Below are 247,597 nucleotides of genomic sequence, written 5' to 3' on the forward strand. Positions count from 1 at the left end.
GTGTCAATTCGACTCATCACTAAATCAGTGACGTGTCAAATTGACACATCACTATTTAGTGATATGTTAAATTTACACATCACTATTTAGTGCATGGCGTGTCAATTTAACACGTCACTAATGTAGTGACGTGTAACTTTCCCACGTCACTAACTAGTGACGTTTTATTTTCACAAGTCACTAAATTATTGACGTCCTAATTTTATATATATACATTTCGGTTTGATTTTTGACGAAATTTAACACATTACTATTTTAAATAGGGTTAGGGTTATACATATAAATAGTATATACTAAATATAACTACTCATATTTTGGTTTATTGCATTATATATATATATATATAGGGTAAAGGTTATACTTACACACACACATATATTAAAATGATGTGTACGCTATATAGTAAATGGAACATATAAACTTAGTATGTTAATTACTTAATATGTTATATATTAGTACAATTAATAACATCTTATATCACTATTAACTAATCATTATATTATATGATCTAAGTAATATAATCAAAATTTAGATAATATATATGTTCATCTAATTTAATATTATGCCATATGATCATATGCTCTAAGAGTTAAATAAGCTGGGCATTTTGGCTTCTCGACATGTTATTAATTGAAAATCTCCAGAATAACACAATTTTGTACCACGATGAATAACAAGATAATCATAAACAGTCACTTCTAAGTGGCATTTCACTTAATTTGTGATTATAATAAGCAGAATGTTTATACTATATATATAGTATCGGTTCAGAATCATAATTGCCGGCTTTCAAAGCCTACCACGACATAAGTTATAACACAAGCACTATAAACTTAACATGAGAAAATTGACAATATATGAGAATAACATCCTTCCAAAGTTAATCAAAGACACATACATCAGACAAAACCTTCATCCTCTCGTGTGGCTTTTGCCTTTATTAACATTATTCCTAGTGCATTAGTCTAATCGATCGTGATACAATCAAATGATCGATCAAACTTGACACAATTGAAGGTTTGATCAAATATTTTATTCATTGAAGTGTATCGGTCCGATCTATTGTGATACGAATGTTCGATCTAACGTGCGATCGATCATGATAGGATCATAGGATCGATAGAATCATCCAATCGATCCTGGTGTATTACTCCGATCAATCCTAGTGCATTAATCTAATCCATTGTGATACGATCAAATGATCGATCAAACTTGACACAATTGAAGATTTGATCGAATATCTAATTCATCGTAGTGTATCGGTTCGATCTATTGTGATACGAATGTTTGATCAATCAAATTTGACAAAGTGAATATTCGATCTAACGTGTGATCGATCATGATAGGATCATAAGATTGATAGAATCATCCAATTGATCCTGGTGTATTACTCCGATTGATCCTAGTGCATTTGTCTAATCGATCGTGATACAATCAAATGATCGATCAAATGTGACACAATTGAAGTTTTGATTGAATATCTAATTTATTGTTGTGCATCGGTCCAATTTATTGTGATATGAATGTTCGATCAATCGAACTTGATACAATGAATGCGATCGATCATGATAGGATCATAGGAAAATAAAAAACGACTCCAAACAAAAATATGAACTAATTAAAAAATATATATATATATATATTAACTTGAAACAAAAATTAGATTTTATTTTATTTTAATAAAAAACCAAAAAAAAAAACTTATATTTTATTTTTTAAATTGAGAATAATCTCAGTTGATTAATTTGTTATTTATTATTATTTTTTTATTTATCTTTTCTCGAAATAGAAATATGAACTCATTTTTAAAAAAAATATTAGATTTAATAATTTTAGAAATCAATCTTTTTGTATTTTTTTTTAAAAATTATTAACAGAATTTTTGTCATATAGCAAAAGAAATAGTTTTTAATTTTTTAATTTTTTAATTTTTATTTTTAGATTTAATTTTTATATTCAATTGGAGCTTTTTTGACAAAAACGATTCTAACCGGAATCGTTTTCTCCCAAAACGACTCCGTTTTGGGGGGCACGAGCGGTTTGTGTCCTCCACCCACGCCCCTTGTTTTTTTTCAAAAATTTTCAAACTCCTTTTTATTCTTCTTCGAGTCCTTTCTCCCCTGAGTAATGATAGGCAGGGGCCATCTTGCCGGCCCCTGCCCGGCCCTTTCCTACGTGGAAAGGGCCATTTCAGTTTTAGTTATATATATATATATATATATATATATATATATATATATATATATATATTTTTTTTTTAAAAAAAAAAAAAAAAAATTTCAAATTTCGAAATTTCATCAAAACCAGTTCTGAAACCTCATTTTCCCATTTTCTTCATTCCAGAGCTTCCCCCCAAATTTTTCCCTCCCTCTCTCCATCTACCCATTTTCTTCCCACCGTCGACCACCAAGCAGAACCCGCCACCCCCGTTCTCCACGCACGACCCGCCACCGTCGTTCTCCATCTTCGGCCAACTCCGTCGTTCTTCCAGTTCCGGCCAATACCGTCGTTCTTCCATCTCCGGCTGTCTTCCATCTCCGGCCGTCTTCCAGTTCCGGTCGTCTTCCATCTCCGGCCGTCTTCCAGTTCCGGCGGCCGTGCGAAACCAGTGCAGTACGTCTTCTTCTCTGTAACCAATTTTTTGGTCCCCAAAACCACTACAAACGGCCACCGTCGTTCTCCATCTCCGGCCAAAACCCAACCACCGTGCGATCTCCATCTCCGACAGAACGACCGCCGACGAGGTCCCCCAGTTCCAGCGACCCATTTCCGGCTCTGGTACCGATCTCCCCCATTTTTGCGTTTTTTCAGTTGTTTTCAGATTTGCTTTTTTTAGTTCCTTGCTGTGATTTGTGTTGTTCTTCTATGCTTTGTTGATCTGTCGTACCATTTTCTTTTTTCTTTTTCTTGTATTGGTGATGGATGTGTTGTTGATGTCTGCCCAATTGTTATAGCTATGCATATTTATGCCACATGATTTTAGTGTGCATTCTCCTTTTATAAGAAACTGAAAAGAAAAATACTAGACAGACATTTTTTTTTTTTTTTTGTGAAATTCGTTTTTAGTGATTACACGCTTGAGCCCCGAAGTCGAAGGTAAACATAAAACCAATTACCAATTGTTAAAATTGAGTCTTGCGCTATCATTTTGTGGTTAACACCAATTCTTTTGGAAATTGGATTGTAAACTGGAAATTGGATTGAGATGATGGAATTGATTTAGATGAAAATAAGACTCTAACAGGTGTTAGAACATTTTTTTGGTCAGATATTCGACCATCCAGAGGGGGTATTCTTCACTTGGGTTGTTTTTGGGTGTTTTGTAGAATTCTTTGGAAGGAGTATATGACCTTTGAAGTTTCGTGTTATAGTGGGGTTCCCCAGGTGAAATGGGCTTTCTGTACATCTGCCTACTAGCAATAGATGGCCAGATCATGGCTGACAAGCTAACTGCTAAACACCACATGCACGATCAGATGATCTGTAAGAAAATGCAGAATTCTGAGAAGCATATATATGATCATACAGCTCAGTTTCTGCTCTTCATTTACTTCCCATGTTTGTGGTTGAATATTAAACAAGCACCATATCCTGCATGCAGCCCCATCGATGACTTTTCTTACCACTCAACAGCTCATCTTTGTTCGGCTTCAATGTATGGCGACGTGTTATTGTTTTCCATCTTAATTTATTCATTTGTTGGTGGTAGTTGAAATCGTCCTTGTACTTGATCGAAGAATTAATAAAGTTTCCATGTAGAAATAAACCATGTACTTGATAATGCTGTAGACATTAGATGGCCTTTACTCTTCTCTAATGGCAGACATCAAATGATGCTTGAAACAACTGCAACCGAGCAGGGCATGTACATAGATTGCACAAGGTTGCCAAACTGACAACCTGAATAAATCAAGAGTGCTTGTAAGCTCTTAGTTCATATGCATGAAAGATGGTCAAATAATCCTACAGTTTAGTTCAAGCATTGCAGGGAACAAGGGCTGTGGAATTCAATGTCTGTGTTGTGTGAAAAAGCCTTTACAGCCAAACTTGTTAGCCTTGTTCAACAATAGAATTGTATCTTAATTTTGCATATATTAGCCTTGTTCAACAATAGAATGTATTGACTTACAGCTTTGTTGAATATCTATTCAGACTTACAGCTTTGTGGTCATATATTGAATGTTGAGCTTTGTTGAATCCTGTTAATTTCTATTCAGAAATACAATTGGAAAATTTTATTCATCAACTTCTTGGTTAACTTAGTGAGTAGCCTGTAATATTATGGTCCAAATGGCAATTTTTTACATCAATTTATTCAGTTTTTCAACTATTTATTTTTGTATGTTTTTTCTTTCCAGGCAAACTAGTGATCCTAGAAGTGGCTTTGTCATTGTGGAGAAGGGATAACTTAACTATGTTGATCTGGTTGCTTTGCGTAGAAGTGGATTTGTTCAACACCAGTTTCAATTTCTATTTTGAAACTTTTTCTATGTAAATTTGGATTTCACTTTATGTATACCGCATTCCTTTAGATTTACACACTAATATTGTTTTAATCCTTGTCTGAAAATGGATGTGCCCAAACACTCTTAATCAATGTGATGGACAAAGTCTCCATGTACATTATCTAGGCTTCAATGATGTATTTCATTTTTCTTCAAGCTCATGGACGGGCTGGAAAATCTCAAGAGAAGATTTCTCAAGGAGATGGGTATTTCAGAATATATCTACTTAAGCCAGCAGTCGGAGGTACCTTGACAATGCAGTGGTTTGACCTGTTGTTGATCAAATCAGTCCAAGAGTGACTCATAAGTACTGATGTTTAAAGTCTCTATCTCGTTATGATCTGAAAGTTTTTCGGGTTTGTATATTTGATGTAAATACTTGGAGTTTCAAAGCCAATAAGGTCGTGTCATTTTTTGTTCGACATTATTAACCTGTTCTGTTTTTTTTTTCTTTTTTTAGTGGGTAGGGTGGGGGTTTGCAGTAGAAACAGTTTAAATTTTCTTAGCAACTCTTGTGAGTCAAGAGTCTTGAATTTGCAATTATGACTATGGAGGTGGGATTGAAGCTAGATTCTTTGACAATTTGTGATTCTTGAGATCTTGAATTTGTGGACAATAACTTCAATTTATGTAAATCTAGTCACTGCTCGTCCCTAAGTAGTTGGGGTAAAAAATATTTAGGTTCTGTTGAGTGTTTAATTTTTGTTATATTCTGAAATTAGCATTTTTGTGTTAATTTTGGTATGGACCACATAATTTTTGTGTTATATTTTGTCGTTAGTAGTTTATGACATTTTTGCTGACCATTTTTTTTTCATGCAGAAAGTCAGTGATTGTGATATTTTTGAATGGGTTGATAATGAGATGTCTGGATACGAGAAGAGATTAGCGCAACATCTGAAAGAGATGGAGGAGAGAAGACAGGCTGACAATGACAAAGTTGAGGAATTAATTGAAAAAAAAAATGCAAGGAACAATTGGCGCAACATTTGAATGAAATAGAGGAGAAAGTTAAGGAATTGATTGAAAAAAAATGTAAGGAACAATTAGCGCAACATAATGGGAAGATGTTTCGTGTTTTGTTATTAGTTGTCATTTTGCTTTTAGCCTTTTATTATTGTAGTTATAGTAACCTAGACATATTAACTTGATGTTAAAATGAAATTATGGAAACAATTCAGTTGTATGAAACTTTTTTCTGCTTGTACGAATTTCCTAAATGTATGTTAAACTCAGATTTAAGGTCTGGTTTGATAACCACTCAGAATGGATAGATTTTCTAGTGGCTGGATTGTATGGAACTAGGATTTATGTATACCATTTGTATTTTCTGGACATAAAATTGTCATATATAGTTCATATGTACATAAGTGATCCAGGAAAGATGTCGTAACTTATGAGAAGAGTGATAACAAGCAATGAGATGGTTAATCAAGTGTAGAATGATTTGTTTCGAGGTGCATATGTTGTTCAATCAATGAAAAGAAAAAATAGATCCAGAGGCGAGACTTAGCCTCTCAATTTTTTCTTCTATATGTGATAGGCTAAAAATCCAAGAGAGAAAAAATAGAAAATGAACATAACATATGTAGCATAGATGCAGAGGCGAGACTTAGCCTCTCAATTTGCTTAACATACACTAAACTCGACCCACTTGTTAATCCATGCATATAATTAAACAAAAATGTAGTCAGCCTAACCTATTTGTAGCTAGGTTCTCTTTCATTTTCTCATTTTATCATCCGTGGATGTTCTCTGTAACAAAAAAGACCACTTGTTTCTTTGTCACGCAGAAGAAAGAGGAAAAGAAAAAGAAAAAAGAAAAAACCAAGACCCCATCATTTAGGTTTTGATTGCTGCTATATATCTTTAAATATATATACATATACAATTAACAACTAGATGGGAAAAATAAGAAGCCAACATAGAGGAGTAACTCAAGTGTCCGTGAAAAACTGAACTATCCATAAGATAATTTACTACAAAAAGTGAAATCCAAATTTACATAGAAAAAGTAGGAAAATAATGTAAAAACTGGTGTTGAAGCTCCTGCTTGCTCAATGTTCGATTCATATCTTTATCAAGGGCAAGAAACAAGTCTGCATAAAGAATTATGGTGCAGTTAGCCACATGAATATCACAACAGTTTTAAGTACTTCAAACACATCATAACATTTATTTTGAGATTAACAACAGCAAAAGATACCAGCTCTTGCTGTTGTTAACCTTTTACAAGTCCTATCATTTACAAGTATATATATATATATATATATATATATGCTCTAATTCACAAAGGTCTGTATAGTATATAATTCACAAAGGTCTTCAATATAAATCAATTTACAAAACACATACCTGCTTCTCATTGCTTTTCATTTCTGGAAAAGGCCAGTTCTACCTGACATCAAAGAAGCATCTTTCATGAGAGTTAAAATTCTCCCCGGAAAATGGAAATATGAATTCTACATAAACAGTAACAATAGAATAAGCAGTGAAAACAAGGATTCTAAGATCCACATTTTTCACAAATAATGCTTGAAAAATCATTTAAGATCCATTGGATGCATTTGTAACTTACAACCAAGAAAAACTGAGGAAAAAAAAGAGAGGAGAAAGATGCACATATCTATTACAAAAGTAGACAAATTTTGATGACAATAAGCCTATAACATCACACCTCGTATTCAGCAATTATATAGGAAAATTTCTACAAATTTCACAATAAAGCAGGCCACCTATTTGTTTTGAGATTATCCATTTACCAATTTAGGCATGTTGCTCCCACTATTATTAGATTGATTAAATCTAGCCATTCTTATAAATACAGCAAAGAATATATGCTGTTATTGACAAGGATCCAGGAGTATTGCCATGAAATTTTGCATAGGATAACCAGGAATCGCGTAAAAGAACACACTATGGCAGGTTAAGGACGAGTTATATCAAGCCAACCACAATTTGAACCTGACTAAACTCTGCCCTCAACAAAAAAAATATGGACTCAAATAAGGATAAATGCAAATGAGTGTATACAGCATGGGAAAGCAGTATTGCTGAACTTCTATTGGGCTTTCTCATTCCTAGTTGTCTAAACTTCTCTAAAGCCAAACTAAAGCCTTTTCGTTATGAACCATGAATTGCATCAATCAAAATGCAATATCCTACTCCTTTAGTAGCATCAATTCTACAACAAAACTGTAAATGAGTTTAGTGCCTCGACAGTGAGAAAACCAGCATGAAAAATAATTAATCACGAGAACAAAAAATCTGCACCCCCGGTTCAAGGATCTAGAAGCTCAAGCTTTTGGGTATTGGCTTTTCAAGAGTTTGGAACAAGGGAATAATGACCAAGAATCAGACATCCCATTCTGAAGATCATGTTCGATAGGGGTTTTTCGGTTTACAATCAAGGTTTCACAATCCACATAACACAAACATGTAAGAAGGCACTTTATAACCAGAAACCCAATAGCAAAAAACCACAAATCACAGCAAGGAACTAAAAAAAAGCAAATCTGAAAACAACTGAAAAAACGCAAAAATCGAGGAGATCGTTACCAGAGCCGGAAATGGGTCGCTGGAACTGGGAGATCGCACGGTGGTTGGGTTTTGGCCGGAGATGGAGAAAGACGGTGCGGTGGCCGTTTGTAGTGGTTTTGGGGACCAAAAAATTGGTTACAGAGAAGAAGACGTACTGCACTGGTTTCGCACGGTCGCCGGAACTGGAAGACGGCCGGAGATGGAAGACGACCGGAACTGGAAGACGGTCGAAGATGGAAGACAGCCGGAATTGGAAGAACGACGGAGTTGGCCGAAGATGGAGAACGACGGCGGCGGGTCGTGCGTGGAGAACGGCGGTGGCGGAAAGTGCGTGGTGGTCGACGGTGGGAAGATTTTGGGGTAGATGGAGAGAGGGAGGGAAAAATTTGGGGGGAAGCTCTGGAATGAAGAAAATGGGAAAATGAGGTTTCAGAACTGGTTTTGATGAAATTTCGAAATTTGAAATTTTTTTTTTTTTTTTAAAAAAAAGAAATATATATAACTAAAACTGAAATGGCCCTTTCCACGTAGGAAAGGGCCGGGCAGGGGCCGGCAAGATGGCCCCTGCCTATCATTACTCTTTTTCCTTTTCTTTCTTCCTCTCTTCTCTCTGATTCTCTCGCACGACCTCCTCTCCATTTCACGCACACACTTGATGAACCGAGAGAGAGAGAACCCGTGTGTGGAAGATGGGTTTTTGGCCGTGGGTGGTGCGATTTTTGGAGATGTGGTGGCTGGGTCACCTTCGTGGCGTGGAGGCAGCAGCTAGGGCAGTGGGTTCCGGCCTTGCTTCGGTGAGATTTCTCTTTCCCTAGTCTTTGATTTGTTTAAATCTCTCCTTTGATTTTCTGTGTTGGCCGATTGAGAGTATTGGAGCTTCAATCGATGCTTTTCCTTGAGTTTGAAGTAGAGTTATGGTGTTTTAGTGATTTTTGGTGGGTGTTGACAGAATGGGTCTTCCTCTTTGTGTTTGGTTACAACCGGTTTGATGTTTCTGGACAGGGTACCATGGAGCTATCTCAACCTACTTCCCAAATGCCCAACGCTCCTTTGATTGGCATCATCCAACCAAGAAGAGAAGAGACGAAGAAGAAGAATGAAGAAGATGGAAGAGCAAATCCAAAGGGGGTTTTTTCGGTCATCAAAGGAAATCAAGCAAGGTGAGTTAATCTTGAGCTTCTCTTGATAATTATGAGATTCCCATCCGGTTGAAGCTTTTTTTTTTTTTTTTTTTTTTTTTTTTTTTTTTTTCTTTATGGTAATTGGTTGATTTGGTTAATTTGGTATGTTGATTTTGTTATAGCTGAATGGGTATATATTTTGAAATCTTGATGGGTACTCTTATTTGACCGATTATAGTAAGAATTGGTGGGTTGTTTTGTTTAATTTCGAAAATGAGTAAGATTTTCTAGGTGTTCTCTTTTAAGATGACTGATTATAGTGTTGTGGAACAAGTTTTTATGTCGTAAATTTTCTGGGTAGATGGGTTTTTTTTTTTTCTACCTTAGCCGTATGGCATACTACAATTTCTATTAATTGGTAATGAGACTTGGAAACAAACCTTTTATGATACTACAAAAGGATTAATATTGGTTCTTGATGATGCAGGCTGACTTCATGAACATGCCATTTCCTGACAATCATGCTTCTGTTGCTCCACTGGAACTAAACCGCATTGCTGGAGTGGACAAAACCTGCAATTTTGTGAAGGTTGGTTGACAGAGTTCATGTTTATGTTATCAATCCTTTTTTTTTTTTTTTGAATTGACAAATCGATCTTAGTATTTCATTGCAGCAGTGCAGCAGTGCATCTGTTAATGTGTTTATTTTTTATATTTGCAGCTATTGCCACGGTCGTTACTCTAGCATAAATTTTGAAAAATAATGGATTGGCTATTGAGAAGAGTAATATTTTCTGTCTTCTGTATATTTGGAGCAATATAAAATAGAAATAGAAATAATAAAAAGATATAATGATAATTGGTCTAAAACCATCCGGATGAATCACAAAATAGGCAAAGTAAACCAACTGAACATTTATCAGTCATCCGTCCAAGAAAAAGAAAATCATTAGCTTTGGCTACTATGCCAATTCTTAGTGGAAAACATTTACATTATACAGCAAAATGAATAAAGTTATACCCATCTCTTCATTTTCTTATCAAAGATGCCTGGGCCGTAAGTTGACATGAACATGTCAACAAGAAGGGGAAATTGCATCAATACGAATAAGGTGACAGGTACAATAGCCAAACAAATGACAGGAATGGTTATCCATGAATATTGTTCCTGTAGCATAATGAAAAGAGCAGTAGAAAAGGCTATCATCATGGCTGCAATGGAAAAGAAAAGAGTGGAAAGTCCTAATGATCATCTTTCTTGGCAAGGATTCAAGGAAATCGTCTTCTGCATAGCGTGATGTTAGGATTCCCAAAAACATCATGACAGAAGTTGTGGATGAAATGAGCGATAAGGCATCGGATATTATAAAGAGCATGAACAATCTTTCATCTAAGAATATAGGGAATCCAGTATCTTGTTTGTTACCACCTGGAACAGTAAAGGCTGCAGCAAACATAATAGTAATAATGAGAGCCCCTACTACTGTACAAGAATTTGCTGTGTCCTTCATCCATTTTTCTCCTTCTTTCTTCAAGTCTATGTGGTTCTTTGTAAACAATTCCCTAGGAGTCAAACCATCAGTGTTCGAATATTCCTTATACCTGGGAACAGAAATACTTTCCACTTCCTGCATTGTTGATTTAACTCTTATAAGTCCCACGTTATTTGAAAACAAATAAAAAAATTATACTTCCTCAAAATTACACTTAAATTAAAATGTCCCCCAAACTTTGAAGAGTTTCAATTGATCCCGCAAACTACCTAGCCATTTACATAGTTGCCTCCGTTAGGATTTCTAATTAGAGAGATGTTACACATCAATCTCTTTTATAAATTTGTCATTTAATTTGTGAGAACCATATGTGGGTTCATACACTTAATGGTGGATTCACAATCTCTTATACAGAAATGAACAAGAGATGGTTGGGATTGTTGATGAAAACAAAAAGTTTCTCATTTCATTACATCTGACGTAAAAATTAATACCCCTGCATCACATAAAAATTTTTTAAAAAAAAATTATGAAGCAAAACCCATTGCTAGGTTGTGGGTCTTCATCCATGGCTAGTGAAATTTTTTAGTCGAAGCACATAATCTTAGTTTTAAAGAAATGATAGGGGTATAATAGACATTTTACTTGCTTTCTATCGTATTTAATGGAAGAATTTAGGGCTTGTTTGGTTTTGCAGAATAGACTCCTAGAATGACTATTTCTATGGAATAACTATTTTTTAATTTGGTAGGGATTTATTCCCCTTAGGAAGAGGAATACCCATTCCTTTGATAAATGAGAAGAATCGCTATTCTTTAAGAAATAGACAATGTTTTTTGAAAAATAAAAATAAAAGTAAAATAAAACGTTGAATTGCTGTGGGTGTCTGGCCACCCATTGGGGTGGCTGGCTAGTCACAATAGAACCCTGAGGTGGCCACACAACAGCCAAGGTACTCTGGGGGTTGTGCGAGCATCCTTAGTGAATTTACGTGTGGCCTAGGCACCTTTGATTTGCGTCAGGCCAACCTCAATTCTTGTTAGGGTGGCCGCGACCACCCCCAATGGCCGATAAACTTGAAAGTGAGACCCTTCACTCCTACTCAAAACATCGCATGCATTGAAAAACTATTCGATAGGTGTTGCGGCCACCCTTGGGTTTTTTCTGTTGGTAGCTGTTCACCCACAACAATTAAATTTCTTTTTTTTTTTTTTTTTTTTTTTTTTTTTTTTTTTAAGTTTTAGAAAAAATAAAACAATCATGTAGGGGTTTTTTAGTAATTTTAATTCAATTCCAATTATGGCATATCTTTTGTCACTAAATTAAGAAATATGAATAACTTTTACGTTCCACACTCATTTATTCTTAGTAATAACTATTTATTTTTCATAATTGAATATTCATTTAGTGTACCAATTGCAACTTTTTAGAATTTGAGAGAACATTGCAATTTTGGTATAAAGCTTGAGAGGGATAAGAATGTCTTGAAAGGAAAAAAAAAGAAAAGAAAAAGGAGGCTATTAATATATAAACTTAATACCCAATAGGTAGGAAGAGTAAATATTAACATTAAAGCTCAATACGTAATAAAACAAATTAAAAAAAAAATGTGAATTATTAAGACAAAATGAATATCAATTAAATTATCAGTTATCCAAAGTCTTAGACTTATAAAAAGGTTAAGCATCATTATCCCAAGAACTTGAACTTTATTTACAGTATTTGTTATTTTATTTGTTTGTTTGTGTTGTAATCACTAAAGCATTTATAATCCTATTCGTCATCTATACTCTTAACATTCATGCAGAAAGGTCTCCAAGGGGTAGTTCAATCGGCTGGAGACCATGCCTCACGAAGCGGAGGTCACTTGTTCGAATTCCCCCTCCCCCTCTTTTGTGGACATGTCAAAAAAAAAAAAAAAAAAAAAAAATTAATGCAGAAAGATTTATGTGCAGTTTGGGTACTTACATATCTCGTTAAATGATATAATATCCCTAATAAGCCCCAATTGAACTAGCCTCTGTCTTCATCCTTTCATTTGTTGGGAAAAAAACTTCTCTCAAGCCACTCACCAGACATGTTGTCTAAGCAACCGTTCAAAATGTTTAGAGCTTCATTAATAAGCTTGCCATCAAAATGGATCTTACTCCTAAACCATTCCACTTCAGCATTAAAGTTTTGTTGATGGTTGGGGAACATACAGGGTGGCTATCCACTCTCACAAACTATGTCTATGTGTTTCTCCTAAAGGTCAAATCATAGTTTTCTCAAAAATTTGAATTTCGTCATCTTTCCTTGGGCAAATCCAGCTCTATTTCTAGTGGGTTTGATGATCCCAAAAGCTCTAGAAATCTCTTTTGGTTGTAGATTACTTATGAACCAAAATAATACTTCCATCATCCTACTCCCTTCCTCATCATCAGAGTCCTGAATCAATCTGGAGGTGTTTACTGTTGAGTCCACTTGACCCACTCAGCAAAGCCCGATCAACCACTCAAACATACATCAAGCATGCCCGAGCCTCCAACCAAACCCACCAAATGATCTGTCTTATCTAGGCTTCTCCAACTTTCAACCACTGTTTTTTGTTCACACCTTACCACTGCACGTCTCCCAAATCCTTCGTAAAGTGGCAACTCTTTATAGAACTCATTTTCTCAAAATTAAGAGTCTTTGCAATTAGTAGATTTAAGAAATGCATTCAAGGAATAGGTATCTGTAGAATATATGCATTTTCATGGTAGTCCAACTGATCATTGCATTCTAAATGCATCAACATGTGAAGTACAAGTCTCCACTTCAATGATCAAGACAAATCATTATATGATAAAAAAGTTAATATGTTATTGTAATTATATTGTAAATAAAATGCCCAATTTTACTACTTGCTACAAGTTATAAAGACTTTTTAATTTAGATATTTTGCGGATTAATTGCACTTTAAGCACCTAAATCACATACATTAATATAACAGGAATTCAATTCATCTCTTGACTCATAATTACCTAAACAATATGAATATTGAAAATAAAATAAATTTTATTTTAAAAAATCAAATTCAATGTGACTTTTAGGGTACTAATCAGAAAGAGTATATGAGAAAAGTTTTAAATGAGAGAGATGACCTTAAACCACTGTAGTTCTCTTTGCATCTGCAAAGCCGCCCCTGGGATTCGATTAATTTGAATTGAAGCTCCTGTCATTCCTGCCATATGTAACATGGTATTGTTTTTGTCATCAAACCAAGTTATCATACTTTTCTTGATAGGAAGCCCGTATATAAGGCTAAAGATCTTTGGTTGACGATGTAGGACAGCGAATGAAAATATGGATGTCCTGTCTACACCACGGCTCCACTGAAGAAATGGATTTGCTTGGACCATACCAAAAATAAAATCAAAATTTCCTTTCTCGATAGAACGGAAGATGGCATCTTTAACTGGATGTTTCATCTTTTGGTCATCATTCAAACTTGATACTTCTTTGCACATGCAATCGAGAAGTTCTTGGGATTGCACGTGGAGTAACTTCATTTCATATAAATCCTTGATTCCTTTGTCAATGATTGAAAGAATGCCAACTTAGATAGATGAAACTAAATTTTTTTAATTTTAATTTTTTATTTTAAAAATAGAGTACAAAGGCTCCACAAATTATTAATTAAGCAAGGTATGGTATTAATTGAATTGACGTATGTACTATACCAAAGAGGTTAAGGAGATTTGAAACTAGCTGCTGCAATAGAGATAGCACTGCAAAATAAAAATGAAATTCGGTCACTCATACACATTATAAAATTATTACTAAAATACAATTAATAAATAGAATGATGTGTTTTAAAAATATCATGGTTCAAAAAAAAAAAACTGTTGTCAAATTGCAAGCAAGGGGTATATTTTTAAAAACACACTATTTTTCTAGTTAAATTGTGGTTTTCTGCGATTTTACTAAGTACTTAATTGATTTTTAAAAATTTTCGTTTCAAATCAAACGTTTTGTAATCTCTCTCTTTCCTTTTTTTTTTTTTTTTTTTTTTTTTTTTTTTTTTTTTAAAAAATAGATTGAAAAAAAGCTGCAAATCCAAACAGACCTTGACAAGAATTATTCTAACCATTGGAGATATAATTTATCATCAGTCCCAGTCAAGCAACCTCTCCCACATGGACCAGTACATGGGGAATAACTATTCGGCTAGTTCATGGAAATAATGGCACAAGCCCACTGCATGAGGAATAACTACACACTACATGGAAAATAATTCTGCTCCCACTATGCAGAAGATAGCTGCCCATTATTATAGAGTGGAAGCAAAATCCTAAAAAATAAGGATTCAATGTTGGACATCTACATAGATAGTAGTTGTAGAAAATAGTATAAAAGGTAGCGTATGTAGCACCAGAGACCATGTAAAAGGGGCATTTGGTTTTCTCTTAAAAAATCTGTATTATTTTAAAAATATTTTCCAAACATCATGCTGACTTGAGCATCGGAGTGTCCCGAGTAATCCAAGATCAACGGACTTTAGTAACCATCTTCACTATGTTGGAGGTAGCTTATTGTAAGCCTAGTTGTAAGAAAATTTTCTTTACCAGTAGCTTTTATTTTATCAAGTACCATATATATATATATATATATATATATGGTTTTCTTTACCAGTAGCTTTTATTTTATCAAGTACCATATATATATATATATATATATATATATATATGTATATATATATATATATATATATATATATATATATATATATATATATATATGTATGTGTGTGGGGGTGCGTGCAAAAGACCATCTATTAATTAAATAGTATAGAAATTTCTTACAAACTAAGTTGTTGGAACTTCTACAACCCAACCTCTAAAATAATGACTTATGTCCCCTAACATGTGAGAAGCATATATTTTTTTTTTAATCGTATGTGATTCTCATTTCTTTTTTAATAGCGTTAATAAGAAATTATGTGCTTCTTTCGTGCTTAAAGGACACGACTTAGAGGCTTAATTATAAGAACGCTTACAACCCAGTTCATAGAAAATTTATGTGATCAATTTATTAATTGCTTGAACAGTCAATCAATGGTGTACATAACTGAAGCGGGAGAAAATTAAGAACACGTATTTTTTTTTTTTGAATTCTACATCGAACAAATCCTTCTATGTGGCTCTCATTGGAATGTTTGTTCAGACATTGCTAATTAGAATGCACCTTTCTGTCTATGCGCTGAACTCTTTGGATGAGCATCATTCAAATGGCTTTCAAGTGCCCATTTAGCGCCATCTTCGTATCCTTGTGTTTTGAGCCATGCCCCTTCTTGAAATATACTCAACCTCGAGTTATGATTTAAATAAGCTATGTCATTCCTTCCGGAATAGGATCCTTGAAATGAAAAGGATCCTTGTCCATTCTTTCCAAACTCTTTGTTTATGTGACGAAATCTTGATTTTTAATTAAGAGAAAAACTCTCTCTATGTCATCCTCTTTCATGGTACCTAGCTAAGACAATCTTCCAAACACACTTCATAATTATATAAAAATAAAATTGCACAATTGGTCTCTGAGATTGGCCTAAATTACGAATCACTCCCTGAAGTTGATTTTGGTCAACAAAATTTAACAGAGTCCATTAGTTTGCCACGTCAACGCCAATAAAATGACGACAAGTGTCAATCTAAATAAAAAATTATAAATCTATTAAAAACATAAATAAATACAAATTTATTTATTTATTTATTTTAAAAAAATGAAAATAAAAAAGGGGTGGCTACCTAACCGACAGCCACCCCAAAGGGCCAGTGCACACCCCTAGGGCCTGGGGGTGGCCTTTGGGCCACCGCCAAGCTTAGAGGATGGGCGCGCCACCCCCGACCACCTCTAGACGTGACACGTGGCCACCATCAAAGGGAAACCACCCCTTTTATATCTTCATTTTTTTTAAAAAAAAAAAATTAATTTTTATTTGTTTATATTTTTAATAGATTTATATATTTTTTTATTCAGATCGACACGTGTTATCATCTTACTGTCCCTGATATGTTGCCTAACGAATCTGTCAATATTATTGACGGAATTGATTACAGAGACCAATTTGTAAATTAAGTCAACCATAAGGATCTCTGAATTAATTTTGATACTAGAGGAAGTGATTTGTAATTTAGGCCAACCATAAGGACCAATGGTACAATTATTCCTTATATAAACATTGTCTTACCCCCTATATGTAGCATCTATGTTAAATTGCCAAGGTCTCTCCCATTCCAAGAAATATCATTATTAGCAGTGACATTATTAGTAGTAACCCGAAAGTATATGTGCTTATCAGAGGTGACTTTTGATAGTTGACTATTATTAATGTTTTTTTTGATGAAGCAAGTCATGGTTTTATCATCTACGTAATTATCATAAGAGAAAATGTAAAGTTGTCCAAAATATTATTTTAATTGTTACAAGCCAAATCTTAGAGAAAAAAAGTTTAGGCCAGAACATACCTGATTCAATGATTTTCATTTGATTGCTTCTACTTTCTCCTATGTCTCGAATGTTCAAACGAATTTCCTCAGTGGCTCGAGCCGGTTGAATGTATATACCTTTCATCACAAAAGGCCAATGAATCTTGAGTAAGAAGTTCGGTAATAGTATTACTACATATCTCACATGAGCAATTTACTTTTGAGGAACATAAAAGATTAAATAAATAATTCTTCAATACCTTAGAAATTTGGCTTTATCATAGTGTGTTGTAGTGTTGGAGGCTATCTTTTTTTTTTTTTTTTTTTGGGATTCATGATATATATGCTAGGCCCCTTTGAGGAGAACTTTTTGGTTTCTGTCCATGTGGCAAATAGAAGGTAGAAAATATGTGGTTTATGAGTTTTAAAGTATGTTATGCAAATTGAGATTGTGATAAGATTTATAAATTTCATGATATGTTTGAAAATGACATGAGAAGCACATGATGTTAATTGATGTATAAGTGTGTGAAAGTACGGACACAATGATTAATTATATGTCACGAAAGCACAAGGATGTATATGAAACAAAACCCTGAACTAAAGACTCTTGGGATGCATACCCTTGGACACCATGCAACAAGACCCTTGTGCTGCGTACTCCTGGGTACTATGAAATGAAAGATTGTTGGGCTGCGTACCCCTCGGCACCAAGAAACAAGACCCTTAGGATGCGTACCCCTAAGCACTGTGAAACGAAAGACCTTTGGGTTGCGTACCCCACGACACCAAGATGGGAAAAAAAATGAATAAAAAGCATGCATAACACGATGATGATGTGTGACATGTTTATATATATATCATAACAGTTGGAATGCATAGAATGATTTATGAGAAATTTATGCTAGACGTACTTATATGCCTATAAGTTTGAATGAAACAGAACATACGTATATCGTTATAGCTAGAATGCATATGATGATTTATATATGATGTTATGTTTAGATATACACGTATGCTTGTATTTCTCGAAGGTTTGAAAAACTTTTATACGAGTATAGTTGAGTTATGATATGGTTTGTTTATTGTTTAGATGTATTCATATGCTTATATTTTTTGAAAATTTGGAAAGCTTGTATATGATTATAACTGAGCCACATGTATTATATATATATGATTTTATCTGGTTGTATATAAGATGTCAGTGTTTACCTTATCAGCTACGAAACGTTATAAGAAGGGAAGTTGTTTACTATAAGTAGCTGTTATTGTAAACATATGGTAGAAAAACGAACAAATGTTGGATCAATGGAAAACTTAGTGAGTTTTATACTATTGAGATCGTGGACTCATTATTCCGTAGAAGTCGATGAGGACCCTGTGGCTTTATATTTGGAATATTACAACTGAGGCTTGTCACATTGGTTGTTTGTGTCAGACCCTTGGATAGTCCTTTTTGTGAATATTTTATATATATGGCCATGTGTTGCATGTGATACCCTTTTTGTATAGCCATACTTTTGTTATGTAATTAATACATTGTTAAGCTTTAATTACATAGATAGTCAAATGACTCTGATGTTGTAATTACTACTGTTAGTTAATGATATTAGTTTCCACTGCAATGTGTTGAGTCTTTGATATGTTATACACATGACAGTGATGTGTTTGAGTTGTGTTGGTTCATAAAAAATTGTCATACCACTGTGATGATTCATTTTTTTTTTTTTTTAAAGAAAAAAGGTCGTCACAAAGACTTACTTAGGGATTCTAGTGAGACCCCACCGGTACCCCGATAAGTTCTCTCTTAATTTTAGTTGTTTTTCAGTGATCGTGAAAACGTAAAGAATATCGAGAAATGGTGTTGTTCACACAGTGGCGGAGCCAGAATATCGAGTTAGGGGGGGCAAGATTGAAAGAAATTTTTTTTTTTTAATAAAAAGAATTATTAGAAATATTAAAAAAAAATATAAGTATCAAAATTCATAAATAATTTAATTAACTATCATTTATTTATGCAGTTTATATTTTCACACATAAGTTATAAGCATAAAAAATATATATATATAAATTAGTTCTCAAAATCATGCAATTTTTTTTTAAAAAAAAAAACTATTTATATATATTACCATAATTATTTGTTAAATTTACTGTACCTGTAAAGAACAAACTTCTTTTTCTGTATTTTACTGAATGAAATGGAAATAATGGATAGAATTGGTAGATGAACATAAGTTACATAATAACACAAACAGGCGTGCTTTAGCCATTTAGAGTGAACTAACTCAGCCAAAACGCACTGTTTTGGCTGAGGATAATGGCTTACAACTGTAAGCCATTATTTTTCTCAAGATGCTTACACTTCACACTTTCTTGCCACGTAGCATCTGGAAATTTTTGACCCTTCTGAGTTCTGACTTCTACATTTATTGATTTATGCTTCACGCATACCCTTTTTTTCCTCCACAAGTCAGTACACTTAATGAAACGGTGCGTTTAAGAACTACTAAAACAGTAGAGCTCCAACGCACCGTTTGGATCTTCTTCTTCGTCACTTAGTCTCATTTCTTAACCTAAAACAGTGAAAGTCTACAAATTGAAACAATGAAGAAACGTCCTCTGCTGCTTGCTCCTTGCCCAATTGCCCCCTCTAGTAATGTTTATGCCCCTTATGGTTGGTTTAGGGTGGGCAACCAAGGTATCCAAATAAAATTTACTAGGTGTAAGAAAATTTTTTGTGGGTTGAGGGGGGGCACTTGCCCCCCCTCGACCCCCCCTGGCTCCGCCCCTGTGTTCACACTAAACCGAAAACTGATCTAACGTTAAGGTTGTTCAAATATGTATTGAAAATGGTAGGGGCTCTGGGAGTGGGCATCAGTATCACACTATCTTTTTTGGTTCGACATGTGGATACAGTACGTCAAGATTTCATAATGTAATGGTATAAAACGTTGGTCTAGTTGGTAGTTATGCTATTTATCTAGTAAGTGTAGTTAAACAAAATTGAAAATGACTAGGCCAGATATAATGACTCATGTGAACAGCATAGTTTTTTCATTTGTTTATGCTTTCAAGATTATGTTAAAATAATTGAGTACTGCCTCGTCAATTTAAAATAAGTTTATACAAACAGTTTGCATGGTATAAATTCACTCATTTGAAGTCAGTTATTCAAAAATCACCAACTTTTTTTTTTCGTTACTAGAAATTAAGGTTAAGGGTAATAATAACGTACAAATAATTATGTTTTTATGTGTGTTGTGTTAGATTTGGTATCACTTTCTTTTGTATGTATGAAAATATGAAATTTTATTAGAATATTTGAATTAATTCATAGTGGTGAGTTAATTTGGTTTATGTAGTTTTTTCTTTTTTAACGCATGTATGTTCATATTACAATTGATAGGAATCACTTGCTAAAGGATTAGGTAGCATACTCCTTCATTTGGAAAATAAAAAGAAGAAGATCTGATGCGCGCGGCAAATCCATGCCATTATTGGATAATGTTATATTTAATCTTTATGTATAGAAATTATATCCAACCTAGCCAGCTGTACGTTTGCACGACCCGAAAAATATTAATGAGAAGCAATTAATAAGAGAAAAGAGATTGGTACTTACAATATTTGTAGATCCATCGTTTCCAAAACACGAGCCCATCACCACTCGGGAATGCATTAGGCGTATCGCCAAAGCGTACAAAGGGGAACCACCCCATTTGTCTCGAACAAGAGCCAAACCTGGACACCTCCGAATTAAATGCAAAGCAATATCTGTTGGATCAAAAAGGGAATTAATTATACTGCGACAATTTCAAATCATCAGAAATATCGACCGATGGATTGTTAGACTTAGGTTGTTACCTAAACTTCGGTTATATATAGCCATCCTACAAAGTGTAGCGCCGTTGACAGCCTTTTCTTCCGTTAGTACTTCCAGTGGAGTGCGAGAATAGAGAAATCGAGCCAACTCTGTTTGCCCATCGTGAAAAGCCTTATTTGCTGGAATAATTGAATTCGAGTCTTTAATGCTGACCAAGTTGTTGTTCTTTCCAAGCATGCATGCAGTCATCCTGTAGTTTCCCGCATTAATTGCATAAACCAGAGCTGTGTTGCCAGTCTCAGTTTGTGTTGCCAAGTCTTCCTCCGACATTACATCCACTAACTTCTCCACTATACGCTCATGCCCAGCTTCAACAGCAAGGTGAAGAGCCGTCTCGCCTAAATCCGTGATTTTTGCACCCGGTTGGCCCTTAAGGAACTCCTCTGTAGCATTCCAATCACCACGTTTCAGAGCCTCTGTTAAGTCCTTATACTGACCATAGTCAACGTTCCCATTTTGGCCGCTGCCTGCAAATTAAAGTTTTTTGAGGGCACTCTAACATCAACATGGCAACTATATATATATATGGGATGTTCTTTTCTTTGGATTTTAAATTTCAGAATTAACTCAATATGTAAAGGTCGGTAGAATTAGTACCGACAAAAAGCGTATCACCTCCTTAAAACTTCTTTATAACATTGGAAACTTGGAAGGAAAAATCTTATTAAAAAGCAAAATTTTATTAAATGACTTCATATCTCCCTCTCGTGTGTGTTCGTGTATATATATATTATCTATGCACCGTCAGAAATGTACTGGATTTTTTACATAGTTATCATATCACACCAAATGATAGTTAAATTGAAAAATCATGTAAGAGTTGTTGGGAGTAAATCCCCCTCAAAATCGGGATCGGGATCAGAATCCTACTCCAAGTCGAATCGGGGTTGTTAGAATATATTCTGAATGAGAAATGCTAGGCATACACCTAATTCTCCACTCCCAAATCCTTACACCCTAATGTGGCAATGCCACATCTATCAGATTTTTTTTTTTTTTCGTCCACAACCCCCTCTCACTCTATCTCCATCTCGGCACTCTTTCTCTCCCCTCTCGCCGGAAATCAGATATATATATATATATATATATATATATATATATATATATATTTTTCCAGTTTCTTCCTCGCTTACAGCCCCCTCTTCCTCTCCTTTCTTCTTTTCCTTTTCCTCTTCCTCTTCGTTTTCTATTTTTCTCTTCTTCCTCCCAGTTTCTCCTGATTCTTCTCCCTTCACTTTCTTGTTCTTTTTTCTCGGTGAAACAGAGAGAGTGAGAGATTGAGAGGGAGATTAACAGAGAGAGATCGAGAGGGAGAGGGAGAGAGATACACGGAGAGAGACGGGAAGAGAGACCTGGAGAGGGAGAGATCAGTCCCCGTGAGTGAACCCGTGAGGCTGGAGGACCGAGCAGAGGGACCCGATCCTTCCGGGGGTCTGGTCAATGGTGGGTCGTCGGAGGGCGCGTATTCCGGATACTTTCGTGGAGGATTTTCCCAGTGAGAACAGAGGCGGTTTTCGGCTGAATTTTCCGGTGGATTTTTCTGTATTGAGCGGAAATTCCCCTATGTAAGTGATTCTTGTAATTTCTATTTGATTTATTGTTGATTTGCTTGGTTTACCCAGTTGCCATGATTCACGTTTGAATGGGTTTTTGGTGGGTTCGGTTAGATGGTGATCTAGCCGCGTGTGTGTGGTGTTTGCCCGTGTCCCCTGTTTCGGCCGGTTGTGCGTAGAGATGTTGGGTCTTCTGTTTTGGCCGATTGTATTGGTGACTGGAGCTCGAGATCTGGACGGCCGGCGAGAGGAGAGAGAGAATGTCGGAGACGGAGATTTCTTGGGGATGGGTGTGCCGACGCTGAGAAGAGGAAAAGAAAAATACTGATGAAAAAGAAGAAGAAGAGAAGCAAGGGAGTGTCGACGCTGAGAAGAGAAGAATGGGTGTAAGTGGAAATCTGATGTGGTTGTTGCCACGTCAAGGTGTAAAAATATGGGAGTAGGGGATGGGTGTAAGTGTAGCATTCCCCATTCTGAATATATTCTAACATTTACCATATTTGTCTGATTTACTGTATTTGATTTAGAGCAGTGCTACGGAGGAGTAAAATTTCCGGAATCCATCCGGAAATTTTGCTTGTGAGTGGCATTTTTGTAATTATATATAATTACAAAAATGCCACTCACAAGCAAAATTTCCGGATGGATTCCGGAAATTTTACTTCATCTAAGCTTTACCCTTTGATTTAATCTATATATTAATTAGTACTGACAAAAGAATGGGGTCATCCCCAGAGATATGGAGGAAGCCCTAAGAAAAAATAAGAAGGCATGTAGCTACCTTAGTAGTAGGGGAAAAATCCTAAGGCAAATCCAAAGAGACAGCCTTGCAAAGAAAACAAGGATGAGAGAAAACTCTAAGGCAAATCTATGTAGAAAACCCTGCAGAGAAAACAAGGAAATGAGACAACCCTCGATTTTCAGGTAACTCTCACTTTTCCGGTAACCCTCGGTTTTCAAGTTATAGGGAGAAAACCATAAGAAAAAACAAGAAGGCATAGGGGGTCGGATTTAACCCTCTGGTTTGCACGATTCAAGTTTTCAGAAACTACAAAGGTATCACACATTTCTGAAAGATATTCTCAACAAAATTTATTAAGGAGCATCACCCCCAAAATTTGAAGGCAGAGGGGTAGGTCGATATTCAACAGGATAGAAAGACATGTCTCGGGTGTGATCACACGCTCGGTATCCCCAAGAAGTGAAGCAGTTGAACCCGAGACTTTTAAGGGTCAGGAGCTAAAGATTGTTCAAACCTCGAAAGAAGTAAATGCTCGAATTTTCTGAGACACAGAATTTTCATTATCCGAAAATGTCTCGAATAAAGGAATTGGGGGGGGGGGGGGGGGTATGAGTGACGATCTGGGTCTAATTAAGACTCCTTAAAGAATCTGGTCAACAATCCTACTTGAATGAGAATAGGACTCACATGCCAAATCAAGTTCCATGGTATAAATGACAGGTTGACTCCACCACTTTGCATATAAATAGGCCATACCCCATGTATAAATGACAGATTGATTATTTTATACATTAAACATACAATGATTGTGGGAGCATCAAGAGCACTAAAAAACATGTAGTTCACACTGTACTGGAAACTGCTCTAACAAGACTAATTTTAGTTACATAGTTTACTATACCTTATAATAAATCGAATAAGAATTGATTGAACTAATGATTTTCCAAAATAATAAAATCGACCAATTGAACTAGAATAAATAACTCCTTTCCCTCTCCCTTGTTTGGAAAAGAAAAAAAAAAAAAAAATACTAGATTAAATAATAGAACTGGAAAAGAATAAATAATAGCCATTGTGAACCAAAACTTTGAAAGAAAAAAGTAACTATCATTTGGTGACAAGACCTTCTTCAATAAGATATTTATAATTTTTAAATTTATGTGAGGGGAGGACTAGCTCATAGCCACCACTATTTTATTTTTTTAATTATATTTTTTAATTAACTATGTTTCATCAATTAAGTTATCTAACATTGAACTATGCCAATTAATTCAAAAATAAGTTGACGAATGGACATTTTTAAAACTAAGGGAAAATTTAAAATTTTAATTATCATAATTGAAAATTTGATGACAGAATTGAAATCACAAGAAAACTTGCTGACTATTTTGAGCATTTGCACAGTTTAGTGAGAGAGAGGGGAGACCTGAGTTAGCATCTGTAGGCACGCCATATTTTTCAGCCAACGTATCCCAAGCGATTTTTGCAGAATTAATCTGAATAATATTAGAAAATGTGTCTGGTCCGCATGAAATTTGGATTACATGTAAGGCCACAGAATTCTTCTTACTCCAAGCCTTAAAGGCAGCTTCATCATCTTCTTGCCTTGGAGGTTCAGTGGTTTCTTCAATTATCTTCCAAAGATCATGGGCCATCAAATAGGTTTTTATTTGAACACTCCAATCCACATAATTATCTTCCTCAAGAACTTGAAGAAACTTTTTTGCCAATGTATCCCAGGCGATTTTTGCAGAATTAATCTGAATAATCTTAGAAAATGTGTCTGGTCCGCATGAAATTTGGATTACATGTAAGGCCACGGAATTCTTCTTACTCCAAGCCTTAAAGGCAGCTTCATCATCTTCTTGCCTTGGAGGTTCGGTGGTTTCTTCAATTATCTCCCAAAGATCATGGGCCATCAAATAGGTTTTTATTTGAACACTCCAATCCACATAATTATCTTCCTCAAGAACTTGAAGAAACTTTTTTGCCAATGTATCCCAGGCGATTTTTGCAGAATTAATCTGAATAATCTTTGAAAATGTGTCTGGTCCGCATGAAATTTAGTTTACATGTAAGGCCACGGAATTCTTCTTACTCCAAGCCTTAAAGGCAGCTTCATCATCTTCTTGCCTTGGAGGTTCGGTGGTTTCTTCAATTATCTCCCAAAGATCATGGGCCATCAAATAGGTTTTTATTTGAACACTCCAATCCACATAATTATCTTCCTCAAGAACTTGAAGAAACTTTTTTGCCAATGTATCCCAGGCGATTTTTGCAGAATTAATCTGAATAATCTTAGAAAATGTGTCTGGTCCGCATGAAATTTGGATTACATGTAAGGCCACAGAATTCTTCTTACTCCAAGCCTTAAAGGCAGCTTCATCATCTTCTTGCCTTGGAGGTTCGGTGGTTTCTTCAATTATCTCCCAAAGATCATGGGCCATCAAATAGGTTTTTATTTGAACACTCCAATCCACATAATTATCTTCCTCAAGAACTTGAAGAAACTTTTTTGCCAATGTATCCCAGGCGATTTTTGCAGAATTAATCTGAATAATCTTAGAAAATGCGTCTGGTCCGCATGAAATTTGGATTACATGTAAGGCCACGGAATTCTTCTTACTCCAAGCCTTAAAGGCAGCTTCATCATCTTCTTGCCTTGGAGGTTCGGTGGTTTCTTCAATTATCTCCCAAAGATCATGGGCCATCAAATAGGTTTTTATTTGAACACTCCAATCCACATAATTATCTTCCTCAAGAACTTGAAGAAACTTTTTTGCCAATATATCCCAGGCGATTTTTGCAGAATTAATCTGAATAATCTTTGAAAATGTGTCTGGTCCGCATGAAATTTGGATTACATGTAAGGCCACGGAATTCTTCTTACTCCAAGCCTTAAAGGCAGCTTCATGATCTTCTTGCCTTGGAGGTTTGGTGGTTTCTTCAATTATCTCCCAAAGATCATGGGCCATCAAATAGGTTTTTATTTGAACACTCCAATCCACATAATTATCTTCCTCAAGAACTTGAAGAAACTCTTTTGCTAATGTATCCCAAGCGATTTTTGCAGAACTAATCTGAATAATCTTAGAAAATGTGTCCGGTCCGCATGAAATTTGGATGACATTTAAGGCAGTGGAATTCTTCATACTCCAAGCCTTAGAAGCAGCCTCATTATCACTTGGAGGTCCGGTGGTTCCTTCAATTAAGTCCCAAAGATCGTATGCCATCAAATAGGTTTTTACCCGAACAGTCCAAGCCACGTAATTATCTTTGTCAAGAACTTGAAGAGCAGCTGCAGTCAAGCCACCCTTTATCTCCATGTTTAATCTGTGAGTATATCCAAATAGGGTTAGGAGCATAAATTAAAGACAATAAAAGTAATAATATGAATTCCTAGACGGACTTTTCTAATCTTCTTGCATACCATTAACTGACGTTTAATCATTTTCTATTTCTTATTTTTTCCCCGATTAATAAAATATTTGTTGGAAAAAACCAACAACCGAAACACATGGTTACTCAAAGATATCTGTATGGGCGAAAGATGAAAAAAAGAAAAGTCAGTTGCTTCTCAATGACCAAAATAAATGTTTACAAATAAATAAAGAGCTTTTCTATTCGGTAAGTAAATCAAATGAAGAGCACAAGATTCACAACAACGCGAACCGGAATGAGAAGTCCTGCTTGTGAACACTGCATTTTGTTGTTTCTTCTAATTTTAAATTGTTTGATGCAATGGAGTTACGAGTCCATAACAATATTATTATGTCCTTCTGGAACCCAAAGTGCTTATTAACTTGACCATTGTTTTTTAGTGCAAAAAAGTTATGTTATCCTTGAATGGGGTACTTAGGATATACCAATAGAACAACAATGCTACATATTATATTTTTATCTCATAACTATCTCATAATCTTGATGTGATAGTTCTAACAAATTTTTAAATCAGTCTTAACATTGTTAAAAAAAAAAAAAAAAAAAATGTAAATCTTAGTTTGCATTGTCACGTCAGCATTGTAAAATAAAAATGTAGTAAATAACAAAAAAAAATGACCATTTTACATCTTTCATACACTTCTCTTATACCACATCACTACCACCTTCATCACACAGTCGACATGGCATTAACACCACCATCATCTCCTATCACCATCTCCATTAGCTCCAACATCATCATTCACTGCTATGACACCGGCCACATCATCCTTAGTACCACCACCACCAGTTGCTCCCGTCATTATAACTACTATTACTATTTACTATCTTGATTTTTTAAAATAGAATTTTAATACTTATCTTTTTGTTATTTAATTAAATTTGAACCCATTGGTTATTTACTGATAGTATGCTTTGCTATTTAGGTTATTATCCTTGCTAGAAAAACACTATCTCCCTATAATAAATAAAGGGTTAATTGAATATACTTTACCCCATTTGACTAACATTTCTTTTTTAAAAATCTCACGAACTGACAACTGTGACACTTAAGTACATCAAACTATATATCAATTTGTTGCATTTAACCTACTCTGTTAAAGGTTGTTGTCTGTTTGGATGGAAAAGTGGTCACATGCCACACACGTGACCACTTTTCTATCATTATTCCTATAATACCCCTCATTTCTTTAAAATCAAAATAATAAAAAAAGAAAAAGAAAAAGAAAGGAATTAAAACAAAATAATGAAATAGTAATAAAATATTAAAAAACGAAGAAGAAAAATAAAAAGCAACCTTGATTTTGGGTGGCCGAAGGGGTGGCCAGGGAGCACCCCTATAGTGTTTCAGACTCTCAGCCACCCACTATTTTCACTTTAATATATATATATATATATATATATATATATATATATATTCTTTCTTTATCGATTAAAAATATAAGAAGTAAATTTGGTTTTTTCAACGGTCAAAACGAGGATAATTTTGGAAGAATTTGATTCAAATATGATTTTTCCTTCCATTCTAACTGTCAACCCTAACAGAGTGGCTTAATTGTAACAAAATGATACTTTGAGTTATCTAAGTGTCATAAATAAAAAATGACAGTTGGTTAAAGGGGGCAAAGTATATTTATCCCATAAATAAAGGTAGGCTTGGGTCAAAATAATCAAGCGGAGCGATTTGATCAACACAAATTTTCCAACAAACTAGTTTGTAGGAAACTCATACAACTAGCATCTAAAAGTGATGTGTCCTTTAAGCTATTAAAAACGTATGTGAGATCAAACACATACAATTAAAACAACATGTGCTTCTCATATGCAAGGAACACCTGTCAATATTAGAAATTGGTTTGTATCAAATCAGATTGTATGAAATTTTTGTCAGATGGATTTTGCAAGTTGAAAGTTAGCTCGCTTCGTGAATTCTAGTATGGTCAGGGGAGATGATAACCGCAAAAAAGAGTGTCTATGGTAAAGGTTTTTGAGTGGTTTTGTTTTTTTTAGGTAATAAGAAGTGATTGATGTGATATAAGTACAAAGAAGTTTTAAATTTTTTTTTTATGGAAAAGTGAAAAGTTTTGTTTTGTAATAGAGTTTTTTTTTTTTTTTTTTTTAATAGTAATAAAAATTTATTTATATAATATAAAAAGTTTAAAAAAAATTGAAATGTTTTAATATTGACTTTTTAAAAAAAAATTGATGGTAAGGAAAGGAGTTTGACAAACAGCTCTATGTGTCACCTCACTCAATCCTAAAGTGCTTTGCTTTATGCAGTGGAATTGAAAATACTGTATACTGCTTCCTCAAAAAGTAACAACAATAATAAGAAGAAATTGGTATTTTGTTTTTGTACCATTGGTTTCACAAGGTGGAATCCACTATGCAAGAGAGGGTGATAAGAATACAATCATCATAGCGTTAAAGTAGAACAACCCAAAAAAATAATTGATCCATAAGTGGATCTTTAACTAAATAGCATGAAGCTTGCACCAAAAAATAAAAATAAAAAAAGAATAAAGAAAAAGAATACTCCACTCTCTGACCAGTCTTAAAATCAACGAGAGGTACAGTTTAAAAACTGATAATATTGAATATTCATGGTATGACTTGGTTTGTAGTGATGGAAATCCTCCTTTGAGGAGAGGAATTACAAAATGCAAGAGATAGACCTAGGTTGTTAAAAGGGCAGGATTTTTTTTGGGTCCAAGGACGAGATTGGGTTCAAACAACATAATTCAGGAGAGTCAGGCTTTAAGGTTGTAATTTTGCCTACATTAATTCGATTAAATACTACCTTTTCTCTCTAATGCTTTTAATTTGACATATGTGATTTTGTAAATCCGCTACGTTGCCGTCCATGGCCTTAATATGAGAAAGGAGTTTATTATTTTACTCCAAAAAAAAAAAAGGAAAGGAGTTTAGTATATATTTGTAGGAAATTTTTTAGCCATTTATTTTGTATTAAATCCTAACAAATAGGGGAAAAAAAAAAAAAAAAAATCCTAAACTACCATTTATTTTCCCCAGTTTTTTACTAAAGAAAAAAAAGGAGTATAATTGTAATTTAAGCGTAATTTGGTAATAATCATTTTACCTTTTAGCCGTTTAATAAATTGTAAATTTTGTAAATTCCAAGGCATACTTAATTAGGAAGCAAGAATTATTAGATAAAGCATTTCAATTAGAGAAAATCTTCAATTCGGATTATCTGTAAAACATTATTTTTACAGCCTTTAATAAGAATTTGACACCCCCATTTGGACAAAGGTGGATGGAGCCGCACCTCGAACTTCCTCCCTTTCTTGTTTCAATTTAACAAAAAATTTCACCTATCTTTTTGAATTTTTTGTTAAATTCTCTTAAAATTCCTTAAGAACATCTATTTTTTTTTTTTTCAAAAAGAAAAAGAAAAAAAGAAAAACAAGGGAAGTGGATACTAATGTGTACATATTCAAAGTATGAACGATGAAACAACTCTAGCATTGTACGTGCGACGAAGTTGCTCATTCGATCATTCATTGTTTATAAAATTCAAATTGCTTGTTTTATCGCGATAGAGAAATATTTAGTTTCATTGTTTAGTTCATGTCTTCTCCTTACAAGAGATGTGCAAATTCACTATTGAATTTGTGGGACCACATGTGAGTTCAACAGAGTTAATGACTGATTTGAAAAAAAGATGTGTAGGAGAATGACGCTAAACACATTTGATATTGAAATACGGTTTAGGATAATAAACTTGAATAGTTTTAATTTAAATATTCCGTAGTATATACATCTACAATCTTTTCATAGGATCCAATAATTGTTGGCCGAGTATTAATTAAATGGAATTGAAGTTTAACCGTGACATTCCCACTCTTAAAGGAGTCAGACAGTTAGACTAAAACATGTTCATTTTAACAAACCATATAATGAGACAATCACATCCTTCATGAGAAAACCTCACAACAACTATATATATTATTGGATCCAGCATCCAGGGCATGCAACTATAGAACTCTTTCATGAAAACATAGCATTTCTCTTTATACAAAATGCATAGGGAAAATTGATGCAAAAATGAAGCAGTTACTTACAGGTTTAGACGACGACGGACAGTCTTCCCAAAGCGAAGCTTGTAAGTCAGTCCCACCACTTTGCAATACTGGTTTTTAGTAGACAAATAAAACTTCAATATTTAAAGAAATGGTGAGATATATCTATATCCAGGGGCGGAGCCACATTGAGGCTTGGGGGGGCCTGGGCCCCCCAAGCCCCAAGGTTCTCCCCCAAAAAAAAAAAAAATTTAAAAAAAATTAAAATTTTACCCCAAAATTTATTATTTTTTCTAATTTTGGCCCCCCCAATTTTTTTTTTTTCAATTTGGCCCCCCCAACTTGGGGGGGCTGGCTCCGCCCCTGTCTATATCCACGACCCCAGTGCCTTGGTGGACGCAACAAATGCCACCGACAAAGACACATCGTCGCAAATTAGAATTCTTTTTCGGAAGAAGGTTAAGTAAGAGTCAAGATGCCGGCCTGTACTTATTAATGTTGGCCATGGCTACGTTGATATCCAAGGAAATAAGGTCATTTCTTTCTAAGTTCGATCAGCCGGCCTCGTTTAATTGGATTTATCTTTTTAGCAAATTTATTAATGAGATTTGGATTTTTTTTTTTTTTATTTTTTTTTTCAAATTGCTCCTAAACAAAACAGTCATGCAACTGATGGTTCACGTGGTTCAATTCTATATCTAAAACACAACCATGCATTCAGGTTCAACCACTTAATTACTTAGTATAGAATTTGTTAAATGCAATATTATAGTATTAATATTTGTTAGTTCATATATATATATATATATATATCCTAATACAAATTTGATCTACATATATATAAAAATACTTGTTTGTCAAATTTCTTATTGCATCACACTCTAAAAAATATATTAAAAAAGAAATACATTAAAACAAACAAATTAAGGTGCAGTTTCATCTCACACACACACACACACACACACACATATTAACCTCAAACAAAGGCTTACATTTATGAAAACATAAAGTTTGATTAAACAATATTCATCCAAAAAAAAAAAGTTTGATTAAACAAATAATTACAGTCACAGGGTTGTTGGACGAAGTACTATCTTTCAAAACTGACGCGTTTTTTTTTTTCTAAGAAAAAAAAAAACGCGTGTTAGTCCCATGCAAAGTATTAATACTATAGCTATACGTACGCCTGTAACCCAAAAAGAATGGACAGTTCGGACGCTATCGATAGAAAAATAGTGGAAAAGTATAGATGTCTTTTTAGGTTTTCAATAGAGGTTTTTCAAAAGTTTTATAAGTTAGAGAGTTAAATAGTTTAATCAATGTTTATGTATTGTAAAGTCTCACGTATTACTTTTCTCCATGATAGCGAAATATACTGCAACTCTATATACAGCCCTTAGTAGTGAACTATGTAAATCCTGTGTTCTTTTGTGATTGCCAGCCTATTTGTATTTTTGCATTTTTTTGCATTCCATGAGTTTTGGAAATAGGGTATATTTCCCTAACAATTGGTATAAAAGTTTTTGGTTCGAGTGGGAGCGATGGCAAGAGAAGAAGGAAATATTGGAATCAAAAAGTCCTACGACATATATTTAAGGTATTAGAGGATGCATATTGAAGATTATGTCTTAATATCGAAATTAACAGTAATCACGTACCCACGCCTAATCCTCAATTTGGGATCCCTGCAATACAACTAAAGGTCAGAGTGGTGCACCAACAAGGGGGAGGAGGGCGGTGACACTACCATCGATACTTAAGTCAGTAAGAAAATAAAGGTAATAATGAGAAAATAGATGGAGATTAGTGCATGAGAGCATACCCGATCTTCCCGACACTCTTTTGGTCACCGTCCGTTTACAACATTGTAATGACCGATTTTATAGCTAGCCTGACTCATTTGTTTTTCCTCAAAATTGGATTCAGAAGTGTCTAAGCAATCTGATTCACGAAGCCTCAAATCCTCAAAGCCTCGAAGCAATCTGATCTTTTAGTTTTTTAATTTTTAATTATGTTTTATAGAAAAATGACATATGGAAGTGGTATTATGATCATATTTCACCAAAAAAATAGCATTTTTCAAAGGTTTTGACAGGTTGGGGGGTCAATCCAAGCTTTGGTAGTTCGGAGACTATCCGAGGAACGAATAGTAGTTTGGGGGGCTAGAATGTATTTTTTCCAAAAAAAATCTATATCTTGGTTTGCACTGCCACGTCTCTATATTGTAGAATAAAAATGTAGTATATAGCATAAAGAAATGATTCTTCTACATCTTTCATACACTTCTCCTACACCTCATCACTACCACCATCATTACATAGTCACCATGGCATTAACACCACCATCATCTCGTATCATCATCCATTAGCTCCAACATCATAATTCACTACTATGACGCCATATCATCACCATCACCGGGTTATTACCACCACCACCATTTGCTCCCATAATTATAACTACTATTACTATTTACTATCTTAATTTTTTAATATGCTCATCAGAGAATTGGTATTTTAACACTAAACTTTCTGATATTTAGTTAAATTTGCACCCTTTAGTAATTTACTGATAGTATGCTTTGCTATTTAGGTTATTATCCTTGCTAGAAAAACACTATCTCCCTATAATAAATAAAGGGTTAAATATACTTTAGCTTCTTTGACTAACATTTCTTTGTTAAAAAGTCTCACAAACCGGCAATTGTAACACTTAAATACATCAAACTACTAATTTGTTGCATTTAACCCACTCTGTTAAAGGTTGCTATCTGTTTGGATGGAAAAGTGGTCACATGCCACACATGTGACAACTTTTCTGTCATTATTCCTATAATATCCCCCATTTCTTTAAAAACAAAATAATAAAAAGAATTAAAGAAACGAATTAAAACAAAAATAATGAAATATTAATGAAATATTAAAAAATGAAATTAAAAAAAAAACAAGGAACCTTATTTTGGGTGGCCGAAGGGGTGGCCAGCGAGCCACCCCTATAGTGTCTCAAACCCTCATTCACCCCCTATTTTCACTTTTTTTAAGGCTTTCTTTATTGATTAAAAATATAAGTAAATTTAGTTTTTTCAACTGTTAAAATGAGGATAATTTTGGAAGAATTTGGTTCAGATATGATTTGTCCTTCCACTCTAACTATCAACCCTAATAGAGTAGCTTAATTCTAACAAAATGATAGTTTGATGTATCTAAGTGTCACATATGCAGTTTATGGGGGTAAATAAAAAATTACAGTTAGTTAAAGAGGGGCAAGTATATTTATCCCATAAATAAAGGTAGGCTTGCGTCAAAATAATCAAGCGGAACGATTTGAACACAAATTTCCTAAAAACTAGTTTGTAGGAAACTCATACAATGAGCCTCTAAAAGTGACATGCGTCATTTAAGCTATTAAAAACGCATGTAAGAAGCACATACAATTACAACAACATCTGCTTCTCACATGCAAAAAAAGAGACATGTCCATATTAGAAATTGGTTTGTATCAAATCAGATTGTATGAAATTTTTGTCCCAATGATTTTGCTAGTTGAAAGTTAGCTCGCTTTGTGCATTCTAGTATGGTCATGGGAGATGATAACCACCAAAAAGAGAAAGTGTCTATGGTGAAGGTTTTTGAGTGGTTTTGTTTTTTTAAGTAAGAAGAAGTGATTGACGTAATATAAGTACAAAGAAGTTTTGAAATTTTTGTATGAAAAAGTCAAACGTTTTGTAGAGTTTTTCTTTTCTTCATAGTAATAAAAAATAATTGATGTAATATAAAAAATTAAAACAAAATGAAATGTTTTGATTTTGACTTTTTAAGAGAAAATTGAAGCCAAGGGAAGGAGTTTGCCAAACAGCCCTGTCTCACCTCACTCAATCCTCTGAAGTACTTTGCTTTATGCTGTGGAATTGAAAATAATGTATACTGCTTCCTCAAAAAGTAAGAACAACAATAAGAAGAAGAAATTGGTTTTTGACACATGGCTACATAAGTGGATGACATGGCAAATAATGGGTTTTCAGTAACGTGGGCTTTATTAGATAGTTATAACTGAATGGGCTAAATCTAGCTGTCAAGGCTAGTGGGCTGTTCACTTGGGCCTAGCTGGCACCCAGTGGGTTATTCTATAAATAGTCCTATCTATCTTGTAATTGGTGTCCAGAAAATATCCAGTGAATTGTATTCTCAAAGATAACAGCTAGCTTAACAATTAGCTTTAGATTCTAGTCTGTAATGGCGTCTCTAGCTTAGCATCTAGTTCTAGTTACTGTAATGGTGTAATCGAGATATTCCAGTATAAATACAAGCAGATTCTCTCGTTCAATTTCATCAATTCATCCGCATTTCTTACATAATCAGTCTCAAACCCCTAAATCAGTAACCAGTGTGTTACAGTTTTTTGTTTTTGTACCCATTGGTTTCACAAGGTGGAATCCATTTTGCAAGAAAGGGTGATATGAACACAATCATCATAGCGTTTATAACAACCCAAAATCTAGGTTGTTGGTGAAAAAATAAAAAATAAAAAAAAACAAAAAACAAAATCAAAAATACTCCACTCTCTTATGGGTCCCAAAATCACCATGATACAGTTTAAAACGTGATAATATTGAATATTCATGGTATGACTTGGTTTGTAGTGATGGAAATCCTCCTTTGAGGAGAGGATTTATAAAACACGAGAGATAAATCTAGGTTGTTAAAAGTGCAGGATTTTTTCGGGTCCAAAGACAAGATTGGGTTCAAACAACATAATTCACGAGAGTCAGTTTTTAAGATTGTAATTTTGCCTACATTAATTCAATTAAATAGTACTACCTTTTCTCTCGCATGGTTTTAATTTGATGTAGGTGATTTTGTAAATCCGCTACGTTACCATCCCTTTATATGAGAAAGGAGTTTATTATTTTACTCAAAAAAAAAAAAATAAAAAGATTAAAAAAAGGGAAGGAAAGGAAAGGAGTTTAGTATGTATTTATAGGAAACTTTTTACCCATTTATTTTGTATTAAATCCTAACAAATAGGTAAAAAAAATCCTAAACTACCCATTTATTTTCCCCAGTTTTTTATTAAAGAGAAAAGAGTATAACTGTAATTTAAAAGTAATTTGGTAATAGTCATTTTACTCTTTAACGGTTTAATTTAACCTCAAAGCTTGGTGAAATTGTAAATTTGGCATAATTAATTAGGAAGTAAGAATTTATTAGATAAAGCATTTCATTTATTATCTTCATGCTCAGTTAAACATCATGACAACCCCGCAAAGAAAAAATAACATTAAGTAGGATATGATTAAGATGAGATATGATATGTAATCATTGCATGACACAATTATTAGCTTTATTTATTTATTTTTTAAAATAAAAAATCACAAAATTATGTAAATGGGTTGAATTCTAATTTTGTGTTTTTTATTTAAAAAAAATCAAATATATCTAAAAAATATAAAACAAAAGTCGATAATTATATCAATAATTATGTCTTTAAATGGCAAAATATCGTCAGCCTATTCACATCATGCATATGACCGCCAGATATCCCGTTTCTCTGTCTCTAGCTCATGACTCACTGCCAGATTCGATGCAAGCAAATAAATGCAAACGCAAAAGATGAGGTAACTACTTACAGTGCTAGACGGGCTGTCGTCTTTCAAAACCGTGCCTCCAAAAGCTCACCGGTACGGTGAAGACGAACTTGAAGAAACGACTGGCCGGGTAAGAGCTCAGAAATAAGACAAGTACTACTTCGTCATTATTAAGCGCAAGTTGCTGTTACTACTCCCATCATCATTTTCTCTTTATTCCTTCATTCTTTTTGTCTTGTTGCTTTTCATCATTGCTAGTCTATCCTTTTCCTTTTGCTTTCCAGCATTAAGCATTTCCTCTTTTACTTTTTCCCTTCACTTGTCAGTTTATGAAGACTTTTTGTCATTTGATGGTGTAAACTCGATCGCTTAACGTTTCAGCGAGATTGAGTGTATTTATAATTTTTTTTTTTTTTGGTAAAGATTGTTCTCTTCAATTTTTTTAGTAGTTAGAAGTAACTCATACGATTTTTAAGTACAAAAAATTTATATGAAAAAGTGAAAAAATTTTGTATTGTAGTTAATTTTTTATTTAAATAATAACAATAAAAATATTAATGTAATATAAAAAGTAAAAAAAATTAATTTTTTTTTTAAGTTAATATTTTTTAAGAGAACTGAAAATAAATGAATGGAATCAGATGTACACAGAATCGTTTAGAGCATTCACAACATTATCAAGCGCAAGTTGCCGTTACTACTTCCATCATCATTTTCTCTTTATTCCATTATTCTTTTGTCTTGTTGCTTTTCATCATTGCTAGTCTATCCTTTTCCTTTTGCTTTCCAGCATTAAGCATTTCCTCTTTTACTTTTTCCCTTCACTTGTTGATTTATGAAGACTTTTTGTCATTTGATGGTGTAAACTCGCTTAACGTTTCAGCGAGATTGAGTGTATTTATAATGTTTTTTTTTGTTTTTGGTAAAGATTGTTCTCTTCAATTATTTTTTAGTAGTTAGAAGTAATTCATATGAATTTTAAGTAAAAAGAATTTATATGAAAAAATAAAAAAAATTTGTATTGTAATAAATTTTTTATTTGAATAATAACAATAAAAACATTGATATAATATAAAAAGGTAAAAAAAAAAATTTAGAATTTTTAAAGTTGATATTTTTTTAGGAGAACTAAAAATAAAGGAATGGAATCAGATGTACAGAGAATCGGTTAGAGAATTCACAATATCTTTCCTTTGATTTTTTTTTTTTAAACAAGAGTAGCTTTTATATAAATCATCAAAAAACTGAGATCAAAGTGTAGGGGGTACAAGATTCCCTACAAACAATACCGTAAATTACATTTGGAATTTCTTCTATCCATAATCTACGACATGGGTGGTAGCCTCACGGGCTAAACCATAATCCTAACTTGAAACACAGCTGCCTAAGCTAAACATGGACAGGAGAATATGCTCTCTTTACACATAAGCTACACCTAAAGATCTAAGAGGGCAATTCTAAGACAAATCATCCATAAAAAGTCTATTTATGTTCTAAAATCCAACAGGGCAGGCTGTAAAGGTTAACCCAAAAATATCAAAATAAACAAACAAGACAGAAATAAAAGATTCAACACACTATTTGATAGTTTGTCGGTCACTCGTCGGCGCGTGGTCATCACGCGCCGACGAAAGATGGCATGCGAAAGGCAAAACACCCTAGGAGGTCAATGGGAGGCCGATGATAGTGGTGGAAGGCAGACGAAACCGTCACGCGCCCCACAAGTAAGATCTACATGCAGGCGCATGGAGAACACACGCTTCAGAGCGTGGTTGCCGGAGGGAGAAGCTACTGGTGGCAGAGGAAGCCCAGATCATTGTGGCATAACACGTGTGGCAGAGATGCCTCTTAAAATTAAACAGATTTGATTTTGAAAAAATAAAATCCAAAACTCTGGGAATGTGGTGGATCTGGGGCTAAGGGCGTTGTGTGGAGACTTAAATTGGACCTTCCGCTGAGGGTAGAAGTCAGATAGTATGTTGAACTGGGATATTCACCAAAGGCAATGGATAGGACCTCCTAAGAGGCTAGTAGAACCTCGGAGAAGGCTAGAAGGGTGGGGGAAAGAAGAGGGTGGGAGTTTGGGGGAAAAAAGGGAGAGGAGGAGGGGATGGAAAACCACCCGCACCCCCTCGACAACCAGGAAGTGGGGAAGATTTTCTGCAAGAGCGGCTAGGGTTTTCTAAGCAATCTCCAATTTAGGAAATAAAACTATTTTTTGCTCCCTTATTCAAATACACTCCACGATAGCTTTCATTATCTTTCCCTATATCAATTAAGTATTTTTCCTTTACAAATATAAGCTCCTACATACTCTCAGATTTTGTACAAAATTTCAACACAATCCCTAATAAAAGGCAAAGAGATGAAAGAAAAATATATTGTATTAAAATAATAGATAAGAAAGCTTTTTTTGGGAACTATACATTTAGTAGAACTGTAGCATTCTCAATGATTAGGGAACCGATAAGATATCTGTTGTTGGTGGTTTTTTTTTGTGATTTTTTGGACATTTTTTCGATATCTAAGAAAAGAAATGGGCTATTAGAAAGTTGTTGGGAATGCTCTAACAAAAACATCTTTACGAAAATTAACATGTGAGACACGACGAGTTTGGTAAATATGTTAGCTTTTTCATCTTTGCTCCAAATAAATTGAACTAACAAAGTTTTGAAGCCATTTTTTACAAATTGGTTCAAACATGTAGTGAGTCTGTTACAAATTATTGTTTTTCTATTCAAATGTGGGAAAAGGAGGATAGAGGAATATTACAATGGAGTGTCTTTACCACTCCTTAACCTGACAGAGGAAACGAAAGGTAAAATAGTGGGAATGCTTCCGAACACAAGGTGGGAAGCAGCTCATCTAGCTACAAGGTGTGCATCAATATTAGCACATCTAAAGGTTTTAAAAGCACTCCAAACATTTATGGAGAGCAATTGAACAATAGTGTCAGAAATAACATGTGCAGAGATCCAATTTGAGAAGAGCAAATGATCCATTAAGGCCAGAATAATGAGGATAGAATCTCCTTTAATAATGAGAGGTGAGCATCCCATAGAGACAACCAACCAGGAGGCCAATAAGGTTGCATGGGCTTCACCCATCAAGGCATCCATAGGGGGTAGTTTCAAAGTATTAACTGCCAGGAAATTTCCAGAATGATCATGGAGAACTGCTGCAACTGCAAAAGAAGGACAGATACTGTGGCGACCCATTTTTTTTATATACAAAATGGAATCGCAAAGTGGCATGGCGATTAGTTACCCAGCCAACTCAAAGTACACATCCCATAATATGTACTTGATATATCATAGACAAATATCTATGCAACGGAACTATTTTCATAAAACCAACAAGTATTAATTACAATGTTCAAGCCATGCATACATTTGTTAATTTCATAAAACTAACAAATGTTAATTACGATTTTACTCAGGCATCACAATGACATGATTTATTATTTAAATACACCACTTTAAATACTTGTTAAAATACAACTTTAAAATAAAAGTTACTTAAAATAATAAAAACTGTTAAAGGCATAAAATCAAGGTTTTAATAAAAATAGCTCAAATGATATTTTTGCAAAAATCACTTATTTTTCTTTATTTTATCTTTTATTTTTGTTTCTTCTCCACCGAATGTAAAACAGGACCGATTCTCGTTTTTTAGAAGAGAAGACTTAAAGACAAAACAACATAAAGAAATGGGATTTAGAGCATTCACTGTAGGTTATGTAAAACCCACTTTTGGCTAGAATAGATAGCAAAATGTGCAAACCTCCCTCCATCGGATCATCTATCTTGAATCCAAAATAGCATTTTCATGAATCTGTGAACAATGCAACGCCACGTGAGGCGTTGCATTATTCACAAATGTATCCTCTTTTTTCTTTTTCTTTTTTTTTTTTTTTTTTTTAGTTTTTTCTTCCAGCCTTCTTCTTCTTCTTCTTCTGTGTGTGTGTGTGTGACATTCCAGCCACTTCCAGATATCTCCCGTCCACAAGTCCTCCAGCAATGAGGCCGAGATAGGTGCAGATGACTCTGGAGACTTGCTTGCCGGCTATTTGGACGGTGTTCTTCAACTTTTGGCTCCCTCCAATTTCGGGGAAACCGCGCCGGAGAAGCTTATGTGGGCGCAGGATCTTGCGCCACACGATCCACGCACTCGGATTGCTGAGTCGTTTTTCGACGGCGTCTTAATCTCGAATCTATATGAATCGCTGAAGATGGCAGGACTAGACGAGGACAAGGGGAGGGAGAGGGAGAGGGTAAACACTGCCGTGAGTGACCTAAAGAGGACGATTGAGGTTTTATCAGAGGGATTGGATTGTTTGAATAACGGTGTGAACGGAATGTTTGATACCACCGGTTTTGTGTAGTTGGAGCGGCATGTTACCCGATTCCGATACCAAATAGCCGGCAAGGGAGTCACCTAATGTGCGTTGCACCCTTGCAAGGCTGAGATCTAAGTCGACGCCGATTACGTCATCGTGGAGATGAGTGCAGCTGCGGTCACGTGGAGATGAGTTTTTTTTTTTTTAAATGCTTGTTTTAATAAAATAGAAAGAAATTTAGATAATCGGATGAAAGATACTTTTTAAAACTTGTTAAATAAACTAGATAAAATGAATTTTGATTAACTATTATAGATTGAAAAATAAATAAGCTACTGGGAGTATCTTACAAGAGAGGGGGACCACGTTCTTAAACGTCCTCCCTTTGTCTACTTTTTTCCTTTTCTATTTGACCACCAAATGCAAAACAGGAAGGGGGCCTGTTCTCTTCTTTCTTTTTCTCTTTTCTTCCACTTTGTTTTTCTTAGCAAGACCGGAGAGCTGAAAGAGGGAAGAGAGAGAATTTCTTTTTCTGCTTTACGAAGGGGGTGCAGACCATGAGATCGATGCAGTGGGCCTATTTGTGAATTTGCTGTTGCTCTTACAAGGGACCGAGAGAGAGATTCAGACAGAGTTTCTTCTTTCTATTTTTCTACTGGAAAACTGAAAGGAAGAAGAGGGAGAGATGAGAGAGCAAGAAGAGGGCTTTTGCTTTCTATTCAACCGAGAGAGAGCAACAAAGAGAGGGAAAGTTTCTGATTTTTATGCGTGAAAGGGAGAGGGTGCTTCTCCTTTTAAAGGGGCTTCAATGGCTAGGATCTCTTGGATCAAAACTGATCCAAGGGCTGGGCTTACTTCTAACGTGGGCAGGAGGAGATGGGGATATTTGTACAGAAGGAACGAGAAGAGAACATGGATGAGGGCTGCACCTGGCGCACATCCATGGCTGAAATTCACGATTGGGCAGCAAGATTACTAGAGGGGGTGAGCTGTTGCAAAGAAAAAGAAGGGAACTAAGCGTGCAAGGGGCTGCACCTAGGTGTCGTGCTGTCCAGATGAACTGAAGCTTCTAAAAATATCAGTTTCTTATGTCTATGTAATTGGCACGTAATCATCCATGAGTTTCTATTTGAAAGAATACTTAGGTCTCGTTTGGTTTGCGAAATGTCTATTCCATTAGGAAAAGGAATAACTATTCATGGGAATAGATGAAGGTGGAATAAAATAACTATTCCTATTATTTTGTTTGGTTGTAACAGTGGAATAGAACATTGCATATGTATTCTTTTGTTTGGTACAGTGCAATACATTGGTGAATGAAATCATATTATAATCAAATTTTCTAAAATACCCTTATAATACAAATATAATTTATATTCTTGAGGACATTTTTTTTTCTTTATTTAAGAAACATAAACAATCATACTATGACCTTTTTTGTTTTTTTTTGTTTTTTTTTTTAATTTCATAGAGTTCATGGCTTCTTTTTTTTTTTTTTTTTTTTTTTTTTTTTTTTCATATACAATTACGCTACAAAATGATTTATAAGGAAAAAAAAAAAAAAAACACACACACACACACACATAATCATCATATCACCATCATAAAAAAATAAAAAAATAGATCATCTGCAAAGCCCTTTTTATTTTATTTTTTTTATTTGTTTTCCAGCAACAAACATTTATTCTTTGCTTACAAAGTAAAATGATTTATAAGAGAAAAAAAAAAAAAACATAATCATCATAAAAAAATAAATCATCTACAAAACCCTTTTTATTTTATTATTTTTTATTTGTTTTTCAGTAACAAACATTCGTTCTTTGCTTACAAAGTTTTTCTCAAACCTCCGCAAGGCAATTGGAGTCCCCCCGATATTAAGAGGTACTCGTTTTGCTACGTCTAAGTGCATTCTGTAGGCTAAATCATAGGAGGAGGAAAAAAAAAAAAAAAAAGAAAAAAAAAAGAAAAGAAAAAGAAAGACTACCCCACAACAAATTAAGTTGGGTTGAGAAACAGAGAGAGAGGGATGAGAATATAATTGCAGAGATGGAGAAAGATATTTATGGTGCACTTGAGTGATGAATTTTTGAAATCAGAATTAAATTCTTATTTTGTTTGCGAATTTTTAAATTTGACTTTTTAGAAAAAAATTGAATAAAATATGATTTATTTATAAAAAGTTGAATAAAATATAATTTGTTTTTTAAAAAGTTGAATAAAATATGATTTATTTCTGAAAAAAGTAGAATCAGAATTATATTTTATTGTCAAAATTCCGTATCAAAACACACCATGAGTTGAGAAACAGAGAGAGAGAGAGGGATAAGAGACTTGGGTGTTGAGAAGGTTGGGGTTTTTGGACAAAAGACGAATTTAATTTATTCCCATAGGAAAGGAATAGGTATTCCACTCCTTTTTGAGTGGAATACCTATTCCTCTTCGTAAGGGAATAGCTATTCCGTGGGAATAACTATTCCCTTAAATAATATATAACCAAACAAAAGAATAGCTATTCCGTAGGAATAGTTATTCCTTTCCATAGGTCTAATCCGCAAACCAAACGAGGCCTTAATTTCTAACTAGTCTCTATTTTAATTAGTTAAGTCTAATCCCTCAGAAAGTGTAAAATAGGATATCCATAACTGGGTTCGTGCAGAAATAGAAATGGGCTATAATATTTATTTAGATGTTTTCTAGTCTTCTATTATTCAAGATACGGACCGGATTTTCATTTGAACTAAATATCATCTATGGTAATGATAATTTTTGATAAAAAAAATTGAGACTTATTAATTAATTAATGAATATTTATTTTCATAAATATTTATATTTATTTTTTACCTTATTATTATGTCTTAAATTTTAATTTAATATATTATATTTTATGCCTTCAAATATGGGGCACTACAAAGATGAATCAAAATGCTAGATAAACAAAGCCCAATGGAACCCATCCAATTATCACAGATTGGGAAGAGATGAGATTCAAGTTGCGAGAGAAATACAGGGATAACTATGATAATCAACAGCAATGAGATTCCGCCATTCATGTATTCAACCAGGTATGCCTTTGCACTGCACGGCTAGATGATGGTCTCACACGCATGGAGCGTTACGTCTTTTCTAGCAAACCCCAACCAGCAATCACTGTTGTTCATAAACCACGACAAACCAAAACACAGCCATCTTTGATATCCAAACCACTACCGACAGACAATCGAGTTTTCAGTCTGCCAATCGCTCCACCACCCCCAATCCCCACAAATCAAACAAATACCCAAACCCAAAACGAAACCCCATCAGACATTCCGTCACAAGCACTATGCACCAACATCTCCCCAAAAGGTCCAGACTTTGTAACACAAACACAGCCGCCGTCACAGTCAATCTCCCTACAAACCACACAAGATTTTCCTACCACAAAGGAGAAACCCAAACACAACCACAAAGCTCCAAGTTTTTAACACACCTGATATTGTCAACGCCAAAAATCCCACAAATCTCGACCACTCCAGCACCCAGTTGCCCACCAATTCAGCATCACGGCACAACCCACACCACAGGCATCTCAGACACGCCCGCATCCACCCTAACCACCGACATCGCAATTCACGCCATGCACCACAAACTACCAAACACCCCAATCCACCCCAAATCGGCAATCTCAATCATTCACAAACCCATCAGGACACATCAAACCACCATCACGTTAGAATTTTTGTCTCTGCCAGCACCCAAATCACCGTCGTTGCCACCCAAAGACCCACAAACCCCCACCGCACAAGAACACACAAAAGAACATATACCCATCGTCAAACAACCCAACCCACCGCTGACCCTTTGCTGTGCCCACTATCGAACCGGCGCATTACACCTACCCTGTGTCGCCGACATCAACCCACCACCGGATGGCTGTGACGTCGGCCACAGAACCATCACACCGAACCGGCACTCCGTCTCCACCATTGCGAAACTACCACTCCGAGCCGCAGATTGACACCTCTACTGCCATGTTGCGCAAAATTCAGATGAAGTTTCTAGAAGCCCCTGTTTCGTTTGGCGTACAAGGAAAGGAAAGGACCGAGTTTTATTATGCTGGACTCAAGAGGCGACGAAGAGGGAGTTGGTCTCTTATGTTTGGTTTAGAAAGACGAAGAAGAAGAAAATAAAACTGTAACGCCCCCAAACCGCTAAGGGTTAGGTTCGTCCATTTTCATACACCAAACTGCAAAGATTCGTAAGGTCTGCCAAAAAAAACTTAGCTAATATACTGAATTAAATAAATAAAAAAATAATAATTCTAAAATTCAGAGTTTTAATAAATGCGGAAACAGTTATTTTTAAAAGAGTAGTTATGAATGATTTAATAACTAAAATTTAAAGAAAAACTAAATTTATTGTGCGAGTGCACTTATTAAGGTAACATAAATGCAATATCCTAGTGCTAGCCTAGATCCCATTCCGGCCGCCTAGGTCTCTCTGTTCATAACCTGAAAACAAAACAAAAATAAGGGGTGAGCGAAAAAAATGCTCAGTAAGGTAACCCTCAACCATAAAACGGTTGAGTTAAATTCATTTTCTTCAAACGAGTATTCAGAAACACATTTGAAATCAGAAATTTCCATAATATAAAATATAAATTCAGCCTTTTTCATAAAACATAAAACTATTGGTTGGTAAATAAACTTCTCATATTTAGGGCCCATGTACACTATTACGCCCTGTGTACTAGGGTTGCGCGGTCTACTGCGACCTCAGGCAGGTAAACTGTGGTCACATGCCCTGCCCCGTCAGCTAATTAATTTAAGTGCACTTAGCATGACATAGGGACGGAATCCGCCTTCTCTAAGTCCTTCAGCGGTTGCGCTTCCATCCAAGCAACGGTACCGAGCTTAAACTCTGTAAATCTTTGAGAAGGGGTAGAGGATCCCTTACTTCTCTGATTGCAATAAGTCCTTGAGTTATCTCGACAGCTAACTAGTCACCTGGTACAGGTTTAAATAAATCAATACCTCGTGTTAGTCACTAAACTACACACTAACACCACTAGAATTTGTCTTGCTAACTTACTGAGAATGGATTCTCTAGATTTGTTTAACGACATTAGTAAATTAAGGTAATTGTCATCAGAAATATTTTCTTTTATAATTATAAAGTTTAAATAAATTCCGATATCACCAACTATACCTTTAATAAAAAAAATGATTTATAAAAATGGTCCATGATTTCTCTAAAAAATTTTACAAGAAGGTTTGAATGTTTGCTTTAAACTACTTTGTATCAAAATAGAATTTTTTTGGACTAAACATCCATCTGGAAAGAATTTATGGCAACAAGTGAGTAGAAGAAAAAGAAACACAACCAAATAAACAACAATTTATAATTTTTTCCAAAGTAGCATTCGGTTGAATTGAAAAGGGAGGGAATTTTATAATACAACAAATCTGAATTTGAGTTAGGCCAAGACAAGAAGAGAAAAAAAAACAAAAAAAACAAAATATATATATACAATGGTTCTCGCTGGTGTTCGGAAAAAGAAAGAATAAGGAGAAAAAGAAGATTAAAAATTTGAAGGCTATACCTCCTACGCTTCACTGCTGGAAGAGAAAAAAAAAAAACTAATAAATAACAAGCCTAATGTAAATAGTAGGTGGGAAGAAGGAAAAGACAAAACAAAAAGAATCCAAGAAGTAATTGGTCGTGAGGTTGGTGAGTACTTGATGTTAAAAGAAACAATAAGAGGAAAGACAAGAAACTTTAGAGTCTAATCATATGGAAATATGGAGATCAAAAAAAAAAAAAAAATAGAAAAGTAATAGGAGAGTTACAGATATGGACGTCGGTAGAAGGGAAAGAAATATACCTGCTATGATTTTTGGCTAGAAACAAAGAGATTGTGGCTGGATCGTTTTGCGAGAGAGGAATAGGGAGATGGTTTTCATGATTTTTTTTTTTTTTTTTTGAGATAAGAAGAGCAAATGACGGCTAAATGACGTATTTATAAGGCGTAGGGTTTCATTATTTGGCTGCTAGGGTTTTATATACTAAAACAGGTATTTTAATAATAATAAATCAGATATCTAATATTTTTAATATAAAATCTGATCCTTATATTTTAATATAAATATATAATATAAAAGTGGGACTTAAATCGATATAAATTTATTAAATTTAAAAGTAGGTGTTTTAATAAAACATAGAAGCTGTTATTTAATAATAAGAAATTAAATTTTCATATGTAAAAAAAAATCAAATGTTTATTATTTCCATCTAGTTATCCATTCTCATAGGTCGTAAAGACTATTCTAGCCTCAAAAGGGGTTGGGGTTATTACAAAAACACTCAAAGGCTCTGGTCGTCCAGATGGTCCAAGAGGCAAGTGGCTCGTCAAAGAGGACTAAAGCAAAGAAGAAAGTGGGAGTACTCCAAGAAAAAAAGAAAAAGAGAAATAGGCAATTGGTCAAAGTGTTTATTTTATTGTTGTTGCCATGTTTTTACGTTGCCGGTTTCAAGTTTCACCACAGTACAAAAAAAAAAAAGGAAAAAAAAAGAAGAAGGCCCATACTAGCAATAGCTCATCTTGTCCACGTTGAAGCCCAAGTCGAAAGCGACCCATTCACATTCTTTTCAAGACTTGAGGAATTGGGCTTGGTCCAAAACAATGTCATCTAAACTCGAGGACGAGTTCTTTTCGAAGAAGGGGAGAATGATGCAAGACGAGACAAAAATAAATAGACTATTTAGTCAGTTTTAAATTATTTGTTCATTTGTATTCAATTAGGGGATTGACCCAAAGTTTAAGTTATTTAATAATGGGCATGGCCCAAATTCAGTCATGTTAGCCTAAGTTATTTGTCATTTTAAAAGTGGGCTTGACCCTTGTCCCAAAGTCAATTACATTACGGTTAGGGTTAGAATTAGAGTGTCTATTTAAGCATAATATTCTCTTGTAATAAGACAGTTTATGATGTTATAAAAAATATGTTTGTTTCTCTGAGGTGTGATTCCTCTATTCTATGGTGGTGAGACGCTTCCAAAGCTAGTGAGACGCTGGTTTGTTCTTCTCTATTGTTAATTTAGTGAGACTCTAGGTTAGCAAAATGTTTTTATCGCTTTAATTTTTTGTTTGTTTTAATTCCTGCTGCGTCAGGGACCTATCTGACCAAATAAATAGTTGGGCAGCCCAATTTTTATTTGTTTAGGTGGTTTTCATAAGTAGTCTCTTACAATCACCTGCTCAAATTTTTTCAAATTCAGACAAATAATTGTAGAGGATCCTAATCCAGATTTTTTGGGGGTGTAAAAGAGCATTCAACTCTTTGGTAATTGAGGAGGGCAGGAGATCCTCTCATGTAAGCTCAACAAAAGGAGAAGAAATGGCAAGCATTAAATGAGATGGGATATGAGGAGTTATGGAGAAGCGAGAAAATTAGGGTTAGGATCTTCTAGAATTTAAAAGAAATTTGAGATTCTCAAATTATGTGAATTGAGGCCATGTTTTACATCAAATGACTTGAAAAATGCTACATATTAGAAATATGACATATTATTGAGCCAGTAAAAAGAAAAAATTATTTCAAAAGGTTTTTCTTCACTTTTAAAGAGATGTTTCTTCTTTACTAAATCAAAAGACAGTTTTTTGTTCAAAGCTTTTATTACAACATAAATTGTAAGAACCTGATAAAAATATACTCAATTCTCACTGTTAACATATTATATTTTTAATATGTAATATTTTTCACGTCATTCGATGTATGAAAAGACCTAAATTCACATAATTTAAGAATTTCAAATTTCATTAAAATTGTAGGAGATCCTAAAATTGAGAAGCCGGGTATGAGGGATGTTGGGCTTGATGAATGGGTGTAGGCACCAGAATGGGTAGGGGATTGACATGGTAGGGAATTATTGGAGTTGATTGGTAGGTTTGGGAATCGGTTTTTTTAGTTGGTAAGGGCAGGGACTAAGTGAAACCAAAAGTAGTATCCATGGAAGTGGTATTAATTGGAACTAGATGCTAGGTTTTGTTGATTTTTTGGAGAAGACAAGAGTGATAAGGGAACCAGTATTTCTGTGGGGAGTAAGGGAAGAATGTTTAATCTTGGAAAAGATATTTTCTGGTTTAAGGGGGGAGGGGGTTTTGCTCTCAGATGAGGCCCGAAACGGGAATAAACTGGTGGATTGGGTTCAGAAGGGCAGTAAATCTTTGCATGCCCCATTGTATTATACCACAAGCAAAACAAAAATCAGACAATCTCTCATATTTTAGTTGAATCCAAGTGGGGGATTTGTTGGGACGGTTTTGGAAAAACCCGCCAAGTAAAGGAAGCTTCAGAGGGAGAAGGACTTTAATTCTAAGAAATTGTCTCCTCTGGTTGGATAAGGATGTCGAAGACTCAGATATCATAAATTTACCAAGCTTCTTTCCGATAATTTCAGCATTAAAAGGCCAGGGGTCATCAGAACTAGAGGAATTGGTCGTGAACCTGCACCCAGTATTCTCCTGTTGAGAAGTCTATAGCTCATTACGGGCCATACCTAACTCCCAGTGCTTCAGGATTAGGGGATGCCCTTTAATATTCCATTGAGAAAGGTTAAGAACTCGATTCATCTCAGCGACAGTCTCAAAGGTGAAGAAATAAGTCTGATCTTCAGTTTCTTCTATGGACAGGGAATCAGATCACCTCCATTTCAAATTGAAATGGAGAGGAGCCGGTTCACGGCTCTGATCCGTTTAAACAAAATCTAAGGCTATAAGATGGCCACGTCATTTAAAAGACAATCTGAAAAGTTAACGGCATCACAAACTTAACTGAACCCTTCTCCCATCCAAACCAAAATCTCATTCTTCCATCCTTACCCCGCAAGGCTGCTTGCTCGCCGGCTGCCCCCTCATCTTTTTCCATCTTCTTTCCACACCCCCTGCAAGTCAAATCCCTTCTCCCATCCAAACCCAAATCTCTTCTCCCATCCAAACTTAAAAACACATTTCTTCTTGTTTGGGTACCGAGAAAACGCAGGATTTTTTACTCCCAGTGCCTTCGCCGACGTCATCCGTGACCCACCGACGCCGCGTCCACCCCAACGGTGGTTAGCCCACCGCGTGTCTTCCTCAGGTTCTCTCATCTCTCACTATCTCTCTCTCGGCCTGTCGCTTTGATCTCCCTCAATCGTTTGCTCAGATGAAGAGGGCGAGAGAAGATATTTTCAGGCTTATTGGCTACAACACTGGCTGCAGGAAACCACTTCTAAGTGTTCCACCAAAAGGTTAGCCATGATACATAGTGAGCAACACGTAGGCTCCACTAGTCCTGATGAAGTTGTTGTTTGTAGTAGGCGTCTGAAGACAAGTTGGCAGGAAATCCTTGCCACCAGTAGTTGACAACCGGAGCTATTAATGTTGCTCCTGCTAACCTATCGCCATTAAGAGAGACAGACTTAGCCAACATAATTAGCTCCTCATCTTCATACTAAAAAGAAATTTAAAGAAAAACAATGATGTTTCTTAAATTTTTCAAACAACATAATGATCAGCTAATGCAGAAAGAGCTCCCTCCTCATATTTATTATCAATGCTTACTTGGATGACAGATCGAGCATGATATTAGAAATGAATCTTTTCACATACTTGAAATCTGTCGTTTTACTTTCACTATACCTCTATTCAAATAACATTGCAAAGGATGTTTTTCTAGTTACCTATGAGGAATATGCTTGAGGTATGCAGCCCCAAACCACCTGACCGCCCATAGAAAACCCAATTACATAAAATATGGATCCAAGTCCCAACTGATCAGCAAGCTCTTCTATATCTAAAGCCAAACTTTTCGCCGATCGATTTGGATCTGGATCACTTTCTCCATAACCCGGTCTGTCAAACGACACAATGTGGAGTCCTAGTTCTTCAACAAGTTCCTGAAAATTATTCCCACCATCAAGTCAATCAGTGCAACTTTTAGTATGACAAAACAAAGCCTAGGAACCCAAATATATATGATGAATTCAGTACTTGAGGAAGGTTTGTTGTAATCACTGGATCATGTCTACAAGAGCCGAAGCCATGAATAAAGATAATGTTATAGTTAGCAGCTTCTTTAGATACTCCATGGTCCTTGTAGGCCAGATGCCTTCCATCCCTGAGCTTTATTCTAGGTGCTGTTACAGGCGGGCCACCAGGGGAGCCACAAATACTGGGAGGAGGAGGGCGCGTGGCTTTATATGCCTATGCCACAAGCCCAATTAACAGAATCACCCCAATTCTTATCAACATCCCTGAATTGGGAAAACAAAAACACATACATTTGTGAATGCAGTACAGAAATTCTGAAGAAAATTTTATAAGATCTTTGTTTACAATTTCATTTGGGATGAATGAAAAAAGAAAATAGTAAGTAACTAACATCATATTGAATCAGGGTATGAGAAAAAGAATAATCACTAATACAACAATTGGAAGCTATATGATGCTCTATGTTTCTTGGAAATTTTATTTACAGATTACAGATTTCAAATGGAAACAGAAACAGTGTTTACTTAAATCATAAGCTTTTCGTTATGCACCACAATTAAAGAGCAAGATAGAGTAGAGAGTGGAGAGTGAATCTTCACCTTCCAAACCCACGTTAGTAATGCAAGGAAAGGAAGAATCTATGGAGGCATACACATCAAGCAGCCTCAGAATTGGGAACACGAGAGAGAGAGAGAGAGAGAGAGAGAGAGAGAGAGAGGAAAGCAAAATTTGAAGTGGGGATTTATGAAAATGAAATGATTTCTTGGTTGTCTTTCAGATTATCTTTCCGTTGACTCCCACAGCTTGTATTATATGCATATAGAGAAAAACAGAGCATCCATCTGAGAGGTTATATTACAGCCACTCAATCCAAATATCCAAAAGTTAAGCGACTCAACCACCCCACGGACTAAACGCTCTCTCCTAAGATCAATGAAGTTGAATTTGGGTTGATGTTGTTACCAGCTGTGTCGGAATGGTGTTACCCAGTTGCTCTTAAACTAAACATTAATATAATAAATGAGTGTACTTTTTAGAGAGAAATAAAATAAGAAATGATACACATACATTTTCTACACATCTCTATACAATCAATTTTCAAATTTATTATTGAATTTGTGTAACCCAATATAAGTCCATAAATCAAATGCTAAATTTGAACATGAGATGTGTAAGAATTGTACTTGTATATCATGTTAGATATTGTTGTACATGTTACGCTCTTTGTAGGCCGGATGCGCCCCATACTCCAATTCTAAAATGGTCAATGTGGTAAGTACAGAAACCATTAGATGTACACGTGCATTCTCTCATGTTATAACCAAACCAATCACCAATTGACATATATGACATAGTTGATAAATCATTTTAACCCGTTAAGAGTACTAATACCAAATATCTTATAGCTCATTTCCTTCTCAATATATAAGAAAAATTTCAAAAACTCACAAAATATTACCCACATCAGATTTCTTATAGATTCACAAAACCCTTGGATGGCACTGTAGCTAGCCAATAATTATTATATTCTTAAAAAAAATGCTCTCTCTCTTGCACGTTCTCTTCATCCCTATTACTGAATTCTTCATCCAAGTCACAAACACTCCCAAAAACTCAACCCAAAGAAAATCAACACCAACAACCCAAATAAACATCGAAATTGTGAGCAGTAAAGAAGACCCCAAAACCAAGAGCGATCAATTTAGGAGTCAACTTTCTACATTATACTGTACGTTATTTTATATAATCATAACAAATTGAAACTGGCATGGTCTTTTTTGGATTTTTTTATTTTATTTCTGTTTTATATATATATATATATATATATATATATATATATATATATATATATATATATAGATACTTTGAAACAACATACAGGGAAGCAAGAAAATTAGGTGGAAAGACTCCTACCATCACTAAGGATGGGGGGAGGGGGGGAGGGGGGGGGGTCTAGAGGAGAAGTAGTTCCCAATATCCGCCCTTTCAATAATCCAAGCTCCCGTGGGCAACTTGAGAAAATCAATGGAAGTTCTTCTTCTTTTGATAATAGTAGAGACATGGAAAAATCTAGTATTAAGATCCTTACAGGTGAGCCAAGTTTCTCTAGATTTATTCTTCCATAGAATCTCTTCCTGAAGATAAAGATCATCCAGAGTTTTTTTGATAGTCCATTCTTTAGTAGAGGTATTAGGAAAAGTCTGGGATCTCTGAAGGACATCAAGTTGACTTAACAAGGTGTGGATCCGATGTTGAATATTCCCAAAATAAATAGAATTCCAGACCTTAAGAGCAGCTTTAGCAGATTTCAGTTTCTGTGCAAGAATAAAAGAAGAGGTGCCCACAACATTCGGGCGCTAGGCAGAAGCTATAACCTCAGTACAAGCAGGATCTTAGTCCAAAATTCCTCAAACCTAAAAGGTGTATGAAGATGAGAGTTGCTAGAGGAAGTATTAAGAAACAGAGCATTATGATCTGAAGCTTGGGCTGGAGCTTGGGCTGGAAGATGCCGTACTGAGAATAAAGGGAATAGATGAATCCATTGAGTGTAAGCAACACTGCGATCCAGTCTTTCTATAATAAGATGCCGGCCATGCCTGTGATTTGATCAAGTGAAGGGGGAACCAGAGAAACCAAGATCAACCAACCCATGTGAATTCAGAAAATCCCGAAACGGATCATTTGAAGAACAAGCATAAGGCCTACCCCCAAATTTTTCAGATTGATCCAAAATACTATTAAAGTCTCCAATACATAACCAAGGCCCATAATAATCAGAATTAATTGAAGCTAAGTAATTCTAGAAATCAGAATTGTTCTTATTGAAAGAAGGGCCATAAACACAAGATAAAATCCAGGGATTGTTGGGGGGGTTAGAGTAACACCATGCAGTAATGGTAAATTTATTAGTCACAAAACATTCTAATTCAGCACCACTTTGCCAAGCCAACAAAAGACCACCCTTAGAGCCAACAGGGGGAACATGGACTAAGGGTGCGTTTGGGATTGCGATTTCGTAGACAATAAGTGCGATTTTAAACCAAATTCCAGAACATAGATCGTTTGGGAACTGCATTTTTAAAAATTACGATTTGAAAACGCAGAAAATCTGCTTTTTCAAATCGCAGATAAGATGGTGTTTTTTTGAAAACGCAGAATTTTAAAGGTAAATTCGTGATTTTAAAGGCCAAACTGCGATTTTGCCAAATGCTTAACTGTGTTTTTAAAAATCACTTTTTTCAAATCGCACATTTTAAAATCGTTATTTTAAATCGCACTTTTTGAAATCACAAACCCAAACGGACCCTAACGAATAGAAACCAAGACTATGTAAAATATTAAAAGCAACAAAATGAGATGTTTTAGTTTCAGAAAGGAAAATAACATCGGGAGAATTATTTCTGACCTTAATCCTGAGGCTAAGAATTGCAGAGGGACGGGACAAACCTCTACAATTCCAAGCTAGAGTTTTCATGGCTAGAAGCACAGCAAGAAATCTTGGCAGAAATTTCACACACGTAGAAGAATACCAAAGTGTTTCTGATAAAGCACAGGGATCAGACCTGTGAAGAAAACTTCAGAGTCGGCGTCAACGTGCTGGAGGACCGCACAGAGAAAATTGCAAAGGGGGAAGATAGGGACAGATCCTAAATTTTCCTTCTCTCTTGAAAAGAGAGAAGGGAGGATTTGGGAGAGAAGTTGTTGACAGGTGAAGATGGTGTATCAGATTTACCGGAGGTGGAAGAGGAAATTTCAAAAGGGGAAAGATAGGTACAAAAACCTAATTTTTCCTTAACTCGTTTGTAGAGAGAAGGCAGAGGTTCTCTCTCTAGGTGAGCAGATTTTTCTGTTTTAAAAGTGAATTTTCACGTACTTTCCCCTGCTGGAGGGCAAGTCTTTTAGGTTTAGTTCTCTATTTAACTTTCTTAGATTGTCTAAAATTGTATTTGACTTTTGGTATTTGTCTTTTCCTTTTTTGGAATGCAACAAGAAATAGTACCAAAGCGCATGCCACAAATGCAAGGAGCCATAAAAAATCATGATTTTGCAACTTTTGCACAATTGACCTGTGCTGAGAGTAACCAGTTTCATGCTGTTTGCCGGACACATCTCCCCCAATTTTCTACATGAATGATACATCCCATACGTGACATGCACGTGACTTTTTCGCCCGTTTCTACCTGTTTTGCCCATATGAGCAATAGAATGTATACAGAACTGATGATTAAGGGTAAAACGGGTAGAAACGGCCAAAAAAGTCATGTGCATGTCACGTGATTGCAATTCCGTCTGGTTTTAACGCCTGAACCAGACGAAATACCCTAAAGTGAGGTTTTAGGATAATTGAATACCCGGGTTTGACAGTTTTTGAAGTTTAGTGTCCTTCCGTCAAAACGGCTTATAGTTCGATACCCTTTTGTGAAGTTATCCCTTCTTCTTTTCTCTTCCTTTCTCCCCTGCCCTATCTTTCTTCTTTCTTGTTCTTCTTCCCTTTTCTTTCTCTCGGCTTCACCTGCCCCAGCCGACTCCTCCTTCCCTTTTCTCTCTTTTCCTTTTCTTTCTTCCTCTCTTCTCTCTGATTCTCTCGCACGACCTCCTCTCCATTTCTCCCTTCTCCTTTCTTCTTCACACACACACACACACACACACACACTTGATGAACCAAGAGAGAGAGAGAGAGAACCCGTGTGTGGAAGGTGGGTTTTTGGCCATGGGTGGTGCGATTTTTGGAGATGTGGTGGCTAGGTCACCGTCGTGGCGTGGAGGCAACAGCTAGGGCAGTGGGTTCCGGCCTTGCTTCGATGAGATTTCTCTTTCCCTTGCCTTGATTTGTTTATATCTCTCCTTTGATTTTCTATGTTGGCTTATTGAGAGTATTGAAGCTTTAACCGATGCTTTTCCTTGAGTTTGAAGTGGAGTTATGGTGTTTTAGTGATTTTTGGTGGGTGTTGACCGAATGGGTCTTCCTCTTTGTGTTTGGTTACAACAGATTTAATGTTTCTGGACGGGATACCAAGGAGCTATCTCAACCTGCTTCCCAAATGCCCAACGCTCCTTTGATTGGCATCATCCAACCAAGAAGAGAAGAGGAAGAAGAAGAAGACCGAAGAAGATGGAAGAGCAAATTCAAAGGGGGTTTTTTCGGTCATCAAAGGAAATCAAGCAAGGTGAGTTAATCTTGAGCTTCTCTTGATAATTATGAGATACCCATCCAGTTGAAGCTTCCTTTTTTTTTTCTTTGTGGAAATTGGTTGAATTGGTTAATTTAGTATGTTGATTTTGTTACAGCTGAATGGGTATATATTTTGAAATCTTGATGGGTACTCTTATTTGACCGATTATGGTAAGAATTGGTGGGTTGTTTTGTTTAATTTCGAAAATAGGTAAAATTTTCTAGGTGTTCTCTTTTAAGATAACCGATTATGGTGTTGTGGAACAAGTTTTTATGTTGTAGATTTTCTGGGTAGATGGGTTTTCTTTTCTACCTTGTCTCTATGGTGGAAATGAGTTATTGGCCGTATGGGTAGCTGGGTTTTCTTTTCTACCGGCGTATGGTATACTACAATTTCTATTAATTGGTAATGAGACTTGGAAACAAACCTTTTATGATACTACAAAAGGATTAATATTGGTTCTTGATGATGCAAGCTGACTTCATGAAACTGCCATTTCCTAACAATCATGCTTCTGTTGCTCCACAAGAACAAAACCTCATTTCTGAAGTGGACAAAACCTGCAATTTTGTGAAGGTTGGTTGACAGAGTTCATGGTTATCTTATCAATCCCTTTTTTTTTTTTTTTTTGAATTGACAAATCTTAGTACTTCATTGCAGCAGTGCGTCTATTAATGTGTTTATTTTGTTATATTTGCAGCTATTGCCACAGTCGTTACCATATCTGAAATTTTGAAAAATAATGGATTGGCTATTGAGAAGAGTAATATTTTCTGTCTTCCGTATATTTGTGTAATATTTTAAGCATACAGTTAACTCCTAATTCTCATAGAAAATAACATTCACTGTCTGCAGAGATCATGACCTCAACTGTCGATATAAAGGATGACTCTAGGGGGGAGTGCATTGCATTGCTTGGTGTGCAGGGGCTAGGCTGGTGAAAATAAGGATATGAGGGTGTTTTTTTTGGGATTTTTTTTTTTGGGATTTTTTTTAAATGCACTTTAGTCAATGTCACTAAAGTAATAATAATAATAATAATAATAATATATATATATATATATATATATATATATATATATATATATATATATATATATATATGTTTTATATTTTATTTAAAAATATGGGAATTTAGTGATGTGTCACAAATTGACATGTCACTAAAGTAATAATAATAATAATAATAATAATTTTTTATTTCTTTTTTTTTTTAAAAAAAAAAATATGGGAAATTTAGTGACACGTTACAAATTGGCATGTCGCCAGATAGTGACGTGCCATTTGCCACGCCACTAAATTTAGTGACTTGTCAGTGTTTGACATGTCACTAAGAAAATTTAGCAACTTCAGGTTTCGAGACATTGAAAAAGTGTCACTAACGCCACGTTAGTAACTTTTAGTGACGTGTGAGACCCCCTGACACATCACTAAATGTAATTCCTAATCAGTTTTTTGTAGTGTACCTCCAAGTCAAGCCACATGGGGTACCTGCCATGAATCGGCGGTACGTAAATGAGGTCTTGTGTTGCTCAAAGATATCATATTTGGAACAATATAAAATAGAAAAATAAATAACAAAAGCATATAATGATAATTGGTCTAAAGCTAGCCGGATGAATCACAAAATAGGCAAAATAAACCAATTGAAGATTTATTAGTCATCCGTCCAAGAAAAAAAAAAATCATTAGTTTTGGCTAGTATGCCAATTATTCGTGGAAAACATTTACATTATATAGCAAAATGAATAATGTTATACCCACCTCTTCATTTTCTTATCAAAGATGCCTGGTCCGTAAGTTGACTTGAATATGTTAACAAGAAGGGGAAATTGCATCAATACTAATAAGGCGACAGGAACACTAGCGAAACAAATGACATGAATGATTATCCATGAATATTGTCCCTGTAGCATAATTAAAAGAGCAATAGAAAAGGTAGTCATCATGGCTGCAATGGAAAAGAAAAGAGTGGAAAGTCCTATGATCATCTTTCTTGGCAAGTATTCAAGGAAATCATCTTCTGTGTAGCTTGATGTTAGGATTCCTAAAAACATCACGACGGAAGTTGTGGAGGAAAAGAGTGACAAGGCATCAAATATTATAAAGACCATGAACAATCTTTTATCCAAGAATACAGGGAAGCCAGTATCTTGATTGTTACCACCTGGAACAGTAAAAACTGCAGCAAATATAATAGTAGCCATGAGAGTGCCTACCACTGTACAAGAAGTTGATGTGCCCTTCATCCGTTTTTCTCCTTCTTTCTTTAAGTCTATGTGGTTCTTCGTAAACAATTCCCTAGGAGTCAAACCATCCTCGTTCAAATGTACCTTAGACTTGGCAGCAACAATACTTTCCACCTCCTGCATTGTTGATTTAACTCTTATAAGTCCCACGTTATTTGAAAAGAACTTAAAAAAAAAAAAAAAAAAATAAATAAATTATACTTCCTCAAAATTACATCTAAAGTAAAATGTCCCCCAAGCTTTGAAGAGTTTCAATTGATCCCTCAAACTACCTAGCTAGCCATTTACCTAGTCGTCTCCATTAGGATTTTTTATTAGCTAGAGAGATGTTACACATCAATCTCTTTTGTAAATCTGTCATTCAATTTGTGAGACCTACATGTGGGTCCACACATTTAATGGTGGATTCGCCAATCTCTTATACAAAGATGCACAAGAGATGGGCAATAGATGGAAACAAAAAGTTTCTCTTTCCATTAAATCTAAAAAAAAATTAATACCCACGTATCACATTAAAATTAAAAAAACACTATGAAGCAAAACCCATCACCAAGTCGTCGATCTCCATCCATGGCTAGTGAATTATTTTTAGTCGAAGAACATAATCGTATTTTTAAAGAAATGATAGGGGTATAAAGGACATTTTACTTAATTTCCGTTGTATTTAATGGAAGAATCTAGGACCCGTTTAGTTTTGGAAAAATTAATACCCCTGTATCACATTAAAATTAAAAAACCACTATGAAGCAAAACCCATGGCCAAGTCGTTGGTCTCCATCCATGCAAGCGTCCTCGGTGAATTTGCAAGTGACCTAGGCACCTTCGATTCATGTAAAGCCACCCTCGACTCACGTTGGGTGGCCGTGACCACCACCAATGGCACCTGGGGTGTTGCGGCCACCCTCGGGTTCTTCTGTGGGTGGTTGTCCACCTATAACAATTAAACGTAATTTTTTTTTTTTTTTAATTTTAGTTTTAGAAAAAATAAAATAATCATGTTGGTGGTTTTTAGTAATTTTGATTCAATTCGAATTAGGGCATATCTTTTGTCACCAAACCAAGGAATATGAATAATTATTTTATTCCACACTCATTCATTCTTAGTAATAACTATTTATTTTCCTAATTGAATACTCATTTTGTGCACCAGTTACAACTTTTTAGAATTTGAGAGAACATTGCAATTTTGGTATAATGCTTGAGAGGGATAAGTATGTCTTGAAAGGAAAAAAAAAAAAAAAAAAAAAGGGAAGAAGAAGAAGTTATTAATATATAAACATAATACCCTATTGGTCAATGACAATAGTGTAAAGACAGATAAGTTAACCTTATAGGTAGGAAGAGTAAATATTAACATTAAAGCTCCATACGAAACATAACAAATTAAAAAAAAGAAGTGAATTATCAAGATAGAATGAATATCAATTAAATCATCAGTTATTCAAAGTCTTAAACTTAATTATAAAAGGTTAAGTATCATTATCCCAAGAACTTTAACTTTATTTACATTATATATTATTTTATTTGTTTGTTTGTTTTGTAAGCATTAAATTAAGCATCTAGAAACCTATTCGCCATCTATACTCTTAACATTCGTCGAGAAAGATTTTTGTGCAGTTTGGGTACTTTACATATCTCCTTAAATGATATAATAATCCCTAATAAGCCCCAATTGAACGATCCTCTGTCTTCAACCTTTCATTTGTCGGGAAAATAACATTTCTCAACCTTTCATTTGTTGTCTAAGCAACCCTTCAAAATGTTTAGAGCTTCATTAATAAGCTTGCCATCAAAACGGATCTTACTCCTAAACTATCCGTCTTTAGCATTTAAGTTTTTGTTGATGATTGGGAACACACAGAGTGGCTATCCACTCTTTCTAGATACTCTCACAAACTATGTCTATGAGTCTAACCTAAAGGTCAATTCATAGTCTTCTCAAATATTTGAATTTCGTCATCTTTCCTTTGGGAAATCCAGCTCTATTTCTAGTGGGTTTGATGATCCCAAAAGCTCTAGAAATCCCTCTTGCTTGTAGACAACTGATGAACTAAAATAACACTTCCATCAACCTACTCCCTTCCCTCATCATCAAAGTCCCAAATCAATCTGGAGGTGTCCACTGTTGAGTCCACTTGACCCACTCAGCAAAACCCGAGTCAACCACTCAAACATACATCAAGCGTACTCGAGCCTCCCACCAAACCCACCGAAAGATGTGTTTGATCTAGGCTTCTCCAACTTTCAACCATTGTTTTTAGCTCACACCATATCACCGCACGTCTCCCCAATCCTTCATCAAGTGACAACTCTTTGTAGAAGTCATTTTCTCAAAATTAAGAGTCGTTGCAATTTGTAGATCTAAGAAATGCATTCAAGGGATAGCTATTTGTAGAATGCATTTTCATGGTACGTAGTCCAACTCAATGCATTCTAAATGCCTCAACATGTTAAGTATAATTCTCCACTTCAATGATCAAGACAAATCATTATATGAGAAAAGTTTTAAATGAGAGAGATGACCTTAAACCATTGTAGTTCTCTTTGCATCTGAAAAGCCACCCCTGGGATTCGATTAATTTGAATCGAAGCTCCTGTCATTCCTGCCATATGTAACATCATATTGCCTTTCTTATTAACCCAAGTTGTCAGAGTTTTCTTGACAGCAAGCCCATATATAAGGCTAAAGATTTTAGCTTGACGATGTAGGACAGTAAATGCAAATATTGATGTTGAGTCATCTCTACGAGGGCTCCACAAAAGACTTGGATCTGCTTCGACCATAGCAGAAATAAAATCAAAATTTCCTTTCTCTATAGAAAGGAAGATGGCATAATGAACTTCACCATTACTCCTTCCCTTTATATTTGGCCTTGATACATATTTGCACATGTGATCGAGAAGTTCTTGGTACTGTACGTGGAGTAACTTCATTTTGTATAAATCCTTGATTCCTTTGTCAATGATTGAAAGAATGCCAACTTAGTTAAAAAAAAAAAAAAAAAAAATAGAGTACAAAGGCTCCACAAATTATTAATTAAGCGAGGTATGAGACTAATTGAATTGACGTATGTATTATACCCAAGAAGTTAAGGAGATTCGAAACTAGCTGGCGCAATAGAGCTAGCACTGCAAAATAAAAATGAAATTCGGTCACTCATACACATTATAAAATTATTACTAAAATAAAATGATGTGTTTTAAAAATATCATGGCTTTTCTTTTTCTTTTTTTTTTTAAAAAAAAAAAAAAAAAAAAAAAAAAACTGTGTTGTCAAATTGCAAGTAAGGAGAACACTATTTTTATAGTTAAATTATAATTTTTTTTTTATTTTTTTTTGCGATTTTACCAAGCATTTAATTGGTTTTTAAAATTATCTTTTCAAGAATTATTCTAACTATTGGGGATATAATTTATCATCAGTCCCACTCAAGCAACCTCTCTCAGTTAGACCAGTACATGCATGGGGAATAACTGTCTAGTTCATCGAAATAATGGCACAAGCCCACTAGATGAGGAATAACTACACACTCCATGTAAAATAATTTCTCTCCCACTATGCGGAATATAACTGCCCATTGTTCCAGAGTGGAAGCAAAATCCTAAAAAATAAGGATTGAACGTTTGGACATGTACACAGATAGTAGTTGTGGAAAACAGTATAGAAGGTAGCATAGCACCGGTGACCACTTAAAAAGGGGGCATTTGGTTTCCTCCTAAAAAATCTGTATTATTTGAAAATATTCTCGCTTTTATTTTACAATGTACCATATATATGTATGTGTGTGCGGGCCGCACGTGCAAAAGACCATCTATTAATTAAAATCCGTTAAGGATCGATAATTTATTAAGTAAAGAAACTTCCCACAAACTGGGTTGTAGAAACTTCTACAACAGTTTCTACAACAAAACCTCTAAAACTATGACTTGTACGGGTCCTCTAGCATGTAAGAAGTACATTTTTTTTTTAATAGTATGTGATCAATTTATTAATTAATTGATTGAACAAAAAGTCAGTGTTTGATGCCTGTCTGGACGAACCAACGAATGCGAACCACAGAGAGCTCTTGTTCGCAATCTGTCCGGACGGCCCAGTGGACGCGAACCACAGAGAGCACCTATTTGCAAGGATGTCTGGATGCAAAAGTGAAGATTGCGGACGAAGAAGCATTTCCCTACAACCATCTGGATGCTAGGGCAAGCTGTCTGGACACTCAATGTCCTGTCCGGGCGCCGCCGCCTAGAAATTCAAATTTGTGTAGAATTAAGATTTATGAGCCTATTTAAAGAGGCTTCTAGGTTGTGTTTTATTAAGAATTTCTGTAGAGAATTCCATTCTGCTAAGAGAAGGTTTATTAGGCAGAAACGTTATATGTATCTCTCTTGGAGTCTTTGATGTTTATTGAGTTGTAACCGTTCAATCGTTTGAAGTCTAACTAAAGAGGAGTTCCAATTAAAGAAGTCAATTGAAGAACTCTCCAGATGAGTCTGGGAGAGAAGCTTTTAAGTATAGATACTTATTAGAGTTCCAGACATGACTATTGCAAAGAGTTGTGAGTACGAACTTCTTGTAACTAATTATTTCTTCTGTTAGTTGATTTCTTGGGTTTGGCTGTCTCGGAGTGGTTTTTCTCTTTGGTACAAAGAGTTTCTACTTCGTAACTAAATATCTATGCTATTTGTCTTTATTGTTTTTATTTTTGGTTATCTGTTTGATTGCAGTAATTTAGGAGTCTAACTGTTTTTTCACTAAGGTGTCCCCCATTCCAAGAAATATCATCATTAGCAGTGACATTATTAGCGGCAACCCAAAATTCATCACTAATATATATGTGCTTATTAGTGGTGACTTTTGATAGTTGACTATTATTAATGTTTCTAATGAAGGCAAGTCATGGTTTTATCATTTAAGTAATTATCACAGGAGAAAATATGAAGTTTTCCAAAATATTATTCTAATTGTTACAAGCCAAATCTTAGGGAAAAAAATTTTAGGTCACAACATACCTAATCTGATGATTTTTATTTGATTGCGTTGAACTTTTTCTACGTCTTGAATGTTCAAACAAGTTTCCTCGGTGGCACGAGCCAGTTGAATGTATATACCTTTTATCACAAAAGGCCAATGAAACTCGGTAAGAAGTTCGGTAATAGTATTACTACATATCTCACATGAGCAATTTTCTTTTTTGCAACACAAAAGATTAAATAAATAACTCTCCAATACCTTAGAAATTTGGCTTTATCATTTGGTGTATTGTAGCATTGGATATATGGGTGCAAATGCGACCAAGACCCCACTTAAATAAATGCTCATTATATTTTTCTATTTCAAAATTAGCCAAGTAATACATTTTGGAGATTTGGAGGCTATCTTTTCTTTTCTTTTTTCATTTTTTTTCTTTCGTTTTCTTTTTTGGATTCATGATATATATATGCTAGCCCCCTTTGAGGAGAACCTTTTGGTTTCTGTCCATGTGGAAAATAGCAGGTAGTCAATCCGTGGTTTCTGAGTTTTAAAGTATGTTATGTAAATTGAGAATTGTGATAAGATTTATGAATTTCATGATATGTTTGAAAATGACATGAGAAGTACATGATGTTAATTGATGCATATGTGTGTGAACGTATGGACACAATGATTATATGTCACGAAAGCACAGGGATGTATATACTAAAGACCCTTGGGATGCATACCCCAAAGCACCATGCAACAAGACCCTTGTGCTGCGTACCCTTGGGCACCATGAAATGAAAGACCGTTGGGTTGCGCACCCCTCTGCACCATGAAACAAGACTCTGGGGCTGCTTACCCCTTGGCACTATGAAACAAAAGATTGTTGGGCTGCGAAACATTATAAGAAGATGCCAATGTTTACCTTATCAGCTACGAAACGTTATAAGAAGAGAAGTTGTTTAAGGCATATTTATATATATATATGATTTTATCTGGTTATAAGATGCTAGTGTTTACCATCTCAGCTACGACGAAACGTTATAAGAAGAGAAGTTGTTTACTAGGAGTAGATGTTATCGTAAACGTATGGTAAAAGAACAAAATGTTGACTCATTGAAAAATTTAGTGAGTTTGATATTATTGAGACCGTGGACTCATTATTCCACCTATACGAACGTGGCGACCCCCACGATCATGTAGATGCTGATATTGTAACTGCTAGTACCGCAGAAGTCGATGAGGAACCTGTGGCTTTATATTTGGGATATTATGATTGAGGCTAATCGCGTCGGTCGTTTGTGTCAGACTTGTAGATAGACTTTTTTGTGAATATATTATATATATATGGCCATGTGTTGCATGTGATACCCTTTTTGTTCAACCATACTTTTGCTATGTAGTTAATACATTGTTAAGCTTTAATTACTAAATAGTCAAATGGCTTTGATGTTGTAATTAATACTGTTAGTTAAAGATATTAGTTTCCGCTACAATGTGTTTAGTCTCTGATATGTTATATATGCACATGACAGGTGATGTGTTTGAGTTGTGTTGGTTCATCAATAATTGACATGCCACTGTGATGATTTGTTTTGAAAAAAAAAAAAAAAAAAAAAAGGGTCGTCATAAAGACTTAAGCATTGTAGTGAGACCCCGCCGGTACCCCGACAAGTTTTCTCTTAATTTTAGTTGTTTTTCGGTGATAGTGGGAACATGAAGAATATCGAGAAACGGTGTCATTCACACTATACTGAAAACTGTTCTAACATTAAGGTTGTTCAAATATGTATTGAAAATAGTAGGGATTCCGGAGATCGGAGTGGACATCAGTATCACACTATCTTTTTTGGTTTGACATATGGATACAGTAGGTCGAGATTTCATAACTTAGGCCTTGTTTGGTTTGTAGAATGTCTATTCCATTAGGAAAAAGAATAACTACTCATTTGAATAGATGAAGGTGGAATTGAATAACTATTCATATTCTTTTGTTTGGTTGTAACGATGGAATAGAACATTGCATATGAATTCTTTTGTTTGGTACAGTGCAATACACTAGTGAATGGAATCATATTATAATCAAATTTCCTAAAACACCCTTATAATACAAATATAATTTACATTCTTAAGGACATTTTTTACTTTATTTTAGAAATATAAACAGTCATACGTACCATGACTTTTTTTTTCTTTTTTTCTTTTTTCTTTTTTTCAATTTCACAGAGTTCATGTTTTTTTTTTTTTTTTTTTTCATATACAATTACGCTACAAAATGATTTATAAGGAAAAAAAAAAAAAAAACACATAATCATCATATCACCATCATAAAAAAAAAATAAAAAAAATAGATCATCTGCAAAGTCATTTTTTATTTGCTTTCCGACAACAAACATTCATTCTTCGCTTACAAAGTAAAATGATTTATAAGACGAAAAAAAAAAAAACACATAATCATCATATCACCATCGTAAAAAAAAAATAAAAAAATAGGTCATCTGGAAAGCCCTTTTTATTTTATTTTATTTTTATTTGCTTTCCAGCAACAAACATTCGTTCTTTGCTTAAAAATTAAAATGATTTATAAGGAAAAAAAAAAAAAAAAAAAAAAAAAACACACAAAATCATCATATCACCATCATAAAAAAATTAAAAAATAGACCATCTGCAAAACCCTTTTTATTTTATTATTTTTTATTTGTTTTCCAGCAACAAACATTCGTTCTTTGCTTACAAAGTAAAATGATTTATAAGAAAAAAAAAAAAAAAAAAAAAAAAAAAAAAAAAAGAAGAAGAAGAAGAAAAAAACACATAATCATCATATCAGCATCATGAAAAAATTAAAAAATAGATCATCTACAAAGCCCTTTTTATTTGTTTTCTAGCAACAAACATTTGTTCTTTGCTTACAAAGTTTTTCCCAAGCCTCCGCAAGGCAATTGGAGTCCCCCCTTAATATCAAGAGGTACTCGTTCTGCTACGTCTAAGTGCATTCCGTAGGCTACATCACCAAAAAAAAAAAAAAAAACCCCCACAACGAATTAAGCTAGGTTGAGAAACGGAGAGAAGGGGATGAGAATATAATTGCAGAGATTGAGAGAGATACTGAGTTGAGAAAAAGAGAGAGGGATAAGAGATTTGGGTGTTGAGAGTTGGGGCTTTTGGGTAAAAGATGAATTTTTATTTATTCCCACAGGAAACGAATAGGTATTCCTCTCCTTTTTGAGTGGAATACTTATTCCTTTTCGTAAGAGAATAGCTATTCCATAGGAATAATAATTCCCTTAAATAATATACAACCAAACAAAGGAATAGCTATTCTGTAGGAATAACTATTCATTTCCATTGGTCTAATCCGCGAACCAAACGAGGCCTTAATAGTATAAAATGTGGGTCTAGTTAGTAGTTATGCTATTTATCTTTTAAGCGTAGTTAAACGAAATTGAAAATGACTTGGCCACATATACATTACTCATGTGAACAGCATAATTTTTTCATTTGTTTATGCTTTCAAGATTATGTTAAAATACTTGAGTACATACTGCCTCGTCAATTTAAAATAAGTTTATATAAACAGTTTGCATAGTATAATATAATCAGTTATTCAAAAATCACCAACTTATTTTTTTTCTTTACTAGAAAGGTTAAGGGTAATAGTAACAAATAATTATGTATTTATGTGTGTTGTGTTAGATTTCGTATCTCTTTCTTTTGTATGTATGAAAATATGAAATTATTAGAATATTTTAATTTATGGTTGTGAGTTAAAGGATTAGGTAGCATACTCCTCCATTTGGAAAAGAAAAAGAAGATCTGATGCGGCAAATCCATTATTCGATAACGTTATATTTAATATTTACAGAAATTATATCCAATCTAGCCAGCTGTTTGCACGACCCGAGAAATATTAATGAGAAGCAAAAAGAGAAGAGAAAAGAGATTGGTACTTACAGTATTGTAGATCCATCGTTTCCAAAACACGAGCTCATCTCCACTGGGGAATGCATTACGCATATTGGCCAAAGCGTACAAAGGGGACCGACCCCATTTCCCTGGAGCAAGAGCCAAACGTGGACACTTCCGAATTAAATCCAAAGCAATATCTGTTGGATCAAAAAGGGAATTAATTATATTGTGACAATTTCAAATCATCAGAAATAACGACCGATGGATTGTTAGACTTAGGTTATTACCTAAACTTCGGTTATATATAGCCAAGCTACAAAGTGTAGCGCCGTTGACGGCTTTTTCTTCCGTTAGTACTTCCAGTGGAGTGCGAGAATAGAGATATCGAACCAACTCTGTATGCCCATTGTAAATAGCCATATTACCTGGAATATCTGAATTCGAGTCTTTAATGCTGACCAAGTTGTTGTTCTTTCCAAGCATGCATGCAGTCATCCTGTAATTTACATCCCCAACTGCACAAGCCAGAGCTGTGTTGCCAAACTTATTTGGTATTGCCACGTCTTCCTCCGACATTACATCCACTAACTTCTCCACTATACACTCCTTCTCCCCAATACACTCATGCTCATCAGCTTCAACAGCAAGGTGAAGAGCCGTCTGGCCGAAACACGTGATTTTTGCACTCCTTGCATCGGGTTGGCGCTTAAGGAACTCCTCTGCAGCATTCCAATCACCATTTTTTAGAGCCTCTCTTAAGTCCTCATACTGAACATAGCTGCCTGCAAATTAAAGTTTTTTGAGGGCACTCTAACATCAACATGGCAACTATATATATATGGGATATTCTTTTCTTTGGATTTTAAATTTCAGAATTAACTCAATATGTAAAGTTCGTAGAGAGAAAACTCTTAAGGCAAATGTAGGGAGAAAACAAGGAAATGAGACAACCCTCGGTTTTCAGGTAACTCTTGCTTTTCCGGTAACCCTCGGTTTTCAAATTATAGGGAGAAAACCCTAAGAAAAAATGAGAAGGCATAGGGGATAGGATTTAACCCTCGGGTTTGCACGTTTCAAGTTTTCAGCAACTACATAGGTATTACACATTTTCGAAAGATATTCTCAACAAAATTTACTAAGGAGTAAATGCTCGAATTTTTTGAGACACAGAATTCCCATTAGCCGAAAATGTCTCGGATAAGGGAATTGGGGGGTAACTGTTGAGAATAAATCTCACTTAAAATCCAGATCAGAACCTTACTTCAAGTCGAATTGGGGGGGTATGAGTGACGATTTGGGTCCAAGTAAGACTTTTTGAAGAATCTGATCAACAGTCCTACTACAAGTTAAATGAGAATAGGACTCATAGGCCAAATCAAATTCCATAGTATAAATGACAGATTGACTCCACCACTTTGCATATAAATAGGCCATACTCCAGGTATAAATGACAAATTGATTATTTTATACATTGAGCATACAATGATTGTGGGAGCATGAAAAGCACCAAAAACATGCAGTTCACACCGTACTCGAAGCAATTCTAACAAGACCAATTTTGGTTACATAGTTTACGATACCCTATAAAAAAAAACGAATAAGAATTGATTGAACTAATGATTTTCCAAAATAATAAAATCGACCAATTGAACTAGAATAAATAACTCCTTTTCCCTCTCCCTCATTTGGAAAAGAAAAAAAAATACTAGTTTAAATAACGAAACTAGAAAAGAATAAGTAATAGTCATTGTGAACCAAAACATTGAAAGATAAAAGGAACTATCATTAGGTGACAATACCTTCTTTAATAAGACATTTATACTTTTTAAATTTATGTTAGGGAGGACTAGTGTAACACCCCGGTCCCATATTGGGAAGAGATGAATAGCTCACATAGAGTGAGTAGTTTATAAAGATACTCATGAGTGCTAAGTCTTACATTGCCTAGTTACTAAGTGAAACTGGGCTTTATAATGAATTATAGAGAAGCTTCAAATTGACTAGTCCTTTTGGGGTGATAGCGCAGATGTGGCTAGCATTTTTTCCTTGAGTCGTTAGAAATGGTATCAAAGCCACCTAGTAACGTCAGGCCGTGTGGTACCGGAGCGTGGTATGACGTGGCCCTGACGAAGACGTCAGGAGTTTAAAATGGGGAGTTTGTAAAACCCCGGTCCCATATTGGGAAGAGATGAATAGCTCACACAGAGTGAGTAGTTTATAAGGATACTTATGAGTGCTAAGTCTCACATTGCCTAGTTACTAGGTGAAACTGGGCTTTATAATGAATTATAGAGAAGCTTCAAATTGACTAGTCCTTTTGAGGTGATAGCGCAGATGTGGCTAGCATTTTTCCTTGGGTCGTTACAAGACCCACCCCCAATGACACAATATTGTCCGCTTTTGCCTCCCCCGAACCAAACTTTCCAGGAGGTCACCCATCCTGGTACTGCTCTCGCAGAAGCACGCTTAACTGTAGAGTTTTGATAGGTTCATGGCCATTACGGCTTTAAAACGCGTTGTGTCATAAATGGTGCATTTATACATATAAGCACATCTTCATTCCCAAGAGATGTGGGACGTCACAATCACCCCCCCTTGGGACCCAGCATCCTCGCTGGCGACCCCATTCTTAGCATCCCAGCGAGTGCCGGCTGGCAACCCTTATGGGCTTGTGCACGTTCCTACCATCTTAGGCTGGGCAACCTGGCTCTGATACCATTTGTAACGACCCACCCCCAATGACACAATATTGTCCGCTTTTGGTTCCCCCAAACCAGACTTCTCAGGAGGTTACCCATCCTGATACTGCTCTCGCAGAAGCACGCTTAACTGCAGAGTTCTGATAGGTTCATGACCATCACGGCTTTAAAACGCGTTGTGTCATAAATGATGCATTTATACATATAAGCACATCTTCATTCCCAGGCGATGTGGGACGTCACAATTCGCTCATAGAGACCACTATTTTATTTTTTTAATTATATTTTTTATTTAACTAAGTTTCATCAATCTAGTTATCTGACATCGTACTATGCCAATTAATTCAAAAATAAGTTGACGAATGGACATTTTTAAAACTAAGGTAAAATTTTAAATTTTAATTATCATAATTGAAAATTAGATGACAGAATTGAAATTACAAGAAAACATGCCGACCATTTTGAGCATTTGCACAGTTGAGTGAGAGAGAGGGGGGACCTGAGTCAATACCTATAAGCACGACATATTTTTCAGCCAACGTATCCCAAGTGGTTTTTGCCGAAGTAATCTAAATAATCTCACAAATTGTGTCTGTTCCACATAAATTTTGGATTACATGTAAGGCCATGGAATTCTTCTTACTCCAAGCCTTAAAGGCAACTTCATCATCGTCTTGCCTTGGAGGTTCGGTGGTTGCTTCAATTATCTCCCAAAGATCATGGGCCTTCAAATAGGTTTTTATTTGAACACTCCAATCCACATAATTATCTTGCTCAAGAACTTGAAGAAACTTTTTTGCCAATGTATCCCAAGCAATTTTTGCAGAACTAATTTGAATAATTTTAGAAAATGCGTTCGGTCCGCATGAAATTTGGATTACATTTAAGGCAGTGGCATTCTTCATACTCCAAGCCTTAAAAGCAGGCTCATCATGACTTGAAGGTCCGGTGGTTCCTTTAATTAAGTCCCAAAGATCGTATGCCATCAAATAGGTTTTTACCCGAACAGTCCAAGCCACATAATTATCTTTGTCAAGAACTTGAAGAGCAGCTGCAGTCAAGCCGCCCTTTATCTCCATGTTTAATCTGTGAGTATATCCAAATAGGGTTAGGAGCATAAATTAAAGACAATAAAAGTAATAATATGAATTCCAAATAAAGTAATAAAGGTAATATAAAAGTAGTCAGGTGTGAGAATTATCTCTCATGGCCTGGATAGTTCGATATGAAGGGTTCTCTCTCCAATTGGTTTAAATAAATTTTTATAGGATATTTTGTTACCCTTATCTTAGATGTAGTCTACTCGATCGGAGCAGATCTGCTCTTTAACTATTTTTATACATGGGTTAGTAGAAAATGAAAGTCATAGATAGCAATTTATTGTAAAAAAAAAAAAAAAAAAAATGTATGTATCTATGACTTTGTAACCTCATAGCATGTGAATATGATTTTGCAGAGCTTTATACTTTGTGATGTAAAAGTTTTATGCTTGTGATCTTTAATTAATGAAATACTCAGATCTTTCGTTCAAAAAAAAAAAAGATCTTTTATAGCTTTTGCAATTATTTTTTAAAGTTTAAAAATTCTCAATTTAGTGTATTAAATTTACAAAATTTATAGTCTCACCTCCATTAGAATTTTGTATTAAATCCTAGCAAATAGGTGAAAAATTCCTAAACTACCTATTTATTTTCCCCGATTTTTTATTAAAGCAAAAAAAAAAAAAAAAGAGTATAATTGTAATTTAAGAGTAATTTAGTAATAATCATTTTACCCTTTAAGGGTTTAATAAATTGTAAATTTTGTAAATTCCAAGGCATAATTAATTAGGAAGTAAGAATTATTAGATAAAGCATTTCAATTATTATCTTCATGCTCAGCTAAAGATCATGACAAGCTCGTAAAGAAAAAACAACATTAAGCAGGATATGTTTGTTATTCAGATCTTGCATATGACCGCCAGATATCCGGCTGTTTCTCTGTCTCTGTTGGGAAAAATATTGACCTTCTCGGGTGTTGGGCTCAACCCGAGAAGTAGGCCCACTCTGGTCCACCCGACCAGGCCCAAATATTAAAGAGAGCATAATCCACCCGAGCCCGTTGAGACCACTTGGGCCCAATCTGTCACAACTGGCCCGAATTGGCGACCCAAATGCTAGTTGATATCCACATCTGCGTACATCTCGGCAGTACCCGGAATCTAAGGGACATGATGCATGTCATGAAACCGGATGATTCCTCCGAGGTAAGCGGAACCCGGAATATCCGTTCATCCGGAGCCACGTCTCCTCCAACCGCCTCGTGCACGAATTGAGAGGCTAATTGAACTGCTCCTCAACCTCTATAAATACGAGAACCTCTTCAGATGTTAAGGTACATGCTAATCAATCTTTTTGGCATTATTCTGCGCATTTATTCTTAGAACCATACACTCACTTAAGCATCGGAGCGGAGTTGTCGGAACCCCCCGACGCAGTATTATTTTGCAGGTTTATTGACGTAGTTCATCTCAGCCTATCCCTGATCGACACGTCACCTACCGGAAACTGTCTCAACAGTATCTCACTCACTGCCGGGAGAAATTATGGAGGGGACCTTTAACCGCCCCCTCCTCTCCTTTTGAGTAAACAAAACAATTTTATTGCAAATCATTTCTCCACTGCCAGATTTCGATGCAAACAAATAAATGCAAACGCAAAAGATGAGGTAACTACTTACAGTGCTAGACCATCTGTCGTCTTCCCAAACCGCGGCTCCTAAAGCACACCGCTGTAGACGAACTGGAAGAAACGACTGTGTAATTGCGAGTGCTCTAAACCTCACCGGTGTAGACGAACTTAAATAAAAGAATGGGTAAGAGCCCAGAAATAAGACAAGTTCTACTTCGTCAATATTCAGCGCAAGTTGCTGCTCCTACTCCAATCATCATTTTCTCTTTCTTCCGTTATTCTTTACTCTTGTTGCTGTTCATCATTGCACGTCTGTTCTTTTCCTCTTTCCCTTCCCTGGTCGGTTTCTTTTTGTCATTTGATGGTGAAAACTCTCGTGGGTGGTGTGGAATTTTTTAAATTAGAATTAAATTTTTATTCTGTTTACGAATTTTGAAGTTTGATATTTTAGAAAAAGTTGTATAAAATATGAATTTTTTTTGAAAAAATTAAATAAAATATAATTTATTTTTAAAAAAAAGTAAAATTAAAATCATATTTTGTTTTCAAAATTCATTTACCAAACACACATTAACGTTTCAGCGTTATGTGTATTTGTAATTTTCTTTTTCTTTTTCTTTTTCTTTTTTTTTTTAAAGATTGTTCTCTTCAATTTTTTTTTTTAGTTGTTAGAAGTCATTCATATGATACGAAGTAAAGGAAATTTGTATGAAAAAGTTAAAAGAAAAAAAATTGTATTGTAATGAATTTTTTATTTGAATAATAATAATAATAGAATATTGATATAATATAAAAAGTTAAAATTTTTTAAGTTGATATTTTTTTGAGAAAAGTAAAAGTAAAGGAGGAAATGAGATATACAGATAATCGATTAGAGCATTCACAATATCTTTTTTTTTTATTTTCTTTAAATTTAGGGAATAAAACAATTTTTTACTTTTCTATCTAAGTACACTTCACCATAGTTTTTATTATATTTCCATATATCAATTAAATATTCTTTATTTACAAATATAAGTTCCTACCTACCCTTACATTTTTTACAAAATTTCAACACAATCCTTAATAAAAGGCAAAGAGATGAGAGAGGAATGAAAAATATTTTGTATTAAAATAATGAATAAGAAAGTTCTTTTGGGAATTACACATTTGGTAGAACTGTAACATTCTGAACGCTTAAGGAATCGATAAAGTATATGTTGTTGGTGGTTTTTTGTATTTTTTTTTTTTGGTTAAATAGCCTACACACCCCTGTGCTTTACGACCTTTATTTTTTGCTTCCTCAGTTTTATTTTTTATCAAATTTGGTACTTGTGGTATATAAAAAGACGAAAATGATACCTCCGTCTAATTTTTCGTCCAAAACTAACGTCCAGCCACGTCATCCTACAGGTGTCGGCGTGCATACGCGATACCTGTCCCCGTGATACACTTCAGCGCTGACGTGGCTATCATTTTTTTTTAATTATTATTTTAATATATATATATATATAAATCTGGGGTGGCTGAGCCACCCCTTTGGACCTCATGGGAATGGTTGGCCACCCCCTTTTGCCAAGTGAGTGGCTAAGCTACCCCAAAGACCATTTTTTAGGGTGGTTGAACCACCCCTATGGCCCTTGGGGGTGGTTCGGCCACCCCTAAGGGCCAAAATGAGGGTGGCCGAAACCACCCCCATTAGGCCTGGGGGTGGCCGGCCACCCCATGTGGCCCAAAGGGATGGCTCGGCCACCCCAACAATTTTTTTTTTTTTTTTTAATTTTAAATCTTTAAAATAATATATATATATATATATATATATATATATATATGATTTTATTTTATTTTATTTTTTGACATATCCACACAAGAGCAGAGGGGATTCAAAGTTCAAACTAATAACCTCCATTTCATGAAGCGTGGTCCCCAGCCGATTGAACTACTCATTGGGAACAAAAATATATTAATTGTGTACAAAGTACCATGTGTAATATATTTATAAAACCAATGTACCATTTCTGGTAATTATTTAAACCACAGGGAGCACATCTTGAAATTTATAAAATCACAAGGGTATACATTAGGAAAAAAAAATAGTGTTTAAGTAACAAATATTTGGTCATTTTTTGGGTTATATCAATTAGCCACACAGATTATTTTGTGTTTCCAAAAACCAAAAACCGTAGAACCGAAAACCAACCTACAAAAATAAGCCTTTATAGTTTTGCCCCTCCACTGCTGCAGCCCCAAAAAAACCACATCATTCCAACATGTAGGCTGATTAAGCACACTACAAAGCTTCATAACATGTTTGCATAATCTGCTACTAAAGCCACGTGAAAAAAATAAATAATCTCGGTCTTCAATACCATATTGACAAAAAAAATACATTTCACATTTCTTTGAAAACCCCAATATAAAAGCTTTCTACGAGTAGACAAGACATCCCTAGTTGACAACTGTTGGGGAAAAATATTGACCTTCTCGGGCGTATGGCCCAACCCGAGAAGTAGGCCCACTTTGATCCACCCGGCCAGGCCCAAATATTAAAGGGGCTCGATCCACCCGGGCCCGTTAAGGCCTCTTGGGCCCAAGCTGTCACAACTGATCCGTATAGGCGACCCAAATGCTAGTTGATATCCACATCTGCACATATCTCAGCGATACCCGGAATCTAAGGGACACGACGCACGTCATGAAACTCGATGGTGCCTCGGAAGCAAGCGGAACCCGAGATATCCGTTCATCCGGGGCCACGTCTCCTCCAACCGCCTCGTGCACGAACTGAAAGGTTAATTGAACTGCTCCCCAACCTCTATAAATACAAGAACCCCTTCAAATGCTAAGGTACATGCTAATCAGACTTTTTAGCATTATTCTGCGCATTTATTCTCAGAACCATACACTTACTTAAGCATCGCAGCGGGGTTGTCGGAACCCCCCGACGCAGCTTTATTTTGCAGGATTGTTTCGCAGGATCGTTGGCATAGCTTATCCCAGCCTATCCCTGATCAACACGTCACCAACCGGAAACTGTCTCAACAGTTTGGCGCCGTCTGTGGGAATCGAAGGTTCCTTACCCGAAGAAAAGCTGCGAGCTCGGAAAATAAAAATGCATTCAGCCCGGTACGTGCTTATCGGAGGTTCTCTTTATCGAAGAGGATATACCGAGCCACTTCTGAAATGTCTTAAAAGTTCCGAGGCGGAATACATACTAAAGGAAATACACGAAGGGGTCTGCGGGAACCATTCAGGCTCTCAGATGTTGGCGCACAAGGCAATGAGAGCCGGATACTACTGGCCAACGATGAATAAGGATTCAGTCAAACTCGTCTGTAAGTGTGACAAATGTCAAAGGTTTGCCCGGGTGATGAAGCAACCCCCTGAAAAACTAAGCCCTATCACTTCGCCATGGCCATTCGCGAAATTGGGGGTCGATATAGTCGGGCCCATGCCACCGGGAAAAGGTGGACGGAAATTCGCATTCACGATACGCCGACCAGTATTGTGCGTTTCATGATACTACCGGTCATTGCACAGAAGCTTGCATATCCTTGAGACTTCTGATTGAACGCTTCATAGAAAACGGAAAACTTGTCCGTTTCCTTGCAGATCAAAGAACTCAGCAAGACCCGGAGCCCGCCAATCGCCCCCATCAGAATCGGTTCCATCAGAATCAAAACAATCCCCGGGATGATCGAGGAAGAAATCAGGAAAGGGGAAGGGAACCGGAGCGCAGGCCAGACCCTCGGGCTGCACGAGAAAGAAGTAGGAGCCGAGCCAGACCAGCAAGGCAGGAAAACCTTCCGGAGATACAGACGATCTCGGGGGGTTTCGGAGGAGGCGGAGAATCTAGCTCGGCGCGGAAGGCATATACAAGGCAGCTACGGGATTTTGAGGTATACTCGGTGCAAAAACCTCCAAAATCCAAAAAACGAGACGCTCAAGTGATCGGGTTCTCAGATGACGATTACGCAGGGGTATCACTCCCACATACCGACGCTCTAGTACTGAGTCTGGCCATAGCCAACCACAAAATACACCGCATCTTGGTTGACACAGGCAGCTCGGCTGACATCCTCTACAGGTCAGCCTTCGAGCAAATGAAGATTGATCGAAGTAAGGTGATCCCGGCAAGACATTCGCTTATGGGATTCACAGGAGAGCAAGTACTCCCACTCGGGTCCATCGAGCTTCCGGTCACAGCAGGGATGTACCCGAGGCAGAGGACGATAATGGTTCGGTTCTTGATAATCGACCGACCATCGGCTTACAACGCCATCCTCGGAAGAACAGCCCTCAATGAATTTAGGGTTGTGACCTCAACGCCTCACCTGAGCATGAAATTCCCCACTGAAGAGGGAGTCGGTGTTGAAAAAGGAGACCAGAGGATGGCCCGAGAGTGTTATAATACAAGTTTGAAGAAGCTCCCGGAAGCTGCGAGACTCGGGGAGAAGAAGAAGGACGAAGAAAAATAGCAATCACCGTTGGGGGAGCCGGTCGAGGAATTGGAAGATTTTGAGCTCGGTGATTCGAAGAAGAAGGTCCGTATAGGCGCGCAGCTCCCCTCCGAAATGAAGGAAGCCCTGGTAGCATTCCTCAGGAAAAACAAAGACGTGTTTGCATGGAGCCACCAGGACATGCCCGGAATACCCCCATCCGTAATAGCCCATAAGCTAATGGTTGATCCAAGCCATCGACCGGTTAAACAACGAAGAAGGACTTTCGCACCGGAACGGAACCAGGCCATTGCCGAGGAAGTACACAAACTCCTGCGAGCCAGGTTTATCCGAGAAGTAAACTACCCAGAGTGGTTGGCCAACGTGGTTTTAGTCAAGAAAGCCACCGGGAAGTGGAGAATGTGTGTTGACTTCACCGATCTCAACAAAGCATGTCCCAAGGATAGTTTCCCATTACCTCGGATCGATCTGCTTGTAGACTCTACCTCCGGTCATGAACTTTTAACATTCATGGACGCCTTCTCAGGGTACAACCAAATTCACATGGATGAAGCCAACCAAGAAAAAACGTCGTTCATTACCGACAGAGGTCTCTACTGCTACAAAATGATGCCGTTCGGTCTAAAGAACGCCGGGGCTACGTACCAGAGGCTCGTCAACAAAATGTTCCGAAATCAAATCGGACGAAACGTGGAAGTCTATGTTGACGACATGCTTGTCAAGAGCACACGAGCCGCCGGCCATATAGCCGACCTGGGGGAAACTTTCGAGACACTAAGGAGTCACAAGATGAAGCTCAACCCGGCCAAATGTGCTTTCGGCGTTTCCTCAGGAAAATTCTTGGGATTCATGGTTTCACAAAGAGGAATCGAGGCGAATCCCGAGAAGGTGAGTGCTGTCCTCAGCATGCAACCTCCCCGGACCACCAAGCAACTGCAACAGCTGACCGGGAGAATAGCAGCACTTAACCGGTTCATCTCCCGGTCCACCGACAAGTGTCTCCCATTCTTCAAGATTTTGAGAAAAGTCTTCGTGTGGAGCAGTGAGTGCGAGGAAGCCTTCAAGAAGTTAAAAGAGTACCTGACTAACCCGCTGCTATTGAGCAGCCCCGAGGAAGGAGAAATCTTGTATCTTTACCTTGCAGTATCACCCTCGGAAGTCAGTTCAGCTTTGGTCCGAGAGGACTCAGGCATTCAAAAACCGGTTTATTTCACCAGCAAAGCACTCCATGGAGCCGAGGAGAGGTATCCTCTGATCGAAAAACTGGCCTTCGCCTTAATAATCTCGGCCCGAAGACTAAGGCCATATTTCCAGGCACATGCAATACGAGTGTTAACCGAGCATCCGCTGAAGAAGATATTACAAAAACCGGATCTTTCCCGGAGGTTGGTAAATTGGTCGGTAGAGCTGGGGCAGTTTGACATAGAATTCCACCCTCGTACTTCTACCAAGGGTCAGGCGCTAGCCGATTTTCTACTAGAGTTTAGCAATACTCCCGAAAGCGAAGAACTGCCCGAGAAGGAAACATGGGTAGCATATGTAGATGGTTCTTCGGCCAACCAGAAAAGCGGAGTCGGTGTAACGTTGGCAAGCCCGGATGGAGAAACTTTTCAATATGCGATCAGACTGGATTTCGTGACCACCAATAATGAAGCCGAGTACGAAGCACTTTTGTCCAAGCTTTCAATAGCTCGGGAGATGGGAGCAAGGAATGTAGAGATCAGAAGCGATTCTCAGGTGGTAGTCAGCCATGTGCAGGGATCGGCAGAGGCACAGGGCGAAAAAATGATTCAATACCTCGATAAGGTACGCAAATGCCAATCTAACTTTGACAGAACCGCCGTAACCAAAGTTCCTCGGGAGGAGAACGCCCGAGCAGATGCTCTTTCCAAAATGGGTTCCGGTACAGGGCCGGTCGTCAAAACATCTACACGGGGGGTGGTGATACAAACCAAGCCGTCAATCCTTCCAAAACTCGACATGATGGAAATTGAAGAAGAATCAGACGAGCCCGAGTGGGCTACTGACGTCATCCAGTACCTCCGCAACGGTTCCCTACCCGAAGAAAAGCTGCGAGCTCGGAAAATAAAAATGCATTCAGCTCGGTACGTGCTTATCGGAGGTTCTCTTTATCGAAGAGGATATACCGAGCCACTTCTAATGTCTTAAAAGTTCCGAGGCGGAATACATACTAAAGGAAATACACGAAGGGGTCTGCAGGAACCATTCAGGCTCTCGGATGTTGGCGCACAAGGCAATGAGAGCCGGATACTACTGGCCAACGATGAATAAGGATTCAATCAAACTCGTCCGTAAGTGTGACAAATGTCAAAGGTTTGCCCGGGTGATGAAGCAACCCCCTGAAAAACTAAGCCCTATCACTTCGCCATGGCCATTTGTGAAATGGGGGGTCGATATAGTCGGGCCCATGCCACCGGGAAAAGGTGGGCGGAAATTCCTTCTTGTCGCGGTAGACTACTTTACCAAGTGGGCGGAAGCCGAGGCACTCGCCACTATCACTACCGCCAACGTAGTAAAATTCCTGTGGACTTCAATCATATGTCGATTTGGTATCCCACACGCTTTTGTTACCGACAACGGAAAACAGTTCGACTATGAACCGTTTCGAAAATGGTGTGCCGAACTCCGTATCAGAAATTATTACTCAACCCCAATATATCCACCGGCGAATGGACAAGTGGAAGCTACAAACAAGACTCTTCTCAGAACACTAAAGAAGAAGCTCGGCAGAAAGAAAGGAGCTTGGGCCGAATATGTACCCGAGGTGCTTTGGGCCTACCGCACCATGACACGCACTCCCACCGGGGCTACTCCTTTCTCTTTAACTTACGGTTCCGAGGCAATTATTCCTGCCGAAGTCGGATCACCCAGCTTCCGGGTATCACACTACAATCCGAGACTCAACGATGAAGGAATCAAGCTCAATCTGGATTTGCTACAAGAAAGAAGAGATGAAGCGCAGGTAACATGGGCTGCGTACCAAGACCGAGCTGCCCGTTACTTCAACAAAAAAGTAAGCCCCCGAAAGTTCCAACTCGGAGATTGGGTTTTGAGAAAAGTGAGCCCGTTTACCAAAGATCCAATCGAAGGAAAGCTCGGAGCAAAATGGGAAGGTCCGTACAGAGTTATACGATGCCATGACAAAGGGGCATACCATTTGATTGATGCGACCGGCAAAGAATTACCGAGAGCCTGGAACGCCGAGCATTTGAAGAAGTATTTTATGTGAATTGCTTGTACTATGTTTACTGTTGTTACCGAGTTGGCACCGTCAATGTATGTTTATTCTCAGATCAATTCAAAGCATGGAATCTTAGTTCAAATCAAACCAGACCAGATCAAATCAAAGCGTCTCTCCCTCGATTCGAAATACAACCGACCCGGAGCACGCACCGGTCATATCCTCAATATTGACCCGGACAAATCACCAAATTTGTCCGTAGTCATAAAGGAATGTCTCGGTTCAAATCAAACCAGATCAAACCAGACCAGATCAAATCAAAGCGTCGCTCCCTCGGTTCGAAATACAACCGACTCGGAGCACGCACCGGTCATATCCTCAATATTGACTCGGACAAATCCCCAAATTTGTCCGTAGTCATTAAGGAATGTCTCGGTTCAAATCAAACCAGATCAAACCAGCTCAAATCAAGTCAACTGTGTTATGTTCCTCGGTTTGAGACACAACCTACCCGGAACACAACCACCGATCACACCCATCAAAATTTCTCCAAGTCATTGGGGGGTGACCCGGGATCGATCCAGCTCATTAAATTAACTATTTCGTTCCTCGGTTTGAAATACAAACTCCTCGGAGCACAACTACCGACGATAACCCTCGATTATGACATGGATAAGATCCATATTTGTCTAAGTCATTGGGGGGTAACTCGGGTCTACTCGGTTCAAGTCAAAATAATTTCTTTCTTTAAAATACAAAATAATAACTCTATTCATATGTCAACCTCTTGTCCCAGGCGGCAAAAGTTAAAGTTTCAGTTCAAAATACACTCAAAAAATAAAACATTTTTTATACATTTGGACTGCCTGGCGAGTCAACTTCATCATAGGCTTCAACTTCCACGACATCTTCATTTCCGGGAGTGTAGTCGAGACAGAAGGCCCGGATGTCAAATCATCACGGTATGGGTTGGGAGCATCCTCGGTCCAATCTGTCACGTCCGGAAAGAACTCCACGCCCAAGGTTTGAAGTTCATTAGTGGCATTCTCTGGCATCTCAATGAGGTCGGGAGTTACAGTCTCCGGGTCGACTTCAAAAATTTCCGGATGAAGGAGCATAGTTCTCAAGCTCTCGAAACCCCAGTTTGACCCCTGGCCCCAACTAAGGCCTCGGAGCCAAGGAACCAAATCGAGCTGCTTCTTCAAGCGCTTAGACTTGGACTTGTAATGGTGAATATTTTTCCGGAGCTTCTTGCACTGAGCACGAGCTTCCTTTTGCTTCTCCGCAAAGGCTATCTTCTCGGCTGCCAGCGAGTCCCTCTCCATCTCCAGCTCGGCCACCCGGGCAGTCAGAGCGGCCTTGTGTTTGTTAGCCTCGGTAAGGTTAGTTAGCACCCGGTTGAGGGTCTTCTCATTTTCAACGGCCTGGACACGAGCATCCTCTGTGTGCTTCCGAGCTAGAACCAGATCTTTGTCCCGAGCCTCAATTGTTCTATCTCGAAGTTGAATGTCGTTTTTTAAGGTCTCGATCCGGGACTCCAAATCTTCTGTCCTAGACACGTCGAATTCCAGCTCCTGAATTCAGGACTGCATCTCGGTAACCTGGGTCGCCAGAGAGGGTTGGTTCGCGGAAGCTTCCCGGTGGATCCTCCACAGGGCAACTGTTTTTATTATACTCTAAAAAAAAAAAAAGTGTGTGTAAGAAATAGAAGATAATGGGTTTGAGAAGTTAGGCAGGAAACTTACCTGAAGTTGGGTGTAGAGTACAGCCTCTGCGAGTTCTTCCTGGGACCCAATCCCTGGCACCGACAAAGACCCTTCCGAGAGTACCTCCTTCAAAGCCTCCAAGGGACAGGCCATTAAATCTTCCCTTAAGGAGCCTATCAACGTTCCCGGTCGAGAGACGCTGGTTTTCCCAAGTCTGTTCGTCTCGGGCGAAACAACCGCTTCGGTCGGATTTGATCCTTCTTGAATCGGCTCTAATAAGATAGTTGTCTCGGTTTCTATATGATCCAGGGTCCTCAAGGCACGTCCAGGACTTAGCGAAGCTTCTGGCTCCACTAGCAATCGGTCCTCTAATATCAAGCCCGCACCAGTCTCCGAATGAGCCTCAATCTCGGAAGCAGGTAATCGGTCAACAGGCTCCCCAGTAAATGGCACGGTTAAAGTATCAGAGTCTGGAAGAGAGGGCTTTGCAGGGACCTCCATTGTCACCGGCGCTGCTGGCAAAACAAAGCGCGGGCGACCAAAAAGAAGCTCGGCTTCAGTGGCCCGAGTAAGCGCGTACTCCCGGGGATCCGAGGCAAAGCGGGTCCTCTTTGTAGACCCATTTTGAACCGAAGAAACCTCCTTCTCCGGCTGCTCAAGTTCATCATCGATTTCAATCACAACAGAGACAGGAGCATTGTCGGTGCCATCCAGGCGATCCACGAACGAAGCATTGGGGACTTCACCCACGGACGCTTCCCCCAAATCCTTCTCAAGTGTAGCGAATTCTAGTGGGGCAGTCGGGGCAGAAGTAGTTGGAAGTTTTTTTTCTGAACTTCCGGTTGGCTTGCTCTGGGGAACGGTTTCACGGACAGAAACAGTGGGGGTGCGGTCACACGCTCCTGGAATAATGGTCGGCTTCGCGACCTTCGATTTGGGAGCGTCTGTTTTCGGCTTAGAGCTCCTCTTTGGCTCGGGGCAAGCCATAGCTCGGGTAGGAGCAGCCTCGCTTCCGGATTTACGCGCCATTGTTTTTCCCTTCCGATCGTACCAAACTTTGCCGGTAGGAATTTCATATTTTAGAACTTTTCGCATGTTCTCATCGGTAACGATATTGTCATAATCGATCTTCAAGACGTTGGTTGGCGTTTGGGAGAAGGTCAACATTGTGGCGACTCTCCTTCTCCCGGTTGCATTCAGGGCCGGAGGTTCCCTAAGATCGATTTGGATTGGTCTCCACTCTCGGGACATCCTTTGGTTCTCCGCCAGAGGTGTAGCCGTCTCCCATTCACCCGAGACCCTAAAGAATTCAGATCTCCACCCCCGGTTGTTTGAGTAACTTTGGGAAAGAAAAATGAAGATCGGGTTCTCCCGGACGGTGAACTCAACAACCCCTTCCCTTTTATAATTGACTCTGTATATATTGAAGAACTCCGGAATCGTCATCCGGGCTTCCAGCACTGTACGCCATAAAATGAAAGACGCGAAAAGGTATCTCCACGCGTTCGGCGCGATCTGACTCGGGGAAACCCCGAGGTATAATACCATCTCCCGAGCTATGTCAGGAAACAAAAGTCGTAACCCGGCTGTAAGCATCTTCTCGTAAATAACTATGTCACCTCTTTGGATCTCCAGGGTGACTGGGTTCTGGAAGTGGAAAAGTACCGTCGGAGGAATATCATAGTTGTTTAGGAGGCGGAACTCGTCCCCAATATGAATCCTCGAAGCCCCTCGACGATCAAGGGGCACAAGAGGCCGGAGGACGTTCCCTCCCTGAGCCAGATTGTCATCCAGTTCGGGCATCACCTCATCGTCGGACAGGACGTCTTCTTCTTCAGGCTCCGGAACGTCGACTGTTTCGAATTCCTCCGCGTTGGACATTTGATAAAAGAAAATGAGGAAATGATGTGCAATATGATTCGGGAGGAAGTTGAGAGAGGATGGGAAGTCTAAAGAAAATTCGATGTGGAAATGGGCGGAGTGTGAAATGAGTATTTATACTAGTAGGTGACCCGGGTTGGCCGGTTTCCAATGACCGGTAGTCGAAAGGTCTCATTCAAATTTCTTACCTCAAAACCGGCAGCCGAAGAGCCCCCGGTCGTACGCTTGACAGCTGCAACGTGCCTCAAAAGATGAACCAACGTCCAATCACATTTAAGGCACGGCCGGCGTATGTCAGTAAATCCCGTAGCTTGCAGATTTCGATGAAAGGAAGATTCAGAATTTAAAATTAGAAAAGCGCGGGACTCCATAAAAAGTGCGGGATTTTCGAAAATGGCGCCCAGAGGTTCTCGGTTGAAGCAACAGATAAAATTAAAACACCCAGTTATACCACTGATACAGGTATAAAACCACTCTATTGTTCTCGGTAGTGTTCCACCGGCCCAGTCTCAAAATAAAACGTGATTTAATTACAGTTGATTATACATAAATTCTCTCAAGCACAAAATTTGTGTAAGAGAATTGGGGGGTAGCTGTTGGGGAAAAATATTGACCTTCCTGGGCGTATGGCCCAACCCGAGAAGTAGGCCCACTTTGATCCACCCGGCCAGGCCCAAATATTAAAGGGGCTCGATCCACCCGGGCCCGTTAAGGCCTCTTGGGCCCAAGCTGTCACAACTGATCCGTATAGGCGACCCAAATGCTAGTTGATATCCACATCTGCACATATCTCAGCGATACCCGGAATCTAAGGGACACGACGCACGTCATGAAACTCGATGGTGCCTCCGAAGCAAGCGGAACCCGAGATATCCGTTCATCCGGGGCCACGTCTCCTCCAACCGCCTCGTGCACGAACTGAAAGGTTAATTGAACTGCTCCCCAACCTCTATAAATACAAGAACCCCTTCAAATGCTAAGGTACATGCTAATCAGACTTTTTAGCATTATTCTGCGCATTTATTCTCAGAACCATACACTTAAGCATCGGAGCGGGGTTGTCGGAACCCCCCGACGCAGCTTTATTTTGCAGGATTGTTTCGCAGGATCGTTGGCATAGCTTATCCCAGCCTATCCCTGATCAACACGTCACCAACCGGAAACTGTCTCAACAACAACCAAGTCACGAAAGATTGTTCAAGGACAGGAAAAATGACATGTTCCAGTGGACCCGGTAATTTTTTAAGACGTATGGACATGTTTGTTTCTTTGAACACTCTGACTTTCCACTATTATTAATTTGTTCGCTAGATTAATCACCTAATTAACCTGCATCTTCTTACATAAATGTCCCTACAGAAGCTCTGCATAGCTGTCTGAAGGAATGAATGTTTCTGCTTGAAGGATGAAATCTTCTGATTGTTAATTAAGCTGTCCAATTATTTGTTGTTGGTCAAATAATTATTTCTTGTTGGTCAAATAATTGGACACCTCTATACTGGCTTATCCTGTAAATTTGCACAACTGAACCTAATTTAAGCATGTAAAATGAACACAACTTCAAATGTGAAACAAAATCCATATACATTTTTTCAGCAACAAAATGGAGGATTTTATTACTATTCTTAACTCTTTCTTTCTTTTTCAAATACTGTGATCCTTTACTTTGATTTTCTAGTTAATTCATCGCGCTTTTCATTTTTGCCGGTTACTGTAGGAGATTTCCCTCTCTGGAGACAGGTACCAAAATTGTCTTCGGGAAATTTGCAGTCGTGCCAGTGAAGTTAAGGACGAGGAAAATGTCACTTTTTTCAATAATGGCCTTATTCTAAAAAATAAATAATAAAAAAAATTAAAAAAAAAACGTTAAAGAAATTAAAAACTTTAAAAATTAAAATTTTTTAATTAAAAAAAAAAAAATAGCAGGCGGCCATCCACAAAGGTGGGGGTGGCCTTCGGGCCACCCCTAGATTAGGCTAGAAGGCCACCCCTAGATTATGCTAGGGGTGGCCGCAAACAACCCCCGACCACCTCTGGGGTGGTGCGCGGTCAATCCCATGGGTTGGGGAATTCTCCAGTTCAAGGGAACTGGAGAGTATCCGGTCCCTGCATTATAAGGGTATTTTTGTCTAAAAAAAAGTGAAAAGACAAAAATACCCCTGTATTATAAGGGACTGGATACTCTCCAGTTCCCTTGAACTGGAGAGGATCCTATTCCTGGGCTGGGGCAGCCATCCCTTACCTTTTTTCTATTTTCAATTTTTTTTAAAAAAAAATAAAATAATATTGTTACTTTAATATATTTGTATTTATTTATTAAGAGTGACACGTGTCGCTATCTTATTGACGTTGACGTGGCACCTAACGAAATCTGTTAATTTTTTTAACAGAATTTGACTTGAGAGAGTGATTTGTATTTTTTGCATACCATAGAGACCTTTGAGTTCATTTTGATACCACAAAGAGTTAATTGTAAATTTGGTAAACCACATGAAATAATTTTGCATTTTTCTCTCTCTTTTTTTTTTTTTTTTAACTAAGAGTGACACATGTCATCATTTTATTGGTGCTGACATAGACATTGATAGAATCTGTCAAGTGTTTTGAATGCGATGACTAATATATGCGAGCTAAGGGTCATGAATATGCAATATTCAATATATGCTCATCAGTTACCCTAAATCCTGATAAGATTGTGAACTCAGATGTAAAGTGTAGGTTACTTTAATGTACAAGAATGAGATCAAATCGTTGGTCAACACTTTCGTGCATTGGGTGGCCCCATGTAGCATTGTTGGAAGACTTTATTCAAAAAGGAATCCAACTCCTTTGTCATGGAACAAAGAGATAAGGAATCTTTCCATTGATGTAGATTTATTGGAAATTATTATCCTAAAGCTTGGGCATGAGTGTTTTGATAGTATTTACCGAAGCTTTTGTTTTGTGCTTTTCATCATAAGGTACAAAAAAAATATATCATGTAATTAACTCAGGAGTATCAAGGAAAAGATATAGTGAACTAAGTAACGGTGTATTGACTTTAGTTCGAATACGGAATGATTCAATGGAGAGTAATATGTAATAAATAAGTACGTCGCAGGAATTGATTCATTAATTTGAAAATACATATTAAAATATAGTCACATTTACTTAGTGGAATCAATTGTGATTAAATAAGATCGTGTGATATTGTCACAGACCTATTTAAAGCTAATTGTATTTCTCCCTTTAGGTGTCCCTCTTTGAGCTGATATAAATTAATCACATCCTATGTGTCTCGGTTATGTATTAATTTATTTGGATTATTTTATTTGATAAAACATGAGCCAAAGAAATTTGATTCATATAAGGCTCATTACTTAGAGATAATTGGGCTTAGAAATTAATTTTCTATAGGCTTCAGCCATTAAAAAGCTATGAACTTAGGAATTAATTCATATGGGCTTAAGCAATTAGAGAGGTATGGGCTTACGATACACTATAGCTTTTTTCTATTCTTTTCTTATTTGAAAATTTATAGAAAAACTCAGAATTCGTTAGTTGTATTTTGATGGGATTATTTACGAAAGGGAGAGATGAAAGTCACAATGAATTAACTATGTCTTGTCAATCTTTTGGGGTGGTTTAGTCACCTCCCACCCGATTTGGACAAAAGTGGCTTCGGCCACCCTTTGATTTGTTTATTTATATATATGAGACAATGAATCCCTCTAAGGCAGGGTACTTCGTGTACCAATCTTTGTTGGATAAATCTTGGACTTGTGCAAAGTGTACCTTAAGGATATATTGATGCATATTTATGAAGTTTTGGTATCGATATTTTTTGTGATACAAATATTGTTTTATATAATATTTCATCTCCTTTCGTATTATGTTTTACATTTTTTTTTTATTTTCTTTTTATATAGTAAAAACATAGTATATAAAGATATAAAGAATACCAAAAAAAAAAATTGTCATTCCTCCCCCACCCAAAAAAAAAAAAAACAAAACAAAACAAAGAACTGCTAGCTCTACCACTAAAAGGAATCAACCTAAATTTTCATAAGGGAAAAATACAGTTTAGCTCTCGGAACTAGTACCATTTCTCCGGATGGCCCCCTAAACTATCAAGCCTTGCACTCTGGCCCCCAAACTACCAAAACTTTTGAAAAATATCCATTTTGACGAAATATTCCTATAATACCCTTGCCACATGTTATTTTTCAATTAAAAAAATAATAAAAAAATTCAAAAAAAAAAATAAGAAAAATTCATTAAAAAAAATAATTTTTATTATATATATATATATATATATATAAAACTAAAATTTTATTTTTATATTTTTTTTAGTGGGAAAAGTACACATATCCCCCTCAAACTACCACTCAATTGTCAATGTACCCCCCAAATTACCAATTGTATCAATGTCCCCCCTCAAACCACCAAAAAATGTCAATGTCCTCCTTAAGACCAACAAAAAGACAAAAATGACCCTAAATTTTTTTGAATAAGACAAAAATATCCTTAAAAATTCATTAAAAAAAGAAAAACCTAAAACTAAAAAACTAAAAAAAATCATATTTTTTAAAAAACAATTTAAATAAATTAAATAAAAAATGTTAAGATTTTTTTTTTTTTTAAAAAAAAGGAAGAAATAACTGAAAATTACAAAAATATTTTTTTAAAAAAAAAAAAACAAACAAAAAAACAAAAAAGAAAAACCAGTTTTTTTATTAAATTAAAAAATATATATTTTTATGAGAAAATAATTTTTTTTAAAAAAAAAAAAAAAACAAAACAAAAGAAAAACCAGTTTCAATTTTTTTTTATTAGGGGGACATTGACATTTTTATCATTAGGGGGACATTGACATTTTTTGGTAGTTTAGGGGAGACATTGACACAATTGGTAGTGACGATCCAATCTTTATCATAATCGACTGCTTTAGGGTCGGTCACTGCTAGTGTTGTTTCCTCTGACTCCGCTACAACAGCACTTGCTACTATTTCATTGATAGTTGACTGCTCTTTGATAGGTTTATTGACAATGTGATGATAGTTTGAGGGAGTTATGTGTACTTTTTCCTTTTTTATTTTTATTTTTTAAAAAATATTGCGATCAACCGGAGGACGTGCTACTTCTTTCCAGCATTGTCATTGGGCACGATGCACGCCTGCAGCTTGGTGAACTCGTCCCCGCCTCTCCGAACGCGGATATGGCTAATTTCCTATCCTTCGATGTCTATGATATTGATCTTTCGAAGATTATGAATGATTCCAATTTGAATTTTGTTTTGTTACAAACGATGAGCAAGTCTATCATCGTTGTGGAAGACCTCAATCGGTTTCTGACGGAGAAGTGGACGGTGACTGGAGGGGTGTCGAGATGATCAGGTTGCGGTTGGAAAATAACGCCACCCCAAACACCTATCTTTTTTTAAAAAAAAAAATATAAAAATAAAAATAAAATTTTAGTTTATTTATTTTTTGAATTTTTTTATTTTTTATTTTTTAATTGAAAAATGACACATGGCAGGAGTATTATGAGAATATTTCGCCAAAAGAGGTCTTTTTCAAAGGTTTTGATAGTTTGGGGAGTTAGAGTGTAAGCCTTAATAGTTTGGAAAGTCATTCAAAAAAATAGTGGTAGTTTAGGGGGGTTAAATTATATTTTTCCCTTTTCATAATTTGATGTTATTTTTGTTTCACTTCAAAAGGATTGATGATAAGGAACAATAGTGTGGAGCCATTTTGGGCTCTACAAGACTACCATTAAAAAAAAAAAAAAAAAAAAAGAAAAAGAAGGGAGCAATTAGTGACGTGTGAATAGTAAATCACTTTTCCCCCACGTCACTATTTGAAACGTCACTAAAATATTTAGTGACGTGTAAAATTTTACACGTCACTATATATATATATATATTTAAAAAAATATATTAAATTTTAAATTATTAGTGAAGTATGACAAAGATAGATAACTAAATAGTGACGTGTTGGTTTGACACGTCACTAAATGTTAAATTGATACATCGTTATTTAGTGATGTGTAAAATTTACACGTCACTAACTAGTGACGTTTTATTTTCACAAGTCACTAAATTATTGATGTCCTAATTTTATATATATACATTTTAGTTTGATTTTTGACGAAATTTAACACATTACTATTTTAGATAGGGTTAGGGTTATACATATAAATAGTATATACTAAATATAACGACTCATTTTTTTGGTTTATTGCACTATATATATATATATATATATAGGGTTAAGGTTATTGTAATACCCTAGATTTTAAGACATGATGTCTTAAATAGAATTTAAGACTCGTAGTGATCAATTTACACTCTTAATCGCTCGATCGACATTATTCTGATAATTATATATTTATGCGACACCTATTCTTAATTGATTATTAGACAAACTTAAATATCTGGTAAAATTAGTTGAGATAATAATATTCTTAATATTATTATCTGAGAATATTTTGTAGAACAATATTATTGATATTTAATATTATTGTGAAATATTTATTGTACATAATATTATTTTGGCCTAATATTATCCGGTGTAATAATATTATCAGTACAATAATGTTATTCAAAAATTTACATTAATTACGAAACGAACTGAACTCAAAACAGATTTAAAATTATAATACCCTAGTGAGTTATTAAATGAGAAAGGCTTATATAAAAATACTAATAATTAATAATAATTAGTTTTTAATAAAAAGTAACTCTAATTAATTTAACTAGATAAAAGTTAATCATATGTTAACTAGATATTTTTAGAGATTAACTCAGATTAATCTAACTAATGTATAGTTTAACCATAAGTTAATCTGATATTTTACTTTTAACTCATATTAATTTAACTGAGATAAAAACTAACCATAGTTATTTACTTCTATAAATTAAGCCTCCTTTTCAACAGAATTTACACACCTCAGTTAAGTTAATGAGTTTTCTTTCTTCTTGTGTTCTCTCTTCTTTTTCTCTTCTTTTTCTTTTCTTCTTGCTCTTTCCTTTCCCTGTTTCCGTCTGAGTCTCTGAAAGGGGATGATCGTGGGAGAAGGGGGAAGTGAGAGTAATGGAGAAATCAAGAAATCAGAGGGGGGATTTTGAGGGAGAAATCTAATCCTTTTCCATTTCTTAATCTTTCTTCTTTCTATCCGAAACCCACAGAGAGAAGAGAGGGAGAGATCGTGAGAGAGGGAGAATCATGAGAGAAATTGAGAGACCGAGAGAGAGAGAGAGCCCGGGTGAGACCCGATGAACCAAGACCCACATCCGTAGGTCAGCACCAATGGCCGACCAGAAGCCCGATTTTCGGTGGGTCGATGGTGGGCTGACGGCGTCGTCCAGCAGAGTAGAGACCGATTTCCGGCGAGACAAGTCGATTTAAGGTGAAGCCCGTAACCTGTGGGTGCAAAACCCGAACGACCCATCAAACCCGAAGAAGACCCAATCAACGGTGGTCAACGTCGGCGATCTCTGGTGGCTTGAGAAGCGATTTCCGGCGACTAATTCTGACCGATTTCACCATCCTTCTCGGTGGATTTTCTGGGTAAATTCCTAAATAATTCTAAAGTAAATGTAATAATTAATTTGGATTATTGTTGATTTATTTGATGTGATGATTATGGTTGGTTGTTGATGATTCTTGGCTGTTTGATGTGTTCCCCTGTTTCGTGGTGTTCCGGTCAGCCCGTGTATTCCTGCTCCTGATGGCTGTGCTGGGTTGTTGATTCACGGCTGAACCGTGTTTGGTGCCTTTCCTGTGTCGGCCTGTGTGCGTGTGTTGTAGTTGAGCTGGTAATTCCCCTGTGTGTGTATTCCCTGTTTTTGACTAATTATGGGTATGTGTATATGTCAGCCGTATTCAAAGAGGTGATGATTCCCTGTATTTTCAGCCATGTCCATTGTTTCGGTTGTTATTGCTAAGTTTCTGAAATTAGAAATTAATATTGAGTATTAGTAATAAGTTTTGGTTGAATTCTTTGTGTTTGGCCGAATGGTTTTGATAGTTATTCTGTCAGTATATTCTATTACAAGGGATTATTATTATGATGTTTAAAGAAAAATGATTTTGATTGTTAAAATAATATGAGTTTTAAATGATTATTGAAAGGTATATATATATATATAGATGATTGTCACTAGGAAATTAATATATATAAGTTTACTTTGATTAAGAATCTTTTATAAAAAGATAAATTGTATCTATGAATATACAATAAGGTTTATGAAACAATAATTGGATCTATGTAAATAAGATTAATATTCATGAGTGATGACGTTAACACTCTATATGTATAAATATATTTATTACGGATGATGAATTAAGAAACTACACAAAGGGCTGTAAGTATCTCTATACTTACTGAGGATGATGCTGGTGGATTTTTTCTATAATATTGTGTTTACTGCTTTATTTATTTGTTTGCGCATGTGATTTTACATATTTTCTATTTAAACTAAAATGGTTAATAACAAACCTGGTATGCAGCGGAGGGTGATGGCTGCCAGTGAAACCTAATAAATAAACGGGCTAAGACCTTTGGCTCTTAGTCTGCTGAGACCTTTGGATTCCAGTAACAAACAATTGAGCTTTAAGTGAGAGTTGGCTAATATAGCGGGGGGGTGATGGTATCGCTAGCTGGGACCATTGGCTTCCACAACACACTAATCCGGACCGTTGATTCCATCACGAGAGGAGTGCAAAAGATGATAATTAAACCTTGCATTTAAAATTGTCATAATTCTGTTTTATGGTTATGTATATATTCAATCTATGTTTGTGATTGGCTACCATGGATCATATATTGCATATTCACGTGAATATAAAGCCATATCTGCATTAGGTTGCATTTATTAAATAAATCAGCACTCATTATATTATTGGAAACAGCGGACTCACTTAGAGTATTTTGTGTTTATATATATATATTGGTGCAGGTTTTATAGATGAAGATTACAGCGCAAGCGGTTTTAAAGTTAAGAATACATAGATTGTATTTTGTTTATAGTCTTCTGTGTTTATAACATTTTATGTTGAAAAGATTGCTAAAATTTTCATGTATTTTTTTGTGTCACTATCGACACCTGTTTCCATGTATTTGTCTTAAGTATTTTCTAAAGGATGCCTAGAGGTATTTTAGTTAGAAGGTCTGATGTGTTATTTAAATTCAAATCTGTTAAATGATTACATATTTCGCTGCTATATTATAACTCTAATGTTGTAATAATGTCACGTGGAAATCAAAAAAAATTTACTTACGCTTTTTGCAAAAGTGGGGCGTTTCAGTTATACTTACACACACACACACATGTATATATATATATATTAAATTGATGCGTACGTTATATAGTAAACGGAACATATGAACTTAGTATGTTAATTACTTAATATGTTATGTCTTATATAACAAAAAATAATAATATGTTATGTATTAGTAAAATTAATAACATCTTATATCATTATTAACTAATCATTATATTATATGATTTAAGTATTATAATCAAAATTTAGATAATATATATGTTCATATAATTTAATATTATGCCATATGATCATATGCTCTAATAGTTAAATAAGTTGGGTGTTTTGGCTTCCTGACATGTTATTAATTCAAAATCTCCAGAATAACGCAATTCTATACCATGATGATTAACAAAATAATCATACACAGTCACTTCTAAGTGGCATTTCACTAAATTTGTGATTATAATAAGCACAATATATATATATATATATATATATATATATATATATATATATATATATATATCGGTTCAGAATCATAATTGCTGGTTTTCAAAGCCTAAAACGACATAACACAAGTACTGCAAACTTAACATGAGAACATTGACAATATATAGGAATAACATTCTTCCAAAGTTAATCAAAGATGCATACATTGACAAAACCTTTATCCTCTCGTGTGGCTTTTGCCTTGAGTAACATCCTTCTTAGTGCATTAGTCTTGTGACGACCCATTTTTTTTTTTTTTTTTTGAAAACATACAAACGGATCTTCACAGTAACACGACTACATGTCACTCAGCTAACATATGGCACATGCCCCATAACATGCACCTGATAATCAAAGTTACATCTAACAGTGGAATATAATAATCAATGTGCAGCGGAACACATATCATAAGCGGAAATACATCTAATACATAACAGTTAATTACAAGAAGAACCATTTACAAGTCTATCTATTTAAGGCTTATAAAACATATTACATTGACTATATATTAAAATACAGGCTCAACAAATACATATGCCACGTATTACACGAGCCATAAATAAAATACCCTAATGCGGACTACCCATGAGTCCGTGACTTATAACTGTCGCGATGTGCTCCAATCATAGCATCCTATACGCTAGGTGAACAAGTTATTATTTATATCCGCAAAACCTGTAACCAAAGTATCAATGTCTGCACGGTTGCGGGGGTTGCCGTATCCGCACAGGTGGAATTATGAGTCCACCGCCTTAGCACAAATAATTACACTAAGACCTCAGAGGTATACTATTCTTTGAGTTTTCGCAAAGAACCAACTGTTCACTTTTTTAGTTATGCGTACACTATAACAGCCACCATTTTATAAACTTTTGTTTGAAAATCCCCATAACTGATATAGCAGACACTGACTAATAGAAAACATTTAAAGCATACTATGCAGCTGAGCTTATACGTAGAAGTTTCATTGTTGGAAATAACTACGTGCATCCCCACCTACTATATTACTTTTGATTCAGTGAGACTTAGAAAATAATAGCATTTAAATCATGCAACCATCCGATAGAAATATACATAAGCTCTTTTCCATTGAGACTTTTATGCATAATAGTACGTCTAGCAAAACTACTCATAGTATAAAAACATCAATCATAAAAACAATGCTATACATGCTCATGCTCATTGTTTTATGCCTTGAGAATTTAACCCAAGTATAGTGCTTTAAGGAAATTTAACCCAAGCAAGCACCACATGAGAATCTAACCTATGGTTGAGGACCTCAAGGGAATCTAACCCAAGTAAGTACTAGTACCTCAAGGGAATCTAACCCAAGTAGGCACCTCATGGGAATCTAACCCATGGTCGAGGACGTCAAGGGAATCTAACCCAAATAAGTACCTCGTGAGTACCTCAAGGGAATCTAACCCAATTAGTCACTTCATGGGAATCTAACCCATGTATACTTTCTCGTGGGCTATGAACCTTACTTCGATGCACGTTTAGCGTTCATATGCTTATGCCTCATGCCTTAAATCAATACATTTCATTTCATGAATCATGCTTATAACACATGCTTTCTTTATAAAATATAAACAGTTGAACATGTCATTTCTTAAACAATTTGCATAACTTAAATCTCTCATTTTATACTCACTCTAAAATCACATTAATATTCCATTGCAATCACAGTTTTCAAAACTCTCAACCATAACATACAGTGACTCCACATATCATATTTATACTTCAAAACATCATCAAAATTTCAATATACTCAAAAGTAATGAAATCATCCAAAACAGATCATAATCAACATACAGTTGGTTCAAGTTTGTAAAACAATATATATATATATATATATTGCAATTCATCATATATGAAAATAATAATTCTCAGTGAGTAGAATACTCACCTTGGTTGCGCAGATATTAAACACTAGGTCTCCTAAGCACCACCTTGCAATGTATCATTGTGGAATAACACATTACACTATTTAGCACTTTAAATAAATAACATTCTAATTAGCATTTGAATCGCTCAAGGCTAAACCGTTGGAAAACCTATAATATTTTTAAGGGTTTCAATTACACACCTATAAATCTAGACACTAACTAAACTCAATTAACCCTAACCCAGAGTATTTATTTGGGATTAAGCATTAAAATTACCATCTAAAATAATTACCTATAACATCAAATATTAATCTCAAATTACATTCTCTAATCTATAAATTATTTTCACTAATATTTTATCAATATTATTAACCCTAAAATTATTTTCATTAATATTTTACAACAATTATTAACTTATTAACATAATTCATTAACACATTTAAAATAATATTAACTCATAAGAAAGTCTTAGGGTTAACCTCACAAATACTATTTAAACTAAATACCCATAATTATTTATTTTTACTAACATTAGAACATAACCCATAAATACTTATTATTACAAAACCCATAGCTAATTTGGGATTAATTGTTACTATAACCACAATTAATCTACAAATTAACAATCTGGGTTTTAAACACTTAAAAATCCTAAATTAATTTAACTCGTCAAATTAGAGTTTCCAAACTTAAACCATAATTTATTTTACTAACCCATAACATAATATTGCTATTTAAACACTAATAACATTAACCCATAAGGTTTACTTGGGATTAGGCACAAGAAATCACAATTAAAATACATAACCAAAAAATTAAGGTTTATGAAACTTACCAAAATTCACTCAAATAATATATGAAGTTTGGGGAACCATAAGCAAGCTATAAGTAGCACAATACCTAAAGAAAACACTAGATCAAACTTATATTTTGCTAGATTTAACAAAAAATTCAAAAATATGAATTTAACTATTTATCTCAAAACGATCGGTAGAAACATAGATCTGAATGCAACGATCACGTTTCCAAAACAGGATTTAAAATCGGATCGTTGGATCTTCATGGATCATGGTTTTTCCATAAAAATCCAAAGAGAAAAATAAGAGAGAGCAAAGGAAATTTGGAGTTGGTTGAAAAAGAGGAACACTACCACATAAGAGCATTCCTAGCAGCTTCCCTTCCTTTCCCAGTCATTTTCTCTATATGTAGGGAACAAAAGCACTTTTTGCTTCCCAATCAAAAAAATTCCCACAGCAACTTCCCTTTACTTTTCCCTATATCATTAAAATAATATATTTTATTTTATTTTACTTTATTCCATAAACCTTTTTTTTTTCTCTCTTTTATTTATCTTTATTTTACCATCTTCGTCTTTTTCCTCTCTCGCCTCTCTCGTTGTGGGCTACTGGTGGACGCCAGAAGGTGAAGGCGCGGTGGTGCGTTTGGGATGCCAGGTGAAGGCTCGTTTGGACTGATTGGGGATTTTATTATTATTATTTTTTTTGTGTATTTTGGTGGTGGTTTCCGGTGGGATAGGGTGTTGTGTTTGGATTGGGTTTTTGTTTGTCGTTGATGGTTGATTAGTGATGTGATGGGTTTCGACATGGAGGAGGTTGGAGCCGATGGGTTGTTTGGTTTTGAAGGGTTAAGACCCGTGGGGGGTGTTTCTGGCCACTGGTACATGTTGGAGAGGAAGATCATCGGAGAGATCGTGGGCCGGCTGTGGAGGTGAGAGCACCAATCTCCATGGCGGCACGCGCCAATCTTGAAGTAGGCTGTAGCTTGGCGGTAGGCTATAACCGACGAAATGGGAGAGAGAGAGAGAGAGAGAGAGAGAGAGAAGACGTGGGCAGAGAGAGAGGGGAGAGTTTTTTTTTATTAAAAAATTGAATGGGAAAGTGAACAATGCTTCCCAATGCATTGAAAAGCACTATTCACTTTCCAGGGAATAGAAAATTATAGGGAAGCTGCTGTGAGATGGTTTTTATGATTTTCTTGAAATTTTGCCTAAATTTTAGGGAACAGCTCCTCTTTAGGGAAGCTGCTGTAAATGCTCTTAAAGAAAGTACTGTCTGGTTTTCTTTTAAAAAGGATTGTGCGTTCTTTATTTTTAATGGACATGTCTCCTCTTATTATTATTATTATTATTATTATTATTATTATTTTATGGCCATATGACCCTTTTTCTTTTATTTCACTTTGAATGGCCGTTTGACCATTTTTATTTTTTTGTCTAATGGCCATTCGGCCAGTGGGTTTTGTGAAGGGCCATGTGGCCCTTCCTTTTGTTCTTTCAAAGTGGGGCGCAGGTCGCCCCACCTTTTATATATATATATATATATATATATATCTTTTATTTATTTTATATTACTTTTATTTTGTTTTATTTCTTAATTTCTTTTCTAATATATTTTCCTATTCTATTTTTTTTTTCTATTTGCTATTTTATTTTCTAATCATTTTTATTTTCTCTTTTTTTTTTTATTCTTTTTTTTTTCTTTGGACTTTAATAATATTCTTTTGCATTTTATTTTCTTGACTACCATTTACAAGTCTATAGGATACTTTGTTTTACTTACCACACTAAATAGACTTACTTTTATTTAATCCTAATAAACCCATTAAATATTTTTTTGGACATTACAAGTATAATCGATCGTGATACGATCAAATGATTGATTAACCTTGACACAATTGAAGGTTTGATCAAATATCTAATTCATCGTAGTGCATCAGTCTGATCTATTGTGATACGAATGTTCGATCAATCAAACTTGAAACAGTGAATGTTCGATCTAACGTGCGATCGATCATGATAGGATCATAGGATTGATAGAATCATTTAATCGATCTTGGTGTATTATTTCGATCGATCCTAGTACATTAATCTAATCCATTGTGATACGATCAAATGATTGATCAAACTTGACACAATTGAAGGTTTGATCAAATATCTAATTCATTGTAGTGCATCGGTTCGATCTATTGTGATACGAATGTTCGATCAATCAAACTTGACACAGTAAATGTTCGATATAACATGCGATCGATCATGATATGGTTATAGGATCAATAGAATCATCTTATCGATCCTAGTGTATTAATCTAATCCATCATGATAAGATCAAATGATCGATCAAACTTGACACAATTGAAGGTTTGATTGAATATTTAATTCATCGGTCTAATTTATTGTGATACAAATGTTCGATCAATCAAATTTGACACAGTAAGCAATTCGTTTCCCCGCGCATGCACCTTGTTTTTTTAAAAAAAAAATTCAAACTCTTTTTTTATTCTTCTTTTCTCTTCCTTTCTCCCTTGCCCTTTATTTCTTCTTTCTTGTTCTTCTTCCCTTTTCTTTCTCTTGGCTTCACCTGCCCTAGCCGACTCCTCCTTCCCTTTTCTCTCTTTTCCTTTTCTTTCTTCCTCTCTTCTCTCTGATTCTCTCGCTCGACCTCCTCTCCATTTCTCCCTTCTCCTTTCTTCTTCACACACACACACACACACACACACTTGATGAACCGAGAGAGGGAAAACCCATGTGTGGAAGGTGGGTTTTTGGAGATGTGGTGGCTGGGTCACTGTCGTGGAGTGGAGGCAGCAGCTAGGGCAGTGGGTTCCGGCCTTGCTTCGGTGAGATTTCTCTTTCCCTTGTCTTTGATTTGTTTAGATCTCTCTTTTGATTTTCTGTGTTGGCCGATTGAGAGTATTGGAGCTTCAATCGATGCTTTTCCTTGAGTTTGAAGTTGAGTTATGGTGTTTTAGTGATTTTTGGTGGTATTGACCGAATGGGTCTCCCTCTTTGTGTTTGGTTACAACCGGTTTAATGTTTATGGATAGGGTACCATGGAGTTATCTCAACCTACTTCCCAAATGCCCAACGCTCATTTGATTGGCATCATCCAACCAAGAAGAGAAGAGAAGAAGAAGAAGACCGAAGAAGATGGAAGAGCAAATCCAAAGGGGGTTTTTTCTGTCATCAAAGGAAATCAAGCAAGGGGAGTTAATCTTCAGCTTCTCTTGATAATTATGAGATACCCATCCGGTTGAAGGCTTTTTTATTTTTTATTTTTTATTATTTTTTATTTTTATTTTTATGGAAATTGGTTGATTTGGTTAATTTGGTATGTTGATTTTGAAATTGGTTGAATGGGTATATATTTTGAAATCTTGATGGGTACTCTTTATAGTAAGAATTGGTGGGTTGTTTTGTTTAATTTCGAAAATGGGTAAGATTTCACTACAAAAATTTATGCAATTTGCCACTTGCATTTCGCCACGTGTACGGACACTGTACACGTGGCGAATAGTTAGACACGTGTAAATGGCCACGTGTTCGGTGCGTCGTAGATCCGAGTATAGCTAATTGTACAATTTGCCACGTGTATAGTACAACACGTGGCCACAAAGCCATGTGTATTTATATACACGTGGCTGACAGTTAGTCACGTGTATTTATATACACGTGGCTGGCAGTTAGCCACGTGTATTTATATACACGTGGCCAAATGGACACGTGTTTTAATGTACGCGTGGTTGACAGTTGGCCACGTGTATATAAATACACGTGGCAAAATTTTAAAAATTTAATTTTCTTAAAATTAATTAATTAATTTATTTGTTAATTTATTTTTATATTTTTTTTTTCTTGTTTCTTATTTTTGTTAAATTCTTTTTTAATTTGGTGCTCTCTATCTCTCTCTATCTTTGGTGCTTGATGTGCTACCACAGTGTTCATACCTTCATTTCACAACTGTTGAACCCTAACCGATGATGTACTGGCCGGCCGGATTTTGGAGAGATAGAGAGAGAGAGAGATACAGAGAGAGAGAGAGAGCAAGATATTAGAGAGAGAGAGAGTGAGAGGGTACTATTGTCTTACTGGCCGGCCGGAGTTTGGAGAGATAGAGAGAGAAAGAGAGAGAGATACACAGAGAGAGAGAGAGAGAGAGAGAGAGCGAGAGGGAGAGAGAGAGAGCGAGAGAGATATTAGAGAGAGGGCGTGTCACCAGAGGGGAGGCCGGCCACGCGGTGGTCGGGGAGCTAGCCGGTGGTGTAGTGACGAAAAGAGAGAGAGAGAGAGAGAACAGAGAACACTGAGAGAGAGAACAGAGAACGCTGAGAGAGAGAGCCTGAGAGAATATAATTTATATATATATATTCAAAGTAATAGGCAAGTGGGTGTGCGGGAATTGTCCCGCGCGCCTACCTGCACAAATTTTGGCTGCGTGGCCTAAAGTCACGTGGCCAAAATCCTGAGTGTATATTTTAAATATATTTTTTATTTTATATATATATATATATATATTTAACTTATAGTGTACAAATTTCCAAAAACAGTTGATACACGTGGCCAAATGGACGCGTGTATACATATACGTCTCCAAGTGGCCATGTGTATTAATATACGCGGCCAAATGGACATGTGTATTTTATACACGCGTCCAAGTGGCCACGTGTATTTATTACACGTGGCCACTTGGACACGTGTAATACATATACGTGGCTACTTGTTTTTCATGTACAAATAGCCACGTGTCATGAAGACACGTGGCTATTTGGCCGCGTGGCTACAGTAACAGTTACTGTAGACACGCGGCAAATTACATGAATTTTTGTAGTGTTTTCTAGGTGTTTTTTTTTAAGATGACCGATTATGGTGTTGTGGAACAGGTTTTTATGTTGTAAATTTTCTGAGTAGATGAGTTTTCTTTTCTACCTTGTCTCGATGGTGGAAATGAGTTATTGGCCGTATGGGTAGCTGGGTTTTCTTTTCTACCTTAGCCGTATGGCATACTACAATTTCTATTAATTGGTAATGAGACTTGGAAACAAACCTTTGATTATACTACGAAAGGATTAATATTGGTTCTTGATGATGCAGGTTGACTTCATGAAAATGCCATTTCCTGACAATCATGTTTCTGTTGCTCCACAGGAACTAAACCTCATTTCTGGAGTGGACAAAACCTGCACTTTTGTGAAGGTTGGTTGACAGAGTTCATGTTATCAATCCTTTTTTTTTTTTTTTTTTTTTTCATGTCCACTAAAAGAGGAGGATGATTCGAACTAGTGACCTTTGCTTTATGAAAAATGGTCTTCAACCGATTGAGCTACCTTTCAGGACAAATCTATCTTAGTACTTCATTGCAGCAGTACATCTGTTAATGTGTTTATTTTGTTATATTTGCAGCTATTGCCACGGTTGTTAGCAGAAATTTTGAAAAATAATGGATTGGCTATTGAGAAGAGTGATATTTTCTGTCTTCCGTACGTATATTTGTGTAATATTTTAAGCATACAGTTAACTTCTAATTCTCATGGGAAATGCTGGGGGTGCCCACCAGCATCCCACTAGGCTTACGTGGCCTTTATTTTTTTATTTTCTTTTTAAATATAAGGGATTTTTTTTTTTTTTTTAGTTTTTAGGATTTAATAATTTCTTTTAATTTTTTAATCTAAAACTCAAAACGAGTTGGGAGGAAATTTTTTTTCATTTCCCCTCCCAACGCCTCTCTCTCTCTCTCTCTCTCTCTCTTCCAGCCGTTTTCACTGGCGACGTCTCCACCGGCCGGCCGGCCGTCCGTCATTCTTTCCCTCCCAACGCGTTTCTCTCTCTTCTCCTCCGGCCGGTGGTCGCCCTTCACCAGCGCCGTCTCCACCGTCCGTCCTCTCTCTTCTCTCTTGTCTGTCCTTCTCTGGCAGCGAGTTCTTGTGGCTGGACTTGCAACCCCTTTCTGCCGCTGCAAGTGGAATCACGAACGTCGGTCCTCCGTCATCTGGCTTCGCTGTTGAGCTCCCCTTACTGGGCGTTAAGAAAAAGAAAGAAAAAAAATAGATTCGAGGGCCTGTGAGATGTAAAAGGTCAGAGAGAGAGTGTGGGGGGGGGGGGGGTTGGTTGGTTTGCACAGAGAGGGTGGAGTGGCTGGACTTGCGACCCATTTCCGCCGCTGCAAGTGAACTCGCGCGCATCGATCCTCCATCGCCGGGCTCCGCTGTTGAGCTCCCCCCACTGTGAGTTCCATTATTTTGTCCCCTGTTCAACATTCTAATTAGTTAGACTTAGAGTTTTGATGTGTTGATAATGGGTTTTGATTTTTATGGAGACCAGAAATGGAGGAAAAAAAAATTGTCGGATGTTGTTTAGATCAATGGCCGAAAGAGGGGGGAGAATATTTTGTGGGTATGTTGTTGCTGGGTTGTGATTCGGTTTGATAAAAAAAAAAAAAAAAAAAAAAAAAAAAAAAAAAAAAAAAAAATCAGATTTGTTTTGGGACTGGGTGTTTTTACTTTTGTTGGGTTTTGATTCTAGTGGCCGAAATTTAGAGGGATTTTGGCGTTAGGTTTTGATTTTGGTTTTAGTTTGTTGTTAGGTGGGTGTTTTTTTGATGGCCTTACACTGTCCATTAAATTATATTGGAGCACATGTTGATAAGGATTCTCCGCAAGTTTCGAACCCAGCATCATATTCTCCAAAGAGTTGAAACTTGAAAGAAAAAGTCTTGATTTCCTCCGCAAGTGCCGTGACAGTTGTGAGCACTTGCAACAAAAGTTTAAATTTCAAAGTGTAATTATCTTTACAGATTGTTTTCCTGTACATTTTCCTATAATTTATAAATGATAAACATTACCAAACGATTGCTTTGGGATGGTAAAACACAAAATTACGTGTTTGTGTACATTATCGTTTCCCATCTCTGAGTTCCTCATTGGTGAAGTCAATGTCCTTCACTCTGAACCATACCTATACCTTTCTTGGTGGGCAATACACTTAACTTCACTGATGTGTCACAGACGGTGCACATTAGTTCAGGATGGAAGACACTAAGGTGAGTAGCAGTGGGAAATTTGGAGGCACTTGGCTCTAGCACTTTTAGGTGTGCTGGTCTTGTTCTTGTGAGGGAGAATGTGTATAAGAATGTCAAATTGTCATTTAAACTGCCTTTTGTTCATTTGTATACTAAAATGGTTGTACTTAATTCATCAAACGTAATTCTCGTGTTATAATGTGAAAGTTGCATAATATTGATCTTTAAGATGTTAGTATTCCAAGGTACTTCGGTAAGACTCGTGGAAAATCTTTCACTAAAAGTGACATGACCAATGTGAATGAAAAAAAAAAAAAAAAAAAAAAAAAAAGTAGCAATATATGAAAGCATACCCACGAGAAAATGAACTCATTAACATGAAAGTTTTGAAGGGCCACAAATTGCAAGAAAGCCCCAAATTACTGAAAGATTTGAGTATGAAAAGTTTGGCAAACTTACCAAAACCATATGATGCATTCAAATTATATAGACTATACAATTGAGAGTTAAAAGAAAAGTTACAAGATTCAAACTATTCAAAATACAAAATAACAATATTTTGTTTATCCATTCTTATTCGTTAGCTTGAGAGATTCCTTCAAGGTAGGATTCTACAGGGAGTGAGAGTTTTGGTTAACAATTACAAGAACTGTCATAAATTACAAGTGTCCTAAACATGTTCATCCTCCATGTACCATGGTCTTAAAAGACTCACAAGCGCCCATGCCACAGATAAGTAGCTTCCTACAAGAACCTGGTACAAAAACCACAAGATTGAGATGAGAAAACTTACGGATAAATCAGAAAAGGAACAAAGTCAACAACCGGAAACACTTAGCTTGGTAAACCCAGCCAACAAATTTTGTGTAAGAAAAAAGCAGGTCACTCGCACAATGTACAAATCACCATCCGGAAGGAAAATGATCTAGATCAGCTCAAGATAGCAGCCACAAAAATATAAAGAGAAAAAAGAAACCAAAAGGAATAATATATAACCAGCTTTATAAAACCATAATTAAGAATTGGTACATTAAAAACATAGAAAAGAGGTGCAATGGGAGCAGAGATTGAAGGACACTGAAGGGTTATTGGAGGTGTGTATAAATAAAGAATAATACAAGTATCTGACTGTTTTGAATTTCCTTTAGCTATGATTGTAAAAATCTCCAGAATTATGTCAAATATCGACAATAAATAATCAGGCTACTCTAAATAATAAAAAAAAAAATCACCTTCCACCACCACCACTATCATATCTCTCCATCCAATTTGTGATCAAAACCACTTACGAACAGGACGTACAAAGAATGAAAATTTCCTCAACCAATATGTCAGTTTGATTTCCTACCCTGCAGGTAACGGGAACATCAAATATAGCGCCCGATGCTAAGATTACTAACCTGTAAACCAAGAAAAGAAAGAATCTGATCAATAATATGGTACTTACATCTTTCAAAGAATTCAAGCAATAAAGGAAAAGAAACCATACCTTATCCCATAAACCATCCGATGCTAAGATTAAGAACTGATATTTAGGTTTGATTCTAAGGACTTTTGTATTCAGCTCTGCTATGACCCATTGTCTAAGGTGCCGATCACCAATCCCTCTAGACACAGCCAGAGATCCCTGAATTCTCCAAGCACCATGGCAAAAATCAACATAGCCACCCTACAAAATGAAAGTCAAAACAACCCGTTATTCAGACTGAAGGCAATGAAACGTGATACATGCAATTAACACAAGATTTCAGCCAGAGATCCTTGATTTCACAATTCTGTCCCTCAGCAACACCACCTCTGCTCATAACAGCATGACAGTCACCAGCATTAGATACAAAAAGGTTCCCTTTCCTGATCAGCGCTGTAACACAGCACGACCCACAAAATATTCTCCCCCCTCTTTCGGCCATTGATCTAAACAACATCCGACAATTTTTTTTTTCTCCATTTCTGGTCTCCATAAAAATTAAAACTCATTATCAACACATCAAAACTCCAAGAATAACTAATTAGAATGTTGAACAGGGGACAAAATAATGGAACTCACGGTAGGGGGAGCTCAACAGCGGAGCCCGACGATGGAGGACCGATGCGCGCGAGTTCACCTGCAGCGGCGGAAATGGGTCGCAAGTCCAGCCACTCCACCCTCTCTGTGCAAACCCCCCCCCCCCCCCCCCCCCCCCCACTCTCTCTCTGTCTCTGACCTTTTACATCTCACAGGCTCTCGAATCTTTTTTCTTTTTCTTTTTCTTTTTCTTAACTCCCAGAAGGGGGAGCTCAACAGCGAAGTCAGATGACGGAGGACCGACGTTCGTGATTCCACTTGCAGCGGTGGAAAGGGGTTGCAAGTCCAGCCACAAGAACTCGCTGCCAGAGAAGAAGGACGGACGAGAGAGAAGAGAGATGACGGACGGTGGAGACGGCGCTGGTGAAGGGCAACCACCGGCCGGAGGAGAAGAGAGAGAAACGCGTTGGGAGGGAAAGAATGACGGACGGCCGGCCGGTGGAGATGTCGCTAGTGAAAACGGCTGGAAAATAGAGAGAGAGAGAGAGAGAGAGAGAGAGAGAGAGGCGTTGGGAGGGGAAATGAAAAAAAATTTCCCTCCCAACTCGTTTTGAGTTTTGGATTAAAAAATCAAAAGAAATTATTAAACCCTAAAAACTGAAATGAAATCCCTTACATTTAAAAAAAAAAAAAAAAAAAATGAAGGCCACGTAAGCATGGTGGGATGCTGGTGGGCACCCCAGCATTTCCCAATTCTCATAGAAAATAACATTCACTGTCTGCAGAGATCAGGACCTCAACTGTCGATATAAACTTATAAAGGATGACTCTAGGGGGAGTGCATTGCATTGCTTGGTGTGCAGGGGCTAGGCTGGTGAAAATAAGGATATGAGGGTGTTTTTTTTGGGATTTTTTTTTTTTTAATGCACTTTAGTCAACACGTCACTAAAGTAATAATAATATTTTTTTCATTTATTTTTTAATATGGGAATTTAGTGATGTGTCACAAATTGACATGTCACTAAAATAATAATAATTATTTTATTTTTTTTAATATGGAAATTTTAATGTTGTGTTACAAATTGACACGTCACCAAATAGTAGAAATGTCAATAACGAAATGTCATTTTTGCCATGTCACTAAATTTATTGACGTGTCAGTGTTTGAAATGTCAATAACGAAAATTTAGCGACTTCGAGTTTTGAGACGTTGAAAAAGCATCACTAACGTCACGTCACTAACTTTTAGTGACGTGTCAGACTCTCTGGCACATCACTAAATGCAATTCCTAAAAACTCAGTTTTTTGTAGTATACCTCCAAGTCAAGCCACATGGGGTACCTGCCATGAATCAGCGATACTTGAATGAGGTCTTGTGCTGCTCAAAGATATCATATTTCGAACAATATAAATAATAAAAACATATAATGATAATTGGTCTAAAGCCGGCCGGATGAATCACAAATAGGTCAAATGAACCAACTAAAGATTTATTAGTCACTAGCTTGTAACCCGTACTATGCACGGGATTCTTCTTTATAATTTAGTTTCATAATAATAATAATAAAAAAATGGAAGAAGAGAAGCATAGAAAATATAGATAAAAAATGAAAACTGAAAAACACTAATATAATATAATAGAGACAAAAATTTCTTATAAACTGGTTTATAAGAAATTTTCTACGACTCACATTTAAAAAAGACACGTATCTTTCAAACATGTGAGAAGCACATGTTTTTTTTATTAATGCTATTCGTACATGCTATTTAAAGAAATTTCCTCCAAATCGATTTGTAGGAAATTTTTATCCATATAATAGTGTTATCTTTTTTGTATTACATAAAGTAATAAAAAACTACTCAATAAACATAATACGCTAAAAAATCATCATACCCCGTACAAAAAACAACCATAGGAAACTCTTTCTCACCATCATTTTCTTAAATTTAGTGTAAAATTTACAAAAGATAAAACAAGCAATTTGAATGAAAAATAATATATTAATTACATAAAAAAAAAAAAAAAAAAAAAAAAAAAAAAAAAAGCTAGAGAGGAAATGAAGTAAGAGAACCATAGAAAATATAGACAAAAAATGAAAAATAAAAAAAATACTAATAGAATAAATTAGAGTTTTCTTTTCCATATACTTTTCCGGTTCATATGAAACCTTGAAAATTAATATTATCTATCAATTAAGTATGTTAACAATGTGCATTATACAGGGAAAAAAAAATCAGTGAATAATGTAAATTAAAAAATCATCATACCTCGTACTCAAAATAACAATTAATGTAAACTCTCTCTCTCCATGATTTCCTTGAATTCAATATAAAATTTAGAAAAGGAAAAAGAAAAAAGAAGCAATTTGAACAAAAAAATAATATAAATTAGGAAATAGGGACAAAAAAAAATGTAAAGAAATAACAAAATAATAGAAAATAAAGTAAAAAAAAAAAAAGTAAAATGATAACCACTAATATAATAGAAAATAACTATTTTTTATATATACTTTTTCCAGTTCCAAAGAAATTTGTAGGTATAGGAAGAAACTACGGTTAGATTGATATTTTTTAATTCGACCATCATTCTTATATATAACGTAAAAGAAACAACTTTTTCAACAAAAATAAAAAAATATATATAAATTATCAATGCAAAAATAAGGGTAGAAAATCAAATCAGAAAAACAGAAGCACATAAAATAAATACAAACATATTATTTACAATTATATTAAACACAGTCCCGACAAACTTGAAAGGCAAATTTAAAAAAAAAAAAAAAAAAAAAAAAAAAAAAAAAAAAGGCTATAGCAGTATTACAAACAAAAAGTTTCCAACAATAGCAAAAACTTCGCTCTCTTTGCTTTGAGCATCACTCTCCGGTAATGTAAACAACATTGCAGTTTTGCATAACCACAAACCATTACTTCTCTATATATTTATTTGAGAAAGCGAGAGATATTAGAATGACTTTTGACATTTCCCAAAGAAAAAAAAAATTGACATTTAACTCTTTGAGGTTTAGTTTGTAACAGACATTTAGTAGGAGAGAAAGCGGTCTTAGAGTAAAAGATTTTACTTAAAGGAAGAGAAAGATGTAGAAATTAGTGAGGATTTAATGACAAAAAAAATTTGACCTTTTTTTTTATCCAATATAAGATAGTTAATTAGTCATATTAAATGCACCATTTATTTTACTTGAAATACACAGACCGGTTTAGTTTTACTTAAATTATCAGTTTTTTACTCAAATGGCCGGTTCAATATTTAAAAAGTATGGATTCATGCCACGTGTCTTAATTTTAGGCCAACTCTAAGTTGGAACTCAGCTTTTATATATATATATATATATATATATATATAGATGATATGATATGTTTCAATAAAAATAAAATCCATATTATTTTGAACATTAAAAAAAAAATTAAAATTTAATGCTTAATTAACACTTTAGTGTTTTAAAAGCATTTATGTTCCTTTTGTGCACAATAATCAAATAAAATTTTGCATTTTTTGACTTTCAAAAACAGAATAACACTTACAAAAAATAAGTGAAAATCGTAAAAATTACATAAAAGAAAAACAAATATCCCATAAAATATTCAAATGAAGAATTGTTCAAGCACAAATTTCACAAACAAAATAGAAACATATTTAAATTTCAACCAAAAATATAAAAATACCAAAGAGTCATACTTATATCATTAATTGAGAGAGAGAGGCTACTTGTATCATTAATAGAGAGAGAGAGAGATTAAATAGACCGGTTATATTTAGATTTCTACCAAAAATATAAAAATTTTAGATTTCAACCAAAAATATAAAAATACCAAAAAGTCATACTTATATCATTAATTGAGAGAGAGATGTTATTTGTATCATTAATAGAGAGAGAAAGAGAGAGGGAGAGATTAAATAGATCGGTTCAATTTTATTTAAAAGACCGATTTTATATATATATGATATGATATGATATGTTTCAATAAAAATAAAATCCATATAATTTTGAACATTAAAAAAAAAAAATTCAAATTTAATGCTTAATTAACTCTTTAGTGTTTTAAAAGCATTTATATTCCTTTTGTGCACAATAATCAAATAAAATTTTGCATTTTTTGACTTTCAAAAACAGAATAACACTTACAAAAAAAAGTGAAAATCGTAAAAATCACATAAAAGAAAAAGAAATATCCCATAAAACATTTAAATGAATTAATACAGAAGACCCTTATTTTTAGTTTAATTCATATAAATTAAAACATATTAAAATATTTGTTCACATAAGTGTAGTTTAGAATGAAAATAAGTATGAAGAAGAAAAATAGCAGGAAAAAAACCACGATTTTGATTGTCAAAATATAAAATAGAAAATTAGTAGGAATTTTTTTTAATGTTGGTGTGATACCTATTATATTTCAATCCTATATAATTTTGAACATTCGAAAAAGCAAATGAACAAAAAAAAAATCTCATAAACATTCAAATGAAGAATTGTTCAATCACAAATTTTACAAACAAAATGGAAACATATTTAGATTTCAACCAAAAATATAAAAATACCAAAAAGTCATACTTATATCATTAATTGAGAGAGAGAGGCTACTTGTATTATTAATAGAGAGAGAGAGAGAGAGAGAGAGAGAGATTAAATAGACCGGTTATATTTAGATTTCAACCAAAAATATAAAAAATTTAGATTTCAACCAAAAATATAAAAATACCAAAAAGTTATACTTATATCATTAATTGAGAGAGAGAAGCTATTTGTATCATTAATAGGGAGAGAGAGAGAGAGAGAGGGAGAGATTAAATAGACCGGTTCAATTTTATTTAAAAGACCGGTTCAGTATTTAAAGGACCGGTTTAGTCACTAAAAAGTATGGGTTCATGCCACGTGTCACTATTCTATGCCATTCTAAGGAAAAACTCGGCTTTTATATATATATATATGAAAAATTGACATTTAACTCTTTGAGGTTTAGTTTGTAACAGACATTTAGTGGGAGAGAAAGCGGTCTTAGAGTAAAAGATTTTACTTAAAGGAAGAGAAAGATGTAGAAATTAGTGAGGATTTAATGACAAAAAAAATTTGACGTTATTTTTATCCAATATAAGATAGTTAATTAGTCATATTAAATGCACAATTTATTTTACTTGAAATACACAGACCGGTTTAGTTTTACTTAAATTACCAGTTTTTTACTCAAATGGCCGGTTCAATATTTAAAAAGTATGGATTCATGCCACGTGTCTTAATTTTAGGCCAACTCTAAGTTGGAACTCAGCTTTTATATATATATATATGATATGTTTCAATAAAAATAAAATCCATATTATTTTGAACATTAAAAAAAAAAAATTCAAATTTAATGCTTAATTAACACTTTAGTGTTTTAAAAGCATTTATGTTCCTTTTGTGCACAATAATCAAATAAAATTTTGCATTTTTTGATTTTCAAAAACAGAATAACACTTACAAAAAATAAGTGAAAATCGTAAAAATCACATAAAAGAAAAACAAATATCCCATAAAATATTCAAATGAAGAATTGTTCAATCACAAATTTCACAAACAAAATGGAAACATATTTAAATTTCAACCAAAAATATAAAAATACCAAAGAGTCATACTTATATCATTAATTGAGAGAGAGAGAGAGAGAGATTAAATATACCGGTTATATTTAGATTTCTACCAAAAATATAAAAATTTTAGATTTCAACCAAAAATATAAAAATACCAAAAAGTCATACTTATATCATTAATTGAGAGAGAGATGTTATTTGTATCATTAATAGAGAGAGAAAGAGAGAGGGAGAGATTAAATAGATCGGTTCAATTTTATTTAAAAGACCGATTTTATATATATATGATATGATATGATATGTTTCAATAAAAATAAAATCCATATAATTTTGAACATTAAAAAAAAAAACATTTCAAATTTAATGCTTAATTAACTCTTTAGTGTTTTAAAAGCATTTATATTCCTTTTGTGCACAATAATCAAATAAAATTTTGCATTTTTTTACTTTCAAAAACAGAATAACACTTACAAAAAAAAGTGAAAATCGTAAAAATCACATAAAAGAAAAACAAATATCCCATAAAACATTTAAATGAATTAATACAAAAGACCCTTATTTTTAGTTTAATTCATATAAATTAAAACATATTAAAATATTTGTTCACATAAGTGTAGTTTAGAATGAAAATAAGTATAAAGAAGAAAAATAGCATGAAGAAAACCACGATTTTGATTGTCAAAATATAAAATAGAAAATTAGTAGGAATTTTTTTTAATGTTGGTGTGATACCTATTATATTTCAATCCTATATAATTTTGAACATTTGAAAAAGCAAATGAACAAAAAAAAATCTCATAAACATTCAAATGAAGAATTGTTCAATCACAAATTTTACAAACAAAATGGAAACATATTTAGATTTCAACCAAAAATATAAAAATACCAAAAAGTCATACTTATATCATTAATTGAGAGAGAGAGGCTACTTGTATTATTAATAGAAAGAGAGAGAGAGAGAGAGATTAAATAGACCGGTTATATTTAGATTTCAACCAAAAATATAAAAATACCAAAAAGTCATACTTATATCATTAATTGAGAGAGAGAGAAGCTATTTGTATCATTAATAGGGAGAGAGAGAGAGAGAGAGAGAGAGAGAGAGAGAGAGAGAGATTAAATAGACCGGTTCAATTTTATTTAAAAGACCGGTTCAGTATTTAAAGGACCGGTTTAGTCACTAAAAAGTATGGGGTTCATGCCACGTGTCACTATTCTATGCCATTCTAAGGAAAAACTCGGCTTTTATATATATATATGATATATGATTCGTCCAAGAAAAAATAAATCATTAGTTTGGGCTAGTATGCCAATTCTTCAGGGAAAACATTTACATTATACAACAAAATGAATAATGTTATACCCACTTTTTCATTTTCTTATCAAAGATGCTTAGTCCGTAAGTTGACTTGAACATGTCAACAAGAAGGGGAAATTGCATCAATACAAATAAGGCGACAGGAACACTAGTGAAACAAATGACAGGAATGATTATCCATGAATATTGTCCCTGTAGCATAATTAAAAGAGCAGTAGAAAAGGCTATCATCATGGCTGCAATGGAAAAGAAAAGAGTAGAAAGTCCTATGATCATCTTTCTTGGCAAGGATTCAAGGAAATCGTCTTCTGCATAGCGTGATGTTAGGATTCCCAAAAACATCACGACGGAAGTTGTGGAGGAAAAGAGCGACAAGGCATCGAATATTATAAAGAGCATGAGCAATCTTTTATCCAAGAATATAGGGAAGCCAGTATTTTGATTGTTACCACCTGGAACAGTAAAGGCTACAGCAAACATAATAGTAACAGTGAGAGCGCCTACTACTGTACAAGAAGTTGCTGTGCCCTTCATCCATTTCTCTCCCTCTTTCATCAAGTCCTTGTGGTTCTTCGTAAAGAATTGCCTAGGAGTGAAATTATCATTGTTGAAAGATTCCTTAATCTTGGGTTGGACCATGCTCTCCACTTCCTACAGTGTTGAACTAAATCATATAAGTCCCACCTTCTCCCAAAAAAATAAATAAATAAAATAATAAAATAATAATAATAATAAAAAATAATAATAATACACTTACTCTCTTAAACTTACACCTAAATTGCAATGTCTCTCAAACTTTAAAGAGTTGCAATTGACCCCTGAAACTATGTATCCCTTTAAGAGAAGATTCTACCGGGATGTGCTAAGTATAAGGACAAGGTAATTTAGGGTCAATTGCAACTTTTTAAAGTTTAGGGGTACATTGCAATTTGGGCAAGTGCAATTTTCCAAAAAACATGAAAGCTACTGATATATAAACTTAATATCCTATTGGTCGATCACAATAGTATAAATTCAGAATTGAACCCTATATGTAGGAATAGTAAATATTAACATTAAAGTTTAATACGTTAAATAATTAGTTAAAATGAGAAGTGAATTATGAAGATAGAATGATTTTATATCATTTTTTATCCAAAGGATTAAATTTATAAAAGGGTGGGTATAATCGTTTAAATATGTACTTTTAACTTTTTTTACTTTATCTCACAAACATAAAATTTATTTACTGTACTTTTTATTATTTCTTCTGTGTTCCTAGGTACTAAAGCATCTAGGATCCTATTCCCCATTTAGACTTTTAACATTCATGTAGGAAGAATTCTTTGCCAATTAGGTACCTTACATATCCTCCTCAAATGACATAATACCTAATAAGCCCCTTCTCCTTACTGCATATAAAACGGTAGTCTACAATTATAAAATTTGTAAGTAATAAAATATATGCAGCAACTATGAAATGTCTAATTAAATTAGTGGCATGTCACAAACAATGATGTTGCCCCGCTCCAAGGCCGATTGACCATATATGCCATGCTTACACGTACGACCAAAAATAAAGTTGACCTATTTTAGGTTATTGAAGGATTGGACACAAGTATGCTCTCAAACACTCTCAAACATCTCTCTCTTTCACTTACTTGAATTCATTTTCTCCTTACTCAATCACAAACTTTAGCATCGGAGATGGTACTGACGACCCGCTAGGGTGACCACTGTGACCCTTCTGTTGCAGGAGGTTCTTGCGTTGTCGGCCACCTGCATAACATTTATATTAACAGTTGGCGCCGTTTATGGGATATATAGCCAACTGCTTGGTTTATTGCCCACATGATCCAGGAACACACAGGATGCCCGGTTCGAGATATCTGGTAGCCATCAAACCCCACTGGCAATATTTGCTTATTGAGAAATAGAAAGAATGAGAACCTCTGAAGGACTTCATGGCTTGCTTCAACTGGGAAAAGCTCACAGTCAATGATCTAGATCAGAAGGTGGTCCTACCCACCCTACTCGGACATATTTGGACATGTAGCCCTTTCATGGCCGAACCTCCAAGCCTTTTGAGCAAAGCAGAGTAGTTCATGAATGCAGAGGAACATAATAAAGGCTTTCACCAAGCAATCAAATTGAGTAGAACTGCTGGATAGAAAGGGAAAGGATCACCCGCGGAGGGAAAAGGGACACCTGCCCTCGGCACCAACAACACAAACACTTCATGGTGGTCCAGCCTTGAAAAGGAGCTGTGCCTTTCATTGCCAAATCTCCAAGACTTTATGAGCAAAGCAGAGTAGTTTATGAATGCAGAGGAAATAATAAAGGCTTTCACCAAGCAATCAAATTGAGTAGAACTGCTGGATAGAAAGCGAAAGGATCGCCCGTGAAAGGAAAGGGACACCTGACCTCAGCGCCTACACAAACGCTTCCTGGTGTTCCAGCCATGAAAAGGAGCCGCACAACGGCACCCGCCACGTTTCATGTCATTCATTGCCTTTAAGGAGGATGTCCTAGTTGATGCTTGTATGAAAAGATCTCAGATTCAGGAAGGCTGAAATGCTAAGGTCAAACCCTTGAAACCGCAAAACAAAACAAATACCTACTCAAACTCAAGCTACCCATTACTGAAATTCTTCTACAAAACCAACACCTTATACAATCGGCTAGCCATCGAGAAAACCCCAACAATTAATAACCCAAAAATACCATGAATTGCTCAATCAAATACCTATAGCTCAAGTCATAACCGGCCATGGTTCAACCTTAACAACTGAATCACACAAGTCAGTGACCATATAAAAGAGAACCATGGCCGGTTATGAGTCACACAACCAGCCCATATAAAAGAGACAATCCTCAAATCATACGGCTAAATAGAGCTATCACCAAAACCCACAACCGAACGAAACTGACGGGTCCTTTAACTAAAACCACAACAATATCATCAATTCAAAGCTTTAAGAAATAGAGTACCCAAAGAAATCATCCCTCCATTCAGCTATGAATCCTTCAAAGCCATAACTTCAACTCTTAAGACAACCCATCTTCTCAAGTCATCAACACAACCCGGCAAAACACCAACTAATTGAAACCCAAAACAGCGGAATAATTAAGCCATACAACAACCCAAATCAACTTTCAATCACCGAAACAGGGGAAAGAAATTAAGCTCCAAAATCCACCACAAGCCAACCCAAGAACCAGCCACCGAGAATTTACATCAAACTCAATCTCAAAATCAATAACCCAATTCAATCCAATCTGCTATATATATATATTGCAAACCCCACCCACTAAATCTTCACCATTAGAATTTTATCACCCATTCGGTCATACACTTGAAAAATAACCATACTTTTGTTTCAGAGCATTTGATCAACACAACAAAATACACCATCAAAATCACTGAAACACTAAACTCTTCTTCATCATTGGCCATCAACAGAAAATACCCAATCAGCCACAAAACCTCCAAAATCAAACCCAGAAATTCAATCAATTAGTCAACTACAACTGAAAGAGAACACCCAATCAACCCTTCAAAATTCTCAACATCAAAAACCCCAAATCTGCTGTAAAAATCACCCAAAGAGAAATCACCAGAATTTATCCCCAAAATCAAATACCCAAAAGCTAAAGAAATAGAATTTACCTTGCTGATTTTCGTTGGACACTAACGAGCTAAGGGAACAAAACTACGGGTGGGTTTTGCCGGAACGGGCCGGAAAACACAGCTTAGCCGCTACCCATAGCACAACGCCGGTGGCCTAACCACCGTACCATAGCTGCAGTCTCTCTCCCTCTCCTTCTGCTTCGGTCTCTCTGCTCTGTCTCTCGGTCTGTGACTTTCCATCTCTCTTGGTGAACGACGCAGCACATGGGCTAAGAAAATCTTCTCTGTTTCTTCTATTCCAAGGTCAATCTGAAGACTCTACTAATTATTGCGTGTGAAATACAAAAGGAGAATGGTCTTTTATAGCCCGTGTTTGAAAACCACTTTCTTGTTGGAAAAACAAACGATGATGGGGGAAAGAAGGTTGACGACACTCTTTACAAACAGATAGTGGGAAGTTTAATGTATTTGACAACAACAAGACCTGATATAATGCATGCTGTCAGTGTGATTAGTAGGTACATGGAGTGTCCTACAGAGATTCATCTCTTAGCAGCCAAAAGAATTTTTCGGTACTTGCAAGGTACTAAGGAGTGTGGGTTGTTCTATAAGAAGGGAGAAAAATCAGATCTGTTTGGCTTTACGGATAGTGAAAGCAGAGGATGAATGATTTCTGCATATATTTATTGATCAACAAGCAGCCTTTATATAGGCAATTACATAACTGATAAAACATGAAAATAGGCACTACCAACGTTTAAGGAACCAACTCCTATTGACTAGATAACCAAACTCCTATAATCTAGGACACGAGAAAACAAACTCTGTCAATCCTAAAAACTTTGACAACCCAAAGACTAGAACAACCCAACGTCTAATCTCAACAATCCCTCCCTTAAACTGATGTTCCAAATATAACATTCAGTTTAATAAAAGTGAAACTTTGAATAGCCATCCCTTAAATGTAATCCTTTGAAGTGCAAACACCAAGTAGCTTCCTGAGCTTCTGAAATGCAGGAAATTTGAGAGGCTTGGTTAGAATGTCAGCAATCTGGTCTTCACTTCTGCAGTAAATAAGATTAATGACTCCATCATTCGTGAGATCCCTCAAGAAATGATACTTTACATCTATATGTTTGCTTCGACCATGTAAAACAGGATTTTTTGAAAGCTTTATTGCTGAACTGCTGTCACAATAAATCTAAGTAGGCCCATCCTCCTTGAAATGCAACTCATTAAGAATTTTCTTTAGCCAAATAGCTTGACAAGCACAAGCTGTTGCAGCAACAAATTCAGCTTCAGTGGTTGATAATGTGACAATGGGTTGCTTCTTTGATGACCATGAAACAGCTCCTGTCCCCATTATGAAAACATACCCAGATGTGCTTTTTCGATCATCTGAATCTCCTGCATAATCACTATCCGTAAAGCCAAACAGATCTGATTTTTCTCCCTTCTTATAGAACAACCCACACTCCTTAGTACCTTGCAAGTACCGACAAAATTCTTTTGGCTGCCAAGAGATGAATCTCTGTAGGACACTCCATGTACCTACTAATCACACTGACAACATGCATTATATCAGGTCTTGTTGCTGTCAAATACATTAAACTTCCCACTATCTGTTTGTAAAGAGTGTCGTCAACCTTCTTTCCCCCATCATCTTTGTTTAGCTTCAAACCAAACTCAGATGGTGTATTTACAGGATTACAATCCTTCATCTGAAACCTATCCAAGATTCCTCGCACATACTTCTTTTGAGAAATAAAAATTCCACTAGAGGACTGCACCACTTCAATGCCAAGAAAGTAATGCATCATACCAAGATCAGACATCTCAAATTCAGCCATCATGGATTTCTTAAAACTTTCAAACATGATTGTATTATTTCCAGTGTAGATTAAATCATCTACATATAAGCTAACAATGAGCATTTTCCCTCCATCTTCAATCTTTATAAAAAGTGTATGTTCATAAGGACATTTTTGAAATCCTTCCTTTAGAAAATAGGTTTCTATACGATTATACCAAGCCCATGGAGCTTGTTTTAATCCATATAGAGCCTTCTTTAACTTATACACTTTATGCTCATTGCCAAGTTTCACATAACTAGGAGGTTGATCGATAAATACCTCTTCTTTCAAATCTCCATGGAGGAATGCTGATTTTACGTCCAGCTGGAAGATTGGCCATGAGTTTTGAGCTGCCAATGCAATCACCAATCTAATTGTGTCATGCCTTGCAACAGGAGCAAAGATTTCTTTATAGTCAACACCAAACTCTTGCTTGTAGCCCTTAGCCACCAAGCGTGCCTTGTGCTTGTCAACTTCACCATTCTCCTTCATCTTTGTCTTGTAAACCCACTTTACACCAATTGTTTTCTGCCCTTTTGGAAGATTACATAGCTCCCAAGTATCATTTTTTTCGATGGCTGTAATTTCAGCATCCATAACCTTTCTCCATTTTGATTCTTTGACAGCCACTTTGAAAATGGTAGGATCACAATCTGAAAACAGAGCAAAATGAGTAAGTGGGTCATCACCTTGGTCAACTCCAGTGACTTCATAATCAGTCATCCGTGCTGGTCTTCTTCGATCACGTTGAGGCCTTTGTGATTCAGCTGCAAGTGGGCTAAGATCAGCTACTGGAACATTTTGAGTGGCGTCCTGGTCTTGTTCATTCTCTATAGGCTGCTGCCCTTTCTCTTCATCATCAAAATCTGCTGGAATATTTTGTTTAACATCATTTTCATTCCATGACCAAGTGCCTTCTTCATCAAAAACCACATCACGGCTGATAACTATTTTCATGGTGCTAGGATTGTATAACTTATAAGCTTTTGACTTATCACTAACACCAAGAAAAATGCATTTTTCTCCCTTGTGATCTAGCTTCCTCCTCTTCTTATCGGGTATATGGGCATAGGCAATACACCCAAAAATCCAGAAATGATCTACAACAGGTTTCCTTCCGCTCCATGCTTCCTTCGGTGTCATATTTTGAACAACAAGTGTGGGACTTCTGTTCAATATATGAATGCTCCAATTAACTGCTTCAGGCCAGAAACCTTTTGGAATGCCACTCATCGTCAAAAGGCTTCGCACCATATTGAACATAGTGTGATTCTTCCTCTCGGATACACCATTCTGTTGGGGCGTATAAGCTGCTGTAAGTTGTCTCTTGATTCCGTGGTTCTCACAAAAATTTGCAAATTCACGTGAGTTATATTCTCCACCACGATCTGTGCGAAGAACTTTTATTGGGTTGCCAACCTCTTTCTCAACAAGTGCTTTATAACATTTAAAAGCTACAAAGGCTTCAGATTTTTCTTGTAAAAAATAAACCCATGTTTTACGACTATAATCATCAATGAAGGTAATTACATAGCTTTTACCTCCATTAGAATGTGGTGTTATTGGCCCACAAATGTCGGAATGAACAATCTCCAATGCCTTCTTCGCTCTCCAAGATTTTCCTTGTGGGAATTGATTGCGGTGTTGTTTGCTAACAACACATTCTTCACAAACTTGAGAAGGAGCTGTAATTTGAGGTAGACCCATCACCATGTTCTTCTGATGTAGTGTTTTTAATCCACCAAAATTCAGATGCCCATAGCGGAAGTGCCATAGCCATGCCCCATCCTTCAATTGCGCTGAGAGACATGACTGAGTGGTGTTGTGGAGATAAAGTGGGAACATACGATTTGCCGTCATGTTAACTTGGGCAATTAAGCCCAACTTTGCATCTTCAATCTGACATACTCCATCTTTGATAGAAATCTCGTATCCCTTTTCTTGCAACTGACCCACACTAAGCAAGTTGGTCTTTAATTCTGGTACAAAAAGAACATTAGCAATGGTGTGGGTGGAATTTCCTTTGGTTTGAACTGTTACCTTTCCTTTTCCCATAACAGAAACCATGGAGTTGTCACCAAACTTAACAAAGCTGCGAAAAGATTCATCCAAGTCAGAGAATGCCTCCTTATCTCCACACATGTGGTTGCTGCAACCAGTGTCTAAATACCACATGTTTTGTTGAGTTTCTTCCTTCACGTGACACACCATCAAAAGAGACACCTCTTCTTCTTTTTCTGCAAAGTTAGTGTTTTCTCCACTTTGTCTATTCAAATTAGTTTGACATTCTGACTTATAATGACCATACCTATGACATCTGAAACATTCAACATTTGACTTGTCTGCTGACTTTGGGCTATTAGTTGTTGAGTGATGGCTGCCACGTCCTCTGCCTCTTCCTTGAGATTGACTCTCTTGATGCTAATGATGTTGTTGTTGATTCCCACGATCATTGTTGTATCTGCCTCTACCTCGCCCTTTATAAGCTCCATTGGGTGTAGAGTTATTTTCTGAGAAGGCCTTCAATGCTTGTTCTTCTGTCTCTTGCTAGTTAATTTTTTGCTCATGAACCAACAAAGAACTTTGTAATTCATCAATTGAAAGTTCACCAACATCATTAGCTTCTTCTATAGAACAGACAACAAAATTAAATTTTGGTGTCAAGGATCGAAGAATCTTCTCAACAATGGTCACGTCCTCTGCCTTGTCGCCATGGATCCGCATCTTGTTAACGATTGCCATCGTTTTTGAAAAATAGTCAGAAACTGACTCTCCTAATTTCATTCGAAGCATTTCAAACTCTGAACGAAGTGCTTGAAGCTGCTGCCTCTTAGCCCTTGTTGTACCTTGGTACTTCTTCTTCATGGAATCCCAAATATGCTTGGCGGTGTCCTTGCAAAGAATGGTTTCCAAGATTGAGCGATCAATTGCTTGGAAGAGATAATTCTTTGCTTTAAGATCCTTCAACTTCAGCCCTTCAAACTCCGTCTTTTGCGCATCGGTCTGCACAGCACCTTCTGCTGGTTCTGCTACTCCAGAAACAACAACCGTCCAATATTCTTTGGACCTCAAGAAGTTCTCCATGAGCATGCTCCAATGATCATAGTGACCATCAAAGTGTGGAATGGCTGGCTGTACAAAACTTTCGGAAGCCATCAAACCTGGCTCTGATACCACTGTTGGAAAAACAAAAGATGGAATCTGTACATAATAAATCTAGTGAAAGCAGAGGATGGATGATTTCTACATATATTTATTGATCAACAAGCAGCCTTTATATAGGCAATTACATAACTGATAAAACATGAAAATAGGCACTACCAACGTTTAAGGAACCAACTCCTATTGACTAGATAACCAAACTCCTATAAACTAGGATACGAGAAAACAAACTCTGTCAATCCTAAAAACTAGGACAACCCAAAGACTAGAACAACCCAACGTCTAATCTCAACATTTCTCCTTCCATTCTCTTACTTTCATTTCTCTCAAAAAAAAAAAAAAAAAATATCAACTTCAAAACATTTTTAACTTTTTTCACTTTTTTATATCACATCAACACTTTTTTATTACTTTTTAAATAAAAAAACTCATTACAATACAATTTTTTTTTTTTTTTTCACTTTTTCAAATAAATTATTTCAATTTTATATCACATCAATTTTATTTTCCAATCATTCAAAAAAAAAAATTCCTAAGGAGGGGGGAGGGTAAGGGATTTTCAAACGGAGCCATAAGCTGTAAAATACGCAAACGGATCCTCAGAGTAGCTGGTCCTTATATTATAAGCGGTAAGATTGTCATTTTAAATTTTTAAACAATTTTGTTCATTGTTTTACAAGAGATCGGCTCCTCTCTATTTCACATCTTCACATGATTACACGGTTATACCTACTTCTAGGGGTGGGCATTGGGTGGGGCAGGATGGGGCGGATTTCCTCCCTTTTTGCCCCTGCCCCACAACCCTGCAGGTGAGAAATTTTTCACCCGTGAACCGCAAGAAAAAGAGTTAAACCGTGAGGGGCAAGTTTGTGCGGGGTAGGGTGATGCGGGGTGGGGTTCAACAGGGTGAAGAAGATGAAGAGAAAATGAAAAGAGACAAATAAAAAATGTTTTGCAAAGATGGAAAACATGAGCATTAATTAGTAATTCCATTTCCAGAGATGGAAAAGTCTCTCTGGAAATAAAAAAGTCTCTATGTAATAAACCAATAATTCCATAATCTATTTACAAATTATAGGGAGCATTTAATAATTCAATTTACAAATGCAAACTGCCAAAACCCAAGAGAAAGGAATCCAAAGGATTAACCAAGCGCACATGGGCATTAATTATAATTAGTAATTCCATTTCCAGAGATGAAAAAGTCTCTCTAGAAATGGAAAAGTATCTGTAATAATTCTATAATCCATTTAAGGGAGCATTTAATACTTCTATTTACAGATGCAAAACTAAAGAGAAAGGAATCCAAAGGATTAACGCACCGTCAAACCACTATTTCACCTTTATCCTATTATGTTGACGTGACATTGTAAATTCACCCTTAAACCCACCTCTGTTAATTAATTAATTAATTTATTCTTTAAAAAGAAAACTATGGTGTGGATGTAATAAAAGGAAATAGCAATGACTCAAAAAAAAAAAAAAAGAAGGAAATAGCAATGATCAAAAAGAGCATGGAGCTGTAGGAATGGGGCACCTAAAGAGCAGGGAATATCATTGTCATATCAGAAAAATCCCTAGACTGGGCCCAATAAAATATTGTAAGGGATGCTAAAACACGGTCTTGTCTTGGTGAATAATTTTAGAAAGTCACTTGAAGGCATCTGCCCCAAATGGTAATACAATAATTACGTTTCATTTCAATAAATAAATAAATAAATAAAAACTTTGTTAAAGCCCTAATTATAGTCAATACTCTTTAGTTGAATTTCCAATTATGGTAAAAAATAATTAAAATAATATATTTGTTTTTTGTTTTTTTGTTTTAAAAGGTTTCACTTAAATTGATGCCATAATGGAGAAATACTTGAACCAGATAGGTTAGTTACATTTATGTATGAAAGAGATGCGGAAAAACAAGAGGAGAAAAGTAGGAATTTGATGAACGATAATCTTGTTAGATCCCAAGGAAATTGAAATTGTGTGGCGAGTGACAACCAACCACATACGTCAAATCACCACACGTGAGGATTCCCAACATTAGCACAATTTTCAGCCCAAGGGAAATCTTGCACTTCCTCGACCAAAGGTCGCAATAGACCATGTTATGAGCCTAAATGATAGAATGGGAATTTAGGAAATACTTAGATAATTGACACTTCGAGGGGTCAAGGCCTCCTGTTTTAACTTGGATAAATTTCTGATACCTTCATTCATGAATGGAACTAGTTTAAATACAAGAAATTAGAACTGAAAACAACCACGATCTGGTCGTGCATGCCTACTGCAACACACCACTAACAAATTGCTCTACATGCAGTAACTGAGTTCCTACTTCTGAGGAGAAGTGGAATGTTTTTAAGGAAATATAAAAACACACGACATACTCTTACTCCTACTAAGTAGTCGGCCACTAACAGCACAACCAACAAAACTACTAACATGTGTAAGACTTTGTATCATCCAACCACTTGTTTGAAGTTGTTCCTTTATTTGTCGTTGTCTATGATTTATGTCACTATCAAAAGTATTGTAACCCATATGGTGAAGAAACACTTAAATACAAGCCACCTGGGGTTGGATTAAGGCGTCTCATCCTATTACCGTCAGTAATCACATTGGTTATTTTGATTTTACTTCTGTAGAAATTGTAAAATTTTGTAATGTATGTAGTACCTTATGCCTAGCTATAACGCCTTAAGAAAAGCTTTAGTAACATTTGCGTTATCATCCCAAAATGACTAGTCAATTTGGAGCTTCTTTGGAATCAGTTTTAAAGTCTAGTTTCACTTAGTAAATAATGTGGAACTTAACACCTACGAGTGTATTTATAAACCACACACGTGGGTCTCAACTTCCCAATATGGGACTGGATTGTTACAATGTCTCCCTCTTAAATTCCTAACGTCATCTTTAGGGCCACATCATGAGGTTTGACAGTACCACATGGGATTACTAAATTGCTCTAATATCATTGGTAACGATTCAAGAAAAGCTTTTGGTATATTTGCGCTATCACTCCAAAAGGATTAGTCAATTTGGAGTTTCTTTATAATCACTTATAAAGTTCAGTTTCATCTAGTAAGTAATGTGAGACTTAGCATTCATGAGTATATTTATAAATCACATGCTTAATGTGGACTACTTATTTTCTCACTATAGGACTAAGGTGTTATGATAGCCCTTTGGCGCACACGAAGCTTGTTTCTTTCTGACTTGGTGTTTTCAGTCTTCTTGTTGGCTATTTTGAATATGTGATTAAGTTGGACAATTGACAGGTGGCATATACTTTTGATGCGGGGCCCAATGCTGTACTGATTGCGCGTAATAGAAAGGCTGCTACCCTTTTGCTTCAGAGGCTGCTCTTCTACTTCCCTCCAAATTCAGCTTCGGGTTTGGATAGGTAATTAGTAATGACATGACATTGTGTTATGCTTGGTGAAATATCAATGAATAGTCTAACTGCAGACTTGTAGAGATTTTTATTTTTGCCCTTGTGCTTCTTTTGCTTATTCACGTACAGTTTCATCCTTGGTGATAAGTCAATTCTAAAAGATGCTGGGCTTGAGGGGATGAAGGATGTGGAAGATTTGCCACCACCGCCAGAAATCAAGGATAGCATTCCTTCCCAGAAATACAAGGGGGATGTTAGTAATTTCATATGCACGAGACCTGGCAGAGGCCCAGTTTTGCTTTCTGATAAGAGTCAGGCTCTTCTCAACCCCGAAACTGGGTTGCCTAGGTAAATTTGGATTAATTGTTATCTTGGGCTAATCTTCCTTGTCTCTATGAGCCTGGAGTATGTCAATCAGGAGTAATTCTACATGGCGCTTAATTTTCCATCAAGCGTCCATCGATGCTGATGTGGCATGGTGCCACGTCAGCACTTACTTTTATAAAAAAAAAATTAAAAAAAAAAAGATTGAAAAACCTAAAACCTGCGTGTGTTGAAACCCAAAAGACCCAAACCAGTTTCCCCAAAATCATTTTCCCCCCCAAAAACCTCCCTCTCGTTCTCCTCCCTCAACTTCGCCGTCGACGGGCTCCATCTCACGCTGCGCCATCTCTGTCCAGCTCCATCGCCACTTTTCCCCTCAAAAACCTCACTCTCTCGATCTCCTCCCTCGACGCCCCCGTCGACGGGCTCCATCTCCGGCCGTTCATCTCCACGCCACCGTTGATCAGCTCCATCTTCGGTCGTTCAATCTCCACGTCCAGCTCCATCACACTCTATAAGTCACAAATCTTCCCCTTTCTCTCTTGGTATCGCATCACAGGAAGAAGGGGGAAAAAAAAAAAAAAAACTGAAAAAAAACCCTAGAATTTTACAGTTATCGTTTCTTTCTTGATTTACTGTTTATTTCCTTTTATTTTTTCCCCTTTGTGTTATCTGCTTAATTATTATATATATATATATATATATATATTTTTTTTTGCTTAAATGTTGGTTTGTTAACTATTTTTGCTCCTCTGTCAACATTTGTCAGAAAATAATTGGAAAGGCATATTAAGATCTTCCTTCACTGTAATCCGTTTATACTATTCCTTTCTGTGGTTGGAGACAAACCCAGTTTGGTCATATAAGCATATGTTGTTTTGTGTTTGAAAGTTTTTAAAAGGGGTTGCCTTTCAGGCTGGAGTTCGTGTTCTAGGATTGTTTTTTTTCATTTTTTTGGTAAGTAGTCCCTCATCATTTTTTTGATAAGTAGTACCTTATTATTTTTATAGTGACTTTGTTTTCTTCATGCTTTGGATTTCATCAAGTGTTTATGGTTTTGTATTAACTTGCTTAAGCCAAGATGAATTGAGATGATTCTACGAAATATCTTATATCTATGTTGAACTGGCAAGTCTATGTATCAATCAAATTAATTTCGTTAGGATGGGGGTCAATTCAATTAGGGTCGGTTTTGAAACAATTCATTGCATTTATATTTATATTTATAAAATCCAATCTTAATAAACCATTTTTGTTTTTTTTTTTACCCATACACTGTAGTTCTGGTGGTGGACTGTTACGGTTTTTTGTGTGCATGTTGAATCTTATTGAGATAGGAAGCTAGTAATCAAGTTTGTTTGATGGATTTGAAACAGGAAGTGATAAAATTGTGTTCTGTATTCAAAAAAATATTTAGAAGTCATGGCAATACACATATATACAGGATACGCACACTGTCTAACATGGAAAGTAAATACATAATTCCTGACTTGACTCCTCTTTCCTTCTCTATGTAATTTAACGTCTCTTTCCTTTATACTCGCAAGTCATTACTTCTCTTGATATGGCAGGAGCATGATTCTTGGATTTGTCTTCATTTGAATATTGTGGGCTGCATGTAACGTCTCTTTCCTTTATCCTCGCAAGTCATTAATTCTCTTGATATGGCAGGAGCATGATTCATGGAGATTTGTCTTCATTTGAATGTGGGCTGCCAGCAACGTCAGGGGCAGGAAGGGCATCTACTGTGGGATTGGGTACAGCTGGAGCATGTAGTCTAACAGCCCCCCGCAAGCTAATGGGGGGAACCACCATGAGCTTGGACTTGAAGAATAAGAATTGAGCCGAAGGAAGACCTTTAGTGAAGACATCGGCAAGTTGATCACCTGAAGATATGAACTTAACAGAGATGTCACGGTTAACCACTTTTTCGCGCATGAAGTGATAATCCACCTCGATGTGTTTAGTCCGTGCATGAAATACCGGGTTGGAAGCCAAAGCAATAGCACTTACATTATCACACCATAAGGTAGGGACAGAAGGAATGGAGATTCCAAGGTCTTTGAACAACATCCGGATCCAAAATAAATCGGCAGTGGTGAGGGCCAAGGCACGATATTCCGCCTCCGTACTGGACCGTGAAACAATGGCTTGTTTCTTAGCACTCCAAGCCACGAGACAGTTGCCAAGAAAAATGGCAGAGCCTGAAGTAGACCTGCGGTCATTTGGGCTTCCAGCCCAATCAGCATCACAATAAGCAGATAATGTACAGGGTCCTTTAGTGTAAAGTAAACCATGATCAACAGAATTTTTCAGGTAACGGAGGACTCTTTTTGCAGCAGTCCAATGAGCTGTCGTGGGGGACTGTAAGTGTTGACAGAGTTGGTTAACAGCAAATGCAATCTCGGGCCTGGTAAGGGTGCAATACTGAAGAGAACCAACAACATGACGGTATTCGGAAGGATCTGAGAGAGGAACCCCATCAAACTTGGAGAGTTTGGTGCTGGAGGAACACGGAGAAGTGGACGATTTGGCACCTTGCATCTGAACGCGATGGAGTAAATCGGAAATATATTTGGCCTGACATAAGTGAAGGCCAGCATCAGTTCGGGTGGCTTGAATGCCAAGGAAAAAGCCAAGAGGCCCAAGGTCCTTCAAAGGGAATTCCTGCTGGAGAGTGGAGATGAGAGACTGAATAGTAGCAGCATGAGATCCTGTGAGAATTATATCATCAACATATATAAGCATAAATAACCGAATGTGCTCATGAGTGAAAATAAATAATGATGGATCCACCAAGGAAGCTACAAATCCAAGGTCCTGCAAAAATGATGAGAGGCGATTAAACCAAGCTCGGGGAGCTTGCTTGAAGCCATATAATGATTTGTGAAGTTTACAAACATAGTCGGGATGAGCCTTGTCCACAAACCCTTGAGGTTGTTCCATGAACACCTCTTCCCCAAGGTAACCATGTAAAAAAGCATTTGAAATATCCAATTGACGGATAGACCAATCAAACTGAATTGCTAAACTGAGAATAATCCTTATTGTTGAGGGTTTAATCACGGGACTGAATGTCTCATTATAGTCGATACCACACCGTTGCTCAAAACCCCTTGCCACAAGTCGAGCCTTAAATCTCTCAACGGAGCCATCTGGTTTTTGTTTGATTTTATACACCCACTTATTGCGAATAATATTGTGATGTAAGGGGCGCGGACACAAGGTCCAAGTGCCATTAGAAACCAAGGCCTGAAATTCCTGAAGCATAGCTTCCCTCCATCGTGAATCTGTGGTTGCTTTAGTAAAGCTGGTGGGCTCCTTCTCGGATAGGATAGTGTGATAGGACTGAAACGGGTGTTTAGTAGAGTGAAAAAGTTTGAAATCAGGGAAGGGTTTGGGTTTGAGGGATCCAGTTTGAGAACGGGTAAGCATGCGGGGAAGAGGTGGAGGTGAGGGGGTAGGGACAATGGCAGGGGACTGAGATGGAGCAGAGTGCGAGAGGGGGTGGTCCACGGGTGGAGTAGGGGAAGACGAGGCTGGTGTGGGGGCAGTGGGTCCATCAGATGAGGAAGAGCCAAAATCTGTATGAGGGTCAACGTGGTGAGAAAAGGGAGCAACAGGGGAAGGGTCAACGTGGTGAGAAGAGGGAGCATCATGGGAAGGTGTGGAGGCATGAGGTTCAACGTGTGAGCTGGGAGGAGAGGCTACGGGGACATTTGGGTTGTTGACGTGGTGAGAAGGGGGAGCAACAGGGGAAGGCGTGGGGGCAGGAAGGGCATCTACTGTGGGATTGGGTACAGCTGGAGCATGTAGTCTAACAGGATTTACAATAGAAATGGAATAGTTGGTGAAATTTCAATTGTTTAATGTAAATTCCATCGAATGTAGCACGATGTCTCTACAGTTTCATGTCTCCTTATTTTGATTGTAGCATCACTTAATTGAGCAAATTGTTATGTGAGTTTGTAATTTGTGATTTGATTGCAAATTTTATTTTGCTGTAAAAATGCTTTTATTGCAAACTGCATTGCTGCTATGGGTTTGGTTTCACGGTCAGGGAGATCTAAAGGAGACAACCATGACAACACATTCACAGCCAGAGGTATCTAGTGGTTCAGATCGTGAAGGAACTAACTCTTGTTCAGATTTGATGGAATAAACTGATTGGTCCAATGCTTCTCAAGGACTCATCTTATTTTCCTTTGTAGATCCTGTATTTTTTTTTCCACAAAATGTAGATATGTGGCTGTAGCTTTACCTTTTTTAATTTGTAACTAATGGAAAATCCCAACATTTGTTGTTCTCGTTTTTGCACCAGTTGTACTAGTCCTTGATTAGAATTTGAATGAAATTGGATTTTGTTTTGGCAGCAAATCTTTCTTGTTCTCATGTAGAACAATGGATTTTGTTTTGGCCTTAAATAATTGGAGGCTACATGTACAATGAGATTAAAGGCAGTAAACCAGGCAAAGGACCCCCTCCATTTGTTATCTTTCTCTGTATTTGATTGTTTTGAATTGTGAAATATATAATTTATGTTGTAAACTGGGGCCTGGAATCTTTTGCATCGTGTCCTCTTAAGCTTTCTGCTACGGTGTCATTTTTAAATATATCAGTATTATGTGATAGGGGTGAGTATCAGTATGCCCTGATGATCTCTCATTCGAAGCCAAATTATTTATGTTTCTAAATTTTTTATATAAGGATAGTAGGATGCCCTGTTTCTTCTATAGCAAAATGCCCTGTTAAAGTACACGTTACTTCTGATCTGAGAGCATTCATGTGTTAATTTTCTAAGAGGCACTTCTCAGAGGACTGATTTTCTGTTCATAATCAAAAAAAAAAAAAAAAAGAAAAAAAAAAGCATCTGTTCTTCTGATAGACATACCCATAATCTGATCCTTGCCTCCTACACTCTCGGCCTCTGATCCCTCACATACACAACACAGAATCTACCAATCAATCCATACAAAATACAGGCTATTGTCAATACCCGAAGATTCACTTCAAATCCAATAGGTAATAATCCCAATAAGAAGGATCCAAGAACTTGAACAGAAAACATCACTTAGTTTCAGGTGAATACAAAGCGCTCCTGAAGCCCAAGAGCTCTATTAACTATTCAGTGCCTGATGCAAGATCATGCCAAGCATCTCTGCCAATCTGTTGAGGCTCCTGATCTGGTTGATGTAGCAAATCCAAGAAAAGGTATTAGAAAGAAAATTAATGAATCGAATAATTTGAAGAAAAAATGAGTTTAATTGATAAAAGCAACATGCTAATTGACAACAAAGCCTTCATATTAGAGCATAGATTTATTTCACTTTCACCAGCAAAACACCTACATAATTTCTAGACATTTCTCAGAACCTCACTTCTAAAACCATGGATACTAGAAACATGACTAACTAGGTAAAGAACAAATGACATAAGCTGGTCATTCAAGAAATATACACTTCTCCATTCAATATTCAATATCAATAAAATACGTACTTGACTCCTCAGTCTCATCAGTCCCAAAAACCGGTGGCAATGGAAGTTCTACAACAATAAGCGAAAGTCAAATTAAACAAGTGGGCTACAAAGAAATAAGGGAGACATATTTCTTCATGAATGTTTATGGGAATGTCCAATTGGGAAGGGGAGAAAGAACAATTCCATCATCAGGCAAGGTCTCTCTCATCCACAATATCTATTAGCAAGAACAAATGTTGACAAAGGAGCAAAAATACAAAATAGTTAACAAACCAACATTTAAGCAATAAAATAAAATAATTAAGCAGATAACACAAGGGGGAAAAAAATAGAAGGAAATAAACATTAAATCAAGAAAGAAACGATAACTGTAAATTTCTAGGGTTTTTTTCAGTTTCTTTTTTTTTTCTTCTTCCTGTGATGCGATATCAAGAGAGAAAGGTGAAGATTCGTGACTTATAGAGTGAGATGGAGGTGGACGTGGACATGGAACGACCGAAGATGGAGCTGGTCGACGGTGGCGCGGAGATGAATGGCCGGAGAGGAGCCCATCGACGGGGGCGTTGAGGGAGGTTTTTGAGGGGAAAGTGGCGATGGAGCTCGACGGAGATGGCGCGGCATGAGATGGAGCCCGTCGACGGCGAAGTTGAGGGAGGAGATCGAGAGGGAGGTTTTTGGGGGGAAAATGATTTTGGGGAAACTGGTTTGGGTCTTTTGGTTTTCAACACACGCAGGTTTTAGGTTTTTCAATTTTTTTTTTTAATATTTTTTTTCTAAAATTAAGTGATGACGTGGCACCATGCCACATCAGCATCGATGGACGCTTGATGGAAAATTAAGCGCCTTGTAGAATTACTCGTCAATCAGATATCTTCTACACTGCCTATGCTCAATGTAAAATGACTATCTGAAAGAATTTGCTGCTTGTGTTGCTTATGTCATGTAATTGTAATTTTTTTTTTCTTTCTGTCAACTGGATAATTTAATAGGGTTTATGTGCTCTCATAGTCTTATGAGAGGGTTAAAAATAAGTTTGTATTGTCTTTTGACAATTTCAGCAGGAACTTGGAAGGCTTGTAAGTTGTAACTATTTGGGTCTATGCCCATTAATTGTTTGAATAAGAGTTATCATTTTCTTTTGGTCCAGAAATAGAAAATATTCGTAAAGATTTGGATGATTAAAAAGGGGTTAAATATAAAAAAAAATCCCATCAACAACTAGTCAATTTAATGGCCTTATTCTCTTAAAAACTAAAAGAAATAAAAAAAAAAAAATAAAAGATTGAAATCTAAAAGGTTAAAGAAGTTAAAAACTTTTAAAATTAAAATTTTGAATTTAAAAAAAAATAGAAAAAATTAAAGGGGTGGCTGCCGGTTGGGCGAGCCACCCCCAACCACCTCTGGGGGTGGATGCGGTTTGCAGGTGGCACACGGCCACCCCCATTGGCTAGAACTAGCAGCCACCCCTTCCCTTTTTTCTTCTTCTTCTTCTTCTTCTTTTTTTTTTTTTTTTTTTAAAAAAATTATTATTATTTTTTTCTATTTTTTTTAAAATAATAATTTTGTTAGTTTAATGTATTTGTATTTAATTACTAAGAGTGACATGTCGCCATTTTATTGGTGCTGGCGTTCCACCAACTAGCCAAAATAGTTTCGACTTTTTCAATCACTATTTAATTACAATTGATTATGTTGAGACTGATGTTCAAAACTTCAATTGCATTGATATTGTTTTTCTATAATTGTATAATATTGAATATTGTCGTATATATTATTGCTTTACATGAACATATATGTTTAAATATTTTCATATGGTATACGTGTAATATTCATAAATTACATTGCATTTAACTAAGGTGTGAGTAATGTGAGTATCACACAGAAGATTATAGTCATATGTCTTTAGAATTTATAAGTGATTGTTCGTAGTCATAAATAGAATTGGGAAATCCATATAGAGTATAACATGTCAACCTTAACGATATATTTTAATAAGGAGAAGCAAAAAGGGCTTCGGGTTGTTATGTTAGCGTAAGTACAAGGTAGTGCCATGCACCGAACGGATTACTTGAGTCATCATTATTTTAATTGTGATTAAGAATGATGTACGTGCATAAGGACTTATAAGTTACTCTAAATCTTGAGATGATTGTGAACTCAGATATTGGTCCAGAAATAGAAAATATTCGTAAAGATTTAGATGATTAAAAAAGGGGTTAAATATAAAAAAGTCTCATCAACAATTAGCTAATTTTAAAATAGTCTCATGAATTTTCAAATGTGCTAAAGTAACTCATCAAACTAATAAGGTGTGCCAAAAATGATACTTTTTTTGATAATAGCCTTTTTCTCTCAAAAACTAAAGAACTAAAAAACTAAAAAAAAAACTATTTTACTTTAAACAATATATATATATATATATATATATATATATATATATATATATATATATATATATATATATATATATATATATATATATATATATATATATATATATATAAAACGTTAAAGAAATTAAAAACTTTAAAAATTAAAATTTTTTAATTAAAAAAAAATAGCGCGCGGCCAACCCCGTGGGCTGGGGCAGCCATCCCTTTCATTTTCTATTTTCATTTTTTTAAAAAAAATAAAATAATATTGTTATTTTAATATATTTGTATTTATTTATTAAGAGTGACATGTGTTGCCATCTTATTGGCGCTGACGTGGTACCTAACAGAATATGTCAAATTTTTAACAGAATTTGACTTGAGGGAATAATTTGTATTTTTTGCATACTATAGAGACTTTTGAGTTCATTTTGATACCACAAAGAGTTAATTGTAAATTAGGTAAATCACATGAACTAATTTTGCAGTTTATCTGTTTTTTGAATTTTTTTTATTTTTTAATTGAAAAATGACACATGACATAAGTATTATGAGGATATTTCGCCAAAATTGACATTTTTCAAAGGTTTTGGTAATTTGGAAGGCTAGAGTGTAAACTTTAGTAGTTTGAAAGGCCATCTGAAAAAATAGTAATAATTTGGGAGGCTAAATTATATTTTTTCCTTTTCATAATTTAATGATATTTTGCTTCACTTCAAAAGGATTGATGATAAGGAACAGTAGCGTGGAGCCATTCTGGGCTCTATAAGACTACCACTACAAAAAAAAAAAATGAGCAATTAGTGATGTGTGAATAGTAAATCCCTTTTCCCCACATCGCTAATTAGTGAGGTGTCACTATTTGACACGTCATTAAAACATTTAGTGATGTGTGAAATTTTACATGTATTTTTTGCGAATATGATTTTTTTTTAAAATATATTAAATTTTAAATTATCAGTGACGTGTGACAAAGATAGATCACTAAAAAGTGACGTGTCAATAAATATTAAATTGGCACATCACTATTTAGTGATATGTTAAATTTACACGTCATTATTTAGGGCATGACATGTCAATTTAACACATCACTAATGTAGTGACGTGTAATTTTCCACATCACTAACTAGTGACGTTTTATTTTCGCAGGTCGCTAAATTATTGACGTCCTAATTTTATACATATGCATTTCGGTTTGATTTTTGACGAAATTTAACACATTACTATTTTAGATAGGGTTAGGGTTATACATGTAAATAGTATATACTAAATATAACGACTCATATTTTGGTTTATTGCACTATATATATATATATATATATATATAGGGTTAAGGTTATACTTACACACACCTATATATATATATATATATATATATATATATATATATATATAGTATATTAAATTGATGTGTACGGTATATAGTAAATGGAACATATGATCTTAGTATGTTAATTACTTAGTATGTTATGTATTATAGAAAAAAAAATATATGTTATGTATTAGTACAATTAATAACATGTTATATCACTATTAACTAATCATTATATTATATAATCTAAGTATTATAATCAAAATTTAGATAATATATATGTTCATCTAATTTAATATTATGCCATATGATCATATGCTCTAAGAGTTAAATAAGTTGGGTGTTTTGGCTTCCCGACATGTTATTAATTGAAAATCTCCAAAATAGTGCAATTCTATACCACGATGATTAACAAAATAATTATAAACAGTCACTTCTAAGTGGCATTTCACTTAATTTGTGATTATAATAAGCACAATGTTTATACTATATATATATAGTATCGGTTCAGAATCATAATTGCCGGTTTTCAAAGCCTACAACGACATAACACAAGTACTAGAAACTTAACATGAGAAAATTGACAATATATAGGAATAACATAATTCCAAAGTTAATCAAAGATACATACATCAGACAAAACCTTTATCCTCTCGTGTGGCTTTTGCCTTGATTAACATTCTTCCTAGTGTATTAGTTTAATCGATCATGATACAATCAAATGATTGATCAAACTTGACACAATTGAAGGTTTGATCAAATATCTAATTCATTGTAGTGCATTGGTCCGATCTATTGTGATACGAATGTTCGATCAATCAAACTTGACACAGTGAATGTTCGATCTAACATATGATTGATCATGATAGGATCATAGGATCGATAGAGTCATCGAATCGATCCTGGTGTATTACTTCGATCGATCCTTGTGCATTAATCTAATTCATCGTGATACGATCAAACTTGACACAATTGAAGGTTTGATCAAATATCTAATTCATCATAGTACATCGGTTCGATCTATTGCGATGCGAATGTTTGATCAATCAAACTTGACACAGTGAATGTTCGATATAACATGCGATTAATCATGATAGGATCAAAGGATCGATAGAATCATCTAATCGATCCTGGAGTATTACTTCGATCGATCCTAGTGCATTAATCTAATTCATCGTGATACGATCAAATGATCGATCAAACTTGACACAATTGAAGGTTTGATCAAATATTTAATTCATTGTAGTGCATTGGTTTCATCTATTGGGATGCGAATGTTTGATGAATTAAATTTGACACAGTGAATGTTTGATATAACAAAAAAAAAAAAGCTTAAATTTTATTTTTTAAATTGAGAATAATCTTAGTTGATTACAATTTTATTTTACTTTTTTTTTCTTTTCTCGAAATAAAAACTTGAACTCATTTAAAAAAAAAAATAGATTTAATCATTTTAGAAAATCAATCTTTTTGTAATTTTTTTTTAAAATTATTAACAGAATTTTTGTCATATTGCAAAAAAAAGAATAGTTTTTAATTTTTGAAGTTTTTTTTTTTTTTTTTTTTTAAATCTAATTTTTATATTCAATTGGAGCCTTTTTGACAAAAATGACTCAAACTAGAGGCGTTTTCTCGAGTCGTTTTGGGCCGGGAGGGGGGCCACCGGCGAGCAGTTCGTGTTCCCCGCGCACGCCCCATGTTTTTTTTTTCAAAAATTCTCAAACTATTTTTTATTCTTCTTTTCTCTTCCTTTCTCCCCTGCCCTTTATTTCTTCTTTCTTGTTCTTCTTCCCTTTTCTTTCTCTCGGCTTCACTTGCCCCAGCCGACTCCTCCTTCCCTTTTCTCTATTTTCCTTTTCTTTCTTCCTCTCTTCTCTCCATTTCTCCCTTCTCCTTTCTTCTTCACACACACACACACACACACTTGATGAACCGAGAGAGAAAGAACCCGTGTGTGGATGGTGGGTTTTGGCCGTGGGTGGTGCGATTTTTGGAGATGTGGTGGCTGGGTCACCGTCGTGGCGTGGAGGCCGCAGCTAGGGCAGTGGGCTCCGGCCTTGCTTCGGTGAGATTTCTCTTTCCCTAGCTGTGGGTTCCGGCCTTGCTTCGGTGAGATTTCTCTTTCCCTTGTCTTGGATTTGTTTAGATCTCTCCTTTGATATTCTGTGTTGGCCGATTGAGAGTATTGGAGCTTCAACCGATGCTTTTCCCTGGGTTTGAAGTTGAGTTATGGTGTTTTAGTGATTTTTGGTGGGTGTTGACCGAATGGATCTTCCTCTTTGTGTTTGGTTACAACCGGTTTAATGTTTCTGGACAGGGTACCATGGAGCTATCTCAAGCTACTTCCCAAATGCCCAACGCTCCTTTGATTGGCATCATCCAACCAAGAAGAGAAGAGAAGAGAAGAAGACAAAAGATGGAAGAGCAAATCCAAAAGGGGTTTTTTTCGGTCATCAAAGGAAATCGGGGAGATAATCTTGAGCTTCTTTTGATAATTATGAGATACCCATCCGGTTGAAGCTTTTTTTTTCTTTTTTCTTTTTTTTCTTTTCTTTATGGAAATTGGTTGATTTGGTTAATTTGGTATGTTGATTTTGTTATAGCTGAATGGGTATATATTTTGAAATCTTGATGGGTACTCTTATTTGACCGATTATAGGAAGAATTGGTGGGTTGTTTTGTTTAATTTCGAAAATGGGTAAGATTTTCTAGGTGTTCTCTTTTAAGATGACCGATTTATGGTGTTGTGGAACAAGTTTTTATGTTGTAAATTTTCTGGGTAGATGGGTTTTCTTTTCTACCTCGTCTCTATGGTGGAAATGAGTTATTGGCCGTATGGGTAGCTGGGTTTTCTTTTCTACCTTAGCCGTATTGTATACTACAATTTCTATTAATTGGTAATGAGACTTGGAAACAAACCTTTTATGATACTACAAAAGGATTAATATTGGTTCTTGATGATGCAGGCTTACTTCATGAAAATGCCATTTCCTGACAATATGCTTCTGTTGCTCCACAGGAACTAAACCTCATTTCTGGAGTGGACAAAACCTGCAATTTTGTGAAGGGTGGTTGACAGAATTCATGTTTATGTTATCAATGCTTTTTTTTTTTGAATTGACAAATCGATCTTAGTACTTCATTGCAGCAGTGCATCTGTTAATGTGTTTATTTTGTTATATTTGCAGCTATTGCCACGGTTGTTACCATAGCAGAAATTTTGAAAAATAATGGATTGGCTATTGAGAAGAGTAATATTTTCTGTCTTCCGTAAGTGTAATTGTGTAATATTTTAAGCATACAGTCAACTTCTAATTCTCATAGAAAATAACATTCACTGTCTGCAGAGATCAGGACCTCAACTGTCGATATAAAGGATGACTCTAGGGGGAGTGCATTGCATTGCTTGGTGTGCAGGGGCTAGGCTGGTGAAAATAAGGATATGAGGGTGTTTTTTTTGGGATTTTTTTTAAATGCACTTTAGTCAACACGTCAATAAAGTAATAATAATATTTTTTAATTTATTTTTTAATATGGGAATTTAGTGATGTGTCACAAATTGACATGTCACTAAAATAATAATAATAATAATAATAATAATAATTTTATTTTTTATTTTTTTTAATATGGGAATTTTAGTGTCGTGTTACAAATTGACACGTCACCACATAGTGGAATGTCATTTTTGCCATGTCACTAAATTTATTAATGTTTAAGTGTTTGACATGTCAATAACGAAAATTTAGCGACTTCGAGTTTCGAGACGTTGAAAAAGCATCACTAACGTCATGTCACTAAAAGTTAGTGACGTGTCAAACCCTCTGACATATCAGTAAATGCAGTTCCTAAAAACTCAGTTTTTTATAGTATACCTCCAAGTCAAGCCACATGGGGCACCTACCATGAATCAGCAGTATTTGAATGAGGTCTTGTGTTGCTCAAAGATATCATATTTGGAACAATATAAATAGAAAAATAAATAATAAAAACATATAATGATAATTGGTCTAAAGCCGGCCGGATGAATCACAAATAGGTAAAATGAACCAACTGAAGATTTATTAGTCATCTGTTCAAGAAAAAATAAATTATTAGTTTTGGCTAGTATGCCAATTCTTCGTGGAAAATATTTACATTATACAGCAAAATGAATAATGTTATACCCACTTCTTTATTTTCTTATCAAAGATGCCTGGTCCGTAAGTTGACTTGAACATGTCAACAAGAAGGGGAAATTGCATCAATACAAATAAGGCGACAGGAACACTAGCGAAACAAATGACAGGAATGATTATCCATGAATATTGTTCCTGTAGCATAATTAAAAGAGCAGTAGAAAAGGCTATCATCATGGCTGCAATGGAAAAGAAAAGAGTGGAAAGTCCTATGATCATCTTTCTTGGCAAGGATTCAAGGAAATCGTCTTCTGCATAGCGTGATGTTAGGATTCCCAAAAACATCACGACAGAAGTTGTGGAGGAAAAGAGCGACAAGACATCGAATATTATAAAGAGCATGAACAATCTTTTATCCAAGAATATAGGGAAGCCAGTATTTTGATTGTTACCACCTGGAACAGTAAAAGCTGCAGCAAACATAATAGTAACAATGAGAGTGCCTACCACTGTACAAGAAGTTGCTGTGCCCTTCATCCATTTCTCTCCCTCTTTCATCAAGTCCTTGTGGTTCTTCGTAAACAATTGCCTAGGAGTGAAATCATCAATGTTGAAAGATTCCTTAATCTGGGGTTGGACCATACTCTCCACTTCCTGCGGTGTTGAACTAAATCGTATAAGTCCCACCTTATCCAAAAAAAAAAAAAAAAAAAAAAAAATACACTTACTCTCTTAAACTTACACCTAAATTACAATGTTTCCCAAACTTTAAAGAATTGCAATTGACCCCTGAAACTATGTATCCCTTTAAGAGAAAATTCTAACAGAAGGTGCTAAGTGAAAGGGCAAGGTAATTTAAAGTCAATTGCAACTTTTTAAAGTTTAAAGGTACATTTCAATTTGGGTAAGTGCAATTTTCCAAAAAAAATTAAAGCTACTAACGTAAAAACTAAATATCTTATTGGTCGATCACAATAGTATAGATACAGAATTTAACCCTATATGTAGGAATAGTAAATATTAACATTAAAGTTCAATACGTTAAATAATTAGTTGAAATGAAAAGTGAATTATGAAGATAGAATGATATTAAATCATTTTTTATCCAAAAGATTAAATTTATAAGAGGGTGGGTATAATCGTTTAAATATGTACTTTAAACTTTTTTACTTTATCCCACAAACGTAAAATTTATTTACTTTACTTTTTATTATTTCTTCTGTGTTCCTAGGAAGCATCTAGGATCCTACTCCCCATTTAGACTTTTAACATTCATGTAGGAAGAATTCTTTGCCAATTAGGTACCTTGCATATCTCCTCAAATGACATAATACCTAATCAGCCCCTTCTCCTTACAGCATATAAAACGGTAGCATATTTTGTGCAGAGTCTACAATTATAAAATTTGTAAGTAATAAAATATATGCAGCAACTATGAAATGTCTAATTAAATTAATGGCATGTCACAAACAACGATGTTGCCCTGCTCCAAGGCCGACTGATCATATATGCCTTGCTTACACGTACGACCAAAAATAAATTTGGCCTATTTTAGGTTATTGAAGGACTGGACACAAGTATGCTCTCAAACACTCTCAAACATCTCTCTCTTTCACTTACTTGAATTCATTTTCTCCTTACTCAATCACAAACTTTAGCATCGGAGATGGTACTGACGACCCGCCAGGGTGACCACTGTGACCCTTCTGTCTCGGGAGGTTCTAGCGTTGTCGGCCACCTGCGTAACATTTATATTAACAGTTGGCGCCGTTTATGGGATATATAGCCAACTGCTTGGTTTATTGTCCACATGATCCAGGAACACACAGGATGCCCGGTTCGAGATATCTGGTAGCCATCAAACCCCACTGGCAATATTTGCTTATTGTGAAATAGAAAGAATGAGAACCTCTGAAGGACTTCATGGCTTGCTTCTCACAGTCAATGATCTAGATCAGAAGGTGGTCCTACCCAACCTACTCGGACATATTTGGCCATGTAGCCCTTTCATGGCCGAACCTCCAAGCCTTTTGAGCAAAGCAGAGTAGTTCATGAATGCAGAGGAACATAATAAAGGCTTTCACCAAGCAATCAAATTGAGTAGAACTGCTGGATAGAAAGGGAAAGGATCACCCTTGGAGGGAAAAGGGACACCTGCCCTCGGCACCAACAACACAAACACTTCATGGTGGTCCAGCCTTGAAAAGGAGCTGTGCCTTTCATTGCCAAATCTCCAAGACTTTATGAGCAAAGCAGAGTAGTTTATGAATGCAGAGGAAATAATAAAGGCTTTTTCACCAAGCAATCAAATTGAGTAGAACTGCTGGATAGAAAGCGAAAGGATCGCCCGTGAAGGGAAAGGGACACCTGACCTCAGCGCCTACACAAACGCTTCCTGGTGTTCCAGCCATGAAAAGGAGCCGCACAACGGCACCCGCCACGTTTCATGTCATTCATTGCCTTTAAGGAGGATGTCCTAGTTGATGCTTGTATGAAAAGATCTCAGATTCAGGAAGGCTGAAATGCTAAGGTCAAACCCTTGAAACCGCAAAACAAAACAAATACCTACTCAAACTCAAGCTACCCATTACTGAAATTCTTCTACAAAACCAACACCTTATACTCATACAATCGGCTAGCCATCGAGAAAACCCCTACAATTAATAACCCAAAAATACCATGAATTGCTCAATCAAAATACCTATAGCTCAAGTCATAACCGGCCATGGTTCAACCTTGACAGCTGAATCACACAACCAGCCCATATAAAAGAGACAATCCTCAAATCATACGGCTAAATAGAGCCATCACCAAAACCCACAACCCATCAAAACTCACGGGTCCTTTAACTAAAACCACAACAATATCATCAATTCAAAGCTTTAAAAAATAGAGTACCCAAAGAAATCATCCCTCCATTCAGCCATGAATCCTTCAAAGCCATAACTTCGACTCTTAAGACAACCCATCTTCTCAAGTCATCAACACAACCCGGCAAAACAACAATTAATTGAAAGCCAAAACAGCGGAATAATTAAGCCATACAACAACCCAAATCAACCTTCAATCGCCGAAACAGGGGAAAGAAATTAAGCTCCAAAATCCACCACAAGCCAACCCAAGAACCAGCCACCGAGAATTTACATCAAACTCAATCTCAAAATCAATAACCCAATTCAATCCAATCTGCTATATATATATTGCAAACCCCACCCACTAAATCTTCACCATTAGAATTTTATCACCCATTCGGTCCTACACTTGAAAAATAACCATACTTTTGTTTCAGAGCATTTGATCAACACAACAAAATACACCATCAAAATCACTGAAACACTAAACTCTTCTTCATCATTGGCCATCAACAGAAAGTACCCAATCAGCCACAAAACCTCCAAAATCAAACCCAGAAATTCAATCAATTAGTCAACTACAACTGAAAGAGAACACCCAATCAACCCTTCAAAATTCTCAACATCAAAAACCCCAAATCTGCTGTAAAAATCACCCAAAGAGAAATCACCAGAATTTATCCCCAAAATCAAATACCCAAAAGCTAAAGAAATAGAATTTACCTTGCTGATTTTCGTTGCACACTAATGAGCTAAGGGAACAAAACTACGGGTTGGTTTTGCCGGAACAGGGCCGGAAAACACAGCTTAGCCGCTACCCATAGCACAACGCCGGTGGCCTAACCACCGTACCACAGCTGCGGTCTCATCTTCACATGATTACACGGTTATACCTACTTCTAGGGGTGGGCATTAATTATAATTAGTAATTCCATTTCCAGAGATGAAAAAGTCTCTAGAAATGGAAAAGTCTTTGTAATGAGTCATTTAAAAGAGCATTTAATACTTCCATTTACAGATGAAAAACTAAAGAGAATGGAATCTAAAGGATTAACACACCGTCAATTAAACCACTATCTCACTATTATTTTGTTACGCTGACGTAACATTGTAAATTCACCCTTAAACCTGCCTCTGTTAATTAATTAATTTAAAAAGAAAACTATGGTGCGGATGTAATAAAAGGAAATAGCAATGATCAAAAAGAGCATGGAGCTGTAGGAATGGCGGCACCTAAAGAGCAGGGAATATCATTTTCATATCAGAAAAATCCCAATAAAATATTGTAAGGGATGCTAAAACACGGTCCTGTCTAGGTGAATAATTTTAGAAAGTCACTTGAAGGCATCGGTCCTGTCTACGAAATGCATTCAAGTGACATCGGTTTGTAGAACTCATATTCACGGTGGTCCAACTCAATTCATAAACATGCTAATTAAGTAGAAGTCTCAACTTTAATGATACAAGACAAATCATTATATCACATATAAATATTATGTTATACTCATTGCAAATAAAATGCCTAATTTTATTATCACTTGTTATTGACTCAAATTTACAAGTTATATCGTGTAATGACCCATCCTTAACGATACAATAATGTTTATTTTTAGTTCATTCGAACCAGACTTTTAAGAAAGTCACTCATCTTAGTACTACCGTCGCATAAGCACACTTAATTGCAGAGTTATGATAAGTTCATGGCTATTACAGCTTTAAAACATGTTTAATAAGTGTTAAGAAGTGTGTGTGTATATATATATATATCTCCATTCCCATACCCAGTTGAAGAGGGACGTTACATATTGACCTTGTGATTTAGATATTTTATGTATTAATTATAACTAAAGCACCTAAACAATATGAATATATGCTTCAACCAAAAACAATAAGAATATATATATATAATTTTTTTTTTTTTAAAAAAAATTCCAATTCAATTTTGATTTTGGGCTACTAATCCTAACAGCTAATAGTGAAAGTATATGGAATTAAAAAATAAAAAAAAAATAGTGAAAAGTATATGAGAAAAGTTGGAAAAGAGAGAAATGACCTTAAACCATTGTAGTTCTCTTTGCATCTGTAAAGCTGCGCCTGGGATTCGATTAAGTTCAATCGAAGCTCCTGTCATCCCAGCCATATGTAATATGCTATTGCCTTTTTTATTAATCCAACATGTCATAGCTTTCTTCACACCAAGCGGGTATATAAGGCTAAAAATGTTTGCCTGACGATATAGGACAGCAAGTGAAAATAAGGATGTTATGTCTTTATCAATATTGGTCCATATAAGATTTGGAATTGCTCTGATTATGTCAAAAAAATATTGAAAATTCCCTTTCTCGACAGAACGGGTGACGGCATCATATACGCCACCTTTCTTCCATTGGTTTTCATTTGACTTTAATACTTCTTTGCACATGAGATCGAGAAGTTCATGGGACTGTGCATGAACTAACTTCATTTCATATAAATGCTGGATTCCTGTGTGAATGATCCAAACAATGGCAACTTAGCTAAATGAAACTATAATTGTTTTTCAAAAAAAACAAGCTAGGCTCAAGAAATTAAGCAATGTATGGTATTAATTGAATTGACGTAGTATACCCAAGAAGTTAAGGAGATTTGAAAATGGCTTGTGCAATAGAGCTAGCACTGCAAAATAAAAACGCAATTTGGTCACTCATACACATTAGAAAATTATTACTAAAACGAAATTAATAAATAAAACAGACCAATGTACGTATAAGTGTTAAAAATTATAATTTTACTTATTCTAACAAATTAATAGTATGAGTTTATGGATCAGATGGTCGATAATATCTAATCAACCTCAAATTATTCAGTTATGTGATATTAGCAATCTTTATATATACTAGATTTAACTTGATATATATTTTGAACCATATACATAGAATTAACATCCGTTGTGGCTGGATAGAAATTTATTAATTGATCGATAAGTTAATCAATGGTGTAGCTTAAAGCGAGAGGAAAAGAAGAACACATCTTCTTTTTTGAATTTCAAGAATTCCAGAAAAAGGACCAAACAATCGAAGAAAACTCTAGGTTGTTAAAAGGGCTGAATTTTTTGTTTGCACAATTTTTTATTTATTTATTTTTTTTGCTTCATTGTTTACACATTCTATGCTCATCTGTATGCCACTTCGAATACAACTCGTCGTTTGACTCACATTTGAGGGACATTTTCTAACCTACTTCCGTTCGAAATCTTGTTTGAATTCTCCTTCGAACATCATCATCACAAGCCATGTCGTTATCACGGTTCACATCCAATAATACCTTGATGAGTTCCACGATGAAAATCCATGAATTCGACTGTTTTAGTGCCATAAATTTTAAAACATAAAATATGACGTCTTCAATTAGAATATAAGGCCCAATAATAATATAAAGGAATATGTGAATACTTATAAGATTAAATATTCATCATCATTGAAAGTACGTTTATAGTTCTAATTCCACTAGAAAAGTTTAATGGACTTAATTTAAACTTTGGTAGGACGAAAATATGGTTAAATGAATTCTGCCTTAATTAATTCAAAAACTAGAAAACTGTACTTGAAATCCTCTATCTACCCTCCAAATATCATAATTTTTGGACTTTGTTAAGGATGCGAAAACACCTGTGAAACATACTACCTCTGATTTGGATGAAAATTCACATCCAGCATTACTAATTAATTGGTATAATAATATTATGAATTCAATTGGTGTTATAATAATATTAATATTATAATATTAATTGATGTTGTAATATTTCTATTGAGTGTAATATTGTTTTTTTGAAGAAATCCCTTTTAATATATTAAAAGAGATCAAAGAATTTCTAATACACCAAGTCAGAGACATCGCGGTGAGAGTTTTCTCCACCCAGGCCAAAATAGATGAAGACCATTACAAAATATAGCTGCTCAAAAACCTAGACAAACAGAAAGAAACCTCTACATTAATATAAACCTCTGCTAAATCTAGGAGAGGGCTTTTGCAGACAAGTGTAATATTGTTTGGCATAATATTATTTGATATAATATATCTAGTATAGATTATGATTAATGTGTTATTCTATTATTAAATCATTGGTATAATAATATTATCAATGTAATAATATTATTAAAAAAAAAATATTAATAATAAAACGAACTAAAACTCAAACGGGTTTAAGTTATAACTTTAGTAAATTAAAAATGAGAAAGACCCACTATAAAATACCTACAGATAATTATAAAGATAAGATAATAACCCATGTTGATTTTACATGGACCCAGCCAACGTTAACTCTTAAATAAAAATTCGTTCACAATTTCTAACGCCCATGTCTGTTTTTACACGTTATTGTACCCATCCCAATCCACACTAAGACACAGATTGATGCTCGTTGTTCTACTGTTCCGCATATGCAGAACCCAACCCAGCAGCTACAGAAAAGAAAGGCAAAGGAGAACTTAGTTAGAAGAAAATTAGTACTGCGTTAGAACCTAAACACTCGTTAGAAGATGATAAGAGAATCTTATCAATTGCAGATTTTCTTCCACTCTCGAATCTGCTCATGGGACACTTGTCTATACCCGAACCGTTGATCGAAAGCCACCCGGTGGAAATCCAACCGTCCCAGATAGATACAGCCCCCCTTCTACGATCCTCTCCTCTTTCTCTAATCATTACCTCCGATGACTCACCATCATAGCTCATCACCCAGATGCAGAGAACCTCTCCCAGCCATTGGATTGAGTCTAGCTCAAGAGGATCCGGTTCGTTGAAGAAGTCTATAAATAGGAAGCCTCTTCCTTCGGTTTTTGCACACCAATCTTATTCCTTTGCAGAATCTCTCTGCAACTCTTCTCCCTTTCTATGTCTTTCTCTGGGCAGTAATCTAATATTGTTCTTAGAGGAATTCAGATTCTTCTGCAGAAAGATGAAGAATCTCTCATCTCTCTTTTCGGTTTACAGCAGTCCTTCCATTCTTTGCTACAAAAAAATCACCTTTCTCCCTTTCTCAATTTCTCTCTTCCAGAGAAGTTACAATTCTCTCTTTCTCTCGGTGCTGTATAAACAAAACAACTAAAGGAAACCAGCACCTTTCCTTTGTGATTTGAGCAGTAGCAAACAGTGGAGAACCCACGACCAAAAGCTGTAGAAACTCTCTACTTTCCCTTCTCTCTACAACAAGTCATCGCCTCCTGCTTTTTTTAGATGAATAAGTAAGCATATTATTAACAACTAAACCACCGAAACAGAGTTTACAAACTCAGCAAAACAAAACAGCCAAACTGCATAAAACAGCAACTGCAGCAAGGCTAACAGTAGCTCACAACAACAGCAACCAAAACAACAAGAAGCTAAAACAACTGACTAGAATTAGTTCAAAATAGAGACATCTAAATTCCAAAATTGACAAATCAGATCGTTTTCTCTAGACTTCTTAAAAGAACCTTTTCCAGAAAGTCGGGTTCTAACTTCCCAAAATATCCTCTTAAGAACTTGCTCCTTAGTACTAGGAACACCACAAAACCGAATGACATTCCTAGCTTTCCATAAACCATAAACAGCAGATCCAAAAACCAACCTGCATAGAACCCCATCACGGTTTTCTTCTTCCAATTTCTACAACCCACTGTCAACAGAACTTGCCAATCAAGCAAACAAGGCACACCAGGACACCTTTGCATACAAGACTTCCAAATTCTTGAATTGAAACTACACTTAAAAAAAAAAGATGATTTCTACTTCCAAAAACATGATGACAGAACCCACAATGAGAATCTCCATTAAAACCCCAAAAAAGAAGGCGATCACTTGTGGTTAACTGGATTTGTACTGCCAACCAAAGAATAAAGGCATGTTTTGGAATAGCACAAGAAAACCAGATCAAATGCCACCATTCAACTTCAACTTTCTTATCCCTCAAGAAATCCTAGGTTTCAGAACTCACGAAAGAACCCTTTCGAGCAACATTCCACACTAGATTATCAATAGGGCCCAAAGGAATTTCTAGTAGACGACTTTGAATAGCAACCAAATCTTTAGACCTGGCCGGCTTTCAGCACCAAGTCCCATTACTCAAAATAGAAGAAAGTTTAGACTTTAGCCTACTACTAGCATCATAAACAACTCGAAAACCATACCTCTCTATCAGCACACCACAAGGATACCAATTATCAAACCACAAATGAATATTTTGACCATCACTAACTTAAAAAAAAATAAAGTTTCTAGCAACATTCAAAGTTTGAGTAACCTTCTCCAACACCAAGAACAATCCTGAGGAATGTTCACACTCCAAAAACTCCTATGTTTTAGCAAGTACATTTTAATCCAAGCAACCTGTGTAGAACCAGGACAAGCAAGTAAGTTCCAGATATGCCTCAAAATAGAAGTTCTATTCCAAACTTCTAAAATTTTCAAGCCAAGATCCCCTTCTTTCTTAGGAAAACAAACATCACTCCAAGCTACTTTAGCTTTAGCAAATTCACTATCTTTCCCATTCCACAAAAACCGATTAAACCTTTGGCTAATATCCCTAATAATCTTCTTTGAAAGGATAAAAATCCCTGACCAAAATACCTGAAGACTATAGAGAATTGAGGATAACAACTGAAGTCTTCCAGTAAAAGAAAGGTTCTTTGAGGTCCATGAACCTATCAATCAAAGCCTTACAATCAGAAGCAGACAACTTCAAAGAGATCAAAGGTACTCCTAAGTATCGGATAGGAAAATGACCCTCCTTCAGCTACAATTTATCCAACAAAGAAACCTTCAAACTAGAGGAGACACCCGAACAAAAAAAAAAAAAAAGAACTTTTAGCCGGGTTAGCTTTTAAACTAGATAATTGCTCAAAATCCAAAAGAGCAGCTTGAATGATAGAAATAGATGACATATCAGCCTTAGAAAAGATGAGGAAATCATTTGAAAAGCATAGGTGGGTTAACTTCAATTTAGAGCAATGAAAATGGAATTTAAAACCAGAACTAGCAGAGGTGTATTCCTTCAAAATCTGAGATAACACTTCCATGGCAATGACAAACAAATAAGGGGAGAGATGATCCCCTTGTCTCAACCCCTTAGCTCCTTTAAAATACCCTGTAAGAGTACCATTTAAGTCCTCTCCTGCTTTTCCCATGGTAAACTCTTTCTTGCTTCTCTGTTTTCCTTCTCTTCTCTGTGTGTAAAAAGAAAGAAGTAAAGAAGAGGGGAGAAACTTCCAGAAAAATGAAGTTCTCTCTTCTCAACATCTCTTGATCTAACAAAATAAAAAGGAAAAGGAAAAGAAACGAAAAGAAAAGAAAGAAGTAGAAGGTTCTGGATCCTAAAAGAAAAGAGAAAATGAAAAGGAATGGAAAATAAAGAAAAGAGAAAAGAAAAGGATCGTCTCTTCTCTCTTGACCGGTCCTAAGGTGTGTATGGCTTTTCCAAAAATGTCCCAAAAGTCATCTTAGATATTTTGTGGGTAATTTATATTTTGTGCATTTTATAAGCTTTTACTATTTTTAGTTAAAAAGTGTTTTAATGTGTTTTATGTTGTTTTAAAATAGGGTATTTCAGGTGGCGCATTTAATTTATAAAACACGTCGTTGGGATGCTTGAATACAAATAAATGTTTTATAAAAGCGTTGTTACATTGCCCATATTTTATAAGATTAAAATAAGGATTATTTATATTTATACCGTTGTGCTATCCTGATGTTTTCGAAATATAAAACTCATTATTTATATTAATGGAGTTATTATTTCAAGGATATTTGTTAATATTTGACTGACTTTGATTTATGTTTTGATAGATCTAGCCTTAGAAAGAATTATCATATGATTTTAATCGATTGGTTAGAATCATGGAACTCATGTTTATAAGATAAGTGTATTAAGTTTAGAAAAGAAACTAATAAATATGTCATTTCTGGTATATATATTTATTGGAGATGATGAACTAAGAACTGCACCAAAGTACTATAAGTATTTCTAAAATACTTACTGATAATATTGAGTTTTCATAATATTACAGATACATATTTATTTAATTGTTTGCGCATGTAAAATTTGCATATTTTACTGTTTAACTTGTAATATCCGAGATATTAATTAAACATTTAAAATGTAAAATTAGAATAATTAAATAATTAGAATTAGTAAAATGTCGAGAAAGTGCTTAGAAAACACGTTGGATCAAGTCCGGGAGTAAAAGAATGCCCAAATGGGTATTCTGGCTGCATCGTTTGCAAGCCATCGAGACCCTTTTGTAAATGTTGAGGTCACCATTCGCTTGAGGGAACGATGAAGTCAGTAGGTTTGCGTTTGCAACCCATCACGATGCTTGTGCAAACGCTTGGGGCAGAAAGTCCGTGTTCGCAACTTGTCCGTACGCTCTTGGGGACGCTTGTGATTTAAAATGTACGTGTCCGGACGTTCATTGACCATCCAAACGGTACCTGAGATAAATGTGAGAATGAGTCTTTTTGGATTCATTTTCGCCGGATCTCTTCCCCTCTTCACCATTTCTATGAAAACCTTATATCTACGAAAAACCAAGCCCCCAAACTCAAATCTAACCACAGAAACATGATCTAGGGAGCCCAATTTACGTTTCTACCGATTGGTTTGAAGTAATTTCGTAACTCTTATTCTTTAAGATTTTGGGTTAAATCTTGAGATATTTGAGCTTAATCTTTGTTATTCTTTAGGATTTGTACGTTTTGGAGCTTCCTAAACATTCTCCAAGTGTTGGGTTGCATTTGGGGGAATTTTGGTAAGTTTTCAAAATCCTAGCCTTTTAGGTATATGTTAAAGTTGTAATTTCTAGTGTCTAACCCTAAGTAAATCTTATGGGTTAGTATTTATTGTAATTGGGTTGTCAAACGGAACCCTAGAAATTCTATGAATTTTTTATGGGTCTATCTCTTGAGCGATTTAAGAGCTAATAGTAAGTCTAGTGTTAGAAAATGCTAAGTGTTGTGCAATGTATAATTTTACAGTGGCACATTGTGAGGAGTTGTCTAGGAAACTTAGTGAAGCTTAATACCCGAGCAGCCAAGATAAGTATTTTACTTACTGAGAAACCAAAATATTTTTATGATTAATGTATTATATGATGATTTGTCAAGCCAATGATATTTTTGGATGATTATATATGTTTGAACTTACCTTCAATATCTTATAGTATGATGGGAAAATATTACGGAAATGATTTTGGTGATAAAGAAGATAAATAGGAAACAATATTGAAATATGAGAATAGAAGTATAATTGAGATAGTTTTGAAGTGTTGTATTGCTTGTTGTGGTTGTGATATAAACTATGCAATTTGAAATGGAGAAAATGATGGGTTGAGTTAAAATAATGAGTTGTTAATTGATGCATGATTGATAATGAGTTGTGAAAAGAACATGAGTTATGATGAGTTGTATGTGATATAGCATGAATACTGCGCACACATAGTGTTGGAGCACTAGCATAACGAAGTCATGTATGAATCACGAGCCCTTGGGGTTGGAGCCTTAGAAACAAGTCCTAGGGTTGTAGCCTCATGGATAAGAAAATGAGCCATTGGGGTTGCAGCCTCAATGGGTGGAGACAAAAGGGTTGGAGCCTCAGAAACAAGTCTTGGGGGTTGTAGCCTGTAGGCAAAGAAACAGAAACGAAACAATAGCATGTATAACATTGTGATGTATGATTGATTGTGCTAGACGTATTGGTATGCCTATGTATCCTGGTATGGGATAGGGAATATCTGTATAGTGATATTTGGCTGGTTTGTATGGCATACTACGAGATAAAATGTATGCGGGAGTGTATGTATTACATGGATTCCCCAAAAGCCCATAATGTCATGTATACATGTGCGACCGAGTATTGACGTTAAGTAGATTTCACGAGATGGCAAGTGTTAGGTGCGTGTGTAATACAAGCATTCCCCAAAAGTACAGAGTGTTATGTATTCACGTATGATCGAAGTATGACATTGAATGGATTTGTTGCATTTCATATTGATGTAAGGTTTTGGGATGTACATAGGCACTTATTCCCCTAAGGTACGGAAGAAATGCATGTGTCCATGGCCGAGATGTTATGTTAATTACTCATTTACGATACATGTTTGGGATGTGCGTATATCAGGCATGCCCAAAAGCATGGATGACTCATATGTGCGTAAGGCTGAGACATAGTGTCAACTAGGTATTAGATGCTCACGTATGCTTGCATTTCCCCAATTGAACAGAAAGCTTGTATATGGGAATTGTTGGTTTATAATTTGCTGCATTCTGTTGGATAAAACCATTTCCATGTAATGATGCTTTTTAACAGGGATTCAGTTATTCTCAGAGTCTTCTTATTCAAAGTTATACTTCTAGAAGATTTTGCATAGATTCCAAGACAAAGAAATTGGATCTCTTGCATCCATCCGAACGATGTGATATTTTGTCTGGACTTTCTACCGTCCAAGCATCATCCTTTTGAACGACAAGAACTTTTCGTCCGGACTTTCTTCTGTGTCGAGAACCTTCGAACTGTTCCTAGTTGCAACCGTCCGGACATCTCAACGACTCTGCTGGACGCCTTTCAATGTTCGACAAGGAAAATGACCTCATTTACAATCACAGATATGGGAAAGAAGCTGCAACCATCTGGACGATGTGGGTTCCCGTCTAGACGCTATCCTTAATAAGGCAAGTCGTGCAAAAGAAGTTCAACTGTCGGGACGTCTATCTCTATGATCCAGATGCTCAAGCCTTATTATGGAAATAACGTGCAGCAGAAGTGCAACCGTCCGGATGTGGCCCTATTTAGGAAAGAATATCGTACGAATTTGGAAAGCCGGTTGCATAGTTGTTCGTCCGGATGCTCTCAACTACCGTCCGGTCGCCGCTTAGGAAATTCAAATTAGACACGAATTTGATTTTCTGTAGCCTATAAATAGAGGCCCCTAGGCATGTATATTGTAAGAATTTGGTAGTGAATTCTGTAGAAGCATAGAGAGTTTATTTTAAAATTATTGTGTTGAACCGCTCACTCTTAAGCCGTTGTCAAGTGCTGTTGCTGTGCTGAACTGAAGTCTATCTTAGAAGTTGGCCCTAAGGTAAATGATTCTATTGAAAACCCCTTCAAGTAGGTGACTTGGGTGGGAGGCATTGGTGTTGGGTTACACGTCAGAGTGCTAGATATGATCGCTGCATCGGGTATGTGAGTGTTACTGTCTGTGTACTAACTTTGTCTTCTGAATAGTGGATATCTTGGGTTTGGCTGCCTCTGAGTGGTTTTTCGCTTAATTGAGTTTCCACTTCGTCAACAAAATATGTCTCTTTAATTCCCGCATTGTGATATTTTGTTGCACACTATTGCACACACTTGGTAAATTAGAAGTCCTATAATTTTTAGGAATGTTTGAGTCACATGAATCATTATTATTTATTGTTTTGGTTATCCAAATTATCATGGTTTACTTTTTCGGCTATGAGACCTTTTATAAACCTATCGTGTCATAGTTAGCCATTATTGTAAACATATGGTAAAAATGTAAAGGTTGGCTCACTGCAAACACTAGTGAGTATTACTGCTGAGACCTCGGTATTATGTACAGAGGTGGTGAACTCATACTTTTCACCTGTACGGATGTCGTTAACCTCACAACGATGCATGTAGTGATGCTCTGGCTGCAGGTTTAGCAGATGTAGAAGATAAACCCATAGCATAGTAATTGGGATATTGCGACAGAAGATCGACGCGACTGTTGTAATGTGATGGACCACGGGTTGTCCATGTTTTGTAGTTATTTTGTATATGGCTATTGTCGTTTGTGACACATAGTTTGATAGCCATTCTTTGGTATGTAAATACTGTTAAGTTTAAGCCTTAAGATAGATGTCATATGGCTCTTTGTTGTAATTAATTTGTGATAGATTTATATGATGTGATTTCTGCTATTTAGGTTTATGTTTTCTGCTGCATACTGTATGTTGGCTTTGCGACAAGTAGTCATGTCATTGTGATTATCCATTTATGTTTGTATAAAAAAAAATGGGTCGTCACATAACTAATCTGATTAATAACAAGCTGGCGGATCTAGATTCACAGTGGGTTCACTGGCATTCCTATGTTCATGGTGAATGGGGAAATACCCAAAAAGAATATAATAAATACAAACCTGGCGAGTGTAGACTCATAGGTGAGGCCTAGGCCTCCTAAATAAAATAAACATTATATGTGAGGAAGCCTAGGCTTCAAGTAACACGTTAACTGAGCCTAGGCTGTAAGTAGAGGAGCGAAAGCAGAAAATAATTAAGACTGCATATAAAACTGTCATATCATTGCTTTATATATATATAAACATAAAGATATAGTATACATTGTGTTTCTCTTCTAATAAATAAATATGTAAACATAATATTATTGAAAACAGTTACTCACTTGATCATAGTATGAGATTGTGGAAGAATCCACAATCATATACTTATTGGTGCAGGTTCTAAAGACGAAGAAATGGACTAAGCTAGCATCTAGATACCTAGTTAAATTGTAATTAAATATGTTTACAGATGTTATTATTTGTATTACGCTTAGATTGATGATAGTAATTAATAGGCTTTGTATGTATGTTTATATGTTGCTTGTGGCATTTGATTTGATACAATTAAAGTATTTAGCATATTTATAATTAATAGGTATTTCAGTCAATTCTGATGTGTTATGATCCCCAAGTTTTTAAGAAAAATATATTCCACTTCCAGCTCACATCTCTGATGAGAATGTCATCTCAGTCAATGACCTAACGTTACGTGGAAGTTGAAAAATTTTCACTTACTCATTTTTATAAAAGGTGGGGCATTACAACCTTTGTAAGAGTCACTTGCGAACATCATTGCCAATGAGTGGCGAAGATAAGGTAAGGGAAAAAATTTGAAAAACAAAAACCAAAATTTTTGGCTCGATGACAAATGCGAAAAAATGACAAGTCTTTGACACAAGCCAACATAAAAGAGGCAACTGGAAAAGGAGAGAAAAACATCATTAGATATGTAAAATCCAATGGCTTATGTAAATTTTTATATGAAATAGATAACCAAAACCCACTTTATCTAATTTAGTTAATGGGTTTTAAAAAGCACCATATATGCGATTATCTATTCTTAACTCTATATTCTTTTTTATTACTTTTTTCATTATCGTATTTTTTGATTGTCCTTTTTTTTTTTTTTTTTTTTTTTTTTTCCAAACAGTCATATTTAATCATATTTGTCAACGGTTGTTTGCTTAAAACAGTTAGTTGTCTAACACAAATTTTTCAATGGTTCTTTTTTCTCAAATGACCATTTTTCTAATTGTCATGTTTTTCAACAGTCGTTTTGTTAAATCTGTCATTTTTCTAACGCAATAATTTTTAAATGGTCATTTTTCTAACGGTCATATTTTTAACAATTATATTTGCCAATGATAAGTATAAATATAATATCCTTATATCAATATCAAACATATTTATGAAAAATACATAGCAAATCATAATTTTAAATTTCATATTATTACATTATGTTAATTTTAAAATGGCAAATTCATTTTAATTAAAAACTCATCTCCACCAAAAAACACCAAATAAAACCTTTTATTTGCCGGCATAGATTCCACCAAAACAAACTAAAATCGATGAACGGATTTTTTTTTTACTAACAAAGAAAACTATACAAAAATATCTAGTTTAATCAAATCGGAATTAAGTGCAGCTAAATCATCTATGGACAACACTTTTGTGGAGCTAAACTGTAGCAAAACAGATAACCCAAGATTTGCAAAACCCATTCGGTCATCTACCAAAATTTCATTAACAAATAAAAATTAAGAGACTCCCAAAATTAGAAACAACCCAAGGCTTCTCAAACCACCCCACAAAATCAACCGTAAATTTGCTCAAGTTGTAAATGCCAATACGAGTTTTTTTTGTTTTTTTTTTTTTTTTTTGTGAAGAAGTATAAAATAACTACTAATTAATTATAATCACAAGCAACCGTGAAGAAAAAAAGAAAAAAAAAATAAAAAAGAAGAAGAAGAAGGGAAATAAAGGGAAGGAGAGAGGCCCAAAAGAAAAAAAAAAAAAAAAATTGCAATTGTGAATAGTGTAACTCCACATAACTTGGGGTTAAATAAACCCCAAGGCAGCCTAGTTTTATAGAGAGAAGAAGAGAAATAAAAAATTGTCCATAGCCAAAGAGTGGCCAAAAATTCAAGTATGAGTACTCTTGTCTTAAGATTATCCCGTTGTGCATATGATGTACAAGAGTCCAACAAATGCTATGAGGGTCAGCTTCAAAGAAAACATGAAGTAGATGGAACTTTTTGAAACGTCATGCTTATTGCAATTCATGAAAAGCTTTCGAAGTTTGTCTGTAGTTGTTGTCTGGAATTCTTCCAGGTGCTTCCCACATTGGGTTGATTGTCCCTGGTCTTCTAACATGTCTATTCCCATGTTAGGACCTTGATTGGATTATTCCAAGTGGTTTGAAGCATGTTTAATATTTTATTAATCTGTTGCATTCAAAACAGTGTTGCTATAATTTTTTTAAAGCAACACCTGTTTGTGTTATTATTTTTTATAATGCCTATAACTGTTCAGAAATTGTTTTGATGATTGACTTCGCATGTTAAAATCATGGATAACACATTTGAAAAAAAAAAAAAAAATCAAATTAGTGTTTTAGAACAGTTCTATACACTTTTTCTAATTGTTTGTAATGTGCTAACATGACTGGAATTTAGAATTCCAGCAACATGCTTGATTTGTAAAAATTCCTTTTGATCGATAATCGAAGAAAATTGTTTTTTTGGTTATGGAATATGTTGCAAAGTATTTATAACATATTTGGATCATAAAAGCATCGATTTACAAGTTCGTTTCATGTGTTCTTGTAGCTCTTTATTTATTTATTTATTTTTTTTTCAGGTTGATGGCCTCGAACACATGATTTCTTTCGAAATTGTTTTTGATTGAATAAAATTATTTTGTTGATGCCCATTGATTCAAAAAGTGTTTTTGATCACTGAGGCATGATTTTCAATAGAAAATAATTTTTTTATGGGTTGTTTGTAGGGTGGTAGGACCACCTTGGGCAACCAACCATGGGTCCAAACCATGGCTGGAGCACCACCGTAAAGGTGGTGGATGATAGCGCAAGGGGTTGCCACCACCCCTAACTCCTACTCCTAACCTTAACCTCTAACTTAAATTTTTATTGTCTCAAAATACTTCCACTTAGATGATTTTTTTTAAGGGATTGGTTGAGATATAACTCCCAAGCATCAACAAGACAGATTTCAACTTGATTGGAATTTAATCTCCTAATGTGATTAATATGACATAATCATGTAAGGTTCCCTAGTTTAGGAAAGACATGACCTAGGGTTAATTTCATAAACGAATGGAATATGACTCCTTAAACTTAAAACAAGACAGATTCCAATGTGATTGGAATATGGTCTCCGAATGTGATTTGGTTAACCATATCTTATTGGAAAGGGTTCTGTTCTGCGAAAATTCAATTCCAAAATGAATAAAATAGATTGAAGGCATTCTAATATGATTAGAATACCAAGAACCTACTCAGATAAGGAACCCTAATGTGATTAGAATTCCAAAGTCCAAGTAGGTTTAGGTTTCCAAGTGTGACTAGGATTCCTAACTAGATTGGAAAACCTAGTTGAACTAGAAATTTTTATCAAGACTTTGATTCCTATTTCAAGGTAAAATTCTAATGAGGTTAGGACTCGTAAATTAAGATAGGACTTTTTTTGGATGAGTTAACCTAGTTCAACTAGGATTACTACCCAAATTATTGTTCCTAATGTGATTAGGAAAGTGATTTAGTTTTGGAAAGATATGAAAGGGCAATGTCACAATTGTGACGAGATCACAATTGGTTTTAATAAAACCCACATCTTTCAAAACATCAAGTGAGATAGAGATTCAAGATTTGAGTCTCACGGGCTCCATCATTAGTCTATAGTAATGTACAGTTAAGGCATCTCAAGTTCACCATAGGTCATACTCCCTGCGGAGGGTGTTTTTACTTTTTAGATTACAAGGATAGACTTTCTTAAGAGATAGAGGAGATGTGAATAAGATTATGAATGATCATGCTATTGTGGAGTTTCTTGATAATCACATTAAATCTATATTATGGTATACACTTTTCTAATTAACAATGTTAGCCTCCATTTGGAGCTCTAAAATCTTAAACTTAGAGGCTAAGTGAAAAACGGCAAATTGTTAATGTTGAGTATGAGTGGGCAAAACAAATCTTATCTTTATATATTTAAATATCTTGTGGACCTACTATAGAAGCATGAGATTGTTAGGGCTATGTTTAGGGGTCGTAAGCGAGCCAAAGTGAATGTGTGACCTGAATCTTTGGTCAAACCAAACAATAGGCAAACGACCTCTGTAACATCTAAGATATTAATTAAGATTTTAAAACATAAATTAGACTAATTAGGTAAAGAATTGAAACAACACTTAAAAAATTGTTTAAGTATGAATTTATGGGATGTGTGTCAGGATAGTACATTCTCTATGTCCAGAAAGTCAGGCAGTAAGGTTTCATTTGCTGCCGTCCGGACAAGACATTTTGGTGTTTGGACAGCGCAACCCGTACATCAAGATGTGCGTTTCACTTTGACATGTCTAGATGGCTCATTAACCTGTTCGGATAGGCCTGGGTAGAAAATGGTTGAGCGCATTTTCAGCCATTTCTCTCCCATTTCTCTTCTTCCCCAATGAAAATATATCTTCCCTTTCGTAGGGTTTAGATTCAAACCCTAGATCTTGATAGTTTGAAGCTTCCTAACTCAAATCAGAAACTGGAAACATGATCCTTGGTCTAAAACCATCATTTTCACCGATTTGTTTGAGATAAATCCATAAACCCTAGCTTTTCTTGTAGTTTTGGGAGTTTGAGCTTAATTTCTCAAATTTCTCTAGGTATTTTGTGTTTAGAGGTATTCTAGACAACTTCCAAGCATTGAGTACATCTTTGGTGAGAAATCAAGCTAAGACTCAAACCCTAGATTTTGGTTAAGTGTAGTAAATTGATGATTTTGGTGCCTAAACAAAAGATTTTCTTATGGGATAGTGTTATTTGTTAATGGGTTGTCAAATAGAACCCTAGAAATTCTATGAGTTTCCTTGGGTTGTGGCTCTTGAGGCAAATCCAGAACCTAAGTGAGATTTAGAGTTAGAAATGTTGTAGGTTAATTTCAATGTGTCATTGCAATGTCTAATACAATGGTACATTGCGAAACTTCTGTTGGGAACTTCTTCATAAGCCATCAGGGAGGTAGCCTAGTTGAGTATTTAACTCATTGAGAAAAGATACTAAATTTGTGATTATATGACGTTACAAAATGCTATACATGTCTTAAATTGAGCTGATGATATTTTGAGATGATATATGCTGTAAGAATGCTTTCAATACCTTGAATTATGTTGACATATGATTTTGATGATGATTTATGAGTTTTAAAGCATGTTTATGCAAATTGAGAATTATAATAAGTTTTATGGTTTCATGAATAGTCATAGACTTCATGTTCCCTTTGAAATGACATGCAAAGTGTATTATGTTAATGATGCATAAGTTTGTGAAAGCATGAACATGATGAGCATGAGAATGAGCGAAATCATGAATGCTGAACGTAAGACCATGGGTTCAAGTCTCGTCGGCAAATCAAGTGTAAGATCGTGGGTTCAAGTCCCACCAGCATAAAAAACAAGACCTTGGGTTCAAGTCCCACAGGTACTAAGAATGAAAACCATAGGTTCAAGTCCCCCCACCACTATGAAACAATGAAAACGAATGAAAGGCAAGCATGACATGATGATGATGTGTGACATGTTTCATGATTGATTTCATGTTTCCAGAAGAATTATTGCAGAATATTTATCCTAAGATGGAAATAGCAGAACAAGGCAATATATGCACAAAATATCACTAAGAAGGAAACATTCTGGTGAAGGAAAGTTTCTGGAGAGTTTACATCTCAGAAAGTCTGTTTTCCTTATAGCACGTCCGGACGCCTAGCTTAGAAACTCAGAGTTTGATACATGTCTAGACGTGATTAGCTGACAAAGAGGTTAGTAGGTTCCTATTTGCAGAGAAGTTTAGACACAGAAGTGAAGAATGCGGATGGAGGAGCCGTTTTATGCGATCGTCCGGACGAGCTTCAGTAATTTTATGAAGTTGCAGATGCAGGTCCGGACACCAGAAGTCAAGTTTGGACGCTGCCTATCGAAATCTGAAATTGTGTAGAATTAGGTTTGTGAATCCTATTTAAGGGGCTTCTAGGCTGTGTTTTTGTATGAATTCTAAATAGAATTCATGTGTGCTAAGAGAAGAGTTATTAGACAGAAATTGTTAGATGTTCTAATTCTCTTAGAGTTTTTGTATTGTAACCGTTCAACCGTTTGATGCCTAACTAGAGAGGAGCTCTAGATAAAGGGATCAATTGAAGAACTCTTCAGACAGGGTTGATAGAGAGGCGTTCAAGTATAGGTACTTGTTAGAGTTCAAGGTACAACTACTGCAAAGGTATTGTGAGTACGACTGTCTTGTAACTAGCTATTTCTTTTGTTAGTTAATTTCCTTGGTTTGGCTACCACGGAGTGGTTTTTCTCTTTGGTTTAAAGAGATTCCACTTTGTAACCAAATATTTGTGTCAATCTCTTTATTGCTTTACACATTTGGTTGCATGCTTGGTTGCAATTAATTTAGGAGTCATTATTATTTTTTAATTGGTATTAGAGCGGTTTCACTCGTTTTTGGATTAATTTCCTGAGTGTTATCCTTGACTTCTATTATCATGACTCTAAATCTTAATTTTGTCTGTGCTTTTGATGGTTCTAATTTGGCTATTTGAAAGCGCGTATGAGATATTTTTTTGAATCTATATACATTTGGCATATTGTTGAATTTGGATGGACTCCACCCGAAACACCAATTGCTGAATGGATTATACCTTAAAAAAATTCTCGTATTGAGAATGACAAAGCCATAAATGCTATCTACCAAGCACTTTCACCATTTGAATCCTGGAAACCACATATGAAGGCACAAACTTGTTAAATATGCCAAACTTCAAATGTTGGTTTCCCAGTTTGAAGGAATTAAGATGCTAGAGGATGAGCCTTTTAGTGAGTTTTACACTAAAATTAGTGATTTGGGAAATTCTATGATAAATCTTGGAAAGAAAATATCTGATGCAAAAGTCATTAAGAAAATTCTAAGATCTTTGCTTGAAAGGTTTAGAATTCAGGTGACCACAATTGAAGAAAGCAAAGATCTAGATGTGACGAAAATTGAAGAGCTTGTAGGTTTTCCTTGCCCCCTGTCAAGAAGGCTAAATCCATTGCACTTAAAGCTGCAAAAAGGTAAAAGTAAAAATTCTTCTGATGAAGAATCTAATGATGAGGATGGAATAGCCATGTTTGCCAAAAATTTTAGAAAATTGATGAATTCTAAAAGGTTCAAAAATAGAAAATTTTCTAATAATTTTAAAAGGGACCCCAAAGGTGTTGAACAAGAAAAAGGTGAAACTGACAAAAAGGATCCTCATGGTCCCAAGTGTTTTGAATGTTTAGGTTTTGGGCACATCCAAAGATTGTGGAAACCTCATGCGCGCAAAAGGTAAGGCTCTCAATGCCACTCTCAGTGATGATTCATAGAATGAAGAGATTCCTGGTAAGAACTCAAACTTTTTAGCTTTCACTGCATCTTATAATAGTCTTAAGAGTCTAATGACTATTACTCTGAAAACAGTGGTTCTGAAAATGAGAAAGAAAAGCTTCAAAGGGTTTACAACAAGTTGTATGTTAAATTCATGGAACTAAGAGAAGTAAACCAACATAATGTGTAGAAGCTTAATCTGTATGAGATAGAGAGAAGCAAGGAAATAGAAAAAATTAAGTGCTTAGAAAATGAATTATTTGAATCACAAGTTTAGTTAGATAAATTTTCTAATGATAAACTGGTTCAAATGTTAAAAGTGCAAAAATGTTCGTCTAATAATTTTGGTTCGGGTTTTAATAAATTTGATGCTTCTAACATTACTTCTACATCTAAGACTCTCTTTGTGAAGCCTGAAGTTGTAGAGGCTTAGGATGCTTGTGTGGACAAAGGTAAGGCAGTTATTATTTCTTGTGAGAATGCTAACGTAAAACCTGTTGTGCCAGTCATAAAGCATGCCAAATCAAGAAGCCTGCCTACCTGCCTTCCATTACTGTGGTGTCACTAGTCACATTCAACCACACTATCTGCAAGTCCACTCTCAGAAGCCTCGGATCAAGATGCAAGAGCCAAAGAAAGGTAAATTTGGCACTAAACCTTCTAAGACTCATTATGCTCATCGGCAAAAATGGCAATACCCCTAAAGGTTTATTCCTACTTACTGTCACTGTGGCAAGACTGGCAATAACAAATCCAACTGTTTCAAGTCGAAGCCCCATGAGCCCAAGGATAATCACCTCTATGAAGGATTATTCAGGATGATGCAAAATGTCTTGAGCAGATTGGGCAAACTAGACAAGGTTCACAACCCTGCAATTAGGGTCAAAAGGGTATGGGTAAGGAAGAATGAGACCATTCACCCCTTGAGGTGGAATGGATTCACCTAGAGGTAGGTGTGTACATGGCATGCCGAGGATCATGGTTCCTTATCCTAGAGCATGTCGGGATCTATGCACTACATCTTGCATTTATTGCCAAATATTTTTGCTCATGCTTGACATCTTTGTTTGGAACTCTTTTTATCCCCATACTTCTTTGATTACTTTAAGAGAATTTTTAGTAGGTTTTCATGAGGATAATAGAAAAAGCACGTTGAGCGGCTGCTTTTTTGGTAATATCAAACCTTTTTATGAGGACAAGTTTGTTTTTCTTTATATGCTAGATTTAGGCTTTGGAATCTCAGTCTTTTTCTCTGAAAAGCATGATTTTGTTGTTTTTATTTTGCGAGTGTTTATTTTTTTCAACAAAATAAAAGGGAGATGCAGTATATAATATATATATATATATATATATTTTCTGTTAGCTTTTTAGATATCTCATGTCTTTTTAACTGATATCTCAATTGTTGTGGATTGATGAAATATTCTTACATATATTTGAGATGTTCAGTTTGATATCTGCTTAGTTTTTTTGCTGCATCTGAAAAATGATAGTTTATTCCTCTCATGCGATGAATTTGTGCACTATCAAAAGCTCCCTTAAAATAATTTTTTTATTTTTTTAATCTTTGGTTTTTTTTTCACTGAAAATTATTTTAAGATATAGATATATATATATATATATATTTTTTGCAAAGATGATCAAATTGACCAACTCGTTAGTTGAACCTAGAACTTATAAATTCTGGCATTCTTTCTAGGTTGCTGCACCAAGATTAAAAAGCAATAAATCCTTAGAAAATATGGATATCAAAAAGATCCACTACTGAATGTGTTGTGAAACTATTCTTACACTTGTTCCTATAGAAAGAGTTAGTGATCAAATCATTGTGGAAATAAACGATCACTAACGAACTAAGTAAAAGATAAAGTGTTGTAACTTAGGGGGAGTATATCAGATAAGAGTGGCTAGGCCCTAGGAAGATAAAGTTTGACTTTTGGCATATCAAACAATAATTTTCTCTTTTTAAAAAAGTCGTTGTTTGAAACCTTATCAGTGAACATGTTGCCTTAATTGAGAAAGATTTCGCACACGACATGCAAGGCTTGAGTTGAGTAAATTGTTCAAATTTAATATTCTACGGAGAAATTGTTACTCATAAATTACTTAACTCTCAATTATATTTTTGAATATTTTTAATACACTATTTGATTGATTTATCAATTTTAAATACATGCGTGATTTGGAGCTAACATTAAAAAATTGTTTTTTCTGGATTTTTCTTATAAATTTATAGTTTCTGTGTGAAGCGTCCGAACAGCTGAGTCTCCCTTCTGGAGACGCTAATCAGTATGTTTATCAGAGAAGCATGTCTAGGCAGGCAAGTTTGGCATCCGATCAAGCGACAGAGGGCCCATAAAACCCTATCTCTTTCCCTCAAGGCCATCACCTGCAAACTTTGAGATTTTGTTTTTTGTTTTGTTTTGTTTTGTTTTTTTTTCTCTAGTTTTCTCATGCCTTTTCTCTCGAGATTTTAGTGCTTTTTGTGTCCTTTGCATTATCTCATCTCACATTATTTCCAGGTATGTCCTTCTTCTCCCTCTCATTAAGTGTTTTGATTATGTCTATGAGAATATAGGGATTATGGATAACATGTTATTTTGAGATTTTATGCTTGAGAATAATGCTTGTTGGGGTTGGAATATTTTTTGGGCATTGGTATAATTGACATGCATGAGTTCTTATTTATTTTTGGCATTTAGTTGCATGCATGCACGTGAAACTTTTGTTTGTCCTATATTAGTTTTGCATGTGCTATTACTATTGGACTATATTGGTTTTGCGTGCATATGCTATTATTTTCTGTCAAACTTTTAGGCATGCATTTTACATGACTATTAAACTGCCTCAATATTTTTTTTGTCTTGCATTTTTTTTTTTTGGGAATCTAACATGTGTTTTGAATATTCAGTGTTTTAGGATATTTTTCTGTGTAATTTTTTTTTTCTTCAGGAAAATGTCTGTTGTTATTGACAACGAATCCCAAGGCTGACTCCCCAAGAGGACAAGAGTGGAAATTCTTACTGCCAAGGAACAGATCAGCAAAAGGAAAATTGTCATTGAGCGGGCTATTTTGATACTAGATGTCATGGTCGCACCCTTTGCCTTCATCAACCAGATCTTCTAGGAAAATGGTTGGCTGAGCATGATCAACTCCAACAAAGTCTTTCCTCGACTTGTGCAAGAGTTTTATATGAATATGGAGATAGTTCAGATTGTGTGGCACTTTCTGATTCTCGAGACAAAGGTGCGCGGAACACAAATTAGGATTGATCTTACTCTCATCAACTCAATGGCCAACATCCCTCTATCTCCTAATCTTGGGATTCCTTTCCCAGATTCTATGGGTCCCGCCTCCCGGGAAGACCTAAAGATGTACTTTGATCCTCAAGGAGCACAAGTATGACATAAAGACATGAAGTCTATTCCCATTGGTTGGCTGCAATCTCCTCACCGACTCTTGGCTCGGATTGTATTACAGAATCTTTGGCCGATCTCCCGAAACAGTGATCCCACCCTCAAGAGGGCTAGATTTCTTTATGCCATCGTCACTAAAGTTCCTTTCTGCATGTGCAAGCATATTGTGATGACGATGATAGAGATGCAGGAAGATAGTTAGGTGGCCTTGCCCTATAGAGGATTGGTGACTAGGATCATCCAAAGGTTTGTGACTGACATTCACATCTATGACCCTGAAGCTTCACTTGAATGACCATTTGGAAAGCAGACGGTCATGAAGTCAAATGTTTAACTCCAGAGGCACCTGAACCCAAAGGAGCCATCTCATTCAGTTCTGCTGGCTCAGCTAGGGCCATCAGCAGCTTCTTCTTCACACATTGCACCCTCCAGTGATGCAGTTCTAAAAACCCAGATGATTGAGGGGTTTCAGTCTTTTGACGAGCGGTTCCAAGCTAAGTTGTTTTGACAAACAGTTTAATTTTGTCTGGGCTATTTTTACTGAACATTGGATATTTTGGATAATTTTTGAATTATCATAGTTTATTTTAATGCCTGCTAATACTCTGTTTACCTTTTGTCCTTTTGTGACAAAAAGGAGGGAGTATTTTTAATTTTTGGTATAAGTCGTTTTTGTCCAAGAATGGCCAAAGGGGGAGTTTGTTAGTTTATTTTAATTGGCTACATTCTGTTGAAAAAAAAGCTTCCATATCAGGGACAATGTATTTCCAGAGAGTTTCCACTTCGTAAGCAAATATTTGTGTCAATCTCTTTATTGCTTTACATATTTGGTTGCATGCTTGGTTGCAGTTAATTTAGGAGTCATTATTATTTTTCAACTTGCATATGAGTACATATGAGTACAGCTGGTTTATGATGTCATCTGTTTCTGGCTTAGATGTATTCGTATGCTCGTATTTCTTAAAGGTTTGGAAAGCTTGTGTACGAGTATAGTGGAGTCACATAACATATATATATATATATATATATGGTATGATGTAGACGAGTTTGTTAGTGCGTGTTTCAAAGCAAGAGATTGGAACATGTATTTATATTCACGGCTATGTATTATGAATTCATCTATTTGTTGAATACATACGTTTACCTTATCATTATGGAAACGTTTTACGAATAAGTATTTACTAATTGTAGCTGTTATTGTAAACGTATGATAGAAAAAGGGAAATGTCAGCTCCTTGCAAACACTTAGTGAGTTATATACTCCTGAGACTGTGAACTCATTATTCCACCTATGTGGAGGTGGGAACCACCACGATAGTATAGATGATGATGTTTTGGCTGGAGGTACCATAGACGTTGATGAGGACCATGTTGCTTTGTATTTGGGATATTACGACTGAGGCATATCGCGATGGTCAAATGTGTTGGACTTGTGGATAGTCCATCTTTTGTGTAGTTTTAATTTGTATATGGCCACATGTCATATGTGACACCTTTTGTATAGCCATACTTTTTTTATGTATAGAATACAATGATCAAGCTTTAAGCATATAGATGTATTATTTGGCTGTGTATTGTATATAGTCCTTATATTTTGATGCTATGTATTATCTCTGATATGTTATGCACATGTTATAAGAAGTGTTGTGTTGACATTGGCTTTTGACTAATTGTTATGCTACTGTGATGATCTATTTTGTTTACAAAAATAAAAAAAGAAAAAAAGAAATCATGGCTCATCACAAAATCCAAATTCTTCAAGGGAGATGTCAAAACGTTCATTTAGAAGTTATCTAGTTACTCGTAAAATAACTCATAAAATATTAGACCTATTGAAGTAAGTTTAGTTTGCATAATAAAGTTAATATGATTTTTGGACATGTTGCTTTAGGCACATGGAAACAATTTCAAATGAACTTTAAATGCTTCTCGTGTGCTATCAAAATAACTGTTGGGGAGTTATCTATCTACTAGCAAACTATTCAACTCATTTGGAGATTGTTAAGGGGTCAAAACTATGTCGGAAAAAGACTTCACCTAGTAGCCAATGGCTAGCTGCCATGTGGCAACAACATACTTGGACAACTTGTGCCACGTTGCACAAGCAGCTAAATCACCAAGCTTCTAACATCAACAACTATATTAGAGTGCCAGGTCATGTTCTAATAAAGTACTTGTAAGCATGACAAATCATTATCAAAGCTTATCTTTGAAGGGAGACAACACATCTGCCACATGTCATGCAACATGGCAGCCTCCCACGTGGCCAATCAAGGCTATCCAAGATGGTGACATGCATCACTATCCATGCCAAAATCGTGGCCTATAGAAGGGTGCTTCCACCCTTTAGTTTTTCATTCAAATTTCCTTTTGCTTATGATTTCCATACGTAGAGAGAGAATCTCTCATGGTTGTAGAGAGAGAAAGCCCTATATTTTAGAGAGAGAACGGCCAAGCAGCTTGGGAATAGTGTTCTTGAAGCCCGAAAAGTGATTTTTCCAAAAATGCTCTAGAAATTCATTTTTATCTCTAGTTTATGTAAATTTCTAGTTCTTAAAATTAAATTATGTCGTTATAATTCTTAAATTGATTGGGATAGTATGGTTGAATATTTCAGAGATATATTCAATCGTTCTTTAAATATTACAAAAGCGTCATTGTGCTGCCCTAATTTCATTAAGTAGTATACAATTGCCCCATTGTAATAGCCGAGTGATGTTAGAAGTTTTAGATAAATATTGTACTAATGTTGTAGTAATGCCCATACGGAATACATTGTAATGCTACAATAACAATGTTATAATGCCCAAATGGTATTGTGATATTTTAGATATGTCATTATAATGCTTAATTGACATTGTGACATTTTAAAAATGTCATTGTGCTGCCCAAATCTTTAGGATAAAGGTGAAACATAGGAATAATGTTGCTCAAGGTATTTTAAAGATCATAAGATTGAATAATGGCTTAGGAATCTGAAATAAAGAATACATGCTAATGCGTAGATACAATATTAATGGAGAAAGTGTACTTTGTCGGGAGTCCACCTTAACAATTTGCGAAACTGTAAGTGTAAATTACTTATTAAGACATAATACTAGTTTTAGTAACTGTATTACTTACAGAGACTTTATACTACTTTTAAAAGCATGATATATATATATATATATATATATATATATATATATATATATATATATATATATATATATATATATATATATATATATATATATATTTCAAATGAGCCTGATTATTTTATGAATCAATATGGTTATATGCTTTTGATGAATTTTACATGTTTTAAGATAAATGAAGTTTATTAACGATTATTTATGAAGAGGGATGTACTGCTTTAAGAACGAGACATGATATTGCATGTTGTCATACTATGATTATTGCAAAGATGAAATGGTCATAAAACAATTTCATACATCGGGTGGAAGGACCCCAGGTTGGGTGCGAAAAGGCCCCAACATTGATAACAAAATAATAAATTGGGAGTAAGTCTCAAGCTCGGAGGAGTAAGTCCATAGTGAGAAGGTTAAATGTGGGGAGTAAGGCCCCTATCTGACGTAAGCGTGGGGAGTAAGTCCCTCGAGAAATAAGAAAGAGCAGAGAAAAGAAAAGGAAAGAATAAAAGACTACATTGCATGAGTAAATATATGATAAGATTTACGTATTTTATTACCTTATGAATTGCTGAGGTTATACAAAGTAAAGAAAATGACAAGGAAAATATAATGAATTTTTATTAAATTATTAAACAACTCTACAGTGTTTATCTTATCAACAATGATTTTATGGAGAACACTTCTTTTTGGAAAACCCTATATAGTTGTTATTATAAATACATGTTATGGACATTTTCTAAAAAGAAGGCTCAAGCTACCAAGGTCAATATTTATTATACTTAGTAGGACTGTCAACTCACTTATCTACCTATGTAATCTAGGATTTAATTAGGTAGATCCACCATTACATAGATCTTGTAGGTGTGGATATTGTGTATTGAATCGTATGCGAGTCTAGATGTCTACCATTGCATTGCACTAACTTGAGCTAAGCCAGTCTTAGATATGTACAAACATCGTAGGTGGCAAATTTTAATGATTATGTATAAATAGTGAGATTTAAGTTGTAAAGACTTTGTATTAAGAAGTAGAAGTTGTTGTATGTTTTATGAATGAATTATGATGTTCATGAAGAGAGAGCAAAAATTTTTGATGCGTTGTTAAAAGGTAATAGTATTAGCATCACGTGGAAAATGAGATATTTTCATTTACGACTTTGCTTTAAAATAACCGGGGCTTTACAGCAACCCTATTGCTCCAATCATGTTTCCATTATCATATTAAGCATGATTTCATATGTTTAGCTACTATATTATTTTTATTTTTGTAGTTAAACGTGTGGGTTTGTTGTTTATGTTTTCTAGGATGAATCTCAAGGGTTTGATAAGGAATATTTAGGTAGGTTATAGTTTTTGTTAAGCATCTATTATCTCATTGTTTCATAATGTTTACTTACTGTTTAAAGGGATTTAATATGTACCCATGTGTTTTAGAGATGTTTTATTGTAGATTTATTGTTGGGATAGATATGTGATGAGAAAGGTTAGAGCTTTGACGACAGGACACTGTAGTAAGGACAAGTTTATGCTTAGAACAGTTTTAAGAGTCAGATGAGTACCATAGATCATGTTAGAATGGGTGGCGTTTGGACTTTTTGGAAAAATGGGTATTCTGCCAGACCATCAAAGATCGACACGATTATTGATCAATCGATACTTGCACCCATTTTCGGAAAAATAGGTGTTCTCAGACAAAATGACTATTTTGCCTAAAAACTAGCTTTAAGAGTATTTCACGCTTAATTAAGAACTAATGATGTGAACTCTATTTTTGTGTAAACATATGATTAAAAAGAGAAATTTGTATCGTGTAAGTTTTATAAGTGCATGCATGTAAAAGGCAATGATTAATACATCATATGACATGGTAATTCATGTACAGATGATGACCATGGGCTTACCCAAACCCTAATTTTTGTAAAGTTGTGTAAATTGGTTGTTTTGGGTCCCTAAACCTAGAATTTCTTTATGGGTTAACTTATTAACTTGTGGGTAGTAAATGTAAATCCTTGTTTGTTATGGGTTGTCATGAGAGGATCATACTTGAGGTACTCAAGTCTATTAAGTTGTGAGTTGAGTCTTATGGCGTATTTGCTATGTATAAATGCATCTAGGCATTGCAAAGCTCGGGTTGGAGATGGTAGTATATTACTCACAAAGAGAAGATACTATGTTTTATTGCTTTAACGGTTTTAACGTCTTTAATGACTAGTGAACATTTTACTTATGGAACAAAAGAATAGTTATTAAGATGATTACGAAAGTATGATATAGGAATTGAAATCAAGACGGTTGTATGATGTGTTGACAAATGTATGATAGTTACTTTTAATGTTTTCAAGTATATTCAAGAAATGTTTGATGAATTATGAGTGATAAAATGTTGTTGAATGATGCATGAACACGAAAGCAAAAGTATGATAGTTTTATGGCATGAAGCATAATTATGATAACAAATGAACAAATGCGCACAAGATTTTATTCTATTGGGACAAGTCATTGGGGGCAAGCTATTAATATTGTTAACTTAATTCTTGTTGACGAAAAGTCCTAAAAAATGATTGAGTAGCAAGCTTTCACTGCCTAGGGACAAATCCCCCATGATGATATGTATGTTATGTGCAATGATATCCTAAAAGCCGTTGGGAACAAGTTCCTAGAGTGATAAGCAAAAAAGAATGTAAAAGACTGAAAGAAACAAATGAAAGCATGCATTGCATAATTTATGATGGTGAATATTGTTGGTTTATTTTAATTGGCTATATTCTGTTGACAAAAATACTTCCATATCAGGGACATCATATTTTCAGAAGAATTATTGCAGAATATTTATTCTAAGATGGAAAGAGCTAAACAAGGCAATATCTGCACTGAATATCACTAAGAATGAAAGATTCTGGAGACTTTACAACTTAGAAAGTCGGTTTTCCCTAAACTAGATCCCGACGTCTAGATGCTTGAGTCTGAACTCCTAGCTTAGAAACTCAGAGTTTGATACATGTCCGGACAGCATTAGGGGACAGCTAGGTCAGTGAGTTCAAGTCCAAAAGTGGTTCGGACAGCCCAGCAGACACTGAGGTCAATAGGTTCTTGTTTGCAGAGAAGTCTGGATGCAGAAGTGAAGACTGCGGACAGAGGATCCTTTTTATGCAACATTTCAGATGCTAGGGTTGCAAGTCCACACGCGCTTCAACAATTTTTTGAAGTTGTAGTTGTAGGTCTGGAAACCAGAAGTCAAGTCCAGACGCCGCTTATGGATATTTGAACTTGTGTAGAATTAGGTTTTCTGAAGCATATTTAAAGGGGCTTCTAGGCTCTGTTTTTGTAGGAATTCTAAATAGAATTCATGTATGCTAAGAGAAGAGTTATTAGGCAGAAATTATTAGATGTGCTAACTCTCTTAGAGTTTTTGTGTTGTAACCATTTAACCGTTTGAAGCCTAACTAGAGAGGAGATCTAGCTAAAGGGATCAATTGAAGAACTCTTCAGACAAGGTCTTGTAGATAGGCGTTCAAGTATAGGTACTTGTTAGAGTTCAAGGTACGACTACTACAAAGGTCTTGTGAGTAAGACTGTCTTGTAACTAGGTATTTATTTTTTTAGTTGATTTCCTGGGTTTGACTGCCTCGGAGTGGTTTTTCTCTTTGGTTCAAAGTTTCCACTTCGTAACAAAATATCTATGTCAATATCTTTATTGCTTTAGATATTTGGTTGTGCGCTTGGTTGTTGTTAATTTAGGAGTCATTATTATTTTTCAATTGGTATCAAAGCGAGTTCACTCATTTTTGGATTTATGTCCTGAGTGTTATCCTAGACTCCATTTTTTTCATGTCTTATGACTCTGATAATTGTAAATTAGAAGAATAAGATGACCTCCAGAATATTTTTCTTTGATTAAGAAATATGCTGAAATTAGAGATTAAAACATTGAACATCTACAAAGACTTAAAGATTTTAAAATTGAATGAAATTGTTTAATTGAAAAAATTAAGTCTTTGGAAGATGCTTTGAATGAATAAAATATTCCTCTAGAAAGTTCTTCTAATTCTAACTTGAATTTTGATAAAGTTACTACTTCTCCTTCACATGCTTTGACTTCTTGTAGAACTACGTTTGTTAAGCATAACATGTCTGATAATCAAATTCATAATAATTGTCAGGGAAAAGCGAAAAATATCAATGTTCTTGGTCACAAAGAATTTGAATATTCTAATTCTAGATTCATCCCTACTCAACCAAACTATTTTCAGATTCGTTCTCAAAAACCTTGGGTTAAATAGTATGTGCCTAAGAAAGATGAACCAAGTATTGAGAACCAAGTAAGAGCCTTAAGTGACAAAGTGAAACTCATAAGTGAAAAGCTAGAAACTCTTACTTCTGATAAAAAATTTGTCATGTTGGGTAATAAAAGAAATAAGAAAAATGCCAAGGATAAATAGGTTTGGGTCAAAAAGGAAGACAATCTATGTTTGGTTGCTCATACTATCTTAAAGGTACTTGATACTTGTTTGTGGTATTTGGATAGTGAACGCTCTAAACATATGATAGGTGATAAGACTCTTCTCAAGAAAATCCAGATGGACAGAGGTGGAAAGATCACCTTTGGAGATGGTAGCCAATCTAAAGTCATCGAAAAATGCATCATTCAAATTGTTGGACTTGCGGCATCTCAAGAAGCCCTATATGTGGAGGGACTTAAAGTAAATCTACTCAGCTTCAACCAATTTCGTGACAATGATCTTGTGGTGCAATTTTCAAAGAATGAAAGCAACATCTTTGACAACAACGACAAGTGGCTGATGGGAGGAGAAAGAACAGTTGAAAACTGCTATGGCCTATCTGGCCTCACTTCAAAATCTCAAATCACTTGCAACAAGGCAACAATTGATGATAGTGAACCTTGGCATCAAAGGTTGGGGCACTTAACCCAGCAAAGAAGTTGTCAGAGAGTTGCCCAAAATAGACAAAATTGAGAAAGGAGTATATGGGCCATGCCAGTTGGGGAAGCAGACTCGAGCAGTTCACAAGAAAACCTTAAGTATTCTCACTTCCAGAAATTCAAAATCGCTTCATATGTGTTAGTATTTTGGCCTCATTCTGTGTTTGGACAAAATCACTTGTATGTAAAGATGCTATTTTATCCACTATTTAGGGTGATGTCAGAAGATTATGTTTGCAAGTCAGAAAATCTCCGGTTCCCTGTCAACCGTCCGGACACCCATCTATCTACTGTCCATCCGTCCGAACGACTTGCCATACTGTCCGGACGCCCAACAGACCAAGCATCATCTGTCCGGACGACGTGTTCCTTCTGTCCGGACTCTCTACTGTATCGAGAAGCTTCTGTTCCAGCTTGCATCCGTCCGAACGTCTCAGCAGCCTGTTCGGACGCCTCTCAATGATCGATCAGCTTCAGACTCTTTCCTAGTTTAGAATAAAGGAAGATTGATACACCCGTCTGGACGATGTGGTTTCTCGTCCGGACGCGCTCATATATAAGGCAAGAATCGCAATTCAAATATCACCGTCTAGACGTCAGTCAGCCTTGGTCCGGACGCGCGTGCAACTAATATGGAAATTGCCGATTCGACTTCAACCGTCCAGACGTCTGACCCTTATGGTCCTGATGCGCGCAAATCAGATATCAAAATTTCATGTTGAAGAATTGTCGTCCGAACGTTCATCTCCCATGGTCCGAACGCGTGAAGCCTTATATGGAAATTACTTGCAGCAGACGTATGACCGTCCGGATGTTAGTGTCTCATCGTCCGGATGCGCTTTTAAACATGAAAGATTTTCAGCAAAATTTTCAGAAAATCCTGTAGCACAGTTGTCTGTCCGGACGGCCTAGGGTCACCTTCCGGACGGCATCTGTACATATCACTGCAATAGAGGCCCCTGTGCATTGAGAAATGCAAGAATTCGGTATTGAATTCCACAAGTGCTCAGAGAAGTTATTTTTCTTCTGAAGCCATTGCAAGTGTGTTGTTGCTGCGCTACATCTGAAGTCTATCTTAGAGGTTGGCTTTAAGATAAAGGATTCCATTGAAGACCCCTTTAGGTAGGAGACCTGGTTGGGAGGCGTTCGTGTTGGGTTACACGTTAGAGAGCAAGGTATGACCACTGCATTCGGTATATGTGAGTGTTACTATCTTGTATATAGCTTTGTCTTCTGAATAGTGGATATCCTGGGTTTGGCTGCCCCGGAGTGGTTTTTCTCTTAACTGAGTTTCCACTTCGTCAACAAAAATCTCTGTATAATTTAATTTCTGCATTATTATTTTTGTTGACACTTTGTGCACACACTTGCTGTTTATTTTTTAAGTCAATTTCAATTTTCAATATAGATCTCATGGGTCCCACAAGAACTACTAGCATGGGTGGAAGAAAATACGTTTTAGTCATCGCTACTCTCAGTATACTTGGGCTCTTTTTCTTCAGGAAAAATCTGATGCTTTTGATTAAGCCCATCAACTATTCAAGAGAATTCAAATTGAGCAAAATAGCTCTATCATGAGAATCCGTAGTGATCATGGAAGAGAATTTGAGAATTCCAGCTTTCAGGAATATTGCAATCTTCATAGTATTCAATAGAAATTTTCCTTACCTATCACTCCTTAACAAAATGGTGTAGTGGAGTGGAATAATAGAGTTATTTAGGAGATGACTCAGGTTATGATACACTCCAAGAATCTGGCTCAACATTTTTGGGGAGAAGTTGTCAACACCGCTTCCCATATCATCAACCAAGTCTACCTTCTGCTTGAGACCAACAAGACTCCATACGAAATATGGAGAGGTAAGAAGCCTACACTAAAATATTTTCAAATTTTCGGAAGCAAGTACAACATTCTTAGAGACTGGGAAAATTTGGGCAAGTTTGATGCTAAAAGAGATGAATGAATCCTTTTGGGATACTCCTCTAACAGCCGAGCTGACAGAGTGTTCAACAAGAGAACTAGCACTGTCATGGAATCAATCAATGTTGTGGTTGATAATGAAGAAGCTGGAGCACTCAGCAAGGAGGATAATCCATTGCCTACAGATACTCCCGTGGAATCATCAAGTCCTATTACATGAACAGTCAAGTCTCCTTCTTCACCTAAGGATAAGCTAATCATTCTTCTTGCTAATACAACTCCTCAAAAAGCTGTACCTCCTGAGAATACAACTAGTGAATTTGAATCATCTCAAGATGAACTTGATCACGCTGATCCTCCCAAAGATCCATCCTCATGGGTTAAGCTGAGTCATCCTCATAGGCAACTACTTGGAGACATTAATGAAGATCTTCGACTAAGAAACAAAATGATAAATCAAGTTTTCTATAGTTGTTACCTCTCAATTTAAGCCCAAGAAAGTTGATGAAGCCTTACAAGATGAAAGCTAGATTTCTACAATGCATGATGAATTACATCAGTTTACCAGAAACAATGTATGGACTCTTGTTCCCAGACCTCCTGATCACAACATCATCAACAACAAATGGATATTTAACAAGTCCGATGAGCATGGTATTGTAATTCGAAACAAGGCTCGACTTGTTGCTCAAGGGTACACTCATATTGAAGGTGTAGATTTTGATGAAACATTTGCCCCTGTTGCTTGACTAGAGTCCATCAGAATTTTGCTATCTATTACTTGTCATCTTGGATTCATGCTTTATCAGATAGATGTCAAAAGTGCCTTTCTGAATACCTCAAGAAGTTTATGTGGAACAGCCCAAAGGATTTCAAGATCCTCATCATCCTCAGCATGTCTACAAACTGAAAAAGGCTATGTATGGCCTTAAGCAAGCCCCTCGGGCATGGTATGAGCGTCTTGCTACTTATCTCTTGGCTCGAGGTTTTACAAGAGGACATGCTGACTGGACCTTATTTATTTGGAACCAAGATAAGCACAAGCTCATTGCTAAGATTTATGTGGATGATATCATCTTTGGAGCTACAGTTGATTCTCAAGCCGACGAATTCTCTAAAGAGATGAAGCAAGAATTTGAGATGAGTATGAATGGAGAGCTAAATTATTTTTTGTGTCTCCAAGTCAAACAAACCCCTGAAGGGATCTTTATCTCTCAATCCAAGTATGCCAAAGACTTGGTGAAGTGGTTTGGTTTAGATGGGAAGAGTCATGCTTGCACACCTAGCACAAGTGTTAAAATCAATGCAGATCTTATAGGCAAAAGTGTGAACTCTACTCTTTACACAAATATGATCGGGAGTCTTTTGTACCTCACCACAAGTAGACCTGATATTGCTTTCATCGTAGGTGTATGTGTTTGCTTTCAGGCTAATCCCAAAGAATCTCATCTCACTGCTGTCAAACGTATCTTCTGTTATGTAAATGATACAATTACTCATGGTCTTTGGTATTCTCAAGAGACAAATATTATGCTTATAGGGTATTCTGATGCAGATTGGGATCGCAATGCAGATGATCAAAAAAGCACGGCAGGCGGTTGCTTTTATGTTGGCACCAATCTAGTGGCATGGCTGAGTAGAAAACAGTCCTCTATTTCTCTATCCACTGCAAAAGCAGATACATAGCTGTTGGTAGCTGCTGCACTCAATTGCTCTGGATGAAGCAACTTCTTTCTGATTATGGCTTTGCACAAGATACCATGGCTGTTAATTGTGACAATACAATTGCCATTAATATTTTCAAGAATCCAATTCAACATTCTCACACCAAGCACATAGACATCCGTCATCACTTCCTTTGTGATCTTGTTGAGTCTTGGGTAGTATCTCTTTCTTTCATGCCCATTGACAACCAAATGGCTAATATCCTTACCAAACCTAAATCTCTTAGGAAAGCCATTGGTGCATGTGACATGTCTTCCTACATGCTAGGATTGGACTTTAGTGTGTTCTTTAATCTTTTCCACTAAAGTGTGTCTTTTTACTATTTTACTTGCTATTTTTTAGTTTTTTTTTTTTTTTTTTTTTTTTAACAAAAGGGGGATGATGCAATTTATTCTTTATAAATTTCATTCGATAGCTTATGGGATGATGTAGTTTATTCATTATACATTTCATCAGATAGCTTATGTATTTAGAATTGATATCTCAATCTATGTGCATTGATGACATATTCTTACATATGCTTAAGATGTTTAGCTTGATATCTTGCTAAGTTTTTCTACTGCATCTGAAAATTGATAGTTTATTCCTCTCATGCGATGAATTTGTGCATTATCAAAAGCTTCCTTAAGGTAAATTTTTAATCTTTGGTTTTTTACACTAAAAATTCTTTAAAGAGATTTTTTTTTTTTTTAACCTAGAACCTATAAATTCTGGCATTGTTTCTAGGTTACAGCACCAAATATAAAAAGCAAAATAAATTCTCAAAAAATATAAATATCACAAACGATCCATTGCTAAATGTGCTGTTGAATTGTTCTTACACTTGTCCCTATAGAAATAGCTAATGATCAAATTATTGCAGAAATAGACGATCACAAACGGATTAAGTAAAATAAAAAGTGTTGTGACTTAGGGGGAGTATATCAGATGAAGGTGGCTAGGCCCTTGTAAGATAAGGTTTGACTTTTGACTCATCAAACAATAATTTTCTCTTATTTAGAAAATTCAATTGTTTTAGACCTTCTTAGTGAACATACTGCCTTAATTGAGAAAGCTTTCACACATGACACGCATGATATGAGTTGAGTAAATTGTCTAAGTTTCATATTCTACAGAGAAATTTTCACTCATAAATTACTTGACTCTCATGTATATTTTTAGATATGTTTGAATTGCTATGTGACTGATTTCTCCATTTTATATACATGCGTGTTCTGATTATCTGTGTGAAAGAATTACTCTGCTTGTCTTTGTTATCTTTTTCAGAAAGCTGCAGCAAGATTAAGTGTTATGTCACTTTTTTTTCGGATGTTTTGATAAACAATTTATTTTTGTCTGGGCTATTTTTGCGGAACACTAGATATTTTGGTTAATTTTTGGGTTATCATGGTTTATTTTACTAGCTGTGAATACTTAGTTTACCCTTTATCCTTTTGAGACAAAAAAGGATGAGTATTTTTAATTTTTGGTATAAGTAATTTTGTCCAAGAATGGCCAAAGGGGGAGTTTGTTGGTTTATTTTAATTGGCTACATTTTGTTGACAAAAACTCTTCCATATCAAGGACACTGTATTCCAAAAGAATTATTGCAAAATATTTATTCTAAGATGGAAAGAGCTCAACAAGGCAATATCTGCCCAGAATATCACTAAGAAGGAAAGATTCTAGTGAAGGAAATTTTATGGAGACTTTACAGTTCAGAAAGTCGCTTTTCCTTATAACACGTCCAGACGCCCAAATGCTAGAGTCCGGATGCCTAGCTCAGAAACTCAAAGTCTGATACATGTTTGGACGCCATCAGCGAGCGGCTAGGTTAGTGAGTTCAAGTCCAAAAGAGGTCTGGACGGCCCAGCAGACGCAAAGGTTAGTAGGTTCCTTTAATGCAACCAGCCGGATGCTAGGGTTGCAAGTCCGGACACGCTTTAGCAATTTTATGAAGTCACAGTTGCAGGTCTGGACGGCGGAAGTCAAGTTCGGACGCCGCCTTTGGAAATCCGAATTTGTGTAGAATTAGGTTTTCTGAAGCCTATTCAAAGGGGCTTCTGGGCTGTGTTTTTGTATGAATACTGAATAGAATTCATGTGCGCAAAGAGAAGAGTTATCAAGCATAAATTGTTAAATGTGCTAATTCTCTTATAGTTTTTGCACTGTAACCGTTCAATTGTTTGAAGCCTAACTAGAGAGGAGCTCTAGTTAAAGGTATCAATTGAAGAACTCTTCAGACAAGGTCTGGTAGAGAGCGTTCAAGTATAGGTACTTGTTAGGGTTTAAGGTAAGACTACTGCAAAGATATTGTGAGTACGACTGTCTTTTAACTAGTTATTTCTTTTGTTAGTTAATTTCCTAGGTTTGGCTGCCCCGGAGTGGTTTTTTTCTTTGGTTCAAAGAGTTTCCACTTCATAACCAAATATCTGTGTCAATCTATTTATTGCTTTACATATTTGGTTGCATGCTTAGTTGCGGTTAATTTAGGAGTCATTATTATTTTTCAAATATGTTTTCAATTGTTAGGGTTTTCATAATAGATATAGCAGTATGTATATGCGTTTGACTAGGACAAAGCATATGCATACCATTACGGTTGGTTGCATATGATGTTTTCATACGTTCAATTTTTAAAGATACTTATTTGCTGGTTTTCGTTACTCAAGAGGGCATGACACATGTATATGGATGTAGCTGAGTTATGACGTTTCTTGGTTTCATGCTTAGATATGTTTGTATGCTTATGTTATGCTACTCAAGGGAGCGGGACACATGTATATGGGTGTAGCTGAGTTATGATGCTATATGTTTCCATATTTAGAAATGCATATATGCCCCGATTTTGCTACTCCATAAAGGGACACATGTATAATATATGTGCACCTGAGCTATATATGTACAATGTTATGACTTAGAGGGGTTAGTATGAAAATGTTTTCAAGTGTGAATTGGGAACATGCCCATATATGCATAACTAAGATATTATATATAGCACCCCGGATTTTAAGACATAAAATATAACATCTTAAAATAGAAATTTAAGACCTAGTAATAAGGCAAAAGAATATATATGAATATTTATGAGAATATTCATTAATATTTGATGTGAATATTTATAGGAATAAATATTATTTAAGGCATTTTCATAATTCTAAATTGATTAAATAAGATTATCAGACGTTAAGCTATAAAATCGAAATGGGAATAATTAAATCTAGACATGGTGATCGATCCTTGCTATTTGGCACTCGATCGATCAACATAGTTCTACAGAAGATGAATTGTATCGCACTAGCTATCCTCCGATTTTTTATACAAAATATCTTCAACTTGCTGCCCAAGTAGATGCTCCCAACCGTTGGATACGATCAACATAAGCTAATCTTGGCCATCCAAGCTTCTATAAAAGGAATGCAGCCCTTTGGTTCATCACACAACTTCACCTTCTTCTTCCTATGTTTTTCCTTTCTTTCTCTGTTGCTCTATGCTCTCCCTTTCTCTGTTTTCTTTTACAACAGTGGGTTTAATCTATGTTCTAGTCTCGGTCTGAAGTTAACTAAGTGGATATTTGTTTTCCAGCGAGCTCACACACACACCCACGGCGAAGGAAGAACTCTCTGCAACTCTCTACCTTATACTTCTTTCTATGTAATTTCTACAGAGACTCACCCAAGCTCTCTCTTCTTCTGCTGCTCTTCTAATGGCAGAAAATCTCTCTTAATAGTAGCTCTTTCCCTTTAATAGAACAGCAACAGAAACTCTCAATCCTCTCTGTTTTCTTCTCAATCAGTTGCAGAAAATAGATACAAAAATGAAAAATAAAACTCCGTCTCTCACACACTTGTCCAGCTTCTATTTTCAAAGGAAAAATATAAGAAAAGCTCTCCGAAACTCTCAAATATCCACTGCCTCTCTCACGGCTAACTCAAAGGGAAAGAGAAGAATTCACTCTCTCTATTCTCTTTCTCCCTCTCTGTCGTAGCCAACAAAGAAAAAGAAAAGATTAAAAGTTCTCTCTCTCTCTCTCTCTCTCTCTCTCTCTCTCTCTCTCTCTCTCATATAATATCTCTCTCTCGACTAGTAAACTAGGAAAAAGAAAAAGAAGTAGAATGCTCTCATGTCTCTCTCGGCCGGTTCTGCTAGAAACATTTAGAGCCTTTCTTAAAAATATCTCAAACTTGCTTTGGAGATATTTTGGTAAGTCTTTAAACATAGTTCTAATTTTTATGATTTTTATTAGATATTTAATGTTTAAATGTTGTGTCTAAACAAGTATTTTCAAGTGGTGTATTTAATTAACAAAATATGTTGTTATAATGCCTAAATAGAATGGAGTATTTTGTAAAAGCGTTGTTATTCTACCCAATTTTATAAGACAAAACTAAGAATTATTTATATTTTGGCCAATGTGCCGTCCATCTAGTTTTAAAATATAATTCTCATTATTTACATTAATAAGGTCAATATGTCAATTTTGTACAAAATTGATATAAGATTTTTAATATTAATGTCGTTATGATGCTCGTTTTAATGTAAGGGTATTTTAGGCATTAATTAATAAATGCCATAATAATACCCACATGAAAATATGTGGTAATATAATCAACCTATTTTATATGCCGTTGTAATATCCAAATGATATTAAGAAACTCCATTAGGTTATTTAGAAGTTAGAAATAGTAATGAAGTGTTAAAATAGGTTCTTAGTATTTTGTACTAATACACTATGACATTTACCAAACTATATTGCAAAGAGCACTTGTGTAATATTGTAATTATATTCATAATGTCATGTTTACGAATATATGTAATTATATTCATTTTGTTTAATTACATGTGTAAGTGTTTTATAATTACTGAGAGTGATACTGCTTTCCATAATGTTGTGATTTATGCTTTATTTAATTATATGCAATTTGTTTGGAACTTTGCATATTTTACTGTTATGACTAGTAAATGGGTAAATAATAAGTTGAAAAGTCATCGCTGCCTATACTAAAAACAATAATAAATAAAAGTTGGAAAGTCGTCGCTACCAACGGCATGGAAAATTGAAAATTTTCACTTACGCCTTTTTGTAAAGGGCATGGTGTTACATTATATTTGAAGGGTTTCATAACTACAATGTTTATCAGCTACGACCTACTTTTATAAGATTGTAAAACCCAAAGGTAGTTGCTATTGTAAAGTCACATGGATAGTGAAAAGCCGGCTCACTGTGAAAACTTAGTGATTTTCATAGGCGTTGAGCATGTAGACTCATATTTTTGCATGGGCAAATGTGGCGCCCCACGATCACTTAGATGGTATTGTTGCTATAGGTACCAGGGGTTTGGATAAGGATCCAATAGCCGCATACTTGGGCCATTGTGACTGAGGTCCTGGGATGCCAGAAGTTTTGGGTTTAACTTATAGCTAGTCAATCTATTGTCATGTTCATATAGCTCTATGGTACATATATATGTCTTGTGTCGCATGTGGCACTTTTGTATAGTCATTCTTTGTAACGTAATAGATACAATGTTTAAACTTTAATGAAATAGATTATTTGTCAGTTCTGTGTGTTATGTAAGTTTTTATTAAGATAATGTTTCTGCTACTATGTGTTAATCTCTGATATGACATGTTCATATAAGAGAGGATGAAGGCTATGTACATGTTATTGTGATGATCCGGTTTCAAAAAAAAAAATGGTTTTGAATCGGGTCGCACAATAAATATTTTTAGAAGCCCTTAATAAAAATTGGAATATCACACAAATTCTAAACTAGAGATTTGTAATTGTTGTAAAGAATATGAATAAATGACAAATTTTGTACAAGTATATATGCGAAAATATGAATTTTTTCAAATATTAAATAAATCATTAATTTTAATTTATTTTTTTCTCTCAAGATATGTCATATTTCATGTTTACTTTATGGACAAAGTAATTTCTACATTGAGATTGCCAACAATAAAAGAAAAATAGTTATTGGATTATTGTTTCTTTAATGAAGGCAAGTCATGGTTTTATCCTTTAAGTAATTATCACATGATAATATGAAGTTGTCCAAAATATTTTTCTTACTGTTGCAAGCCAAATCTTAGGGAAAAAATAGTTTAGGGAACAACATACCTGATCTTGTGGTTTTTACTTGATTGCTTTGGGGACTTTGATTGTTTTGAATGCTCAAACGAATTTCCTCGATGGCACTAGTTGGTTGAATGTGTATGCCTTTCATAGAAAAGGGACAATGAATCTTAACAAGAATGCATTGATAGTTTTCATACATATGGGCAAATGTTTTTTAGCAACACAAAAGATTAAACAAATAACTATTCAATATATCACGGATTTTACATAAAAAAAGAAAAAAAAAGAAAAAAAAAAGAAAAGAAAGAAAGAAACTCTTCAATATACCTTAGAAATTTGGGTTTATCGTATAATGTGTTCTAGCATTCGAAATGTAGAATAAATTGCACCAGATATATGGGTGCCAATGCGACCAAGACACTATTTTACGAAATAAATCCTCTTTGTAGGTGTCTTGGAGGTTATCTTTTCTCCTTTTATTTTATTTTTTCTTTTTGGATTCATGATATGTATAATAGCACCCCCATTGAGGGGACCAATTGGTTTTTATCCAGGTGACAAATCTCCGGTAAAAAATTCATTTTGTTAAAGAGAGAGAATCAAGCCCAAAACTCACGCGAATTAGAGTAGCTAGTGGCTACTAGAGCACTATAGGGGTGCAAAAGCACTTAAGCCCAAACTTCGACTAGACAAGAAAGCCCACATAAACATAATTAAAAAACATAATATTTAGCCTCTACGATAATCTGTGTTGGTTTGTAATTGGCTGCATTCTATTGGACAAAATAACTTTCATGTAATGATGCTTTTATACAAGGGTTCAGTCATTTTCAGAAGTCTTCTTATTCATAGTTACATTTCTAGAAGCTTCTGTACAGATTCCAAGTCAAAGAAATTAGATCCCTTGCATCTGTCCAGACGACGTGATATTCCATCTGGACACTCGACTATCCAAGCATCATCTATCTAGAAGATGAGAATTTTCCATCTGGACCTTCCTCTGTGTCAAGAACCTTTGAACTATTCCAGCTTGCATCCGTCCAGACATCTCAGCAACACGGCCGGGCACCTCTCATTGTTCGACAAGGAAAAGGATTTTGTTCCAAAACACAAATATGGGAAGACAGTTGCAACCGTCTGGTTGATGTGTTTCCGTCCGGACATTCTCCTTTATAAGGCAAGCCACGCATACAAAGTTCAACCATCCAGACTTCAGTCTTCATGGTTCGGATGCTCAAGCTTCATCTATGGAAATTGTGTGAATCAGTTCAACCATTCGGATGTCAGCCTTCATGGTCTGGATGCTCATAGCCTTGATATGGAAATTGCATGCAGCTAAAGTGCAACCATCTAGACGCTAGGGCAACACAGTCCAGACGTGGCCCTATTCAGAAAAGAATATCGTGAAAATTTGGAAAGCCGGTTTCATAGTTGACCGTTCGAACGCCCTCAGCTATCATCTGGACGCCGCCTAGGAAAATCAAACCATACTCGATTTTAGATTTTTGTAGCCTTAAAGAGTTATATTTTAGAGTTATTGTGCTAAATCGGTCTCTCTCAAACCGTTGCCACAGTGTATTGTTGTGCTAAACTAAAGTCTATCTTAGGGGTTGACCCTAAGGTAAATGATTCCATTGAAGACCCCTTCAAGTAGGCAACTTGGTTGGAAAGCGTTCGTGTTAGGTTACACATCAGAGTTTAAGGTACGACCACTGCATAAGGGTATATGAGTGCTACTACTGCTTTGTAACTAGCTTTGTCTTCTGAATAGTGGATATGCTGGGTTTGGCTGCCCGGGAGTGGTTTTTCTCTTAATTGAGTTTCCACTTCATTAACAAAATTCTTGTGTCTTTTAAATTCTGCATTTATATTATTTTGTTAACACATTGTGCACACACACATGGTTAAAATAAAAGTCATCTATTTTTTAATTGGTATCAGAGCTTGGTACACTCTGAGAAGATTAAATTCTTGAGTGTTATTTTGTTTGAATTTTGTTGTTTATTTCATGTTTGTCAATTTTGATTTGACGGAAAAAGATAAACTCCAAAGGTTGTGTGTCGAATTGTTTAAACAATTTGAAGATTTTAAAAAATCTAGCGTTGATCACTTACAAAGACTTAAAGATTTTGAAATTGAAAAAGATGTGTTTATTGGAAAAATTAAGTCTTTAGAAGATGATTTGATGAATTCTAAATTACCTTTAGACAAATCTTTTAATTCTGACTTAAGTATTGATAAAGTTGCTTATGTTTCTCATGCTATGTCTGTTCATAGAACTATGTTTATTAAACCTAACATGTCTCATAATCATACTCAATTTACTTGTGGGGATAAAGGGGCTAGTCATAAAAACTGTAATTCTATCCCAACTTGTCATAGCTGTGGCATTAGTGGTCATATCCACCCTAATTGCTTCCAGATTCGTTCTCAAAAACCTTGGGATAGATTGCATGTACCTAAGGAAGGTGAACTAGGTTTTGAGAACCAAGTTAGGAATTTAAGTGATCAAGTTAAGCTTATTAGTGAGAAGTTAGGAAGCCTCACTCCTAATGAAAAGAGATCTGTCTTAACTAATAATAAGAATAAAACTTCCAAACAAGTCTGGGTTAAAAATAAGGATAATCTATGTCTAGTTACTGATATTGCCTTAAAAATTCTTGATACTTATTTGTGGTACTTGGATAATGCCTGCTCTAAACATATGACAGGTGATAAGACTCTACTGAAAGAAGTTCAGATGGGCAAAGAAGGAAGAATCACCTATGAAGATGGAAGCCAATCCAAGGTTATTGGAAAAGGTGAAAATAAATATTGACTTCTAACAACAAGTGTGTGTGTTTGAGTGCAACAAAATATCTTAAAATGTGGAATTTAAAAGACAAGATATTTGTTGACGAAGTGGAAACTCTGTGAAAAGAAAAAGCACTCTGGGTTAGCCAAACCTAGGAAATCCACTATACTGAAAACAAAGCTAGTTACAAGATACTCGTACTCACATACCCTTATGCAGTAGTCATACTTTTAACTTTGACACGAAACCTATCGTGAACGCTTCCCAACCAAGTCTCCTACTTGAAGGGGTCTTCAATGGAATCCTTTACCTTAGGGCTGACCCTTAAGATAGACTTCACACGAATTGTTAAGCACACACCGGCAACGGCTTAAGAGCTAGCAGATCTTCGATTCTCCCTAAACACCCTCTCTAACCACTATAGAATTCATTACAGAATTCTTACAAATTACAAGTCTAGAGCCCTCTATTTATAGGCTTAGAGAAACCCTAAATCTACTCAATTTTAAACTTTGACTTTCGAGCATCCGGATAGAAGTTAGCCTCATCCGAACGATCTTCTGCGACCGTGTCTGAAAAGGAATTATGAAATTTCTTGAATTTCTACAGGCCGTTCGGATGTTACTCTCTTTCCGTCTAGACGTTTCTGTTGTCCTTTGAGATGTTCAAATTGTAGTATTTTTTTTTTGAGCTTTCCAATGACACCAATTTCGTCTCAATCCAATACTCAAGCAGAGAGTTATGATAAAAACACTGAGACGTGTACAGAAATCTTCCTAGAAACTTGAAAAGCATCTGGACGGTGTTGCCCTTCCGTCCAAACGATTGCTGTTTCCCAATCTATGTCTGAACATGAAATCCAATTTCTACTCGGATTCTGAATAGCTTGACCTAGCGTCTGGACAATGTTACCCTGACGTCCGGACGTTCTTCAACACTGTAGCTTCTAGACACTACGGGGCATCTAGACGCCTTCAAAGGCCCGTCCGGATGGTTGCATAGTAATCGGCTATTCTGACTTGGAAATCACATGAAATCTTCATGGAATCTTCTAGAAACTTGTGACCATACACATGGCATGAAATGAGACACTGTCTATATTACTTGAAGCCTCTAAATAAAACCGATAATCCTGTTAAAAAGCAACCGTTACATAAAATGTTTTTGTCATCCAGAATGTAGCCAACATAAAATACTAACAAAAGGGATCATCGACATTCCAGGACTTGGAGCATCTCAGGAAACCTTGTATGTGGAAGGGCTTAAGGCAAATCTTCTCTGCATCAGCCAATTTTGTGACAATGATTTGGTGATTCAATTCTCCAAAAAAGAATGTAATAGCTTTGACAATAGTGGCAAATGGCTTATGGGGGGAAGAAAGGACTGCTGACAACTGCTATGGCCTTCCTGGTCTCACTTCAGATCCTCAAATTATCTGCAATAAGGCAACCATATATGACAGTGAACTATGGCATCAAAGGTTGGGGCATTTGAATTTCACAGATATGTTGAAGATTGCTAGCAAAGAATTGTCAAAAATCTACCTAAAATGGAGAAGACTAAAAAAGGAGTCTGTAGTCCTTGCCAACTAGGGAAGCAGACTCGAGCAGCTCATAAGAAGACCTCAGGTATTCTAACTTCTAGAAATTTAGAATTGCTGCATATGGATATCATGGGTCCTACTAGAATTGCTAGTCTAGGTGGAAGGAAGTATATATTGGTGGTAGTAGATGATTTTTTCTCGATATACATGGGCTATTCTTCTTCGGGAAAAATCTGATGCTTTTGATGCAGCTCAACATTTATTCAAGAAAGTTCAAATTGAGCAAAACTGCCAGATTATGAGGATCCGAAGTGATCATGGAAGGGAAATTGAGAATACCAAGTTTGAAGAATTCTACCTTTTGTATGGGATCAAGCAAGAATTTTCTTCTTCTATCACTCTTCAGCAGAATGGAGTTGTAGAAAGAAAGAACAAGGTGATTCAAGAGATGGCCCGTGTAATGATCCACTCAAAAAATCTTGCTCAATATTTTTAGGGAGAGTTTGTCAATACTACATGCCATATTATCAACAGAGTCTACCTCAGGCCTGAAACAAACAAGACTCCCTATGAGATTTGGCAAGGTAAGAAGCCCACAGTTAAGCACTTCAGAATTTTGGAAGTAAATGTTATATTCTTCGTGATAGGGAGAATCATGGAAAATTTGATCCCAAAAGTGATGAAGGTATATTCTTGGGGTATTCCACAAACAGTAATGCTTACAGGTTTTTCAATAAAAGAACAAAGACTGTGATGGAATCTATCAATGTTATAATTGATGATGAAGAAGTTGAGGCACCAAGCAAGGGGGAGGAAAGTCGGCCCATTTCGGCTGAACTACCTATTTCTTTAGCTGAAATGATCAAGACTTCTCCAAGTATGTCTCCAATTGAATCTCTTCCTATTCCTGCAACTTCTGATACTACTATTAGTGCTGAAGAAAAGGATAATCCTATAATTCCTCCTAAGCTGTCATAGGTGAAGCTCAATCATCCCCCCCCCCCCCCAACAGCTTCTTGGGTTTGTTGAAGAAGGGCGTCGACTAAGAAATAGAGTCATCCAACTGTTGAGTGAAGCAGCTAATCAAGTTTCCTACAGTTACTACCTTGCGACAGAGCCTAAGAAAGTTGACGAAGCCCTTCAAGATGAAAGCTGGGTTTCTGGCATGCATGATGAGCTCCATCAGTTTACCGGAAATGATGTTTGGACTTTGGTTCCCCGACCTGCTGATCATAATATCATTGGCACCAAGTGCATTTTTATGAACAAGTCAGATGAGCATGGTATAATGGTTAGGAATAAAGCACGCCTTGTTGCCCAGTGATAAACTCAAATTGAGGGAATAGACTTTGATGAAACCATTGCTTCGGTTGCTAGGTTAGAATCCATAAGAATTCTTCTTTCCATCACTTGCCATCTTGGTTTCAAGCTTTACAAGATGGATGTAAAGAGTGCTTTTCTAAACGGCATTTTCAAGAAGAAGTTTATGTAGAACAGCCGAAAGGATTTCAAGATCCTCATCATCCCCATTATGTCTACAAGCTGAAGAAAGCTCTATATGGTCTTAAGCAGGCTCCTCAAGCATGGTATGAGTGTCTCACCACATATATTTTATCCAAGGGGTTTACAAGGGGATAGGCTGATCAGACCTTGTTCATTAGAAATCAAGGTACAAACAAGCTCATTGCTCAAATCTATGTTGATGGCATTATATTTGGAGCTACTCTAGATTCCTTAGCCCATGAATTTTCTGAGAAGATGAAGTAGGAATGTAAAGACTAAGAAAATAAATAGGGCATTTATCGATCAATAAATAAATAATTGTATGGGTAGAGTGTAGTTAAATCAAATGTGGGGTTATATTTTAATTGTTAAAAGAGAGGGTTTGAATATAGTGGGGGTCTTGATGTAAATAATATAACTTGGGGCATTTAGATAATATGAGAATTCCCCCCCTTTGTGCCACGTGTCAGCCTGTGGTTGGCTGGGAGAAGATAGCATTATCTTCTCCCCTCATTTCTCTCAACCACACATTTCTCTCTCTCTTTTTCCCCTTCTTTTCCTTTTCTTTCTTTCCTCTCCATTCTCACGCAAGCTCTCTCACTCCCCTTCCTCTTTCTTTTCTCTTCTCCATTTCACGCTCGTCTCTCCTCTCTCCCCTATTTCACGCAGCAACTTCTCCCCCTCCCTCTCCCTTTCCTTTCCACTCTTCATCTCACCCTCACCCACAACCAAACTGGGAGACCAAACTGAAATTGAGAGATCGTGAGAGAGATGATGAGCCAAGAGAGGACCCGAGTGTGGAGAGCAGTTCTTGGCTGAGGGTGGTGCAATTTTGGAACTTGGTGGTCAGGCCACCGTCAGAACGTGGTGGCAACAACTGGGCCATGAATTCCGGCTTTGTTTCGGCACGTAAGGTGGAGACTTCAATTGTTCTCCAACGGCGAGTTCAAGGTAACTACAACGTGGGGATATACTAGTCATGAATCCAATGCAGCCAAGGTGAGTATTCTAATCACTAAGGAACCCTAGGAACTTGGATTTACGTATTGTTGTGTTTGGTTGCATTATGATTATAGAATTTGTTGGTGAAGATATATGTAATTGAATTGTGAGTTATTAGATTGGGAATTGTGATGATAAGTTGATATTGATAGTGTTTGGTTGTATTTATGATTATGGAATTTGTTGGTAAAGATATATGTAATTGAATTGTGATGATAAGTTGATATTGATAATGTTTATGATTATGGAATTTATTGGTGAAGATATATGTAATTGAATTGAGTTATTGGAATGGGAATTGTGGTGATAAGTTGATATTGATAATGTTTGGTTGTATTTATGATTATGGAATTTGTTGATAAAATTATTTGTGATTGTGATTATTGGATTGGGAATTCTAATGATAAATGGATGTTGATGAAACTGGGTTGTGTTATAGTTGTGGGATTTTGATGAAGATATATATACATAAATGATTGAGTTTGAGAATTGTTGAATTAAGAATCATGTTGAGATGGCTGAAATTGATATGTGGGAATTGTTAAGGATTGAATAACATAATGTTGATTATTTATATATGTGTGTGTGTGTGGTGGAATCGTGGATGTGTGTTGAAGGAACAATTGTTTGGAAATACATGTGTAATAATAAGGGTATGGTGAGGTTATTTGGTATAATGAGAACTTGTAGTTCATAGATGATAAGCCGAGTGTTGTAGTATCTAGCATAGTGGTAGGCCATAGGGTAGTAGCTCTTGGCTGAGATGAGTGGTAGGCCATAGGGTAGTAACTCTTAGCTGAGATATGTGCTCTGCAGGTTGTAGCTTTCGGAGTTGATGGTAAGCCTAGAGCTATAGCTCTAGCACTTGTGAGTTGTGTGCTCTATGGGTTGTAGCTTCACGGGCAGAGTTGATGGTAAGCCTAGAGTCGTAGCTCTAGCACTTGTGAGTTGTGTGCCCTGCCGGTTGTAGCTTCACAGGCAGTGTTGACGATAAGCCTAGAGTTATAGCTTTAGCACTTGTGAGTTTTGTGCCCTGCGAGTAATAGCTTAACGAGCGGAGTTGACAGTAAGCCTAGAGTTGTAGCTCTAGCACTTATGTGTTGTGTGCCCTGCGGGTAGTAGCTTTACAGGCATTGTTGATAGAATTAAGCCTAGAGTTGTAGCTTTAACACTTGTGGGTTGGGTGCCTTGCGAGTAGCAACTTTACCGGCGATGTTATGGTAAGCCTAGAGTTGTAGCTCTAACACATGTGAGTTGGTATTCTCGGGTTCTATACATAAGCCTAGGGTTGTAGCCCCTAACTGTAGAATTGGTAAAATTTGGGGTATTGCTTATGGTATGCGTGAAATATTGTTAGTGGAAACCGTGGTAATATATAGTGTGTGATGAATAGCGTAACTTGTACTTGATAATGTGTTGTTGTGTAAACTTAATAATTTATGAATAACGCTATTGAGCCCTGCATGCATTTATGAAGTGCTGAGGCCTCTTAATAATTTGAGCACTAGTGTCAAGATAAGCAGTGACCTTACACTTGCAGGGAAACCAGTTGATCCAACTCTATACAGGAGTATAATAGGGAGTCTCCTATACCTCACAACCAACCGACCAGATATTGCCTTCAGTGTGAGAGTTTGTGCTCATTTTCAGGCAAATCCTAAAGAATCTCACCTTACTGTAGTCAGGCATATCATCAGGTATGTAAATGATACTCTTCTCTATGGCATATGGTATTCCAGGGAAACAAATCTTGTTGTTGCAAGATGCTCTAATGCACACTGGGCTGGAAATGTTGATGATAGGAAGAGCACCTCGGGAGGATGCTTCTATGTGGGAAATAATCTTGTATCTTGGATGAATGGGAAACAAGCCTTGATTTCTCTCTCCACTGCTGAGGCTGAGTATATTGCTGCGAGAAGCCGTTGTACCCAATTGCTGTGGATGAAGAAGCTGCTATGTGACAATGGATTCATCCAGGATACCATGATTATCAACTGTGATGATACTAGTGCTATAAATATTTACAAGAATCTTATTCAGCACTCTCGGACCAAGAACATTGACATAGACATTACTTCTTGCATGATCTTGTGGAATCCGAGGTAGTTTCTCTCTCTTTCATTCCTATAGATAACTAATTGGCTGACATTCTTACCAAACCCCTGGATGGTAGCAGGTTTGAGTCCCTTCGAAAAGCCATTGGTGTGTGTGACATGTCCTAGACATGTTTTTCCATGCTAGGATTAGACTTTTTTGTGTTTCTTAAGTCTTGTCCTCTGATAGCATGATCTTTTTTTTTTTTAAAAAAAAAAAAAAAAAAATTGGGGAGTTTTGTAGCAGAGTGTTTTTTTTTTTAAAGTTTGTCAGCTAGCTCATGTCTCTTATTCTTTTTTATTTGTTCATTATGCTTACATGTGGTTGAGAACATAAGTCTGACATATCCAAAGTTTTCTTGCTTAATTTTTATGCTTGATAGTTGCTTTCCTCATGTGATGATATTGTGCACTATCCAAGGCTCCCCTAAGGTATATCCTTTTCCTCTTGGACTTCTTGTTTCTAGAAATTCTAATTAGAGAGATGCCTCTGATAAGATGGTCAAATTGACCAACATGCTAGTTGAACCTAGAGCCTAAAATTTTTAGCATTCTCTCTAGGTTGCAGCACTAAAAAGAAACAAGCAGTTATTCTTCTGAATTTCTTGTTATATACTTATATTCACTGCTTTTGTACTGAATTAGCTTTATATCTTGTCCTTCAGGGTGCAAGTAAAAATTTTATCTTGTCCTTCATGGTACAAGTAAAAACATCTAGGTGCTACATCTTAGGGGGAGTGTATCAGATGAAGGTGGCTAGGCCCTAATTAATAATAAGGTTTGACTTTTGACTGATCTTTCATTAGTTTTCTCTCTTGTTTAAAAAATCTGATTGCTTTAAGTCATATCAGTGAACTTCATAACCTTTTTGAGAATGCTTTCACACACACACATTACATGAGTTGAGCAAGCTATTTTAATTATTATGTTTGCAGGGAAAGTTTTGCCTATCTAATGCTTGTCTATCAACCCTATGTCTGTGTAATTCTGACATGCAATTTGGTTGATTTCTCATGTTAGTTTTTGTGTTGGCTGCATTCTGTTGGACAAAATCACTTTTACGTAATGTTGCTGTTTTCACAGGGATGCTGTTTTATTTAGAGTCTACACTTCAGTAATGATGCTTTTTAACAAGGATTCCACTATTCAGAGTTCTTCTAGAGAATTCTGCATAGATCACAAGTCATAAAATTTGGTTCCCTGTCAACCGTCTAAACGACGTGCCTTACCGTCCGGATGCCAAACTGTCCACAGCATCATCCGTCCGGACGACCGACAGTCCTCAAAATCATCCGTCTAGATGACAAGATCATTCCGTCCGGACCTTTGTCTGTGTCGAGAAGCTTCGAACTGCTCCAGCTTGCATCCGTCCGGACGTTTCAGCAGCCCGTCTGGACAACTCTCAGTGTTCGATCAAGCTTCAAGATTTCATTCCAAACACAGATATGGGAAGATTGCTGCAACCGTCTGGACGATGTAGATTCCCGTCCGGATGCGCTCATCCATAAGGCAAGTATCGCAATTCAAATCTAGACGTCCGGACGCCAGTCAGCATGGCCTGGACGCGCGTTCATCAAATATGGAAATTGCGTACATCTGATCGACCGTCCGGACAACCATCCTCCTGGTTCGGACGCGCGAAGCCTTTATATGGAAATTACTTGCAGTAGACGTGCGACCGTTCAGATGACAGGGCAACACCGTCCAGAGGCGGCTCTCAAACAGGAAAGATCTTCAGTGAAATTTTTAGAATTTCGGTCCCACTGTAGTCCATCTGACGTTTATGACTACCATCCGGAAGGCACTCAACTTTATCAAGCCAGACGCACATTTGAGTCCTTAGCCTATAAATAGAGGCTCCTTTCTTGAGAATTGCAAGAATTCGTTATTGAATTCCACTAGTGCTTAGAGAGCTATATTGTGAGGTTATCGAGCGAAGTTCATCTCTCTAAAGTTGTTGTTGTGTGTGCTGTTGCTGCGCTTCACTTGAAGTCTATCTTGGGGGTTGGCCCTAAGATAAAGGATTCCATTGAAGACCCCTTCAGGTAGGAGACCTGGTTGGGAGGCATTCGTATTAGGCTACAAGTTAGAGTGCAAGGTACGACCACTGCATCAGGGGTATGTGAGTGCTACTACTTTGTAACTAGCTTTGTCTTCTGAATAGTGGATATCCTAGGTTTGGCTACCCCAGAGTAGTTTTTCTCTTAATTGAGTTCCACTTCGTCAACAAAATATTTGTCTCCTTTAATTCCGCATTTAATATTTTGTTGCACTCTGTTAATTAGAAGTCCAATATTTTTCATCTCATAATTGGATACATGCGTGTGCTGCTCTACTTATAAAGGAACTAACCTTGTTGTTTCCCTATCCCTTTTTCAGCAAGATGTTTTATCTTTTAACAGTTGTTTTTAAAACTATTCTTGGATATTTATTACTCTGATTACCTTTGTCCTGTTGAGACATTTAGGGGGAATAATTGTTGTGTGGTTTTTTTTTATTTCTCTGTTTTACCCATTGTCATTTTGTGACAAAAAGAGGGTTGTAATTTTTGTTTTGGACCATGAGTGTATTTTTTAACCATTCAAGTGTTTTCGTCTCAGAATGGCCAAAAGGGGAGTTTGTTGGTTTGTAATTGGCTGCATTCTGTTGGACAAAATCACTTTTATGTAATGATGCTTTTATATAGGGGTTTAGTCATTTTCGGAAGTCTTCTTATTCAAAGTTATGTTTTTAAAAGCTTCTACATATATTCCAAGTCAAAGAAATTGAATCCCTTGCATCCGTCCGGACGACGTGATATTTCGTTTGGACACCCGACTATCCAAGCATCATCTGTCCCGACCTTCCTCTATGTCGAGAACCTTTGAACTGTTCTAGTTTGCATCCGTCCAGACGTCTCAGCAACACAGCTGAATGCCTTTCAATGTTCAACAAGGAAAAGGATTTCGTTCCAAAACACATGCTGGTTTGTAATTGGATTCATTCTGTTGGACAAAATCACTTCTATGTAATGATGCTTTTATACAGGGGCCCAGTCATTTTCAAAAGTCTTCTTTAGAGTTATATTTCTAGTAGCTTCTGCACTGATTCCAAGTCAGAAAATCGGATCCCCTAAAATAAATCCAGACGACGTGATATACCGTCCGGACGCTTAATTGTCCAAGCATCATCCGTCTAGACAACGATAACTTTCCATCCGGATCTTCCTCTATATCCTTGGTTTGGCTACTTTGGAGTGGTTTTTCTCTTAATTGAGTTTTCACTTCGTCAACAAAATATGTCTCTTTATTTTCCACATTATGATATTTGTTGCACACTATTGCACACACTTGTTTAAATTAGAAGTCCTATAATTTTCATTTGGTATCAAAGCTTGGTACACTCTGTTTTAGATTCATTTCTTGAGTGTTATCTTTCCTGTTGACTTCTAATTTATATTTCAAATGTCTCTCAATCTTAATAATGTTCCATCCTTTGATGATACAAGCTATGGCTATTGGAAAGCTCGTATGTGATTCTTTTTAAAATCCATTGACTGCTGGAAGATTGTTGAAACTGGTTGGACCAAGCCAGCAGATGTAACTCCTAAAGCAGTCACTTAGAAAAATGCACGACTTACCAATGATAAAGCCCTTCATGCTCTATGTCAAGCACTTTCACCATCTGAATTCGCAAGAATCTCAAACTGTGACTCTGCTAGAGAAGCATAACAAATCTTGGAAACAACATATGAAGGCACGAAACTTGTTAAATCTGCCAAACTTCAAATGTTGATTTCCAGATTTGAAGAAATTAAGATGTTGGAAGATGAGACATTCGGAAAATTTTACTCCAAAATGTGTGAACTAAGAAACTCAATGGTGGGTCTTGGGAAAAATGTCTCGAATGTAAAACTCATTCATAAAATTCTAAGATCTTTGTCCGAGCATTTCAGGATCAAGGTGACCACCATAGAAGAAAGCAAAGACTTGGAAGAGATGAAGATTGAAAAGCTGGTGGGATCTCTTCAAACATATGAGCTATCCTTGCCCCCAGTCAAAAAGGTGAATAAGGAATGATCGGTTCAAAAAGAAGTTTTCTGAAAAAATGAAGAAAGCCCCTAGAGAATCTAAACTTGAGGAAGCCGAGAAGAAAGATCCCAGAGGCCTAAGATGTTTTGAATGCTCCGGGTTTGGGCATATACGAGATGACTGTGGGAACCTCAAGCAGGGCAAAGGAAATGCTTACAATGCGACTCTCAATGATGAGTCCGAAGAAGAAGAAGCTCCTGAGCAAGAGAAATTTCTAGCCTTTGTGGCTCCACATGTAGAAGAGGGGGATTCTTATTACTCGGAGCACAATGATGAAGATGGGGAAGAACTCAAGGAGGCTTATAAAACACTCTATGTAGAGTCCGAGAAGCTTAGGGAAGCTTGTAAGCAGCACATTCATGAGCTGAATAGTTTACAGAGCGAGAAAAGCTCACTGTTGCTCAAAATATAGGGACTAGAGGAAAAGCTACTGGAGACATAACTACAGTTGGAGAGGGTCACCAATGAAAAGCTAACTCATATGCTATCTATCCAGAAGAGCCTAACAAACAAGACTAGACTCGGGTATGTAACTCCTTCCTCTGACATTCCTTCTACTTTTAGGATGGTCTTTGTTAAACCCACAGTCCCCGAGCCTCCACTCAATGTAGTGAATAAAGGGAATGACAAAATCAATGGAGATATTTCGGTCACTTAGAAGCTCCCTACCATAAGAAGATATCCCATATGCTATCACGGCGGCTTAAGCGGGAATGTTTGACCTCAGTGCTCCCTTCTCAAGGCTCAGAGAGCAAAGGTCAAGAAATAAGTGCCTAGACAAGCAAATTTCAGCAAAAGACCTCTAGCCCAGTATCAAACTCCATGGAATCAAGCTCCTAGGCAGCAAGCTCCCCATCAGGCTCCATGGAATCAAGCTCCAATGCATCAAGCTTTTCAATATCAAGCCCAATGGCATCATGCCCCACGGCACAAGGCTCCTCATCATCAGAGACCTCAACAGTGATTTGTTCCTTGTAATCATAGTGGAAAATCCAAGACCAACAAATCCAGGCACTTTAAGAAACTGCAGAAGGTGGAGGATGATCAATACTACAAGGAGCTACCTATTTGGATGCGGAGCATGATGCAGTGGATAGATCATCAAATGAAATCCTGCCAACAACCACTTACAGGAAGGCAGGCATGGGTCAGGAAGAAGGAAGACATTCACCCCTTAAGAGGGAATGGACTCACCTAGTTGGTGAAGGTATTCATGCCTAGGATTTGGTTCCTAATCCTAGAGCATTTGGTTTGTTTGCATTGCATGGTCTTCTCTATTATCTTGTGTTTGCTTTGCAATTAGGAACTACTGTTATTTGCCCCCTATTTCTCTTGAAAGAATTTTTCAGGTACTATTTGGGGAATACAGAAAAAACATGTCGGACAACTATTTTTCAGTATTGGCAATTTTGATCCATCATAGGTTTGATCTTGCATTGCATGCTCATTTTATGATGTTGTTTCCATATAGCATGTATTTATTGATAAGTTCTGACTGTTACACATTCAAGCTCCTTAATTTACATATGTTAAGCTCTTAATTTTGTTATAGTTTGATGTTTTGTGTTGTTTTTGTATTTTCTTATATTTTACAAGTTTTGGAAGAAAATCCATCAAATTTCAAGATTATAATGAAGTCGGCAAACTCACTTTTGGATAGATTCAATTCCAATAAATTTTGAATTTAAGGAAAGAGAAGTCAACAAAAATTCATTATTTTTGGAAAGAATCCAGAATGAATATGTCTCAATAATTTAATTATAACTTTTGGCTCAAGTATCTGATCGCAACAATATTTGTGGAGTTGGAAAGCTAAGACAAAATGAAACAAATATGTCAGAAATATGTTTTTCCTAATTCGGACATTTACCATGCCAAAATCGCCCCGCAATAAAAGACCGCAAATCTGTACAAATTTTGGAATCCTTTTCCTACTTGGATGGAAATTTCAGAAAAGGAAAAGACTTGTAATTATTCTATTTGGACTAGAAGACCTTTTTATAATTGTTCTAGGATTTCTAGAGCTTCTAGAGCTTCTCTAATTCCTATAAATAGGCCTCTAACCTTTGAAGAAAAATACACACAAGCTTTGAGGAAGAATCAAAGGCTACATCAAGAAGGAGGCTCTTTCTAGTTTTTATTTTTTTTCTTCCTTTATTTATTTTCTATATTGATATAATTTTAACTTATATTAGTTGTAACTAATACTTTAGTTAAGGCTCGATTGAAGCCCTAATCATGTCTCTTTAAGTTTTTCAATTTGTTTTGCTACAATTTATATATTGATACTTAATTTGATTAATTCTAGTTTTTTGAATTCCTCGCATGTTTATGTTTGGCCATCATATGCATGTGGTATGGATTTGTTATTTATGTCAATGTAGATGACCGAATTCTGGGCATAATAGAGTAACAAAAGAACCCCAACACAGGTTCTTAGATTAATCAACATAAAGACAACAAGAATAGATACCATATTCCAATTTGAGAGTGTTTACCGATTTCATAGATTTATGCTTCCTTGAAGAACAACTTAGTAGATGCCATGCTAAATCCTTCAAGGAAGAAAAGAGTTAGAGTAGATACCATGCCTAACTCGTTGCTTAGGGAAATCAATAGTTTTAGGAGAAAATATCATTCCCTTATGGCTGGTAAATATTAAGCATCATGTAATGATTGTAGTATTGTGCATATTGCGAATCTTATTTGTGTATAATTAGCAGTGGATATTGAAGCCCTACCTTTTCTTCTTATTATTTTTAATTCAATCTTTTATCCCATCTTATTAAATATATCTCTTTTAGGAATATATTTTTAAGCATAATTTACCAATCCTCGTGGGAAAGATCTCGTATTTGCCTACTATACTATCTTTTTTCTGATCTTGTGCACTTACGAGTAAAACGTACAAGTATTTGCCTATTTATTTAGGTAGATATTTGCACAACATTTATCGTTTTATTTTAATTAAAAAAATTGGGGGAGAAAACGCAACAATTTTTTTTTCTTGGCATGTCAGATATTGCTTGTATTTTTGCCTGATATCTCAGTTCATTGTGCATTAATTAATTATGCTTAGATATGATTAAGAGTTTATGACTACATATCTGCCAAGTTTTTCCCATGTATATAAAAGCTGGATAATTACTTTCCTCATGCGATGATCTTTTCCACTATCCAAGGCTCCCCGAAGGTTAGAGTTGGCAATTTTTGACATGACCCGTGAACCTGACACAAACACGACACGAAAATATAGGGTTTGGGTTTGGGGTAATCGGGTTACCCGATTTTGACCCGTTTATAATCGTGTCTGGCGGGTCAACCCGCCACACATGATTACAACACGGTTAGATACATAAAAATTTAAAAAAAATAATAAAAAAATAGAAACTTTAGGAAACAGTGGAAACCTAGCCGGGCCTTTTCACTTTCACTCGTTGTCTTTTTGGATGAAATACTCTCTCTGGAATAGCAGTTTTTGCCATGTCAAACATACCCACATCGCTCTCTGAAGTTTGCCTTGCCCTCTTCCGCCTCACCATGTCCATCACCAACCTATGGCTCTTTTTCTAAACACCACTGCACCATCACGAAGCCCTTCTCCTTTCAGTGAAAACCCTATTTCGTTTCACTCAACATAACATAGACATGAGAAAGATCAAAGGCTTCAAGCTCGAAAAATGGCTGGTCCGGGCCTCCAAATGGCTCCTCCACAAAGTATGGGCCCGACTCAAATACCGTCGGCTAAACCCGCCGTCGAGCAAGCCCAAGCCCATCTCGAAACTCATCACCTGGGGCCTGCGATTGACAAACGGAGCAAGAAGTTTAGAACTCTGTGCTGTAGAAAACCTGGGTCGGGTGATTATGTACTAGTGGGCTACGAGCCGCTGGATAGGGCGAAGAAGGTGGCGGTACTGAAGGGACACCTGGCCGCGTACGTGGGGCAACAAGACTGTGGCTTTCACAGAGTTTTGATGCCCATGATTTACTTTAACTATCCCCTGTTTGGTAAGCTTCTACGGGAGGCTAAGGAGGAGTATGGGCATCAACACCAGGGCGGGATCACGATCCCTTGTCAACGAGTTACCCAGGTTATGTTCAGGTTTAAGAATTCAACCAGATTAATAATCAGGTCGGGTTCGTGTTAGACCTGATTATGTAATCGGGTTGATCAGTTGATACAAACCTGACCCGTAAACCCGAATTGCCAAGCCTACCTAAGGTACATCCCTTTCCTCTTTGACTTTTTGTTTCTAGAAATTTTAATTAGAGAGATGTTTTTGAAAAGATAGTCAAATTGACCAACATGCTAGTTGAACCTAGAACAAAAAAAATTAGCATTCTCTCTAGGCTACATCACCAAAAAGAAACAAGCAGTTATTTTTTTGAATTCTTGTTATATGTTTATATTCACTGGTTCTGTGTTGAATTAGCTTTATATCCTGTCTTTCGTCGTGCAAGTAAAAATTTTATCTTGTCCTTCATGGTATAAGTAAAAACAATTAGGTGCTGCATCTTAAGGGGAGTGTATCAAATAAGGGTTGCTAGGCCCTAGTAAAATAAGGTTTGACTTTTGACTGATCTTTCTTTGATTTTCTCTCTTGCTTAGAAAATCTGGTTGCTTTAAGTAATGTCAGTGAACTTTAAAACCTTATTGAGAAAGTCTTCACACACACGCATTGCATGAGTTGAGTAATCTATTTAAATTTTCTGTCTATAAGAAAATTTTGTGTTAATTGAACTCTAAACTCTCTTTTATATCTCGGCATAGTTTTGAGATGCTATTTGACTGTTTTATCAATTGATTATACATGTGTGTTTAGAAGCTGACATTGGGAAAAATATTTTTTTTACAAATTTTCCTTCAGTTTCTGTTTTTCAGTGTGAAGTGTCCAGAAGGTCTCTCATTGCTTCCGGACGGATGCGGCTCAGGCTACTATCATTGATATTCTCTCTTGTTTAGAAAATTCAGTTACTTTAAGTCATATCAGTGAACTTCATACCTTATTAAGAAAGTCTTCACACACACACACACACACACACACACATTGCTTGAATTGAGTAATCTTTTTAAAATTGTTATCTACAGGGAATTTGTGCTTATTGAAAACTTAACTCTCAGTTATATCTTTGCATATTTTTGAAATGATATTTGATTGCTTTATCAGTTGAATGTACATGCATGTTCTGAAACTATTTTTAGGAAAAATATTTTTTCTACAAATTTTCCTCCAGTTTTAGGTTTTCTGTGTAAAGCATCAGGACGAACTTCTCTTAAGTCCGGACGCGTGCAGCTCAGATGTCCAAACGATTGAGTGACACGTCCGGACGCGCGTGGTCTTGCCGTGTGTTGACATGACAGTGACTATCCGAACGGGTAAGTGCTATGTCCAGATGGGTACCCTACAGGTTTAAGAACCACATCTCTTCTCGTAGCTGCCGCACAAGCTCTCTTTTTCCTCTTTTTCGCATTTGATTTTTTTGACTTTTTGTACAACTTTCTTGTGCTTTTTTCACGAGTTCTCCACCTATTTTGTCCTTTTGTGCATTTTCTCTTCATTCCATGTATTTTGTTATTTCTTTTATTCTTTTCAATTTTTATTAACTGTTAGAGTATTAGAATTTTTCTTGTGTGGAATACTTATTGAGTTAAATAATGCATGAAATTGTCTTTATTTTTTGTTATTGAGGATGGGATATTTGTTTTTGTCAGTTATTTAAACTGTTTTGGGCTATTTGCAATTCATGTGTAATTTTGGGAAGCCTATTTTCAGCCGATATAATGCTGATTTTGTTTTGGAACTAACAAGTTTTAACTGTTTGTGACATTTGATTTGGGCAAACTTTTCTTTGAATTCTTTTCAGGAATGTCTTCAAGCAGCTTTCAACGCAAAGTAAGACAAAGGACAAAGGTAGGCATAGCTGCCACCAGGGCCAAGGTGGAAACTAGACCTGTGATCATTGAGAGAAACATCCTCAGAGCCGATGTTATGGTTCCTCCATTTGATTTTATTGATCAGTTAATCCGAGAGAACCATTGGGGTTTTCTGTACCAGTGCTTCGGTATTGTCTATCCCAGACTGGTCTAGGATTTTTATGGATTTTTGGAGGTTATTCAGGATGAGCAGGGTAGTCTCACTTTGCAAACCACAGACCAAGGAGTGACTTTTTAAGTTGATGCTGTACTTATTGGGATTGATCCAGTTCCTTTTGAGGGCATGCCTTTTCTAGATTCCGTGGTTTCCCTTACCATGGAGGAGCTGCTCATGTTTTTTAATCCTCAGCATCGAGCACAGGATAGAGTCTCTCAATCTATCAGGATTGGCTTCTTTTCCTCACCACATCATCTTCTTGCAAAAATTGTGGAGCACAATTTATGGCCCACAATTTGAAGAAGTGTGCTATTCTACAAAAGAGCAAGATTTCTATATGCATTGGTTTAGCGGGTTCCTTTTTGCCTCTGCAAGCACATTGTGCTTTCTATGCTTAAGACGCATTATGAGCATCAAACAAGTCTTCCATTTGCAGATCTTGTCACGAGGATTTGCTTGCAGGTTGTTCTTGACATTCCTGCTATGGAGCCCAATGAGAAGACCAAGGATACCTTTGGGAAGCATACAATGTTGAAATCTGATGCTCAACTGCGCATTGAGGATCAACAGGAAGTAGCTTCTCCTCCAGCTCAAGATGATCCTACTGCAGCTTCATCTTCCCAGATGGCTCCACCTCCAGCTACTGATGCTATGCTCTCCTGCATTCTTGATACTATGCTTTCCATTAAGCGGGAGGTCACTACTATGGGTATTTGTGTTGAGCAGAATCATATCAACATCAGACACTGCCTTAAGAAATTGGATCCTGAGGATGATGATGAGGATGACTGAATGATTTGATCACTTTTTTTTTTCTTTTTTTCTTTTTTTTTTTCTTTTTTTTTTTTTCTTTTTTTTTGTGTTTGTTCTTATTTTGAGACAATTTTACTGTTATTTCTGTTTGAATTTTTGTAAAGCTTTTAACTCTAATTTTTATTTACTCTGTTTACCCTTTTCTTGCTAAGACATTAAAGGGGAGTAATTTTTTGCTGGTTTTTCTATACCTTTTTTTTTTTAGCCTTTGTCCATTTAAGACAAAAAGGGGGAGTATTATCTGTTTTAAACCCGGAATGTATTTTTAAACCAATCAAGTGATTTTCATCCAAGAATGGCCAAAGGGGGAGTTTGTTAGTTTATGTTGGTTGCATTCTGTTTGACAAAATCACTATTATGTAATGTTGCTACATATTCAGGGATGCCGTTTATTTTAGAGTCTTCAGTTCAGATGTGTGCTTTAAGAAGTTCAAGGAGGATTCTGTGCAGTTCCAAGTCAAAGAAGTCAGATCTCAAGACTCCATCTGGATGGCCCAGTCATGCATCAGGACGCCCATCAGTGTCAAGAAGCTTCAAACAGTTCAAGATTGCATCTGTCCGGATGTCATGGCAACACGTCCAGACGCTCTTCAGAGTTTGACAAGGATTAGGTTTTCCTTTACAGACACGTTTATGGGAAGACAGCTGCATTCGTCTGAACACGATCCTTAACAAGGCAAGATGTGGAGAAGAATTGCAACCGTCCGAGTGTTAGGGTAACACCGTCCGGACGCAGATCCTTATTATGGCATTTATGTGCAATAGAGGTGCAACCATCCGAACTCTAGGGCAACACTGTCCAGACGCGGCCTTATTCAAGAAAGCTTTTCAGGGCATTATGGAAAGTCGGTTGCATAGTTCACCGTTCGGACACCGCCTAGAGAAATATAAATCATTGTTGATTTAGGATCGTAGCCTATAAATAAAGGCCTCTAGACATGTATTGTTTACCGAATTCAATATTGAATTCTTCATAGCTTAGAGAGTATATTTTACAGAGATATTGTGAAGATCTGTTGGCTCTCAAGCCGTTGCTATTGCTGTTATGCTGTTTTTGTGAAGTCTATCTTAGAAATGAGCCCTAAGGTAAAGGAATCCATAGAAGACCCCTTCAAGTAGGAGACTTGGTTCGGAGGCATTCACATTGGTTTATGTGTCAGAGTGTTAGATACGATCGCTGCATCAGGTATGTGAGTGTTACTGTCTATGTACTAGCTTCGTCTTCTAATAGTGGATTTCTTAGGTTTGGTTGCCTTGTTGTGGTTTTTCTCTTAATTGAGTTTCCACTTCGTTAACAAAATATTTGTGTTCTTTAAATTCCGCATTTACAATATTTTGTTACACTTTATGCACACACAAGGTAACTTAGAAATCAATTTATTTTTCAATATCTTTTGAGGATATGTGTATAAATTGTGGATTGTTGATTCATGAGTATTTTGAAGATAAATATATGTTTTTAAGAGAATCAGTTGAGTAAATGATTTGGTGATATTTGGAGAAGTTATCTTCCTACGCATTTAATAAATTTGGAGAAGTTAGAATCCATAAATTAATGATTTATTGAGGTTTTCTAGAGCTTAAGTTAATTGATATAAAAGGATTGAATTTGTGATTCATTTAGAACAACTCTCTTGGAAAACCATACTTTGTGGATAGATATTTTAGTTATCAGATTTGGAGATTGATTAACTACATAATTGGATTGATATTAAGGATCTAACCGAATGGTTTTTTAGGATGATTGTAATCATGCAGAAATAAAAAAAGATCATGCTACTATATAAAATTTTAAGGAAATGATAAGTGTTGGTTTATTTAATTGGCTGCACTCTATTGACAAAAACATTTCCAAATTAAGGACACCGTATTTCCAAAAGGCCAGCAGAAGATTTATTGCAGAAAAATTATTTAAGAATGGAAAAGGCTGAACAAAGCAATATTTGCACGAAATTTTACTAAGAAGGAAAGGTTCTGGTGAAGGAAAGATTTTGGAGACTTCACAGCTCAAAAAGTCGACTTTTCTCTATAGCCCGTCCGGACGGCTAGATAAAAGAGTCTGGACGCCTAGCTCAGAAGTTCAGTGTGCAATTCCTATCCAGACGAAATTAGCAGATGGCTAGCACAGTGTGTTCCTATTCGCAAAAAAGTTCAGACAGCCCGACGAACGTAAAGGTCAGTAAGTTCTTGTTTGCAGAGAAGTCCAGACGCAGAAGTGAAGACTGTGGACGGAGGATCTTTTTTATGCAACTTTCCAAACGCGCTTTAGTATTTCTTGAAGTCACAGTTGCTTGTCCGGACGCTACCTATGGAAATCTGAATTTGTGTAGAATTAGGATTTCTGAAGCCTATTTAAAAGGGCTTCTAGGTTGTGTTTATGTATGAATTCTGAATAGAATTCTAGTGTGCTAAGAGAAGAGTTTTTATGCATAAATTGTTATATTTACTAATTCTCTTAGAGTTGTTTGTGTTGTAACCGTTCAATCGTTTGAAGCCTAAATAGAGAGGAGCTCTAGTTAAAGGGATCAATTGAAGAACTCTTCATACGGGTATGGGAGATAGGGGTTCAAGTATAGGTACTTGTTAGAGTTTAAGGTTTGACTACTGCAAAGGTATTGTGAGTACGACTGTCTTGTAACTTACTATTTCTTCTGTTAGTTGATTTCCTAGGCTTGGTTGTCCAAGAGTGGTTTTTCTCTTTGGTTCAAGAGTTTCCACTTCGTAACCAAATATCTGTGTCTATCTCTTTACTGCTTTACATATATGATTGCATGATTGTTGCGGTTAATTTACGAGTCTATAATATTTTGCAATTGGTATCAGAGCGAGTTCACTCGTTTTTTGATCAAATTCCTAAGTGTTATCCTAGACTCCTCTAACCATGTCTTTAAATCTTAATTTTGCCCCTGCTTTTGATGGTTCTAATTATGGCTCTTGGAAAGCGCGTATGAAATTTTTTCTAAAATCTACAAACGTTTGGCACATTGTTGAACATGGATGGACTCCACCAAAAACACCAATGGCTAAATGGACTATCCCTTAAACACATTATCATACTGTGAATGACAAAATCATAAATGCCATCTGCCAAGCACTTTCACTATCTGAATTCTCCTGAATTTCTCATTGTGAAACTTCCCTAGAAGCAAGGGAAGTCCTGGAAACCATATATAAAGGCACAAAACTTGTTAAATCTACCTAACTTCAAATGTTGGTTTCTCAGTTTAAAGGAAATAAGATGCTAGAGGATGAGTCTTTTAATGAGTCACCAAGATCAGTAATTTGAAAAAATTTATGATAAATCTTGGAAAGAAAATATCTTATGCGAAACTCATTAAAAAGATTTTGAGATCTTTATTTGAAAGGTTTAGAATTAAAGTAACCACCATTAAGGAAAGCAAAGATCTAGATGACATGAAGATTGAAGAGCTTGTTGGTTCTCTTCAAACCTATGAGTTTTCCTTTCCCCCTATCAAAAAAGCTAAGTCCATTACTCTCAAGGCTGTCAATGGTAAAAGTAAAAGTTCTTCTGATCAAGAATCTGATGATGAGGATGGGATAGCTATGTCTGCTAGGAATTTTAGAAAATTGATGAATTCTAAAAGATTCAAAAATAAAATTTTTTTGGTAATTTTAAAGGTGACCCCAAAGGTGAAGAACAAGAAAATGGTGAAACTAAAAAAAAGGATCCTAGTTGTCCTAAGTGTTTTGAATGTTCAAGTTTTAGTCACATCCGAGCAGATTGTGGAAATCTCAAGCAGGCAAGAGAGGTAGTGCTCTCAATACCACTCTCAATGATGATTCCAACAATGATGAGACTCCAGGTAAGGACTCTAATTTTTTAGCCTTTGCATCTTCATAGGATAGTCCTCAAGAGTCCAATGAATATTACTCTGAAAAGTGGTTCAGAAGATGAAAAAGAAAAGCTTTAAAGGGTTTACAATAAGTTGTATATTAAATTCATGGAATTAAGAAAAGTAAACCAACAGAATGTGCAGAAGCTTGCTTTGTTTGAGATGGAAAGAAGCAAGATGATTGAGAAAATCAAGTGCTTAGAAGAAGAATTAATAGAATCTCAGATGCAGTATAAAAAATTTTCTAATGATAAGCTAGTTAAAATGTTAAAAGGGCAAAAATGTCCATCTAACAAAACTGGCTTGGGTTTTGATAAATGTAATGCATTTGCTTCTAATATTGCTTCTACATCTAAAACTATCTCTGTGAAGTCTAAAATTGTAGAGCCTTAGGATGCCTATGTGGAAAAAGGTAAGAGTGTTATTTCTTGTGAGAATGCTAACATTAAATATGCTAAGCCTATAATGAAGCATTCCAAATCAAGAAGCCTACCTACCTACTATCACTATGGTGTCACTAGTCACATTTGACGACACTGTCCTCAGATCCACTCTTAGAAGTCTCGGATCAAGAAGCAAGAGTCAAAGAAAGATAAATCTAGCACTAGACCTTCCAAGACTCATCATGTTCCTCAGCAAAAGCGGAAATACTCCCAACAGTTTGTTCCCACTTGCCGTCACTGTGGCAAGACTAGCCATACCGAATCCAACTGTTTCAAGTTGAAGCCTCGTGAGTCCAAGGATAATCACCTCTATGAAGGATTATTCAGTATGATAAAGAATGTCCTGAGCAGATTGAACAAACTGGACAAGGTTCACAACCCTGCATCGAAGGTCAAAAAGGCATGGGTAAGGAAGGATGAGATCATTCACCCCTTGAGAGGGAGTGGACTCCCCTAGAGGTAGGTGAGTACTTTGCATGCCTAGGATCATGGTTCCTTGTCCTAGAGCATGTTAGGACATATGCATTGCATCTTGCAGTTATTGCCATATATTGTTGCTCATGCTTTGCATCTCTGTTTGGAACTCTTTTTTTATCCTCATATTTCTCTTGTTACTTTAAGAGAACTTTTAGCAAGTTTTCATGAGGATGACAGTAAAAGCTTGTCAGGCGGCTACTTTTCATAATATCAAACCTCTCTATGAGGACAAGTTTGTTTTTCTTTACATGCTAGACTTTGGTTTTGGTATCTCAATCTTTTTCACTAAAAAACATGTTTTTGTTTTGTGTGTTTATTTTTTTCAGCAAAAAAAGGGGGGGGGGGGGGGGGAGATGTAGTATTTTTAATTTTTTTTTTTGTTAGCTTTTCAGATATTTCATGTCTTTTTAACTAATATCTCAGTCATTGTGCATTGATGAAATATTCTTACATATATTTGAGATGTTTAGTTTGATATCTGCAGAGTTTTTCTGTTGCATCTAATCATTGATAGTTTATTTCTCTCATGCGATGGATTTGTGCACTATCAAAAGCTCCCTTAAGGTAAAAAAAATTTCTCTGGTTTTGGACAAAGAATTTTTTTTGAGAGATTTTTTTTTTTTTTTTTTTTTTTTTCTTTTGCAAAGATGGTCAAATTGACTAATTCCCTAGTTTAACCTAGAACATAAAAATTCCGTCATTCCTTCTAGGTTATAGCACCAAGAATAAAAAGCAATAAATTCTCATAAAATATAGATAAAAAGTCCACTACTTAATGTCTTGTTAAAAAGTTCTTGCACTTGTCCCTATAGAAAGAGTTAGTGACCAAATCATCATGAAAATAGACGGTCACTAACAAACTAAGTAAAAGAATCAAAATTGTTGTTTCTTAGGGGGGGAGTGTGTCAAATGAGGGTAGCTAGGCCCTACTAAGATAAGGTTTTGACTTTTGACTCATCAAACAATAATTTTACCATATTTGAAAATTCAGTTGTTTTAAACTTTATTAGTGAACTTATTGCCTTAATTGAGAAAGCTTTCAAACACGACATGCATGACATAAGTTGAGTGAATTGTCTAAAATTTATATTCTGCAAAAAAAATTTTGTTCATAAATTACTATTTTTGAATATTTTGATATGCTATTTGACAGTTTTATCAGTTTTAAATACATGCATAATTTGGAGCTAACATTAGAAAATTCTTTTTCTGTTATTTTCTCCAATTTTTTATGTTTCAATGGGAAGTGTCCGAACGGCTTTTGCTTACGTCTGGACACGCTGATCAATGTGTTTTTTAGCAAAGCACGTCCAGACGTGCAAGAACTATCATCCGAACGTGCATCCCAGGTTGATAAAACCCAAAGTCTTTCTTCCAATTAAGCCACCAGCATCCCCTTGTAATTTTTTTTTTCCTGTTTTCTCTTACTCTCTCCGGGTGTGTTGAGTTCTTTCTTGGGTGTTTGTGTATTTATTTCAAGCCTTTACCTTTATCCAGGTATGTCCTTCTTCTCCCTTTCATTATGTGGATTGATTTAGATTATGTTTTTGAAAATATAGGGATTATGGATAATGTGTTATTTTGAGATTTTATGCTTGATATTAGTGCTTGCTGGGGTTGGAATATTCGTAAGTTCTTTGCATTGTTAGTAATGACATGCATGAGTTCTTATTTTTGGCTTTTAGTTGCATGCATGCACGTGGAATTTGTCTGACCCATGTTAGTTTTACATGTGCTATTGCTATTGGTCATTGTTGTGCATGTGCTACTTTAGATCTGCATGTCACGTATGTGATAACATGCCTGATAGATTCCTTATGCTTATTTTTGCATTTTTATAATTCTCTCATATTTAATGCATATGTTGGGGTTATAATTTTTTTTTTTTTTGGAATCTTCTTGCTCATATGGGGAATCTAACTCATGTTTTGGATAATCTGTGCTTTTTGGGATTTTTTTTTTTTTTTTTTTTTTTTTTTTTTTTTTGTGTGAAATTTTTTCAGGAAAATGTCTACCGTTGACACCAACTCCCAGGGCGGACTCCGCAAGAGGACTAGAGCAAAAATTACTGCAGCGAAGGCGCGCATCAACAAAAGGAACATTGTGATCGAGCGGGCAGTTCTGAGATCTCATGTCATGGTCGCCCCCTTCGACTTCATCAATCGGATCTTTCAAGAGAATGGGTGGCTGAGCCTGTGGATCCCCCCCTCCAAGGAAGACCTGATGAGGTGCTTTGATCCTCGAGGAGCACAAGTGTGGGATGAAAATCAGAAGTTCATTCCTATTGGCTGGCTACAATTTCCTCAGCGGCTCCTGGCTCACATTGTGATGCAGAAGATATGGTCGAGCTCCCGGAACAATGACCTCACTCTCAAAAGGGATAGATTTCTTTATGCCATCATCACCAGAGTTCCGTTCTGCATGTGCAAGCATATCATCATAACGATGATAGAGATGCAGGAAGACAGTCAAGTGGCCCTGCCGTATGGAGGTTTGGTGATTAGGATCATCAAGAGCCTTGTTTCAAACATCCCCGCCTATGAGGCAGAAGCTATGCCTGACAGAGCATTTGGTAAGCAGACTGTCATGAAGTCAAACGCTCAGCTCCAGAGGCATCAGGATCCAGAAGAGCCTGCTGAGCCAGCTCCTGTAGAGTCGTCAGCCGCATCTTCTGCACACACCGCATCTCCCAGTGATGCAGTTCTAGGTGCACTGACCCAGATTATAGAGAGGCTGCAGACCATGGACACTCGGTGGAATGAGCAGTTTTAGTCCATGGACACCAGGATGACTGCTCAGTTCCAGGTGTTGGATGCTAATGTGGAACAGATCAACATCAACGTACGAACCACTCTACGTTACCTGGTGCCAGAGGATCAGTAGGATCAAGTGTCATGACACTTGCTTTTCTTATTAGTTGTTTATTTTGATAAACAGTTTATAACGTCCGGGCTATTTTTCATGAACACTGAATAATTTGATTAATTATTTGGATTATTGTGGTTTTTTTTTGGGCTTAGTAATATTCTGGTTAACCTTTGTCCTTTTGAGACAAAAATGGGGAATATTTTTAATTTTTGGTTATAAATTGTTTTTGACCCAAAATGACCAAATGGAGAGTTTGTTTGTTTATTTTAATTGACTGCATTTTGTTGACAAAAATACTTCCATATGAGGGACACCATATTTCCAGAAGATTAGCAAAAGATTTAGTGCAGAATAATTATTCAAGAATAGAAAGGGCTGAACAAGGCAATTTCTACACTGAATTTCACTAAGAAGTAAAGGTTTTGGTGAATGAAAGATTTTGGAGACTTTACAGCTCATAAATTTGGTTTTTCCCTAGCCTACAGCCCATCCGGATGGCCAGATAAAAGAGTCCGAACGCCTAGCTCAGAAGGTCAGTGTCCAATTCCTGTCCGAACGAAATTAGTAGACGGCTTGCACAACATGTTCTTGTTCTTAGAGAAGTCTAGACGGCCCATTGGACCCGAAGGTCAGTAGGCTCATGTTTTTAGAGAAGTCTGGATGTAGAAGTGAAGATTGCGAACAGATGAGCCTTTTTATGCAACTGTTTGGGAGCTAGGACTTGAGGTCCAAATGCGCTTCAGTATTTCATGAAGTCGCAGTTGCTTGTCCGGACGCCGCCTATGGAAGTCAGAATTTGTGTAGAATTAGGATTTCTGAAGGCTATTTAAAAAAGGCTTCTAGGCTGTGTTTATGTATAAATTTTGAATAAAATTCCCGTGTGCTAGGAGAAAAGTTTTTTGGCAGAAATTGTTATATGTACTAATTCTCTTAGAGTTGTTTGTATTGTAATCGTTCAACCGTTTGAAGACAAACTAGAGAAGAGCTCTAATTAAAGGGATCAATTGACAAACTCTCCAGACGGGTCTAGGAGAGAGCCATTCTAGTATAGGTACTTGTTAGAGTTCAAGGTAACTACTGTAAAGGTATTGTGAGTACGACTGTCTTGTAACTAGATATTTCTTCTATCAGTTGATTTCCTGGTTTTGACTGCTCTGGAGTGGTTTTTGTCTTTGGTTCAAAGAGTTTCCTCTTCGTCACAAAATATCTATGTTTATCTCTTTACTGTTTTACATATTTGGTTGCATGCATGCTTGTGGTTAATTTAGGAGTCTTTAATATTTTTCAATAAGATCTTGAAACATGGAAAAATATCATTTCCTTACACCTCTTTGATAGGATTAATTAAATGTGATTGAGGAAACATATTTGAGGTATGTACTAATGATCATTCAGGTATTTTGGTTTTACATTACTAGGACCTAATAAGGTAATATTCATGACACACAGAAAAAATAATTTGATCAATGGATTTTGAGGTTGTATAGGTAATGGATTTACTAATTAGAATTTTGACAGAAATTCTATGGTAACCAAGAATTGATCATTTAAGGAAACATGGAGATCTGAGAATTTATATATTGAGATATAGATTGGAATCTGTAGCATGAAGTAATTGAAATTGATTTGCTTTAAGTCTTAAGTCATAAGAAATAGTAAGATCATAGATTTCATGTATTGACTTATGTTGATTGATTATTCTTATCACTAATGTTTGAGTGATTGTTTGATCAATTGACTAATCGTATTCTGCCACAATTGAACAACGATAACAAAGAGAACGATGTTGATAAGAACATAAGCCTCGTCCTAGAAAAGGTAATCTCAAATGAAATATGTAACCAAATTGATGCTAGGAATGATTTCCATTAAGTCAAGTATGCTTAACAATTACGTCGCCTTTTTAAGTAAAGTTAGATTTCAACTATTAAGGTTAAGATTTCTATAATCTATTCCCTTTAGTTTTAGTTATGATAAATTCTAATATGAATTTTGGCTTATAGGATTAATTGTTAGGAAATTGAATTGATAATTAGCTTTGGTGATGAATTTAAGTTGCTTTGGTTGTTAAGTTATGATTATGGGTCTTAGCCAAATGAATTAAGGATTCCGTGAAATTATTTTAGACAATTTGTTATGATAAATTAACAAGTTTTAATTGAGAATCTACTAGTTGATTTTTATAATTGGCTGAGTTCGAGGTTTTTAAATGATTAAATATTAATTCTATGATATCAACCAAAGATTGAGATTTGATGATAGGTTTATAATTTTGAGATGAACTTAATTATTGGATTGAAGAGGAGGAAATTGTCTCAGTCTCCCACTAAGCCGCATTCTGACAAACTCGAGGATGATTGAGGTAAATAATGTCTTGATTTGGAATTTCTTGCTTAGTGTGAACTAGTATGAATGGCATGATTTACAATTTTGAGATCCGAGGAATTAAGGACTACTACTTACTCGAGGAATAGGAATGGTAGACCCAAATTAATGATAAGGATTTCTAAATGGAAGGAAATTCTAACCCATACAAAACTTAAAGATAATTATGGACAATCTTTTAATCAAGGCGTTAGGTCATGAATAAGATTATTCTTCTAGGATTGGAAGGTGGAATTCCAATAACATAAGATGAAATTTCAATAATAAAAGATAAGATAAAATTTCAGTATATTTACTTGAGGTATATTTTGACAAAATGACGATCTAATCATGTAGCATCATGAACGTACAATGTAGTGAGGACTCAAATAGAAAGTATATCTTTACATGAAAGCAGAGAAATGGAAATGGTGTAGATGGTGAAAGTCAGATGATCATGTAAGTTAAGGTTCTATGACGAGATGATAGAAAGAAAATATGCATTATTTTATTACATCATTTTCTTTACTTAAAACATTTTTAAGTGGTAACAGTTAGAGTAACCTATGTTTAGCGACTAGGTGCTGGGTTTAAAATCTGAGTCGCTTGATTTAGAATTTAGAAATCTAAATCGTCATTTAGTGTAAATTTTATGAGTAGCATACTTTACGAATTTTGAGGACTAAATTTCGTTAAGGGGGAGGGATGTAGCGCCCTAGATTTTAAGACATAAAATATAACGTCTTAAATTGAAATTTAAGATCTAAGGCAAAAGTATATATATATATTCATTAGTTTTATTATTTTATGAATCAGGATTTTATAAATAGTTAGGCTCTACTAATATTGATGAATAATTAAATAGACACACTCGAATATTCACTAATTAATTAGTGTAATATTATTAGTATAGTAATATTATAAATTCAATTGGTATTATAATAATGTTAATATTATAATATTTATCTCCGGTAATGTAATATTTATTATTGTGCATAATATTATTTGGTATAATAATATTATGAGTATAATAATATTTTTAAGCAAATAATATTATTTATAAAACAAACTAGACTTCAAACCGATTTAAATTGTAACTTTAATGAATTAAAATGAAAAAGACCTGGTGTAGAAATTATGTTCACATATTTAGATTAAACTTAACTCATAAGTTGTAGGAAACTTAGCCAACAAGTCGGGAGAAAAATATCTGCTAGCTTCCTCTTCTATAAAATCAACTCCCCTCCCTTCCGCAAATTACGCAACCTCTCACGCGGCTTCCTCTTCTCCTTTTCTTTTCTTCTTTTTCCTTTCTAGATTCTTCCTTCTCTCCCTGTTCTTCTTGTCTTCTCTCTTACACGCACAGTTCGATCGAGAAGGAGAATGAGGGAGATACAGAGAAAGATCGGGAGAGGGGAGAAAGACTAGGAGAGGCCGATTGTGAGCCGGAGATTATGAGAGAAAGCCACAACCCGAGAGACCGATGGAGAAGGTAAAACCAGAGAGAGTGAGAGCTGGAGACCCGAGAGAGAAAACTGTGGAGACCCGAGAGAAACCTGAGGTGATTCCGGTGATCTGAGCAGAGACCCGGTGAGAGGAAGGAACGGTCGCCAGTGGGTCGTCGCCGGTGACCAATTTCCGGTGGGCAAGACACGATTTCCGGCAATTTTTGTAGAGGACCTCCGTTACTGATTTGGTGGTTTTTCGAGATGGATTTTCTGAGAAAATCCTCAAGGTAAATAATTCCTATGATTTAGTTTGATTTGATGTAATTTATGGCTGATTGAATGTTTTGGCTATCGATTGTGTGGTTTTGAAGTTTGATGAAAATTGTATGGAGTTTTGATGGTGTTCGACGGATTGAATGTGAGTGTGTGTGTGTCGGCAGTGTCTCCTGCTTTGTGGGTTCGACCGATTGTTGTGGTTTCGGCCGATGGCGATATGTTTTGAGGCTGAATTATTCCTTTTGTTGGCAGTATGGTTTAGGTTCAATTATTGATAATTTGGGTTGAATTTTGAGACCGAATTTGTGGTGATTAGCCGAGTATTTCCTTTTCTTTTTTTTCTTTTTTTTTGAAAGAGATTGGCCGAGTATTTCCTATGTTGGTTATTTCCCCTTGTTTCGGTTATGTGTAATATCTGGCCGTGTGATGTTTAGTTCAATTGTTGCCAAATGGATATTTGGGTTCCGATTAATATTAGTTTGGGATTTGTTGTGTTAACCTTTAATATTTAATTTTAGGTGAAATCTTAGTATTCACTGTCTCAGTAAATTAATGACCAAATTGATTATGGGTTTTGGTAATTTATAGAAAGTATGTGGGTGTTTATTATTAGAGGTTAATATGCGAGGTTTAAACATATTTATTATGTTGAGTGCCTTTAAAATTAAAAACTTGTTTATCATGTTAAGTTTCTTAAACTCATAATGATAGATATGACTGATTTTTTTAAATAAAACGATAATTGGGTCTATGTGAATATAATTAGGATTCATGAGTGATGATGTTAATATCCTATGTACATGTATGTATTTATTGCAGAGAATGGGCTAAGAGATTGCACAAAAAGAACTGTAAATATAAAATACTTTCTAAGAGTGATGTCGGTTCCATAATATTATGTTTACAGGTTTATTTAATTGTATGCATGTGAATTAATTTTGCATATTTTTCTGTTGGGATTAATAATTAAATTATTAACAAGTTTGTTGTGGCGACCAATGGACCAAGTTTGTTGTTGAGGCCTATATTGAAACATTAATAAGTAAAAGTTGGCTTGTTGTAGCGGCCAATGTACTAGGTAGTGGTGGCTACTAAACTAGTGGTTGTGGCGGTCATTGTATTTGGTTTGTTGTTGGTGACCAATGTATATAGGTAAGCCATGACTACTAGTACAGAAACCTGATATAACATGGTATGGAGTTGGTGCTCCAATAAAAAGCCGCTAAGACAAACAGAGATTTAATGGTCCTGGAACAAGTGAACGAAATTAAATATATAAGACTTTGCATATAAAATTGTTATCATATCATTGCATTGTGTTCTTTTAAATAAATTAGTAAGCATCATAATATTGAATCAGATGACTCGCACAATTACAGTATGAGATTGTGGTAATATCCATAATCACATATTTATTGATTCAGGTTAAGGAGACAAACGGAAGGATTACTTTTGCTAGTTTTAAAGATTTCAGGCTAACGTTTATGTAGCTAGTTGTATTTCTTTGTAGTCGTTGGTGTTTGCATTTTTTTTTACTATGTAACATGTTTAGAGGAATGCTTGTGTTTAATAGGTTTTCCATGTATGTTTGCATGTCATTTGTGAGACATATTTCGATGTAATTAGCGTAAAGAAAACGAAATAATTTCTATGAATGTCTAGAGGTATTTCAGTAAGCTCAATGTGTTATATTCCTAGGTCTTTTAAGAAAAAAATATATTTCGCTACAAGATTTTATCATCTATGATGTAGTAATGTCACGTGGTTTATTAGATATAATTACTTATGCATTTTTGTAAAAGGCGGGGCATTACACAGACATCTCAGGACCGAGATTCAACTTATCTAGTCAAGGATTGAGACAAGCATATCCCGGGAACTCAGGTATCAGTCTCATCCCAAGAAATTCGGATTAGAACCCTACTCTACCCTACTCTAAGTTGAATTCGGGTAGAAGTCACCATCTGGGTCCAATTAGAACTCTTTGAAGAATTCGATCAACAACTCTACTCCCAATTGAGTTGGGATAGGACTCTCGGTCCAAATCTAATCCATGAAGATCCGAGATTGGAATCATACTAGAGGACGAGTTGGGAAAGAATCACAATTCAGGTTTGGTAAGGAATCCAAGTCCAAATCAGACTCTAACGACGCTATTAGGTTAAGTTGGAGTAGAAACCCTAATCCGTGTTTACCCCCACCTCTTTAACTTATAAATAGGCCCTTATACCATGTATGAATGGCATACTAAATTCTTGTTCATTGAGCATACTTTTATCTCGGAGATTGACTTAGACATTGAAGTGAGATTTCTGGAAAGGTCTCTAAATTTTAGTTGTTGGTTTGTAGTGATCATGGTAGCATGAAGAACATAAAAATAAAATAAAAAAGTAGAAAGTGTCGTTAACACTATATCGAAAACTGTTCTAATACAATTCAAATAAAAAAATAAAAATAAAAAAAAAAATTATTTTTTTCACTTTTTCAAACATTATTTATATTTTATATCACATCAATTATTTCTTATTACTATTCTAAAACAAAACTCACATAAAAAAAACATTTATCAAATACACCCTATGTTTTTATGTGTGTTGTGTTAGATTTGGTATTATGTTCTTTTCTATGTATGAAAATATGAAATTATCATTTTAGATGCGAATTAATTATTATTGTTATTTTCTATACACCATTTCTTGATCCTTTTTTTCATTATGGAGCAAGTGTCAAATGGAAATTTTAAAAATTAAGAAGGTGGGAAAAGGACCAAGGAATGAGATGAATCATTTGATGAGAAGCAAAGAGAAAAGAGATTGGTACTAACAGTATTTGTAGATCCATCGTTTCCAAAACATGAGCCCATCTCCACTCAGGAATGCGTTAGGGCTTTCGGCCAAAGCGTATAAAGGGGACCGATCCTCTTTGTCTAGAGCAAGAGCCAATTGTGGACGCTTCTGAATTAAATCCAAAGCAATATCTGTTGTTTGGTGCCAGCGTACAGAAAAGTTAGGCCAAGAGTTCTTGCAAAGATTTCAAATCATCAGAAGAGTTGGTTCTTACCTAAACTTCTGCTATATATAGCAAGGATACAAAGTGTAGCGCCATTGGCGCCATTTTCTTTCGTCAGATCTTCCAGCGGAGTCAGAGAATAGAGATAGCGAGTCAATTCTATATCCCCATTTTCAATAGCCTGAATAACTGGAATTCTTTTATCCTCATCTTCAATGCTGACCAAGTTGTTGTTCTTTCTAAGCATGCACGCTGCCATCCTGTAGTTTCCAGCATTAAGTGCAACAACCAGAGCTGTGTTACCATAGATATCTGGTATTGCCAATTCTTCTACAGACATTACATCCACTAACTTCTCCACTATATGCTCATGCCCAGCTGCAACAGCAAAGGAAAGAGCCGTCTCACCCACAGATGTGATTTTTGCACTCCTAGCATCGGGCTGGCGTTTAAGGAACTCCTCTGCAGTGTTCCAATTACCACTTTTCAGAGCCTCTATTAAGGCCTCATTTTCGCCGCTGCCTGCAAAGTAAAGTTTTTTGAAGGCATTCTACATCAACATGCCAAGTTGCCAACTATATATATATGGGATGTTCTTTTCTTTTGATTTTAAATTTCAGAATTTTAAACTTCTTTTTTATTTTTTGGATGAATTAGATCCTTTATAAAGCTCAAACACAAGTGTACAAACTCTCCAGTATAAAACTGGACCAAGCCACCTACGTAGGGACAATCCCCTAGTTATGACAACATCAGATCACAACTAAACAACTAACTGCAAAACAGCAGTAAACAAAGCAACAGAAAACACTGCTATGCACAAGAAAACACGGCAGAGCAACAACACACAAACAGACCACACAAAATCAACAACCCTGTATCAGATTTGCAAGTTGCAATGATGAACCAGGCCTATATTGTTTCCAACCATATAGGCCTATTTTGGAAGGAAAAATCTTATTAAAAAGCAAGATGTTATTTAATTAATTAATATCTCCTTCTCGTGTGTGTGTGTGTGTTTGTGTATATATATATTATATGCACCATCCACAACGTACTGGATTTTTTACATAGTTATCATATCACCCTAATTGATGGTTGAATTGAAAAAATCAGGTGCAGATCAATAATTTTTGGTTAGATAGTTTACTATATACCCTGCAATAAAACCAATACGAAATTATTGAACTAATGATTTTTCAAAAATAATAAAAGTGCCCAAGTTAACTAGATTAAATAACAGAACTGGAAAAGAATAAGTAATACTCATAGTGAACCAAAACTTTGAATGATAAAAGGAACTGTCATTAGGTTACAACACCTTCTTTAATAAGATATTTATAATTTTTTTAGTTTTTTATTTTTATTTTTTTAAGTTTTAAGTTTTAGTTTTTCTTTAATTTATAGGGACATTTTTGTCTTTTTGTTGGTCTTAGGGGGGATATTGACAGTTTTTGGTAGTTTTAGGGATACATTGACAATTGAGTGGTAGTTTGAGGGGGATATATGTATTTTTCCCTAAATATATGTGAGGGGAGAAATAGCTCAAAGCCACCACTCTTCTTTTTTTCTTTTTTCTTTTTTAAATTATTTTAATTTGGCTAGATTTAACTAGTGAAATGTGCAATTGACACATAACTTCTCAAATCTAAACAACTAAGTTTCCTCAATTTAGTGGTATGACATGGCACACTGTCAATTAATTCAAAAATCAGTTGACGAAATGGACATATTTAAAATTAAAGTAAAACTTAAAAATCTAATTATTGAAATTGAAAATTTGATGGCGAAATTGAAATCACAAGAAAACGTGCAGACTATTTTGAGTATTTGCATGGTTGAAAGAGAGAGGGGGGACTTGAGTCAGCACCTGTAGGCACGGCATACTTTTTTGCCAACGTATCCCAAGCGATTTTCGCCAAAGTAATATGAATAATCTCAGAACTTGTGTCTGGTCCACATGAAAATTGGATTACATTTAAGGCCATGAAATTCTTATTCCTCCAATCCTTAAAAGCGGCTTCATCATCTTCTTGCCTTGGAGGTTCGGTGGTTGCTTCAATTATCTCCCAAAGATCATGGGCCATCAAATAGGTTTTTATTTGAACACTCCAATCTTCATAATTATTTTTTTCAAGAACTCGAAGAAACATTTTTGTCAATGTATCCCAAGCGATTTTTGCAGAACTAATCTGAATAATGTTGGAAAATGTGTCCGGTCCGCATGAAATTTGGATTACATTTAAGGCTGTGGAATTCTTCATACTCCAAGCCTTAAAAGCAGCCTCATCATCTTCAAGACTTGGAGGTTCCGTGGTTGCTTCAATTACGTCCCAAAGATCGTGGGCCATCAAATAGGTTTTAACCCGAACAGTCCAAGTCACATAATTATCTTTCTCAAGAACTTGAAGAACAACTGCACACAATAGCAACCTTTGTTTAACCATGTATGTGCATTTATCAAATTGGGAGAAAGAGAGAGAGATAGAGAAAGAAAGAAATAAAGACCTGCCAAAGTATTCCATGCAATTTTAGCAGAATTAATCTCCATAATCATAGCCAATGCATGCTGTCCACATGAAACCTTGAGCACATGTAAAGCCGTGGAATTCTTCTCACTCCAAGCCTTGAAAGCCGCTTCATCATCTTCTTGCTTAGGAGGTTCAGTGGTTGCTTCAACTGTATCCCAGAGATCACGAGCCATCAAATAGGTCTTTACTTGAACACTCCAAGCCACGTAATTATCTTTGTCAAGAACTTGAAGAACACCTGCACTCAAGCCACCCTTTATCTCCATGTTTAATCTGTGAGTATATCCAAATAGGGTTAGGAGCATAAATTAAAGACAATAAAAGTAATAATATGAATTCCTTGACGGACTTTCCTACTTTTCTTACAGACCATTAACTGATGTTTAATCATTGGGTAATTCTTATTTTTTTTCCTGATTAATAAAATATTTGTTGGGAAAAACCAACAACCGAAATACACAGTTACTCAATATATATCTGTATGGGCGAAAGAGGAAAAAAAGAAAAGTCAGCTGCTTCTCAATGGCTGAAATAAAGGCCGTTTACAAACAAATAAAGAGCTTTTCTATTCGGTAACCAAATCAAATGAAGAACACAAGATTCACAAGAACGTGAACTGGAATTAGAAGTCCTGCTTGTGAACATTAGTAGCATTGTCCTGTTCCTTCTCATTTCAAATTGTTTGATGCATTAATGGAGTTATGAGTCCATAACAATATTATTATGTCCTTCTGGAACCAAAAGGGCTTATTATTTTTGCCAACTTAACCATTCTTTCTTAGTGCAAAAAAGTTAGGTTATCTTTGAATGAGGTACTTCAGGATATACCAATAGAACAAAAATGCTACATATTACATTTTTATCTCATAACTATTTCACAATCTTGACGTGCATGATAATTCTAAAAAAAAATTAAATCAGTCTTAACATTGTTAAAAAAATAAAAAAATAAAAATTATAATTTAACCTTTCAAACTACCAGTCATTCTTCAGATAGCCTCTCAAACTACAAAGACTTGGACTTTGGCCCCACAAATTACCAAAATTTTTGAAAAAGACCCCTTTTGGTGAACTATGCCCGCAATACCCCTGTCATGTGTCATTTTTCAATTAAAAAATAATTGACGCATAAGTGGGTCTTTAACTAAATAGCATGAATTGATGCTTGCACCCAAAAAAAAAAATTAAATTAAAAAATAAAGAAATAAAGAATACTCCACTCTCTTACCGATCCTAAATTCACAATGATACAGTTTAAAACCTGATAATATTGAATATTCATGGTATGACTTGGTTTGTAGCGATGGAAATCCTCCTTCGAAGAGAGGGTTTACAAAACGCGAGAGATAGATCTAGGTTGTTAAAAGGGCAGGACTTTCTTCGGGTCTAAGGACGAGATTGGGTTCAAATTAGGAGTGTACAATCGGCTGTAGTTGTGGTTATTTGGTCATAACTGCAACCACAACCGGTCTACCGCTTGCGGTTTTTACCAACCGCCGGTTATCCGGTTATTATAATCGAGTTATTAACCGAATAACCGGTTTTAATATACTGTTGAATATATCCTTTTTAGGATTTTTTTTTTTTTTTTATCTAATATTTGGCCATTCAATATTCAATGCTAAATACTAAATACTACTATCACCGTTCATTCAACATAAATAAAATTGATTACAATAAAATCATGTACAGTACTTCTTGATCCTCCGAACGGCTCCTGACTTGCATTTTGATCCATGGGTGGCTGGGTGCAATCAGCTCTGCCGAGCAGCTCTCATTTCTGTCAAAGGGAATTTTCACTACCGCAAGGTACTTCTCCCATGACCATTTCTCTGTTTCTATAGTGAAAGTTTTATTACGTGATTTCTCGACTAGAATATTCATATTTGTGCACCGTACCTGTTGTGTGGTTGGCTTATGTTCATTTCAGCTCAATCCCCATCAATGCCACAGGCCAACTAACTAACCTCCGTTAATTTTGCTACGAAGAATACACGTTGTTGTAATATATATATATATATATATATATATATATATATATATATATATATATATATATATATATATATATATATATATATATATAAACCGGTTACAAGTTACCCGGTTATTAATCACTTTTTTAAAATGCTATAACCGGTAACCGCAATTGGGTATCCAGTTATCTGATTGCGGTTATTTTCGGTTTTTTGGTTTTCCGGTTTCTCCGGTTAGCGGTTGTTGGCGGTTACCGGTTAATAACCGTCCCGCTTGTATACCTCTAATTCAAACAACATAATTCAGGAGAGTCAGATTCTAAGGTTGTAATTTTGCTTACATTAATTCGATTAAATACTACATTTTCTCTCACATGCTTTTAATTTGATGCAAGTGATTTTGCCGCTACATTACCACCCCTTAATATGAGAAAGGAGTTTAGTATTTCACTTAAAAAAAAAAAAAAAAAAAAAAAAAAGGAAAAGGAAAGGAGTTTATTATATATTTGTAGGAAATTTTTTACCAACCAACTTTTAATATTGACATGTGTCTTTTACATATGAGAAACATGTATTTTTTTAATTACATGTTCTTTTTACATGTCGCTTTTTAAATTATAAATGTTTGTTTGGGTGCATTAATTGTTTTTCAAAAACAAATTTTATTAGTATTCGCAATTTTTCAATAAAAAATTAGATTTTATCAAATTTTTTCTAATTTTATTATCAGGAAGTCAAACCATTCAAACATTTTTTTCAATTTTATTTTACCTCAAAATCCGTGCAGTAAATTATAGTTAAATTTAGATTTCAAAAAAGTGAACACCCAAACAATAAGTGTCCAATAAATAATGGGCAGTCTTTTTATAATTTATTTATTTTTTCTTGAATGATCGATGCACCATGCAGTGAATAATTTATGGTCACCTGGTGCCATGTTGAAAATTCTCCTTGCCTACGTCCCCAAACATGGGCGGAATCGGAACTACCTCTGTTATGTTCGGCATTTATCACTTCAACTCTCTTTTAACTTTTATAGCTTTTGGTTGTGTAAGACATCCAATTTTCATTAGCAACATATTTTTTCTTTCCATCGTTTGGCTCTAGAGAAAAAATTATCAGAAAACAGATCTAAAAGAAGGAGGAAGTTGATTTGTTCCCTCCTCATCTCTCTTTCCCTTTCTACTTCCCGCTCCCTACCATCCCCCTCCCATTTTGATTTTTTTCTTTTGTTTGTAGGTGTTCTCTGACCAAATCAACAATTTTGACATCTTCGTTATACATCCGTCCATCTACTTCCATGTTGTGCTAATCATCTCCTCTATGGCCACTGCTGCTATTTGCTGGTTGTGTTTTTGCTTTGAATAAGAGTTTTATTCTCCATAAATCTGCTCTCATGAACGATCTATGGGATGAAAGTTAGTCAGGTGTGAGGGTTAGTTAGGTGTAAGGGTTATCTCTCACGGTCTAGATAATTCAGTGTGGGAGTTTATCTCTCATGGCCTAGATACTTCCGTATGTGGGGTTATTTCTTACGGCCGGTTTAAATAAATTTTTCTAGGATATTTGACTACCATTGTCTTAAATCTAATCTACTCAGGGCAGATCTGCTATTTAACTATTTCTGTACATGAGTTAACATAAGATGAAAGTTATAGATAACACTTTATTGTAAAAATTTTGTTTGTATATATGACTTTGTAACCTCATAGCATGTGGCTATGATTTTACAGAACTTTATGCTTTGTTATGTAAGAGTTTTATACTTGTAATATTTGATTAATGAAATTAGGGATGTAATCGAGCCGAGCCGAGCCAAGTCGAGTTTAAAGATTTCAAGACTAGCTCGTTTATGAGTCAAGCCTAAATAGTCGAACTTAAATTCAAGCCGAGCTATAAATTAGATATTCAAGCTCGACTCGATTAAAACTCGGGTAAGTTCGAGCTCAAGCTTGAGTTCGTTGAAAATGACATTCAAGTCGAGCCGGGTTACTCGACAAGCTCGGCTCAACTAGAAGTCGATGTAGACTATTAAATTTTTCAATGAGTGATCAAAGCAGAATTTAAATCCAAGTTTATGAACAACCTCTATGCATTTATTAATAACATAAATATATAATATGTAACTATATAAGATATATTATAAAATATAGTACATAACTATAGTTTATAAGTAACAAATTAACAATATGTTATTATATATAACTAGAGAGTATAAACTATGGTATATGTATAATGTGAACAAATAGTAAGTCTAATATATTCTATATAATTAAGTAACTATAATATAAGTATAATATATAACTATTGTTAACCATGTGTGATGTGATATATGTGTTTGTATATGTTCTAACTATTTAATATTGTTATATTGTTATATACTAATTATTAATAACTTAATATGTTAATTTAACAAACTAAATATTGTTATCAAAGTATTATAATTAATATGTAATACTATATATATTAGACTATACTTACTAATATATATGTAAGATATGAACGAGCTAACGAGTCGGACTAATGAGCCAGCCGAGTGACCCGGTCGAGCTGTAAACGAGCAGAGCTCGCTAGTCCTTATTGAGTTTTGTCGAGCGAGTTGGGTATGTATCATTTACTAATCGAGCGGGTTTCTACAGTAACGATCGAGTTTCTATAGTATCGAGCTTGAGTTCGAATCAGGCTACACCGAGTGGGTATCGAGCGAGTTGTTGAACGGACTGGTTTATTTACATCCCTAAATGAAATACTCAGATCTTTCGTTCAAAAAAAAAAAAAAAATCTTTTTATAGCTTTTGGAATTATTTTTTGAAGTTTAAAAATTCTCAATTTAGTGTATTAAATTTACAAAATTTACAGTTTCACTTTCACTAGAATTTTGTATTAAATCCTAGCAAATAGGTGAAAAATTCTTAAACTACCCATCTATTTTCCACAATTTTTTATTAAAAAAAAAGCGTATAATTGTAATTTAAAAGTTATTTGGTAATAATCATTTTACCCTTTTAAGCGTTTAATAAACTGTAAATTTTGTAAATTCCAAGGCATAATTAATTAGGAAGTAAGAATTTATTAGATAAAGCATTTCAATTAATATCTTCATGCTCAGTTAAAGATCATGACAACCTCGTAAAGAAAAGGCAACATTAAGTAGGATATATATGTTATTCAGATATCCCGTTTCTCTGTCTCAATCTCACTCACTGCCAGATTCGATGCAAACAAATAAATGCAAATGCAAAACTACTTACAGTGCTAGACGGGCTGTCGTCTTCCAAAACCGCGGCTCCTAAAGCTCACCGGTGTAGACGAACTTGAAGAAACAACTGGGTAAGAAGCTCGTCTAAGTGAAGGTTTTGCCAAACTCAGCTGAGTAAGTTACTGAACAAAAGGTTGTGCAATATAAATAAAGCATTTAGTTGAATTAATTAATTATTGTGGGTTGTTGAACAAACTAGAAAAAAGCATTCAATTGACATACAAGATACAAATACTCTAATGCTCCGTTTGTTTCGGCGTAAAATGATTTCTAGAAAATGATTTCGGCATTTTTCGGTGTTTGGTAGGGGCGAAAATAATGATCAACGAAAATCATTTTCAGTTTGATCGTAAAAGTTTATTTAATTTTTGGAAAACGATTTACGATTTTTAAAATCGTAAATCGTTTTCCGAAATGAAACTCTTCGTCCTTACACGCATGTTTGATATCCGATCGTCAGAATTTAACAATTATCGGTTGTCGAAATCCTGTCGATGCCGGAGTCCGACAACATCCGGTCGTGGATGCATGTTGAAAATTCTCCAAGCATAGGCGGACCCACCTCTATTTTTGGCATGGATTATTATTCATGGGTTGCTTCGTAAGAAAGGGAGACCCATCCGAAGCCAACCATGTGCTAGCTAGGTTCTTATAAAGTTTGTCGTATAATGGTGTCTATGCGGGTTGTTAATATTCACTCGCATCTGCTTTCCATTATTCGTAACTATCTGTTATCCATTATTCGCTATTTGCATATGCGTATATAGATGCGGTTAGCAAAAATATTATCTGCATACTATATATATATATATAATAAGTTCACCAAAATGATGTCGGTTTGGTGTTTAATACCAAAATGACATTGTTTTTAATTAAATATAGGTTATGTTTACATTGGTTTGGTTGGATGTGTTCATTTATCGTGTAATATTTGGGCAAAAAGACAAAAGTAACATGAAATCAATATATTTTCAAAAGATTAGGGCTTAAAAAAAATATTAAAACAATCCCAAAACACTAAAAATCAACCTAAAATATTTTTAAAATCGTTTAAAATAGGCCCTAATAGAGACACAAATAATGCTCAAAAAGCTCATTACCTAATTTGCAGGAAGTGGATAATAACCGCATTTAATAACTACAATAACCGCACAGATGCGGTTCGTAAAAACATGATACAGATGCAGATACAAACACAAATGCAGATGCAGATATTTAAAAGTGATATCTGCATTTTGCAGATGCAGTTACAAATATTGCAAATAACCTCATCTGCATGTATACCACTGTGTTACCATCCCTAAATAGATCTAAGTCACTATTTTATTACTCTTATGTCCCTCCAAGAATAATGTGGCCTTTAAAATCACTACTCGGGCAAAATTCAATAGTGATCAATCACAATTTCAATGATCATTTTAAAAGGTACATCATTTTTTGAGGGATACAAGAGTGGCAAAATAGTGACTTCTAACATTACTCCTAATAATTAGGAAGGAGGCTTTTTTTCTTTTTTTCTTTTTTCTTTTTTTCTTTTCTTTTATTTATTTTTTTTATTAATTTGTATCATTAGTATTCACGTTTGTGGAAATTTTTGTAATCTATAAGTCTTAGTGTCATTAGCTTTCAATGTCTTCTCCCTATAGATAGGCAAGATGCTAGGCATAAATTCCAATACGTTCTCAGTTTTGTCTTTGTTGGTTCCCCAATTTATCTAACGGAAAATTGTATATAAGCAAAATTTCATTTAATCCTCTTGATATATATATATATATTTCAAGGGAAAATAAGGGGAGCCATTATGCTTGTCTCTCGCAGCTAGCAAGAATCACTTTTTCTTTAGGACTTTGCTTGCGTCGGAGACCAAAGAATTCTTTTTTTCTTTTCTACTTTACCCGATAGGGGAACAAGGCTTGGCACAACCACGAATCCCGCCTGTTTGATGCGTTTTGTTTTTAACACTTTTTTTCTTTTTTCTTTTTTTTTTTTTTAAAAAAAAATTATGTTTGAAGCAGACCAAATGTTTTTTTACACCCAACTCAATTTCTTTTGATGAATTCCATGAATAATAATAAAATATGGAGAGAAAAGCAGAAGTAAAAGAGATGAAAATAAAATAAAATTATGGATGGTTCAGTGTTAAACACTTATGTTCACTTATAGGCCAATATTGTGATCTCGTTAACTTTCTTTGTTTACGATACATATCGAGGTTCCTATTTATATGGTAGTGAGTAAGTATAGGTATGCATGGTAAATCCAAAAAAAAATTATTACAATCAATCTTTAAATAGAAAATATTTCGATATTAACCTAATATGAAATATATGAAAAAGATATTATAATTTTCTTATATTCTAACATCTTTCAACTAAACTCATTTTTTTAACTCAACTCAAAAAAAAAAAAAAAAAAAAAAAAGTAAAAAGGGACCCAAGGGTGGCTGAACCACCCCTAACACCTTGGGGTAGTGGTTGAACCACCCTCGAAACTAATAGGGATGGCTCAGCAACCCTGGAGAGTTTTTTAGATCCGAGGTGGCTTGACAACGGCTAAGGGTGGCTCGGCCACCACCTATAAGTTTTAAGGGTAGCTGAACCACCTCCTCGACAGTGGTTTTCGAATCAACCCTAATTTTTTCTTTTTCTTTTTTTTTTTTGTCAATTTTAAGTTTTTATTTTTTTTTTCTCATTTTTATTTTTACTTTTCTCAATTATATTCAATTTAATTCACATTTCTAAACATATAATTCCAATTTTATTTTTTATTTTCTAAATTATCCAAACATAATTTTAATATATTTTTTTTCATATTCACAATTTCAAAAACAATACAAAAAAAATACACAAAAATCGAATACTCAAACGACTTTCCTTCAGTTCTTAAGCTTAACTCACATTCCGAGGCAAAAGAAAATAAATAGAGAATATAACGGGAGAATAAAGGGGAGCCAGGATTCTTGCCTCTCGGAGCTAGCAAGAACCTCTTTTTCTTTAGGAGTTTGCTTGCGTCGGAGACATTAATTCTCTTGATTTTTTTGCTTTAACTTTTACCTCATCAAGCTATCGTTCTCTCTTTGCAAAAACTTGCTGGTGAAATAGTACTAGAGCAAGCCTCACTATTGTTGGTGAATATTGTTCAGTGTGAATATTGGATTCAGAAGCGTCTAAGCAATCTGATTCACGAAGCCTCAAAGCCTCAAAGCCTCGAAGCAATCTGATTCTTTTAGTTTTTTAATTTTTAATTATTTTTTATAAAAAAATGACATATGGAAGGGGTATTATGATCATATTTCACCAAAAAATGGCATTTTCAAAGGTTTTGACAGGTTGGGGGGTCAATTCAAGCCTTGATAGTTCGGGAGGCTATCTGAGAAATGAATGGTAGTTTGGGGGGCTAAAATGTATTTTTTTTAAAAAAAAATCTAAATCTTGGTTTGCACTGCCACGTCTCTACATTGTAGAATAAAAATGTAGTATAAAGCATAGAGAAATAATTCTTCTACATATTTTATACACTTCTCCTACACCTCATCACTACCACCATCATTACATAGTCGCCATGGCATTAACACCACCATCATCTCCTATCATCATCCATTAGCTCCAACATCATAATTCACTACTATGACACCATATCATCACCATCACCGGGTTATTACCACCACCACCACCATTTGCTCCCATAATTATTACTACTATTACTATTTACTATCTTAATTTTTTAATATGCTCATCAGAGAATTGGTATTTTAATACTAAACTTTCTGATATTTAATTAAATTTGCACCTTGCTAGAAAAACACTATCTCCCTATAATAAATAAAGGGTTAAATATACTTTAGCTTCTTTGACTAACATTTCTTTGTTAAAAAGTCTCACAAACTGACAACTGTAACACTTAAATACATCAAACTACTAATTTGTCGCAGATAACCCACTCTGTTAAAGGTTGCTGTCTGTTTGGGTGGAAAAGTTGTCACATGTCACACATGTGACAACTTTTCTGTCATTATTCATATAATATCCCCCATTTCTTTAAAAACAAAATAATAAAAAGAATTAAAGAAACGAATTAAAAGAAAAATAATGAAATATTAAAAAATTATTTAAAAAAAAAAAGAAGGAACCTTATTTTGGGTGGCCGAACCCCTATAATCTCTCAGACCCTTAGTCACCCCCTATTTTCACTTTTTTTAAGGCTTTCTTTATTGATTAAAAATATAAGTAAATTTAGTTTTTTCAACGGTCAAAATGAGGATAATTTTGAAAGAATTTGGTTCAAATATGATTTGTCCTTCCACTCTAAGTATCAACCCTAATAGAGTGGCTTAATTCTAACAAAATGATAGTTTGATGTATCTAAGTGTCACATATGCAGTTCATGAGGGTAAATAAAAAATGATAGTTAGTTAAAGGGGGGCAAGTATACTTATCCCATAAATAAAGGTAGGCTTGCGTCAAAATAATCAAGCGGAACGATTTGAACACAAATTTCCTAAAAGCTAGTTTGTAGGAAACTCATACAACGAGCCTCTAAAAGTGACATGCGTCATTTAAGCTATTAAAAACGCATGTAAGAAGCACATACAATTAAAACAACATATGCTTTTCACATGCAAAAGAGACATGTCAATATTAGAAATTGGTTTGTATCAAATCAGATTGTATGAAATTTTTGTCCAAATGATTTTGCTAGTTGAAAGTTAGCTTGCTTTGTGCACTCTAGTATGGTCATGGGAGATGATAACTACCAAAAAGAGAAAGTGTCTATCGTAAAGGTTTTTGAGTGGTTTTGTTTTTTAAAGTAAGAAGTGATTGACGTAATATAAGTACAAAGAATTTTTGAAATTTTTGTATGAAAAAGTAAAACGTTTTGTAGAGTTTTTCTTTTCTTCGTAGTAATAAAAAATAATTGATGTAATATAAAAAATTAAAAAAAAAAATGAAATGTTTTGACATTGACTTTTTAAGTGAAAATTGAGGCCAAGGGAAGGAGTTTGCTAAACAGCCCTGTCTCACCTCACTCAATCCTCTAAAGTACTTTGCTTTATGCTGTGGAATTGAAAATAATGTATACTGCTTCCTCGAAAAGTAACAACAACAATAAGAAGAAGAAATTGGTTTTTGTCACATGGCTACATAAGTGGATGACGTGGCAAATAATGGATTCTCAGTCACGTGAGATTTATTAGATAGTTTTAACTGAATGGGCTGAATCTCGCTGTCAAGGCTAGTGGGCTGTTCACGGCACCCAGTGGGTTATTCTATAAATAGTTCAATCTAGCTTGTAATTGGTATCCAGAAAATATCCAGTGAATTGTATTGTCAAAGATAACAACTAGCTTAGCAATTAGCTCAAGATTCTAGTCTGTAATGGCGTCTCTAGCTTAGCATCTAGTTCTAGTTACTGTAATGGTGTAACCGAGATATTCCAGTATAAATGCAAGCAGATTCTCTCGTCCAATTTTATCAAGTCATCCGCATTTCTTACATAATCAGTCTCAAACCCCTAAATCAGTAACCGGTGTGTTACAGTTTTTTTTATTTGTTTTTTTTTTTTTTTTTTTTTTTTTTTACCCGTTGGTTTCACAAGGTGGAATCCACTCTGCAGGAGAGGGTGATATGAACACAATCATCATAGCGTTTAGAACCCAAAATCTAGGTTGTTAGTGAAAAATAAAAAATTAAGAAAAAATACTCAACTCTCTTACTGGTCCTAAAATCACCATGATATAGTTTAAAACATGATAATATTGAATATTCATGGTACGACTTGGTTTGTAGTGATGGAAATCCTCTTTTGAGGAGAGAGTTTACAAAACGCAAGAGATAGATCTAGGTTGTTAAAAGTGCAGGATTTTTCGGGTCCAAGGACGAGATTGGTTTCAAACAACATAATTCAGGAGAGTCAATTTTTAAGGTTATAATTTTGCCTATATTAATTCGATTAAATAGTACCACCTTTTCTCTAGCATGTTTTTAATTTGATGTATGTGATTTTGTAAATCCACTACGTTACTATCCCTTAATATGAGAAAGGAGTTTATTAATTTACTCAAAAAAAAAAAAGAAAAAGAAAAGGAGTTTAGTATATATTTGTAGGAAATTTTTTACCCATTTATTTTGTATTATAAGAGATATGCAAATCCGATATTCCATTTGTGAGACCACATATGGGTTGAACAGAGTTAGTGACTAATTTATAAAAGAGATGTGTAAGAAAATGACACTAATCACATTTGATATCGATATAGTTTAAGCATACTTGTAATAATAAACTTAATTGAATAGTTTTAATTTAAATACTTCGTAGTATGTACTACTACAATCTTTTCATGGGATCCAATAATTGTTGGTTGAGTAATCTTTAAAGGGAAACATTGATGCAAAAATGAAGCAGTTACTTACAGGTTTAGACGACGCGCGGACTGTCTTCCCAAACCGAAGCTCGTGAGTTCCACTTTGCAATCTGGTTTTTAATAGGCAAACTTCAATATTTAAAGAAATGGTGAGATATATCTATATCCACGGCGCCAGTGCCGCGCCTTGGTGGACGCAACACATGCCACCGACTACAACAACAACTAAAATTTCTATTTTAACAAGACTTGGTCGTGACCAAGCTGGCACCACGGCACGTTGTAGCAATTGAAAGTCTTGTTAAGAGCAGACTTGAGCGAACCACGGCATGCACGTTGTAGCAAATTTTTACTTTGTCATTATTAAAAGCAACTTGCTCACATGCAGCTATTCAATAGACTAAAGTAGATTAAATGTGCTTAATTTCTCTCTAATTCTTTATATATTCTTCGAACGCCCTGCCTTGGTGGAAGCAATACTAGACGCCACCTACGACAGCTACTAAAACTTATACTTTAGCGAAGACTTTGAGCGGAATTAAGACACATCGTCGCAAATTAGGAGTCTTTTTCCCATTGGGGAAGAAGGTCAAGTAAGAGTCAAGATGCCTGTACTTATTAATTGGATTTATCTTTTAGCAAATTTATTAATGAGTTTTGGAATTTTTTCAAATTGCTTCTAAATAAAACAGTCATCTCTCACGGCCTGGATAGTTCGGTTACAGTTTGGTAAGCGGTCGGTAGACAAGTCAAGTGTGAGAGTTATCTCTCACGACCTAGATAGTTTGATGTGAGAGGTTATCTCTTACGGCTAGTTTAAATAAATTTTTCTACGATATTTGGTTACCTTTATCTTAGATTTAGTCTACTTGAAGCAGATCTGCTCTTTAACTATTTTTGTACATGGGTTAATAGAAAATGAAAGTTATATAGATAACAATTTATTGTAAAAAATAATTGTATGTATCTATAACTTTATAACCTTATAGCATGTGATTATGATTTTGCAAAATTTTATGCTTTGTGATATAAGAGTTTTATGCTCGTGATCTTTAATTAATAAAATACTCAGATCTTTCGTTCAAAAAAAAAAATCTTTTATAGCTTTTACAATTATTTTTTAAAGTTTAAAAATTCTCAATTTAGTGTATTAAATTTACAAAATTTATAGTCTCACCTCCATTAGAATTTTGTATTAAATCCTAGCAAATAGGTGAAAAATTCCTAAACTACCCATTTATTTTCCCCAATTTTTTATTAAAGAAAAAAAAAGAGTATAATTATAATTTAAGAGTAATTTAGTAACAATCATTTTACCCTTTAAGGGTTTAATAAATTGGAAATTTTATAAATTCCAAGGCATAATTAAATAGGAAGTAAAAATTATTAGATAAAGCATTTCAATTATTATCTTCATGCTCGGCTAAAGATCATGACAAGCTCGTAAAGAAAAAACAACATTAAGCAGGATATGTTGGACTTGTTTGGCAAAGACCTATACAGAACAGAATAGTGGGTTATTAATTTTAGAATTAATAAAAAGTGATGATAAGATATAAAATTTAAAAAAATGTATAAAAAAGTGAAAAAAAATTTTAATTGTAGTGAATAAAAAATTATTGATATGATATAAAAAATGAAAAAAATGATAATATTTTGATGTTAATTGATATTAAAAAATATGAAAAAGTAAAAAAATAATTATATGAAAAATACCCAAACTATTCGGTATTGTTCCGTCCCTCGACAAACAACCCCGTTATTCAGATCTTGCATATGACCGCTAGATATCCGGCTGTTTCTCTGTCTCCATCTCACTCACTGCCAGGAGAAATGATGGAGGGACCTTTAACTCCCCCTCCTTCCTTTTGAGTAAACAATACAATTTTATTGCAAATCATTTCTCACTGCCAGATTCGATGCAAACAAATAAATGCAAAGGCAAAAGATGAGGTAACTACTTACAGTGCTAGACGCCGTAGACGGGCTATCAGCTTCCAAAACCGCGGCTCCTACAGCTCATCCGTACGTGTAGACGAACTTGAAGAAACGACTGTGTAATTGTGAGCGCTCTAAACCTCACAGGTGTAGACGAACTTAAAGAAACGAATGGGTAAGAGCTCAGAAATAAGAGAAGTACTACTTCGTCAATATTCAGCGCAAGTTGCTGTTCCTACTCCAATCATCATTTTCTCTTTCTTCCATTATTCTTTTTCTCTTTTTGCTCTTCATCATTGCACGTCTGTCCTTTTCCTCTTTCCCTTCACTGGTCGGTTTCTTTTTGTCCTTTGATGGTGAAAACTGTCGTGTGTTGAGTTTTTGAAATTATATTTAAATTTTTATTATGTTTACGAATTTTGACTTTTTTAAAAAAATTGAATAAAATATAATTTTTTTATTTAATTTTTTAAAAAAAATGTTTGAATAAAATACTATTTATTTTTTTAAAAAAATAGAATCAAAATCATATTTTGTTTTTAAAATTCATTTACCAAACACACATTAACATTTCAGCGAGATGTGTATTTGTATATATATATATATTTTTTTTAAAGATTGTTCTCTTCAATTTTTTTTTTAGTAGTTAGAAGTCATTCATATGATACAAAGTAAAGACAATTTGTATGAAAAAAAGAAAAAAAAATTTGTATTGTAGTGAATTTTTTATTTAAATAATAATAATAAAAAAATATTTATATAATATAAAAAGTTAAAAAAGTTAAAATTTTTTAAGATGATATTTTTTGAAAAAAGTGAAAATAAATGAGCAGAATGAGATATACAGATAATCGATTAGAGCATTCACAATATCTTTTTTCTAATTTTCCTTAAATTTAGGGAATAAAACTATTTTTTACTTTTCTATGTAAGTTCACTTCACCATAGCTTTCATTATTTGTTCATATATCAATTAAATATTCTTTATTTACAAATATAAGTTCATACCTACCCTTTTATTTTTTACAAAATTTCAACACAATCCCTAATAAAAGGCAAAGAGATGAGAAATTTTTTGTATTAAAATAATGAACAAGAAAGCTCTTTTGGGAATTACACATTTGATAGAAATGTAGCATTCTGAATGTTTAAGAAATTGATAAAGTATATGTTGTTAGTGGTTTTTTGTATATTTTTTCTTTTTACATTTTTCTTATATGTATAAAAAAAAATAGGCTATTAAAAAGTTGTTGGGAATGCTTTAATAAAGATAACTTTACAAAAATTAACATGTGAGATACAACAAGTTTAGTAAATATGTCAGCATTTTCATCTTTGCTCCAAATAAACCAAACCAGCAAAGTTTTGAAGCCACTTTTATTTTACAAACCGGTTCAAACACGTGGCGAGTCTTTTACAAATTAATGGGTTTTTTTTTTTTTTTCTATTCAAATATGGGAAAAGGAGGAAATTTTGTTTGTATATATGACTCTGTAACCTTATACCATGTAGTTATGATTTTGCATAGCTTTATACTTTGTAATGTAAGAGTTTTATGCTCGTGATCTTTAATTAACGAAATATTCAGATATTTCGTTAAAAAAAAAAAAAAAAAAATCTTTTATAGCTTTTACAATTATTTTTTAAAGTTTAAAAATTCTCAATTTAATGAATTAAATTTACAAAATTTACGGTCTCACCTACATTAGAATTTTGTATTAAATCCTAGCAAATAGTTGAAAATTTTCTAAACTATTCATTTATTTTCCCCAATTTTTTATTTTTAAAAAAATAGTATAATTGTAATTTAAAAGTAATTTGGTAATAGTCATTTACCCTTTAAACGTTTAATAAATTGTAAATTTTGTAAATTCCAAGGCATAATTAATAAGAATTAGTAGATAAAGCATTTCAATTATTATCTTCGTGCTCAGTTAAAGATCATGACAACCTCGTAAAGAAAAAAACAACAATAAGAAGGATATATATGTTATTCAGATATCCTGTTTCTTCGTCTCAAACTCACTCACTGCCAGATTCGATGCAAACAAATAAATGCAAACGCAAAACATGAGATAACTACTTACAGTGCTAGACGGGCTATCGTCTTCCAAAGCCACGGCTCCTAAAGCTCACCGGTGTAGACCAACTTGAAGAAACGACTGGGTAAGAAGCTCGTCTAAATGAAGGTGTTAGGGATAAAATCAACCCTAGAGACACGTGGATCCAATGACATCTCGGAGTTATGTCTCGGCTACTTGTTCCGCATGGTTCTATCCAGTAAAGGGAAGGACGTTTAGGTCCGAAGACATCTCGGAGATATGACGATGTCTCGGTCTTAAAATTCCAGGTTACGGTGTGTAAAATATCCCGAGATCTCCCAGCCAAGAGGGAGTGAACGTATCTCGGATATTTGTGCCTCGGAGTAATAACACCTCGGTATGATATCGAGTCGGTGCGGTATCTTCTCGGGGTTATATCCATTGGATGAGTCAACATCTCAGAGTATAAACATCTCGGACTTACACAACCCTGTTATGGTGCGGATATATCCCGAGATCTCCAGGTAAAAGCAGAAACGTCTCGGATATCATCACCTCGGAGGTCAGCTGAAATGTGCTACAATCTCTTAGGAAGGTGCCATGCGCCACACCCGTCTCAGAATTCGATAAGGATAGAATCCCAGGAGATCAGGGATAAACTACAGATCCATGATTTATGGGATAAGATGATTATTGACATGGAATCGAATTTAAAGAAGTACAAACGCAATCAACTGCGGATTCAACACTCCTATTCAAATTTCCAGAAGATATGATGAAAATTCAAACCGGGCTAGGACTCCTCAAACTCCTAATCCAACTCAATGTCAAGAAGGTCCGGCCTATAAATAAAGATCGTCACACCAGGTATAAGATACGAATTCTCTAAGCTCTTGAGATTAAGATTAAGGATTCTATACAGAAAACCTTTTAGACTGACTTAGGCATCGGAGTGGGCGTGGTCGGCACCCCCGACGAGTTGTTTGTTCCTTTTTGCAGGGTTGAAGTGTTCGGTAAAAAGTCTGGCAGCGAATCCTTAGGCGACACGTCACCATACCGGAAACTGTACCAACAGTTTGGCGCCGTCTGTGGGAAACAATTATTTGTTCTTACGAAAAACAAATCCGCAATGGTGACGACGAGACGTTCCAAATCGATCTTAAACGAAGTGCCGCCATCCAGCCGAGACGATGCTCGTGGAGAAGCAGAATCTGCGGATCCAGAGGCTCGAATAACCCAACTGAGTCAACAGTTAGCCCAGGCGCAGAAGAATGTGGAGGATTTGTTGGCTCAGAACGCTGTGCTCCTAGCCGCACGAACTCCGCCGCCCGATCATGATGTAGCCGATGGGACAAACCACGAAGGTTCAGGAGAGAGAAACGGGCGGAACGAGAATCATGACGGGCAGAACGAGAACCATGAAGAGAGAGCCGGGCGGAACGAGAATCGTGGAGAGCCCATCAATCCGGTTCCACCCACGGAGGCAGAAAGGAGGTTGCAGAAGATGGTCCAGGATCTGGGCGCGAAATATGATATGCTGTCAAAGACGATTGACCAGAAGCGTGATGGGAAGGAGTCCCTTGTTGACAACCTCTTCCAGCACAAGGAATCCATATTCACCGAAGAAGTGTCCAACTGCGACTTACCCGGAAGATTCAAGGTACCTGACATTCCTGTCTTCTCTGGCAGCGAAGATCCAGTGGAGCATCTGGACAATTTCAGGTCCCATGTCTCCCTGCACAAGACACCAGATGCTGTGGCATGCCGAGCTTTTCCTCTCACCCTGTCAGGAAAAGCCCGAGACTGGCTCAGGAATCTCGCACCAAGGTCGATTGATTGCTTCGACACCCTTGGACGAAAATTCCTGGCCCAGTTCGTATCCGGGAGAGCTAGAAGGAAACCCCGAGGGTACTTACTCTCTGTGCAGCAGGGACCAAATGAGTCTCTAAAAGACTATCTGTGGAGGTTCAACCAGGAGAAGCTGAACACAGAGAGTGCACCAGACGACTTCATTTACGGTGCAATCTTTCAAGGCTTGAAAAAAGATGGACCTCTGATGGCGGAATTGGCGTTGAAACCGCCGAAAGATCTTCAAACCTTTATGGTGAAGATGGACAGGTACATCAACCAGGAAGAAACGCTCCGAGCTCTCCTCAGTAATTCCCAGCAACAACAGCAGCCGTCCACTGAGAAGCCTAAGAAAAAGAAGAATCCTGAGCCAGTACAGGATGCTGGTCCCGCAGAATATAAGAAGGTGAAGAAAAATTTCGGAGATTATAAGTGGACACCGTTGAACACCTCCATCACCGAGGTGCTCATGGAACTCAAGAAAGATCCGAATTACCAGAAACCGAGACCCATTCAAGGAAATCCCCCTCCATATTTGGCTCACAAGTACTGCGCCTTCCACGATTCACACGGTCATCTGACCGAGCAGTGTGTTTCATTAAGGCAGTTGATCGAGAAATTCATTGAGAATGGGAAGCTAGTCCGATTCCTCGCCAATGAGAGGAATCGACAGGAGCGAGATCACTATCCGAGGCCTAGGAGGGAAGAAGATCGGGATAATAGAAGAAACTATCAACCGAGACAAGATGAAAGAAGAGAAAGAAGCCGAGAGCCAGCACCTCGGCCTCGGAGGGATGAAAGAAGGGAGAGAAGTAGAAGCAGGCCTCGGGGGGCACAGCAGGGCAATATCCCTATCATCCACACCATCTCGGGAGGATTCGGAGGAGGAGACGAGTCCAACTCAGCTCGGAAAGCATACGCCAGGCAGCTCGATGATTTCGAAGTTTACTCGGTCCAGAGGCCCCCAAAATCTCGGAAGTATAACCCTCTGGTTATAGGGTTTTCTGATGATGATTATGCTGGAGTCTCGCTTCCGCACACAGACGCCCTCGTGGTCACCTTGACCATAGCAAACTATCAGACCCGGCGGATCCTCATTGACACTGGGAGCTCGGCTGATATTCTGTTTAAATCAGCTTTCGATCACATGGGTGTTCCATTGGAAAAGTTGGTTCCGGTCTCGTGCCAGCTACAGGGTTTTGCCGGAGAGAAGGTGTTGCCTCTCGGTTCTATCGATTTACCTGTGACAGCCGGGACTTATCCAAGGCAAAAAGTCATTGTGGTAAAATTCCTAATAGTTGATAAGGTCTCGGCCTACAATGCAATTATAGGACGTACGGCTCTCAACGATTTCAAAGCGGTGACTTCAACACCACATCTCAGCATGAAGTTTCCAACAGAAGAAGGAGTTGGAGAGGTAAAAGGAGACCAGAAGGAGGCTAGGAGATGCTACAATCTGTCCTTGAAAGATACCCCGAGGCAGCACGGTCGGGGGGAGAGAACTAAGGAGGATGGAAAATAGCAATCACCGTTGGGGGAGCCTGTGGAAGCCTTGGAGGAGTTCGAGATAGGCGACTCGGGAAACAAAATTCATATAGGCTCACAACTCCCTCAACCCCGGAAGGAAGATCTGGTGGCGTTCTTGAGGCGCAACAAAGATGTATTTGCCTGGAGCCATGAAGACATGCCGGGGATTGATCCCTCGGTTATAGTCCATAAGCTGAATGTGGACCCAAATTATCGCCCTGTGAAGCAGAGAAGAAGAGCTTTTGCCGCCGAACGAAACACGGCAGTTGCTGAAGAAGTAGAGAAGTTGCTGAAAGCTGGATTCATCCGAGAGGTAGATTATCCCGAATGGCTGGCCAATGTAGTGCTGGTAAAGAAGTCCAACGGGAAGTGGAGGATGTGTGTAGACTTCACCGACCTGAATAAAGCATGTCCGAAGGATAGCTTTCCCCTGCCTCGGATTGATTTATTGGTGGATTCGACGGCCGGGCATGAGCTCTTGAGCTTCATGGATGCCTTCTCGGGGTACAATCAGATCTGCATGGAAGAAACAGACCAGGAGAAAACTGCTTTCATCACAGACCGAGGACTTTATTGCTATAAGATGATGCCCTTCGGATTGAAGAATGCTGGAGCCACATATCAACGACTGGTGAACCGGATGTTTCAAAGTCAAATTGGCCGAAACGTTGAGGCATACGTAGATGACATACTGGTTAAGAGTGTTCGGGCAAACAAACACATAGAAGACCTCCGAGAAACTTTTCGGACTCTAAGAAAATACAACATGAAGCTCAACCCTGCAAAGTGCGCTTTCGGAGTTTCTTCAGGCAAGTTCCTGGGGTTTATGGTATCACAAAGGGGCATTGAAGCTAATCCAGAGAAGGTCAGAGCTGTCCTCGAGATGGAGGCCCCGAGAACAACAAAACAACTTCAACGACTGACAGGGAGAATTGCGGCCTTGAACCGTTTCATATCACGGTCGACAGATAAGTGCCTTCCCTTCTTTAAAATTTTACGAAAAGCATTTATATGGAGTGAGGATTGTGAAGAAGCTTTCGAAAAATTGAAGGAATATCTGGCCAATCCACCACTGTTGAGCTGCCCAACCGAAGGGGAGATTCTTTATCTCTATCTGGCAGTCTCTCCCTCAGCAGTAAGCTCGGTGCTAGTCCGAGAAGATTCAGGGGTTCAGAAACCGGTCTACTTTACAAGCAAAGCACTTCATGGTGCGGAGGGGAGATACCCTCGGATCGAGAAGTTGGCGTTCGCTTTAATCATTTCAGCTAGAAGATTGAGGCCATACTTTCAAGCTCACGCTATCCGAGTTTTAACCGAGTATCCAATGAAGAAGGTGTTGCAAAAGCCTGACCTCTCGGGAAGGTTAGTCAACTGGGCGGTGGAGCTCGGACAGTTTGATATCGAGTTTCATCCTCGGACGGCTATCAAAGGACAGGCTTTAGCAGATTTCCTGGTAGAATTCTGTAACATTCCTGAAGCAGAAGAACTTCCTAAGGAGTCAACCTGGGTTGTGTTTGTAGATGGCTCCTCTACACAGAGCAGAAGCGGAGTAGGAGTCCTCCTCAGGAATCCCGAAGGGCAAGAATTCGGTTTTGCTGTGAAACTGGACTTCGTTACAACAAACAATGAAGCTGAGTACGAAGCGGTGATAGCAGGTTTGGCATTATCCCGAGAGATGGGGGCAACCAATGTCGAAATCCGGAGTGACTCTCAGGTGGTCGTAGGCCAAGTCCAAGGGCAATTCGAAGCACAAGAAGATAGAATGGCCAGGTATTTGGAAGAAGTACGGAGATTCCAGTCCTATTTTGAAAGGTTTGTCATCACAAAAATACCTCGGGAGGAAAACATTCGAGCTGATGAATTCTCAAAGATCGCGTCGGGAACAGAGGAAGAGATGGAAGCGTCAAGAAGGCAAATTATTGTTCTGACCGAGCCTTCGATAGCCCCGAGGACCAAGGTTATGGAAGTAGACTCAGCACCGGAGGAGCCAGAGTGGGCTAGGGACATTATCCAGTTCCTTAGACATGGGTTGTTGCCCGAAGATAAGGTTGCAGCTCGGAGGGTGAAGATACAAGCAGCACGGTTTTGCCTCCTCGGGGATACACTGTACAAAAGGGGATATTCCGAACCCCTTCTCAAATGCCTCTCCAAGGCCGAATCGAATTATGTCCTCAGGGAAATTCATGAAGGAGTGTGCGGAGACCACTCAGGAGGAAGGATGCTGGCGCAAAAAACCATCCGAGCAGGTTACTATTGGCCCACGATCAAAAAAGACTCAGCTCTTCTTGTCAAAGCCTGTGATAAATGCCAGAGATTCGCAAGAATCATGAAAGCAAGTCCCGAGAAGCTCATCCCCCTCACTTCTCCATGGCCATTTGCAAAATGGGGGGTGGATATAGTTGGTCCGATGCCGGTAGGAAAAGGTGGACGGAAGTTCTTGATTGTAGCTGTAGACTACTTTACTAAATGGGCGGAAGCAGAAGCATTAGCAGCTATAACTACTGCGAATGCCATAACCTTCCTCTGGAAGTCAGTGGTGTGCCGGTTCGGGATTCCCCATGCTTTCGTCACAGATAATGGGAAGCAGTTTGACTGTGAACCGTTTCGGAAGTGGTGTTCGGAGCTCCGTATCCGAAACCATTATGCTTCGGTACAATACCCGAAGGCAAATGGTCAAGTAGAGGCGACAAACAAGACCTTGGTAAAGATCCTGAAGAAAAAGCTTGATAAAAAGAAAGGAGCATGGGTTGATTACGTTCCAGAGGTGCTGTGGTCGTACCGAACCACCAGAAGAACTCCAACGGGCGAGACACCATTCTCACTTACATACGGAACCGAGGCTGTGATTCCTGTGGAAGTAGGATCTCCAAGCTTCCGGGTGGCTCACTACAATCCAGGACTCAACGACGAGAATGCTAAGGTACACCTGGACCTGTTGCAAGAGAAAAGAGACGACGCTCATGTCACATGGGCGGCATATCAGAATCGAACGGCTCGGTACTTTAACAAACAGGTGGTGCCCAGAAAGTTCCAAATCGGAGATTGGGTACTCAGGAAGGTGAGCTTGATGACGAAAGATCCAACGGAAGGCAAAATGGGACCCGGATGGGAAGGCCCCTACAAGGTAATAGGATGCCATCAGAAGGGAGCTTATCGCTTGATGACCGAGACCGGAAAGATACTTCCAAGATCATGGAATGCCGAGCACCTGAAAAAATATTTTATGTAGTTCATTGTTCTCTTTTTTCAGTTTTTTACAAACAATTTCATATTCAATAAAGAATGTCTATTCCCAGTATCTACTGACAATCGCAGAAATCCAAGAATCAATCCGATTTACATACTTAAGAAAAGTCTCTTGGTCATTCAACACCAAGAGCAGGAAAAGTCTCTCGGTCATTCAGTACCGAGAGCAGGAAAAGCCTCTCGGTTTGTCCAAAACCGAGAGCAAGAAAAGTCTCTCGGTCACTCAGTACCGAGAGCAGGAAAAGCCTCTCGGTTTGTCCAAAACCAAGAGCAGGAAAAGTCTCTCGGTCACTCAGTACCGAGAGCAGGAAAAGCCTCTCGGTTTGTCCAAAACCGAGAGCAAGAAAAGTCTCTCGGTCACTCAGTACCGAGAGCAGGAAAAGCCTCTCGGTTTGTCCAAAACCGAGAGCAGGAAAAGTCTCTCGGTCACTCAGTACCGAGAGCAGGAAAAGCCTCTCGGTTTGTCCAAAACCGAGAGCAAGAAAAGTCTCTCGGTCACTCAGTACCGAGAGCAGGAAAAGCCTCTCGGTTTGTCCAAAACCGAGAGCAAGAAAAGTCTCTCGGTCACTCAGTACCGAGAGCAGGAAAAGCCTCTCGGTTTGTCCAAAACCGAGAGCAAGAAAAGTCTCTCGGTCACTCAGTACCGAGAGCAGGAAAAACCTCTCGGTTTGTCCAAAACCGAGAGCAAGAAAAGTCTCTTGGTCATTCAACACCAAGAGCAGGAAAAGTCTCTCGGTCACTCAGCACCGAGAGCAGGAAAAGCCTCTCGGTTTGTCCAAAACCGAGAGCAAGAAAAGTCTCTTGGTCATTCAACACCAAGAGCAGGAAAAGTCTCTCGGTCACTCAGTACCGAGAGCAGGAAAAGTCTCTCGGTCACTCAGCACCGAGAGCAGGAAAAGCCTCTCGGTTTGTCCAAAACCGAGAGCAAGAAAAGTCTCTTGGTCATTCAACACCAAGAGCAGGAAAAGTCTCTCGGTCACTCAGTACCGAGAGCAGGACAAGTCTCTCGGTTTGTTCGACACCAAGAACAGGAAAAGTCTCTCGGTCTTTCCAAAACCGAGAGCAAGAAAAACCTAAAGGATTGCAGGTTTTCGGAAGGACAAGAGCATCCAGGAAAGAATCTGCCCACGTCCTTTCCTTAGACAACCCGAAGTGGTCATGAAAAGAACACTAAGACAAGAAAACCTCTCGGTTAGAGGTCTCCAAATGTTGAAAGATTGAAGCCTTCAAAGATAAAGAAATTAAAAGAAAGGTAAAACTCAACAATCTAACTACCCACCTCAAACGACTTAGCCTGCGGTCGCAGACTAAGATTGTGGAGGGTAACTCATTAAGGTAAGCAGGAAAGTCTGTCAAACACCGAGAGCAGAAAAGGTTTTTCGGTTTATCCGACACCGAAAACAGAAAAGAAAATGCCTAAGCAGAAGGTAGAAATTTCATTCAAAAGATATCATATTCTAAGTTTTATACAAAGAAAAATGTACAGGTAAAGAAAAGAGAAGATAAAAATTCAAGAAAACAGCTTCTAGCTAGCAGGATCGTCAAGAGGGTCTTCTTCGGGAACTGGCGCGTCAAGACCCCAATTCGGAACGTCGGGCATGAAGTCCTTACCAAACTCCTCCATCTCGTCAATGGCTTCTTCTGGAAAACCCACCAACGTCGGATCAACCGTCTCGGGATCAAATTTATATTGAGGATTTGTCACCAAAGTTCGAAAATTTTCGAAACCCCAATGACAACCCCGACCCCAACTCTGATCCCGAAGATAAGGCGCATAGCTCAACTGCTTCTGATAACGTTTAAGCTTTGCCCGATCGGCGTCATATCTAGCCCTGAGACGAATCAAGAGACTCTCCGAGTGATCCTGCGCCTTGAGAGCTTTATCCCTCTCGGCTGTAAGTCTTTCAACCTCATCTTTGAGTTTGTCCTTTTCAGCCTCGGCACTCAACGCATTCTTGCACGCCTCGGAGCATTCATTCTGCACAGCCGACAAACGAATAGACAATTGGTCCGCACGATCCAGCTCGGAAGAAAGACTTTCAATAGAGCGAGCGTATCGACCGTTGGCCTCCGCCACTTCGTTACTCAAACGAGCGTTAGCAGAACGCATCTCGGATATAATTGATTCCCGGGACGCGAGTTCCTCGTCCTTGGACTGAAGAAGAGACTTCAGCGCCGCAACTTCATCCTCTAAACCCGAGATGCGGGCTTGAACTTCGGGGGAAGGAGTGGGCGGAGGCGCAGGACAATTTTCGCACTTCCGCCAGAGGGCAGTCATCTTCACAAGAAGCTGTCAAGAAAAAAGTAAGCAAAGTCAGAATCGGGATGCAAACAGAATAAAAAGTCCTAGCTCCAGAAACTTACCTGATAATGAGAGATGAGAATGCCTTGGGCGATCTTCTCGGGAGAAGACGCCCCTGCATTCCCCAGATATCCCTCGGGGATTAAGTTCTTTATGGCCTCCATCGGATGACCCAGAAGACCCCTGCCCAAAATCTCGAAGCCGGCCGAGACCCTGGAGGAAGAGCTAGGACCCACTTGAGGTACAGCCCCGGTACTTGGGCTGGCCTCAGCACGAGACTCGCTCCTAGTAGAAGTCTCGGGGAGCACGCCAGCTTCAGGAGTAACGTTCTCGGATTCGATCCGAGACTCCTCAGCCACTCCAACATGGGGAGTTGTTTCGGGTTGATCGGGACTTTGAGTTCCAGGAGCAGATCCCGGCACCCCCTGATCAATCACTTCCCGAGAGGGGCAAGGCTCTTCAACGTCCTCAGCCTCGGACAGTCCAGTAGGAGTCTCGGTTTGTATAGGCGCAGAACATGAAACTCGGGGGGTGGAGTACCCCGTTTCACGATTTTCTTCAGGGGGTGGTGGTGTTTCTGGACGTTCCGAAGAAGGAGTTCGGGGAGTACCTTCTACTTCAGACTCTTCAGCCAAAGGCTCGTCTAGGGGGGTGCCGACTTCTTCATTCATCTCTTCGAGAAAGTCATCACTTGAAGCGACAGGCTCTTGACGCACTTCCTCTTTGTCGGAAGGTATTATAACCGCTTTACCCCACAATCGCCCGGCGTCCGCAAGTCTTTGAGCCATTCGGTCCTGGCCTGTAAGCTTCCGTTTCCTGGCCGGATGCTTTACCCTACGCGCAACTGGGACATCTCGGGCCTCAGGTACATTTCCTTCTCCTTCTCCAGACCTCTCAGGTACCGCACATTGTTCACCATGGAACGAAGCCTCGGAGCCAGACTCATCCCGTGAAACAAAGGAAGGAGCAGGACTAGCCTCGGGAATGAAACCCCGAAAGCTGGCAGACCCCTCTTCAACGCTTACCCTAGGTGATGGAGCCGAAGGAGGAGTTCTCCTCGCACCCGAGGCGGCCAAAGGAATCTTCTGTTTCTTTTGTGCAGGAACATCCCCGAGAACTTCCTCAGGTGACCTCTTCTTAGTCATAGGTCTCGGGGATGGAGGGGCTTCATTCCTCTTCTTGACAGCTCCCCTCTTGGTGATTAACTGTTTATCTCTCGGAATGTCATATCCGAGAAACTGCCTCATATTCTCCTCGGTGACGAGATTGTCAAAATCGACTTCTTCAAACTTGTCGGCCTTGACTCTGGCAGCGGACCACCCACTTATCTCCTTAACATCCTCCAGTTCGGATACAGTGAGCGAAGGGGGGTCACTTCGGTCAGGTCGCAACAACTGCCAAGTCCGAGGCATCATACGATCTTCAGGAAGGAGAGTACCTTCGGGGCATTCCCACTCCCCGGAAACTCTGAAAAACTGCATCTCCCAGAACTTGTTGTTCGTCAGCCCACTCTTGAGCTTGATGAAAACAGGCGGGTGACGGCTGCAGAGTTCAATCATTCCCTCTGCAGTCTGCCTCGGCCTATAGATGTGGAAGAATTGCAGGATGTTCATCTCCTTCTTCAACACAAGCCTCCATAGGATGTAAGAGGCGAACAGGTACCGCCAAGCATTTGGCATTATCTGACTGGGCGCGATCATCAGAAAAAGAACGAAGTCTCGAGCAATCTCCGGAAACGGTAATCGAAGCCCAGCAAGAAACATCCTCTCATAAAGGGTAATATCGCCGCCATTAATGAATCGAGCTCCAGGCGCCTGATAGAACATCTTCACAGTTGGAGAAATTTCATAGTTCGAGCGAAGGACACCCTCATGCTTCGCGAAGATGATGGAATCGACCCTGCTCTCCAAAGGAGAAAGATCCACAGAGCCGTCGGGTCTCTTTGTCCGAACCCGAGACGAGGCTGAGACAGCTTTCTTGGGAGCCATGGAAGAAAGAAGAAAGGCAGAAACAGAAAAATACAGAGAAAGGAAAAGTTTGGGGAGGAAGACGACAATGGAGTATCGAGAAAAAGAAGTATCAGTGAGTGAACAGTACAATATCCCAACTTTAAACGCCTCCACTACCACGTGTCCGAAATGCCAAAGGGCGCTGTCGATTCAAAATTTCCGAAGAGGAAAAGGCGCGCCTTCCGTAAATTCAGCATTAAATACGCTGCCTCGACGATACCATTAAATGATGACAAAAAGGCGGCTGTGCAGAGATGACGTCAACGTTGGGAAAAGAAGCGGTCAAATTCAAAATTTGAACTGTTGAAAAGACGCGCCCTGCGCAAACATCAGATACAGACTGGCAGCTGGAAAGTAATTCTCTTATTTCCGTTTATTTCTGAAATTAGAGAATTAGGGGGGTAACTGTTAGGGATAAAATCAACCCTAGAGACACGTGGATCCAATGACATCTCGGAGTTATGTCTCGGCTACTTGTTCCGCATGGTTCTATCCAGTAAAGGGAAGGACGTTTAGGTCCGAAGACATCTCGGAGATATGACGATGTCTCGGTCTTAAAATTCCAGGTTACGGTGTGTAAAATATCCCGAGATCTCCCAGCCAAGAGGGAGTGAACGTATCTCGGATATTTGTGCCTCGGAGTAATAACACCTCGGTATGATATCGAGTCGGTGCGGTATCTTCTCGGGGTTATATCCATTGGATGAGTCAACATCTCAGAGTATAAACATCTCGGACTTACACAACCCTGTTATGGTGCGGATATATCCCGAGATCTCCAGGTAAAAGCAGAAACGTCTCGGATATCATCACCTCGGAGGTCAGCTGAAATGTGCTACAATCTCTTAGGAAGGTGCCATGCGCCACACCCGTCTCAGAATTCGATAAGGATAGAATCCCAGGAGATCAGGGATAAACTACAGATCCATGATTTATGGGATAAGATGATTATTGACATGGAATCGAATTTAAAGAAGTACAAACGCAATCAACTGCGGATTCAACACTCCTATTCAAATTTCCAGAAGATATGATGAAAATTCAAACCGGGCTAGGACTCCTCAAACTCCTAATCCAACTCAATGTCAAGAAGGTCCGGCCTATAAATAAAGATCGTCACACCAGGTATAAGATACGAATTCTCTAAGCTCTTGAGATTAAGATTAAGGATTCTATACAGAAAACCTTTTAGACTGACTTAGGCATCGGAGTGGGCGTGGTCGGCACCCCCGACGAGTTGTTTGTTCCTTTTTGCAGGGTTGAAGTGTTCGGTAAAAAGTCTGGCAGCGAATCCTTAGGCGACACGTCACCATACCGGAAACTGTACCAACAGAAGGTTTCCCCAAATTCAGCCGTGTATGTTATTGAAGAAACAGTTGTGCACTATATGTAAAGCATTCAATTGAATTAATTAATTTTTGTTGGTTGTTGAACAAATTAAAAAAAAGCATTCAATTGATGTACTAGAATATAAATGCTCTAAGTTGCACAAGGTCAATGAAAATGTTTAAATTATCATTAATTCTTGGTAGTTGGTTTGTTTAATTGAATTGTCAGATATGAATAAAAAGATTTAAATTGTTATTAATTCTCTAGTTTCTTTTTGTTTCTTTTTAAAGGAATTCTTCCGTTGAAAGCGGTTGGAAATAGTTGCTTTAAAGCAAATAAAAAATACTATTTATTTAAAGTAGAGTATATTTTTAGAGAGTTTAACATTTGATTCTTTGAAATATATCAAGTAAGCTCTCCATTTCTAATTTTTCACTAAAATTTGATAAAAAAAAAAAAAAAAAAAACTCAAAACAGCCCGCTTCATCAAATTCTTTATAATTTTTCTATTTTTACTTTGTTCAAAATTTCACCACAAATTTAAATCACAAATTTCCTGCTATTCGATGTTTTATCATTTCTCGTTTGTTTCCGCATCTCCCCCTTTCCTTCACTTTTCCTCTCTCCCTTTCTTCACTCCACGCCCACTTCCTCTCTGTTTTCTCTTGTCTTTAGGCCTACCAAAACGAGAATCGAAGATTCAAGCACCGCCGTTGTGAACGGTGGAAATTCCAATTTTATATATATATATATTTGTTCTTTTCTTTTCTTTTTCTTGTTCTCCAACCCCACCTCCAATCCTCCATACCCATTTCAAGCTTTCTTATTTTTCGTCTTGATTCTTAAAAATCCTCGTTTGGGTCGAATTATTTCTCTTAGAATTTCTTGTTTTTGGGGGTTTGCAACGATGTTGCTGTACAAGCCAAAGAAGAATAAGAACGCCAAGGGCAACAGGCTATTGATCAGCATTACTGTGCTGGTTTATATTTGAAATTTAAAACTTTTGTGTCAAAAAAATTGTGTTCTTTCTTTGACCGTTTGTTCTTCACTGTTTCCATCTTGGTTATTGTTGGTACAGTTTCCGGTATGGTGTGAATCTGCACGTTCCTTTGATGTTTTTCACGCTTCTCAATAACTTTGCAAAACAACAGAACCTAGGGACCCTTCCGGGGGTTCCGCTCCGATGCCTAAGTTAGCTTCTGCGAGAAAATAATGCTCTATGCATAAAATTGAGTCTTAGTTTATACCTGGGGTATGGGCCTATTTATAGGCAA

General features: G+C 36.2%; 3 protein-coding genes and 3 long non-coding RNA genes across 9 annotated transcripts; 2 read left to right on the top strand and 4 right to left on the bottom strand.

Moving 5' to 3' along the window:
- Positions 1 to 10,242: 10,242 nt before the first annotated feature.
- Positions 10,243 to 17,253, bottom strand: LOC133878999 (uncharacterized). The gene is made up of 4 exons (XM_062317553.1): positions 17,148 to 17,253; positions 14,364 to 14,411; positions 13,785 to 13,864; positions 10,243 to 10,794 (listed from the first exon to the last, which is right to left on the bottom strand). The coding sequence occupies exons 1-4, from the start codon at positions 17,251 to 17,253 to the stop codon at positions 10,243 to 10,245; spliced, it is 786 nt and encodes a 261-aa protein (XP_062173537.1).
- Positions 17,254 to 20,998: 3,745 nt separating this feature from the next.
- Positions 20,999 to 25,339, bottom strand: LOC133879000 (uncharacterized). Its single transcript, XM_062317554.1, has 3 exons — positions 24,713 to 25,339; positions 21,089 to 21,458; positions 20,999 to 21,041 (listed from the first exon to the last, which is right to left on the bottom strand). The coding sequence occupies exons 1-3, from the start codon at positions 25,203 to 25,205 to the stop codon at positions 20,999 to 21,001; spliced, it is 906 nt and encodes a 301-aa protein (XP_062173538.1). The 5' UTR covers positions 25,206 to 25,339.
- A 75,513-nt stretch (positions 25,340 to 100,852) lies between these two features.
- On the top strand, positions 100,853 to 136,913 carry LOC133879500 (uncharacterized). Its single transcript, XR_009902101.1, has 3 exons — positions 100,853 to 101,193; positions 136,619 to 136,700; positions 136,778 to 136,913. It is a non-coding gene; the product is annotated as an uncharacterized LOC133879500 (long non-coding RNA).
- LOC133880760 (uncharacterized) lies at positions 129,253 to 130,456 on the bottom strand. Its single transcript, XR_009902395.1, has 3 exons — positions 130,203 to 130,456; positions 129,765 to 129,812; positions 129,253 to 129,451 (listed from the first exon to the last, which is right to left on the bottom strand). It is a non-coding gene; the product is annotated as an uncharacterized LOC133880760 (long non-coding RNA).
- On the top strand, positions 135,208 to 136,489 carry LOC133879319 (uncharacterized). The gene is made up of 3 exons (XR_009902036.1): positions 135,208 to 135,539; positions 135,748 to 135,943; positions 136,450 to 136,489. It is a non-coding gene; the product is annotated as an uncharacterized LOC133879319 (long non-coding RNA).
- A 589-nt stretch (positions 136,914 to 137,502) lies between the features above and the next one.
- LOC133879675 (uncharacterized) lies at positions 137,503 to 234,214 on the bottom strand. Of its 4 annotated transcripts, none has more exons than XM_062318352.1 (11): positions 234,108 to 234,214; positions 230,132 to 230,192; positions 223,714 to 223,843; positions 218,464 to 218,759; positions 217,826 to 218,371; positions 216,007 to 216,477; positions 215,771 to 215,923; positions 181,349 to 181,447; positions 143,005 to 143,052; positions 142,451 to 142,881; positions 137,503 to 138,199 (listed from the first exon to the last, which is right to left on the bottom strand). In XM_062318352.1, the coding sequence occupies exons 4-11, from the start codon at positions 218,750 to 218,752 to the stop codon at positions 137,588 to 137,590; spliced, it is 2,649 nt and encodes an 882-aa protein (XP_062174336.1). In that variant the 5' UTR covers positions 218,753 to 218,759; positions 223,714 to 223,843; positions 230,132 to 230,192; positions 234,108 to 234,214; the 3' UTR covers positions 137,503 to 137,587. The 4 variants fall into 4 exon arrangements, with proteins under 4 accessions (XP_062174336.1, XP_062174334.1, XP_062174337.1 ...); XM_062318350.1 differs by lacking the exon at positions 234,108 to 234,214 and adding an exon at positions 232,048 to 232,337; XM_062318353.1 differs by lacking the exon at positions 223,714 to 223,843.
- Positions 234,215 to 247,597: the final 13,383 nt, after the last annotated feature.

Source organism: Alnus glutinosa, chromosome 10 (assembly GCF_958979055.1).
Source record: "Alnus glutinosa chromosome 10, dhAlnGlut1.1, whole genome shotgun sequence".
Lineage (NCBI taxonomy): Eukaryota > Viridiplantae > Streptophyta > Magnoliopsida > Fagales > Betulaceae > Alnus > Alnus glutinosa.

Bases quoted from the DNA above. Each gene is read 5' to 3' on its own strand.
- LOC133878999 (XM_062317553.1), bottom strand. From the start codon at position 17,253: ATGAAAGGTATATACATTCAACCGGCTCGAGCCACTGAGGAAATTCGT. The intron at 14,412-17,147 runs GTATGTTCTGGC...TTTATTTTGCAG, and splicing joins AATGAAAATCATTGAATCAG to TGCTATCTCTATTGCAGCAG. The intron at 13,865-14,363 runs GTATAGTACATA...TACATATGGCAG, and splicing joins AAATCTCCTTAACCTCTTTG to GAATGACAGGAGCTTCAATT.
- LOC133879000 (XM_062317554.1), bottom strand. From the start codon at position 25,205: ATGGCCCATGATCTTTGGGAGATAATTGAAGAAACCACCGAACCTCCA. The intron at 21,459-24,712 runs GTCTCCCCTCTC...TTTAATTTGCAG, and splicing joins GCCTACAGATGCTAACTCAG to GCAGCGGCCAAAATGGGAAC. The intron at 21,042-21,088 runs GCAAACAGAGTT...CTCCACTGGAAG, and splicing joins AATAAGGCTTTTCACGATGG to TACTAACGGAAGAAAAGGCT.
- LOC133879675 (XM_062318353.1), bottom strand. From the start codon at position 218,752: ATGGAGATAAAGGGTGGCTTGAGTGCAGGTGTTCTTCAAGTTCTTGAC. The intron at 143,053-181,348 runs GTATGTTGTTCC...TTTATTTTGCAG, and splicing joins AGTAAAAACCACAAGATCAG to TGCTAGCTCTATTGCACAAG. The intron at 138,200-142,450 runs GTCATTTCTCTC...TCAACACCGCAG, and splicing joins GAGAACTACAATGGTTTAAG to GAAGTGGAGAGTATGGTCCA.